The sequence below is a fragment of the Poecile atricapillus genome, chromosome W (assembly GCF_030490865.1).
Source record: "Poecile atricapillus isolate bPoeAtr1 chromosome W, bPoeAtr1.hap1, whole genome shotgun sequence".
Taxonomy (NCBI): Eukaryota; Metazoa; Chordata; class Aves; order Passeriformes; family Paridae; genus Poecile; species Poecile atricapillus.
This window is the reverse complement of record NC_081288.1, coordinates 32,119,474-32,355,173: the sequence shown is the minus strand read 5'-3', so window position 1 is coordinate 32,355,173 and position 235,700 is coordinate 32,119,474. Positions and strand designations below refer to the sequence as shown.

At 38.8% G+C, this 235,700-nt stretch overlaps 4 protein-coding genes across 11 annotated transcripts; 1 reads left to right on the top strand and 3 right to left on the bottom strand.

Moving 5' to 3' along the window:
* Positions 1 to 20,265: 20,265 nt before the first annotated feature.
* On the bottom strand, positions 20,266 to 33,208 carry LOC131592004 (NADH dehydrogenase [ubiquinone] 1 alpha subcomplex subunit 12-like). Its single transcript, XM_058863196.1, has 4 exons — positions 32,961 to 33,208; positions 29,346 to 29,428; positions 28,273 to 28,360; positions 20,266 to 20,538 (listed from the first exon to the last, which is right to left on the bottom strand). Exons 1-4 carry the CDS (start codon positions 33,191 to 33,193, stop codon positions 20,358 to 20,360), a joined length of 585 nt encoding a protein of 194 aa, XP_058719179.1. The 5' UTR covers positions 33,194 to 33,208; the 3' UTR covers positions 20,266 to 20,357.
* An 11,090-nt stretch (positions 33,209 to 44,298) lies between these two features.
* LOC131591417 (nuclear receptor subfamily 2 group C member 1-like) lies at positions 44,299 to 90,045 on the bottom strand. 6 transcript variants are annotated; one of them, XM_058862089.1, is made up of 16 exons: positions 89,932 to 90,045; positions 79,419 to 79,475; positions 76,345 to 76,420; positions 71,777 to 71,884; positions 67,419 to 67,649; positions 63,944 to 64,025; positions 61,847 to 62,026; positions 59,751 to 59,898; positions 59,559 to 59,649; positions 57,699 to 57,883; positions 54,283 to 54,445; positions 52,667 to 52,788; positions 49,449 to 49,588; positions 47,530 to 47,667; positions 45,389 to 45,494; positions 44,299 to 44,865 (listed from the first exon to the last, which is right to left on the bottom strand). In XM_058862089.1, the coding sequence occupies exons 3-16, from the start codon at positions 76,396 to 76,398 to the stop codon at positions 44,691 to 44,693; spliced, it is 1,923 nt and encodes a 640-aa protein (XP_058718072.1). In that variant the 5' UTR covers positions 76,399 to 76,420; positions 79,419 to 79,475; positions 89,932 to 90,045; the 3' UTR covers positions 44,299 to 44,690. The 6 variants fall into 6 exon arrangements, with proteins under 6 accessions (XP_058718072.1, XP_058718075.1, XP_058718074.1 ...); XM_058862092.1 differs by lacking the exon at positions 89,932 to 90,045 and adding an exon at positions 89,259 to 89,281; XM_058862091.1 differs by lacking the exon at positions 89,932 to 90,045 and adding an exon at positions 88,230 to 88,306.
* Positions 90,046 to 94,363: 4,318 nt separating this feature from the next.
* On the bottom strand, positions 94,364 to 165,233 carry LOC131591415 (FYVE, RhoGEF and PH domain-containing protein 6-like). 2 transcript variants are annotated; one of them, XM_058862086.1, is made up of 21 exons: positions 165,062 to 165,233; positions 153,214 to 155,635; positions 135,833 to 135,980; positions 133,031 to 133,098; positions 132,908 to 132,938; positions 124,342 to 124,493; positions 123,434 to 123,590; positions 122,729 to 122,816; positions 117,136 to 117,186; positions 114,099 to 114,157; positions 113,892 to 113,963; positions 113,317 to 113,385; positions 111,674 to 111,757; positions 109,795 to 109,874; positions 105,127 to 105,229; positions 104,487 to 104,633; positions 103,513 to 103,615; positions 101,688 to 101,815; positions 101,063 to 101,191; positions 98,619 to 98,767; positions 94,364 to 96,137 (listed from the first exon to the last, which is right to left on the bottom strand). In XM_058862086.1, exons 1-21 carry the CDS (start codon positions 165,072 to 165,074, stop codon positions 96,101 to 96,103), a joined length of 4,290 nt encoding a protein of 1,429 aa, XP_058718069.1. In that variant the 5' UTR covers positions 165,075 to 165,233; the 3' UTR covers positions 94,364 to 96,100. The 2 variants fall into 2 exon arrangements, 1 of the variants encoding a protein (XP_058718069.1); XR_009280360.1 differs by lacking the exons at positions 94,364 to 96,137; positions 101,688 to 101,815 and having other exon boundaries at positions 98,630 to 98,767.
* A 191-nt stretch (positions 165,234 to 165,424) lies between these two features.
* Positions 165,425 to 216,210, top strand: LOC131591416 (vezatin-like). Of its 2 annotated transcripts, none has more exons than XM_058862088.1 (12): positions 165,425 to 165,553; positions 180,862 to 180,996; positions 186,109 to 186,198; positions 188,343 to 188,518; positions 190,975 to 191,250; positions 196,673 to 196,810; positions 200,857 to 201,004; positions 203,783 to 204,114; positions 204,742 to 204,935; positions 209,006 to 209,106; positions 210,247 to 210,454; positions 214,385 to 216,210. In XM_058862088.1, exons 1-12 carry the CDS (start codon positions 165,518 to 165,520, stop codon positions 214,960 to 214,962), a joined length of 2,412 nt encoding a protein of 803 aa, XP_058718071.1. In that variant the 5' UTR covers positions 165,425 to 165,517; the 3' UTR covers positions 214,963 to 216,210. The 2 variants fall into 2 exon arrangements, with proteins under 2 accessions (XP_058718071.1, XP_058718070.1); XM_058862087.1 differs by having other exon boundaries at positions 196,661 to 196,810.
* Positions 216,211 to 235,700: the final 19,490 nt, after the last annotated feature.

The window sequence follows — 235,700 nt, the reverse complement described above, 5'->3', positions numbered from 1 at the left end:
CTCAAACAGATTTCTCACTGAATTGCACATATCCTGCTTGCGTGACGTTTGATTGTGTCAACTTCATACAACTACTAGTTTACCGAGGAGTCAAATGGGATAATAAAGAATAAGAACATCAGCAATAATCCTAGACCATAGACAAAAGGGAATCTTCTTTGAATATTTAGCTTGTTTTCTCTGTAGTTACACTCATGAAAACATATGTGCTCTGAAATCACTTTTTTTTCTGAAGAAAATCTTGGAGTATGATTAAAAAATATTTGAAATCCTGGGATTTAGATGTTGCAATGCTAAAATTCAATGTAAGGGGTTCTTAGAGTACTCCAAACATCAGTGCTTGGTACCTCGGCTTTTTATCCATTAGTAGGGTCCAATACTTTGGAACAGGTTTCCTCTCCTGATAAGCCAGAAACCACCCAAGGTCAGCAACTGAAAGAGATTTTTCAGAGAACAACCTCCATGGGATACCTAACAACAGGTTGTGGAAGACTGATTCCCATCTCAAGGCCAGAGCTTCTGTCTTCTCAATTCAGGGCTGAGCAATTTGCCCTGGAGATGAATCCTGATGTCCAAAGCTGTGTTAGATAACTCACCTCAGTGCATGTTTTTAAATTACCTTCCCATAACAGTTCTGTCTCCTTCTTGCACTGCTGAGCACTGCATTTTTTTTCTGGAGCTGTATAAGTTTATCACTTTATTTTGAAAACATAAGCATTTTAAGGTAGATTAAAAGTTTGTAATCCAGACCTATCGAGAAATCTGGTGGGTAGGGATTTTTGATACAACTCCAGGCCATCTGGCCAAACAGCAGCAAATAATTAAATTTACTGACTTGTCTTGTCTGAGATAACATCATTTCAGAGCCTCAGGACAACTTGTGTTTCCACTCTTTCATCCCATCGGTGTGTTTTGGTTTTTTTTGGTGGTGTTTTTTGCTGATTTTTATCAGTTGTTATGACTGTACGTAGGGCTCGGCACCCACATTCTTCTGCCCCTCTGCTGCTGTAACTTTATGTTCCTCCTCAGTACACTCACCCTTACATCAGTCTGTGTGCCCATTTCCTGTTACAGTTTTAACCCACCTATCATGCTTGTTCAATACCAGACATGTTCAGAGGAAGTCTGGACATAAAGCAATGTGTGATTTGGTGGAACTGATCCACTGTCTCCAGGATTAGACCCTGTACAAAAACATACTTCCTCCTTCAAAAACTCTCTAATAAAAATTATCACCAACGAGAATTGTACAATTGTTTTCGAGCTTGTTTTGACAAAACCATGTTAGTTTGCTCATTTTCAAAGAGGTTTAGCCACATGCAATAATGCCACTTAATCAGAACATGATAGGTGGGAATTCCACCCCATGCTGGACAGCTCAGATGAAGTCTGGATAACTGGAGAGCAACTGGCATTCATCATGAACACACCTGCTTCTTATTTATGACTTCCACTCATAGTTTTTGGTGTCTTCCTTCCACAAAACTTGTCAAACCAACCTGTCTGTATTTCCTTCCCTCCAAAAAGCTTAAGTAACAGTTTGCTGCCTTCTCATATTCGGGTAATTTTACAGTTTTACGTTACCAGCTGCCTGGTGCTCTGCTATAGTGCTCTCAACTTGTTCCCACTACGGAATTTGCCAATAATGCCAACTTTTTGTTATTCTTAATGTCCTACTTTGCTTATCAGTCCAAAGCCAAATAATGAAGAAAAGGTGATGCAATTTCTCATTAAAGTATCACTGTATATTAGTATAATATACCATTCTTAAAATACTCTTAACAGTGCCTCTATGTGTGCATTTTGTTGTCAGTTTTGTCCTTCTGGAGGAATTAATAATTTTTTCCTGGACCAAGCCACTGTGCTTCTGACATGTACTGTCCCACTGAGCTGTTTATCTGCCAAAGTGAAATCCTGGATAAATACATGTAATCTTCCAGTTCTGCTTGAACAAGACTTGTGCTGATTGAGAGAGTCTGTCTGGAGAAACACAGCTGGATGGCAGCCAAAGAGGTAGGGCCAGTTTGCATCATCTTCCCAAAGACTACCATGAATTTCTTCTGTCCTTATTTTCCAGTTTTTCACAAATGAATCAAAAGTTCTGAAGTAAAATACATTCCTTGTCTTGTCCCTCTATCATTGAAGTCCAATTCCCACAAAAATTAGCCCTGCTAATGTATGATCAACCTTTACCGGGTGAAAAAACCCAGAATATAAATTATTTTTATCCTCCAATCTTTGTCCAGTGGTGTCTTCCTTCAGCAGCTCCTTGTATTGGGACTTTTTTTCCTTCATCCTATCAGTCTCTTCTTCAAGAATCCAACAGCCCATCCCCTAGTGCTTCCCCCACTCCCTGAGGTACAACTTCCCACATGGGTTTTACTCTTCCTCAGCCCATTAGCTAGTTCCCTTCAACATCTTGCTCAGTGGTGTTGACTCCACTGAAAGTAAAAGAACTCTTACAAAAGTGACATCTGAACTTTGGGCTGACTGGTTTTTACTTAAAGTTCTGGTGTCCAGACAACTGATAGTACAGAGCATTCTATGAGAGCAGTTCAAGGGGTGCCTTGGAGCACACCTAACATCACCAGGCTCCAGTTTCATATACGTGCATGCAAAGATTTTTCTTTTTTTTTTTTTTAACTCTCGTGTTTACTGAATAATTCTGTCAAATGCAAAAATGAAGACACATTGTAGAGTACAACCTGCTCTTTAAAGGCAGCATGTTTGAAATGCCTGTAGCCAGCCTCATTTCTGCAGGTTTGGATGCAAAATGTTGCTATGGGAACAAAACCATCTCTCCACTCAATCAGCTGAAACAAGAGGTGCTTGTTTTGGTTTTTTTAAATAACGAGATTGTCTTCATCTGCCCTTCACCTAATCAGTCAACACAAGAATGAGAACAATGGTTTTCACAGCCAAACCATAGAATATGTGACTCACTGCCAAAAAAACCCTATGAGTTCCTTAGGTCTGGGAGATTGACATCTTACTGTAGAACATGAACAGACAATAAGACAAACTCACAAATCAATCTCATTTGACAGAGCAATCAAGGAAAGAAATGGGTGTGAAACTGTTCAAATCTACCTAAACCTTGCTTTGGGAGGGAAAGCTTGAAGAAGTCTTCAAAGGAATTGAAAGAGGAATAGTGCTAACAGAGGAAAAGACTTCACATGATTGTGTGATTGCCTCCTTTACGCTGCACTCATCCTGTGGTTGAGTTTGTGTGGTGATTTTCTCTTCCATGAGCTAGTCCTGCATGTCTCAGGAGTGTCCAGGCTGTTCTCACACAAGCTACAGCCTGGTAGCCTGCAAAAGCCACAGTCAGCATTGACTTCCCTCAGTGACCAATGGGACAAGGCTTGGGTCTGCTCTGTCAAGTCCTTCACAGTGGACTCCAGCATTAATCCCTTCATTAATGTTTTAATTCAGTTAAGGTGAGCCAGAGACCTCCATTCACGGCAAATTAAAAGTAACATAACCTAGTTTGATCCTCTCTTGTCTGGGATGGTTTACTAAGGTTTAGCAACATGTTTAACTACAGTGAGCATTTTTTTAAGTCCCACCTCTTGTCAGTCTATAAGCAGAAAAGATATTTCAAAAAAAAACCCAACAAATGAAACAGATTAGTAATTTAGGGGTAGTTTTCACACTAATTCAAACTCTGTTTGTTGACAGTGATTTTTCTAAACTTTCATATGAGTGGAAATTACTAAATCAAAAAATAATAATAATAATAACAACAACAACAAAAATAATGTTGTTTTTAAAATGTTTTAAAATCTGACTTGCCATTTCATGAATGGGAATAAAGTCAGGCTTTATTAATGAGTGATTGAACTGTCAATCTTCACTCCTTCTTAGTTATCAAAATGAATAAAAGAATAACCTTATCAATCTTGGATTCTCTACACATGTCATATGCTGTCTCTCTCCTCCAGGAGCTGTCAATTTAAGGCTATGAGACAGCTCACAAAAGAAAGGAAGTAGCTGTCTGCTCAAAAGGCCTATAATAGAAATAAAATAACACTATGTGCACAAATACAAAATGAAATGTGATCATCAACCCGGTTACTTTCTTCATACTAAATGTAGGAAAATGATCTGCCCTTTGTCATTAAAAATCTGGGAGGTACGTGATGTTGTTCCTGCCTGTATGAACACCTCCACCTGCATTTAAAATTTAATTTAATTTATTTTAATTTAATTTAATTTAAAAAGAGTTGGCTCATCCTTGCTAAACAGTGTGCTACCACAATTGTGGTAACTGTTAGATTGGTGTGATTTTTGCTGTTGTGTTCAGGATCATTGAAAAGCACTTAATGTTTTCACTTTTCAGACAGCTATTCAGTTGCTTTTGCTGCTACTACTGATTCACCTAATAATTTTTCATATACAAAGCCAAATCCTGTTATTATTTAGTAAGACTTGTGTTGCCATTGAAGGCAATCCAGACTCATAATAACAAGACATTATGCTGATAGCATTGGCTGAGACAAACACAAAGCTTCTCATGTTGGGAGTGAATTCAGGATCTTATTAGATCCCAGAGTATCTCAAGTCAAAATAAAATTGCCATATTTAAAACAGAAACTCAATAGATTGTGTGTTTGCTGTGCCTGCAGAGGAGGGAAATACTACAATATATCCCTTTCAGCCTCTATAGAGAATGGGAAATTCTAAGAGCTCCATTAGAGATGCCTCACACCTTCCTCAGTTATCTCTGCTGCTTTTGACTGGAAAAGAGTTAATTTTCTCCATAGTAGCTGGTATAGGGCTGGGAACAGCGCTGATAACACAGGGATGTTGTAGCTGTTGCTGATCAATGATCACACAGCATTCATGATCATCGGTGCCTTTTCTGCTTCTCACCCCAGCCCACCAGAGTGAGGGCTGGGGGTGCACAAGGAGCTGGGAGGGAACACAGCTGGGACAGCTGACCCCAGCTGAACACAGGGATTTTCCACACCATATGGCATCATGCTCAGTATAGCAATCTGGGGGAAGAAGGAGGAAGCAGGGGACATTCAGAGTGATGGCACTCATCTTCCAAGTCGCTGTTATGTGTGATGAAGCCCTGCTCTCCTGTAAGGCTTTAACACCTGCCAGCCCACGGGAAGCAGTGAATTAATTCCTTTTTTGCTTTGCTCATGTGTGTGGTTTTTGCTTTCCCTGTTAAACTGTCTTTCAAACTGTTACCTTCTGATTGTCTTCCTGATCCCTGAACTCACCAGGGGTGAGTGAGCGAGCAGCTGAACTGGGGTTAAACCACAACATCATCATTAAACAAATCATACATTCGGGAGCATATGTTTGTCCTTGCTCACCTATGAACTCAGAGCAAGTGGCCAGCAGCAGCAGGAAAAGCAGAGAAGTCCCAGCAGCGCCAGCCAGACTGACTTAGCTAATGAAGTGTACATAAACAGCAAACATCCATCATCATAAATTATCCTCAAAGTCCCCTTTCACATCCAGTCATCTCCTCGCATCTAGTGCTGCTCAGACAACCTGTGGCATCCGTGGCCTGAATCCTGCAAATGACTAGACTGAGTAGGAAATGTGCTCTGTAAACATGCTGTTCATTATAGCTATTTTACCTACTGCCAGATGGATCAATTTGAAATGGTTTATTGCTTACTCACCCTTTTGTGTATTTGAATTAGAAGAGTTAACAAATTGCCTAGTAGTCAGGAATCAGTGCTTCAGGCCAGCAAAGATTATGAAACTGCCTTTTCTGCCTCCATAGGCTGTTGCAGGGGAGCTGAAAATTTTACATGACGGTATTTTTATCTGAACAGAGTTTGGCTTTGTTAAACAACCTGCACATTGCAAATAAAACCTGTACTTCAAGACTATTAGTAAGAAAAACAAATATAAAAGATTGTAGCTTATTAAATGGCCATGGTGTTGTTATTTTGATATATTTTAAAAAACAGAGAGAACTAGATAGGTAGACCTTAGCAAAAGAACTCAACTGGGACAATAGGAAAGTTGTTATTAGAAATGCGTTTTTTTTTTCCCAGAAAAGACATTCGTAGCAAACATGTATTCATTCAGTATCACTGTTTCAACATCATCCAGTACTCATGAGATCAAACTTATTTCAGTGATGGCATTAGTACCAGTATCCAGCACTTATTAGTAAAGCAAATATAGACCAAGAGAGCCAGAGAAGCATGTAGTTTGAAGCACATGAGTAAACTTAAGGAGCAAAAACTTATTGAAAGGTGTGGACACTAACTCTGAGGCAGGCAGCAAAGTGCCTGTAGAATCGCAGGCCACATAGCTTTCTCAGTCCAGCCTGAGAAAGTAGCCTGAGAATTCATGGGGAGGATTCAAAACAATCCTCAGAGACAGAAAAGAGCCTTGCCAGGTGCTGTTTTTCTGTCCCTTGTTTTCTTTGCAGGAGAAAGTCAGGGGGTGGTGTGCCCCACTGACCAATGATGGTAATGTAGTAGTTTGTTAACCAATAAGAGTTTCCTTTTTGTACTTTCCACGAATCAGTCTATAAAACAGACCTGCAGTAATAAACAAAGAGAAATTCTCCTGATTGACTTGTAGAGAGTCTGTGTCGTCTCTTCCCAGCCGTTCCTAATACAGCGACAGAAAGGAATAAAATATCCCAGAGAGGTAGAGCAAAGCAGAGTTAATGGAAATACATTATCCTGTGGCTAAAGAAACAAGCTAAGCCAGGCTTTATGCTCCCCTCCAACATTTTCATGGAATGATGGTAGGTAGCTACCCTGCTACTTACAAGATTAGCTGTATGTAACTTCACTGAACTAGGCACACTGAGCTGCATTTGTAGCAATTTCAGTAACTGCTATTCTGGTTCAAGTCTATAAATTTTCTAAAAGATACAAAATTATGTTTGTATTTGAGTCTACCTGCTCCATATAGTTATTCTCCCCCCAGCAGCTGCAAAAATAAGCCCAGCTTTTCCCAGAGTTGGCAAACTCATATACAGAGCTGGTACGTCCAGGAAATATTTTCCATCTCTTATCTGCAGTGACATTTGAGAATGCCTGCCCTCTGGAAGGCTGCCTGGGCTGTAGATCTTTTATCAAACTGGGGTTTGCCTTCACTTTTGCATTCTCTCTGAGCTTACAGAATTTTTTATTTTATTTAAATGAATGGATATTAGTCCTAACTCAGGACAGCATTAAATAATATCCTTAGTCACTTTTTTAAGGTGCTTAAAATTTACTGTGTGTTGAAATGCTTTCTTGCACTGACTCAATACAGGGTGAGACTGTTCTGAAATGACTTTTGGTCTTAGGATTGCTTTCCACTGCCTCTGTAGAAGAAATGCAATTTCTTGAATGTTGCATCTTGAATGATGCAACTGGAAGCATCATTCACTTTATTCCTTCCCAATCCACTAGCAGTATCTTCTCCATGTGAAGGGTATTTTGAGGAGCAGATCCTCTCTTGTTACAACTTATCATACAGGGCACAGCTCTCAACAGCCCCACAGCAAATCCACACCAAACTGTAAATATGACATAATATGGGGCATTGAAAGCACCATTGTTCACTTCAAAACTGTAATAATGACCTACTTTTTATAGCAGCAAGGATTTGAGAACATGGCAATTCAGAAAAAATGGAGAAATATTGCTCTGCCTTTCCCAGTTGGTACCTTCTGGTGGGTATTCACACATGAGATGCTTATTGCCTAGCTCAATTGCTGGAATGTTGTTTACCTCCACCTTGCCTATAGGCAGGCTCCTTTCATGAGAAGTGAATTTACTTAAAATAATTAGAGGAATAACCACTCCACTCATTACCTCCCCACCCAATAATTGGAGCTGGTTCCCTTCTTAAGGAACAAAAACTATTTTAAACACCAGGAATAATAAGGCATAAATTTGGCAAAAAAAAGCGTAACTTTTCCCAGAGCCATTTGGAAAACAAGACAAGCCCTTTAATTACCAAGTAGAAATAAAGTTGTCAGGCATTTACTGACAGTTTTTCAAAATGATCTTTAGCACACAGCACAGAGAAAATGTAACTTCAGTGCCCAATGTTAGATCAAAGTTCGTCTGCCGTCAATTAGAATGAAAGAATATATGAAGTCTGAGGGTGACATCTGGTATTTCAACATAAAAATGGAAACTCTCAGACTTAAAAAGGCTTTTCTCAAGATACTCTCCATTTAAAGCTCAAAAATGTAAACTGTGACCAGATTGAAGACTGCAAACACTAGAACACACAAAAGTGAGACATTGAAAAGATGACTTTTATTTAGCTGGCATTTTCTTATCTGTTAACATGGTATGAAGCAGTATGTGGGCTGTGCAGAGGAAAAGGGAACGCCATGGATGGCTGCATTGAATTACCCGAGTAGTGTAATGTTTACTGCTCCATAAAACCCATCATATGGAAATCAATTCCCATCAAAGATGTTGTTGCTATATATTTTGGCTGTTGAATTGTAAATTGAATGGTGGAAGTTTAAGTTCAATATATAATTTGTCTTAATACAGGAATTTTTTAATTTTTGTTTTTAGCAGTTACTCTACACAACTATCACTTCTTGTTATGAACAAAAGCAAAATATAAATAGTCTGTGGCATGATGTATTAAACTGATTCAACTCTTGTAGTCTGGCAGGAGAAGGGCAGAGAAAGGCCATGTGCCTACTGCAGTGGCATTCAGTCAAGCCCTAGAAGGCCATTTCTTTCTGTTTAGAAAAAACAGGTGGATCTTGGGAAGCCTGAAGAACTCATAATGATGAGGCAACCTTTCGCCTCATGGTTTGGTTTATCATTTTCAAAAGGTCAGCTGTTAAATGTAGGTAAATACAAACACTGTTGCACAAGAAGGGGAACTAGGGAAACCCATATGGCCATATGCACTCACCAAAATGGCTCTGGCTTTTTTCTCCCATGAACTCATCACAAGCTCTGTTTCCTCTGCATACACTAAATTTCCCCCTGCTTCCAGTGCTCGCTGCCTGTTGCCCTGCTGGCTCACACCCCATGCCAACTAACCAGCTGGGACACCTAACATCAAAGGAAAAGTCACAGAAAGCAGAATCTAATGAGATACCTGGCTTTGTTTTTATTTCAATTCTGATTTCCCATTTTTCTGTAAGATTTTAAGCTGGTGGTGGTCAATGTGACATACAGTATCACTGATGACCAGGGAATGCAGTCCCAGCATTGCTTTTGAGTCTGTAGACATGGAGAAAACTGAGAAGAGCAAGAGACTAAGAGCAGAGTAGGAGTTTCCATCTTTCCTTAACAGTACCTTGACTATACCTACCCCAATAAAAAGCACTTGCATATGAGTCATCGATCATTTTAAAGCCTGTATTAGTCTGTGAGCAGGTTATGAGCTGAAATGATTAACAGTCATTAATCATTAGAGGGGTGGGGAAAAATTGCTGCTCCATGGCCTGTTCTTCCCCATAGAAGTCACCTGCCTTACTGCACCTCTAAGAGAACAGATTTCCTAGTTCACAGGTTCCCCTGAGAGGAAAAATGAGGTGCACAAGCACTTATCCTTCTCACCATTGCCTCTAAAGGTCAGGCAGCTCCTACTCAGAAGGTCTGCATGCCAGCTGTGAGGCTAAGGCCAGTACAGAGGTACACAGACAGCCAAACATCTTGGGAGAGTGGCTGGTTCAGAACTGAGTAGTGAAAGTGCTAGTAATTCAGAACAGCTTAATATTTTTATTTTTTATTCAGAAAAAAAGTAGGATTCCTATAATTTATATAAATTAGAGAGAATTTGTTCTTTGTCCGGAACTGAGGAAGATGTGTAGGATGAAACATACAGGATAACCTGGCATGTTTAGATGCCCATGAACCTCAGGAGTAACAGAATAGTTGGCTGAGGATTCTTTTTCACTGACCTTGATTTTGAAGGCACTGGGGGAATTCCAGGAGACTGAAAGAATACTTATGCTGTGCTAGTATATAAAGTGTTGAAGTGACTCGACTAAGATAAATATCCCCTAGCAGTGACAGGGAGTGTAGAAAAAACATGCTGGTAGAGACAACAAAGAGTGACAGTACTCCAAGAATGAACAATAGGCACAAATGTCAATTGTGGTGATTTTTCTGAGACTTGCCAAAGAAATCTTATTTCATCATTTCAGATTACAGGTTTGTACAGGTACCTGTGGAGATGTAACACACCTAAGTGATTACAAGGGGGTTAATTTTGTACTGTGTAAAACCTAATGAAAAGTTAGCAATATACCATGTCAGAAAAGTCCTTGCTAAGTGAGTTTAGAAACAACAGTTCCCATGAGTATAGTTTTATTTAGCTCTTCCCTCTATATTTCAAGTGTATGCTCCACGTTTTCCTCCCTCTCAGTGTTTGCTAACATATCATTCAGGAGCTCTTAGCTAGAGGGAGGTGTCTGGGAGCGGAGCTGGTGCTGCAAACAGCAGGATATGGGTACAATGAGAATGTCAGGGTACAAGGTAGGTCTGGAGCACATGGTGAGCAGTATTTAGCACTGGAACTAGAGGAGCCCAGGGCTGCTGCCGGGTGCCAGACCACAGCCAAGCTTCTTGGATGGACCTGTTCACCCACTGCTTTCAGAGCAATTTGAGTTCCCTGTGCAATGCTGCAGCAAACAAAAATGTCTAGTATAGACTTGACTGCTTGCTGGAGGCCTGAGGGGAATAAAGCAAGCAGGAGGAAAAAGATTAATTTTACACTTTCTATACAGGATTGGTATGATAGGTAGTCCTCATTCTGAAAAGACTGATGAAAAAATAAAAAGGGTAGAGAACCACAAAAAAAAAAAAATTACAAGGGCAAAGTGCTTTTCATGGAGAGATGGAAGGTTCCATCTGTTTAGCTTGTCAGCAAGAAAAGTGAGAAGTGACTTGCTTACAGTGTGTGTTTTCCTAGGCAGAAAATACTGGGCAGTCATCACTTTTCACAGCTTGCAGAGAAAGGCAACAACAGGATCCAGTGGTTGAAAGCTGCAGCCAGCCAAATTCGATTAGAAATTAGGCCCAGCTTTGTAAAGATGCCTGCTTAGTAAACACATGAACAAGGAGAGACTGTTCCACAGAGCAGGACTTTGCGAGAGACAGGCTTGAGCCAAATGAGACATTTCACTCAACTTGGAATAAAATAAATGCAAGTTAGTGACTTTGAAGAGGAGGAATTAAATTGTCAAACAACAACTTTTAAAATAAACAAAAAATCAAGCTCTTAGGTCAACTTTGCTCAATTCATGGACACCTGTCTGACTAGAAGAACAAGGAGAGACATTTTCAGTCTCTTTTCCTAACAAAAGAGTCACAAATAGCTGAGAGAGAAATAGCCAAGAATGACATACTACGAGGACAAAATTAAAATCTTACATCTCTTGCTCCTTCCTACTGGTAAGTAACTATGCAACCTTCCTGTTAGAATGTCTGGGGGAAGAAGATGAAAGAGCACCTTTAATTATATTGGCCATTGTATTGATGCATTTGCATTAAGCACTCAGCTCCATTGGTGATGAGCATAGCATCATTAACATTATTAACATTAACATCCAGAAGAGGCAGCCTTGCAGGATTAGATGAAAGGAGAGAGCCAGAAGGGTCCTGGTGTGAGAAGGGACAGCAGATCCTGATGCAGGAAGTCAGGAGTGGCACAAAGCCACTTGGGTGTGGCTGGGGGGAAATGGAGAGGAGGCAGCATGCAGAGCTGCAGTGGCAGCCCCTGGAATTAGGCAACACAGGACGGAAGGAGGCTGAAAACGTTCAGGAAATTGAAGGGAAGAAGGAAAGATGTGCAGATGCACCTCTGAGTAATAACACAAGCTCATCGACTGTTCCAGAGAAGCAAAACTATTACCTGCAGAGAGCTTACCCCTGCTTTGCCCTCAGCTGCAAAATCTGTTTACACTACTGGCCTCCCACTGCCTGATACAGTCATTGCTGTAAAAGCAGTATGTCCTGCTGTGAAGAAACCAAACTGCATGGAAAAGTTTGCTCTTGGATTTCAGCAGCTATTGCTACAGTGCTCTCAACACCATGGGGCAAAAATTGAACCACCAGCAAAAATTGAACAATCCAGCACAGTGAGTGAAAAGCTTTTCAGTGTTCTTAGAGGCTTACTAAGATGCAGAGACAAAACATTTATGCAACCCATGGGTTTAGGCTTTCTTGACCTACCGTGGCATGGCTTTTGGGGATTAAAATAAAAGAAGTGGAATTTCAGGCAATGCTGGAGGTGAGAATGGGTCCCCTGTACAGTTGAGATATATAGAAGCTAAATAGCTACCAAAAGACAATTACAGGCTTAAGCAAACTCATGTGCATGTGATAAGCACAAATATTCCTGTTTAAATTAACATGTGCTTATTAACCCTATTTAGGAGGTTGCTGTCATTCTTAGAAGAGTTTATTTTAATTGATAATTCTTATTTATATGTTATTTTAACTGAGGCAGAGGGATGAACAGAAAGGGGAGGACAGAAAGGAGGACAAAACAGTCCTACAAATTCACTCACGGCTCCTTGTTAACACTGACAAGCTCAGAAATTATCTAAATGCCTGCTGACATGTACCTGTTGAATTATGACACACAAGTGCTAGTATACAGCAGCTTTTAAACACTTGATTCTAGGCAGCTTATGGTGGGGATAGAAGTGGTTTGTTTCCTTAATATCTTTCTGTAACAAAATGCTATTTTGTTAATTGCAGAGCATGAAGGTAATTATATTGTGGAATCATGGGTGACCATGGAAACATGAGGGTGCTAATTTTGCCCACTGTGGAGTTACACAAATGGATGGTCAGCCATGGCTTGCGTTTCCCTGTTGCTGAGTACCAACAATTACAATCCTGATTAATAGGAGCTACAAGTACAGATAAGAACCCACTTGGTTTAAAAGAAACAAAGTTTACTAAATGTAGTTAGACAAATCCTACAACACAGATTAATTGCTGCTCACTGCTTTTCTTCTGTAGATACATCACTGCCCTCACAGTCTGGAGCATCCAGTCAGTGCTTCGCCATGATGGACACACTGACTGTTTTTGATGTTTGTGTTTTGAAAAACAGCTTCTGTTTTTCTTCAGCTGCCAGAAGCAAGCCTGCAGCCATAATAGGTGAGTAGGTTGCAGGGCTACTGCCAGCCCCTGTAGCTCTAAGGTGGTTGTTATGGGGGTGAGTTACACAGCAGTTCCTTGCTGTCCTTTCTTTTGTAAGCTCCCGTGGTGAGTGGCAAGCAGCAGAGAGGACTGTGCTTTGGATAAGCTTTCCAGCTCTGGGGAGGAAGGCTGTTATTAGCACAGAGTTGATAGATGTTCTAACGATTGTTTGAATCCAAGTGAGGGGCTGGCACCTTACCAGGAGGACAGATTTGTTGGGAATGAAGGGTAAAGAGAGCCAGGTATCCACTTCCCAACTCTGTGCTTTGTCAGGGAGTGGTTGCTGTGGATTTGTGTGAGCCACAGCAGGGACAGCACACTCAGATCTTGCTCCAATGGATGATACAATTCCCCAGTCACTGGGCAAAGCTGGATGTTAGATTTGGGAGTAATCTCTGTGCCTCTGTTTTGTTATTACTGATGTAAACAATCACAGAGTATTGCAGAAGAGCAGAGCAGACAGCCTTGGTGCTGAGCAGCCCCTTCCTGGGGCAGGCACGCCACTGCCTGCAGCCAGTGCTGGGTTCCCAGCCCAGAGCACCCAAACATGCACCTACCTATGACTGACTGCAAGATCTGCAACCCACTTTGGTGAGTGCAAACAAAAATATCCACAATCAATTTAATTCTTCATTCAGCTCTGATAATTGGTACAGCAAGTAATAGTTGGGTGCTGAATTAATTTTTGCCCTCTCAAGTTCTGTACTTTAAAATATGTCAAAAGACATGTTGCTATTTGCTGCAGTTTGAAGTGATCCAGGAAATATCAGCTTCTGTTGCTGCTTTTCAACTCCTAAACTTCAATGGCTAATTCAAGCTTTAAAAACTCAAAGACTAACAGATGTGTAAGGAACATTTTTGAAGGAAAAAAATCAGTCGAAAAAAATCAATCAGAAATTATTTGAAGTCTATCATTTGAAGCCTGTTGGAAAGAATTTCAAGTAGATAAAACACAAATTCACTTTTGCTGTCAGTATTTACAGCAACAACACTCCAGGACAGAGAGACCCAAACTGAAAAATGTTATTTATAAAAATGAAACCAGATTCCACTGAAGGGGAATGAAAACTAAATAACAGGATTTAAAGGGAATACAGGTAGCTTTTGGTGATAGATAGCCACCATGACTTCCAGGTGCTGGGCAGAACACTTGGTACTGCCAGCATCTTGCCCCGTCCATGAAACAGAAGAAAGGTAGTGCAAGTCCCTTGTTGGCCTCTGCTTCTATTTCCAGACTAGCTCTTCTGCTTTAGATTCACATTATTAATGGGCTATCTGGGGCACAGACATCCAGAAATGAAGCTTTGCTATACCCAGAAGGCCAAGAGCGCTGCCAGGAGTCGGCACCTGATTTAGAGTCATGGTGACAAGGCTCAGTTTGAGATTCAGAGGTGATGTCCCCTGTCAGAGGCAGAAACGTCTCTGTCTCAGGGCAGCTTTGTGCTGAGTGGACCAAGCCACCTCTAGGCTGGTCCCAGAGAGATGTGAAGGTCAGACTGAAGATGTACAAGGTCAAGTGAAGACACACCAAATAACAAAAATGTCGTCTTGTGCCAACAGTGATCTTGCTGCTGTGTTGCAGGCTAGTGAGGTTTATCTGAGGCTCATGCATTTATCTTTTTACTTTGGAAAGTAAAGCAGATCCATTAATTCCCCAACATCCAAGGTAAATAAATCCTCTTTTTTTTTTTCTTTTTTTTAAACACAGCTGCCTCAAGTGAAAACATGCTGTGGTTTTCTTGATTTCTCTGGCCACTGCCAGACACAAGAAAAGTGCCACACACATATTGCTGAATTTGGTTTTGCCTCACTGGATTTTTATGGATGGTTACCCTCAAAAAACAAACTATTAATAGGCCTGTGTCTGAACACTTGACCACGTGAGACTTCATCTGTTACATTCAAGCTGTGTTTTGATAGATTGTTATTCCATTAACTGAAAATCCTTTGGGCTATGAAGGATATAAAGCAGTCCTACAACCACTCGCCCTAAAACTAATATTTAAATGTCACAGGGAAAAACTGAGTAGTCCATTAGAAGAATAGGAAAGGAATTACATCATACACAAAGAGAATGAAATAGATACGAATTTTAGCAGTATAAACCAACGTAAAACAAAAGTCTTTTGAACTGTGATTTGTTTAAGTGATGCTAACAATACTACAAATCATTTAAATAGATTTTGTAACACTGATGTTGTTACAGAGATTAAATTACACTAAGATAATAATGTAGTGTTGGGGTAATTTACATAAAGAAAAAGCTATGCTCCTAAAATTTCAGTTTTCTGCATATTCTTCTTACTGGGAACAAATTTCAAAAATATTTTGATTTTCGAAGCAATTCGTGAAGCTGTTCAGTGACCATGGCTCCTGCTCTAAATTCCCAGGCAAAAATCAGCCAGTAACTTTTATTTTCACTCATGCACACAAACAAAAATTCTTGCTTAATCTCTTCTGCCTTTTCTGGTTTATAGGGCAGAATAAACCAATTTAAATGAAGAGATTTGTGATTTTAATTAACAAGCAAGAAATTTTGATTTGAATATGAGTTTTTAACTCGCATTACACATCTTTAAAATTTGATTTGAAGAAAGTTTAGCATTGTTGGAAACTTTGTAATGCAAATTTCCACCTAAAAATAATCTTGATGCTGAATGTGTATTTTTTTTCCCACCTATGTGCTCATGCATATTTGTGTATACAGATCTTGCTTGGGGTACATGTATTCATGTTCAAATTTTTTTTTTTTTACTCTGAAAATATTTAAAACCAAAGAAATCATTAATCAGAATATCTAAGTAAAAGGCAGAGAGAAGTATAAATCTTAAAGTGCTTTTTCAAAAAAACAAACCCTCTCATAAATGATAATTACATACATATATTTTGAAAACAATGCTTTTTTTCCTCAAAATCCTGGTTCAATTCTGCCCTTTATGTTTGTTGCCTATGAACAAAGCTAAGACCACCTGCAAAATTCATCAGCATGGGAAGTAATATTGCATGGGTTCAAGTGATTCAAAAACATAAGGAAATAGCCAGACCTGGTCTTGGCCCTTCAGCAAGGGGAAGTCTCTGGCAGCTCTGATTTCTGCAGATTGAGCATGGTCCTGCTGGCAGCTGGGTATGGTGCACTCAGCAAAGCACTCCCCTTCCTGGCTCTATGCTGGAGGTAAGTCACAATCAGCTCTGGCATCAGAGCCTTGCTCTGCTTGGCAACCAGAGGGTGGTGTTCAAAGCCCAGCAGGTCTCCAGGACAAAATACCTGCTGGGCCCTTCCCCACTGACATGGGCTGCTCTGATATCTTCCACTGAGATAGGCTTCCCTTTGGTGCAATCCAGCATTTACTGTGGGATTTGCGTGAGGAACCTCGAGTGACATTTAAAGGCTGCCACTTTCACCCACTCCTTGTAAGCACCATGTGAAAGCAGAGCCTTCAGATCTGCAGGTTTTTAACCTATAAACAAAGCAAGGATCTGTTCCCTCTCTCCCCCACAGCTGCCATCAGAATAACAAGCCCCACAGAATTAGTAAATCAAAGGTTTCACTCTGAATGCATTACAGCTGTGGAAAATACATACTTCAGCTTTTGGGGCTGATGACTACAGCTCTATCCAATATAATTGCCCCTGTAATTCCCAATCAAGACTGCATCTAAACGCCAACTTCAGCATGAAACATCCCAAAAGCTGAAACCTGAGGTTAGATGACATAGAACTATGAGCTGGTGAATATCTGAATGTTCTTAGTGTGCCCTCAAAGAGCCAGCTGGGCAGAGTGTGCAGGAGTCAGTAGTACAGCACAAGTTGGGCAGGAAGTGACAGGGCCTCCTGTCTTCTCCTTTCAGCATCCTTAAATGCCCTAGGATGTTCCTGTCTGTTAAAGATTTCTCCTCTTGTTGTAGCTGGAATGGTTATGAGATGGTCTCCTGAAGCTCCCTTCACCACTGTTCTCTGCTCCAACATGTCCTGGGCAGTTTCAGCTGAGGGCAGAGGTGCAGCCATGGGCAGCAGTGAGGCAGGATGCAGCGCTCCATGGAGGGAGAGGCACCAATGCATGGGGCTGAGCTGAGTGTGCTGGGAGCACAGCAAAAGCCTGCAGACAGCTGCAGCAAAGGGCTGCTCAGGACCCTGGGGATGCAGAAAGTACTGGTACAGACACAATTTCAACATAAAAGTGGTTTTCAGCATTCTGCTGCTCTTGGAGGAGGTACCTGTCTTCTTAATGAGCCTGTTCCCGTATCAGAAATTTGTTTCTTTTAAAACTCACATTTAGTGCAAGGGGAGTATTTCTGTCAGAGGTTCAGTTGCACTTGGTTGAACACACTGCTATGACACTTGGCCAGCTTGGCATTTAAAATGTCTTTTAGACCAGAAAGCAAATGAACCTGAATACTGAGGCAGATGTAATGAGAAAAGGTGAACTCCTGTAACCGAATGAGGTTGCTGATAAAAAGACTGAATTGCAGAAGCGTTTGCAGAAATCCCAGTGGAAGACCACTGATTCTTCTGCGTATGCTTTATTTCCTGCATGTGCCTTGTGCAACCTACCCTGGAGGAGCAATGCTACAAGAGATGTCACTGAAATTTTGCATTTAAAATCTAGCATTTCTGGTCCCTGCTGGTTAAATTAGGATGAGCAGGTTTCTGTCCTCTTCAGAAATGTGATTGATGATATTTTCTAAACCAAGCTACTGAGTCCTAGACTTTCGTCAGCTCAGCAGGCCAGGAGGACATGCTCATTTTTCTCTCTGTGTAGCATTGCTGCACACAAAGTTGTTCAAAACTGTTTGCTACCTGAACGCTTCTGTTCCAGGTGACAGCAAAAGAACAAACAGGCAGAGATTTCTTCTTTTGGCGTAGAACGTGTAGAAGAGTTACTGCCTATCCCTAAGTACAGAATCTCATTCCCAAATGTACCTCCTGGTGTGTGTTTAGGATGCAATCCAAATATCCACAGAACAAAGAAGGAAGAAGAATGAAATTGGTAGAAAACGCATTAAAGTGAAATAGAGGCAAAAAAATCTGAGAGTTAACTGCTCTACCTTTGTTTGAGCCCATAGGACTTGTATAGATGAGTGTTAGTGATGAAGTTCTCCATTGGCACTGGGGCAAACTTTGTTCTTAAGGTGAAATAATCTATCAAGATAAAAATGTTAAACAAGTCCTTTTCATTTATTCTTCTCAGTACGTCTCAAATTGCTTTTCAGCTGTGCCCAGTGCTTTTTCTGACTTAAATTAAACATTATCCTTTTCTAATTAGATAGGTTAGGAGATGTTGGTGCTACTTCCTACTAATTTAAGGACTACAACTAATTCAAAGAAATTAAAACTAAAACCCCCACCTTTAAAGAATTAATTAATGCAGAATTTGATTTAATAAGGAAGGAAGCAACTGAGGGTTAAGTAACCCAGTCAGGTGGGCATTGCAAAGGAAAACCAGCCAGTGTAGAATCAGTGGTACAGCCACTCGGGGTTATTGGGGAATAAAGGTTTTTTCTTCTTGATAGGCAATTGCAAGCATGTAATGCATCCAACCCCCTTCTCAGTCATCTTTAACAACCATTTCTGTAAGTCATTATACTGAGTGTAATTGTCAAGGTGCTGGCAGCGGGGTCTGCAGGAGCCTCTGTGGGGAGAGGCCAGGGCTGCCCTGTGCTGGATGCAGCCAACACATCACAGGGCACAGCTCAGTTGGCTGTCAAACAGGGGCACTTCTGGGGAAGAGGATTTGAGGTGGGGAAAAAAATATTGCTCAGGCAGAGGATGAGGGGGAAGAAGTGGGCAGCAGTCACCTGAACACCAAGTTGAAAGCAGGAGGAAGGTGAGGAGGTGCTGCGGCTGCCAGAGCTGAGATTCCTGGCAGCCCCAGGAGGAATCCACACCAGCAAGCAGGCATTTCCCAACAGGAACCTCTGCCTGTGGAAAACCCATACCAGGTTTATCTGAAAGGACTGAAGCTCGTGAAGAGGACGCAGGGCAAAGCAGGGGGCAGGAAGAGCAGAGCCCACAACAGCTGTTATGGACTGACCACCATTCCCTGAGGAGGAGGCAGAGCAGTCAGGAGTGAAGGCATGAAGTAGTGGGAAGGGAGGGTGGTGTTTTACAGTTTTTGACTTTGTTTCTCATTATGTATTAATGCAATAAATTAATCTGTTTTGCTCCTGATGGTAATTGGCACACACTCTTCCCATCTTTCTCAATCCATGAAGTTTCTCTTTTCTTCCCCAACCAGCTGAGATGCTGGAATGAATGAAAGGCTAGGTGGGCACACCCCCCATCAGCTGTCCACAGAGTAAGGCATCAGGTACAGGAAGCCTTGTGGAGAGGGCAAGCTTTGCTAAAATACATAAGCAGACTGGACTAAAAGTCAGCCATTAGCAAGATACAGAAAAAAATCACAGCCCCAACCAACTCTCTTTCAAACATGAACTTGCCAGCTTTACATTTTTGAAACTGGGCTGTGGCAGATTTTACTTCTCTACCTCCTAAAAATGTGTGCAATATTGAACTTCCAAAGACCTTTAAAAATCCTGCCACAAGAGAGCAAACAGTCCATCTCAAACCCTTATGAGAACATCTTGTAATGAACCTGCACAGCAGAAGAGATTTTGGTGACAGAGGGCCCTCTTCTTATGGCTGAATTCCTTTATGGGTGAGATGCCATTTGATTACTGTAGCCTTACAAGTTTTGTATTATGTTTCATCCCATACTGGAATACAGCAATACTTTTTGCATACTCATGCATATACTTATGAACACCTTATGAATGAAAACTATAATCCTGACTGGTTGAACTCTTCTAACTTGTCTTATAAAAATTTAAAGCGATGGTTTCCCAAAATAGTATGTGAAGAGTGCATTATTTCCCATGCAGAGACAGTAAAAGGATAATGTTAAAGATGAGAAATCTGTATTTCAAATGTATATTTGTATTCTGCTGGATAACACAAATATGAAGAGTAACTATCACAGGAATGGTTATCATGTTAAAATGTTGGAGAGCTGCTTATGTAAAGACAGGACACTGACAATATGAGAAAAAGCACAATATCTTGATGAGGTTAAGACTTGTCATGTATTCTGTCCTATTCCCAAAATCTTCTCATTTCCCTGCCCCCAATTCAATAAATTAAACTACAATTGCTATAGGAGGCTTTTATTCTGAATAAAACCAGTGAAAATACAATTTACACTGAAAGCCCAGGCTGAGACAAGTCATGTTGTCGCTGTTATTAGTCGCAGCTTGTTTTAGGTGGGATCCACTCGTGTATCTTCTTGCGAGTAGTAGAGTAAGGCACATACTGCTCAGGAGTGCCACTCACATTGAATTTATGGTTCTCCCAGATAAATTTACGAGCAACTGGTGGATGAGTAGTTGGAGGGTCATCCGTCATTGCGTGCAGCCAGCGATGCCTTAAGAGGAAAAAGACATATTGTTATTAAGGAACATCACAGGATGTCTATCAAACCTAACTCCTGACTCCCAAGGGTCCTCCTCTGAAGAGACACTAAGTATTCATTCTGAAAAGGGAAAAAAGTAATTTTAATCCAGTGTGACTCTGAATGAGACTAGAGGATATTGATTTTAATTAGTTTCACAAGCATAACTGATAAGTAACAGTTCTGCCTCCAAGCAATTGGAAGCAGACCTTAAGTTCAACTTTTCTGTTCCTTTGTACACTCAGTATTTGGACAGAGCATGCTGTCACTTGTTTGTACAGCCTTCACCAGGCAGCCAGGTTAAGGCAGGCACTACAAATGACAAAACCATGAGGTTTGGTTTTGTTGCCTGGGCTTTTTCTTTGTTAGGTTATGGAGGTTTGTTTTGTTTTTAAGTACCAGAAGATTACACTTCACAACAATTTCAATGCCGTTTTCAAGGCATACATGAAGCTGCCACTTGGGATACAGATTAAGGACGTAAGTAAACCAAAAACAAGCACATAAATATTTACTAACTGCACAACACAATGATTAATACCAATCAGTAATAAGGTAATTACCAAGTGATTCTAGTGATTAGCCTTTACCTATGAACTAAATGTCAATCTATCTCTGTGCAAGCAACATTAATGATCAAGCAAAGCATTTTCCCTAACAATTTACTGAAACACGGCAGCAGGGACCAACTGAATTGATTTCATCCCTTTCCTACTTCAGTGCCTGAAGCAACTTTCAAATATGAATTACATTTTAATTATCTGTCAGTTTACGTGTACTTCATACTGTGTGTAGTTATAACAAAAGTGAGGTTATGACATTTTTTGCAAGCTTATGCATTTTTACTGAGGTAGAGTTAGGGAGACTTCTGCTAATCAGCTTTTGCAAAGATTTGACCTAAAAATACGAAGTCATCTTTTCTAGTTCTGCTAGAAAACCTAAAAATTGCATTTTCAGCCCTTAGCAACAAATCCAGCACACTTCATTTATACAGCAAAACAAAACTATGATAAAAGTGGTGAGAAATAGACTGACAGGTACATTCTAGATCCAAAGAGCTCTACAGAAGGTCGGTAATCTTTTCCAATTGCTTCTTGACATGTATTTAAAAAAAAAAAATCACAACTTTGACTATAACTTTAGTACAAAAATGTCACTTTAAAAAAAGTGTCAGCCTAAAGTTCTTTTTCTAGAAGTAAAAAACACACAAAACCCCCAAACTAAAGCCACACGTTATAGGACTAAGGTCTACCAGGAAACTGGCTTGAATATAAAATCAGATGGAACTATAAGATTATTTGAAAGTAAGAAGAAAAAAAATCTGTGTTTAGTGGCAAAGAACAGCTTCCTGAGGGAAAAATTATCCACTTTGGAGTTTGGAAGTTATACACATGTATAATGCTCTTCCTCTCTCTGCCCTCCTTCGTAAATCTGGTCTCATTCAGTGTACATTTTGCACTGCTTTTATGAAAAAAAAAAGATAAATGGCTAACGATTTCTGTCTGGAAAAAGGCAGCCCTATAGCACTACTAATCACAATGTGGTCTGATGACAGAGGATCAGGTCTTGCTCAATTTTAACCCTGGTGTTTTAAACCACTCTCTGAAATGCCCTGGCCACACCACACAAAGCTCTCACCTTAGGCAAACTCTCTTGCCCGATTCTCACCTGTCAGAAGAATTTTGTGTACTACTGTTCTTCACATGCCCTCAGGTATCACGTGTCCTATGACAGCCTGCATCAAGGTTGGCAGAAATACTGCAAAAAAGGTTACTTGACAGAGAAGGAATCCTGTGCTCACACCCAACAAGCTCTCCATTGCTAACACAGAAACACTGAGCTTGTGGCATTGGAGAAAGGGCAAAAGAACAGTCTATTCCGCTAATACTGACACGCGGACTGCATTTCAAAATGCTTTGCCATATCACTCCAGAGGAGCCCCAGATTTTCAAACTGCTCACTGTAACATATTATGCTGGCTTTAGCCAGGGTAGAGTTAATTTTCTCTCTGAAAGTAAAAATTAAGGCTATTATTGCAATGTGCACGGGATAGTAATAATCTGAGTTTAACTCTTATGTGACTGTGCTGCTTCGGGCTGGGGTAGAGTTAATTTTCCTCACAGTGGCTTGTATGAGGCTGTGTTTTGGATTTGTGCTGAACACAGGGTTGATAATACAGAGATGTTTCTGTTATTGCTGAGCAGAGCTTACACAGAGCCATGGCCTTTTCTGCTTTTTGCACTGCCACGCTGTCAGGGAGAGTAGGGGTGTATGAGACACTGGGAGGAGACAGCCAGGACAGGTGACCCCAACTGACCAAAGGAATATTCTGTACATGGCTCAGTATATAAAGTATATAAAGTAGTGGGAAGAAGGAGGTAGAAGGGGATGTTTGGACTGATGATATTTTATTTATCTTCCCAAGTCATCATTATGTGTGATGGAGCTCTGCTCTCCTGGAGATGACGGAACACCTGCCTGTCCATTGGAAGCCATGAATGAATTCTTGTTTTGCTTTGCCTGTGTGCAGCTTCTGCTTTCCCTATTGAACTGTGCTTATCTCAACCTGTAAGTTTTCCAGCCTTTTCCCTTCTGATTCTCTCCCTGCTCCCACTGGAGAGGGAGAGAACAAGTGGCTGCCTGGGGCTCGGTGCTTGGCTGGGGTTAAAGCATGACACAGGCAACTTGCAACACACACACATTCACCTAGTGATGCTTCTGCTAACAGTGGATAAGGATCCTCCACACAAATCCCTGTTTAGGCACCTGTCATCAAACCTCACCATCCTCATGCTCCCCAAGAGTCACACACACCAGTTACAAAGGGCCTGAAAGACAGACTGGAGCAAGCACAGCACTAGAACTATAATAATGCTCAGCTAAAATCAACTATATTCCAAGCTTGTGTGAGGTCTGGCACTTCTGTCATTACAAGTGTACTTGTCACACATTCATTCCTTGAAACATCAGAAAAGTTTCATGATAGTATTTAACAGAGTGGCTTTACCTGTCATTTAAACTATTGCTTTGCACACTTTTAAGACTAAATCCATAAAATCATTTAAAATAGAGCATTTTTGAGTAATTAATATCTTTGCGTTTAAGATTCTCTGGATTTCTAGAACATCAACATGAAACCAAGCTCAAATTTAAATAGATCAGCATAACCAATCCTTGAATCACATTTTCTCACTGGAAAGTAAAAATAAAATTCCTCACTGACAAGACATGCCAGTACAGTCACAAGTATTGAAAAACATGAAGAGATTTCAAAATCAATCCACTATGAATTATGCTTATATTTCAGAGTTTCAGGGCTTAACCTGGTCACAAAGGATTCTCCTTAGAAGCCCAACATGTGACTTACAAAAGCATTTTGGTTTGCAGTCAGTTCTCTAAAACAAAAGCTCCCACTTTCCACTAAAAATCTTGAAAACTTTGTTTTGGGAAGACTTTCCCCTTGACATCTGCCTCAAAGCATTGTTTGAAGCTCTGATATCTCAGACTGTACCCCCAGATGCTCAAGAAAAGCTTTTCATGCACAAGATTGAACAGCATGAATAAAGAGATATGACATCCTGCAGATGGCCAGATTTCCATACAAACTCTGCCTATAAATCCATTGTGGAAAAAAAAATTCAAAAGCAATTAATGACTGAAAACCTACAAAGAAGCAGACAACTTGCACAGAACACAGAAAAATCAGGAGGATGCAAGCAGCTCTGAAGAGGCTGAAGCAGCTTCCTGAATCAGTGAGCAGTCACTAGGAAGCAGACTGAGGCCAGCAAAGCCTTTGCACTTTTTCTTGCATAAATGGATAAAAGACACCTCAAAGTATCTTCAAAAGCTCTCAAGACTATGTAGAATTTTTCTGAAGTTCTAACAAATATTTAAAAGCAAATAGATTTTAAGCTGAAGCTACAAGGGACTGGAGCCAATTATATGATGTACAAGCTGTCAAACAAGAACTGATGCTACACAAACTCAGCAGCCACTACCATATGTGCATCTGCAAGGTTCAGGCACAGCCTGCGTCAGCTTATGATGTTTGCCAACTTGCTAACATCCACTTTTTGCCACAAGTTAACCATGCTGCAATGAGACAAGAGAAATGAATATGTGGGTTCAGATCATAGGGCAGAGAACAAAAAAGGGACAACAAATGTGTTCGTTTACACATGGGAGATAACTTAATTTATCATGCAAACTACTACACCATAGCAATGAGATGGAAAACATCTAATTAGCATTTAATCGAAATTTACTGTGAAGCTACTAGAAGGATGGAAATTTTCCCAATCCCCTTCCTTTTCTGTTCAATCTTTCTGTTTTGTTTTCCTTGAAGGCAAACTTGAAAAGCAGCATTTTTTACAAGAGAACTGCATATTTCCTTACATTTTGTAGTGTGTTGGCAAGTCTGAGGTGCTACATTCCTCCCTGTCAGACCAACTAAAGAGGCTGCAGACTATTAAACTGAAGGTAAATTTGCAATACTTCACTACATGAAGTAAACACTCCTGGAGCTCCTTCCAATGATGTCAGATTTACACCATAAGGAAATAAACCTCAAAGTACAGAACAGACATCACAAATACACAGGACAGTGCTGGCAAAATGAAGTGTCCCTACAAAAGGAAAAACTATTCTCAAATTACACCTCTTCTTTCCCCACAGAATCACAGTAAAAGAGCAATTTATTTTTAACTAGTGTGTACATTTACACCAGTCGTCAATTTGTTTGTTCAAAGCATTTGGCCAAAATGCAAACCAAAGTACATGACACCAGAAATACACTAAACAAATAGCTTAAACATAAAGGCCAAGGATTAGTGATGCTGCAATGGAGACATCCATGAAAGCACTAAACAGAGTCCCCACAGGCACAGCTATAAACGGATTTAACTTCTATTGTTTATATGTTCACAGAGCACACAGATCACTGTGTTCAAAAATGGAAGCAGCACTGAGTTCCTGCAAACAACACTGACTAGTAAGAAACAAAACAAGTATTTGGTTTCTCTCACTGCCTAAAAGTGAAAAAGATGAATTTGGGTAAGGAAAAAAGTTGTGCCAAATATCTTGTAAAGCATTACAAGAATATTAATATTCATCATTCCCAAGGCAAGTATTAAAGAAATTTTTTTTAAAATCTAATTATATTGTCGCCAGTAAAGTAGATACCAACATCTGGATTTTGGATACCAAAAGAAAGAAAACCCAGAGTGAAAATGAAGTGAAATAACAACTAAATCAGAATAAAGCACAAGCCTACATATTCTAGTCTGGAAACATTTTTAAAAAACAACAGTCTCGATTCCCTGGAGAGTAGACATATGTCAAAACAACACTCTGATTTCCTTTAGACTGTACAATTTCAGTACATCCGTTGTCAAAAGACATTACATCAATTATTTCAGAATACTGAAAATACTCAGTAGCTCCTAAAATGGTATTACAATATGTTATTACATATGAGGTGTTTTTTCTTGCTGTTTTTTCTTTTTCTCTAGTATCTAAGAGAAGGTAAAGGGTAGCATTTTTTTACAGTTGTTTCCAGAACTCTTCAACATACCAAAATGCTTTTTTCCAGTTCATCATACATGAGCTTCACTTGATTGTACTTGAACAATCATTCATATTCTACAATCCTGAAGGCACACAACTTACTGCAAGAAGAGGATACAACCACATACAAAACTGGGCTGGGCTGAGCAAAATTAACTGAGTAAATTTCCAGAGTAAAATCAGTGTTGAGAAGAAGCATTCAGACCACACCTACCTCTAACAGCAGTACTTTAAATACTTCTTTGGTACTTAGCTGATGACCCAAGGATGACAAACATGTATCATACTATTATCATATGGATTAATTACTCTTTTTGTTAATAGAAGTAATTTCACACAGTTCAATTTATTTCTGGGTCCAAAATAACCACCTGTTGCACAACTCTAGTGTTACATGGACAGCAGCTTGTACAAAATATTGTCAGTCTCAATTCAGAAGTCTATGCCATGTTAAAAATTTAAGGCAGAATAGCACCAAATTAAAATTTTTAAAAAGTCGTAAAAGGCAGCATTTATTCCCACTCAAAATATTTGTATTTTTAAAGATGTCTCTAAGCTGTATGGAAATACACATCAGTGAGTTAGATGTGTCACGAAACTAGGATTCCTGTGTAAGAATAAATATATGTTATCATGGGACATACAAATTTATCAGCAAGAAACACCACCCTCCACCTTATCCCCCCTTCCCAAAAAAAGCCCCAAATCCACAAACCTGACTGGTACTGCACAACTAAGTTTCCTGACAAAAATATCCTAAACACAAGACTGTTTACTCTTTTGTGCCTCATTACACTCACCAGTCTTGAAAATAACGAAATCTTTACTGCTTCTTTTAAAGGAATTTTTTCCACATTGATAGGAAAACAAGTTTTTCTACCTCATTAATTCCTGTGAAGTAAACAAGCTACTTAACCCTTGAAACATCACTTTGATTCTCAAAAAGAAACCCTTTATTGAGGTTTCTAAAGATGCAACAAATAGTCCATAAACACAGGCAAAAGAAAAAACAAAATAAAAACCAAAACCTTTGTGAAACAAAACCTGTGCCTCAAAATAAAGAAAATCTTAAAACCTAGCACAGTCTAATAGTGGATAACAACCAGAACCAAACAAGAGTTATGCAGAGAGCAAGGCATGAACATCCTGGTGCTGGAGATTCTAATGTCACTTCAAAAAACAATGCCATTCAGTTCTAACCAAATAAGACAGAAAAAAGTATTAACCACATTAAACATAATGTAAGGCTGGGAGAGCTTGAAACAGAATTGACCACCTAGAGAGTCTACCCACACATTCCTCAAATGTTCCAGTAAGAGCCACAATTTAGAAGATTTTATAATCAATCCCAGCCTTGGCATAGAATATCTGTTACAGGAGTAATAAAAAACAGTGTTTGCTCAGTCTACCCAAACACTTCTCTCTTGATGTCTCCTTTTGCTGCTTTGTGGCTGAAGTGCTATTCCTATTCCTTAAGAATTGCATAGAGATTGTTTTTACAAGTATACACTGTTAGTTTATGTGGTGTGAGTTTTCTAGGAAAACAAAAAAAGGGTCAACAGCTGTGGCCAGAGACCTTCTGGAATTTAAGGCTGTACAGAATTATTACTGAAATGCATGAACAGAAAATAAATCCTCAATAAAAATTATAGTCAAGTAGCAGTCAACATATGGAGCATTCTGGTACTTCAATGTTTACTACCACATCAATGTATACAAATTGAAACAATTATGCTGTTAGTGGCTGTGGGTTAAGGAATGTTGTTCCACCACTGCCATATGTTCCTTAGGTTCTTGCTTACGATGGCAATAACAAATATTTTACTTCTGGTGGCCCTAGGCTTTGGCAAACCATTAACAGAGTAATAATGAAAATTAGAAGACTGTCTTGACCTGCTCAGTCTGGCTGGCAAAATGCTCTTCTCAATCCAAAAAGCAGTGAGTGCCTCAGCCAGGACAGCGAGCAATAAACATGAATGCAGTTCAACATTAGAAGTGACGAGTCTGAAACCTTCTGGTCACAGATGTGACAGCTACGACCATGAAAACTTTTTTTTTTAAATCTTCTGCTTTGTAATATGAGAAAATATAAAGCAATTACACAATTGCTATCTGTCCACATTATTAAGCTAAACAATTTACCATTCAGGGGGCACCATACTTCCATCAACTTCCCAAAAGGTATTTTTGCCATTCATTTCTTCAGTATATACAACCCATCTGTGCCGACCTTAAGTAAAAAAACAGAAATATCATATTAGCCTTAAAAATTAAATTATTTTCTTATAAAGGAGAGAATTCAGGAAAACCAAGGAAAAACATTTTTAGTGATAGTATCTACCATAATGGGCACCTATTTTTAAGCCAGCAGAGTTTTATTTTTTCAGGTCTTCTGTATTTCCACTATTACTTTAGTTTTAGATGACTGAATCCAATGCTCTCACAAGGTAGCAAATATTGGCTATTGTATAAATAATGGGAAAGAGGAACTTATAAAATTTTCAGGCAGAGAAAGAGGTTTGGGGATTTTTCCTCCAGTATGAGGAGTCTTTTCCAAAGGAACATTGCCACTGATAACATAAGACTAAACTAAATTTCATCTACACAAAACTACCAAGCAATGTTAATCAGCAAGTGCCTTCCCTGGTTACACTCCAAGTTAACCTGCAGTTAGCTTGGCCTGACCAGTGTGTCAATTGCTTATGTGTCACCTGTGTTGCTTTAGGTTTAGGTGCTGCCTTTTTAAGTACTCAAGAAGCTTGATTTAAAATCTACTACTTAAGGTAAGTAATAGTAATAGTAAGTTTAAGCCAACCTGTGCTCTTTGCCCTGAAGTGATCATGTAAGTGAGTAAAGCTGTGAGGCAGTTTTAAACATAGTTCTTCTTTCCCCACCTGTTAAACTACCAGCCTTTAGGTCAAGGACTAAAATCAACTCTCAATCACATTATCATATAGCTTTACCTACACAGAGACCATATGACTGGCTTATATTTATTCCATATTCACTGTTTCAGATTGACTGTGTTTGTGAAGGAATTGGGGGATAAAACAGAGAAAAAGAAGCTGTCAAAGCATTTCTCTAAATCTAAGACTCACACAAGACAAGTGCAGGGAAGTCAGGCAGGCAACAAGTTGTATTTCACTAGCAGAAAGCACATAAGCTATGTGGGAGTGACACAGTTGGTTGGGAGGTGTTCACATTAGCACACATACCAAAGAAGTTTCTTTTGTCTTCGTAGTATTTGTTTCCATATTTGTCAGTTCCTATCAGATTACCAGTCTTCAAATCATTGACCCTGTGAATCATCAAAACAGTTTCAGTTGGTGTTCTCTCAGAACAAAATTGTGACAGAGGTTCCTTAAGGGTTAGTAAAAATCTGTGTACATGTATGCAAAGGTAGTTTTTAAAAAATCTATTCAAGTTTATGGATTGCAAAACAACCTCCAATTCCTGCAACTAATGTGCATCTCACTGACAGGATGATAAAATCCACACAAAAAAGCTTTCAGGGACTCTTACTTATTTATAAGCTCATTATAGTAGAAGATAAAGCAACTCTACAATGTAACAATTTAACACCCACAAAACCTTAAATATTGTGCTGCTGTTGCAGAGACAGAGAGTGCTTTGGACCTGATTAGCATAAGAGATTTGATAATCAGGATGCCTTGGCAAGAACAAATGGGACTTTGAAGATTGCAAGAGGATTGGATCAGACTGGCAACAGGGAAGAAGATTGAATCAATTTCTGCAAGTAGAAGAGATACTGCAAAAATGTACAAGCTTGTTTGTATGATGATTAACCTAATCACTGTAGTAAAAAATTACTAGCCTTCCTAGAATGGTATAAAAACATATGTAGCTCACAGTAAATTCGGATTCTGATCAGCAGTCAGTTGCCCCATCTCTCTCTCAATCGCCAGTACTGTGGGAGACCCAGAGGCACATGTTAATCCACTCAGTAGGAAATGTCACCATCCTTCTCAACTATCAGTAGCTACTATCTCAGCCTGAATTGCCCTTTGAAGTGGTCAGCACTGAAGCAGCACAAGAGACCTCATTACTACTATGTACATTACATACTGCCCCTGTGTGGGCAGTAACCTCCAAGAGAGGAATAGTAATATTTTAGGCCACTGCAGCTGCTTGCCAAGGAGAATTGTAATTGTTACTTCCTTGCTTTTGTATAATTGTGAAAGATCCACGCATTTACCCTGCAACTCTGTGAGACTTACACTGTCCCAGATAAAGTATATATGAGTTTCAACTCCTTATAGAGAATGTATTTTAACGTTATTGTAGAAATAAATAATTAAACTGAACCTATGATTTACAGTCTTGTGATAATAAAATTAACCAAAGTGCTCTTCTCCCTCCATATCTGCAATTTTGCTTTTTTTTTTTACTGATATTTATCCCAGGCAGAATTATATAGGGATAAGTTTCCTCTCAAAGGTTTTAGTTATTAGTAGTATTATGCACATTCTCAACTCAATCTCAAGTGAGAGGAGGAATGTGCTCAGATGAAGTTTTTTTGTTGTCTTTTCCCCCAGGGTGTGTGAAAGTGACAATCATTCCAGAAGGTAATCATTTTAAACCTCTATGGTGGCAGGCAGAGAGATTCTCTGACACATCTCTCCTCTGTCAAAGAAACATTCAAAGATCTCTGCCTCAACTATACAAGCCTGAGCTCCCAGCTTCAGAAAAAGAAGAGCCATTCCACTGCTGCCCTCCCTTCCTTTTTCCCCTCCCTTTCTTGCAAGTGTTCTTATGCCCTTGTCCTGACTTCATGCCCTGAATACCAATATCAGACACTGGAGTTATTTATGGATTCCTGAGAACATTTTCCAGCCAATTTCACTGAATTTTAAGTAAGGAGAATGTTTTCAGCCACAAAGGCTCTTAATAATTTGACTTGATAACATATAAATCTGCAGCTGCCTCGGTGGAAAACATGGAGAAAAGCAGGGAAATTCAGAGAAAGAGTCTTCTGACTTGGGTAAATAATTTTTTTCCAGTTACTAGTGATTACTTCTTAAATTCAACTGTTTCAAAAAAGAACACCTTGGTAACTCGTCTTTAAACACCAAACTTATTCCTCGAGCTGGGATGGATGATTTAATGGCTTGAAAGGTGAGCAGGAGGCAGCAGCTGTTTGTGGTTGGTGAGGATTGGGTGTAGTAGGTACCCACCTAGTACACCTAACTTCTGTCTTCTGAAGGAAAGAAAGAACAGCACTGCCTCCAGTCTTCCCTGCTCTCTTTTTCCGTGTGGTAGAAAGGTGTCAACCCAGCCTGCAGTCTTAGACTCACAAAAGATCTCTGAGGAGACATTCACAGAGCTGTGCTTAGGAAGAGGCACACCGATGACACCTAATACTGACTCTTCCACGCTTTCATTTCCCCAGCTCCACCTCTTCTTAAGAACTGTCAGAGTAATAGCTACAGTCTGAGAAGGAAAACAAAGTGGAGGAAACAACCGGGGGAGGGGGTAGGTGTGTGACAGAAAATAGTAATTAGAATAGCAGTAAAGCTCTAGCCAGGGAAACCATGTATTGTCTTACTGCTAAACAGGACTAAATCCACTATATGAAAATACTGAAGAGGCCTGATCAGCAACTGTGTAAAACGTTATGTTTAACTCTTCAAAACAGATCAATTTAAGCCACAAGAAATAACAGAAAAAGGGCCATTATGATGTATATATGTGGGGGAATACCTTCAAAAAGACTCAGAAAGCTTGGCTTGTTTGTTCTAAGAAAAGAAAGCACTTAATATATAACAGGGAATTTCATATTTGCAAATCACTGCTATCCTATATTCCTGACTTCCCAACACTGATTATAAAAAAGCTTTTTAGCATGTGGTCAGGCCTAAAACATTTACTGGATATGTCTTAATACTCTTCCAGGACCAACTGTAAACACAGCACAGGTTTCTGACACTGCTGAGTTTGGATCACATACTATTTAGACTTCCACCCTACATTTCATCAAGGATCTGAATGTCAAGAGTACCTTTGTAAACCTGCAGCTCCTATTTGGGAGCAGCTTCAAGCATGCTGCATCACAATTCAAAGTACTTGTCACAAGAAAGAGATGAGATGCGGGTGAGGGAAAAAAAGCCAGGAGAAAGTTTAATGTGGACGAGTGCAAGGTTCTGTACTGGGGAAGAAAGTACTCAGACATGAATGGAAACAAAGGCTGCAACTTATTTTGCACTAAATGCCACTGGGGCTGGAGGGCATCCAGAGCCAAGCATAGGTCAACGGTGACAATCCAGTGCCAGAGAGCAGATGTGATCTGCAGTTTGAAATGAGTTGGAAGAAACAGAGCCAGTAAGGCAGCTGAAGTAATTCATTCTCTTGCTTTAGACCACGGTATTTCAGCAGATGCACGGCTTTCAGATTGGTACAGTTCAAGAAAGGCACTGCCAGACTGAGGTGACCCCGAGCGAAGAGCACGACGGTGCGCACAGAAGCGCGGAGTGCGGCTACAGCAGAGACACGGCTGTGGCAACAGCACTAGGGACTGGGGCTGGGCACCAGGACAACCGGCCCGGGCAGCACCGACAGCTCAGCACCCAGGAACCCTCCAGGCTGCCTCAAGGACAGAAAACAGCCGCGGGCCCTGCCTGGGGACCGCTCTGAGCACAGCACCCACCGCCGACCGGGACCCGCCGCCCTCGGCGGAGCGGGCGGGGCGGGGCGGGCTCCTCCCGAGGCCTGAGGCAGCGCCCGCCCCCGCCCGGCCTCCCCCTCAAGGTGACCCCGCGGGGCGGCGGTGGCGCCGCGGGAAGGCCCCGCCGGCCGCGCCGGAGCCGCATTACCTGAGCAGCTGCAGGATGGCGCCGCGGGCCCCGCCGTGGCCGCCGATGTGCTTCAGCGCCCGCTTCAGCACCTGCACGTACTCCGCCATGGTAGGGCGGGCCGCGGGCCAGCACCGCCCCCTCCCGCCCTCGGTGACAGCGAGCGCCCGGAAGCGGAACCGGCAGCGGAACCGGCAGCGAGATCCGCCTGCGGGCCTTTCCTGAGGCGGGGACACCGCACAGCCTGCACCCATAGAACAATTGCCTACTGCTTACACCCGAAGGTCAGCAAGATACAAAGAACTTCAGGATAGGGAGAAAAGCCTTTTTATAATAGAAAGTCTACTGGCAATCCCTTATTTCACACGGGTCACAAGATCTGTGAGGAGAAAAGTTACCAATTCTTGGCAGCAAGGAGATCTTTTGGATCTGGAGACCGCCCGGATCAAGAATCAGGGGGCAGGACAGGTGACATCTCACCCGGTGCAGGCTGCGGGTGATGGTCAGAGGAGACCTTGACAGTCTTCTCTCTCCTGGCTTTTCCCAACCCTGGCAGGCCATTAAGGAATGTGTTACCTATTGTCTCACCCATGTGTCCACCTCTCCATCTTGTCCAGTGCCTTCTCCTGGTTCTGCACCAGCAGGAGGAAAGACCTTAGATTGCCCTGCTGTGGATGTTGGCAGGACTTCACTACTGTTGCTACAAGGCTGAGCAGGTAAGGTGCAGAAACCATTTCCCTGACCTTCACAAGGCTACTGCTACACAGGCCAGGCAAAAATAGATCCATTGTACTTTGTCAGGGCAGACAGGGCTTGGAAAGGCACCTGGTAAACGCATCCAGCAACCTGTGCTGGCTGATGAGCAGAGACCAGCTGTCAAACATGGAAAGGCCAAGCTGCTACTATTGGAACTGGAGTTTTGGGAAGAGACAAAGCAGGAGTTGGAGTGAAAAATTAAGTAGGTAGTGCTAAACTTGAAAGGAAAATGAGACTGGGAAACACCCGTGTCAGCCAACTTCACAGTGTGGAAATATATCCATTTCAATGTAGTCCAGTGGTCGAGTTTCCACTCAAAATTTTTTGGTTTTAACACAAGTGGTTTTGTTTTCAAACACAAAACATAGGCCCTGCTGGTTCTGTGCTATGTGCTCAAACGACAGTATCTCTTTTGCAACAACTCTTAGACTTCAGTATACTCGTGGCAGGTTATTTGCATTTGCACAGTCCAAACTCTTAGAAAATTTATTAAATATATTAAAGTTTGGTCAGACAAGTGTGCATTAGCAGGCATGAAAACAAGGAGGAACATTTACAGTCAGAATTCACTCATTGTCTTTAACTTCATCCACAGGAACCATTATTTTGAGATGAACTACTGATGATGGAGTGTAAAATATGAAAGAAATGTAGTTTAAATTAGGAAGCCAACTTGGGAAACATTCTGTAGGTTCAATGCTTATGCCAGTTTCAAAGCCTATTCCTGATGAATATAACTGGGATAATTTTCACTGACTGCAAGTATAATTCTATGAGCTCTTCTGGCAGTGAAATAATATAGTTGTTTGTTGTGGGTTTTTCCCAAAAGTTAAAATTATCTGGATCACTTCACTGATCCACGTGACACCACGGTTCTTTGTCTGAGAGCACTATGGAGAACAAGGCATTGTCCCACAAAGCTGGAAGAATGGATCGACTTCTTGATGTGACACTGATGCTACAGAAGATTTTGTGGGGAATACTTTCTTAGTAGCAGGAACATTTTAGAGCCTCTTCTTCAAATTGCATTGTGAATTTTTTTTGTACTATTTTCTCCATTACTTTAGTCAAGTGAGATCTCCACTGAGAATTTCATCATCTCATAATGAAAATCATGCTGAAGTCCCATCACATCTACTTAAATTACTTCTGTTAATGTGTCACTGTGCATGAAAAAGAGAATCTGACTATTGTGTTCAAAAATACTCCCTGAACTCAGTGCAAATGTCACAGTTGAATACAGTGGAATGCAAATGCAAGTATGTCTTCCTGAGGATTTTCTTCCTGGAGCATATCTAGGAGACAGCACTGAAATGCTGTCTTGTCACTCAAGGTGCTTGTCAAACTCGTGCACCCATACAAAATACTTAATTCCCAGGGTTTTTTAATTTAACACTCTTGTTAGATGTTGCTTTTTTTACCCCAAAATTAGCACACTGAACCTCACTGCCTCAAAAACTCTTCCTAAATACATTTAATGATGCCTTGTTTTTCTCTTCTGGTTCAAGTACATGTCACAAAATTAGCATCAGAACTCTTTTTCAAGCCTAGAAAACCCCCTCACAAGTCTGAACACAAGTTACTTGCTTCTTTCCTAACAGAGCATAACAAACAACATATTTTTTGAAAATAAACGAATCAATTTCCTGAATGACTCAAAGGATGACAAGTAACTTCCCTTCATTTTTTAGCACATAACCATCTCACTGAATCCTACATAGTTTAGTTTTTCCTTTAAAGAGCTTTATTCGGTGGTACAATTGATCTTGAAAAACTTAAGTTCATATATTCTCAGAAAGTGCAAAAGTCAACTCATCTACAGAATAACTTAGTGTTTACATTTAACCTTAGAAGAACTCTTTTTATTACATTTGCCTATTTCACTGCCATTTCCTCTGTTCTTAATATAGAAAGTCATGTAAATTTACTCTGCAGTAGTTCACAACTGTGGAACGTACATTTGCAACAATAAATGGAAATACTTTTCTTATCCAACAGAAGAAAGACTAACAAATAAGATTTTGCTGTTATTCCTGCCCCATCCTTCTAAAACCACAAAATTCCAGAAGCAAAATCCAATCCACAACACAAATCTTCACAATTCAGTGTCCAATAATAATCTAATCCAGTCTCTAACCATAGTGTCTCTCACTTTAGTCTAAACAGTGAAATCTCTAATGCTTTCACTAAAACACATTTTCAGTCCTATCATCCATATGTATTTCCCAAAAACACAGTGGAAGAAGTTTTTGTCACTTGGGTTCTACTGATTGAAAAAAGTAGAAGATAACTTCATAGCCTGGCACTAAGTGAAATGTTACCAGAAAAGTACATACTTCATCATTTTCAAAAACATTTAAGTATGTAAATGGTAAGAACAGTTTAGCTCTCAAAACCCCTAGAAAAATAAATACTGGCACTTTTAGAAAACACCTGCCACTTTGTGGGAAGTGTCTGGGTTATTTCTCTAGCAGTAGCTCCACCTTCATCTTTGATTTTCCAATGGCAAAATTCTGGTTACAGAGTGAAAGAAAAATTCCTTTTGGGGTTGTTCCTCAGGTAGCCTTCATTAGCCAAACTACGTGGCTGTTCAGTTTGCTCCCTGGCGAAACCCTAGGATGAAGGAGAACTGAAGTAATCAGAAATGAGCTCAGACACCTCATGAACAGCTTATTGGAAGGGATTACACTGCAGGTCTGCAAAGGACCAAATCCACAGGCTGCTCATATCTCTTGCCAACCAACTTTCTTGTCTGGGGAACTGGTATTGCCAGGAGGTTCAAAGCATGGCAGTTTGGTTCTCTGGATGTCCAGCAGACAGTTCTGCTGCTGAGTGAAATACACTGTATTAGTTCAGAAGAACCCATGGTGGAGCAGTTCCATCTGGTTTCTCTGTTGTCACAGGCAAATTCACAAAAAAAGTTTAGTTAAAAGCATTCCCATAACATAACTTCCTTGCTATCCATTGCTATCCTTGCTATCTTTTCCCCACCATTTCACACAGAACACAAATATTCCTGTCTCCTTATCAGCACCCCACCACCTCCCCTTAATTCAAGCAGAGTTAACTTGAAAATATATTTGGGCAAACATTACTACAAGATCCAGCTATTAAAAAAATAATCAGGAAATGTGTTTGTTCAACCACTATCAACAGCCACAAAAACCTTAAGCATCCAGATGTTGATACTTGAAGACGGTGATGCTTTAGCGGTCCAAGTGATTTGCTTTTACCTGCATCACAGTGCCTCAGAGGGCACAATCAGTTCCTATATTCAAGCCGAATGCACAACCCTGACTTCTTCTCATAAAGATTCAACTCAGAGAAAACTGTATTCTGTATTAGCCGTTGCATATCAGAGTGAGGGTAGCGCTATCCACAGCATGTATTAACACAAGCTTTGGTACACATGGGAAGAAAAAGCAGCTCATCATAAATGGATTCCTACAATGAAACAGAAATGTTCTTTGGAGTTACTTGGCAGAGGTAATAGGAAATAAGGCAAGACTGGGTGCTAGGGATGTTTGTTGATGGAAGACAAATGCCACAGAGGTGGCCAAAAGGCTGTGGAAAGTTACTAGAAAAAAGAGTAGCTCATTAGCAGACTGACTGGGGAACAGGGCCCTGTAGAAGTTAGTGGATCCAGAGGAGAGCCACAAAAATGGTCAGAGGGCTTAAGCCCCTCTCCTATGAAGACAGACAGAGTTGGGGTTGTTCAGCCTAGAGAAGGCTCTGAGGAGAGCTTCTAGAGGCCTTCTAATAATTAAAGGAGGCTTACAAGAAAAGTGGAGAAAGGCATCAGAGCCTGTAGTGACAGGATGAGGGGAAATGGCTTGAAACTGCAAGAGGGCAGATTTAGATTGGACACGAGGATGAAACAGTTGGAGTCCATGATCCTAGAGGTCTTTTCTCTAGGTCTTTTCCAACCTTAATGATTCTGTGAAGTTCTATATGATAAGAGTAGTGGGCACTGGAACAGGTTGTCCAGAGAAGTTGTGGATGTCCCATCCCTGGAAGTGTTCAAGGCCAGGCTGGACAGGGCTTTCAGCAGTCTGGTCTAGTGGGAGGTGTCCCTGTTCATGGCAGGGGTTGGATCTACATGGTATTTAAGATGCCTTCCAACCCAAACCATTCTGTGATTCTAAGTACCAAGAAAGGTTAAGTCTTCAAAACAGAGGCAAGATAGAGCCTGGAGTAAAATTTCTTGGGAAAGAGACTCTAAATGCTTGTTTCCAGCTCTCATAATTAGTAAACTCATTGTATTATCCAAACTTTATGTTTTACCAGTGCATTTTACCACTGCATCTCCGCAGTGTATCAGTGGGTAATTAATTTACTTCATGATAAAAACATTTCAGAATTTAAACATGGAAAGAATGGGAATTAGTTTTTCATTTGGGATAATGTTCTGAGTTATCTACACATCCACACAAATGCCACCTTCATTTATAATAGAAGCTGCTTTACACTTTTTAAATTATCATTGAGAAATCAGTTCTGAAATAGACCAAAACCGGTGCTTATTTCAGAGTTGTAAACATTAATAAATCCATTATTTATCCAGTAGTATTTAAAACTGAGATAACTTTACTTTAACATCTGAAGTCTGTTTCTTTCAAATGAAAAAATGCTTTGTTCAACCATACTGTAACTTTCAACCTAAAACTGATCCATAATGAATCTAATACTAATTTCCAAATATCCATTATTGCATTGTATGACATGAAGATCCATGATTTGGGTTCATTACAATACATATTTCCATACAGCATTTTAAAAACCAAAGCACTGGTAAATTAAATTTTACAATAAATTAATTCTCAAATGCATAGGCCAGAAAGTAGTAAGCATGGAAACAAAAGGTTAATTGCAACAAAGATGAGCAAACAGCAAGATATTGCAGCTACCACAAATCCCAGAGACTGAATATAACTGAGAGTACTGCACTGTGTAATAAAAATGTAAAAGATCCACAAACTATCTGTAATCATATACAGTGTTCTAGGTCTATACAACAAGCCATATAAAACACTAACGAAGTAATAGGATATTGCAATTGTTTTCTATAATAGAAAGTTACAATTTATTTTTAAAAATACATCCAAAATAGAGTTTTCCAACTTAGCCAGGTTTCAAGACATTTAAAGTGATTTTTGTTTTATACAACAGCAAGACAACTACAGTGACGCTGTATTGCTTACACTGAAACTGATGTACTAGCAAACCACAAAGGCTGAACAAAATGAACAGACTGACTTTCACTGACCCTGAAGATCACATGACAAGAAGAAATGTATGGACAGATAGGTTTGTAACTACAGAAAGTATTTCAATGAAGGTACTCTTGAAAAAAGTTTAGAATATAACAATTATTTGCACTAGGAACTTTAGTAGTATCAAACAAACGACCTAAACTCACATACACATGTGCAACATACAGTTTCAAAAATATTTGAACTAGTAAGCTTAGTATGTGTAACAGTAATATCATTGTTAAATTATAGGATTCTAAAATGTATAAAATTGTTTTTCCTTTCATGTGATTTATATTAAAATGATCTTTCTTGCTCTCAACATCTAAAATTTTAAAGCTGTTGAAACTAAACTTCTCCTTTAATTGGCAAACAGTTTTTGGTTGGTAAATGTCACAGTTTGGTTAAATCCTGACTGGCTCAAAACTGTCAAGGCTTTTAAAGACCATAAAGTTGACAAGTAATTTAAAGTTGAAATCACAAAAACAATGAAATATTTTAACACCCATGGTGGAGTAAGCTTCAATACTCACATTTTTGTTATTGTATTGACAGTGGTACTGACAGAACACAGTAATATTAGCCAGTCTGTCATTCAGTACCAAGCAATATTCATTCACAAGACTATAAATGACAATAAATCACACAGGTGGTAATGTGAGATCATGTAATCATAAAAAATAACTGTTAGAAACACTAAGGGTCTCAGTTGAAGGTAACTTGATATATTTCATTTAACTTAGAAGCAGTTATCTTATAGTAACCAAAACAACAAAACCAGAACTTCATGGTTTGGTTTTTTCATGAGCTGTTGCATTGTTCTTAGATGCCTGTAATGGTTAACATGGATGAATATTGTAAAACCATGTTGATTCCTGTATTTGCCTGATTTAAAGCTCCTATTCCTGAGAAAACCCCATTATGCCTCATTCCTTATCAAAAGGATGAATTTATAGTTTAAGAATGATTAATGAAATAATTTGAAATAATTAACAAAGATCATGCTGAGCAAAGTGAGTAACACTGAAACAGCAAACTCCTGTACGGGATGCATCTCTCAGATCATCATAAAGACAGAACAGATTACTTGGCAGGCAGCACAGATCAGCTGCACTCCACCTTTTCATCAATCTTGAAAATTTATTATTATAAAAATGTTAAACTTTTTGGGGTAAAAAGGTCACTTACCAGTAGCCACAGCTGCTTGCTATGTGTGGTATGTATGCACTTTGGCTCTTTAGAGGTCCAAATGTCAGAGGTATCCAAGATCATAAAACACAGGGGTTTTTTGGCCCTCACAATACAAACACCTGAATTTAAACAACCTGATGTGAAACATGACCAAGGTTTCTGTGCTTATAAGTTAACACAGCCTAAGCACATAGTCTTGACCCATTAATCCAGCAGTCCATGGTAGTTGCAGTCCATGTGTAACTGAAGTTAACTTGCATTCAAACAGACTATGGCACAAAGAGGAAACAAGGACAGGAGTCCTGAGAAAATCACGTTCTGAGGACAGCCCCTCCAAAACAGTGCTCCAATTAAAATTTTAAAAAAAGGGAAAAAAAAAAAAGACACATACTAGCTATGGAAAGGCAGCTAAATACCCATCAAAGATTTCAAAAACCTTGCTAGGGCATGCAGAGATGTGGTAGGGAATGCAAAGATTCAGACAGAACTAAAATTGGACAAAGATGTCAAGAATAACAAGAAAGGTTTCTACAGATATGTGAGTAGTAAGCAGAAGCACAGGGAAGACACAGAGCCATTGCCTAACTAGGCAGGGAAACCACTCACTAGTCATGCTGGTAAGGCAGAGGTTCTCAGTATCTTTACATCCACCTTTACCAGCATAGCTGGACCACAGAACACCGGATCAAGTATCTACAACAATGAATGTGTCAACCCACCAGAAGGTGAACAGCTGGTCTGCAGCCTCAGAAATCCACGGGCTCAGAAGAAATCCACCCTAGAATATTAAGGGAAACAGCTGATACCGGTGCAAGGTCACTCTCTTTAAGAAGCCTTGACAATCTTGATATAATAGACACTTCTTGTGCTGAGAGCAATCAATCACTGCAAGATGCGATTGGACACGGTACTAGATAGTTTCTTCTGGGGTCCTGTTCCTATGCAAGGTTAGAATGAAAGATCTTTCAAGGTCCCTCCAAGCAATAAAGATGGGATTCTTTGTTGCTAAAAATTTACATCTGTAGATACACTGATATTTTCTCAGCTGTTTCCAAAGCTAGACAGTACCACTTGAGAGGCTGCATCAGCTGAACATTTTGGTCAGCTGTAAACGAAGAACTGCATATCACACCTGAGGCTCAAGCTATGGAGTGAAAAATTTCTTCAAGGATGCAAGAGAGATTTGCACAGTGTACTGCATTACAAAGGAAAGCAGGTTTTTATTTCCATCTTACTATTACCTGGGTTTCATAAATCTGGAGAATATAAAGAGTAAAACTCTTCCAAGAGTAGGGGAATGCCTGGAAAACTACCTCAAATATATTCAGGAGTAATATGTTGTCAGTTTCCTTTAAACTTTTAATGTAGAGAACTGTAAATCTCCTGTGCCTGCTAGGACCAGAAGTGGGTTAGGGATAGCAAGGGACTAGAAAGCAGTCAGAATTTCTGAGGAGAGCTGAAGAATGACCGACCTCCCACCTGCAACTCAGTCCTACAGATCAAAAATGGGCCTCTAACCCATTCAGAGAGAACAAGCACAGCAGGTTGGCAGCAAGTCCTTCATACTTCCATAAACTCTGCTGAGATGCACACCTCCTGAGGCACAGGATAATCATCTTCACACACCACTCCAGGAAACACAGATAAAGAATTTGAACCCTACAATCTTCAAAAGGTGTAACATGAGAAGAGCTTAGCTGCCATGGCCAGTTCCAACACAGAAAGTTGTCTTCAGCAAGCCAGAAAGTGCCATGGCACAGCAAAGGCCCACACACGTTGTTCCATGCCATCAGGGGTCCTCAACACTAAGTGCTTTGATCTGTGGGATTAGATATGACCAACTGTGCAGTATGGTCCTCCACAACATTCTTCTTTCTGAACTGGAGAGATGGATTTGAAGGGTGCACTGTTAGATGAATAAGAAAAGCAGATGGATAGTCACAACCAGAGGCTGGCTCAGGTTCAATGGCTCAGAATGCCTAGGGACATCAGTGACATAGATGGAGAGATCAGTGCAGCCTCAGCAGATTTGCTGATGACACCAAGCTGAGTGGTGTGGTTGACACACCTGAAGGATGGGATGCCATCCAGAGGGACCTGGACAAGCTGGAGAAATGGGTCTGTGGGAATCTCATGAGGTTACACAAGACCAAGTGCAAGGTGCTGCACCTGGGTCAGGGCAGTCCCTGGTACCAATCCAGGCTGGGGGATGAACAGATGGAGAGCAGCCCTGGGAGAAGGACTTGGGGTGCAGGTGGTGAGAGGCTGGACACGAGCCAGCCATGGGCACTCCCAGCCCAGAACACCAAACGTGTCCTGGGCTGCATCCAAAGCAGCGTGGGCAGCAGGGCCAGGGAGGGGATTCTGCCCCTCTGCTCTGCTCTGCTGAGACCCCACCTGCAGGGCTGCATCAGCTCTGGGGTCCCAGCACAGGAGGGACATGGAGCTGCTGGAGAGAGTCCAGAGGAGGAACACCAAGATGATCAGAGGGATGGAGCACCTCTCCTGTGAAGAAAGGCTGAGAGAATTGGGATTGTTCAACCTGGAGAAGGCTTAGGGTGACCTAACTGCAGACTTCCAGTACCTGAAGGGAACCCAGAAAAAAGATGGAGAGGGACTTTTTAATTAAAAAGAACAGGTAGTGACAGGGGGAATGGCTTCCAACTGAAAGAGAGCAGGTTTAGGTAAGATATTGGCAAGAAATTCTTCACTGTGAGGATGGTGAGGGACTGGAACAGGTTGTCCAGAGAAGCTGTGAATGCCCCATTCCTGGAAGCATTCAAGACAAGGTTGAGTGGGGCTCTGAGCAACTGGTCTAGTGGAAGCTGTCCCCATCCACACATGGCTGAACTAGATGATCTTTAAGGCCTCTTTCAACCCCAACCATCATCTGATTCTGTGGTTCTATGATACAGTCTCCAATTATGGAGCTTTGGTAGAGGAAGATCCAAGCAGCTCAGTTAGTAGAATTGAGAAGAACACAGAAATTCAGTGTCAGAGGCAGTTCTCAGGTTTTTTGTCTGGTGACAATCCTCAGGTGCTGAGAAAAACTCCAGAACTCAAGGACTTCAGAACCCAAGCCTCATCTAGTAGTCTCTTGGTATTACAGTGGCCTTGGAACTGCCACTGCAGAGTGGGCAAAAGCCTCCATTTAATCTGACCTTCCAGCTAAGCAATGTCTGGTGCAACCATGTATTTCTTGATTGGGTGAGGCTCTTCCTCACTCAGTTTTGCCAGAGAAAGAAAGGCATCATACTAAATAGAACTCAGCTTTGACCCAAGATTCAGAAAATCCTAAATGTTAATGTCTGAAGAAGACCATCACTTTCACTGGGACACTTCTCTCATTTTAAGCAACAGGAAATTCCAGGGATGTGTAACTTTCTGTTGCAAAAGGAAGCAAGAAACAACTGTCAGTGGTACTTGTCAAGTGAGTCCCATCCTCAAGACAGAAGAACATTTAAACTCATCCTTAGGTGGAGCTATGGAGTATGATTCAGACAACATGTATAGAGTACCTAGATCCATTTCTAATGAGGAAAGGAAAAGCAGCAGAGGCTATGCACCCAATATGGAAGGACACTGGATTTGACAAACTCAAATTTGAAAAGTAATCATACAGGACTGGTTAGAAAAGAGAATTACATGACCAAGGGCTAGCCATAACAAAAAATAAAGACGTGGACAAAAATTAAGAGGCATCTAGAATGCCTCCATCACTGAACACTGATTATGAGGGAGGGAGAGGTAGGGTGAAAGCTCTGAGACCAGAAAAATCAGGAATATGCTGCCTTTGAATGCCTGCAGTATACACTTCTCTGTTAGTTTTTCACAGTATAGAACAGCTGATGTCTACCACATTATTGCTACAATACAGTATTCTGCTGCATCTGCAAAACAGCCACTACTGACTCTTTGCTGCTTCTCTTGTGATCAACTGCATCAATGTTTACATCAGAATATTTTAAAATGTGAATGCCCTCTACTTTCCCTGCACTTGTAATGGTATCCAGTGTTTAATTCAGCAAGAAACAATCTCTCTTCAAAACAACGGCCAAAACTAAATTGGGTCTTGTCTGCATGGAAACTGGACATTTCAGGATCTTTTGATTATGTATTTGCGATTTGATACACGTAAAAGAACTAGTAGCAAAACAATGAAAACAAAACTCAGAGAGGAAAGTTAATTTATTTGTCTAAAACATCAAACTAAATTGAGATACCTTAGTTCAGTCAAAGCATCTTCAATTTCCTCATAAGCCTGAGCTTCATAAACAAATATTCCAAGTCCGTCTACCTACAAAAATAGGATGGACAATTCTTGACTTTCTTCAGATATCAAGATAATTTACAAGTCCTTGAAGACAGACGAAGAACAGCAAGTGATCCTACATCCTACTACACTCCACCATGTTTCCCAAGTGTACTGGAAAGGAGGAATATGAGCCTTCTTTGGAAAGGTGCATTGGAAGTCTTATGACCATCTCTTGGAGACAGGGTATGCATTTACATCACCATGATTGCCATGGTACAGAATCCTGGACTGCTACTTTTACATGCCATGACCTATGATCTGAGAGTTGTAGTCTGCTGTCTCCATTCGCAGAATGTATGGGATGATGCTGTCAATCTGAACATTTCCAATTAGTCCTGCGAAGAACAGCTCTTCAGTGATGGCAGCACTCATCAGCCTAAGAGCAGGCAATCGGAGAAGAAGTCTAGATAGTCTGGAAAATAAGTTTGATGAAATGTATTACTTAGCAGATCACAGATTTTGGTGTTGTTCTCCATGATGTTATTAGTAAAAGAAGAGAGAAATCTGACAAGGGACACTACTGGTCAAAGTTTGCTACATCTAGTTCTTGAAAGGCTTAAATATTTTAATCAGTACAGCATTAAATTTATGTTTAGTCATGTCTGGAACAGTACAGAAAATGTGTGAATGCCTACCAACTACACGTACTATGTGTGTTTGGATTTAAGACTAATTGAGGAAATACTCCAAATAGATGAAATTCAAATTAAATGCTACTAATATTTATTTCTGAGAGTTAATTTTAGAAATTAATGAGATGAAAAATACTACTCATAATATGTATTAACACATGCATAATATTTGAAGTGTTCTAAAGGTAATTTCTTAACTTTAGGGCAGTAAGAAGAAAATGTATGTATCTGTTACATGGAAAACTGTACAAATCAGTGACTCTGAAAAAAGAATCAGTCAAGTAAGCACCTAAGTTTACAGACCTGTAAGTATCATCTGGATACGCCTTTGTTACGTAGTCTTGGAACTCCATGTAAGCTTTTTCTTGAAATTTCTCAATCTGTACCACATTTTCTAGACCTGGGTGATCTGAAAAAAAACCCCTCCTCTTCGTTATACCTGTTCTACAGAAAATGAACTAAAATCCATATAGACTATCCAGTTGTCAACATACTGAAATCATCATGTAGTAGCTGCAGCAACTTCAGTTTTAGTGGTAAACACTACTTTACCTCCTTATATTTCTCTTTTACATTTATATTTTACTTGATTTTCCATAAATATGATCAGACATTTCAAATAAATTCAGTGCTTGCAATGTTTACGTTAATCTTGATGATACAACTGTTCTCTGTGTAACAGTAAAACAAGATTGTTTCAACACACTGACATTTTCTGCAACACTGGATGCACAGATATAGGTGAAAAGTGAAGGATAAAATTAAGATCAGTGGAAGAAGCAGAATAAAAAGCTGTAAACTGTTTCCTAAGACATGCAGAAAACAGCATTGAATCATAGAATATGCTGCATTTGACCCATCAGTATCATCAAGTCCAACTCCTGGGCCTGCACAGGACATGCCAAGAATCATACCATGTGCCTGAGAGTGTTGTCCAAATGCTTTTTGAATTCAGATAGGTTTGTATGTAACAGAATGTTCTGTTTCAACTATTTGGTATAAAAATTTCAAATGTGCTAATCATGATTTTTAGCAGTGATTTGAACTTAATTGAAATGTAAGTGTTGCTAAAATGAGAGGACATCAACCTAACTGCCAAGTCACTCTTGGAAATTATTATCCAGTAATTCTGAACTCTCTACGTGGTCTGTAATTTTATTATCCATCTGTCTGAATATAAAAATTTTATTTTCACACCAGCACGACAAATCACGTCAATGAAGAGTTAGAGTTGATGTGCAAAATGCATCACTTCATGCTGCTGCTTTTAGAGCCATGTCAGGAACACAGCAAGAAATCAACTTCTGGAAACAGTAGTTTGAGGACCACTGCTTGTACACTTGCAGCCATTCAGAAAGATGTCAAGTCTTCTTGGCACACCCTGTACACTAATCTCTTTGCCCAAGGCTGTCTTGTGGCAATCAAACAGCTGGCTTGGCACAGCTGAATCACCTAAATGTGAGAGTAAAAAATTCTTGAAGACAGAGGAAGTACTCGAGATTTGTACATTTTTCTTTCATCAGAAGACCTGGTTTTGGCTTTGTATTAAGTCCCAGTTCTGAATGATGAATCTAAGGTCTGCTGCTACTGATACAATACCTGAATGCCTTTTGTGAAAAGTTAATTCTACAACTTTCAAATAAAGAAAATTAATTTTGTAACTTTCTACAGTCCAGGCATATGGGTACAATGTTACTACTCAGTAAATATCTACCATAACCAGAGGACTCCTTGCTCCCTCCCTATTGTAAACTAATCACCCAGAAGGGAAATTAAGTTATATTACCTTCACTGTCTAATGTATGTCTAGTAATCCTACTGAAAGTACATTCAGCAAATAGTTTAGGAGACAGAAATAATAACCTAAGTGAATGTCTGTGGTATTCATTCACCAGAATGCTATATGCTTTGTCTGTGTGGAGGGAGGTGATGTTTCTGCATTTCTGAATGTGAGAACTGATGCCCAGATAGTCTTTATATATTAAATCCCAACTTCAATCCATCCCGCCTGGATGTGCAAGAGTAATACTTCAGAAAATTAAACTGCAGGTCTTCAGAAAATGTACCCCAGAAAGGAGACACAGAATTAAAAGCAATAAATAAATGAAAAGAAAAAAAAAAACAATCCAAAACAACCAAAAACCCAAATCAACAAAAAGAAAACCAAACATGAGTGGCACATCCAAGAATAAAAATCTGCCAATAAAAGGAATCAGTGTCCCCCCACAAAAAAAGTCCCCACAGCAACATTCAGCTGTTCACATTAAAAAATTAATCTTCCTCTTCCTGCAGTTCTTACACACCTTCCAAGATTCTTCAGCAAATGAGGCAGTATATATAATATTTTATATATATAATATTATATATTATATTGCATATAATGAAACAGTTATACGGCAACAAGTAGCACAAATTAAAATTTTACATTTGGAATGATTACATACCGGGACTAAAGAGGACAATTGCTTTCAAATATGCATATTCATATCCATCTAGACACAGCTTAACCATGCTGTTACAAAACTCTTGCAATTTGAAGACATGCTCCATTACTAGTCTTCCTCTGTCTGTTGGCAGCTTATCTAAATAAAGACACACAAAAAAAATTCCCAAGTTCACACATGCAAAAAACATGGTCATACTGGAATTTTAAAAATAATTTTTTTATTAGATGCAAACAATGGGAAATCTATGCCATCTATAAATTCCTATTAGGTCTGAATAATCCTGACACCAACAGTTATGGAATATTAACACTCTTTTTCACCTCTTCCAGTTAGGGCTCTTCCTGCCACTAATGCTTCCAGTAATCAGGCATGGACTGGAGCTTGATATGATCAAGGAAGGAAGAGATTTTTTAAGTAAAGCATACACTGCTACTGCTGACCTGTGCTCTGTGTCTAAGGATCAGGTGCCACATGGTAGGACAGTGTACAGCTTCATGGGTTATTTCAGACCATGCCACTGCTAGGAAAGGTGTACTGTACACCTTCCCTGATTTGCACTGAGGGGAATGTGGTTCGTGCAGAGCTGTTCCCCTTGAGACAGCAAAACAGCCTGAAAACCATGTTCCCTCCATAACTCATCAAACTAGAGTCTGCAGACTCCACAAACTTGCTATCTCTTTGAGATACTGCAGCTGGCATGCTGCACAACTGGTTCTTCCAGCCAACCTGAATTCCTAATTTAAATGGTAGAAATATGTATTTGTAATAATGATAAAAACATGACTAATTACTACAATACCCTTTCTTGTAAACATACTTTAAATATTACATAGACCAAAATTTTCAGATTCCATTCGTATCTGCCCTAGAGACAATCACAGATTTGTACCTTTAGCTGATCCAGTACATCTTGTGATTTGATTCATTTGTTTTAAGGTATCATTATTTATAGGAGGATCTTGTGGATGTTTTTAAAACACAAAAAATTATTGGAAATAGTTCTTTAATTACTTTAAAGAAGATGAAAATCTATAGTCTGGTAGGCTGTTTTTTTCCAGTTTACCAATTGGCATTTGCATAGCATCAACAACAATGAATTTTCATATTCCTAATAGCAAACAACTCAAAAATTTAGTTAAATCTGAAAATGCTTAGATATTTGTATGTGCATCTACCTTATGAATAAAGTGCTATGACTGTGAACAGATGAAGACTATACTATTATTGACTGGTTACCTTTTAGTTAACTGACAACCTTGTATCCACAAGCACACAAAGCTTAGCTAAAAGACTCCCCCTCCTGCTTAGAAGGATAGAATTAAAGAGGCCAACTGACATGTCTTTCATTTGAATGAAAAATGTGCCAAAGATGCAGGACATGGGATTAACAAGGAACAAAGTGTACCTAGGGGAGATGTGTTGAAGGCTTCCACGTAGACTAAAAGTCAACAAGCCAAGTTATGTATCACCACCTTGGCATTCAGCTGTTTTGTGTCACAGCCATGAAGAACAAGGACAGGCGAGTCATTCTTTACTTTGTATCCTTCATACAGAGGAATCATAGTCACAATACTCTTGTGTCCTTAATGTTGATACTGCCCAAAATATTCCTAATTTGGGCTAGCGATATTAACAGACAGCAGAACACTACTACACATTATAACGTATAAAAATAATGGTGTTTTTTTCATTTGGAGGTAAATATTAGCATAGCTGATGTTTGCAAAATTGCTAAAAAATTCTATCTTGTGGACTGTAGTTGCTCGCATCATTTTGTTTCAATACTAACATGAAATTCTTTAAACAATAAATTTATAATAACAACTGAAGGACAAATAAAGAGCTTCTGTGCACTTTAAAAACTTAAAAAACATCAAGTAATTCCCCAAGTCTGGCACGTGCAGTGTACACCTTACCTTGTTGTAAACTGCCTTGAAGGTGATTAACAAAAGCAGCTAAGATCGTTGCCACATTCATAACTTGTGAGCATTGTGCTAGACCAAGCGTAAAAAGTTCATTCCAGCAGGCTTTTACTAATGATATGCTGTTATCCTGTCTATTAAAAAGCACAATAATTTAATAAAACAGCCATTTGCATTTACACTTTTTTTAAATTTGAAAAACACGTCATAAAACATTAATCTAATTAAATCATTACAACCAAGACCAAAATGAAGTTCTGCATAATTTTTCTTTGCCTGCTAAAATTAAAATATCTGGTTTAAAGTGACTTTTGTGAAGCAATAAATTTTCGTTTAAATTACCTTAAAGGAGATAGATTTCTATTACAAAAGTAAGCTGAGGTTACAGTAAATGACAACTGCCACAATGTATTGCATCACGCTAATTTTCTTAGCATTTGGGACAACATTTATATACATGGACAAAAAAAGATTGCACTTCTCCTGTACTGTGGATGCAGAACCGACTCAGGAGTCTTTTTCTTTTTTTTACTTGAAAATTGACAGGTTGGTATAATTTTTTAATTAAAGATACAGGTGAAATGGAACATGGGTGATCAAGCTTCTGAGCTTGCAGACTGCTACTTTCTGCATCCTTTTCAAGTTTGGAATAAGGTTTGAAATATAGACTTCAAAGTACAAATACCAGTCGTAAGGATTTCTTAGCTTAAATTTTAATTTCGTAGCTTAAAATTAAATGTATCAATTAATATTCAGTCACTTCCATATTAGTAACCTAATTTTCAGTAATGCCAAGCATCTCTAACACTCAGAGCTTAACAAGAGCTCTGTACCTTAGAAAGTAAATCCCACCAGAAAGGAGTCAAATTCAGGTACCACGTTTCAGTTTTAGCCAGTGAATAATGAAAATAGATCAAGATCTATCAAAGAAGAAAAGCATATTAAAGTAGGATTTCAACTACAAAAATACAGTGGAATGGATTTTTGCAAGAATGTTGATACAATCTTCAAGAACAGTTCTGATGATTTAGTGCAATACTAAGATGCCAAATGGCAGGTATACACAGACGTCCTTAACTGGACTACTGAGAGCTTACTTAGAGCAGTATTTTTCATTAGGATCAAGTTCTTGTTGTGGTAGACATGATACTGTACATGCAGCTTCTGCATATATTTGTCGCATTTTTGCTCATATCCTTTAACATATTTAAAGGGACTATGCTGAGACCACTGAAAACAGGGCATACTAGCTACTCCTCTGATACGTGTGTGTAGATAAACATGTCATCTACAGCATCTTTATAGCTGATCAAAGTTACACCAGAGCCAGTTCTTAAGTTTGCTTAAGCAGCCTCACAAAACTAAGAGGCTGTAACCAGCTTGGTGACAGTTTCAGTAGGAAAATCTCTTGTGAACAGAGATGCCCATGCAGGAAGATGAACTAATCAGTATCTGGCATCATTAACTACATCATTAGGTCAAAGGCAACTATCCTGCTGTGACTAATGGAGAATGTTTGCCTGAGGAGAAAACAACCCAGGTACAATTATCCATCTTCCTTATAAAATCATTACTATCATGTTTCATAAATTTCTCTTCAGTTTAAAAGTGAAATGAGTCACCCTTCTGGAAGTCAAAATTATAGGATATAATGTAATAATGTATAATAATCATGTAATATGTAATAATGTAATCATCCAACTATAAGGGCTGCATTCATTTCAAATAAATCTCCACTTGAAAATAGTTTACATTTTAAGTGCTCTAAAGGAAAACTGTGAATTTATGTTATTTATTATACTGTTGCCCATGATCTTTGTTGGGTCTATACATGCTATTACAGGTGAATATTAACACTATTATGGCATCTTACTCCTCCATATTTTTAAGCAGAAAAATATATTGTGAAATAACAGATAAAAAGACCATGTGCAGTCTTTTCTTGTTAAATCTTTTAGAAGAGAGAGGTCTTCTGTACTGCATTTTATTTTCAAGAAATTCCCATTTGTTGTTAGAATACCAATTTGTACTAAATTTACATTGTTTCTCTGTAACAAAAAAACTTTTTAAAACTTAGAATGACATAATATACTATGTCTATTTGCTATGTATTTTGTAATTCTGCAGGTCAACAATTTCTACTAAAACAAGACATCATATTTACCTGTTTTTTTACCCTTACTATTAACTTTATACAATATTCCTTTTTCCTTCCCCAAAACACAGGCTTAATTACACACAATACAATAACTTTCATTAAAAACTGTAGAATCACTTGGCTGAAGCATCTGAGTAAACACAAATGGTAATAATAGATCATCCTGCTTTTGACAGCTTTCCTGGAAAAGGGGACAATCCCTCATTTTAAAAGAGGAATTCTCTCTGCTGCCACAGTCACAGGCTATTTTGATATTTAATTAAACAGAAAACGCTGCAGATGAGAACAAACTAACATGATTTATTCACCATTTATGTCACAGCTGATAGAGTATCTTTATTTGTTTGATGTATCTTCATAAGGTTACTTCTAAATATAAAATAAAACAGTTTTTCCCATGTAGTTTGGACATGTTTTTTTCATGATGACCAGTAATGGACTACGAAAGTGAACTTAAAAATTTTAAGCAATACACTGAATTGTGATGGAGAAGCAGGATGCCATACAAACTGTAAGAAGAACAGTTAAAATTACCTTTTGGTTACAGGAGTCATTTATTTTTGGGGAATACTCTGATATTAGACATTTTCATTCTGAATGTTTGCTGAATCTAGCTAACCATTTTCCTCACGTAGGTTATTAAAGGCAAAATTATTACTAGTAATTCATCTTATAAGGATAAAAATTTTGGGGATTCAGACAGGAGCATCTTTTTGGTGATTGCCTGATAAGCATCAGGATGTAGCACAGAGCTGTAGCTATTAAAAAGCTGACAGAAATTCCCACTTTCTCAAAATATATTTAAGAAGCAACAGTTTGTGGGTATTCAATTGTTTTAAATCTACTCCTTTTTCTTACAAAACCCAACCAAAGTCCTGAATTTGGACTCAAATTTGGAGTGGTTTTGATTCAGAAAATTTACCTTACAATTAAGATTTATAACAATTTTAATTAGTAGTTTTATGTTTTAGAAGTCCCTGAAGAAGACAGCAAAACCCAAAAATTCAAAACCACATATCCACAATGTAAGTGTATAGAGTAAATGAACACTTACCCCAAAGCTTGGAAAGATGGAATGGAACGTGCCCAGTGCATGGACAAGAAAAGCAATCTGGAGGCAGACTCACAGATATAGTGAACATTAAGATAATCAGGCATAGGAGAAGGCATGGTGAGCTGCAAAAAAAAGAAAAAGTAGGATGAAAAAAAGGAGAGAGTGTAAGACAGTTATTTTGTTTTCTTCATAATATGTTTAGGAAGAAATCAGTAATTTGAGTTTCTTTTAAGGGAAAAAATAAAATTGTTCATTAAATAAAAAAGGTATAATCCTGACACAAAACTGAATGCCTGCCTTTTGCATTATTAGCCACACCATTACATGCTGTGTTATATACCTACAAAGCAACAAAAAAGACAAAGTTTGATTCATAGATAAAGGTTCATATCTGGGACAACTGGAAATGGAAAACCTCAAATTTCAAAATCTGTGACATTCTCAAAGAATAACAGAGAAGAATCATTGTAAACTGAAATGAAGTTGCTTACATTCGAGGAATTACAAGTCCGAGGGAGAGGGAGGGAGAGGGAGGGAGAGGGAGGGAGAGGGAGGGAGAGGGAGGGAGAGGGAGGGAGAGGGAGGGAGAGGGAGGGAGAGGGAGGGAGAGGGAGGGAGAGGGAGGGAGAGGGAGTTCTATTGCTCAAAACATCTTTTTTTTTCACTTTTAATTAATATTTTACAAATAAATACATGAGAAATCTTTTTGGTGTTTAAGTAAAATACCTAATACACTGCTGTTCCCAAGTCCAAAAACTATAACCAACATAACTACATCAGAAAGGACCCTTCAAAATGTTAGTAAGTAAAATTAGTGGCGTTACATGCATATGTGAAGAATGATTTGACCCAAAATAGCTTAGAACTTGTAATTCTGTCTTCAGAAATTAATTCTTTTTAACATGTTCTGGGTAATGCAGTTAAAAAAAAAACAAACCCTGAAATTTGCATTAGAGACGTTAATTTGATCAAAACAAATGCTGATAAGAGGGGAAAAGTTTAACCAAATCCCTGTTAGTTACTAAGTTTTCAGATGATGAAGCTTTTTGATTTGTCCACGAAAAATAAGATGATGAAAAAAAATAGAAGGAATTTCTGCAAGCTTATAAAATGAGAAGTAAATCCAGAAAATATATACATCTAACTAACACAGAAACTGTATGCAAGTCAATTACAAACATGCTAAAATAGCGTATCTACGCAAAGAAGAAACTGACAAATACACTTTTAAGTCTCAAAATCCTGTTGCAGGTCGCATCAGATCCAGCCATTAACAAGTGAGAATGTGGATGCTACCTCTGCTTCATGCAATAAAATGCTGACTCTGCTTCATGCCAATACTTTGTCTATTTAAATCCTTTTGTACGGATTACCCAGTACTTTTAAAGGTAAAAAACTATAAAATAACCAGTGCAGCTCAACCACTGCAGAGCACAGTACTTTCTCCCAAACAAAGAATTAACCAGTGAACAAAAACAGTTCATTAAATGCAAATTAATGCCAATACCTGAACAAATGCTCCTCTAAGAAATTCAAAATAAAATTTAGTCAGATCATTATTGTACATCTCAATGTCAAAATAGTTATAGAGTCAACATTAAGAAAGTATTCAGTACCCTGAATGCTACATGAGCATCACTGAGTAGTGGCCCCTCTATTTCAACAATGTTCATGTTTGTTTCTCCACCAAGCAGCTGTGCACTGGCGTCAACACTTTCAGAGTTCTGGCATGCTGAGCTCTCTCCTGGATTTAATGCTTTTGCAAGAGTATCAAATGCCCTGTAAGATCACAAACAAAAAAAAAAAATTCATTTTAGAGACCATTTCAATTTAAGAGGAACCTGCACAAGTCTGAAACCTGCATGTAGAAGTCTGTTTCAAAGAGTGAGATTTGGGAAATAAGTCAGTAGCATGCTTTTCCTGACATTCCACTAAACTCTGAAACAAAAATTAGCAGCAGATCCTGTTTACACTTGTTGCCAACAAATTCACAGTTTTGACATATTGGCTGTGCTGCTGAATCACAGTTTGCTTTTCAAGATCTCTTTAGTGATGTTCACCGAGAGCGCTGGCGTGAGCATTTTGAGGACAAGATCACCAGACTGCTGTTATAGTCACTTACTGCATGTATAAATTTTACAGGCTTTTAAAGCTATGAAGCACAGAGTAAGATTTTTTTTTGTTAAGTAATGAGTTTCAGTTAAGATTTTTCAAATAAAATTTGAAAAGACTGCTCCAAAATATGTAAGAGAAAGTACTCCCATGCTTTCAATAAAATCCAGTACCCTCTGCTGCGTGGCAGTGATTCTTGGCTTTCACAAGCACAAATGCTAGAGGGCAGATGTCAGGACAAGCACAGATATATTTACTCAAAAATACATAGACTTGATCACTGCCTACAGACAGATGACATATCCTGGGAACAGCAACATTTCTATACAGTGTTGCATGCTGAAAAACTTATGCACTGAGGCCTGAAAACTTTACAAAAGCTGATTATCAGCTTGTAAATAGAGCTCATTCTCAATTTATAGACATGTTTATTACCACAGAGTCTAAAAATCACTGATTTAATTCCAAAATCTGGGATAGAACTTGGCTACCTTCTCTATCCCCACACTCTCTAGCTATATGAATTCACTAACATGCTAAAAAAATTGAGCTATTTAACATAACTACACACAACCAAATGAAATATCACAGAGCTGCTGACACTGCCTAAAGGCTTGGGATGGTAAATGAACTACTTTTTTGGTCCTAAGTACCTTGATGTGTGCACGAGGGTGACTGGGGCATACACGAGTGGACTATACAGACATACCTGGGCCATCTCCTGTCTCTGGTATGTACAAAGTTGGCACAAAGGGAAGGCATTCATGGCTCAGCTCTAGAAACTATTCTATGGATTCCTGCTACAAGATCTGAGTTTCAGGTCTTCCACAATTCACTCTTTGCAGTCTTAGGTAGAACAGGCAAACACAACAGCTCAGTGACAGCTGCTTTTAAGAAACAACAGGATCTCTGCAGGGCTTTTCATGTGGCATGGACAGAAATTTAAGAGAGGAGCAAGACTTCCCCTTTCCCCAAAAGGTAAATGTCACATGCATCTGTCACTATCCTGTATTTATTCTAGCACAGGCTGAAGAGTCCTTTTTAAATAGCGTGGGCATGTACACTTGTTAACCATGTCTGCCCATGACACTTTTTCCCAACTCATTCTTCGATGTTGCCTTCAAAGAAATCTTCTCCCTCTTATCTCAAACTGCCAGTAGTAAGCCAGCAGAAATCAGTAGCAGCTTTGCTTCCTCATGGCTCAATAATGTGAGTCCTTTCCTACACAAAGCTCCAACATGAGCAATGTCTGTAAAGTAAAACACCACAGAAAAAAGAATCTAGAACAAAACTTGCCTGGGAGCTATGAAAATCTAGCCCACAAAGTGAGAAAACAAGGCATAATCAACATTAAAATACATAGCTTTGATATCCTTTGCTACAAATAATTTTGTTTCTCTTTTTGTCAGTCTCAGTCATCAACAGATATATAGGACTGCAGATAAACTGTAAAGAAAGAACATCATGAAGCATTAGAAGACAAGGCATGTAAAATCACAATATAAAAGCAGTGGGGTGCTTGCAGCAAAAGTTGTAGCCTATGTCAGCAAAAGTGAAATCATAACTACTGCAAGCAGAATATAATAAAATACATGAAAAGCATGGATAGATGAAATATCTATCTGCTCTCTGAAGTGCTCTCTGAAGTCCCTTAAACTTTTCTTCCTCAATTATATCTGTGTCTGTTAGATCATGCTGGCATTGGGCCTGACAGGGAGATCAAAAATTTAGACAAAAATTTTAGTTTCTCTTGGAATAACTTCCCTTTCACAGCAATGTTTAACTCTAACCTCCCCACTATACAACCATTAGGTAGCCTACTTGACAAAAATACATCAAGTCAGAGCTCTTTCAAAGCTCTCTGGCTGAGATAACCTGATGCCCTTTCACAGGCAGATTTCTAAAACTGAACAGAAACCCTGAAGTTGGTAAAAATAAGCATCTGGAAGTCTCAGCAAATATAAGATTACAACATCTCAGCCACAGTATTGAATGATGTCTATCAGCACATGTAATAGTACCATTTACATGGCATATTCCAATATTCTTTACCTAGGAGGACACAGCAAAGGCCCAAATCACCATCTATAAAGTCAGACTGACTTTCTAAGTAGTATATAAAGAAAGGAGCAGTAAAAACGTAATCTGCTTGCAATTACACAAACCAGTAGAGAGCACAGGGGAAATCAGATATTTCAGTCACTCTATGCCCACCTTTTTCCCCTTAACAGATTTACTCCACACACACTTTCAGAACAGCATGTAAAATGTAGATGTTGTGTTAAAGAACGTTGCTGGGACAGCAGTCAGAAGCATGAGATGACAACCAAGAAAGAACATGACTGCGACTGATGGAATAGCTGTGGATGTTCCGTATAGTTCTGTATATACACCTAACACATACACTCACTACAATGGCTCAGTTAAAACCAGTGCAAGATACAAGTCTGGAAGATACTCAGTGAATGTATTAATATTAAGAATTCTGTAACTTCTCCTGTGCAGAAGGAAAATGCTTTAAAAGCTTTTAATGCGATTAATAGTTACAGGCACTTAGCTGTCACACAGATGAGATCTCTTAAGAACAAGTTTTGCAGGATGATGCAAGGTACAAAGACCTAACATACCTTTTGGTTGGCCATACTAAGGTAAGATAATCATTTATACTGAGCATTTATACTGAAATTAATTTCAAGTACAAAACAACTAAAAGGATTTATTTCTCTAATGGAACTTTCTTTTCATTTCACTTGGAAGAATCTTAATATAGTTTTCTTCTACATGAGCTTATGCTAATATTACCATTACTTTTAAAGCAGATAAATTTCCCACAGTGTGATGATTTAACTAATTGACTGGACTGAAGTGACAGAGGCCTCCTCTTGAAAAGGATAGTATTTTTAAGTGTAGCATGCCTTACCTTGTAACATCACTACTAGCTTGTTCTTCTTGCTTGAGTTCAGATAACGATGCATCTCCATTACTCAAACTTTCGATCATGGATAGCTCTGTACTGCTTTGTGACATGTCCTTGCATTTACTGAGATTTGCTAATGAAGTCACCACATTTGCCAGTGTACTTAAATCTCCTTGACATGCTTCTACCTAAGGGAGAAGAACAGCTTTTAATTCTCAGTTAATTGGCAGCAGTTAACCTGCAAGAGAAGAGCCTAACTTTCACATAAATGAAGAATAGAACATATGCAGAGATATATCTGTAAGAAAACTCTTTTCAGTACATGGATAACCACAATAAAGCAATTAGACACTGCACTGCATCTAAAATATATTTTGACATTTAATTGTAAAAGTAATAGTGGCCTATTTCTTTCAGAAAGAATACTACTGATGGTAAGCATGTGCCGAAAGAAGACTGCATATCTCTACACACTAGTCCATCACCAGGAATATAAAACTGCTCTAGATTATATTTTTAGCATCTTCCTTCCCTATGTAAATGAGTCAGTGGTAATAGGGTAGAAGAGCATCTGAGAAGAAAGAATGCATGAAAAGTCACCTTTATAAGCAAGCAGAAAAAGAATTCTGCTGTGGCCTTTTTGGTGTTTATGTCTTTATTCTACTGCAAAGGAAACAAGTGATTCAGTACTAGCTAGCAGCTCACATAGGCAATAAGACGTGACCCACTGTCCCAGAAAAAAAAAAAAAGTACATTATTACAGACAAGTATGCTGCTGCCAACACCAGACAGAGCAAGCAAAGCAAAATGCATGAAAACAGTACAAGGTTGTTATCAGTCACTCCTCACATGGGGCACCATTTGCTGTCATCCATCCCTAAAACAAGGCACCAATTTGACTGTGGTCACATGACTGACACCAGCATCAGTCCCTTGTTATCTAAAAACTTCCCCTGATGGATGTAGGGCTCAAAAGACTAACACCAAAGATAGCAGCAAGCATCAGCAGTTTATTAAAGCCTTCAAACTTTCTCTGTGTTACAATCCCAAGAGTAGCATCTCGCAACACAGATACCTTCCTCTCACAGCATGACCTACTAGTTCCAACACCAGCACCTCTCTCCTCCTAACTCTTTATACCTCTTCTCTCACATGCATAACGCCTACATGCCCTTCTACTCTTTTGCCATTGTTCACATCAGCATTTCACACTTCTCCTTCAATGCTGGTCACCTGTCTTACACAGCTGAACTTATCAGGGGCAAGACTGCCTGCAGCACTAGCTCTATTCTCTTACAATCTATTCTCCCATGGGGTAATTTATTATCAGCTAGAAAAACATAAATGCTTCCTATTGTGCATATGTGAGGAAGTTATCACATGGCTTTGGTGGATCAGTAAGTGCAACAAAATGGAAACCAAGGAAACCAGCTCAGAAATAAAATTGTCAATGAGATAGGTCTTATCAGGCTTTGCCAAAAAAATAGTGATTAGGAGGAAAAAATCCAACAATATTTACACATGGCACTGTGATAGTGCCATGAGAAGTTTTGTGAGCACCTCACTTTATTTGTACGAAAGAGCAAGCCAAGTATCAGAATTATCCCAAACCAAAAAATTAAAATAATACAGCCCTTCAGGCTCGCTAAAAATGTGAAGGAAGGGCATTTACTTTGTCATGTTTTTAGCATCACTGTGTGAGGCTAAGAGGATTCTTGTAAAGAGAAGGCATTTGTAACACTGGTGAATGTTGTAAAGCAGTATTTTGAAAATTAATTTAACCAAATAGAACACCCTTCTCTCCTTACATATACAATCACATCAATTAGCTCTACTTACTATATCAGTCATATCGCCACATACCTGATCTGGAGTCATCAGCACAGTAGGTTCACTTTTTATTGCAGATGGATGAATGTTAACAAACATTCCTGATTCCAGCAAACCCGGTGATCTGACAGAAAACAGCAGAAGTTTTAATTCTAATTAATTTTAAAATTGAATTTTCCTTTTTCAGAAGACAGAGAGAGCCACTTCTGAATACAATTTACATACCTTGCTGTTTCATTGTCTGTTACAAAAGTTGGGGTTGCGGCTAATGGACTACGAAGATCTTTCCGAATGTAGATCTTTTCTGTAGAAGCTGCACAGTTAGAAGATTTTTCTCTTGACACTTCAATAGGTTTCCTCTCACACTGTACAGCTACAGAAATAATACCCAACCATTAAATCACACCCTGAATTACAGAATAAGAAATAATATTTTTTTAATTATTATTTGATTTTAATAATAATTCTGAAAATAACTAAAATATATATAAAATATATCCCATGACCAACAAGCTAACAAGTTGGATAAAAACCAGCACACTGACTTGATGAGTTCTAAGTGAAATGATGAAAGTCTGAGCTCAAACATATATAAGATTTTTAAGTTACAATTAAGAGAGACATCCCCGCATTTTTAATTTGAATCGAAGTGGAAGCTTAAAGCTTCTCATTCTCTGGGCTTCACTATCTCACACTCTTACGTCTTTTGTAAAGGACTCATGGTATGTTTTTCTATGGATTGTGGGTCTGTGTTGAACCCATGTAACCTCAGTCACTTAAAGAAGCTTCTCAAGTTAGGACCTCAGACAATACATGGGAAAAGGTACATGCACAAAGTTCAGTTCAGACCATTTAAGATCAATCTGGGCAACACCCTGACCCACAGTCACTGACTTCAGAGAAGAAGTGGATTTTTAATTTGAATGACTCAGTGAAACAAAAGGTGGAATGAATCCAGGCTTTACCTACAGATATATCACCTTGCTTTGAACATTAAAATTAAACTTACAGTATCATCCCCTATGGGAAAAACGTGGAAATGTGAAAAATGTGTCATTTCAGATAAAGAAATTAAAAACTTTTCAAGACAGCAGTAGACTGTGATGAAATTAAAATTTTTACACTAATAAGTATCTTAAACCCCAAGTGTTGTAATATTAAGTATCGACAATGCTGTTGAAGTTAGCCTGCAACCCACAAATAGTGCTTTAAAGAGTGGGAGATGGAGGCAAGTATTTCATCTTCCTTTGCAAATGCTGTGCTCAGTAGCAGTGTCTCACTTGGCTGAGAAAAGACCAAGGCTTCTTCAAGAGACAAATAACCCTCACTGAGGGAGCTACAGTCCAAGACCATCCTAAGTTTTCTTTCCCCATACCACTGAGGAATGAGAATATTAACTTCTTATCACCAAACAACCCTCTCCCTCACTCAATGTTCCCCCATGGCCCAGAGATTATTTTCCTGCCTTCTGATCCCTAAGCCCAGTGATTTTGTTCTGCTTAAAAAGTCTTCTGTGGAAGGGCCTTTTCTTACTTACTGCCAGCTGAACTAGAGGGTAAAGATCCACTTTCACTGCCCCAGCTTTTCCTCCCTTTCTGAATTAATTTCCTCTGTGTTACTGATTTCTGCTGACAGAAGCAGGGCTGTAAGGAGGAAAATGTCCACAGAGGTTCAAGAGGGTCAGTAAAAGAAGCGCAGGATGACAGAGAGCAGACAACAAGACCAATACTGTATGTACTACAACAGCATCACAGTATTAGGTCTTAAGAATTTGTGTTTTGCGTCATTTTCTGTATATTTAGTATTTTGATACTACAATACCACTAGATCTAATGTATGGAAAGCTAAAAAGCAACTTGGAATCTGCAGGAATTGGAAAGAACTGAACTTTAGATCACTATGGATCTATGCCTTGTGAATAACTGTCTCTGAAGAGCTTTGCCAAAAGTGAACAGCAACTGCCAGTAATCTCAGCTATGGAAAAACTGAAAAGGAGGTAGAGTTCAAGAAGCTCAGTAGCTTAATTTACCCATAAAGAAGTTGAACTGGACCAGAAAAAATGCAGACATTTTTGATATTTGCCATATAGGAGTAACAATTCATTCACTTTCATCACATGGAATGGAGCTTATTAAGCTTTTAAAGCAAACACCTGAAAGCATTTAATATTTCTGATACACCAAACTTTACAATTCTTTAAAGGAAAGATACAATGACTTAAAAGTATGTAACCAAGGCAACAATTTGTATCTATATAAAGCATATCTTTTGTAGCACAAAGTAGCTGCCAGGTAAAGCAGTTTGCTCTTATTCAGACTTACAATCTTGTTTCATCCCAAAGGCGATGCATCTCTGCAGCCTACAATACTGACAGCGATTCCGGTGGTGTTTGTTTATGACACAGTCTTTTGTTCCTCGGCAGGAATAAACTAAATTTTTACGTATACTCCTTTTAAAGAATCCTTTGCATCCCTCACAGGTTACTGCTCCATAATGACGCCCTAGTTATAAAATAACAGAAAATGCGACATTAATTTTACAGTATAGTATTATTTTTTAGACTTTACATTTATTAAAAACAAAGTATAAGCTATTTTACCCAGAAAAGGAACACTTGTTTTTCCCCATGGGTTACAGATCTTAAAATATATTGGGGCTATAAAACAACATAAAAAAAGCAAGTGAACCATTTTTCTAGTTCAAAGCACTTAAACAATATTTTACAAACAGACAAGTTGCTTATTAAATCATTACCTTATCTGTTGACATGTTAAACAGTGTTAAAAAGGCTAGAAAACATTAGGAAGAACCCAGCAAAAAATATTTTAGTTTACAGATTTCTTTAGTAATTTTACCTACAGACAAGCCCCGTGATTGCTCATTACAAGTTCAGCTGTAGAAATTGTATGCATTAAATCAAATGGAATCATGGAAAGTGCAAACATGGCATTTGACAGCATGAGGCAATCACTTCAAAGCTTTACTTTCAACTTTCATTTTCCTAACATGTAGCTCTTGCAGTAAAACACCAATGAAAGAATAATGTAGAACAGCTACGACTCTTTTTTTTGAAGACTAGTTCTGCAAGTTTTATGTATAATATAAAAATTTCTATGATATACTACAAAAAGTAACTTTTAAAATTATTTTTAGAAGCAAATTATTTTGATTTTGCATAAAATCTAAACATTACTAAAAAGAATTGATGAAGGCATGCTCGGCAGTTAGTTACAACAACAAATCCTTGAAATACCTATGGCCCATTACAAAATAAATAACAAAAATGACCTGATTTAGGAGAAAACAACACTTTTAGATTCTTTCCTGAAGTTTCTAGAAATTCTGACAGGTTTTCTAGATTCCTTTATCACAACCTTTTTACCACTACTAAAATGTGAAATTTCAGATGCATCGTATATATTAAAAGAATAATGTCTGAAACATTTTAGTGGCTGCTCGATTATGAATATTCATTCTGCAATGTACCACGTCTGCTTCTTCACCTACTCTTTTGATGTAGCTTCTTTGATTCCAGCTTGCAAGTGTCTGCAAAGCAGTTTTCATGACAGTGTTTGTCACATGGGAGGCTCCCCAAAACCTGCAGCTACTCAGAGGAACCTGGCACTCTCCCCAAAGTCATTACCCTTCCCAATATTCCAAGGCCAGCACAAGAGGAAAACCTCCTTGGATCTCCAGTCCCTCACAGGAGACTCCAGCCCTCCTCTGGGGAGTCGGGAGAGTTTTAACAATTGGAACACACCAGTCAGATCTTTGCCTTAAGTTTGTAAGAAATTGCTCTAGCAACTGTATTTTTTATATTAAACTTTGCCATGCTTTTGGGGAAAAAAAAAAAAAAAATTATACATTTTACTTTCTAGCAAGTTTGCTCCCTGCTGAAAGGAGACCTCCTAGTGGTCTGCAAGTTCCTCACAAGGGGAAATGGATGAGCACTGATCTACTCCCTCTGCTGCCAGGACCCAAGGGAATGGCATGAAGTCGGTCAGGGAGATTTTAGGTTAGATGTTAGGAAAAAGGTTCTTCACCCAGAGGGTGGCTGGGCACTGGCACAGTCTCCACAGGGCAGTGGTCACAGCATCAGCCTGACAGAGCTCAGGAATCATTTGGACAACACTCTCAGGCACAGGGTGTGACTCGTAGGGTGTCCTGTGCAGGGCCACAAACTGGACTTCAGTGATCCTTGTGGGTCCCTTCCAACTCAGGATATCTTATGATTCTATGTAAAACAACAATAAATTTTATCTATGGATACTAGAGTACCATTTAGTGAAATTCTCCACTGTATGTATAGAAATTTATACATGTATATGCATGCAAACTGTTACACATCTTCAGAAGAATTGTAAACCGCTTTTATAAAATCGTACCACCTTAAAAAAAAGAAGAAAAAAAATAAATACCTGATGCTTTGTCTCCACATACAACACACAGATCAAACACTTTATTTAGGCCCTGTTCATTGGGGGAGTTGTCTGTTAAAATCTGAAAAAAAAGTGGAAAAGAATTTAATTTTACTTTTTCTTACCATCTAGAAATAGTAAAATGTATCTCGTGCTTGTGGTTTTTGTCTAAGGGGACTAAATCTACAAAGTATCATGTTTTCTTGATGACATGTAATGGTCTTCAGAGACACAAAGTTGATACTTGCCATGCCACTGTGCTCCCTTTCAGGAGGGAACAAGAGTTTTACTTGTAATGCTTTTGAGAAGAATTCAAGATTTCATTTCTCTAAATACTACTTCTGCAAAATGGACTGACATCTTGAAACACTTTCAGCATCTGCATACCCTTACCTTTTGCTCAATTTTATATTTATATACTAATGGCTCACCCACAGTAAAAAAGAGACAGAAGCACTAAACAGATGGAACAACAAAAAAAAATCCCTTGTAAAGGCTACTAGGTCTACAAAGTTTATTAACTCCTTTTTTTATAATACACATAAATATGGAACAAAAGAAAATGTACTCTGGACACTACCATTATCTTCCAACTGGTATATAGATTGGCTTTCATTAACAGCTTGATATTATTAAAGTATTCTTGTCTTGTCTCTTTCATTTATCTCTGGTACCTGTAAAGCTTTGTTAAGCACAAAATTTTAGAATCCCAGTACTACAGGGAAGGCACAGAACATTTCACTTAATCTTTGAAAACTATCCCACCAGAGCATAAATAAAGCACAGCAAAAACTCCATTTAAAAAAGGAACACACAAATCACAAGTAACAACCAAACATCATCTTGACATAGAAAAGAAAAAATATTCTTCTCATTAAAAAGAGAATATAGTTTAGATGCTTGAAGAGTTTTTAACTTCTACTGTGCCATAAAGGGAAGCCAGACTCCTCATCCTTGCTTCACATATTCAGAATGGGACCTCTGATAAAAAGAGAAGTAACTGAAACAGAAAGTGCTCTCCCTTCCACAGAGAAAATTTAGAAATTGTGCTTTTTAGAGTTTGGAACATAATACAGATGACATATGTAGGAAAGTTTAACAAGCATACTTCTTTCTAGTTAACACTCTTAACGATACTGTCTCTGAAATTCATCTCCTACATTTTCTTTTAAAAAAACCAACTTTTTATGAAAAACAAGATGATGAGTTAAGAGAATATTAACTTTTTGATCCTTCCAAATTTCCAGTATTAATGTTATGTATTTTCATGATATAAAATATATACAAATAAATTCTAAGTCCTTCCATAAATTAAAGCTGCACTGACATGGGAAGTTCCACATAAGGAAGGACTACAGAACTGGCCCATGAGGAGATTAAAACCTCAGACTCAGAGAACTTACTAACTGACCTTGAACATGAAGAATAAAAATTGATTATTAATATGAAGAAGAGCCACTGAAGTTAAAATAGATGATGGGAGAAAGGGTCTTGCCAAATGAGTCAATGTAAAGATAAGATGCACTAACAGAGACATTTTTGTCAGAACAAAACAAATGGGCATTTCAAATGAAGGCTACAGAAGAAGAAGAAAAGAACGGTGAAATTGCAGATGGAAAGATCATTTGAGGGAGAAAATACAAAAGATCCCAAAGGGATGCAGATGAACAACAAATTAATGGTACTCTGTATTTCATGAACTTTTAAACGGAAAAAGGAAATCCCTACCCATACATATCAGCAGACAACAGAACAATTTAACTAGAGTGACAGAATACTCTGTTGCCTCTCAAACTGACCTATTTTGCCCAAATGATACAATCATAACTACAGTTTTCAATTTTTTTGTACAGATTTCCTCTTTTCCTGAATTTTTCCTTTTAAACCAGTGTGGCACACTGCTCATCTCTTTAAGTTGTCTTTGAAAATAATTTTTATGTGGACCACTCATATTCCACCGGTTTATATTTTTGTTGCAGCTTACCTAAAATACAAAGTGTATGGTAACATTAAACATGCTTCAATGCCTCTCAATAGAACTGGCTTTTGCTACTGGTCCCCTATTCACAGTAATCAAATTTTTGGAGCAAGGACCTAGGACATCCACTCTCAAAGAACTGTGAGTTTCAAAACCAGAAGTATTATATAATGCAGAGATTCTTTCAAGTTTACATAACGTGTGGGTAGTCAATCAGTGAACTGGTTTACAGAAGAGCACAAACTAAACAGTTAAAGGGTCTGCAACTGAAAAGAGACTGCTTGAAAGAGGATTTTGGAGTGATTTATAAACCCCCACACAAATCCTTAATAGTATCTTATAGTGCAAGAGACACCTAATTAAACACTTCTCTCAGATGGTGAAATCATCTAACATATTCCTTGTACACCATACAATACTATTGGATATTATACAGACTAAAGCTTACATGGTCTATATAAATAAAAATAAAAGGTTGTTTAATAGCAGCTATCAAACATGATGGTCTTATTGCAGCCTTCAAATCAGCAGTCTGCTCTGTATCATTAGCTAAAAGGATATGCTCAGAAAGATCATTCTTTACTTGGCCGTCTTTTAATATTTTTCCTTGAGCAGCTGTTTATGGTCATAATGTTTAAGTGTTTGATACTAGACTAAATAGACTGCAGCTATCTGAATGTTGTCTGGCCTACCACTGATGTATTTTAACAGAAGCATAAATGCGTGTGGCTGAATTATATGCAGTAACTGTACTTTAGCTGGAGTGCAGTAACCTACTTCATGCTGAAGGAGGTCACATCTCCCAACTCTTCTTGCATGTTTTTTACATTCTTCACATCAGTGCCCTCCCATCCTGGCCAGGCTAAGGATGTGGGACAGAAAGCTTGGAAGTTGCAGGGTGGCAACTAAGGAAGCTGCACATATAACATGCATGGGAGAAAGGTGCACTGGGGGCCAGTTAAGGGAGTTACAACCCTGGCTATTTACAATATCACATTAGTAAACCCAAAATCATTACTGTTATTTTCTCACCCCCATGGAGTAATATATTTCCCTACTAAATAGTCTGAGCACTGCTGTGGACTACAATTCACACAGCTGAAAAGCAGTTGCAACAGTGTACAAAAAGGGAAACGAGCCAAAGGACAGCAAGAAGGACAATGGAGAAAAGTGAATATTTCTCAACAATACATGAAAACAGATGGAGAATTAACAAGCAGAAATAAAGGACTGTTGGCATGGCAGAATCTGGAAATGACAATAAAAATAACTGTATTCTTCCTAATGTCATGAGCCAACATAGACATTTCAAAATCAAGAAATTTACTAAAAAAAGCTTTCTCATAATTTTTAAGTATCCACAATGAGTCATAGTGCAAGAAAAATTATACTTGAAAAAAAAATAGAAAAGGAGAACCCAGACAGACTTATTTTGAAATAAAACATCTTTTCTTATCCCATTTGAATGAAAAATATGAAACAAAGTGGATTATCTACCTGGATGTGTTGTGCAGATATATCAGGGGATGCAAAAAACAGTTGGTTGACACCTGCAGCATCTGGAGTTGCTAGGATAACTTTTCCTGGAGTGGAATCTTGTCTGGCAAGGATCACCTTGCTTGGGGTAGAGCCATCATGATTTGTTAAGATGAACTGCTTGCCTGCTGAGCTCTGATCAAGTGCTGTAACAATCTGAATCTTCTGGCCCGTCTGCTGATCTGTGACAATCTAATAATACATTTATCTCAAATTGTTATGGTGATTTAAGTTAACTTTTTGGACCCAATCCGGGCACTTGAAGGAAATGGGAACTTTGCCTTTCACATTTGAGAAGCAGGATCATCTTCCCCTCTGTCACACAAGAGCGAATTACATTCGGGCGAAAACTTGGATTTTCACTGTATTTGAAACACATTTCAATCAGGGGTGTTTGAAGTCAAAACCTGAGTTCGTACTCAATTTTTACAACTGGCACATGCTTTTACAACACTACTGAAATTCTTGACAATTCTAACATCAGAACTCAAGGCATGTCTGTAGCTAAGCCCTAAGACCCATCAGGTTATAAGAAATCTTAAATCTTGAATTCACTGCATTATACATGAAGTGTTTGCAGCACCTCCAAGGTTTGGTTACTCTACAAAAAACCTCTTAAAACCACAAATGTAGATGTCCAAGTGAAAAAAATAAACAGCAAACAGCAGGAAAAGCAATTATACTGTTGCACCTGTATATACATTTTAGATTTCATTTTGTGGGGACCTATTTTACATATACATTTCTAAATAAAGTGAAACAGAATCTCTTTGACTGTCTTTTTTTCTTTTCTTTTTTTTTAAAGGAAAAACTGATTTTTGTTTTATAATCAAGAACAGATCTACAGGGTTTTTTTCCATTTTATTCCTATTTTCAAGCACAAACACAGCAGAATTTTATTAAATAATTCTCCACTTTCTGCCAACTTTGTCAAAAGATTATAATCCTCAGAGAAAATAATCAAGATTCTATATATTTCTATATATATATTCCATTATAAATCTCACTTTTCGTCACTTCTCTTCTCCATCAAAATGCCTATATGGAAAACTGCCTAGTTTATTCTGGAGACTAAGGAGAATTATCCTACAAAGACTGTTTCCTGCAAATTATTTTGAATTATGGATCAATAAAATAGCTCCTAATAATTTTTTTTTAAACTACAGCCAAACATTTATGTTTACTGACACATCCCCAACATTCATATTACAGATATGAATTTTATTTTTATTACAGATGACATTTATTTCATTATCTAATACTTACCATAACTAGTTCCATGTAATTGGGTTGCCAATATGAATTATATTTCCTAGGTGGAGAACCATAGCACAAAGAAACTGAACGAGGTGTAATTTCACAGGAGCTTTTTATGAGCTTTGCTATTGTACCTTCACTATATGCTTATTACTTTCTCTAAATGCTCAGTACCTGTGTATAGCTTACATTTTAAAAATATAAGCAGTGATGAGTATCCAATTTCAGCAGTTATAATGCAATATTTCCACTTTCAAATATTCAGAAATCATGAATTTCAATACACAAAATGAATGTGCTTCCTTCTGGTGGCCTTGTGCTCTTAACATTATAATGGACCAAATTTAAATCTTTTTCTCAGCAAAATATGAATAAAAGTATATCTAAGAGAAAAGTGCAGGTAAAATGATAAAATTCTAAATGCTAAAAACTAAAAATTATCATGGTAAGTAGCTGATATTCTATTCCCCTTCTTTCCAAACATCTATTTAACTGGGATTAAGAGAAATCCAATGTACATTATGCTCAACAGGCTGCATAAATATACAAACGCCAAACAGAACACTGTGTTGTTTTCTGAATTTCCAGACCTGCTCTTTGAAAGACACTCTTAGCTAAAATCTGTCTCCCTATCAAATCTTAAAAGCACAACTGTGTGTACTGCAAAAAAGGTATATACTCCATCTAGTGAGGTTTATAAAAAGTATTCAAAAACCAGCATGTCCCAAACAGTAAAGACACAAACTTGAACTACAGCTGAAATTATTTTTGGGACATATATACTAAGTTATCTTTTTCCTATTGTAGCCCAGTTGTGTAATTAAAGAAATATATGTACTTGTAGATAAATATGGCAGAGAGAGTAGGCAGAAGAACCACGGCTACTGCACCAAATTCACTTCACCTATTTAACAGAGTCCCAATCTTCAAATGGGTTCCTGCAATTCTAGGAGGATGCCCAGGTAGTTTTCACTATATGATATAGTAGGTATAGTGTTACATTAATATTCTTATAAAGCTATTCAACCTGCTCAAGTGATTTCTGCAGCTGACAAGCATTTGCCAACTGACAGAGGCATGAGAGCAGTTTAAACAATTAAGCAGGTTCTGTCTGTGGCTGACCTCCTATGGCCACGCACCTGCAAAACCTCCACCTACATTGCAATAGGGACACTGAAAAGTGGAGCAGTTCACCATAGTACAACTTACAATACCTAAATGTCAAAGTAAGAGAAAAAAATAATCAGAGGGAAAAGGAAAACCACTTATCTTCAGACTACAAATGCACCACGAATCAGTGACAACACATTATCTTCCTTAATAATCTGAAACTCACTATTATAAAATAGGAACATATCAATTCAGGACTGACTGCACAAAAAATACCCTACCCTCATGTATTTCATTTAAGCATCCTGATGATAACAGAAGATATTATTTTCCTTTATTCCTTTTAAGCCTTGTCTGTTAACAAGTTTTGATTTCCATTTGAGCATAATTTCAATAAATTAAACTCAGTGTGTTCCTATTTTACAAAAAAGAAAATGCTAAATCCTAAACACAACTAATACACCTGTTTATAACCAATTTTTAGCCAATTTTGTGCAGAAATGCCTGTTGAACAAATATAACATTCAACTTTTCTCCCAGATGGAATGCTAGTATTCCCTAAGAAGAGTGACTAATGAAACATGTTTTAAAGAACCTTTTACTGAGGATTTTCTATTTCAGTGTTTCAGATAATTAGGTGCATTTAGTAATAATAAAGGGAAAAATATTAATTGAAAATATATACTCAAAACTATTCAGTGTAACATTTATGGTGGACATTTCACTGAGATTCATTTATTCCTACAAACTACTTTGCTCTTCACATAAATTCTCCTCTGAGAAAAGTTTTGCTACTAAGTTTGATACTACTGATGTTTGTAGATGTCTCTTGCAGGAAGGGTGAGTGTTTTGAGTGAGTGTTGTTCCACATGTATCAAGAAACAATAACCAAAGCACTTATTGTCCTTTCTGAAGATAGAATGGTGGTTAATTGATGAGCACAAATTAATTAGTTAAAAGTACAGCTGTACATGAAGTGTAGAAATGGAGTTGAGGTAGCTGAAACAATGAAGACCTACTGGATTTGTAAGACAGATACCATGACTAGAGCACAGGTAGGAGGTAATAAATCTAAAAAAACCCCATCATGTATGGGGGGTGGTTGTGAAGAGCCTTGGAAGGTTGAAAGCTTGAACACAATGCACCAAAACAGGAAAAAGCAGAGGACAATGTTTCAGAGTGAAGCTGGTAAAAGAAAAAGCAGCCAAGATTATACTAGCAGCTGTCTCACTTAAATGTGTGCTTTTCTAAGAGCAACATACATCTGAGAATATTTTTTCCATTTATTCTGCAGTTGATAATTTTCCTCTACAATGAAAATTAAAAATAAAACTGACTTGCACTGACTTCTAAGGCATAAAATCTAAAATTCCATTCTGCAAATCTTCCTATTCTCCATATACACATTTCTATGTTGATTTAAGTACCTAGATTGTCAGAAACTTCACTACCCTCACTTCAGCTAGAGGTTATTACTTGGCCAGCCTATGGATTACAATACCAGGACATGCAACATGGGTTAGGACAGCCAAAAACCAGTATTCTTCTCAGACATTAAGCTTCCTGCACTTTTTCATGACTTCAAAAATACATTTCACTCCCAGCTTCTGCTCCAAATTGTAGAAATCCTTCAACTTAGTTGAACTACCAAATCAACAAAACACTCAACTTTCAAGGAATAGCCCCACTTTTAAAAAGTGTTTTTCTGTTCAGTCATTTAGGGTTTTTGTAATGTTAGAATTCTTAAAAGGGGAAAAAAAAAAGGGAAAAAAAGACAGGAAAGACTAGAATGATGTTTTATTCCTGTTTATACAGAAAGGGTCTCTGCCATCTGGGGCCAAATATTTACATTAAAGCAAGTAACATGATGAAAACAAAGAAGAACTGCATGTGAAAACTGGCAGAAGCAAATAGTTCATCTCTATTTTTAAAATGCATCAGATGAAGCATACCTGTATACGCTGTGATAAAGAGAGGCCTGAATCTGCAGGGACAATCTGTATTCGTTGTGGAGTCCCATCCATTAGTGTTTGTGTACCACCTTCCTGGGAATGTGTAACCTAGAAAGAAGAAACAAACGTAATGGACTGACAACAGATGTACTATTTTAACAGATCCACTACCTTAATGGATTAAACCTTAAGGTTTCATCAACTTCTAATTTCTCTGAACAAGGCCACAGAAAATCTGACACTCTTATTTTATAAAAAATGTGAATGCTTGAATCTAATTCAACACCTTAATTTTTCCAATTGGAAAATTCTAATTTAAACCCATTTGGAAATACCTTCCAATGTGAAATTTACAAATACTTTAAGTAAAGCAATTAATTGTTGACAAGTCCATGTATGCCAATCGAACTGAACATTTACTATTGTTGATGTTCATGAGACAAAATACCCATCATCAAAGCTGTGCTGTGTTTGCAATAAATGTACTTTAATGGCTCACCTCAAGTGACAGAAGGGTTTTTTTGTATGGAAATACAGCAATTGTCAGTTTCAATTCTGTTTTTCTGTTAAAGAATTCTATGCTGGAGAACTATTAACAAAGATAGGGAAAACTAATAAATTGTGTGAAGTCTGCAAACAGTATATCTTGTATTAAAATCTCTGCATGAATGCTCTCAGACACAATTCATGGAAGTTTTTTAACAATTATCAATATTTTAAAAACTCTTCACACTCTACAGCATGTGAGGTAAGGTATTACTGTTTATCTGTCAATAAAAATTAAGGATAGCTGCTATTTGTAGAGGGATCACAAAGGCCAGATTTTTTGCAGTATAAAGAGAAGTTGTCTTCACAGAGTTTACAGACACCTTCAAATTGAAATTTTCATCTTAAATTCCCAGGTAACTCCAAAATCTTTTTGCTATTCACAAAACTGCCTGCAAAATCCTGCAAATCTGTATTACCAATAATTCTCAGTATTTACACCATTATACTCCACTACACCCGACTGCCCCTCTGCCCCTCCCAATTAATATAGAGAACAGATATGTCTATTGCAGTAAAGGTACTCTTTCATAATAGTTTGCAAAGGTTTTTCGTTCCTCCTGGATCAGCTTCCTGATTTTGCAACCATAACATCATCTAAATGCTAGTACCAGCAGACAAAAGCAGGCCAGACCATGCAACTGGAGGTCAGTATGAGAGGGGGATGGGGTAGAGGGTAAGACTTCCCCTGGCAGCAGAAATACAAGCTCCCATCAGCCTACATTGATTTTGAAGCTTTACCCAATAAGGTGTTACTTTTGGTTGCAGAGTCATAATTTACTTGCTCCTCTCCTCTCAGTGTCGTAGATAAAACTGGCTCATTAGTCATTCCATGATCTGGAACAGGACGCCAGTGCAAGCTGAAAAGCAGCCCAGCAAACAAAGGCTATTCTTAGCACAGATCAACCTTCAATCCAGTCTCCACAATGCTCAGAAGCAGATGTATCAGAGCAAACAAGTGAGGCTAAGCTGCTGGGGTGATTGCTTAAGCTGCCAGCACCACCAAAAGAAATGCTTTCTGTCAAACTACTGCCCAAGCCATTTCTGGACACTGCTTTCTAAAAATACCCAATTTTTCTAAGTACTTTTAAACAATTCATCCCCTTCTTTGCTTAAGTAAAGGACAAAAAACTACTCAGTACCCAGCAGCATTTTCCTTTCAAGAGAGGTACTTTGAAGCACTGAAGTTCTGCATCAGCCATTCAAATCAACAGGTACACGTGGTGATTCAGAAGCGGTTCGTTTTATGTTCATTTACCTTTGCCTTACAAAATAAGCTACATATTATAGACTGATTTACATTTGCTCCCTTAAAATGTCATGATCCACATTCTGTGTAAGGTAAAACTGCTTTTTAGCCCCACAAAATATAAGCTTGACACTTCTACATTTGTGCAGAATTCAAGTTTTTTTTTACTGCAGTTAATATTGGTAAGAGTAACTGCAAAATTTGTTATAAATTGTGCTTTTTATGTGTGTGACAGATTGTTTCAACAACTATGTATCTTTCCCCTGTTACAGTAAACTTGGCAGGATTGTGGAAATGAACCACCATATACTTAGTATACCCAGACACAGATTAAAGAAAGAAGAATGCTGCAAGCTCTCGGCAGGTAGCTTCCCTACATGAATCAAGAAATATGGTCTTGATGGAGAAACAGGAATTATCTCGCACTGAGCAAGAGATGACTGATGGCAGAATCTGAGCAATGACAATCACTGCACAATGCCCCATATAGACAGGGTTATATTTTACTTCAGTGTTTTGCTTTCATGCAAGAAGTCATAAATTAACAAAAGCGTGTTTGTGAACACCATTGTAAAACTGTGGTCACAATTTTGTGATTTAAAATGCTTCATGAACAACAATTATAATAAAAAAATAAAAATCTATGTACAAAACACTTCTGACCATTATTTCAATGAGATACAGAAGCATTTCCATTCTCCTCAATATTGAAACACCATTTCCTTTCAGTTTCTTCTCTCGTAAGTTTTTTTTGTAAATTTAATTAAAACCACTTCAACATTCAAGAGAATTATAAATGCTAGCAAAAATACTGCTGAAGTTCTCTAGATCTTAAACTATGATTTTTCAGTGCTTACAGTGATTAGGAATGCCACCAAGCAATTACAGACTGTAGGTAGGCAGGAATATAAGTTATTGCATGGAGGCCCCTGTGAGACTGCTTTCCTTGCTGATTCCACCTTTCAGGCAGCACATTCATGCATGGCATGCACCTCTGACAATAATTTTGGCTTAAGGAGTCCCAGCTTGCACTGCCCTCAGGGATGCCTTTCAGTCCTTCCAACCATGCACCTGGCTGGGCCGCACCTTGTACGAAATAAGGACATTGATCACAACCAACACAGAGACGACCTTCATCCACTATGCTGTAATTAAATTTTTTCCTTAGTTTTGTCCACCAGATGATGACACACAGAGCTTACCTGAGCAAGACTAGCATTGCATGAGATGAAGCGGTTAAGTGAGGACTGGGAAACGGTTAAGCTGCACTGCTGCCAAATATGGTGTGCCCATTTCAGACATGGTAAAACCCTGCTAAAGGACAAATCCTTATCTACACTGCTGACAAAACAATAGCCATGGAAACTGTAGAACAGTGATTTCACCACAAACAGGAACAGCTACAGCTCTCTGCAGCACTGCACTCTGCACTTTCACTCCGCTTTCCCCCCTGCCTTCCTTTGGCTACCAGCCATCTTTGTGCTGGCTCTGGTAGTCATTGGAGCCTTCTCAGACCCTACTCTATGCTAACCCAGCAGAAAACCTTCCACCTGTTATTAGCTTGCTGTTGGTGGGGAAATTATTAAGGAAAGAAACAGAAAAAGGACCCTGTCTCTCCCATCATACTAAGTCACCTCAGTATCTCCTGGAATCACATCATGAAATTGAGAAACAACACCCACAGAGGCTAAACACCATCATCACACCATCCTGAGTGGAACATACACTTCAGCTAGCTTTGACTAGCCTTGTACTGTAAAAAATAAACAAATTTAAATGGGAAATACAGCCCTATTTAGACCTCAACAAAGAATTATAGGCCCAGAACAAAACTGCATTAAACATAAGTTCTCACAATGAAGAAGACAAGTAATAAAAAGAAAACACCATCCCATAAACCCATTTATGTCCTTTTGAGATAGTCTTAGCAACACTCAGATGCTATGAAAATAAAAGCTGTGAGAATTTATTCAGAGTAGAATTAACCATCCCATTCCCCACTACAACCTTTCCATCTGAAATCAAGGCTGAGAAGAAATAAAATTACTTGTGAAGTCTATATCTAAACAAGAATCCAGGAGTGGATATTTCAAGCTAAAAAAATAACATTTATCTAAGATAAATAAATTACTGCCTCTATCTAATTTAAAGTGGTGCTAATTTTAAATAGTCTATGCTATACTGACACTATCTAGATAACTATGTATACTCATCCACACTCTCAAACTGTGCATCTCTGGCAGTTCTCTGGCTGCAGTACACAGATTCTACACACAGGTCACAGAGAACCAAAACTAGAAATCTGCAGAAACAGGAGCTCAGTCTTTCTTTTGACAAATAGGAAGCACATATTCACATGAAAGTGAAGAACATGGCAAAACTTTACTAGTGAAAATAAAAATGACAAATGAAGTAATAGCATAGTTGTAAAGTAATAGCTGTGTCCTGATTTTTTTAACTAAAGTTGAGTAAAGCAATTACACAACGAGATGGCTCTCTGAAAAACACTCCAGGCTCAAGACAGCAAGCTGAAAAGCTAGTGACTTACTGGAAACACTGCTAGATTGTTCTTTATTTCTGTGGGGCAAATTTTGGCAAAAAAGGCTATGCAGGTAACTTCAAAATGGACACAGTAGGTTCTTCTGTCTTCTGAGGGAAGTGTCCAGAAGCCTTGCCTGTACCAAAAATTTTCTCTTGTGATTTTGGTTTTTATATATCAGTCTGTGCATTTTACTATTCAATTTCTCTTAAATAGGACTCAAAATTTATGTACCTCTCCCATTTGCTGTTCAAAAATTTGATGGGCCAGTTCCTCTATGGTTGCCATGATCTTTAATCACCAGAATTTCCTGTCAAAGAAAGGAAAGAAGATGCTTAACATCTGTAGTTTCGAAAGTAAGAATATCCTGGGGAAAATATAGTTCACGTAAGTGTGTTCACAATTTTATGAAGATGACATCCCTGCAGAATTTAAAGTTTGACTATACTATGAAAATAAATAATTTACTATTTTAAAACTTTGTATTGTTTTATTCAAATAACTCATACAGACACTTCCTATTTTTCCTCTTCTGCTTTTCCAACAAGCAACACTATAGTAAAATCACTGTGAGAACAGAAGCCTATTACTGACCATGATATCAGCAGGTACATATTTAATGTCTTAAAAAACTGGAATACAGTCAGTTTTGTTAATGCAAATCAAGAGGGGCAAATCTAACTTCCTCTGAATTCATATAGTCATATAATATATGACTATATGGATTATATTAATTCATATATTCATATAATATTTTTTAGTATTAACAGGAGTGCTTGAAGGTCAATTTTGTAACTAACAGGAGGCAGTACTTGGGACACAGAGAGTAAGTGTTTTAAAAAAAATATGTTGTTTCATTATCAATACTATAGCTACAGCCTGAGCCCAAATCCTCATAAGAATTTTGTGCAGTTTAACGGACACTGCTACATTAATGCGCTATAAGGGATTCAGATGCATGCCTCGTTTATTTGGCAAGGCATATATTATATTATTGATATACAAATATTCACTAGTTATTCAGTACTTAAAAGGAACATTCACAAATTATAAAGTACTGTATAAACAATTTTACTGACAAAAGTGAATTAAAAACACTGCAATACCTACTTCTTGTATGAACAACAACAGTACTCTTTATTACACTAATACTGGATTTCATTCTTCGACTTTTCTGGAACTCCTAGGAATTACCTCTTCCTCAGTGAATCTCAAAACCTCCCCAATGAGGCATGCAAATAAAAAATTTAACACACTTTTAACTCAAATTTAACTCAAGCTAATTCTGCTCTTAAAATTGGAAAGACAAATCTTTTTTGACTAGAGCAAGAATTGCAAGCCTTGGAGGTGCGCCCAGTGGTATACTAAAGCCTAATTAATGTGTGAAAGGGGAAATACAGAAATATTTGGGCACTGCATACCATTATTAATCACTCACTAGCATGCTGCATTAATAGTTAAATTAGGACAAAATATAAAAGGCATGTATGTAGAGATGTGATACTGCAGCTTAGGCTGAAAAGCATTATCTCCTAGGAAGATCTAGGTGTCAGCATCCTTGCAGGAGCACTCTATTAGCCCACTTCTGCATCCAATGAGCTACACCACAATCACTATTCAAGGAGCACTTGGAATTTTCAAGGCAATGTGTCTTATCAGTGTTTTCTTCTTTTAAATAAAATACTAGCAACAAAATATTGTACTGTTTACATGGAGAGTGCCAAAAATGCATGCTACTTCATTACAAGTCAACAAAAAAAACCCCACTTTGAGGTATTAATTTGCACCAGATAGTCAGTTCTCCTAAATCAGATGTGACTGCCCTCACAGTCAAGATGTATTAGTAAAACAATATTAGCTTGGAAACTGAAAGTGATTTAAACTGACATGTTTCACCTTGGAGTAAAGCAGTGAAGGAACACAAATGTATTCAACTATGATGCACCAGTCGCAGGGAGTCCTTATGGCTCTCAGGCATAAATCCCAAGCAGTGAATTTTTGAAACTTATCTAAAAGAGACTCCTTTAAACTACACTTGCATGAACACAGAACATCAAGTACACAAACAAGACTGAACTCTTATGATGAAGAGGAACCCGAAGAAAAGGTTGAACCTCTCCTACCTCTTCATGCTGTCTGGAACAAGCACAAGGAGATTCAACTTATGGATGCATAACCAGCTGTCAAAGCTACACAAATCATCTGAGTTTGAGCATGTGAGGCAAGCACACAATGGAAAAGGAATGTACTCACTATTATTGACAAGAACTTACATATTAATCACAGGGTGTTTTAGATTTTGACACTTGCACTTTCAATTTGCGTAAACATTCAGAAGTAGGTTCTTTTGTGTGTTGTTACTTTATTTAACTCAGTGATCCCTAAACTGAAAGGCACTAACAAAACTAGTATTTGTAACACCAGTACCCTGTACTAAAATATCTTAATTGAATCACCTCCAATAAACCATGCAACTTTGCTCTGAAGAGCATGTATAACAGTGAAAAAATTCACCTTTGATATTTCACGTATAAACTTTAGGCAGCATTTCATGTTGCAGATCAACTACAGATACGGAGAACTGAAACAGGTGTTCCTATCCCATTTTTCATATTTAGTTTCTAATTTCATCTCCTCATGTGCTGGCATACACATAATGCTTGAGAAGTCAGTTCAAGCAAGTGAACTGTCAGAAACTTCTTCTTTACTTGCAGAGACAAGGAAATTTCAAAAGCAGTTTGAACAGAATTTACAGCTCACCCCCAGGAAGGAGGTCCTGCTTGCCCTGAACAAGCTGCAGTGGTCTTGACCACACAGGAAAATTCAACTCACTAAAAGTAAAGAAAACTCAGCTGGCAGAAATGCAGCAAACATCACCTAGGTAAGCACACTCAACTGATTTCTTTTGCAGTCAGATTCATTCTGTTGCAGATGAAAGAAAGGGAGAACATGTTGTTGTAAGTCGAGAGAGGAAGGAAAAGAAGATTTGAGGAGACAAACCTCCATTCCATTATTATTGCTGGGAAGTTGATAATTCAGTTTAACTGCACCATGAAACGGTACCCACTGCTTTGGGCCCAGCCAGGTGCCTGATGCAGCTCACTCTGGAGCCAGACAAGCTCACAGCCACTTGAGCAAAGAAGGTTACCTCTCTGAGGAGCAGCCAACTGGCAAGCTATGCATCTTGCTCTGGGGACAGAGGAGCAGGACATGTCAAGAAAAGCTATCTACAAATTCTCACCTACCTTTGGGACAGCTGTAAAAGGTTTTGTGGTTCATATTTTTATTAGAGTAAAAAGGTCTCTTACCTAGAGTATCTGTGTTAGACTTCATATCAGGTATGCTTTATCATTCTTTAGACATTCCTGCAAGGAATTAAGGAGAAAAAAAAAACTTCAGCAGTTTTTATTCTATTATGTAAATTTTAAAATTTAGCACATTTTTCATGTTTTTGAAAGCTTCTTCTCCTGAACTACTACAGCCAACATTCTCAGTGTCTGAATTGTTTCACATGAAATGATATATATATTCTAAATTCAAAGCCACCTGGAACTGAGAAATCTTCCCTGAACACCTTATAACCTTCATTTCCCAGCAAAGACAATTACTTGGGGGATGAAGGAAAGGCCACAGATGTTGTCTACCCAGAGTTTAGCAAAGCCTCTGACACCATCTCCCCCATCATTCTCCTGGACAAATTGGCAGCTCATGGCTTGAAGAGGAGTGCTGCTCCCTGGGTAGAAAACCAGCCACCTGGCTAGGCCCAGAATGGTGGCAAATGGGACTACATCCAGTTGGTGGCTGGGCACCAGTGGTGTTCCCCAGGGCTCAGTACTGGGAGCAGCCCTGTCTAATATCTTTATCCACGATCTGGATGAGGGGATGGAGGGCACCCTCGCTAGAGTTTGCAGATGATGCTAAGTTGGGCAGGAGTGCTGACCTGCTGGAAGGTAGGAAGGCTCTGGCAGAGGGATCTGCACAGGCTGGAACAATGGGCTGAGGCCTAGGGGTGCTGGTCAACAGCAGCTCAACAGCAGCTGGTCAACACAAGCCAGTGTGTGCCCAGGTGGCCAAGAAAGCCAGTGGCATCCTGGCCTGGAACAGCAACAGTGTGGCCAGCAGGAGCAGGGCAGGGATCGTCCCTCTGTACTCAGCACTGGTGAGGCTACACCTCAAATGCCACGTCCAGTTCTGGGCCCCTCACTGCAAGAAAGGCACTGAGCTGCTGGGGGCAGAGAAGTCCAGAGAAGGACAATGGAGCTGGGGAAAGGTCAGGGGCGTAAGTCAGTGGATGAGCAGCTGAGGAAGGTGTGGGTGATCAGCCTGGAGAAAAGGAGGCACAGCAGAAAATTATTGCTCTCTACAAGCACCTGAAAGGAGTTGTAGCAGGGGAGGTTTAGATTAGATACTAGAAAAAACTTCTTCACTGAAAGGGTAGTCAGGCGTTGGCATAGACTGCCCAGGGAAGTGGTGGAATTGCCATCCCTGGAAGTGTTCATAATGCATGGGTGTAGCACCAAGCTTAGCGGCAACCACGGGGGTGATGGGCTAACAGCTGGACTCAATCTCTTTACAATCTTAATGATTGTAAGTATCATCAGTCTGAATTTTGATCTTCAATAACAAGAAGTGATCTTCAAGGTGTTCTCATCTAACATAAATCTTCTTGATTTCAGAAATGTTCTTTTCCATGCTTGTCAAAACCATGCCATGCACATTCAAAGGACACACAAGCCCATATATGAGAAATGTTTATTCCAAGTACAGGAAAGAAGTAAATGGAGTCTATTAATTGACCGGTTTTTCCTTAGAATACTCTCTTCTCTTTTCAAAATGAATGAGACAAATGACAATAAACCAAACTTTATTCAGATGCTTAAGACTGCTAATCACATTTTTAATTTCACATTTCATCTTCTAGGATCTGCTTTATGATATCCAACAGTTAAAAAAACTGTAATATTAGTTATATGATGACTACAAGAGAGAAAGGAGAGACAAGGCTCTTGCCAACATACAAGCATTCTGTTGTTTATAAACACTGCCTAAATAGTTTTTACCTCATTTATATCTCACTTTGAATACTCTTGCAAAAATTATTTTCAACTGCTGCTGTTTCAAAGAGCAAGCCTACAGCCACTTATAACAAGTACTGTCTGACTGCTGTACTGGTTTCCCTTTTCCACATCAGACTAAAATCCTTGCCTTTACTTTTACCACAAAATTTCTGAAAAATTAAGTGGTAAGAAGAGCTTTGTCCCACAGCCATTTAGCCAATGACACTGTCACAATTTAAGCTCTCACTTCCTTCTACAACTTTCTGCAGATCTACCATTAAGATCTGACACACTGCAAAACTACAGAAAAACCAATATTTCTAAAATTTTCCTTTAAAAAGATGTGTTGCTGACAACTATGTCAAATTAACAACATTAAGACTGTCAATATGATTAGACTGCTGCCTCTGCAAATGTACAACACATTCTAGCTTGGCAGCCTTGTATTCCCTTAGTCTGTGATGATCCTTTTGCCTATTTTCTTATTTCTGGGAACAGGGGAAAATCTCCTTCTCAGAAGATACAAAGCACAGAAACGTTTTGCTTCTGTTGCTCTAGGTACAGAGTGACACAAATGTCAGCATCTGTATTTACACTGATTAGACCTGCTTTACAAGGATAATCACTGAACTTGTTTTCAAATTTATTCCTTGAGTGTTTCACAGCATTATTTGCCATGTAATTAAATAAAAAATGAAGCTATTTCAAAAACATTTGAAAAAATAATAAACAGAATTGTAAATCCATCCCTTTTCCTTACAAAAGATCAATCCCACCCATCCACTAGAAGCAGCATTTAAAAGCAGGCATTTTGACAGAAGGCAAGCATTAGACTTCCTCTTAAATGCACTAAAATGCACTTATTGCTCTTCTGTTCCACCTTCACACTCAAAATGCTACCAAAATCTTTTTGGCTGTAAGTTACATACTGTTAGTCTATGTCCCTAGTAAATGAATTAGTCAGCCTTCTTGACAAGACTCAGAATTATTTTTAAATGCATCACTATCGTCAGTATAAACTGGCTGGTGGTGAATCTGGCATCACAAGTTCAGTGGCGTTCCACTGCTACTTTAGATAAGCACTCTGTAGGCTGCCATAGCAGTGGAAAACTTTCCCTAGTTTGCGCCAATTAAACCCCTCCTCTCTACTTCTTCCTCAGCTTTTATGTGCCAGAGTTTTCTCAATGTTTTAGTCAAAACAACTTATGAAATACTTTTTAAAGTATTTCAGGCTTACTTCAACTCAAATGGGTCAGGAAACAGTCCCATGAGAGCAGACAGCAATTTTGAAGGTTGGTAGTCAGAAGCACTAACCTCTCCACTAGTACAGTTGAGTTATACCCAGAAGACATCACAGTTTAACTTACCCTTCTCCAGGGATAAAAGTTATACAACTTTAATTGTCCTAGTAGGAGGTTCCTATTAATAGTATTTTTAAATATCATACCAGGGTAGTCTAAGGACTTTAAAAGTAGTTGCAGGAAGTATATTTCTTTATGTTTCAATGCTTAATTTGATATGACATCTCTCATTTTATTATATTAGACTGTTGGTATAGCTGCTCCACTATCAAGTGCCTTGATTCTGATGTAATGTCCTTGAAATGAGTAAGAACAAACCACATCAGCATGAAGACTGTCAACTTTACTTTTTGTTCTTTTATCAGTGTGCTGGTTTTGGCTGGGGGAAAGTTAATTTTCTTCACAGTAGCGGATATGGGGCTGTGTTTTGAATTTGTCATGAACACAGGGCTGATAACACAGAGATGTTTTTATTTCTGAGCAGTGCTTGCACACAGCCAAGACCTTTTCTGCTTTTTGTGCTGCCACACCGGTGAGGAAGCTGGAAGCACATGGGAGGTGGGTGGCAGATACAGCCAGGACAGAAAGGTATATTCTGCACCATATGACATCATGCTCAGTATATAAAAATGGAAACAGGAAGAAGGAGATGGGAGTGATGGCATTCATCTTCCCAAGGAACCATTACACAGGATTGGGCTCTGCCATCACATCAGATATTCAGCCAGCAACCTGCCCTGGAGATGGCTGAACACCAGCTTATCAACTGGATACAGTGAATTATTCCTTGTTTCAATTTGCTTGTCTGTGTGGCTTTTGCTTTCCCTCCTGAACTGTCTTTATCTCAACCCACGAGTTTTCCAACTTTTACCCTTCCGATTCTCACCCCAGTCCCACTGGTGGGGGAGTGAGCAAGTGGCTACCTTGGGTTAAACCATGACACACAATAAAGACAAACACAGGAAGGTCAACATGACCTTTTAAGAAAGCTCAAAAAGTTAATATAATAGAAAACTAACTGCAAAAGAAGAGGAAACAATCTCTCTGTAGTCACACTGCTTCAGTACTGAAAGATTTCAACACACCTCAATGTCAACTAAGGATTTTAGCTCAGGTCATCACATTGGGCTTACAGGTATTCTGTACCTCAAAATGGAAAATAGTCCTCACTTCCATTATCAAACTAATCATATACTAATTAAGAATTCAGCATAGTTTGTGCCAAAGTTGTTTAATAAACTCCTACACATGAAATAGAATGCACTTAATGATCCCTCTGTGATTAAACATGCCTGAGTTAGTGCTTAAATAAGTTAAGGAACCCCCCAAGATTTCTTTATACTTGAGAGCAGTTTTCTGCAATGCTTTATAGATAATAAATTAAGCCAAGGAATTCAAACATTTGTGAAACAAATGATGTTACTGTGCTCTGTGCTTCATACAGGAAAAGCTCAATGAACATGGCAAGCTAAATGAGCTATTCTTGGATTATTGTTCTATAAACCACACTGTTCAAGAGGGTAGAACAGCTGGCAGATTTAAAGGAGTAAGATTATCAATGAACTGAGGAATATTTATGTAACCCTTGACACCCAGTTAGATACTGTTTTTTAAATTCGCATGAGATCAAGATTTAGATAGTGCATATCTAAGAGACAAGTAACAACATGAAACTGAAGCAGCTGGATCTGCAGGCAAGCAAAGGAAAATGAGATGCTTGCAAAAGCATAAGAGAGTAATTAAAAGGCACAGAGCGATACAGAAAGAGATGCATTTGTAGGCATGCCTGTGCAATTAATTTAGAATCAGTGCTCTCACTATCCTTTCTTGTAATCAAGTGCTACAATGGAAGGAAACAGGAGAAAATAATCACTAGGATAAATTTTCAGGTGACTAACAAATCATTTTTACAGTTTGGGTCACCAAAAGGATAGTCCCACTTTTAGGCCTTGGCTTTTGCTTCTTTTATCATGGTATCTCTAGAACCTGCCCCACCAGCTACATGTGAGCTGACTTAGTTCACCAGTCCCATAACCAACCGGGAAAAGAAGGAGGAAAGGCAAGGAGGCTGTCTGCAAGTGTAGTCTACTCACATGAGCACTGGCTACATGCCAGAGCTAGACAACAAGACAGCCACTTAATCACATCAACCTGCCCTGTGTACTATCAGCCATAACCTGCATCTCCACCTGAAGCCTGCAAAAGGACATGAGAAAAAAACCCCAAACTGATTCCCTGCACCAGAGCTGAAGCCACACCAGGAACCAGGACCAGGAAGCTCATCTGGCTGAAGACTTCTCCATTCACTGGGTTAGGTTCAGCCAGGTCCATTTCAGCAGGCACAGAAAGATCACCCTGCACAGGGAGGACAAACCTTTCTTTCTGAACACCTGGAGACAGTACCTCCTCTATGGTACAATCAAAGTATTTCATAAGAGGTAGCCCCACTGCTGGCTTTGTTCCCCTCTGCATTTGCCTTCATGGATGTATACCTGTAAACTCATCTTCTGACTTTATTCACCCTGCACCTAACAGTTGTTACACAGAATACAGGAAAAGCAAGTGGAAGCAGAATCAAGAACATTTATTTTTGGAAAAAAGCCCACAATGTTACACCAGCTTATCTGTAATGCCAAATTGTCCATTCAGGTGTTATGCAAGATGACCATTTGGAGTATTCACTCAACTACAGCCACAGATGAGGCTGCTGATGCATGAAGGTACTCTACAGAAATCAGCAAACCTTTTCAACTACCAACAGTCGTACTACCAATAAGACAACCCATACAAACTTGCACATCTGCATATCCATGGAAGCTTCCTTCAGACAAAAAGGAAAAACAAAACAAAAAACCCAAAGAAGCAAAACCCCCATACAACAAAACTGAGTTCCTCACACATCCTTCCAGTAAATCACTGTTGGCATTGTTCCATGTAAAATATTCTGGGGGATGAACTGATCAAGAGCAGCCCTGCCAAGGACTTGAGAGTTCTCCTGGATGAAAGGCTGGACACAGCAATGTGGATTGGCAACCCAGAAAGCCAAACATGTCCTGGGCTGCATCCAAAGCAGCATGGGCAGCAGGGCCAGGGAGGGGATTCTGCCCCTCTGCTCTGCTCTGCTGAGACCCCACCTGCAGGGCTGCATCAGCTCTGGGGTCCCAGAACAGGAAGAACATGGAGCTGCTGGAGAGAGTCCAGAGGAGGGACACCAAGATGATCAGAGGGATGGAGCACCTCTCCTGTGAAGAAAGGCTGAGTGAATTAGGATTGCTCAACCTGAAGAAGAGAAGGCTTAGAGTGACCTAACTGCAGCCTTCCAGTATCTGAAGGGAGCCCACAAGATGGAGAGGGACTTTTTAATTAAAGAACATGTAGTGACAAGACAAAGGGGAATGGCTTCCAACTGAAAAAGAGCAAGTATAGATTAGATATTAAGAAATTCTTTACTGTGAGGGTGGTGAGGCCCTAGAACAGGTTGCCCAGAGAATCAATGGATGCTCCATCCCTGGAAACATTCAAGGCCCGGTTTTATCGGGCTCTGAGCAAAATAATGTAGAGCGTGGCATCCCTGCCCACGGCAGGCAGTTAGAACTAGATGATCTTTATGCTTCCTTCCAACCCAAGTCATTTTGTGATTCTCTGGTTTTTTCCTTTGTTATCAACTACACAGGATTAGGTTTTGTTAAAAGGGTGTGGGTTTGTGAAATTTTTTTTCTTGGGTTTGGGATTTTCTTAATTCCTATAAACATGTTAAAAGCATGCTGAAAAAATCTTCATATTAAGTCAAATTAAGAGTCATGCTGACACACTGTCCTGCTAATACTTCAAAGGAAACACATTACTACACTAAATGGGGTAGTTCTCACACCACGAAGTTACTGCTAAACTATAAACAGCAACCTCAACATATTTGGAATGAAATAACCTTTTATGAGAGCTAATATGACAATAGCAGAGGGTTTGGCTTTAGTTTTTTAGTGGTTTATATTTTTCAAGTTTCCACTTTGACTTCCGACAAAGGCATTCAAATACTGAGCTTAGTCCAGCCTGGCTTACTACCAAGTTGAACAAAAGTAATTTAGGCTAAACAAATGTAAGCAGCCTTTTAGAGAAGGCCTGGCAAAGTCAACAAAATCCATCTAAATATTGATACGGAAAGGCAGGTCTTAGACCATGATTTTCAGGAAGGAATGTATTTCCTTACAAAATCTGCAGCACTGCATCATCAGATACATGGGGCTCAGATAGCACAAGTCGTCTTCCAGTCTCAGAGAACTGGAATTTTAAAGAGTTTGGTTTTACGAAAAATAAATCCTTTGCTGATTTAAGATTTTGGCAAGTAATGCAGTAATCTCTGGAATTAAAAACTGATGACTGAAGGGTAAAAATATGGACAGGTCTGCATACACAAGAGTAAGAATTTAATTAACTGTACCTTCACAGTTTTATCCACAAAATTCTACTGATATAATTCTGTTTTGTGGCAGGTTACTTGATCCCAGTAATGTACAGGCACAAGTTTAAAGTGCTAAAAGCAGCCAGAAACACCACTGAGGGGGAAGGAATAAAAAAAAAATTAAAAACTTTGCCAGAAAGTAACCCAGGTACAGCTTAGTTTCCCCTGATGGTCACTGTTGGTGGCACACTGCAGCCTGTGTGTGACAAAAAGCAGAGAGCTGTGCCAGGCAGAGCCTGCGGGGTAACCTCCCCAGCAGGTTACTGCTTCCTCACAGAGGATGTCCAACCCACCACAGGCCTCAGGGCTCCCTGATCTCCATCAGCCAAAATAACTGAGGCTAGCAAAGGTTACTATTAGAAGTGCTTAAGCCAGGATGGCTGCTGAAGCAGGACAGACACACACCCTGTACCAGCTGCAGCACTTGGCAGCTGAGAGCCGCACTTCATCCACTAGCAGAACAAACACGGACAAGTTAAGATGTGACACCGCTCTAGTTCTTACATACAATTAAAACTCCTTATTTAAGCAAGAGGTACTGCTTTTGTTTTAGGGTTTTTTGACCCAAACATTAGAAGCAAATTACTTTCTTTAGGGAGAATGCTTTCCTTCACAAACTCCAGGGTAAGTTCAGCAAATTCACTAGCTGCACAAACTTTAATTACATAATACATTAAGCACATGATAAATTAAAGCAAAAATGGAGTATAAGCATAGGGCACAAACTAATCTTACTATTGTAAATATGAAGTTTCACATTATGGATCAAAACCAGTTTTCACTGGACTACCACATTAGCTATAAGCATTCTGTAGCTGTATTTCACAGGTGAGCTATTTAGCTGCATGCTACAGTATCAGTGGGGTTTTGTTTGGTTTTGGTTCCCTGCACACCTGCCTCCTCCCCCTGACCTTTAATAACAATACAATCATGAAATGATGTTGAAAGGTACTTCTGGAGGTCATCTGGGTCAACTCTCTTTCCCCTAAAACCATGTCAGCTTCAGTTCCACATGTTGCTTAGGGCTTTCTCTTCACAGGCTAAGAACCTTAAACTGAAAAATTAAGGCAGACTTTAATAAAAGCACCAAAACCATTAAAACTCCAAACAAAAAAAACCCAACCAACCCTATTCCACAATATAACCTACAATATGACTATTTTCTTAAAGATACCAGAACTCCAATGAAACTTGTTCCCTTCAAGAGTATGTTTCGCAAGAAAATACAACCAGTAAGAAAACCAGAAATATAAGAAATAATTCTTAATAAGAATTGAGGAGAAAAGTTAAAGCTGATTTAACTTATCTACTGTCAGCTTCTTTCTGTAATCTTGATTTGTTGTTGCAGAATGCAGCAGACTTAGCAAGAGGTGTCCAGCCATTCAGAGCAGTGCACAGGAAGTGCAGAAGCAGCTGAGAACTGCACACTCCTCCGGGTGATCTCAGTTACCTTCCTTGTATGTGCACACATACAGCTGACCACCATCACATGAAAATACTTAGTCCTGTGATAAGAGAGGTTCAGCAATATCTCTGGAGAAAGAGCTACAGAGAGCAGCAGGCAAACATTTCACACACCTTAAGACTTCACTCAAACAAGTGCCCCTGAATAAAGTTGAACAGCAAGGACCAAGCCGTGGGCTAAACGCTGTATTGGACATTTCATGTCACAACCACCACCCATGGACTAAAGGGGGTGGGGAAAATATTCACGGAATTATTTTCAGAAAAATAGCTTTCAGAAAAAGCCATACAAAATTTCAAAGAGTCACCAGATGAACACTGTCTGAACTGGCACAGAAATGGTGATGTTTTCCCACCAGATACTTCTACTTGCATAACTCTGATTGCAAAACCAGGAAGCTGTCCTACAGAAAACTATTTGAATTTTTTTCCCATCTTATTTTCCATTACATGGATGCAGCTCTTCCTGCTACACCACTTCGCAAGTCCACTCTGCTGACATTAGTAGTTTCAAATCAGAGATTTCACATAGGCATGAATGCCTGATTTTTCAAGAATCATGTTCACACACTCGTCTTTCAGTAAAATCAGTATCAAGACCTTTTTTCCCTCTTCTGTTGTATAAGTTCACTTGTACAACACACAGCATCTCCCCTATTCCCTCCACAACCTGCAGATGTAAGCGCATCCTGGGGCATGCGGCCGTGCTTTTTACATCCACAGCAATATATGGCAACAAAGGAAAAATAAAGACTCCACAAACTCCGCAGCTCAGAATAAATGCCCCACCCAACCAGACAAAATAAGGAACAGCGACACGGTCATCTGACCCAATAAAAATAATACCGGGTGTTGCTCAGGACATACCGCCTTAACCCAAATAAACCCAGATAGCCGCCAGGGATATACAAGAGGAGCGAACCGGCGGGGCGATGCCGTCGGCAGGCAGAGAGTGCCTGGGGGGTTCGGGGAAGCGCACGGCCGCCCCCCGGGAACGCTGACGCGCAGGGCTCGGGAGGGGGAAAGGGAGATGCACCGAGGCCAAGCTATAGCGCAACGCCGGGGCTCCTCCGGCCCCAGCCGGCCCCGCCGCCCCGGCTCGCTGCCCTCACATCTCCCCCGCCCGAGGGTTCACCGGGCGGCGCGGAGCCAGCGCCGTGCCCGCCCCCGCCGCGGCGCTCCGCACAAAATGGCTGCGCGGGGCCGGGGCCCAGCATGAGGGGGCATCGCCCATCGCCGCCTCCGCCCGCGGCTCCGCTGCCCGGCTCCCGCGGGAAGCGGCGGCCTGCGCCGCCCGGATGCGGAGCGGCGGGACACGCAAGCGGTTCCTGTAGGTGAAAGGTCGGGGGGCGCGGGGCCGCCCGGGGCCGGGCCGGGCCCCGGGGCGGGGCGGGCGCGCTCCGCTCCACGTTCCGCAGCGGTGGCGGCCGGGAGCCGCGCGGGCCCGCACCGTTACAGCGCGGCCGCCCCCGCTGCTCCTGCCGCCGGGCCGCGCCCGCTGCGGGGGGCGTCCCTCGGCTGTTGGGGGTCTCGCTCTCACCTGGCGGGCCCGGTGCCCGGTCCGGCGGGTTTCTTTAGCGGCGGCGCGGCTCCGGCTCCCGGGGGTCAGAGTTCGCGACCCCGCCTCCGCCGCCGCTCGGCCCCGCCCCGCCGCGGGCTCTGCGCCTGCGCCAGCGCTCGAGACTCGCGCCCGGGCGCGCGGCGGTGAGGGCGGGGCCCTGGGCGGCGCTCGGTAACGGGACCGGACCGGGCCGGGCCCGCAGCCTGCGGGCAGGGGCGTGGGACCAGGGCCGTCGCGGTTGGAACAGACCTGTAAGATCGGCCAGTGCAACCGTGCAGGCAGCACTGCTGCCACTGTAACACCTAAACCACACCACCCGATCAGGCGCCTCTTAAAACACCTCCAGGCAATAGTGACTCCGACTTCCCTGGGCATCCTGTTCTGGTGCCCGACCATCCTAAAAAAAAGATTTTTTCCTGATCTGGAAATCTCTCCTGGTACCGCTTAAAGGCACTTCTTTAGTTCTCTCGCTGCAGACACAGCAGAAGAGACCAGTCCCTCGCCTCACTACACCCTTCTTACAGGTAGTTGTGAGAGCCGTGAGGGCCCCCCTAAGCCTCCTCTTCCTGAGATTAAACAAACCCAGCTCCATCGGGCCTTCCTCGTAAAGCATGTTTTCGAGACCCTTCCGGAGCCTTGTTCACTTTCTCTGGATGCTCCTTATTAGAGTGAGGGTTCCAAAATGGAACACAATTCCCGAGTGTTCTGCCCATCGAGTGGAGGGCACAAGTCTCCAAACCCCCACAGCAGTTCCCTGCAGAGAAATGGGACAGAGCGGAGCTGAACATTACAGGTGCACAACACAGCATTTGGGCTTCGGGGAGCTCGGTGCGCTCTCCTGGTTGAGGCAGGTCCATAGGCAAGACTGGCAGGCTGGGTTTGAAACATGCAATGTGAGGGAAGCACACACAGTGCCTCGCACAGTCACTGTAGCAGTTCAACCAGCTAAGTCTGAAAGAGCTGCGCTTCGCCTGCATGGCAAAAGCAAGTTCTGTCCTTAAATCTCAACAGTGCTCTTGGGAAGGCAATGGCCTGGCTGCCAGTGAGTGCCTGTTCCTGCAAGCGTAGTGCCACGAGAACAACTTGCTGCTGCTCTGGCTCTGCCTCAACATCCGTTTGGACCAAAGTAGTGTTAGCTACTTCCTTAGTTTATGCTAATTATTTAAATTACCTGAATTGTAAGAGTTTTATACTTTAAATACAGCCTTTCCCTTCTTCTTCTTTCATCTGTTCAATGAAGATGGTGTAGCTGTGGTCAGAGATCAGCAGCAACTTCAAGATCATTTAGGTCACTGGGGCCGTATGTGCAATTTCATGATCTGGAAATCATTTAGACCATTTTATGCAATTTCTACTGAATCAGATGACATAAGCATCAACATCTGAAGAGCAGTGTTAGGAAAAAACCCTAAAGAATACAAGTAACTTTATGTGTTAACATTAAAGAAATTATGCACGCTCTTGTCTTGTCAATTCCTTTACTCTCTTCTCGCTGCCAGTCCCACAGCTGCACCTGTATCTATCAACCCTAGCTCAGGATCACCAGGTCAATCAGTACTTGGAAACATTGTATTTTGCTCTTTGATCAAAGACCTTCCCAAAAACAGAATGCAAATTAACTCAGTGAAGAATTTTGAAGTCAGAAAAATTAACTTGCTAAGCAATTCCTTTAAGTGTCAAGCGTTGCAGCACTCTCAATTTATAGTACTTGTCACTTCCCAAACTAGCTTGAGCTGCACATCCACCTTCTAAATACTGGAGCTTAGAGCAGTTTAACAAATGCCAAATAATTTGCACCAAAGCTTATTTAAGCCAAGTATTCAGATATCCTCAGTACAGCAGAAATGTCACTGTAACCAGTAGAACATACTTTGTTTTTTTCTTAGCAAGTGACCCAATTCATACTTGATCTGTATATGAAGGCATGTCTCTGCAGCTGTGTCAGCCAGGATTACAGGAGACACATCCCTATCAAAAACACACATAGAAGAAAATCCTTTTCTGCTGTTACCGCAAGTTTTTTAAAAATTGCTTTCAAACATATGTAAGGAGGCAACGTAACTAGCCTGACAGAAAATTTTTTCCCTTACATGCCCTGCTAAAATACTTACAGAATTAAAGAATCATTGAGGTTGGAAAAGACCTCTAAGATCATTGAGTCCAACTTTTACCCCAGCAACTGCTAAGTCCACCACTTAAACCATGTCCCAAAGTGCCACATCTGCACATCTTTTAAATACCTCCAGGGATGGTGAGTCCCCGGCTTCCCAGGGCAGTCTGTGACAGTGCTTGGCAACCCTTCAGGTGAAGAATTTTTCCTAATATCTAATCTAAATCTCCCCTTTTGCAACTTGAAGTAATTTCCTCTTGTCCTGTTCCTTGTTATTTGAGCAAAGCAGCTGAGCACGTGGCTACAACCTCCCTTCAGGTGCTTGAAGAGGTCAGTAAGGTGTCCCGAGCCTCCTTGTTTCCAGACTAAACACCCACAGCTCCCTCAGCCACTCCTCATCAGACTTGTGCTCCAGGCCCTTCCTCAGCTCCACTGCCCTTCTCTGGACACAACCCAGCACCTCAATATCTTTCTTGCAGTGAGGGGCCCAGAACTGGACATGGCATTTAAGGCGTGGCCTCAGCAGTGACATGGGGACAATCCCTGCCCTGGTCCTGCTGGCCCCACTACTGCTGATCCAGGCCAGGCAGCCATTGGCCTTCTTTGCTATCTGGGCACAGCTGGCTTGCGTTCAGCTGCTGTTGACCAGCACCCCCCAATCATTTTCCAGACACTCTGCCTGCCCCAAGCCTGCTGGGGTTGTTCTGACCCACATGAAGGATCCAAAGCCAACAGAAGCTGTGATTCAGTCATACTTTGATACAGCAGAACTACATTTCACAAAAGCATTTATTAATGTAACACCCTTCACATAGATTCAGCCCCCTTAATTCTCGAGAATGATTTTTAAAGTAAGACTGATGTGCAGGTAATGGCAGCAAATTCTGCTGTTTGAAAATCACTGAATACACAAATTACATAGTAAATAAAACCTGAAAATATTAAAAGACGTAGACTCAAATAATGTGAATTTATTTATTTATACAAAATGATGAATATCCACAGAAATATTTACAACTTTAAACTGTTTTCAGTTACAAAATAAAAATTCTATTCTTCCATTTAGACAGTATGATTTAGGACTGCTCCAAATAAAAGCCTATTTGGATAGTAAATAGGGGACAGCAGTTACAGCAAACAAATGCACTGAATGTGTCTTTCCAGACATCTCTTTACATTATGATGTAATAAACATAGTTGAGTAATTGAGTTTCCATGCACAAAATATTTAGTAAAATGTGTTCCAAAGCTGCTCTGTTTGTTTTAAGTCCTTTGGGCACATAGTTTTAAGTTAAAGAGAATTCAGGATTCTAGAAGCTTTAATTTATCTATGAATAAAAATGTTAGAACTAATATCCAATGCTAATGTTTGTCTCATACTCAACTAACCAATCTTAAATTGATTATGAACTATAAATTCTTAGAAGAGGAGGTAGCCAGGTGTCTAAAAACTTCTGATCTTGTTTTAGTGTTTAGCCAAATCAAGATGTAAATATTTTACTCTTGATGGTAATGAATCAAACTGGGAGGTGAACTGGAGAAATAGGGCAAGTTTGAAAAGCAGTCATCTGAAAATGTTATGAAAATGCTTGTGTTGTGGGTTCTTCATATGGCACAAAGCAATAATGCAGGAGAGAGGAAAAGAAAGATTCAAACACACTTACAAGGACAATTTATTTCACACAGAATGTGACTGCAATATATATACTAGTGTTTATAAAGCTCTGTTCCAATTTATTTCTGTCACAAATTTTTTGATTGATGAACAACTTCTGGAAGAAGTCCTCTGATTTCCACAGAACACTTTAAGCTATTTTCTCCCTCTGCACCAAACCCTCTAGAGGTAGTTTGATACCACATGAAGCAGAACTTGGGCACCTTATTCAGTGTGTGTTTTGACTTTTATTGCTCTGTTTTGCAGCAGGGAAAATATCAAAGCAAAAACTGAAATTAAATTGCCTTGCTCCTAGCCAAATTTCTGATTCATTTGCTGCTTCATGACTTGCCATCTTCATTGGTGTGCAGTCCCCATGAAAATATGAAGAAGCTCTTACCTTTGATACTAAAAACTAGAAAAGACAAATCACATCTATAGTGTATTGATATCAGTTTTCTTTTGGATACAGTAAAATTCATGTCAGAAATCACCCTGAAGAGACATGGTAATAATTAATTAGCTTCAGTCAGCAGTCATTTTTGAAAATGAAGTAAAAGCCCCTGGTATAGAACAAGAGAAAAGCATTTATTTAGCACATTTGTATTACAATAAAAGAGAATAAAGGCTTTGATCAGACTCCTACTGCATTGCCAACCCTTAGCTGGTCAAATGTCTAGTGTTCTTGAGGAAAGTCAGATCTACAGCCTTAAGTCCCTGATTCATAAAGTATTCTACTGAAATGCTGGAAGTCAATGAAGTTTCTTGTATAGTTAATATTAAGAATTTGACTTCCAATCCCATTACTAACTTTAGAGAAGCTCTTGGAAACCAAGCTTCTTCAGTTAGTATCTTGGACCTGACTTTGAGGTATATTGAGGAAATAAGAGAATTTTGGTTTACATTTTCATTCTTGGCCTTTTTGTGTGATGAATATTAACTGTTCTATCATCTCTTTCTGCTGTGAAATAGCTATTAACATGGAATAGCTATTAACATGAAACTCAAACTATTAAATTTAATTGCTCTTAATTTTGTTACCACAACTAGCTTGATTCAGGGGATTATGACAAGTGTCTCATACAGTAAAATTAACTGACTACATATGCATTGCATTTGACATAAAAATGGCTTCCTTTTCATGTGAGTTTCATAGTTCTAGTTCCATTTATACTATTACAGTGTTAAAATTTTTTAAAAGTTAAATAGAATAAATGCACCAGAATCATCAATAAGTATTTCCTAATGAGGTATACCAATGATTTTCTTTAAGAAAAAAAACCCCAAACCCCAAACACCTAAAGCTGAATTCTGTTTTAAAATATCAAACAGAACAAATCATATTGTAAACAAAAGTTATTTCAAAGAATGGTATGCATTGTCAATGCCTCCTGCACTAAAAAAAGCTCTATTGTCTTGGTATGGCAATTCCAGTTTAAGCATAATATTTAAATATACAATAGTTTTAAAATTTTCAGAGAGGAGGGTGCACATATTTGTTTACTGTTCTTTGAACAACAGCTTATACAGTGTTTCATATTGTGTACAGAACTCATTTGACATGAAGTTTTGAAACTAGTAAGATATTTTGTCTTTGATTATCAAAAATGTATTTTTATTCTGCTTTGAATTATTACTGGAAACATAAAAAGATAATAAATCCTGCAATTGCTGGAAGATAACTAATTCAGTCTCTTTTGCATCTGTAGTACTGTAACAGCTCTAGTGCCTTATCCCTGTAATTGCAAACTTTTTAAAAATACTTTTCCCTTTTCTGTTTTTTAATAATTGAACCTTATTTTGGTTTTGTGATACAGAATTTGTTGTACTTTTTAAATGTACTGGTATGCAAGATTTCAACTGCCATGCAAGGAAAGGAGCATCAATATCATACAACTTCTCATAATGGAGCTTACATAGTCAATGCAGATCCCAAATCTGTGAAATTCCTATACTAATCTGTCCTTGCTAAATTGCAAAGTGAACATCAGCAACTCAAGAACCTATACACAAATCACGAGGAAAAGTAAAACGGCAACAAATCCGTTTTGTGGGGCTTTTTTAAATAAAGTTTATGAATCTGTTGACCAACAATCTGCCATTCTGAGGACACTTTGGACTTCAATGCACAAATAATTCTGCCCATTTAAGTAAACACTGGAATTTAATAAATAACACATTTTGTATCAACACAGAAATACATACAATTCTTTAGAAAAATATTACTTTACACTAAAAATGCAACAACTCCTAATCCTGACAAATATACAATTTTGTGTAGGTTGCGACGGCAGGATTCTGTTTCTTTGAACAGTTGCTGTAGTCTGTTTTATGACCATCCTTGGATATTTTCCTTTAAACTTGCAGACACGATGCTGACGCTGCTATAATACAGTGCCTTCTTGAAAAGCTTCTATCCACCTGTTAGAAAATGAAACATTGTTAGGAAGTAGCTGATAAAAGAATAAATCTCGTTGCTGTCACTAGCTACAGATTCACACAAGAAGTAACATCATTCTTCCACTACCAATTGGTCTGTGAGTGCAAATACCAAAATCTATCCAATGAGTCCAAACATACAAAGCTGCCTGGTACAAGGACATCCAATGAAGTCTCCCATCCTGAAGTTACAGTGCACAAAGAACCGGTGAAGCTGGGAAACCAAATGCTCAAAAAGTAGGCTATGCCAAGGTTCTGTATACCTTTAAAAACCCCCAATACTCATTTCTCTTTTTCACTGCAATCATCTGGGAGGAATCAGGACACTGCTGTAACAGAGGCAGCCATCTGCATGGCTTCACCTCTGCTTCTGCAGCAGGTAAAAGGCAGGACTAGTGGGGCTGAGAGAGAAGGGCACATGGAAAGGCTGGAAAGGGCAAGGAGGGCACAGGGGGAAGTCCCAAACAGCTGATCCAAGGTTTCTTAAACTAGAAATTCAAAGTTATTATTCAGATACTTTTATTCCCTATAGCTGTGGCTTATTTTCCTACTTAGGAGGGTAATAAACATCCTCAGCTTCTCAAGAAGGCAAAAATAATGTTCCTGAAGCACTCTGATGCTACAGAAAAAGTAATTCTGTTTTCTGAATGAGGACAGAACTTTATATAAAGGTAAGAGGCCCACAAAATGATATTTTTTTTCCTGAGTGGAAATCTTGGAAGAACTGAATGAGACAAAGACTGTAATTTTCTTTATCATGGAAATTCAAACTGTCTTGGTATTCACAGGGTATCTAAACATTAGTCACAGATGTTGGCTCTTGCCCTGAGCATTTACTTTTGTAACTGTGTGCATGAACTTTGAATTCAAGCTTTTGGCATTAACATATTAATCGTGTATTAGTGCTCAGGCATGTCTGCACACACAATTCAAACACCTAGCTTACTTTTTAGTAATATTTTTAGTACTTTCCACTGCCATGTATACATTGTAAACAACTAAAGTGGAATACAAATAAAAAATTAATAAACAGCTTAAGCACTGAACATAGCATTGGAATTTAAAACCACAATAAAAAGTAACCATCTGTTAAAATTTATTAACACACTTAGATAAATACATCAGATTATTTTTTTGGTCCTATCAGGAAAAAGTACTGCCCACTGATGCAAACAGGCCAACAGCATGTTTTTGTTTTTCCTTTTAAGGCTGTAAAAGCAGCATTTCTTCTGAAGGTTCAGCATAAATGTCCTAAGGATATTAAATATTTGGAGAAAGATTGAAATTCAAAGTACTTAATGTTATTCCTAACCTCAGTAAAATACACTATGTCCAATTTCAAGTTTCCTTCTGATGAGAAAAGCAATTGTCTGAGTCGAAAAATAAACTTATTGAATGCCTGGGGGTTTTTTTAGTTGTTTTATATAGTACAAATGAGGACACAGGGAAAACAACAGTATAGCATCTTAATTAACAAAGAAACATTTATGCACATCTGCACAAAATACTCCCAAAAATCAAATAGACTTCCAGTTTTTTTTCTGTAGAGAAGTGTCATTAAGCACGTTCTCAGCTGTTTAAAATTTCCTATTGTACTGGATACTTTGTTTTTAGAATGTTCCTATTTGCAGAAAACTAAACCTGTATCCATTTGAATGTTTAAGCACTAATAATGGGCTTGTAAATGCATCATATCTATTTAATAATGCAAAATTCATTTGGGGAAACTGCAGTGAAACCAATCAGATAAGATAGGCATGTAAGAAAAATAGCTTACGTGTATTCCTTCTATGCCCGTTTCTAGTTTACTTCATGAATCATGTAATTAATGTTTTTTACTGATTAATGACCAAGCTTCCAGGTTATTTTATATGAAACTGACACAATACATAGCTTGATAAATATGACTCCAAATTCAGAAAGGACTTGAAACAAAACAGCTTGTGTGAATGTTCTTTGAATGCCAGGTTTTGGTCCGAGTGCATGCCTAGGTGCTTATGGGCATCAGCTCACACACTTCAAACCTTGGCCCCCAACTTCTAGTGTTTGCTTTATATTTCACTGCCATATATTGATTAATAAAATTAATATGAACAATTGAAATTTAAAAAGGAGCATATCAGTTATTTCTTAAAAACATTTTCTGGATTTTTCCAAAGGTAACATTCAATTTTCACTTGCGTAGACCAGAGTGAGAGGAATGGGCAAGGAAAAAGAAAGATTTCTCATTTTCTCTTTGACTTTCTCATTCCACATTCAGTCCTTTGCAGAGTAGAGTCTGCTTCCTTCATTTCAGAAGCACAAATGAAACCAGAACCCTGTGTTTAAGTAATTTAAAACTTTAATTTACTTATGATATAATATGGATCTTTTATACATATGCTTAATGTGTGAATATTAACATTCACCACTTCTGAATTTTTTAGAAATATGTAACAGAAATTAATTCAAATAGTTTCTTACTTTTGAGCTGAATGGGGATCATCTGCCTTGAATATGTAAAATAAAGTGTTTTTGTGCAGTAAATGGAACACTCTAGACTCTGAGTTTTCACCTTTTACTTCACTGACTGTGAATCCAAGTAAAGGCTGGCTCTCTAATGCTGCCACATCCTATGTAACAGGGAGAAAAAGGAAAAAATACAAAATTAAAGCTTGTAAGACATACTAAGGCATGCATTTAGACTTCATACACCATACCACTGCAGCAGACAATACAAAAAATTATCACAAATAGACCCGCACATAATGCTCCTTTTTATATTCTCCCTGCATGAGTCAGGGGACAGGAAATAAAACCTTGCAGACTTCAACATCACTGATCCTCTTTTCATTTCCCTGGTTGCCTCTGCCTTGGCTTTCACTGCATGGTCTCATCATTCTGCCTGGCAAGGACTTCTGGTATCAACGGATCAGCCACCACTGGCAGCAGAGGCCCATCAAGCCCAGTGCTCTCTCCAGCAAGCTCAGAAGTGGAGTGGGATGCTATAAACTGCACTGAGTATGCTAAAAGGAGGAGCTATGCAGGAAACCTGTGTTCTCAAGCTCTGAAGTTAAGATCCAAATCTTTAAATGGCTAAATTTATCTCACTTTCTTTTGCTGGAAATCAACAGGACAGAGGAAAACAAGGTTGCTAAGTGTTCACAGTTGACTAGAAAAGACCCTTCGTCATTTATCTCAGTTACTTTTTTTTTTTAATACTCTTGTCTTTTTATTAATGAATACAATACACAGGATTTTTGGAATAAAAATCTTAAAAAAAGAGTAGATTTTATCCTGTGTGAATTCCAAAAAGTGTTTTTTAACTAGGCAAGGTCCTACGACGCTAATGAACAGAAGAAAAATAAATATTTAAACCCCCCGCCCCCAAACTTACATAAACACTGATACATCAGGTGAAGACTTTGGTAATTGCCTCTACAGTGAAACAAAAGTCCTGTGACAGCAGCCTTTCTTGATATTTGAAAAGTCCTGTAAGGCTGAGCAATCTTTTTTACTGTCTCAGGTCTACATACTACTAATAGGTGATTTCTTTACCATCGATCTTTCTATCACTTGGAACAAATATAAGTAGCTTAAGTGGCCAAGGCAGCACTGCACCTTGCCTTTAGACTCTCTAAATAATGTCTCCTGCAATGGCTCACCAAGACAAAAACTAAGGACAGATAGTCCTCAGTTTAAGAAAATATGAAAATTAATTTTCTGATTGTTAACAGCAAACTGAAGCTACTCTGTAAGGTTGATATCTCAGAGGAAGCAAAGCAAAAGAAAATTTAAGGTGACTGTCACAGACTTTGTTCTTTTTTTACCTCTGCCAAAGTTTCCTTTGCAAAGGCCAGAAGAGGCACAATGCTCTGAAATTATTTTCTAATTGATATAAAAGAAAACAATGACAAAATTGTTTTCTATGTAATTATTTAAGCTATTTTTAGAACTACTTGGGTTGGGGTTTGGGGTTTTTTTAGTATTTCCAATGCTGTAGTGGAAATAACATCACAGGTTTTGGACATAATTCAGAAGTTCTAAAATAAAGGTTGGCAGGAACAACACAGGAACAAATCTGAGCACAAACCAGGAAATAACTAGAGTGGGGGTGGCATGGAGTGAAGAAGGAAAATTCTTTACATGGCCCGGATAGGTTTGGCCTCATATTTTGAAAGAAAATGAGGGATAGCAACACCTTAAAACAGATGCTTTGGATATTTTGCTCTTGAAAGCTAGCAGTAAACTATAACAACACAAAAAACCTGAAGCCTAAGATCAATACATCCATATATGTTACAAAACATTCTAAGAACATTCCAAGATGCAGTAAAACTACATCCTCAGAACATGTTGGGATACCATATATATATAAAAATATGTATGCGTTAGAGATTATTCCACACTGCAATAGGACTACACATTCTAAATTAAAAAAATCAAGTGCTGTTACGTAAGATGAATTTCTTTTTTACCAAATAACTCCAGGCTGAAGACAACAGTTTGAGGAGCAGTAAAGAGACTTAGTTTACTCCTTTTACAAGCATTCAAAATACCCTATGGAACTACAGAACAAGATAATTCAAGATGCTTCTACAATGTTGCCTTTGCCACTAGTACACTGTGATGCATGCAAACACACCCCCCATGTATCCAAGTCACCCAGAAATACCTGCAACTGAGCAATGGTATGCAGTGCACAGGTACTCAAAAGCTAGATCTGGAATCAGGAACAGCATAGCTATATCAATCTACTATGGTATCAAGCTCATACGGCCTTTTCAAAATACTGCATCACAATCAGATCAAATACTGTAAGGTGATCTAATTTTATAGCTTTTTTTTGTAGATCATAAGAATAAACAATTTTGTTACAAAGACAGCATTATCATTGGATATTTAATTTCTAATACGTGGTCTCTTACCTCACTGGCAGCATATGTGTATAGCACCTTATTTTTTATAACAAACCACAGATGTTTCCATGGTTTCTTACTGCCCTTAGATCTGTGTAGGTAGCCACTCATTGTAGAGTCTTCTGTGTTTGCTGAAACCTGAAGAGGAAAAACAAAATTAATCAACAAACCCTAATAAGATTTCACAGTACAGCTTTTTGGTTTTTTAATAGATTTACAGATCCCTGTCTGTTAGAGACTGAAATTCTTACCTGATTTCAGGTTAATGTTGCTAACTAACTCAGGTGGATGAAAGAAAAATTATTTTACCTGCTACCATTTATCTGGTCTGGAAGAGAGGTTTCCAGTAAATGAAGATTGGAACTTACATTGGATACAACAGGACAAGAGAGAGCTGAAACACTGAGGAAAACATACAGCTGTAGAACACATTCCTATATCAGAAGAATCACAGTGTGGTTTGGCTTGGAAGGGACCTTAAAGACCATCTCATTCTTAAAGATTCTTAAAGACCTGTCATGGGCAGGGACACCTTCCCCTAGAGCCTACATGGCTCAAAGCCCCGTCTAGTCTGGTCTTGAACACTCCCAGGAATGGAGAGTCCACAACCTCTTCTGACCAATAAAACACTTACTTCTTTGAGGGCTGCAGGAATTTTTTTCTGCTTTCTTCCAGAGGGAATACTTTGTAATACAGTAGACAAGGCATTAGATGGAGATTTATGGTTGACTGGGGATCCACTCTTAGGAGTGCACTGGTTATCTAAAATGCACAGGATGAATATATTGATTTCATGTCACAGATGATTAAACACAGGCAATTCATTCTTGGACTTTTCTTGTTAAAAAAAGCTGGCATTTTTATTCAGATTACAGGGTTAGAATAATAACACCTAATCATGTTCAATTCAGCACTGAATTAACTTTTCAGTGCTATCATCAACACCATGAGTTAGAATCCTCCATATCACAATCATACTGAAAAAACCCCACAAGTTTAAAACTAAACAAATTAGTCTTGTTTGTTTTCAAAGTCTGTTTTCTGGGTGTTGAGCTGCCTTTTCTCATAAAGAGGGTGAAAATTAAGTTTTAAAAATCACAGCAAATTTTTACAGCTGTCCTTTATGTTGCCTGTACTTCATCTTTCAGTTCTCTACATCTGTTAACTTCTCAGCCTTATTCAATAGGGATGCTCCTCTTCCAGCACACACACTCTTCTGGACATTCCCATCTGCCAGCATGTGCTTCCTCCACTGCCACAGGCAGTTACTTCATCTCTCTTGAAAGACTTCTGCAACACTTCACCTCTTCAAAAACCCTTTTTCTAACAACTCCCACCACTTTTTTTACAGCTGCACTTGGACTGAGTGGTTTCATAAAGTCTGCTTCTAGAGTTGGCCCTGAACTCGGTGAGCCTCTGAAATAATGAGAAGAGCAGGAGAGCAATGTGATTGCCAGCTGTACTGCACCTGCTCCCCAGCCCTTTTCCCAGCTCCAGGCAGCTGCAATTGCCTGCAGCACAGCAGCCTCTAGTGCCCAGTGCAGACACCTGCAGGTGGCTCAGACAATGGCCTTCCCATCACCGCAGGATCTCACTGTCATTTCCAGGGTTCTCCATGCTGCTTTCCGCACCCCCATGAGAAATATCACCCCCAGCATGCTGGGATCCATAGCTTTCTTATCTCACCGGGCACCACAGATTTCCTGATACCCTGGAGAGCTCGTGTTGCACTGGAGCCTCTGCCACGGGAAGGGCAGATAGCTCTTTCAGTCTCTTTCCAGCTCATTTGTGTATTTTCTAGTCGAGTATTTCCACTTAATTCACAGCAAGTCTTGTGCAATGGGATTGGATTCCCACCTCACTGGGAGGTGCTTCCATTTTACACTTGTTTCTGCAGAAACTAGGTACAGATACACAAAATCTTTGCATTCCATATGAGCTGAGGCTTGAGTGGCTTGAGGCCAGTTTACAGACCTGAAGAGACTCAGCTTCAGAAAGACTAAGGCCTACGTCTCTACAGAGCCCCAGAACTTTAACCATCTCAGCAGCTTAGCTGGCAAAAATGAAGTTTACAGACATACAAGTTACAGAGTGTAAAAGTAACATGAACCCCCTGGGAGGTCAGGATAAACTGCAAGGACTCTAATGTACACTTGTACCCTGTGATTAATGAAAAGCAATGTAACACTTGTTATCTCAAAAGGAAAGCAGCATAAGCTACATGTCATTACCATAGGGTCAAGGCACACATTATTCTGGAAAGAAGAGCCAATGATTTGCAAATTCATTTCCTAGCTTGTGCCACAGAAGCTTGTTTGGCTTAGAATCTCAGGTGCCTATCATTTTTCAGGGATAAGCAGAATTAAGCACTTGAACGCAGCTGTAAAGATGAGGCACACACATACCATGTTACAAAGGCCACAAAAGTAAGACAGACAGTTTGTGAAGGTTTTCTTTACCTTGCTTTTGTAGCTCCCTGAAGCAGTGATCACATACTCTAGCTGGCTGGTTTTTCATATAGTCTAAGCCATGTTTGTTTGATGAACAAGCTTGACAGACAATCTGGAAACAGAGAGAAACAAACAAAAGCATTACTGTACATGATGTACACCTGTAAATCACCAAATACCCAAACACATTCACTTCAGCACTTTTAAGCCCATAAAAACCTGAAACAGGCACTATTTTACAGTGGAAATGTTTTAAGATCTCATACTATGTCTTTATGCTCAACATGCTGTACTTTTCTCCTCTAAAGAATAAAAATTATAAAATAATAAAAATTATTTTAAAAATATAAAAATGATAAAAAAATATTTAAAAAATAGTGAATTAGGAGTCAATAAACCAATGCTAATGATCTATTAAGAACAGAACAAGCCTACTGTATTACTGAACTGTTTCAATCATAAATTATTTGAAATAGCTGAAAAGCTATTGCTCTTCTAATGATTTCTTTACAACGAAGATGTTTCAACTGCATTGCATTCTAATTTTGTATTTCTACTGGATTAAAACAAGAAAGATAATGTTTATTAAATATAGCTTTCATAAGTGTAAAATATAAAAGAAGGTTGGTACTAACTTAAAATCAAAAACCATTATTTATCTTATGGAAATTAGTGAGGAAGATACCTCTTCATTTCAGCTAACATTCATGGGTATTATGTAATTGCAAAATAATCATAAATAGCTCTCCAGAATGCAAAATAATTAACATGTAGCATGAAGGTTGAATCCTGGTCTGTCATAACATCTGTCCAAAAAACCCAAACCCCAGCCCTCAAACTACCAACCCGAACATGTTGGTCCTAACCCACATAGTTGTGTACAGGGTTGTTTAGAAGAGTAGCTGGGGTGATAAGGCTCCACCCGAATGTCACATAAGGAACCTGAATGACCGACTGAAGAGGTAACCACAAAATCACCCAACCTTCCCACACGCCCTGCAGTGGTGCCTTCTCCATGTCAGCGTGAATTCACTTGTACAGATCATACACATCGTGGCTCTCGTGTCAGGGATCCAGATGGGAGCCTTTGATCCCAGAGGACTATCTTCTTCCTGTTTTTCTGGATCTGCCTGAGAGAACATAGGCACAATATTGTTACATTCAGTGAGGAGAAATAAGATTAATATTCATCAGTGATTATAGGATAATGCTAAGAGTGTTGGAAAGCCTTCTCTGATAAATTCTCATGGTCTTAAATGTTATCGACTATTTCATCAGTGACCATCATAATGCAAGCCTGACAACAAAGATGCATTTAATGACTTTAAAGCTTTACCAGCCTACTTGGATCAATAATGGCTTTATTTTAAAACCTTTTCATTTCATCTTTCTGTGCACAAGCCTACAGAGAGAACTGTGAAAGCTGATTTGGCTTTTTTTGAAGAAAATAATTTTAAATTTATTAAGTAGATTACACTATGAAATATTCTGTTCTACCATCTCTTCAATTATTTACCATCCTGCTTTATTATTTGTCATGGAATACCTCTTGTTTCTCTAAGCACCTGTCAGGAAACTTTACATTCAAAAAGGGGACAAACCAACAATAATGGTGGGATATACCTCTTCAAGACTTTTGCTTGGATTAAATGTGATTCTCTTTTTTGTATATTCTTCAATTGATTTGGAGATAGCTTCTAACCACTCGTCTCTTTCTGTAGCAGAACTGTTGGGAGTAAAAACCCACAAAAGCAATTTATTATTATTAACATTCTAAGAAGCAACTGTTGATTAGAATTCCAGTAGCTTTATTGCACATCGGAGTAACTCTTGCAATTTCAGTTTATAAAATGTTTACAGCTCCTACTGCAACTGGCATTATTTTTTAACCTTTGGTATGGTGTTAGTTATTTATATTGACTAATACTAAAAAAGATTTGTCTGTTGTTGTCATGTGGATTCCCTTCTTCCCTTTGCTCCTTCCAAAATCCCTGTGATTCTTTCAAGGCTTGTCTGTCGTTGCTTCCCCCTCCTCTGCAGACCCTTGAATAGCCTGAATAATACTTCTTTAAATGATGCTCCCAGAACAAAGGCATGGGCCTTCCATCTTGAAGGCAACCTGCAATTTCAACAAGCCTTTTTTCTCCTCACTTCCTTCTGTCTCAGAGTACAGTCTGTTATACCAACCCTGTGTAACTCCACGCTTCTGTCAGATAAAGACACACTGATTCTTCTCTTGCCTTGTGCTCCTAGCTATTTGCTCCTACCAGGTCATGCTACTTCCAAATAATATTATTTGTCCCAAAAGCTCATCCATTGGATGAGCTAACTCAAAGAGAGAGATGGTAAGCTTAGTCCATCTCTTTATCCCACAGCTGGTGGATCACTAATCGAGTGCAAGGAAAGCATTAGGCTGAATGGCACAGCACGAGGAGCACAAGGAGTACCTGGCGCAGCAGGATCCTGCAGCTATACTGGATTATGTGCAGTGCCAAAGCGCCTCCTCTGTCCATGGGCACTTTACCATCTTCATAAATCTGTGCTGCTCCTGCTGCAAAGGGCAGTCTACTATCCTTTCTCTCAGCCACTAGATCTTATTTGCACTCTTGTGGCAGAACACACACAGTTATGCAGCGGGCTGGATCGAGAAACAAATCCATATTAAAGCAAGCCATCAACCTGCCCTTCTTCTGGATCAATTTACCAACTAGTTTCATCACACAGCTGAACAACTATTTGTTCCAGCAACACAGAGAAGCCTCTGAGGAAGGATGAAGCAGTTCTGCAGCAGAGGAACAGCGAGACTATTTAAGATGCCATGCCAGCTTAAAAAGGGCTTCTAAAATTTAAACAAGAATCCTCTCCCAACATTTTTTTCTATTCCCCACTTTTTAATTGGTATCAAAGAAATTAATTTGTTTAAAGCAATGAATTGAGCACAAATATATAGAAAAGAAAATTAAGGAAGAGGTAAGCAATGACTTACACAAATGAGGTAGGTGTCTAATGCCAATTATTATTTAATGGCTTTGTTGGTGAATTTGGAAGCTTTTATCATCTTTGGACCTTTAAGGAAAATATTTTGAATGGGGAGTTTGAATGGGATGAAACTGAGTACTATACAGAATCAGAGAGGACAACTCTGCTGAAGTAAACACACAGGAAGCCTGTGAGGCACAAGCCAACAAAAAAAAATAATCTAGCATACACAGCAACAAAATCAGGACAAAAGGAGAGGAAATAAGATACATGCAAGGGCAAAGTAGTGCATTAGTGTCTGTCCCAACACCTGACATTCTGGGTGGAACAGAATGTTCAGTGTATTTACCTTTGCTTCCTCATCTGGAAAGAACAACTGGTCTGCATTAACTACGTAATATTCATAACTCTAATCAACTTCTTTAGCTTTTTCAAAATCTGATTACCTTTAATTAGATTTCTGTAACTGTATTAGTTAATTAAATTGAAAGTTGGCACAGGTTTTGGAGATTATTCACCACCCCCCCATCATGTGGAGACTGCTCTGTATGCAGTGGCTTGCACAATGAGCTACGGGCTTACAACCTAATTTCACCAGGAACCTCATGCTTGGTAGGTTTGCTAGTGGTATCCTTTAGGATTGTTTACAATCCTTTAGAATGTAAGAGCCAAGATAGTGCCACTGGCAATGGAATTGATGTAATGGTTTGCTGCAGCAAAATCGGCAGTTTCTCTTGCTGTCACTCCAGCCCTCCTCACAGCTGCACAGCCCTACTGCTTCCACAGGTGCAGGTCCAGTATTTGAGTCACTCTAAAAGTGATTTTGTTTACTAAAATTGCTGGAGTTTCTTGGGCTTTTTAAACATTATTATTTTTATTTATTTAAGATTTAACATCACCGTAGAAAACTCCAAATGGATTATGACAAAGCCCAGCAATGGGTACTACTCGCAAATGCATGTGCTGGGGGCACATATCCAGCTGCTCACTGGAGCTAAACAGCTCAGTGGGCCCAGGAGGGCAATGGGGAAGTGTGTCCGTCTTGTTTCCAGGATCAGAGCCTTAGGGCACCTTTCCCAGCTGAACCAGTCTTGCCTGACCACTTACCTAAGTACCTATCTTTAGGCAGGATAGGAAGAGATGCAGCTCTATCTGTCTCGGATAGCTCTTCATCAGCCTTATTGAGGGGCCAGCCCACATCAGGCTGGCATGACTGTTGTTGCCAGGACCAAAGCTCTACTTCTGTACAGTGCTGTGTCATGCAGATGTACTAACTTGTTTTTCTGATGAAGAGATTTCTAGTACAATACTGCATTGTACCATGAAAAACAATTCACATTCCTGCATATATCCCAAGAAAACTGAAATCTCAACCCAAATCAGATAAAGCAGAATACTAATGCAGTCAGTAAAACTAAACCTGAAGTGACAAAGACTCTTGTCTAGGAATTAATCTATATTTCTGTTATTAACTGGCCTGGTTTTTATTACTAGCAATTTTTCAACAGCTTAATTTTTCACTTCCCTGTCTGTGATCCCAGGATCATTTCAGAATCTTTTCTTTGGTGTACACGCCACATAATGCTTATTGTTTGAAAAAAAACCCATGGGAGTGAAATTTGTCTCCAGTGTCTTTAATTTGAACAGTTTGGAAATTAAGGGTTTGGGTTTTTTTTCACCATATAGAACCAGATAAGCTGTTAGAATGAGGAATCATTCAAAGGAAGATGTAGCCTGTGTTGACAAGATACAAATTCTCTGCACATTTAGAATGTCTATCAATACGATAGTTGATTGGGAAAAATATATGCAAGCACCTGTTGCTGGTAGTGTTTTTCAATTCCTTCCTCTCTACACCACAACAGACTCAGTTCTGGTGACAGACAGAAAACAAACTGAAAACTGTCATTTACATCTGGAGCCTCCAGCTCCTCCTTCATTCCAGGCAAATGCAACCTCTCTCTGTCCCTGCTGTGTACCTTAGGGCTCCTGCATGTGCATGGCTCCCAGCAAGTATAAAAATAACAGGGCTGAATGCTCCCCAAAGATGCAACATCAACACCAGTAAAACAAAAAAAGGAAATTGTAGCAGCCTCAGTTGGTAACATGAGGTTAATGCCAGCAATTTCAAGGTTAAGACAAAAGCATGTCACAAACCATGCCAAATTTGATGAGCATGTTTATATATAGTGGCTTTCCCCTATGGACCAGCACGTCTTGCTCAGGAGTTGCTTTTAACCTACCACTTAATCAGTTCATCAAAAAGACTAGTCTCCTGTGTTGTAGAAAATAGGTAGCTTGTATGTTAAGATGATAACATTCTCAGAAGTTCCAATTATTATTTTGCAATTTTTTAAGACAACTGAATTAAAAGTGAAACACTGTTTCAAGTCAAGCAGAGATAAATCCTCATTGTCTACTGCCATTCTCTGAATGTCTTCATGCATCTGTGTGACATCCACTCAACAAGGCACCTAGGCAGCACAGCGATGCTCATATTACACTGGAGCAGAACTATACCCTAAACTGTGAAATGCATTTTTTTCCTCAGTGTGCAGAAGACCTATAAGAAACATTTAAATTTGTTGAAGAAATACAGAATTACCCATTTCAAGTGTGTTGTTATAAATAACTACTGCTCTGACAATTGAGCTACTTCCTCTGGCTTCTTTGACAATGTTAACCTTGGTCTACCCCTCAGCTACAGATACTGCTATCTTTGTGCATTCTCATGACAGTGTTTACAAGGTCACACAAAAAGCAGCAGTCTGCTCTTGCTCAGCTTTGCTAAATAAAAGAGAAAACATGTCTTTATTTATTGGTATCAGCACTGTCACAAATGTCAGAACATATAAAACTTCAACTCAAGTACTGTGAAAACAACAGTCCACAAAAACAGGCCTTTGCTAAAGGCATTTCAGTGAAAGTGACCAGAGTTGCCTGGACTTAGTGACCATATAGCCTTTTGCTGTTGCTTAGAGAATTTGGTAACATGGAGCATATCAGTAATTTTAGAAGAAGAAGAAAGAAATACTGAAAAAGCCTAAAATTAATTAAATTTAAACCCTCTCAAGGAAAGGCAGTGCAAGGGTAGCATTTCAGTGTATTTGAAATTTCTGAAGGTGTAGCTAAGTTGTAAAAGAACTAAACAATGGTTTTATTCACTCTGATTTACTGATTCCCTCTATTCTGTAATCACTCTAGCCAAGAGTAACTTTTCATTACATTAAGCGCAAAACAAGCTCTAAAAAGCCTGTGTGGTCTGCTTGAAAACACACAGTTTTAAAATCACCGTTTACTTGAAAGACTTACCTCGCTGAAAGAATGAAGGATCTCTCTACGCTTTCAATGTTCAGTTCATTCTGATATGCTTCCTGGGTTGGCTTCTTAACCTTCACCCAAGAGAGAAAACTTCACACTCAAACTGAAATGGTACTTTTGTCATTGCTTTAATTTTAATTCCTGTAAAACCTCTCACATTTTTATTGCAGAAGTGGAACACTGGAGAGAAAATACTCAGAAACAGGAAATCATATACCAGTCCAGAGGGCCCAGCTACACTAAGATTACATGCAGGCCATCCTTTTATTTCACTGGCCCTCATACAAACGCTGGAGATGTACAGGGGAATGAAGCTCAACAGCTGTCAGACACCTTCCACACAGGCCCAGTCATGTTCCCCCTGAGCACCTCCTGCAACTGGGCAAAAAAAGGCACTGCTGCTGCTGCAGGATGAGGTACACCCACTGGTGAACCCCAGAGTGAGCAAGGGGTGCACTACCCTGTTCATCCTTCTGAGCTACCAAATTTCATACATAAGGGGGCCTAAAAGTCAAGAGTGCGTCTGAGCCACTGCAAGACATCTGCTGGCAAGAGATTTTGCAGCTCTACTTGCAGAACTTTGGGCCTGAGCACCAGATCTGCCCTGCAACTGGACTTGGTGATTTTTTCTGACAGGACTAGAGACAATGATTCCCAAGGCAACGATTTGTTGTTCCCATTAACTGTCATGTCAGTGACTGAGTCATTATACAGCATGCATATATCCCTTATCATTACCCAGTGGGGCTCAAGGCTTTACTTTGATGCTTTTCACAAAGGCTCAGGAAGAAAAGCTGTATCTCAGTTAGCAAATCTCTATCAACTACAGAGAACTGATCCACTAGGATCTTATCAGGCAAAGATGCCTAATCTGTGGCTGTCAGCAATAAAAATCAGTTAAAAGGCAAAAGTGAGGCAGTCTAAGTGAGTCTCATTCCAGAGTGGGACAACACTAGGCAAAATGCAGCCAAGAAGATGTTGTGGCAACAGAATATTTAGGGAAACCTAGAGAGCAATCCCACAGGCCACATTATGCAAAAAGTGTTAAGCCTTAAGGATTGCTCTGGAACATAACCATATTTAATATCTCTTGCAAACAGTAAACACAGTTGTGTTTTCAAAATTTGAAGATGTCTTAGGTTGCAACGCAAAACGTAACCAGAAGTATGTTATTCTATCACCATCCCTTAAAACCAGGTGAGGCAGTGTTCTTTATCTCTTCCATGACCCATCCCTCATAACTCCAGGGGGCTATCTTCTGTTAATGGGCCATTGAGTCACTGCCTGACTGACTGATAAAAGTACATCATCCCACTGTGAGATGTTCACCCAGAGGGAGGAGCCAAGCATTCCTACCTTGATACACTCTGAGACTTAGAACACCACAATCAGCCTTTCTCCACTGAATTCCCAGAAGAAGACCAGACAGTTCTACATCATCACTGGACCTTCAGATGAAAACTACACCCTTCTACAGGATCACTATTGCAACAAAACCACATGTCACTCCAGAAGGACTGCAGCCACCACTTAATTGGACTGCTACCGACACCCTGACCAACAGGGTGTCAGGTTATATTCTGACTCTGTCAGTGGTTTTTGCACTACTGCATTTTATTTTAATTTTCCTATTAAGTTGTAGGGTTGGTTTTTTTATATACATGCTAGTAAAGAACGGTTATTCCTACTATATCTTTGCCTGAGAGCCCTTTAATTTCAAAATTATAATAACTTGGAGAGAGAAGGTTTACATTTTCCATTTCAAAAGAGGCTCCTGCCTTCCTTAGCAGACAACTGTCTTTTCAAACCAATACAGAAAGCCTGAATTTAGGTAGATTTGGAGAAAGGCTCACTTTAACAAGTGACTCACCTTCATTCCAGCCAGTGACAGCATGTTGTTGAGTTTATACATCCCTGACTGAACTGGAGTAGTATACAACAGGGCATCATTGAACTGTAATACAGAATGCTTTTTAATGACTAAAATTTGTTAAAAGACAGGTAATTTCAAATGCATTTTACTGGAAGTACAGAACTCCTACAGCACTGATATAACTGTCCAGAAGGGTATTCTCTACTTCCTATTATTCCACTTAGAATCCAAGAAATATTTTCATGTATGAATTTAGATAACAATAAGCATCTATTTATATCCTCCTTGTGTAAATATACATTTGGCACATTAGTAAACAGTGCACGGATGTCAAAGAACAGGCTGTCAAAAGGGACAAAAATGTTTCTCGTGTATACAGGTATATAATATAGCAAACTACTTTAAAGGGATATTAGAATTAACCATTCAAACAAGTCAAGACAATCCAGAAGCTAGGAGATAGCAGAATGGATTAGCAATTTATAAGGAGTAACTTAACCATACCTTGTGAATTTTACCAGTTTAAAGTGCAGCTACAGTTTATCTCCTATTCTACCAGACTTAGATTTGTTCAGTGCACTTAATGAACACTAACCAAGACTTTTTAAAATTTTCTATGCTGTTGAACACATGGATCCAAACTTCATTTACTACTTCACATAAACGAATACCAAAACCTGAAGTGCCTTATAAGTTTTTGCTATGCAATTCTTTGCAAAATAACCAAATGTTTCAAATGATTACTAAATCTTCACAACATGATAAATTGAAAAATCGCTGTGTCTAATACTAGGTTAGAATACTAGCCTGTACCATTTATATCTAAGAAAAACCCCAAACCAAACAAACCCCCTGCCCCATAAAACAAAACAGAGAAAATCCAAGATAGAGATGCTGAAATTAGCAGTATCTGGTTTGTGAAGCTTGAGATAGCACCACATTTTTGAGAGTATTTCCATAACTGGTATAATACACACTCCAGGACTGCCTAGAGAAGTGTTTCTTCATATTAGGGTAACTGCAAGACAGAATTCAGCCAAGACTGTGGACCAATAATGCCATAAATTACAGGATAACAGCTGCTTTACTGTCTAAATAGAAGAGATAAACAAAAGGTTTAAGTGGAAATAGAAACTTCAGAGATGCACAGAAGTTTCAAAACAAAGCTGTAGCAGAGACAGGAAGAGAACCCAGTACTTAACCTCCACCCAGTGCTCTGCTCAGGATGCACATGGGCTCCTGCAAAGGGAAGGAGAGAGGAGGAGGAGGGAGACAGGAGGAAGGAAAGGAGGGAGGGAAGGGTGCAGTACCAGCACCAGGAGTTTAAGATCTGGTACAGCTAAGAGGGATGGAAAAACTGCTACCTTCCACAGTACCACAGACAATGTCTTCTCATGAAAGCTCTTGGATTTTAAATGAGCATTGTTCAAAATAGTACACTTTAGTGACAAATGGTTTTCCATTAAAATTAGTGCATATGCCAGAGATAATAGCTCTACATTAGAACTGACTGAATAGAACAGCAACAATTAGTAATTTTTTCTACTAGCTGCAGTTACTAGTTATATTTGCAGTGTAATATTTTAACCACTAAAAATTACACTAGGATAAGGCACATAGCAACATGCATAGCATCTTACCAGAAAAAACATTCTTGGCTGCATGACTTTCCGTGATAGCTTCATTAGTGTCCCCTCTTTCAGAAAGACCTAGTAAATTAAAACAAGAAATGCAAAACTTAGCTTTTTAGGGCATAAGCCATGCAAATGACCTGACTTTTTTTTTATAACTATTATTATTATTATTACTACTACTACTATTATTACTACACTACAAGTGCTGTACAAGTTTTGGGCTTCAGGGATCCCTTTCTGAGAAAAGCGGTTTATCCTTAGGTTTCTGTAAAAATGGGTGTAGATGACTGCATTAGTTTTCCATGCTGCACATGAAACCATGAGAAATACAGGGTTAAGCTTGAGGACAAAAACCTGCCTGCAAAATCTGGCAAGCATCATATTCTAAAAATTCTAAGTTTCTGTCAGATAAACATATAAAAACCACCACACATATGGAGTGGCAGTATTAATTAGATTGTTAGAACCTAATAATGAAGCAATGGACCAATTTTCTTCTTGGTATATTCCAGCTTCAGTCTTTGCCTGCATATCATCTTCACTTTCACTGCAGTCTGCTGACTGCCTTGTGGGGCACTTACCCTTCCTGGCTGTACGATCTCATGGTGTCCATTTAAACTGTATTGGATCTGCATGAGTTTCTGAAAGTTATCCTACGAGGGGAAAAAAACCAGAAGGTAAGTACTTGCCCTTGCATTCATGATTTTTTTTAAGGAAAAAAAAAAGAGAGAAAAAGAGAGAAAGAGAAAAAGCTTTAATCAACCATCTTCATAAGGCAAAATACTTACTCCCTGCTTCATGATGTCATTGGCATGGTTTGCAACTTCTATGACAACAGCTAAAGCATCTGAAAGATGAAGGAATGAGGAAATGAGGAAAGGTTTTGGTTATGCAGACCAGTTAGCATTGGTATAATGTAAAGAACAGATACCACACTGCATTTCCAAATCAAGATTGAAGGATCTTATTGTACAGTCACTGCATTCAGGACCACTTCCCAAAAATCCCAGAGTCTTTGGATCATGGTTTAATAAGTGTGCCCTAGCAAGTCATTGTTTCAACCAACAGTGTCAATTATTTCTTAGAGCTACTCAAAACAGTCCACAGGTAAAATTAAATTCCAGTTTCTCACACAACAAATTACTTACTATACTTACAGCAGAAAAGTTAACAACATTTCAACAGAGACTCTGTAGGGACTATGTTTTTGCCAGTTTACCTAAATGCCATCATTGCCATTCGTGGAAGACTACCTAGGAAACATATAAATCTTTGATATTTCTGTCCTCTGCCTTGAGTTTTTCTGGCCCTCAAAATAAAAGTAATGTTCAAATTTCTATATTTTGTACTTTTAATACCAAAAGAAAAAGAAATCTCTGAAAAAAAGAGCAATTTGCTAAGTACTGTTATTTAATAACCAGCAATTCAGCTGTAAAATATCCTAAGGAGTAAGTGTAAAAAGCAGTTATATAAAATGATTATGTGAACACAGTGAGTGTTCAGTCTGAGGATGCATCCCGTAAAGGATCTTATCCAAAAACCTGCAATTTACTTAAGCAGAAAAAAGACAGAAAACTTAACAGAAAACTAGAACAACTGTTCTGATGAAGCATTTAGCACCTTCTGAGTGACTGAATTACCGTCAAGCACTTCAAAGAAAGGAATAAATTTGGTTACAAGTCCACAGAGAAGCCTACCAAACCAGGTAAAACCAAGGCCTTTTGGCCTAGATAATCATCAGAATATTAGTACTGTAGAATGCATATACTTCCCTTCTTGTTGACTCATACTGGGAAAGGGAATATGTTAAAAGACAGAGCTTTCTGAATGGAAAAGTTCAGAATGTCATGAAGCCATATGAGAAACTAAACAGACATGAATAAAAAGCTCCTCCTAAGCCAATCAAAGGAGAATTTTTGTAAAAAATTGTCACAAACCAAGACAATGCAAGCACGGAGTCAAACAGCTAAAATACATAGCACATATCAAGCATTCAAGCAAAATTTAAGTTTAGATATAGATGCCAGGGTATCAAGCAAGCCTGCTGAAATGTAGCTGGGAGCTGCTTCAGGCAAAACCCTCCCCAGCTCCCACCCATGTGAAAGAAGATGAAGGGAAATGTAGCTAAATTCACAAAGATAGGAATGAGCACCCGATTCTCTATGTTATACTTTCCTTCATTTCTCAGTTACTATATATATTAAAATCTTAAAATTTTATTCATTGACTTCAAGAAAGATTGAAGAATTTTAGAGAAAATTATAAAATTTGCTGGCTACTGAAGGGAAAGTTCCAGGATCTCAGGACTATTTATACAGCCAAGACTAAATGAATCTAAACAACAACATAAAATAATCTATAGGGTCAAAGTCCAGAAACAAAGTGCTTTTTGGCAGGGAAGAGCATTCCACTTATACCACTTAGCTGAAGTAATGTATTCAAATGAAGGTCAGCAAGAAGAATTGTGCTATTTGTTTTTTTTTTTTCCAAGAGTACTAATCACAACCAAACCTAGTCTTCCTCTCCACTCCTCCCGTTCACTCCCAGGCCCTGCAGTGGAATTAAACAACTAAGCAAATTCAGAAGTAAGTTAAGCTTAATTAATTCAGGAAAGATCTCGGTGACTAAAGATTAGACCTTCTTTTCTTACCCAAGTTCTAAGATGAACTACCAAATATGTCAAATGTCAAATTAACACTTAATTGTTGTTTTAACTTAGCTTCAGCTTCTATCTGATATAAGAAGGGAGAGAAAAACACTGTGAAAGAGATAACTACAAAAAAACAAAGAAGCTGGAGAAACCACAAAAAAAGTGAAGTATATATTTAGGTTGCTCTCTTTTCAAGTAGCCAACTATTTAATATGCAGTGCAAGTGTTATTTTGTTCACAGCCATAAGAAGTGCAAGATGAACTTCTCTATCTCTTGGAGAGCCATCAGTTAAAATATTTTTGGCTTGTATCTTCCACATACTTAAATAGGTCTAAATGTCCTAAGAAATGTGTTTACTCATATATTTCACGGTGTTGTACCAGCACACAAAGCAAACTTGGCTCAGTAAATTGAAGGTATTCATTTATTGAAGTTCAATCAACTACAACTACAACTACTCTCTAAAGGTAATGGACTTGCACAAATGTGACAGGACCTTATGCAAATGAAATGGAAACATCGACTGGGAGCATTTTTTGTACTGCTGAGGCACATTCTAAAGAAGGAAACAGCCTGAATGTGCATTGCATTGATATGCTTGAGTTAAACTACCTTAATCCTGCACTACTATGAAGTGTGTGGTCCTGTCCTCTTCATCACCAACTACTTTTCATTTCCTCTGATCTCCTTTCTCCCCACATGCAGGCAAACCTGTGTAAGTAACTTGTGTTTGTGCAGCTTCTGACAAGTCAAACTGGAGAACTTCTCAGGTTAAATATCACCCATGGCAGCTCCTTGATCTTGCTCACTTCTGCCACATGGATGCTCGTCCTGGCACAAAGAGAGAGGAGGAGGCCAGAAAGGCTCATAGCTGGAGAGAGCAGGCTGCCTATTAAAGGTCTACAGATGCAAGGGACTGTCTCTTTCAATAACCTAAAATATCTGTTTAAACTGCCTGTGGAGCTTCACTCTTATCTCTTGGTTTCAACTCAAATGTGAGCTGATATCACTGCCAGCTCCAAACTTTTTCGAAACACAAGAGTGCAATATTTTAGTATCTCTGCTGACAAACTTAGAACTAAATGAAAACATTTCTAATACTGGCTTAGCATTTTGCATTTAAAATCTGGAAACATTGGTACATATGCTGTTATTTCTTTAAAGAGACATTTACCTTGAGTATCCCTATAGTCTGCAGATTCTTCTAAAAGATTCTTTAAATAATCTGTATAAAGAAAAAAATAATATAGAGATAGTTTTGTTAAATGAATAAACGACACCAGAAAGTAGTAAACCCCCTCGTTTTCCTGGAAATCTACTGTTCAGATCCACTACTTAATCAACAAAGATCTACTACTTCATCTTTTAAATGTGCCAAGGTAATAATGAAGTGAAAACTAGCATTTCCATAATGAAAGTATATCAGCAAAGAGATAGGTTACTGAAACAGTGGTCTTCTCCAGTGAAAAGTGATATATTGTATACATTATTCCAGAAAAAAACAAGCAAGTGAAAAACTAGTACATATTTGCAATCATTTACATTTAAGCTGATGCAAAAACTTTTGAGGATTATAGGTATTTGTCCAAACACCTAAAACAGTCTATAGAAGTTAATAAAAAAGGTTTTCCATTACAGAAGATCTGATTATTATTAATATTTTTCAGTAATAAAAACAATGTATTTCCCTCAATGTTCAAATAGGCATCTTCTGTTTTCAATGACAAATATAGTTCAACCACGAGATGGCACCCTTGATCCATTAAAGTCTTAGTAGTTTTAAAATCTATATTACTTCGCTAAAATTAATTCCAAATGTATGACTACACAAGAAAACATCCCCCTCGAGTTTCCATTCCCTGGATGAGTGTATAGCTCATCAAAAAGTGCAATACCCTGTCAAAGATTAATATATATCCTTAGTAAAACATCAACCATCTACTCTCTATAAGCTTTGAACCCCTTAAAATGAAAAGAAACCAAAACAAATGTTCCAAAAGATATGCATTAGATTGATAAAAGCAACAAATACCGATTTATAATTACCTTTTAAATTAAGTATTAATATTCAGGCAGATCTAATAAAAACTAACTACATGTAATGTAGCAAGCATTCAATTTTAGCTTCTCAGTTGTACAAGCTTCATGTAGGAGTGAAATAATTCAACTCCCATATGCTTGCCCTACCCAAATTCATTCTTTCATTCAAAAATGATCAGGAGCCAATTGTTCCTGCCTTCATAAGATGTCTTGCTTCATGCGTGCCCCTCAGAGACCATTCAGTATATTGTAATCTTTTCCTTGTGCACAAAATTAAAAGGGAATTATGAAACATGTTCCTGCAGTAGAATTGCTCCAAAGAGTAAGAGAATTTGTCACAGCTAATGAAAGCTTTGAGAAAAACAGAACTGCAGGAAGAGAAACATTTGGCACTGACATTTTATTGTTTGGCAGAGACCTAAGGGAGGATCCAAGGGAGAAGCATGAAGAGCAGGTTGGGGTGCAGGAAGAGGAACCGGCTGGGAGGCAGGGAGGGAGCTCTGGGAAGCATGATTGGCTGGGCCATGGGAACACTCACAGCTTTCTGCTCTCCTCAGATATCTGCTTGATCATTAGCAGGATTTGGTTAACGTGATCTTTTAAGACAAGTCTGACCTGGCACCAAAACTTCTCCTGCTGTACTCTATCAATATTGCATCCTTCATGTCCCTCAAAATCTTGAGCTGTAGTAGCTACCAGCCATTCTAATGCAATATTTAGGTGGCCATATATTCCATTTAAAAAAAAAAAAAAGTTAATCTTGCTTCACCTTGGGTTGTTATTCTGGTAAGAGGCTCGGATGAGGGGAAAAAAACCCAGGAGGTATTTTGAAAGGAACTGAGAATAGTTCACACTGGGTTTAATTTGGTTTAACCTGGAGGAACCTGTCACAGATACACCACCAGTTGCCCTCTCCTGCCCTGCCTGTGGATGGGTGGTGTCTTATGTTGGAGCCATACCATGTTGCTGAAGCAGAGCACTCTTTGCACTCCTTCATTAAGCCAACAAATTAAAACTTTACAATTGCAACCTGATCTTCACTGGGGCCAGCACAAAAGACTCCAATGGGAATCTCCCAGTATAAAAAACGAGTCCCTACAGCTCATGCAGAAATAAGGCTCCCAAACCACTCACTCACCTCTGTAGGCTGGGAACAAGAGGTAAGGTAAGTATAATTTCCTCATCTGCAAATGTGCAGCTGGCACTCTAAGACACTGCCTCTGGTACATGAAGACATGCAGTTTAACATCCAAAGTAATTGCAGTGGGAACATAAAACCAGAGACCCAAGATGGGAACTAATTATTTCTTGGCATATTCACGCTTTATAACATGTTTCTCAAAACACCACCACTCAAACCCATTTTTGAATGGGTATTTTCTAGCATTTTAAATTATATAATCAGTGAAGAGAAGAGGGAAAATCAAGATTTTAACCTAATTGCATACATTTAAAACTATGTATTTAAAACAGAAGGCAGCCTTTGTCTTACAAAACTGCAGCAGCCAATTAAACAACTGTAAACTCCTGAAAGTGATAAATAGGTAATTTTCATCTTAGTGTTCTCTTTATCTGGTAAGTGGACCTCAGTTCACAGCTAAAACTCAGCTTCAGAGAAGCATCAGAACAGATATTTTTAGTCTCTTCTGTGAACACACACTGGAAATTCTGTGCTTACAACAGCTTTCTGGAGGTACTGGCATAAACTATACAGACAAGCTGATTGCACAGACATGAAAAATGCTGCACTAAAATTTTTGCAAAACTATTCCTAGATGAAATAACTACAGAAGTCAGATATTAAGATGAAATCACATCTAATGTCTTTGCCAAATGAAAAAAATAAATTCCCCTCTGAAATAAGCTTTCATTGTTCAGACTAGAAAGACCTTAATCATATCTTCAGAAATTCTTAATTCTGCTGGATAACCTAATGCACAACAAAAATAAACATAAAAGCACACTAGTACTGTTTTTATGATGAAAATTTCTGTATGCTTACTTCTACCTGACAGCAGCCCCCAGTTCCCTCTTCCCACTTGCTGGGGGCAGTGGCTATCACTTCAGCTTAAAATTACCTTCTGCGTCATTAACTACTTTTTGTCTTGGGCTGTCTAATGTAATTAAACTCAAATTGTTCCACAACATGTAATTGGCTCGAGTCTGACAACTCTATTTCCAACCTGCAAAGCTGCAGAGTGCAAAAAGGCTAATTTTTCATCCCACTCAGCCTCCCCTCGCTATAACCCAGTTAAGGATAATAAAACACACCCTCTGCCAACCTTATGCTGTGAAAAAGAGGAGTGAGGCTTATCCTGTGAGAATCAAGAGCCTGTTCATATTGCACAGTCTCAAGTCATCTACTCAAATTAGAGGTTTTGGGGGAAAGAGAATCACCTCTCCTTCATTTCTCTCAGAAATCAGAGGCCTCTGATTAACCTCCCCCATGAGCTATCTAATATTTACTGTTACAGCATTCAGGACCAGTATGTGAAAAAATGGAAGTCCACTTACTAGACTGGAGAAGCTGTATAATTAAACAGAAACGGTGCTGAGCTGTACATCTCCTTGCCTGATTTATGAGTCCACCTGCTCCTGCTTTTGTTAGCACAAAAGTAACTCCACTTCAAAGCACTGCAACAACCTTGTGATGTGACCGAGTAGCAGCAGGTTACCAGTACAAAGCTGCCCCACTGACACAGAACATCTAAATAGGAAGAAATCCCTGCTGACTCAGGCCTGACAGCTTCATTTCCTGGAATATTTTCATTCTGCTGCTCTCGTCCTCCTCCCCACAGATCCACCCCCTAGCACCGTCTCTGGCCTAGGCAGCTGCTCCATTGCTACATCTCACTGCAATAAAAGATACAAATGTTTTGCATGTCCTCCAGATTTCCATATAGCACAAGTTTATAGAGGCATTGCTCATTATTACACAGACCTGTTGGAAGGTAACTAAGCAGATGGGTCAGCCACAGAGACATGGAAGAGTCAGAACTAAAGGGCAACATACATGCGTGAAAGACTGAACAGACTGAAAATGAAACAGATCCAAAACATCACTCTCCAGCTCCACTGTAATTAAATTCTTGGCCTGATCTCTTTTATTGTTCACACAGAACAAGAGAAAATTACGTTTCTATATTTGCTACCAGCATGGCAATCTCATTCTTTTCAGCAGCATTTGCAGGTGTATTTAAAGCTGGGCAGGCAAGGTCTGGTAAGGTAAGGTCATGGTAAGGTCTGTAGGCTGGGGACACTTACAATAACCCCCATCAGCACAGGATGAGGCTTTTCTCAGGTCTAAAATAGTCTGTCCCAGACACAGTAACAATTAATCATCATGAGGAACTCCCGTTCAATATCTCAATTTTGTTTCAGTGCCATCCATCCCTGACATCTCTAGCTCTGCTGTGTATGTTAACAACGACAATGCTTCGTCCTGATCCTCTATTCAACTAAATTCTGTTCCAATTAAAACCTTTGAACTTACCCAAGGTTTCACTGATTTTGAAGTGTATAACGAACTATACCACGCTCTGAGTATCCTTTTAAAATAAAGCAAGTCCCCAAATGCTGTTTTATGGGTTGATTTAATCAGTTAAGTACCATTAAGATTTTCCCCTACAGAATATTCCATTTAATAAGAATTCTCCACCTTTTTTCAACACCTTGAGTTTAATGAGATGAGAAAAAGGAAAAAGTTAATGTTAGTAACTTTTGGTAACTGCTCTATAACACTTAAGTCTGAATCTACCACAGCATCACTAGTCTAAGTACATGCTGGGGAATTGCCAATGAGCTGCTACAGAGCCAAAAAAAAAAGGTCACAGAGCATTTTATTTTGCAGTTACTACATAAACAGAAGCTATTTTTAAATTGCTCATCAAGAAGCAATGGCTCTCAAAAACAATGCCTTAAGTATTTCCAAATCCTTACAGGAGCCATCCCCCTCTTACAACAAACACATCCCAAAATACTTCACAAAGGAGGCCTCTGTCACTGCCCTCCCTTTACAGACAAAAACCCTCACTGCATTATGGAGATGACTTGCTCAAGGCCAGCCAAACATGCCAGTGACAGAGCAGCGTACAGAGCCCAGATTTTCTAGCTCCAAATCAGCTCCTAAGCTGGCTCTGGTAGCAAGTCTTAAGTATTTACTGGTGTGCACTAAAAACATGTGTTCTGCCTTTAAAAGAGAATGGATTTTACAGACAAAACACCTGGGTGGGGGAGAAATGGAGACGCTACTTGGAAGTTTGCAGTTGCATAGATACCTTTCTTCTCCTTGCTCCAATTTTCCATACTGCCTTTTTCATTTGCTAAACCTCCATCCCCCCCAGAAAACAAACAAAAAGGCAAAACCTAATGCAGAATAGGAGCATTCCAACCCTTGGAGGAAATTACAGGCTCCTATTACCACAGATTCAAGCAAAAACCGTCACAGCTTTCATATTTTCTATGTACTGTTGAATCTACCCTCAGAACACACCACAGTATTGGAAACATTGCTTGTGTATATTACCACAATCAATATTAGCAAGAAAAAGCCTCTAAACCCATACCATGTTTTAAAAAGATTTTCACATATTGTGACACGTTTTTAAAAAGCCTCACATACTGAAGTCAGATAAACACACTTTACAGATGGATACAACTGTCTGAAAGCAGGTGTCCTGGGGCATGTCAAGACTGGCTTCTTAAGCCTGTAAAAAGCTCGACTGTACCTGTTAACAGGAGCCTGTATTGGGGAATCCTCTGAACTGGCTTGAGCAGATAGTGCTTGAGGGCCAGACTAGCACAGCGGGGGCTCATCTGAAAGAAACACCCAAAATAAATAACAATTCCACAGCAGTCAAAGGTTCCAGCAAAAGAAAACATGCATACAAACAACTACTGATTATACTAGATAAGCTTTTTATCTTTGAAAAGTGCTACTGCCACAGTGTTAAGCACCTCACTAGAGAGCAAGCATTTCCATGTGGAAGACTGCATGCAAAATTACCCATGGTGAAAGACACGAGTAAGCACTTGTATTCTGTAGATTCAAAACAGGTGCTTTGACCTAGGAGGAAGAGAGGTGGAAGGGCAACATGCTCCTTTGTGATCGCTGTCACTGTCCATTAGGCAAAAAGGCAGAGAAGACGGGATGCTCACTGCCTAAGTTTTAATTAATCTAAAGACAACACAGAATTAAAAGATCCATGCTTCAAAAATGCTAATTATCATTTGCATTCAAAATAATCTGAATTGGAAACACTGAGTCCTTCACAAGGCCTCTTGTCTTTGTCCTGTCTTAAGCTGAGACTGCAGAAAAAAATCCCCATCACCAAAATACAAACAAATTAAGGATAGTTTCTAAAGTCCAGTGGAGGATCACAACTGCTAAGAAGTCACAAAACAGGATACATCTTATAAAAATAGTACAATACCTCGAAGTCTTTGACTACTGATGCAAATCCTGCATTCTTCTTACACTGTTCATCTAATAATGCAACATTTTTATCAAATTCTTTGATGTAAGTTGAATACATCTTCAGGTAGGGACCCTTTTTAACAAATATATCAGCAATTCTTTGATGCTCAAGCCTAGACACAAGAACAACAAAAACGATGCAATTAGAGCTAAAATGAGCATACCTCTTAACCCTACAGCAAAGCATCTTTCTTTTTCAGAGTAAGATGTGCTAGTTTATGTTCTGAACAAAAAGCTCACAGCAGATAGGCACCCATCTCAGCTGCTATTCTGAAAAACCTTATTAGGTTTTTCAATACACTAGTGTTAGATGAGAACTACTTTATGTACAGTCTTTTAAAAAATGATCTTGAACTGTTTGAACACCTTAGTTCAAGGTGAGAAAAGTCTTTACCCGTTGCACTGCCCTTGTCAGTAGGTTTTGTATAGCTCCACCCACCAGTGGTAACAGAATGGTCTTCAAGGCGATTGTGGCTGTCAATCAACGCTGTGCCTGATCAGTAGATCTAAACTACCTCTAAAAAGCCAGTCTTCAGAACAGTCTCCCTTTTCCCTAATGAAACCAGTACACTTATTATGCTCATGCAGGGACCAGAACTTTCAATTAAAAACGAAATTTCAAATAAAAACTGTGATTGCTATAAAAATATATTTTCATGCCTTTTGGACCTTTTGGGATGTATCTAAATGGCACAAAATCACATCTAAATGAAAAATAATCTCCTACCCTTTCAAAGTAAATTCTGACGTTTAGAAAGGTACATGAAAGGCAAACAAGAGTCAAACCATGATCACATGAAGTCAGATAAGCCCCTCAGATAAATTCCAACATCAAAGGAGTAGAATCCCTTTATTTAAAATCACCAGTGAGATAATCGCTCTTCCAGTTCCCTCAGGAGGTCCCGATTGAGTTCGTAGAGCTGAGGTAGGTAGTAGAGGATCTGATTCAGGATTCTGTCCTCAATCACTGGCTTTCCAAGTTGCCTAGAGGCATGTGCCACAGCATCCCGGAAATCCTGCCGGAGTACAAAGAGGACAGAAACCCCCTTGCCATGAGTGAACAGCCTTCAAAGCACCAACACAGAGAGCACAACAGAGTTCTCATCGCAGACATTCCAGGCACTGCTCCCTATTACCAAAGGCAAAGCAGGTACCATCTGGGTTATGTTTTTCTGCAGCTTCAGTTTACTCCCTCGGGACTGCCTTAATCCTTTTGGTTTGACACTGGAGCTTTACTTTCTTGGTCCTGTATGCATAATGTAGAAGTTGTTCATTATTTTTACAGCATGCCCTTAAGAAATGTGTTAGTATTACTTATGAGGAAACTAAGGCGAGCTAAACAAAGCTTGCATCTGCAAGGTTAAGGTTACTGGCAGCCTTGAGTGTCTTCTTGTAAACATATAAGTCAAAAAGCAAAACTTTTATATCAGCTAACACAATCTTACTTAAAAATCATCCTGGTGTTCATAACTCATCTACAAATGCCATTTTGGAGGGCAAAAAGCAGGGTAAAAAAAAATTACCATATGTAGCAACTGTTCTATATTCAGGAAAATTAACATTTAACAAAAAAAAGATACTTTAACAACATGGGAATCACAAGATTTCAAATGTTAGCAATGATCAAAGTCAACTCTGACTAGTACCTTTGAAACATTTACAAGGGAGGAGGAGCACCCTTCTTACTCTTGAAGGATCTGATAGCATTTTTATGCTATAACCAGCTCCCAACAGGGAGGCTCATTGGTCCTCATTAAACTATTCAAAATTTAAATCTTGATCCCACACAAATCAGCATGGCCAAGATTGAAACTATTGAAATTATAATGGCCAGTATCCATTATACAGGGTATTTTCTTTATTCACAAGCAAATAAAAATTTCAAAAAGTTTAGCAATCTAGCATTTCACTGGTAAAACAACACTGTCTAAACTGACAAAAAAGAAAATATAAATTACGTAGTGTTATGTATTACTGTGTCTCACTTAAATTTGGGCAAAAAGAGAATTAATCCAAAACAGCTCTTTTGGAGTTTGTGGTTAATGAAACCTAATATCACATGTACAATCTATAGGTATCTTGAAAAAAGTGACCAACAAAATGTTCTAAGTACAGTAATAAGTTATCTTTTAAATGTGCATGGGGTCCACGCCTGGTTTTGGAAACCTGTAGGGTCCTCAGGTTGAGGAAAAAGTAAAACTTAATTCCCCCTTTTCCCTCTTCCCAGGTCTACTACTACAGTCCTTACTGGCTATCCTGTCAGTCCAGCATCTGGCACTATTTAGGGTCTCTCAAACTGAAGCCTCAACTTTCCCCTGCTCTCCCTCCTCATTACGTCAGCTCTGGGCAACGTGAGCTCCAGACACGCTTCCTTGCTTTGTGACCCTATGGGTCACAAAGGCTGTGACTGGGCAGCTCTGACAAGAAACTGAAACGAGATACAGGGCACTGGCTGTAATAGGGGGAAGGTTGAGAACTAAATGCAAAGGAGTTAAAAAACAGATGGCATTATTCATATGGAAATGTTCTGGTTTACATCTTCTGTGCAGACTAGTGACACATAGGTTAACTACCAGCTGCATCTTATGGGTTTTTCTGACCCTGGGGCATTGCTTAACACTGAAATGATACATGGAATTACAATGGCAAAAGCTCAAATGAGGCATTCTGGAGAGCTTCATGCACAATGCGTCATCATATTATGATAATATTCTTCCCCACCCCCAATTGTATGCACACTCAATATACTGTATGCATTTTGCCATAGGATGAGACAAGAATTTCGTTTGAATGTCATAAGGCAACTTGCAGGATGAAAAGCAAAGCAGTTTTGTCTGTACCATAATCAATAACCCAGGCTTGCCCCTAACCAAACAACAAAAGGAGTGCAGGGAGACAGGTTTAAGCGCCACTAGATAACACAGGAACCTCAGCTGTAGCTAAGAGCATTTATTTAACTTCTAGATACAACATTCAAAGAGTCTGCAGGGTCTTTTCCAAATGCAGATTTGGTTTTTCAACTAGCTTGACACAAAGTCCATCAGCTTCATCATGGTTTATAAATTATGCCATGAAAAGCTCTATCATTAAAACAGCCAACCAAAACTTTACTTCATCACCCCCTATGTCCCCTTCTACAACTGAGTAAGCTGAAGAAGTGCTGCAGAGAGGAAATACAGGGAAGAAAGATAATGTGAACCTTTCAAAAGCCTGCAAAACAACAAGAGCTAAATTCCAATGCTCTTTTTTTTTTTTTTTTTTTTTAATTATCTTCACTACTGACTATGCATTTGCCATTGTAATCATATTAAGATTTATTTTTAACCTGGTAGTGGGTGTGAAGTAACTGTCATGCCAAGTTCATCTTGAGATAAACTCAAGAGTTGAATGCTGAGAGCACATGCCTGGGGATCGGGGGTGGGAAAAGAAAAACAAATGTAACAAGGCTGGAATTAACAGTGTTTACACTTGAAGGTACTGGCCTTCTGAGAAAGTAATTTCATATCCAAAAGGACAAAACATAGATCAGATCTGTTTTAATTGCCAGATATAAAATACGCTAATTTACAAACTAAACCCTGAAATTTCACCCCAAGGGGTGGAAAGTATTCAGATGACAACTTTTAATGCAAGTAGATGAATGACTTAGAAATTGGAAACTGTAGTAAAAGCAATTTAAAGTATCAAGACCTAGCTCCTTCTAAACCTAAATCAGTTCAGTGTTAAATAAAAGCAGAATTACTCTTGCAAATAATATATACATTATGATATCTATACATGCCTGCATGATGTGATTTGTATTACAAACATATTTAGCACATTGTCCTATATAAAACTGCTGAAGAGCATTGCTTTCATCAGCCTGTTCAAAGGCAATCACCTAGGTTGTCCTAGAAATTATTCTGTTTGAAGCAATGCAGCAATCCATTACAAGTGAATTTTAATGACAGATTTTCTAATTAAAAATAGGTCTTTGAAATATTGAAATCTTACTCATCAGAAAAAAACCCCATAAAATAAAAAAATAATAAAAAAAAACCCAAAAACCAACTTGCCACACTTTGGAATTATTATGCTTATTTCACTGAGAAACATTTGCAACTCTAGACATGTTTCATATGCTGCATTGCATGACAAAACCCAAAATATTATGCTAGTTATACTGAATCATCCCAGCTTTTAACCAGATTTTTTTTTCCCTTTCAGAAGCGGGGAGGCTATTGTCCATTTTTTGAAATACTTGTTTACCATTTCTAGCTTTACATTATATTCTGGCCCAATAATAATCTTCTGATATCACTTTTTACTGATTAGGTAAAGGTAATTGTTTTCACACAGCTACTTCATGAGGACAGTGCACATTGCCATCCCTGGAAGGAACATTCTTTCCAGACTAGAAACAGTTTTAGTTTATGCTAGGCTGAGACAGCTTCCCACTGGGTACTCGTCCATATGAAATCCAGTCTAGGCATATTAATGGCTTCTGAGTACACACTGTTGCTGAATTACCACCTGATAAAACAGGCGGTAACACATTTTCCAACTTGAAAATGTGTAGGAAATTCTATTTATCTTGTTGGTATACACTCCCCTTATAGCTGTGGAATATTTAAACAATATTTGAGGAGGTTACCATCATCACTGCTTTTGTTTCCTCACACCACTCCTTCAATGCAACTTCCTTAAACAAGCAAAAAGGCTGTGATATCTGAAATAATTCTGACCCTGTTCTGAATCATCTGCAATCAGCCCATGCACTTCCCCTCTGCAAAGGCCCTGACTCATGCTCCCTCAGTTCTTCCCACCAGAGGATTCCCAGCCCACAGTGATCTGCCTGTGTCAGTCTAAGGAGTAAAGGACAATTTTAGTTGTAAACCAAAAGAGGTACTGAGCACACTAAAACCTCATTCAGCTGCTGACTGGGTCAAGTGTACCTTCAGATACCTAATAGTTGAATTAAGATAATTTCAAATGGGTGAAATTAAAACTTCTTGGCAATTTAACAGAAAGAGAAAGTAATACATAATCTAAACATAGTCATGTATTCTATTCCTAAAGCTTCAACCAGTATTCATCTTGGATCTGTTCTCCCAGAACATACCATCAGAAAGAAAAAAACAACCTCATAATCCCTTCCACTGAGGAACAAATTCCCCAGCTAAATACACCTGCAGATAGCTCAAGTATCAGTTTAATTTAGGGAAAAAAGTATGTTTGCACTTGGATACTTTTCAAGGAATATACAAACACACAGACATCCTATGGGGAAGGAGGAGGGAAGAGGAGGAAGTTTCACAACAGCCAGGCTGCTAGATGTGACAAACTGTAAACATGACAGCTTAGCAATACAGCTACAGAAGATTTCATAAATAGATTATTTAAAATATAAATAGACACTCCTAGCTAGAGTCAGACTATCAGCCATAAACTGCTAAGTTAAACTACAGCAACTATAGTCAACCAAGACTATGACTATGACTAAGTGTGGATCATAACATTTTTCAAACATATGCCATTACTTTTAGAAAGCTGCCAAGCTGTTCCACACCTTTATTCTCAGGTAATAAAATAATTTATAAGTCTTTAACAAAATAATGTGGTTGACTTTTTTTTCAATAATCAATGATTTGACTGTGGCATATTCCCAGAATGCTATTTCAGACAATAGGATAAATAGAACAATGCTTTCTTCTAAATGAAAACTATTTTATTAGTCTTCTTAGTAAAAGGACTACAGTTACAACCCATTCAAATGTCTCAGCAGTTCTAAAGTACTTCAGAGACGAAATATTTATCAACATATGCACCTCAGACTGGTCAAATATTGAAATTTTGTAGATGGATAAAAAGGAGTTGGATGTTGAGAGAATTTTTCACAATCAAACAGTAAGTCTGTCATAAGCCAGGACCAGAGATCAGGACTTTGTTCCAAAGGCCATAGCTATTCTATTTTTTGTTACATTCTTTTTCCAAATATACTATGAATTATTTTTCATAATACTTGCTACAATAGACATCAGTTTATATATATACACACACATATATAAACTATATATAGCTTTTATACACAGAACATTGCCATTTTCTTCTGAAAAATGGAAACATTAAACCAGAATTTTTAACTCTTGTGTCTCTGGAGGGACACACAAGAGAAAACAATCTGCCCTCTGCAATAAGAGGTTGATCTTGTGTCTGCAGAAATGCTAAGAGGTGCCTACTGATAAGCTCCTACTTACTTGGTCTCAGAGTCCAAACATGGACAGAATAGGGGTCTAAGTTAGAAGCGCAGGTTTAAAGGCTCAGGCAGAAGCCCGCAGGCCTAAGTTTTTCTTTTCACACAGCAAAAAGTTATGCACTAAGCCTTGCAGTCAAAGGAGTAATCTCAAAAAACCAAGTTTCTCTGTTGGACCAGAAGCCTTGCTGCTTATACCTCAGCAGCAGGGAGGAAACAGAATCAAAAAGAGTGGAAAAAGCAAAAGAGCAGAGGGTTCTGGCAAAAGAACAAAATTCAGAGCAAAATTGTACCAAAAAAATGACAACAAATAAGCCAGGCAGCTTACCCTCAGAGCCAGGGTGCTGCTAAGAAGGTCCTCTCACTCATGCAAAGCAAACCATCTCCATAGAATCTCACAACAAAGAAGTACAAAGGGCACCAATTCTGCCTTGTTCCTTTTTCCAGGAACACTGGGTGTTTTTTAGGCACAGGGCAACTCAGAGAGAAGTGATAAGCTTGTTTTTCTTATGTCACTTGTGTTTTACACCCAGTTCACTGTTTCTTTTTCCTGCAAGTGTCCTTAGGAAAAAATATCACTTCTCCCATATTCTCAACCTTGTTTACTCTCAGGAGGCAATGCATGTCACAGATATGCATACAGAAGAGCTAGTTTGATTTAAGCTCCTTTGTTTCCAAGAGCTTCTAAAAGCATTTTACTGAAATCTTGCCCTAAAAAAAGCACTAACACTGTAACAGAAATACTGTAACCGAAACAGAATTCAAGATTACATTGTGTTTGATTACATCCTCAAGCAACCTCATTTGCTGATTCTGAGACTGTGTGCAAAACCAGGTGAGTCCCTTATCTCTGTTATGACCAGCTTGTTTACTATTTATAGAAGTATCACCAAGTGTTTATAGTTTTGTAGTGTGTTTTCATCAGAAGCAGTCAGATGTAGTGTGTGACAGGGTCCACATAGGCTAGCATTCTGGTATCTTGGAAGAGTTGCTCCGCCTAACCTGACTTTGTCAACATTAAAAGAAAAAAAGTGCTCAAAAATGTTAGTGGTACTTATAAACAGTTTGCAGTCACATTCCTACCTCCTCAACTGCTTTAGATTCCACTTCAAAGGCCCTAAGATGAAGCAAATTCAAAAGTTCTTTCTTACATCAACAGTCCACTTCCTTGGCGCCATGTGACACATTTAGCTGACATTAGTAAAATATACTGAGGAGAATATATTCATTTCAGATCATTGGTAATGGAATTAGTCACTAAATTTTAAGTGGAAAACCACTAATAGATGGATCAGAAGAATGGAGCATCCCCTGATAAGCAAAAATTTACTATGGCTAAAAGAGCCCAGTCTGAGGAGAATCTAAGTTCTAAATCAAAAATTTGTCAGAGGTTGCTTGACTGGTAATTAGTAAGCCTAAGTGGTCAGTGCACATCAAAATCAAAAGGATAGCTTTATCAGCATTAAAATATTATCCATAAGAAATACATGATTAAATCAACTGATTTAATAATGTGTGTGAAAAACACACAAATACTCAGGCATACCACTCTGTGGAAATAAACTGGGCATCTGCAACCTTTCTCAGCTATGGCAGTTTTTATTTAATGAAGAATGCACACACAGAGCCCCAAAACCAGTGTCCTCTCTTACAAGGACACTCACCAAGGTTCCTGCTGCAGGCCAACTGACAAGTTCAGGACAAAGTATTTCCTAAACTCCTAGTCTAACATCCTCCCTGTTAGACCAGGCTGAATACATGTTGATTGTTATTGCTAGCCAACAAAAACACTTCTAATAGTTTTTATTTGGCAGCTAAAAACTAGCAGACTGTCATGGATAGAGTTGCAAGTTATCCATTAAAGGAAAAGCATAACACATCCTACACCACTGCACATTTACACTGTGGGGACAGCTTTATCCTGGAAACTTCCTAAGCTCTCCACTCTTCTCTTGTCACATTGTTCTTCTGCTTGCCTGCATCCTCCTCACCAACAGCCTTTCTTCCGGTACTGCACATATTACCTAAAAGCTGGAACACTGGAAAGCAAAGATACCTCCAAAAAATAAGTTAAATGTCAAAAAAATATGATAATTTAAAATTACATAGCTTAAAACTTGCCTAGAACAACTCTCTTTCTTTTACCAGTATTTGAGTTCTGTATTAGAAACCATATTGAATATAAATTATATATTGGCTGCAACTGACTAAGCCAGCTCTTAAAAACCAAGCTTGAACAGAACCAGAAAATCATTTACTAGGAGGAAAGCAAAAGAAAAATCAGCAAAAGATGTGGTGAGTTTTTTGTTCCCTGAAAAAAATCTCTGGTAGACAACAGTCTATAAGATCCTTTGTTCTCAGTTTCACAGAACACACTTCTCAAGAGACTGAGATAGACCAATGCATCTGTTTGCAATATAACCACTTCTATTGCCCAAGGAAAAAAAACACATAATAGATGTGGTTTAATAGAGTAACAAAATGGTACAAACACATATCATTTCAAACCTGACAGAAAACACACAAAACAGGGCTAGAGAAAGAAAATTTCTTCATTAATTTCCTATTATCACCTTCAACACAGCATGCTTTACAGATGACTGATCTGCACAAACACGGATGAAATACTTAACCCTTGCTGTGTACAACACATTGCAGGTACTATAATCACAGGTGTTATCAGAAAGCAAACCTCTGTCAAGGAACTGCAGCCTCAAAAAAATACACTGCCTTGGTGATGGATGCACCATTAGAGCTATTAGCTGGATTACTTCAAGAATGTGCATTTTAATGTAACATTTTTAAAATAATTTGTTTCTGCTTTCCCCCCACCATTTAAGGACTTATTCTAACCAAAAGCTTTTTGTTATTTTTGTTATATGAGCCAGTACAAGCTGGCTCATAAATATGACCGTGACTAACATAAATTGATATATCTTCAGTTTTCAGTATTCAATACCCACACTCAACTGGAAACTGCATAAATTATTAAGGAGATCCAGAAGAAACCAGCAAAATATTCATCCATTATGTAAAATGTGAAACTTTAAAGTTCAGCTTAATTAGATTAATTTTTATATTTTGAATATGTAGATGCAGCAGAAAAAAGGCACAGTCACTACCATAAAGCCTAAATATAAAACTTTAATAGATTAAACAAATAGAAGAGGAAACTGCTTTTTTTTTTTGAGTACTTACAATGTGTAAGAGCTTTAGCACATCCACAAACCTATCAGGAAAGCAAGAAAAAGCAAACAGTTACATTTTAATTGCCCAATTAAAATAAATTGAGTATTTATTAAGTGTAGCATTGACACTTACACTTTCTCTGAGCTCATGATCTCCTTAGCAATATGGTAAACCTTTGTTTTCTTTCCAGCTGCCTTACCCTGCAAATGAAATTACATGTTACACTACACACCTACTAAAAGTGTCATAAAGATAATTTCCAGCTGTTAGTTCCTTAAATTCAATGTAATTATTTGATAGCTACTTCTGAGAAAAACACTTCATACTGCTTTGAAATCTCTTGGCTTTGACATCTTCTGGTTTTTCAGGATCTGTGAGAAAATCAATTTAGCTTGTATCTGGAAACAACAATATTAGCTAGGGGCAGTTTTTACAACACTGTCAGCCTTTTCTTTTAATTATTACACAAAGCACTGAAGGCCATAATGAATGAAGTTCTAGCAAACAACAATTACTGGTTTAGCAAAAGTACTAAAGTACAGGTACTATTTCTATCTTATTTGATTCCCCTTTTTTATGGTTAATACAGCAACAGTAATATTTTCAGTGAACTCAAATGTGTTTCAGAAACATCTTAAAAGACGTACATTTTCCTTACTGAAAAACAAGACAAGAGAAAAAAAAAAAAAAAGAAAAAAAATCATATTGAAGAGAAAAGCCAGTTTCTGACAATCTACTAACGGAGCTGCTGGAATACATAGCAACTGTACTCCAAAGATGCAGATATGTGAGCTTTGTCATCTGCCTGAAACACTGTGGAGATGATTTTGGGTTTCACATGCATATCTGGCTTCCAAAAAACCAATGGCACTGTCCAACATCAGATAGAGGGAACAGGTATAACAAAGCAAACGGGGAAGGCATCGGGATGCAAATGTGTATGCTACACAGTGTAACTTCCATGTGTAACGTGTGTAGTGTAACGATTCCCATCAGATGGAACACCTTTCTCCAAAACAGCTCTCATGATTTGCCATATGCTTCTCTGCTGCCAGCTGTCACATCTATTGCACATTCAGGCTTTCATTAATGGGCTACAAAGAAAGAGATGATGAGGAGCCTTAAAATCACAGGATATACAACTCAAGTGAGATGGAACTCCTGGGAAGGCTGTATTGAATATGGTAGAATATGGGCACTGAACAGTTTATCTAGAAAATCAGATACCAGTGGCATTTTATCCACAAAACTTTGGTTCATAAGCACTAAAGTTGCAAGATTTCTCTGAAGATTTAGTTCTTCTCAAAACCTATAAATTAGTGTCAAGTGCTGGAAAATAAACCGTGGGGCTGGAAAATAAACCATGGAACAGATAGTACTCATTGGTTGGTTTTAATGATATTGTTGTATTCAAAATGAAAAATAAATCTAAATTAAAATTTTTCATTGGAATTCAAATGACACCACACCTAATTACTGAAATAAAATTAATTTCTAAATTAAATAATTTTGCATAACAGCACATATGTGCTAAATACATTATTTATTTTATATACTATATAGATAGACATCTGCACACAGATCTGGAATTTTACTTATGAAATTAAACTTAATGCTAAAGAACACTGAGATTTATCCAGTGTGGGTCAATTGCATTCAGACAAGATTGTAACACCTATTCTCAGGCCTCTGTGCCTATTTAGAAAGCACAGCTGACACGATCCCTGCAAGACTGAATTCACAAGTAAGTCAATTATGCAGAGCAAGGTATCTGCCATCACTGTGGATGTGTCAGTTGCAAATGAGATGAAAATTAGTATTTTGAGAACAAGATGCTACCGCTAAACAATTACAAAACGAAGTATCACAGCCTGTTTTCAACCTCATTTGAAAGACTTTTCACATACCAGCTGGCACTGAAAGGGCCACTTTGCATTTGCTCAAAGATACTCTGGCTCCGAGAGTCTCTAATGGGAGAACCAAAGGGATACAAATAAGGCTCTCCGGCACAACACTGGAAGGAAGCCCTGTAAGTCCCCTAACAGATACAAAGCATCAAAACAGCCACATGCTTGCGGTAAGGAAAAATAAAACAAGCCCAGCTGATGACCGATGCAGAGACTGCTTCATTCTCCTCTGCAGCTGCTCTCGCTGTGAGGAAGTTGGTTGTTAATTCCCAGCTGCCGGCTGCACGTGCCGCAGGCAGCTGAGGCCAGCAACAGCAGATGCCTCACAGCAAGCACTGAATTACTCCATAAAACCTGCCTGAGAGCCCTCCTAATAGGGACACTTTCCTGCAGAACTCCATTGTGAAAGGTTGAGGGCAATTCTAGAGGCACGAAAGTTAGCTCCTATACAGGTGAAGTCTTGTTTAGTTTTACAGGAACAAGCTTTTCTCTTGACTCTTTCCGAATTTAGTCCTCTCGTTTGGTTTAACAACATTTGGGCCCACCATGCCAAGTCATCTCTTCTGCACTCTAAGGTTTCATTGGGTTTTTCTGTTTATCTTGTTGGGGCTTTGTTTTTGTTTTGTTTTTAAATTAGTTTTAAAGGAAGGAAGCAGATACAACTACTATCAAAGGAAACAGCTGCTGGGACTGGTGCTGAGGAGAGGCACTGGTCTACAGGCAGGCTGATTACAGGGTGTCCAGGACTGAGAAAGTAAGACCATGGGTACCCCCAGAGGGAGAGACAGGACCCTCATAACTTTATTTAATTCAGAGTACTTAACACTGTCTTCCTGCTTCTCATTTGAAGAAGAAATAAGATTAAAATAAGGAAAATCACTCCAAGCTAGCACTCACAGAAGGTAAAAGAAGGTCAGATCTCAACAGGCAACAGATGGTTTACATTTGAAAATATCCCAACAGGTTACAACTTATGAAATACTGCAAAAGTGAGGAATAACTTCAGAAGATAAAGATAAAAAGATACCTGTTTGTCTTCTTGAAGATCAGTTTCCCCTTTGCTGGAATCAGAATTTGTGTCATCATCTTCATCAGAACTGTTCATGATATCTTCTTCATCTGACTGAAGATCTCCCATTACCACGTTGGGATGATCATGATGTTCTTCTAAGGACCTAATATTAAAATATATACATCATACTTCATTTGTATAAAGAGCTCTCTGTTTTAACCCACAATAAGTGACCTACTTGGTATCAGAGACCCTGAAAATAGTAGTGGGTAGTCTGAAGACTACAACAGTTTGAGGCTTTTCCACAGTGGACTTGTAACTCTGCATCATTTTATTTATGCTAGTATTAATACAATGCTCATTAACAGCAAGCAAAAGCCACAGTACCTTTGGAGTATTTATATGTTTTGTGTCCATCAGAGTTTGCCTAACAATAAAGTCTGATAAATCTATACCCTTATTGCTATGCACATGTATAGAGCAACATTTGTACTGTGTGCCAGGATAAAGAAAGATCATAGCCATTTTGCTATCCTCTATCTCACGGCAGCAGGTCTTGTTCCAGATATGGTACTCACACTGGAGCTTTCTGTGTGAAATTCTAGATGCATACATACGAGACTGTTTCTCAATGCATATGCTAAACAACTGCATCAGTGACGTCAATATCATAACCATTCTGTCCAACAATTCTTCTTGAAAGCAGGAAAGCAGAATCTTTTTCTGTTAAGAACACCCATCCCTCAGAAACAGACACCTTTTGGATAGCTGTCAAAACTATAAAACATAACCTTGTTCTGCTGCTGTATGATCATTATAGAGGTCTCTTTTTATTAGCTTCAGCCATATTTGCAATACGGGAATTGCATGAGACAGGCACACAATCTCCTTCCTCTAACTAGCCTTCACAGCTTCAGTAGAGATTTAAGAAATGCAGTTCTAGAAGAAAATAAAAAAGGGGGTAAGGAAAGACAAATAGGAAAACAGACTAGAGGAAACAACCTTAAGTTTTTGAAAGCATGGAAACACAGCAAATCTCTGGACTCCTACTTTTAATCCTTAAAAATATCTAATAATCTCCAATTACACTAAAGCTATCTAAGAATCACATAATCTGTGTTCAAGGTCTGCAAAAATGATGTTGGGATGCTACAGATTTTTGACATGAGCCAAAATTGATTAGCTATCCTGCAAAAGAAAAAGCAAATCTAGGAAGCCTTGTCCACAAGCTGCTGCAGCCAACACCTAATTTTGCACAGCCAACAACTGCCAGGGCTACACACTTCTCCATGTACCTGGCTCTCTGCTCCCAAGGGAAGGAATAGTTATGACTGTTTTTCTCCTTGCTTTGAATCAGAGGAAAGCAGGGATGGAGGGTAACTATTCAGACTTGCCACCTCTATCTGTGATAGCTGCCAGAAAGAAAAGCTGTCACCATGGATCCCACTGAAGGTTTCTGCCAGCAATCTGAAAAGCAGAAGTATTCATCAGGGCTCAGGTTCAGTATTGGAACTGGCACTGTTAAACAGGTTTGTCAGTGAAACAGTGGGACTGAGGGCACCCTCAGCAAGAATGACCAGCATTCAAGAAAAGGGATTCTGCTACAGCCAAGTGTTTATTACTCAATGCTCAAGATAGAGTTAAAAACAAACTAACACAAAAATGCTGATCACAAATAGAAATATATTTGGAGATAAAGATTAGCTGGCCTGTGGACAGACCTTGGTCAGGCATGAAGACATAGAGAAGATTAAAATAACTTGATTCTATTATGACAACACAGGAAGGACTTGGGAAACTCCCAAGCAGCTACTGTCTCCCAGAACTGAATGGGGGGGGGAGGAGGAAGACGCCTGTAAGCTCATCACTGAATTCAACAAGGTCCTGAGCCAAGACTGCAGCAGCCTAGGTGCAGAGAGACACCCCTTTACTTGGGTTTGGAAATTATCAGCTTTGTGCAGGAAGACAGCAGCCACCAGAGAGATGAGTGCTGATGTCAAGAGCATATGGTGTATGCCAGGGACAGTTCCCATGGAGTCTCCAGGCGTTTCAGGAAGGCAAAAAAGACAGCTTTTTACTGGAGATTTCCCCAGAATCACTCTAGCAGGAAATTAAGGTTTCTACAGTTATTCATTAACTTCAGCAATTCAGAAAACTCCTTGTCTAGTTCCTATAAGTCACAGTCAGCTGAAAATATTTATTTTAGCAGATGTCACTTCACATTCTTTTATTATGACAAACATCTTTATTACACCAGTAGCATGACATGAAGTAGATATATGCCCCAGCTTTAGTCAAAACCTGCAAGAGAAATTACTGCTGCTTCTTCCTTTACTAAATTACTCAGCTTTGCCATCCATGTCTGTCACTGAATCTATCTCTGATCAAGGGAATGTTTTTCCCCACTACAAAATATATGAAGTGCTTTGTCTCTGACCACACTGGTCAGAGGAATACACTTTTTAGTCCATTATTCATTAATGTCTATTTTTGCTACTAGATATTTTATTGCCCTTTTTCCTAGCCTTAATGCTGTTTTAATTCCTGTTGTAATTTCCTTTAACTGAGATTCCTTCTCATCAAGAAAACATTGTTTTCACACCTGTGACATCACTGTTCTTTTTCCTCAGCATATTCTACTGGATGCCCACTCCCAGATTTTGTTGTCATTTTCCATTTAAACTTTTCAGAGCAGCTGTGCCAAAACAGGAGCTTTAGAAAATCCACCCTTTTGGAAGTCAGCAGACAGAATGCTTCCAGGTATTCTATATTTTACTTGCACAAACACAATCCCCTCACCACTGAAGGATGAGGAACAAACTAGCTGGCATGCGTTGTGTGAAGCTTCTTCTAAACATAAGATTAATCAGTTTATCTAATAGAAAGTTTCAGTAAAAAATAAAAAGACTACTTCAAAATTTTAATAATTTACTAGTGATAATTTAGGATGTGTAATAAGTGTCCACAAATGACAGCCACTCACTGTATAAGTTTTTTCTTCTTCCTATATATCACAAGCACTAAGCACTAGGCTCCTTTTCTGGCCTTCATGGTGCTTATGCACCTACTATTCACGTAAAGGGAGCTATGATAGCTGAGAGTACCACTTTTATCCTGTATTTGCTCAGTTCACAGCCCTCCGATTCTTCCACATGATACATCTTGTTGAGGGTTTTTTGTGATATTTTTAATATTTTTCCCCTTCTTTTCTTTGCTTTTTAAAGAAAAAACACATTGGATGATTAGATGATTAATGATTGAGAGTCAGTTCACCCTCAGCCAAAACAAGCTATCAGTTCAGGGACAGGATGTAATACTGAAGCCAGGAGTAGATACCTTCCTGGTAGTATCTGCAGTTGTGTCCTCTTCCTCATAGAAAATGGGGACAGAGTTACTGCGTTCATTTGTGTTTATCAGCCACGTGCTGAATAACACGCAATTCCCTTCACACATCACACCTTAACCTTTCATGGTAAATGCTACGCCTTTTCTGGTGAAACAGAAAGCAGGTTTGTATTTACTGATTACTCTTTTCTGTACTTTTACCTCTGAAGTCACCTATAACACAACTGTATGTGTGGTTCTCTTTAAGTTATCTCTGGATAAAGTGAAATCTCTTGCATTTTAGCTGCCTTTGGAAATAGTAATAAATCTTTAAATAAAGTCTTTTCTAACACATTAATCCCCCTTCTCCAAAATACCACAAGCATGCAGTAAGGCTTATTTTAAGTGGCTCTTCTGATAGGTATTTTGGGGATACTGTGAACTGTCTCTATCTTGTTCCCTCTTCATCGCGATTCTTTGTCCTACCCACAGCAATACCAATAGAAACTTCTGCATTATCAGTCATGTGAAACACCAGCCCTGCCAACTCACTGTGCTGTGCACTGAGTAAGAACATCTTGCTGTATCTCGTGAGCAACATATCTAAATATAGATGTGGGGCTTTTTTATTTGACACATAAAATGAAGGAACCATTAGATTGCCTTGGAATGAACGGCTTATGGGATGATGCATATATGTTGTGCTGTATTTTCCTATTGCAATAGTAAAACACTAATGAGATAAAACATGCTGGTCCTAGTAAGACATACATAGAGCAAGATAAACTGTCAAAAATTGCCATCAGACTATTACCACTGGGAATCGGCATAAAAACCATTTATTGTCTTCAAGAGATGACCAAGACTAGTTCAGTATATTTTGTCTTATAGAAACTTCAAATGCACCTGTGGCTTCACTTTCAGACACTGTTGATTTGGACCCTGCATAGGGCACTATAACCTGAAGTCACAATTAATATTTCAGTCTCTGTTTTCAACTCCTTTAGAAGGCAAATAGTATTTTATGGTTGACTGAAATCATTCAGAAAGATTCTCTGCCATGAAATGCTCCAACATTAAGTATTTTATAGTATATTGGAATGACTTCAAGTGTTAGCATCACCATAACTACTAAAGCTAGTTTCCACAGCTCCAAAGTATTTGCTAAAATAGATTCATCCACACTACTGCTTTACACACATTTCCTTGTGATCTTCATTATTTTTAGATCTTTTTCCTACTTTCAGTAAGTAATAAAAATACGTAGGAATGCTCAATGAACACAACACTCTGCTACACTCTTAATTTCTCATCCTTTTATTGTTCTAAAAGGAGTCTCCAGTATCCTCTGCTTTATCCTTCTGTCTCTTCTTCCAATATTTTTTTGCACGTTTTTTGTGGGTGTTTATGTTTGTTTGTTTGTTTATTTTTAAAGCAAGCTTTCAGCATACAGGCAGAATTATACAAACTGAAGTTCCCATTCAACTAAAAAATACACACCACAACTTCAGAGAGCAACTAAACAAGCCCCATTATAATATTTCATCTCAAATCCTTCTTGTTTCATTACAGCATTTCACAATCTTTTCACAGCTGCTTGCACCTCATTTCTCCCCCAGAGAGCAAGCAACTATTATTAGTGCTTATCCATTTTCAATTTTTAACATCACCATTCCCTGCAATCAATTTTAGTAATTAAGGCACATTCACCTGCTGGCTTTTTAAGACTTAGAAGTGCGCTGGTTCTCTGTGAAGGCAATAGCTGATATAACATTATTTTTCTCATGGCCCATCATACTCCCAGTAGCTGTAAGCATGCCTCACTGATTCCCCCCATGAACCGTAGTTGTACACTTCTGGGAAAATGCAACAGTGAAAGACCTAAAGAAATAAAATGTTCTATGGAACCTTTTCTGTTTGGTCCTATCTAAATTCAGAATCCCTTTCAAGGAAGGACTGTAAACATAGAGCTCGAATTAATGTCCAAAAACAACTTAGGAAGTAATTCCCTGATTTGGTGCCCAAACAACAGAAGGTGCTCCTTCAAAGCAGAAGTAAAATTAATACTTGGTTAATAACCCTTTTGTTTTGTTTAGTGAATTTCTTCTGCTTTTTCTTAATGCTTCTTTTTAAAGACAGTCCACTGTCTTTATTATTTAATTACTGCAGGTTTTTGGAAAAAGAAAATCAGTTCTAGGAAGCAACCATACTTGGCAAAGCACTGAGATAATAAAGGATGCCAAGATCATGAGTGAGCTTCTATGGAAGGTTTAAGAAAATACATAAAGAAATTAGTGATCAGCAAGATTAGTAAAGGCATCAATTACTGCACTTTCTGAATGAGTTACATTTTGCTGCAATAACTCCCATCCACAGCAAGCCTGAAGAAGTCAACACTAGCACATTTCCTTTTGCAAACCAGTCTAGAAAGCATAAAGATGAATTTCAGATCACTCTAGATGCACCTGGAGCTTAACTGGAGCTTTATATTCACCTCTTATTTGAACTTCAGATTCTCTGAACAACAGTGGCTGTTCACCATTACAGCTAAAATATCCCATCCCTTTTTGTTGTTTTCATGTCCCCCTGCTTTTCATTTCTCCTTCAGGCACACTGGACCATGAAACAGCAAATGAAGATGAAATGCAACCCAGGCCAGGGGGATTACCTCTCTGAATTATTTCTACAGCATCAGTCACCTCTCTGGTTTGATGACAGACTCACAGATGTAAAAAGCTGAAGGTGAGATCACATCTCTCTCCTCTAGGTGTAGTGGACAGTGTGAGAAAGGCTGGTGGATGCTGCTGCGTCTCTCGCAGTGCTGATGTGGCTGCCAGCACTGGAGACTGGTTGCCTTATTGCAGCCAACCTGCTTGGGCTTCAACTTCCCTGCCAAAAATGGCACCTTTTCACAGTAAGAGGGCAAGATAGCAAGGTGCCCTCTCAAATATGATTTTACACAATGGCATTAACATTCTGCAGTAAGAAGTCAATGATATTAGTAAGTTATTATTATTATTACAACTAGTAAAAAGAAAAAAAGGCAACCAGACATGAATTTTTATTGGTGTGATCCCAAGGAACATGACAGTTGATTTTGATCTTCTTTTTCTTTATATTTTTTAAGACTGCCTAACTAGATCATGCCTGTGAGATTCATTAGTTCCTTCTGCAAGCCATCCTTCCACAGGTGGCATGGCAAGGAATAAAACAATCATTAAAATAAAGTCTTTAAAATAAAAAGCAGCACAAAACAAGGTCCAAACAAACTGAACTGATGAATCCATGACTACCTGCATCGCTTAGAACTGCTGTGCTATATTCTCTCCTGGCTAGTTAGGGAATTTAAAGGATTCAATTACAAATATAAACACTCCTCAAGAATCACAGCTAGAAAACAGAAACAGCTAGCATCCAGCTGAGCAACTACAATTGAAAATATTTTGTGCACTCCAGGTTCCTTTTTCAAATTTCGATTTAAAGACTTCAAGAATTGAAGTAGAATTATTTTAAACAGTATCATATGTACTGTATGCACTCATTAGTGTATTTTTTTACAGAAAGCCAGGATGCTCAATGGCAGAAATACACTACCGAAAGAAAAGCTCAATACAATCTATTTGAAATGGATTTTCATTCAGAGCCACTTGCACTTTGAAAGCTGTCTGCTGGCTCCTGGACAATGGGCTGGCTGCTGAGAGAGGCCATGTGGGAATGCCAGGAGTTTGCTCTTGCCAGGAGAAACACCAAGAACTATTGTCTTTGTCCCAGTCCTTACCTCTGGCACTCACTGGTTACACCTGAGACTTCTGGGCAAGGAGGACATCACAAACACTGTGAGAGCTGCAACTGCATTTAGCCTATTAGATCATGCCATTAGCAGCTCCTTCTATACTTGGCTGAGCACATTGCACACTTCTGCACCTGACTTGCTTGAACCAAGTTATCCCAGCGTTTGTAGCCAGCAGCATTCAGTCTAGCATTTCTTATCCTCAGGTCAAGACAGCTCATACTACTTTCTTCAAGGAGATGAAAGAAAAATACAGCTGACTCACACTCTAAGGAAAAAAAAAAGCAAGAAAAAAGCGCACATTTGTCATATGAGCTTCACATTAAAATAAAGGTACAAAATTTGTTAAGTAATCCATTCTGTCAGTCACCCTACTTCAGGCACACTATGATCGATACAGTCATGCCCACATTTCCATGGCACAATTTTAAAAAGAATGGTTTAAAAAAAGGTGCAAACAGATCTCAAATTATCTCCTTATTTAGCTGTGATTTGCAAACATGAGCTCCTGAGGCCAGAGGCACCCAAGAATGGCTCGTCACAGGCAGCCTCCCATGCTCACCGAAGTCATCTTCAGTGAGACCGTTTGTTGACAATTCCTCAGTTCCCTGGAAAGTTCAACATAAACACACATGCATGCTTCAGATGTTTCTACAGTCACCACAGCAAAGCCACATCAAAAAAGAAATGGATAAGAAAGAAGTGTCAGTTTAAAAGTCTGCAAGAAAACTGGTGCTCACAGTGGGACAGCTCAGCTCCTGAACAGTGTGGCACAGCTGACATCACGAAGAAGCAGGACAGACACTCAAATTGACAAATTATCATGAATACTAACTAAGATCAAAAGTGGGTTTCTACGGAATGTTTAAAAAAATACATAAAGAGATTAGTGATCAGCAAGATTAGTAAAGGCATCAATTACTGCACTTTCTAGATGAGCTACATTTTGCTGCAATACCTCCCATCCACAAGCAGCCTGAAGAAGCCAACACCAGCACATTTCCTTTTGCAAACCGGTCTAGAAAGCATGAAGATGAATTTAAGATCACTCTAGATGCACCCGGAACCTAGCCCATCGTAAATTCAAAACTGTCACCTGAACTTCAGATCTTCTTAACAACAATGACTGTCTACCATTAGAGCTAAAGAATCCCCTCCCTCATTGTCCTCTTTATGTCCCCCTTCTTTTCCATTCTCCTTTGGACATACTGGACCATGAAGCAAAAAATGAGAGTGAAACACAGCCTACACCAGGAGCTGTATTTATCTTACCCATTCCAGCAAAGGTGCCAAAAGGAGATGATGCCAATGTAGTAAAATATGATCCAGGAGGATACAGTAGGACAGTCTTGAGCACTGGTTCTGGAAAGTGAAATACTGTGGCAAAATATAGGGATTTAAACCCTTGGCTGGAATCATATAAAAGGGAAAGGGGTCCCTGCATTGGTGTTTTCTGTCACCAACAAAAGCTGTGAGGGATTACCTGTCTCCCAGGGTAGGTAAAGAGAATTTACACTCATGAGCATACTTTGCAGCATGACTTTAGAAAGCACAGTTTAAAAAAGGTGTGAACAGCTCTCAAATTATCTCCTTACAGAGATTTAGAGCAGAACTTAGAGCTTTTTGCCTTCCCCTATCATGAATTCTTGTTAAGAATTAAGGGAGAGCTGCAATGCTCATGGGCAAGACTTTGGAAGGAGCTCCTGGCAAAAACAATATAAAAAAGGGCCAGAAAAATATGGCACTCATTCTAACTTCTCTCAATTTACAAAACAGACCCTAGTGGAATGAAGTAGATTGGGAAATGACAGCAAGATCAGAAGAAAAACAACACTTCGTTTTCCTGTCACACAAAAAAAGGAAAAACCACAACAGAACTCTAGCACACAGAAAATAGACTTCTGGAAAACTATACTATAATTGTGACAAAAAATACCAAAACAAATGTATCAAATAGGAAAGGGAAAACTCAGACCAAGTGACAACAAAACTTCCTATTAATACCCATTTCAAATAAAATTTACCTTACCCTGCCTGAACTACCATGACATTTCAATGTCTGTTCCCTATAATCAGAGTCAATGCAAGGCCCTACCCAGTATCTTCTGTATTGACTCAGCATTACTTCTATGATTTTTGCATGACTGTTCCTGAATCAGGGCTCCAATATCTCTCTTCAAACAGTTGCTCACTCAATTTAAAAATAACGCACATCCTATTGCACTCAGGTTTTTTTACATAGCAGATATTGAGAAGATGACAAAAGAAAGCTGAGTAATAGATTACTCAAAAGGTAGTGACCTAGATCTGGAACAGAAATGGAGTGGCTTAGCTCCTAAACACACAACTCTCTGCATGCATGGGAGCTGATGCAGCTTCCTGGACAGTATGTCAGAAAAGAGAGGATGAAATAGTTTGGTCAAGAGTAACACAGACTAAGAGTAAAGACTAACTGAGCTGCTTGCAAGATTAGACCCATGTGATCTCTTCCTCTAATCTTTTGCACAAATTAGAAGAATGAGATTCAGACATGCTTCATAAACTTGTTCAGCTCATCTAAAAATCTGTACAGAACAGCCCACCTCCACAAACACCACTAGGAAAAAAGCAACAAAAAATCCAAGTGAACTCTGAGCTGTTGAAATCACTGAGCCATAAGGCTCAGATTGTAACTTTCAAAATGGTAGGTTTGGTAAAAACTACCTTCATTTATTTGTATGCATCTTAAGTATTTCTTTAGTCTTCTGCTTGAGTAGAACTGTTTTTCATAAGCACAAAGATATCTTAAAGAAAAATTAAAACTTGTATAAACCTTATGTTTCTATATGAAACTTATTGGATTCTAGCATCTAAAATTAAACCAGCATTTCTTTACCTAAATTTTGTCTAGTGCATTGAAACAACATAGCTGCACACTTTTGTAAATCTAATCATTAAAACATCTTTAACTAGGTCAAATAGAAATGTTGGGTAAGTGTGGCATATTAATAGCACTGTTGGCATTTAAATAAAAAACCAAGTTTATATTTTGGTCACTTTCTTTAGACATTTATTTGTGCAGCCCAAAAATCTTACTGTTTTACAGATACTATTACATTAGAATGCAGTTGGAATATCACTGTGCCACAGAGCTCCACAAGCACATTTCCTGAGCTGATGCTGAAAATAACCACAGGAAAAGGCTGCTGTTGAGCATATAAATGGGTCTTTCATCAATTCTCATATCACATTTGACTCTCCTCTCTGCATCTGATGTATTCTCTAGAGCTACATTTTGCTAATTTATATCACGGTTGGCAAAAGGAGACAGAGCGCACACGTTGGAGGCAGGGGAGAAAGGCCAACATGGGTGACAAATATGCAGCGTTAACTTAGCTTTCTCCACCTTTAAGGACAGGAAATACATTTGAAGAATGCCAAAATTAGGAAAAACACAAACATGGAATAAAAGAGGAAAGAAAAAGATAAAGCATTGCAGATTAATTTACAAAAGTGCGTGACGTTCAAGTTCCTGTTACCCATGACCAGGGGGGTTAGGAAGGAGCCTAAGAGACACAGCAGCTTATGCACGGCTTTGCTTCCTTCGGGCTCCCTCACAGCACACTGAGCCACCCTCCAGCTGGAGCCAAGAGCCAGCACACTGAGCTGAGGGCAACGTCACCGGAAGGACAAGGACATCCTTGTATTGTATCAGGGGAGAAATGGCAACAGAAGCTTGGACATTTTTGCTATCTCTGGTGAGCATTTCTTCAGTGGGAAGCAAAGGGTAGCACAGTTTACCCTCAAAATGACTCTTTTAATGCATATAGATTGCATGTGCATCAAGGTTAATACGATGTAATTTTCTAGACTGCACAAGACTGTGACCAAAGTAGCCACCAAATCTTTTGGAAAGCAGATGAGGATTCACCCAGCAGCTGGGCAGCACTCACAGCAGCGCCTGCCTCATCACCACTGCCACCATCTTAGTGCCTCTTGTACTCACAAGCACACCCAGCCCTAACTAAATAAAATAAAAAGGTAACATTGAGAATTGAAACTACATCTGTTTTTATGTAGCACTTGTAACACCACCTGGTAACTTCCAAGACTTTCATTATTGCACCTCCAGCTCTGTCAGGAGTTTCAGAAGTTTCCCTGGCCATGCCAGCCTTCTTCACCCACCTCTTTCTTTAACCAAAATCAAGAGGGAGCCCTTAAAAAGAGGGATGAAACAAATATCAAAGATGAAAATTCCTTTTTATTACCATCTTGGGGATCTTCACAGTTATTTGCATGTCATAGAACATTTTAAATCTTTTCATTACTGGACTGTACACCAGAATAACAGTATTGGAAAAATGTAGTTCTCCAGCTTCTTTCTTTCCCTCATTGAAGATGGAGACAATCAAACCTCAGAATCTCTTCCACTGTCAAAACAGATTAAATCAGCACATCTCAAAAACATATTTGCATGAGAATTTGTCAAGATTCTAATAAAGTTCCTATTTATTCCGATTTTAAAAAACCTTAAAAAGAGGGGGAGGCAAGGAGGGAGAATATCAGCATAGCTCTACCAGATTGCTTTAGAAGATTTGGGTATTTTTCTAGACTGCGTAATTTTTTCATACAGTATATGCATTTTACTTCAGGTTGTATAGCAGACTAAACTGTAAAGCTGAAGAACTGAAAGACACTCCAATGCTAAGGAAAAATTGTCTTGCTGGAAAAGCAGACCATGGAGACACTGACTCACATGAAGTTTCTTGGAAAGAAAGAAAACCCAAAACAGCCCATATGCTCTCCTGAGTAAAAAAGTTAACTGTGGGTCCTCCATGTAGTTTGACATGCTACCCTATGGGTACGAAATAATTAACTCGACACTACAAAATTCCAGACCCAAGGTTCCCAGTGTCTGCATTCTCCCCTAAGTCCTTATGTCACACATAAGTATTCCCAAGCAACTGTACTACTACCTCTTCTTACCAACATTTCCATGCCTCCTTGATTCGACTCTGATTAGACATGCCTAACAACTACGGAATTTGTTTCTTCATGGTCTGTAAGAGCAAGAAGTGACGAGTCAGCAAAACGGTTTATTCCTTATATCTGATAGGCAAGAATTGCTTTGTCCATTCCTGTTCATTCCTGGCTCTGGGGCTGGGACTGCCAGAGAGCTCTGCAGTCAGCCTTGAGGGGGACTGAGAGCACAGATCTGAGCCCTCTGCCTCACTCCTCACTGACAAGAACTCAGAGCTGGCAGAGGCCTCCCTGCTGGACCACACTGCAAAAAGGAGGGAGGAGAAAAGAAAGGCAGACCCAAGGAAGCACAGCACAAAAAGAAAGCCAGTGATAACACATGACGACCAAGGACAATGAAGCCTGATAGGAAATCGAAATAGTCTATTATCAAAGCTATTTCATTACAACCTGACGGGCAATTGCAGAGAAAGAATTTTCTGTATAACTGAGAGTGGCAGAAGCCAGCTAGACACACAGGGAGATTGGAAGACAAGGCAAAACCGCAGAGCTGATGAAGAAGGAGGAATTGACCTTCTTCAGATCAGAAAATAATCTTTGAGAAACAAATTAAATTTGAAAAAAAAATAAATCTACATACTTGGCCTCTACTTATCAGGAAGTTATATCCTTCAAAAAAATTCAATAAAAGGAAGACATAGGTATAACACGTCCAATACCCAAAATGTATTTTGTGCATTCAAATCTCAGCATAAGGGTTTGAACTAGCAGTATTTTAAATGCTATTTAGATCTTGCAGTCCTTTATTAATTTAGTGTTTCTGAATGGGAATTTCACCATTGCAAAAAAACCCCAACACAAAAACCACACAAAACCCAAAAAACCACACAAAAACATACCAAAAACCCCCACCACAACATCAAAGAGGAATATGTATCAAAGCAAAGTGCTTAGCCACACAGATTTCAATATGAAATTCAATATTCCATGAAGGTTTTCACAGACACTTAATTGCCCTCTGGGGGCTCAGTCCCAAAGCAGAATTTAGTACAGAAAACTAAACTTATATTTTGCACTGACATGCTCATTTCTGGAAAAGCAATGGATTATTCTAAATCAGCAGGTGTGGGTAATATACAAAATAATATTTGATTAAACCAACATTGAAAGCATAAATGATTGTTGTCACATGGTATTCTCCCTCCTCATGCTTTTCCAAAGAAAAATCCTAGCTGGAAACACAATGACACAGACATAAATAAATTAGCAGTCATGTACATTTGCAACATCTTCAAGGAACACTGTCAAAAGTATCCAGTAAATGCACTGTGCTATTCCCAGAAGGTTGAAGGAGTAGAGTCACTCAACCTAAAATACAATTGTTTGTCTAGAAAAGTGTAATACCAAAAGGAAGGCCAAAAGATCCAAAAAAGTTTAAATTTCTATTTTCTGTAGCATGACAGATGCTCCAAGGCACACTCATTGTTCCTTTGCATTTTCAGTTCACTGGACAAACGTACACTCAACGTTACTTTTAGATCTAAGGAAGATTTTGCTGTCCTCCTCAGAATAAAGGTTTGACACTAAAAATATGATAACTAATGCAAAAATACTTCTCTTTCATTTGGAATTTTCAAAAGAATGGCATTACTTTGAAACAACCATTACAACTACTGGTTTCTGACAACACTAAACGAATTGTGGCACCAGCATGACTGACTTTTCATCTCACTTTTCAGGCCTGAACCATTGTTTTCTCAAAAAAAGCCCTAAAACCCAAACAATCAACAAACAAAACCAACAAACCTCCAAACAGAACAAAACACAAAACAAACAAGCAAACCAAAACCCCAAACATGCAAAAAACCCCCACAAAACCCAGAAGCTGCATTTCCTGTTGTTATCTGACTGGATAATGATATTTAAAACTTCTTTTATATTTAACAGCACATTTTCTATCTCAGAGCATCTAGTCTTCACTCACTTTTTTTATAGAGTCCTCATAAAAACACATTTATCTAAATTATCTATTTTAAATTGGCAGTCAAGAAGGTAGACTAGACCAAAATAAACAATCCTTAAACACCATTTTGAAAGACTTCTTTTTTGTATAGTGGAAACATAGACTATCTGTTCCCAAGCTACTGATATTATTTACTTTATTGAGAATATTCCTCCAAACTACGTAACAAAAACCAAATCCATTCTGACTCCCATCAGCAGCACCTACTCCACCTCAGTGGTTCATATACTGGATCAGGACCCTGACTCTCTTCCTTTCAAAGCCAAGCCTTCTCTTCAGTAGAAAGCAGGTTGACATCAAATACCTCAGAAATGAAGTCCTGACAACTGATACCTACCATTAATTAGCCAGGCCTTCCATTTGCATTTAATTCCCTGTGGGAAGGCTCAAGCAAGCAAAGCATAGCTGAATTAAATACGACATTAAAAGTTCAGATAAAAGTGTCAAAAGCTATTACCATTTTCCATTAAAGCACACTGGTTTCATCAGATTGGATTGTAAGGAAATTCCTCTGTAACCACCAAAGTATTGAGTACATTATCAAAATTTTATTTCTTCCTCCAGAAAGAAATGTAGCATGAGCTAAAGACACCATTGAACTCTTCTGGTAATGCCAAGACTGGCATTCAGACTTCATATATACTGAATGTACTCTTATGACTAGAAGTGTGGGCAATTGGTCTGAACTTCTCAGAAGAACAATCTCATTTGTACACTGGCTTTAATCATAACATAATTTGCTTTGAGATCCCCATTAGCAGTGCATTACAGGAATTTGTGTGCCACAATCTATGAAAAAGAGCTGAGTGCATGTTCTGACAGGCTAGGGAAAACGCGAGAGGCAATTATTTCAATAACAACAGCAGCACTGTTTCTCTAACTGGTTTTATAATACAGCCTGGCCCAGGAAATGATAAAAAGCTCTTACAGAACTATGCAGAAAGGGTGAGACAACATTGATAAGGAAGCTTCAAAGGATTTGAGATAATACTGGATCGGAAAACTGGAGAAGCTGCCTGCCTGGCCTGTCTGGGCGAGGACCCTTACACCTCCCAAGGCAGAGCCAAAATGAATATTCATCCCTGCTCTCCCAGCAGCACTGATACAGGTCAAGAGACTACTGTACTGTTGTGTCCCCTTTATTTTTTTCTGTAGGCATTTCTTTATTCTCTGAAATCTATCAAAGTAACTACATGCATTACTTGTTTCATAAGGTAGTTTCCGGCTATTTCATTCAATTTAAAACAAACACACAAATGGCTCTAGCTCTGGTTTTCTATGTGTGCTTTTTAAAGAAAAACAACACAAACCCAGCTGTGCCAAGGACATCCAACTTAGGGAGCAGCTTCAGGTGTAGATGTGCCAGGGGGACCACTCAAGCCCGTATATCACTGTTGGTACAGGGGAAGGTTTGTATGGAGAGGGACTAACAATAAATCTCACACATTTAGCCAGAAAAGAAAACTACAGAATTTCACTTCAGGAGCAACTGCAATCTCACATCTACCATGCTTCATACAGGAAAACTATCCTCTTCCTAAAGCAGACAGATATTCACCTGTATTCAGAACAAAACAACACAAACCAAAATGAGTCACATAAACACGTAAAATGCATCTTTATTCAAGTTTGGTCTCACCCTTCTTAGGTACACCAAATTGTGGGAATACCGAGAGAGCTTGGTCAAAATCCTTGAAAGATGCTCAAAGATTAGACTTCAACAAAAAGCATACACTCTGTCAGGAGCTTAAAGTATGCCAAAGACAAAACTAAGAAACGCCCTGCTGTAAACTATAAATATACTCAACAACCACTTGAATAAATGTACCAGGACATAGCCCATAACTAGAAATCCTACTCTCCATTATAAGGTTTCATGCTTTCCAACAAACAGACCCATGTTGATAATATTAGCTGTAAAATAATTAACATAGGATGCCCCTTAAAATATTTGTCTCTTCCTATATGAGAACACATTCTTTGGAGCATGTGTTTGCTATACACACATCCAAAATGAAACAAAGCTTAGTAACTCAGTGAAAAATGAAGTTAAATGTGACCATCTAGAAGCTAATTCATTTATTCTTGTTGTTATGCATATGTTCTCAATAGCGTGAAGAAGTTTGCTGGGGACTTATTGCTGGTTTGAGGTGAATCTTTAGGAACTGTAAGAAAACCTGATCAGCTAAAGTAAAGAAATTACATGATACCATATTGGGACAAAGCAATGCTTTACCTGTTACCACACTAAGTGACACTTTTTAGGGAGAGCACATGAGTCTGGCCCATTTCTTTTCTCAGCAATACATCACAGCAATACAAATATTTAAAGATTTATTCCTGCCTATTTCATTTAGCAACCCTTTTGGACATAGAAGCACAGAATCATTAAGGTTGGAAAACACCAGTCCAACCAGCACTGCCATGTCCATCACTAAACCACGTCCCCAGGTGCCACAGGCAGACATTTCTTGAACGCTTCCAGGGACAGTGATCTCCCCACTTCTCTCAGTAGCCTATTCCAATGCCTGACCACTCACCCTTTTAGTGAACAAATTTTTCCCAATATAAAATCTAAACCTCCCTGGGGCAAATGGAGGCCATTTCCACATATCTATGAACCTGTCCAATCCCTTTTTGAATCTGCTGATATTATCTGTCTCCACCACCTCCTCAGCTAACTCAACCTGCAGAGTTACCAAACCCCTAATCACACTAATATTCTATGAGTCACATAGAAATTGTGCACCACTACCACCTTGGCTGGGAGCACAAGCAGATACAGAAAACTCACTGAATTTAGAGAGAGGCAGTAGCTTCTGCTATACCCGAAAAAGCTTTCCAGACCTGATGAAAAATTTGCATAATGAAAAGCTTGTCTGCTTTTCCCAGCTCTATCAACTGATCTAAAAATATATTCATTCCCCCTACAAACCTAGCAACTATGCACCCTTTGGATAGTTATTCCAGTTCATCGTGAGACTGGCAAGGTTCATTCCTCCCCATTGAAATATTCTTGGATACAAATACATGACTGTATCTGATTTGCTTTAATTAAAACTTGAAAAGTTTCCCAAATTTTGAGGAATATATGAGGAATAACTAGCTTACTTTTCCTCTTGACTCACTGCCAAGTGCAAGCAGTTTTCAAAACAAAAGCCTACAGAAAGATATACAGGAACAACTGTCCTGCTGACATTTAATGAAAGAGGTACAGCCTCTCAAGTTATCATTTAAACATATTTACAACCAACAGAGTCACAATGCAGCTGTTTAACTTCCCTTTTCTCTTTATTTTACCTGTCAAGTCTCCAACGCCTGCTTGTAGCTTCACAAGGCTCCTCAACTTCATAGAAGTCACTGCTCTGGTCTTCCACACTGCTGGAATTTTGCCATTCAGAGCAGAGATTTCTCCTAGCACCCATAGCAAAAGGCAAGTTCTCATACTCGGGTATTTCCTCATAGTGACGTACATTCTCGTACTCTGGATCACAAATGCTGGTTACAGAATTCAAAGGCATTTGGGACAAATTCTCTCCTAAAAGTCCATGTTTTTCTAAAGAATCCAGCCTTTGGTTATTTCGCATCTCAGGTTGACTTCTGTTCCTCTGCCTCTTCTTCTGTAATGCCAGACTACTTATTTCTACAGAATGCGCCTTGGCAGATTTAGCTTTCCTTTCACTGCCTACAGACCCAATATTCCTGTTGTTATTTCCATACCCATCCCCATTGGAAAGGTTGGCAATAGCACTCTCCACTGACTGGCTGCCTTTAGACAGAAATTTTTGGAAGTCACTTTTCTTTAAGCAAACTGACAGTTTCATGTTCAGAAGCTTTTTCAAGCTATTTTTCTTGTGATGGTGGTCTTTGCAGGGCTTGTCTGTCCTATCCATGTCCATGGCAGAGAGAGACTTGGCCCGAGGTTTTGTCACAACAGTCAAGTGGCTGAAGCTGGTAGCAGTTTTTAATGATTCAGAATTTCCTGAAAACGGAAGAATAGGATGAGGTAACTTCCAGACGGGTTTTTCAGAAGAACGTTTGGGTATGTCACAGGACAAAAGCGCATCCTGCTCCTTGGCTCGTGCATGTGCGAAGTGAGATCCTTCTAGAAGGCTGTTTGATTTGTCCTCACTGGAGGTGTAAGAACTTTTGTCCACAAGCTCTGCTGATGCAGCTTTTTTCAGCAATCCAGCAGCTGGAAGGCCATGCCTCTGTGGTTTCTTAGGAATAACTTTTGGGGAACTCTCATCCTTTATTTTAAATTCTTTATTTTCCAAGTTTTGTGAGGAAACATGGAGACTGTTGGAAGCAGGTGAGTGCTGACTGCTTGCCAATTTGAGCTGCTTTGGCAAACTCATGGACAGGGTATCACCCCTGACAAAGTCAGTCCTTTTGACCACAGCATCTGGCATACTGGTGTGATCTGTTATCTCATCCATGGAATTATGGTCTGCATTTAAAGAAGATTCAACATGTCTCACCAAATCAGGACTTCCATGTAAAAGCTGAGGCAAAAGATTTTGTGAAGCTGACTCTTTCACAGCAGGCTCCCTTACCTGAGGCATTTTTTCTGCATTGCTTTGAGTTACCTCACATTTTTCAGGATGAAACACTTCTGCATTATTGTTATAGCAAACACTCTGAGCAAGGACATTAATTCTTGCTGGCTTTTTTAAGCTTTGGTCCACAACACCATAAGAATCTTTCTCTGAATTAGATGGTTCCTTTGTTCCTTCTCCTGTGCTGTCTATGCCATCCTGACGGACTAGACACGCAGCACGTGGCTTTCTTGGCTTAGGGATAGGAAGCACTTTGGAGCTCAGGACTGAAGATGTCTCAGGGGAGGTTTTATCAGCATCTGCTTTCATCCCTATTTCACCTGAAAACATCCTGTTGCTACCTAAATTTTCATTCTCTAGAGTTTCCTTGTCCAATGGAGAAGAACAACTGTGATTATTTTCAGTCAAACTAGGACAAATTTCAGACATCTGAAACTCATCAGCAGTAATCTTACCATCAGCATTTTGTTGCTTCCCTTTAACTACCTCAGAAGATGACGAAGATTGTACAAGTTCCATAAACTCTATTTTAACATCAGTCTTGGAACTGCTGCCATCCCCTTTGTCAAATTTGTCTGCATACCTGTGCCTCACAGGACTGCTGTTAGGAAACACACCATGAGTTAGGACATCCTTAAGTTTCTCTTCCAAAATGCTGGCTTTCAAAACCACCTGGCTTCTACTTGCCAATTTTTCATTGTGACTATCCCCCAGAGATACCGCATTTCTTTCACCAAGCTTGATGCTCTCTAAGGTGTCAAAGTGCTCAAGAATTATCTGCGTTTTACAGGTGTTCTCTCCATTTCCAAGTTTATGAAGACATTCAAATTTGCAATGCGACACAGGTAGAATATATGCTGTGTTTCCAGTACTTCCTTCTGAGGTTTCATTTTTATAGTTCAAATGGTCTAGAGTTTGAGAAGAATCTTCCCTGCGCTCCTCAAAGCTTTTTGTGTTTTTTCGTGTAGACAATGGAGGTTTAACTTCTGGGATGGAGGAGCTTTTAAGAACCTTTGGTTTTGGTGCAATTGCTGGCTTGGTTTTCTTTGCTGCTTGTATCCCACCAGAAAGCACAATATCAGGCTTCGGTGCAACAGGTGGAGGTGCTGCCTTGTGTCCCAGGACAAATTTTGGTTTGGGGGCCACTGGTGGCTTCTTAATTTCTAGGAAGGATTAAAAACAAAGACTTTAGTCAGCATTGCCCACAAAACAACTTCACCTGCAACACAGTAGGATTAAAAGTTTTGTAACATTTAACTTGTGATCTACAAGATCTCAATATGTTTATGGATATATTTTTTCTCTTAAAAGCATGCCTTCCTTCTGCAACACCACTTCTTTACTAGCTGCCTTTCTTTGTTTTAATAGGCACATCAAGGAGTGTTAGGGAAGTTTTCAAAGTCTTTTCATAAACAAACAGTGTAATGTAATATTAGTACATGCACTCCCTCGGATGTTAAAGTTTGATGCCAATAAAAGCAGAGCAGATTCGCCTGGTTTTGCATTTTAACTGTAATACCATTTTAAAATGTTGCAAGTATGTTACGTGCCACACATATAATAATCTACAAAGACAATGAGACCGCCAGAATAGTGACCAGGGTAGTTCAGTTCCCTCTTCCATCACCTTGAGATATGAGTAACCTAGAATTCCTCATTCTCTTCCTCTCCCTTCAAACAATACTGATATGAATTACTCCAGCAGCTGCAAAACTAACACATCACTACCAACAGTTCAGTTAGTCTGTGGTATGAGGCTAATGCAGTAATTTGTAGCAAGGCAGTACCTCTCTATTGTAAAATACTATTTGTGTGCCTCATACAAAATTACTCTTCCCAACATGTCTGACCTAGAAACAGTTATGTTTCACTATTATGAATTGTGACCCACTTGGCAAAACAAGATGACAAACCCTGGGGAGAGTACACTTAGGAAAAGGAGCTCATGAAGAACTTTGAGATTATGGAGTTTTGATCCTGCTGAGTGGTTTCAGGGTTTTTTGTTTGCTTGTTTTGTGGTTGCTTTTTTTAAAGTATGTCTGAAATATTTGAATATTTCAGGAGATTATTTGTGACCAATTCATTTCCATATGCTGGAATATTTTCAGATTTCTAAGTGCTTTGCGTGTTTTTTGATATTAGTGCAAATTTATAAAGTAAACAAGTTCCTCGTGCTGTTTATGTATTACCTCTGTATTTACTACCTTTGTTTTGATCAGTATACTTTCAGTAAGTCATATACATGTTAAATAACACTCCCAAGAAAACACATTAGTTAATGTTTCACATGCAAATAGATATGGTATGCCATTGATTTATTATTCCCTTTGAAATGTGGGTTTGGTGTTTGGTTGTGTTTTACCACCATTATTACTATAGATACACACTATATCTTAATCTCTAGCCTAGAAATGCAAGAATGAAGTTTCAAAGTTTAGGTTTGTTTTGTGGGGGACTTGTTTGTTTAAAGGAAATCTAGGTGGGTTTAAAAAAAAAAAAAAAAAAAAAAAAGGCAGATTGCAGCTATTTCCTAAACAGCAAGCCACTGCTCTAAGCAGAGAGCCAGTAAAACCATGTTTTTCTACGACACAAATCACTAAATAGTACCCAGACTGCCTCTGCCTACACTTGGAATGGCTGTCCTTGATGCCATTTATACTAGTGAAGAGATAAACCTCTGATGGCAGAGTCTCTGATAGCAGAGATAATTTTTAAGAAATTTTGCAAGAGGAAATCCAGAATTTCTTTCCAAAGGTACAGCTCACTGTAGCCACTGACAACTACCACTTACTGCCAAGGCTATCCCACCTTCTGCATTCCATCTAAAGGCAAGTTTCCCACAAAGAGATAAATCAACAATTTGCTAGGAAAAAATAAAATTAACTCTTCAGGTGGGTAACTCCTGATCCTGAACAGCAGAAGAGAGCTGTACACTCACTTTCAGACAAGCCAATTGCTTATTCAATTGGAATATGAAGTGATGGCAATAAAGGAGCCTGTGTTCCACGGTAAAAAAATGAAGAAGGGAAGCCCAGTTTGTCACAGAACACAACACAGTAGTGTTGGACTGCACCATCTTCAGTTATATTTATTAAGTTATTGAAGTTCACTGGAAACAGGAGAGAGACAGGCTGCTTTGGAACCCTTTCTGATGCTCAAGTAAGAGAAACAGACTGAAAAAAATACAGGAGATTAAACACTGGCTAGGTAAGCAATATCCTGTGGATTATTTTTCCCACACACAAACTCAAGTCCATAAACCTTGGAAGTTTCTCTCTTTGTAGTGAGAGTGCCTAACATTTTGGATACCACCAAATTACATTACTCTGCAGGGCTTCTAACTAGTATTTATTAGGGAGCACACTCAGAAGTTATGATGTGACACCATTACCTGAATATAAATGATCAAAAAACCCCGTGGTTTTATTAAAACTAAACCATGAAATTGTAAAGAAAAGAAAAGCAAATAGACTGGTTGTTTGTAAGCCAGTGGCAGAAACCTGGGTAATGAACAGAGCAGAAATATTCACTTCTGATAATAAGTGCAATTCAACGTGATTTCTGAAGCCTACTAGAATTTTTCAAATTTCTTCAATGTTAAAAAGCATTGAGACAGACAGAAGAGACCAGCAAATTGTGTGGGATAATAAAGACACCACTGTCTGCTTTAAACTGATTGCACATTACATCTAGAGTAGATATGGGTCAATGTATTAACAGGCACATTACAGTCTTGGTATCAATACAGATCTGCAGACAACCGCTCCATCAGAAAGGAATGTGATGAAGAGCCCTTTCAAACATAAATGTGACGTGAGAGGAAAGACTCCAAGAAGGGAATGCATACCAGTAGTTTTCCTTAACAAAATAACTTTAAGTTTCTGAAGGATACGAGCAATGAACTACTTAGAAAAAAATTACAGCAGCTGACAAGGGTAAAAGTATGGTAGATTTACATTAGAAATAAATTACATTTAAATTAGAAATCAAGAATTAAAGTTCAATTGCTTATAAATTAATTAAATTCCCTTTTGGATGAAAGACATAGTACTACATAACAGTGCTCTAAAAGGGACAATTTCCCATCCAGAACAGAAAGAAAACTAAGTAGGAGGCAACTGTTATATATAAAGGTGTAAGGAATGACTAGAAGTCATATGAGAATGACTTTTTGTTAAATGGCAAGCATAAGCAAGGTGAAAAACAAATGTAATGAAGGAAATGTTATAGAGCAAATGCATGGGGTAGTTAGTTGATTGGACAGCTTTTTCCTGGTGCCATTATTCATCTAAGGACAAAGATGGTTGGTTATGCTTAGGAGAGTAAAAATTGAAGAGAATTTGGAAATCATTTCACATAGTTATGAGAGCTCCATGCAGGTCTGAAGCAGTAAATAAACCAAGAAGTATAAAAGATGAAGTTGAAAATATTTCTGTACATAGCACCTGCCAGACTGTTAGCGAAATGCAATGTTGCCTTCCGGCAATCTCAGAAATAACTACAGAATCATCCAAGGTCTAAAAATTATTCTTCAAATCTCAGGGAAGATCATCCTGGTTAATTTAACAAAGAATTCAAAAACTAAGATGGTAAGAGAATATATATACTTACGCACATGTGAAAGGTTTTTGATAACAGATGGCTCTTGAATCACAAAAAAAAACCCAAACCAAAAAAAACACCTAAGCCCTGATGAGATTCCACAGCCGACCATTGAGGTTTGACAAGTTCAAACTAGAAACAAAGCTCTTAAATTCTTATGAAACCTAAAGGATAATTAACTACAGAAACATCTCACCTAGTGTAGTGGGGGAGCCACAAGCACTTACAGGCAACTGAAACTTACTTTCTGACACATGTAGAATTTTCAGAGGAAACTTTGGACTGAACACTGGATTCTCTAGCCTGTCTTACTCAGGATATTAAAGAATCACTATGATTTTCCCCACTCCCAAATCCAACCTTAACCCATTTCTCAAAGAGAATTCCTGCATCCAGGGATTCCAGTAATAAATGCAAATCTAAGAGTAGAAATATAAAATTTTATTTGCATAAACAGATTAAATGTTTAGGAGCCAGAGAAACTGTCAAAGAGATATTCTCCAACCTGTTTGACAATGCAAAGGAAGAAATCCATAAATAAAGTGACTAGCAATGCAGCCATCACCAACAGGAAATCTGCTGCTCACATAGGAACAGCCAATACCATGCCCAGTGTTGAAGGGAAAAAAAAAAGGTGCTTAAAAATACCAACACCTGACCCCCTTAGAAAACGTGGATTTAAAAGGGCATTATTTTTCTAACAACATATTACCATTAGCACCACCTATGGAGATCAATGCACGTGCTCTTTGTCTGACTTCAGGTCACAGCACAGAAAACAGACATTTATCTCTCTGGTGAATTATGTCCCTCAGCATGCTGAGGAAAAAGCAACAACCCATTCTCATGCTGTTGATCTCCTCTGTGACCATCACTTGTTATTGCTTGACTGGCAAGTGCTCCTGTTCTTCCTTTGATTTGTTTCAGAGGAGGTTGAGAACATCCTGAAGCAACTTCTACTCTTAATCCTTTGACCCTAAAGTGCTGCCTGTTTCTGTTCTTCAGCTGATAGAATTTGACAGCTGAGGACCTCACTTAAAAGCACTTGTGTGCCTTCTCCTACGTTCTATCAGGAGAGTGAACAGAAAAGCCAATAAGATATTGCAATATTAAGCATTATTATTATACAGTTTTAAATCCTTCTCAAATTTTTACCTCTTGTTCTCTTCCCTGCTCTACATAGGAACAAGGAGAAACAATGATATATGATGGTGAACTGAGGCAAAAAATCAAATAGCACTACCCCTTCTGCAATAAACCCCACTGTTGCTACAGGATTGTTTTTCCCAGGTAATTCTTATGCCAATACCTTTGAGACCATGTTAACAGCTTCCATATTTAGGAACAACAAAAGAACATGAACAGGTCATTTTGACTTGCATCTTTCCATGAAAAGGGGACAAATAGTTCTAGACACTGTCAAGATGACATAACTTGATATTCCTTTCCTTGCAATGCTTCACCTGAACAGAGGCTCCCCTCCTGGTATTCAGGATGCCCTATTGGACTATCTTAAGTTACACTATCTTAAGGATACTGCAACCTCCCTTAAAGCAATGTTACTTCTGAACAACAAAAATTACGAAGAAAGTAAAACAATAAATCAGTGTGGCATCAGATTTTGATAGCAGCTCAGCCTAAGGTTAAGATAAGGGTACACAATCAAATTACTATGGGGTAAGTAAAGGTGTGGATTTAACAAATCAGCTACTTTATAGAAGCTGATCATATTAATACTCTTATCTTACCACACAATATATATGGCAGTTTATTCCTTTTCACCTATAAGGTTACATATATTTCACATACTACTTCACAAATCCATTTCACACACAGTAAGAAAAGGGCTTCAAACAGTAAAGCAAGCATCAGCTGGCCTAGAGCAAACATATGCATTGGCTTTCTTGAGGCACCTTGTTTACATATGCACACTGTATTCTCAGATACAGCAAATCACATCTGTAGGCTATATATGAAAATAATGCAATGCCCAGAGGGCATCTACCAAGAGATCAATGTGCTGCTTTTTCTCACATGAAGAAAGAGCTTGCTCCAACAGCCAGTTTGCTGTTCCTGAGACTACTTCTGGCACAAAACACTACAAATCACAGTCTTGAAACAAGAAAGCCAATCTGGCTTTTAAAGAACATGTAGGGAGAAAGATAATTACTGCTATGTTTGGGATATGCTGAGAGATTATTGCATTGGCACTCAATACACTGCAGAGAGAAACAGATAAAGTATTTTAAAACTCCTGTTCTCCAGCAGCCTAAATTTTAAAGACTTATTACAAGGCTTTTCAGGTCAACTACTTTGTTTTCAGTTACAAAAAGAAAGTTTCATTAGGTAAATACCTCAAAAAATTATTGTGAGATCATTAATTTATTTCCTGCAAATGTTTATTTATTTTCTCATTATGGAGAAGCTCAGATTTTGTCAGGTGCCACAATGCTCAAAAAAAAACAAAAACAAAAAAAAGAAATGAGTCACAACATCCCGGAAGATAACACATGTAGTTTTTAAAGTACAAGGGAAAACTTGTGGTTTCCACTAGCTTTAGAAAACATCCTAATTAAACTGCAAAAGGAAAACATCAATTTCAAAATCTTAGGTTGTTCACTGACTTATTGAAATAAAACAGGAAAGTTAGGCATAACTTCAGAGTAAAGACAAGAGATGAATAAACAACCTTTTAAGATCACATGCAGAGACAGAGCTGAGTAACTCTAATGAGACTTGACACATTCGAGGGTTAAAGGGACACTGAACCCTGCAGGCCTCATTTTTTTTTCAATCCTTGAAAGCAATGAAGTTTGATTGGAAAAGTCATGTTGATTTTGTTTATTCTGTTCCTGCTATGTTTTTTTCCATTTGAACTACATTTCTGACATAAAAATACATTTTTCTCATTGTTGTTGTCAAATCCAATTTCAAGCCTAAGCCATACATTCTGCCCACATTAAATAAGCTCTATAGATTCACATATAAGGACTGTTTCTTCAGCGAGAAATAAATGTCAAACTCATAACTCTGAGCTTTTGTTTTTTCCTTTTAAAGGCAAAGCACATACTTGAAGCCCGCATAACACTTTCAGGCAGAAAACGAGTAAATGGACATTTGTTGGCATCATGTGTGTATGTATGTGTATATATATATATATATAGTGTTTATATATAAATATATCTTGTGCAGTGCATTAGAAAGCAATGGCAGAAGTATAGCTGTAAGTGAAGGTTGAAACCATCACATGGCTTGATCACTACAATAAGATAATCTTCAAATTATATAAAAAGTGCTATAGTTCTTTATTTCCAACAATTCCAGACTTACATATACATTTTAAGACATGTAAGCAACAGCTGTGGCAGATCTCCATCAGGGAATTATGTTCAGCTCTGGACTGAAATGTAACTGAAACAATTTTGTAGAGGAAATAGAAAAGATACGCAGCAAGACACTGAATATGCACTGCATTATTTAGAAAGGAAGAAGGTAAACTGGAGCGAGGTTAAGGCTGGGTTATCAATCTCAGACCTTTTACAACTTCTGTCCTTGAGGAGAAGCTGTGTTTGGCGTTTCACCCCATACCACAGACACCTCAAACAGTACAGTATCTCTCTCAGAGAAAGCCCTGCATATCAAGCATACACTTGCAAATGCTACTTAAAAAAATGTTAAAGCAATACAGATGATGCTGTACCATGTTGCTTGGTTCTAAAAGTACATTAAAAGAAGACACAAGAGAGGCACTTCGGCCTTTCAAGTCAAATTGAAGGAATGATTTCTAGCATTTCAAGTTCCACCTGAAGCCTTCCCAAAAAATAACATTTTTACTGAAATGCTGTATTACCAACCAGTTGTCAGAAAACTGGGTTACATAGCACAAACCAGAATAAGAACTGAATTCACAATTAAATAATTTCAATGTATAAAATAGATTCTACAGATCACAGGACTGAAATTCAAATACAGGAGTTCTTAAGTTTTTACGTGAGCAATAGCTTTATAAAGAATGCCTATATATTAGAGGCACTAAGTTCAGCAACAATAAAAAGAGAAGGATATTAAACCTTCAGAACTGTTTTCTGGCAGTCTTCAGCCTTTTCAATACCCTGCCTTAGAATTCGCTAACTAAAATGTCAAAAGCTGTCATGACACTGCCAGCAGGATCATGAATCTCTAATCTTGTTTCACCTGTTCCCCATTTTTTTTTTATCTTCACAGAATATATCACACACAAAATACTCTTCATTCCGTCTTAAATACCCTTCATCTTCTCGCCTTCTGCCCCAGTTCTCTTCATGCCTCCCTCTTGAAAAAACTCGCTAAAATTTAGATTTGCCGTGAAACCGTCCCACTTTCTGTTCTGATATTCCTCAGCATTCCTTTTTCCCTTTTGCTTACTTTGCTCATCAGAACCCTTTTGTCCTCTCCTTCCCCATAAACACCACCACAACGTACACTTGAAAGTGATTTAAGTCACACCAGCTAAGATCTAAAAGTCCTGAAATCGCTGTTTAGTACTGGAAATCTACCCAACTTTCTGAAACTTATTACCGTATCAAATTTTAATAGCTCTGCTCTTGAGCACCCCCTAACACTTATTTGCACAGCTGTTTAACTCTTAAAAGATCACGGGTGAACTGCACAATCAGCAGCACTATTAGAAACGGGAATATACAGTGCAGCTGGTTAAGCAGAGATAACCTGTTTTGTTAATGCTTTTCAAAATCTAAACAAAGTCAGTTCTGTCAAACATATTAAAAATGGGAATGTTTGAAATGAAGCAGCATTAAATCGCTTTTCATTTTCCAGTAAATTCTGATTAGCTAAGAGAACTCGGATATCTTAATTAACGCTGGAGTCAATAACAAGTTGACATACTTGAGAGGCAAACACTGAGAACTGGGCTGATATTTCTGCTTGATGACTGTGGATTGCTTTTTCTTCAGAACACCCACAACCCCAATCCTTAGAGGAAGCACTTCGCTGCTTCCCGTTTAACCCTACAATTAGCTGTGTTTCCATCCCATACATCATAATTTACACGACACGTTTTCAACGCAGAAACGACCCCCGCTTTTGTCTTTAGGCAGATAAGAAAGGAATCTGCTGCTAATCTAACAGATGTCTGAACAAAAGTGCTAAGTTAGCACACAACCGCGCAGGCAAATACAAATACGAGCAATTCCCTTGAACACGGGGGGCTCTTGTTCTGAACCAAGAATTTGCCTTGGAGCTCTTTTAGTCATTAAATTGGCAGCGGTCAAGAAACGGGGGAGGAAAGGTAAGGAAAGAACTGCAGTAGGTCAGTTCCAACCCGCAGCTGGAAAGGCCAGAAGCGAACGCTTTCCAGCATCCCCGTGGGGCTCCTGCTTGAAAGATCCCGGCCAAGGCAGGTACATCCCCGAAGCAAAGCCGCAGCTGACCAACTCTCGCAGCTCCGCGGAGTCAGACGGAGTGACAGCCCCAGCCCCGGGGCTGGTTCTCTTGCCAGAACTCGGCCCCCAGCAGGTTTTTCCCCCGCCGTGAGCTCAGCCCAGGCGCAGGAACCCGCTCGGGACAGACGGGGCGGTGAGCGGAGAGCCCGGCTCAGCCCGCGCAGCCCCAGCCCCGGGCAGGACGTGCCCGCACGGCCCCGCGGCCAAACGTGCCGAGGGGTGCGGGGAGCCCGTAGCGGACCCCGGGACCGGCTGTGCCCGTGGGACGGCTGTCCCCGGAGCCGGGTGCGCCCTTCACCGCTCCGAGCGCTCCCCGCCCGCCTCCCCGAGCTGCCCCCGGAGCCAGCCGGGAGCGCAGCGCTGCCGGGACAGGGAGCGCGCCGGCGGCTCCGGCTCCCGTGCGGCGGCAAGAGCCCCTCAACCCCGCGTCGCCGCCGCCGCGGGGCGAGCGAGGCGAGGCTGTCCGGCCGCGGGGGCACGCGGACTCCCCGCCTGCCGCCGGCTGGGCGGAAATCGCCGCTCCCCAAAGTTTTCCCGGACACTCACCGGCGGAGCTCATGGTGCTCCCCAGGCGCGGAGCCGCGCTTCCCCTCGTCCCTTACGCCACGGCCCCTCTGAGGGCCGAGGAGAAGGAGCCCATTGTTCCCCCGCGCCGCCACCCAGCCGGAGCAGGAGCAGCTCCCCCCGCCCGCCACCGCCGCATCCCACCCCGCGGCCGCGCCGGAGCGCCCTCAGACGCCGCCAGCCGGCGCCCCCTACTGGCCCCCCGAGCCGGGCCCTCGCCCGCCCCGCCCCCGCTGCCCCTCCCCCGCCCCGCCCCCGCCCGGGCAGCACCGCCCACAGGGTGCCCGAAAGCGGGCGCTCGCTATGCTTTCTGGGAGCTGTAGTTCTCCCCGGTGTCAGGCCGCCGCCAGCGGCGCGGGGCGGGGCCGGGCGGTCGGCGGCACGGCGGACTCGGTTTCCCAGCGTGCCCGCGGGGAGGGGGTGGCATGGCGGGCAAGGATGACACCGGAGTTCGACGAAGAAGTGGTGTTTGAGGTGGGCGCGGGGCGACCCGGTGCGGGCTGGGCCCGGGTGTCTTCGCCCCTCGTTGCGCCGCGGCCCCCGGGGGCGGCGTGCACCGGGCGGGTCGGGTGGACGCGGGGCGCCAGGCGGGCGCGGGGCCCGGCCCAGGGCAGCGCCTGCCGCGGGCGGGCGGGCGGCGTCGGGCGGGACCGGCGAGAGCGGCGGGTCGGGGCGGTGCTCGGCGTGTCCCGCGCCCCGGAGCGGCCCGGGGTCAGCGGCGCGCCCTCCGCGCCGGCCGAGGGCGGGACGGTTCAGCGGGGCCGGGCGATCCTTTGTGCGGCGGTGCCGCGCCGGCGGCCCCGCTGTGAGGCGGCCGCGGTGGGAGGTGTCGCGGGGCCCGTGGCACGGCGGCGGTTCCCGGAGAGCCGCCCGTGAGCACCGCTCGGGCTGCGGAGCGTCCCCGGTCAGCCAGGCTGAACTGCGGGGTCAGGGCAGAGGGAGAAAATAGCTAAAAAATTCTGCTTCTGAATCCGTGTCACTCACGTAAAAGGTGTCTTTCAGCACGCAACACAACTGTGTAGCGAGCACTGAAGCTGCTTTATCTCTGTAGTATTTGTGTTATTACTGGATTTGCATAAACCGTGTCTAGTTATATCACGTCTTGTTAGGGCTACAATATTATCTTGGCCTTATTTAAATAAGAGTGGCTAAATATATCAGCTGTTGCGGTTCGGTAACAAAATCGACTCTGTTCGCAGCAGGTAAGCGTAATTGTATCTTAATGGAGGACACACCTGGTTTTGCAGGTGTACAAAGTGGTTATAGAGAAACGCTGTCTATTAAACTAATAATTGTTTTAATAGCAATAAGGCTTCTCCTTCAACCAGGATACAAAACACTCCTTACATAACCAATTAGTTTCTTCTCAGCTGTGTAAGTAGTATGTCCGTACCACAAAGTTTTCTGTTCATCCATGACTAGCCTTGGATCCTAACAATAAGATTTCTTGTTTATGTTATTGCTATGGTAAATTGCTTCCTTTCATACAATAAATCTGTGGTGAGAATTTATGTCACAGGTAGGATGCCTGCCCTCTGCATTTCAGTCTTCAGTAAACACGGTACTTGCTTTACAGTTTCACAGTTCCTCAGTTCATGCAGCGACTACCATTTTGATTGAAAAAGTTCTGCTGCATAGAGTACAAGATCTCCTTGCATATGCTCTTCACTATTATCCTTGTGTTTTGGAAATGGGTTTCCATCACTACTAAAGGCTTTTGGATACATTTGCTGCACCAAGAGTGTGTGTGTGTATGTCCATACACACTTATAGGTATACTGAGTGACGCAGTAATAGATCTGTCATATATTATGATACATCATAATAAAAGCAGAAAAGCAACACAAATAGCACAAATGCAGGTTGTTTGGGTTGGCTGATTGGTTGGGCTACAAAACTGGCTGGGCTGCTGACTCTTGAAAATGGATACTGTGGAATACACACCAAAATGATCTTCAGGAGTACTCAGCAGGGTTCATGCTATTCTAAAATGAAGGCTCTACAGAGAATTATGAGCATACTTCACACACATGAGCCAGAGATAGGAATTGGCAAAGAGCCAAAAAGTATTGAGGTAGTTAGTGCCGCACTGTATTTTTAATTTTTGTTTTCTTGGGCCCCAAACTCTCCCCCTTAATTATTTGTCATTTCTGGAAAGCAGCTACATTATTGCTGCACCTCAGTAGCTCAGTAGGTCCCATGTTCTTCAGCAATCACTGTTGCAAGAAGGCCTTTGGCACTTAGACCTCAGTTGCTCTGAACAGCTGTTTTCTCTGTGCATTTGGAGCTCCCTTCAGCAAGATATCAATTGATGTTATAAGGAGTCGTGGTGTGCTAACAAATGTGTAATCAGGAAAGAAGTGGTCTTTCATGTGTCTCACACCCAAAAGGATGAGTAGGAGAGGGAAGCAAATGGGATATACTTCATGTGTTCCATTTGATGGTTATGCCCAGGTTATTTTTTGCATGTTTTTTTGGGTCATAGCTCTGTCTAGCTGGTCCTGAAGACATCAATAACAGGTGTCTGCATTAAAAATTTTTCAGCATCAAACAGATGATGGCCTGCTGATAAATATTTCTGAGCTTCCAAGGACCAGTCATTTTTCTCACTATCCAAGTATCTTTTACATTCATTTATCTTTGAAAGCAAGGAAGCACAAACACTGCATTTCTGCTCTGGGAAAGCAGTGTTTGCCATGAAGTTCAAATGCCACTGCAGATCATCATGATTGAACAATAGTGAATGATGGGCAAGTACTCTGTCCACTAAATGCTGCCATATTCTATCCAATTTATAAATTAATTCCTGCAGCAGCCAGCAATTTTTATTCACGGACTGAATAGTCCCAGAACTTCAGTTCTTGTGTTTCTTACAAGCAGTTGCTCTTCTAATTAAAATACTACACAGTGGGGAAGGACAGAATTGAAGAAACACAGAGGTGCCCCTGATATGTTGGGCCTGGGCTTGACTACCCAGCAGTATGACAAATTAAAAATTATTGCAGTGTAGAGCAGATTGTACTAAACAATGGAGGAACAGTAGAAGGTGTTCTTTATTAGTGTCTGTCTGATGAGATAATAAATTTATGTTAAGTTGCTTAAGATGAGTTTTTATACAAAACCTGGAAGACCATCATGCTGCAGTTACAGTGCACCTTGAAATCCTCTGGAAATTTTTGGCATTTTATGTACTTGTATGAGACTGGAATTGTGTTAGGTTTTTTTTATTGTTGCGTGGACAATGTCATCTCCTTCTTGTTTTATTTTTATTTTCTAATGTATAAATTAAAGAAGCTTCTTGTTCAAATTAGCTAAATTTCTGCATCTTTATGCCAGTGGAGGGACTGTGTCAGAACTTTGATGATTTATAACTGCCATCTAATTTCTGACTGGAAATTTATTCATGGCCATTTCATACCTACTTGCACACCAGCTAATATTTTCTGTTATCTTATGTAGTTCTTCTCTGTCTCTAGAATTTACAGAATCAGATAAACATTTAGGTTGGAAAAGACCTCTGAGATCAAGTCTGGCTTTTGACTGATCACCACCTAGGACAATGGTCCAGTTGTTTCTTGAACACCTCTGGGGACAGTGACTCCACCACCTACCTGGGCAGCAGTGCTTACATACTCTTTCTGTTAAGGAATTTCTCCTGATGTCCAACCTCAACCTCCCCTGGTGCAGCTTGAGGCTGTACCTCTTGTCCTGTCGCTGGTTGCCTGGGAGTAGAGGCTGACCCCCACCTGGCTACAGCCTCCTTTCTACAGCCTCCTTTCAGGTCATTGTAGTGATGAGGTCACCTCTGAGCCCCCTTTTCCCCAGGATAAACAACACCAGCTCACTCAGCTACTCTTACAGGACTTGTGTTCCACACTTCCCCAGCTTCACTGCCCTTCTCTGGACATGCTCCAGCCCTTTGAAGTCTTTCTTGTCACGAGGGGCCCAGAACTGGACACAGTACTCAAGGCGTGGCCTCACCAGTGCCAAGTACAGGGGGAGAATTTACCTCTCCTAACATGTTCATAGAAAGCAAACTTGTTCTGGCTAAGCATTATGTTAGGCTGAATAAGCCAGTATATCTTAGCTTCCTTTCGTGAAACAGATTTTTCTGTTCGTCATTTTTAGGTTTTTTTGGGGGATTTTCACATCTTTTCAGTTCACGTTTCTTTACCACATCTTGTAGCATGGTACTCGGTATTCTTGCTAGGGTCTTATATAACTATTTTTACTTTCCACTTCTGGGAATACTTTGTTTCTTGCATACTAGGCCTACAAACAATGTTTTCAAGTCTTCATACTGTTTGACTCATATAATATGATAGGGTAACTGCTCATATATGTCCTTGATTTTATCAGCAGCTTCCATATTATTGGAGAGTTTATTTTTATTAGTCCCTCTGTGTAAGGTCTTTCTGGTGTCTGTTGTTTAATTGCATGTCATTATCAATATCCACTTAAGATCCTCCAGTTCTTTTTCTATTATGTTTCAATCCTTTTCTGCATATATGATGCTACTTGGTGTTATCAGGAAATGTCATTAGCAAGGTTTTTGATATGTGTAATTATGGCAAATAGCAAAGCTTTTAAAAATGCAAAAGCTTAGACCGACTCATTTTTATGAACTCCATTAGTAACCTTCTGATCCAATAGCTTTCCATTCAGTGTAGACCACTGTTATCTCTGCCATCAATATACTTGGTTCCTTTCCCATCTTTTCTATCTTAACTGATATGGCACAGTATGAAAAGTCCATACCCATACAGCATAGTGTGAAAAGTCCATATAAACTTCCTGCATTTCCTTTATCTATAAAAATTAGTGGTCTTATCAAAGAAAGATGTCAAATACATTTGGCACAATCTAACTCTGGTGGAATCTATGTGGTATCTTCTTTGATGATCATTTGTTTTCTTCTTTGTCTTTGAATTTTGCAAGAAAGAATAATTATTCTCAGTAGCATGCTGGCTTTTGATCAAATTCATAGACCTGACATACTCTTCATTACTTTTTCTCCTTTTAAATATAGGCACTATGCTTGGATTTTTTTCTGGTTTTGAGTTGATAGATTTATTAAAAATCCTTTCTGCTGCAGCTTTCATCTCCTGTTCCCATTCTTTCAGAACACTTGGATGAAGGTGATCCAGATAGTGCATTTTCAGCTTCCAATTTCTGCTTTCAGCTGTGTAATTTGTCCTATATTTTAATGAGTTTGTGCAAGCTTGTTTTTCGGTTTTTTTTTTTACCTTTGGATAGATGCTTAAGCTGTGCTCACAGACCCACAAAGCGTTTGAGATTGAAAGGGACCTCTGGAGGTCATCTGGTCTATCACCCTGCTCAAGTAGGGTCATGTAGAATGACCCAGGGCCATGTCCAGATGGTTTTTGAGTGTCTTCAAGGATGGAGAGAGATCTCACAATCTCTCTTAGCAACCAGTACTAATATTCAGTCATTCTCACACAAAAAAATTTTCTTGATGTTCAAAGGGAACCTCATGTGTTTCAGTTTGTGCCCATTGCCTTTGGTCCTGTTACTGGGCACCACTGAAAAGTACCCATTTCTCTCCTCTTTGCACTCTTTCAATACGAGACCCACTCTGAAGTTTCTCCAGGCTCACCAGTCCCAGCTCTTTCAGCCTCCCCCCACATGTGAGATGCTCCTTCATTCAGTTTCACCCAGGCCATTGTTGAAATCCCAGAAAGTGATTCTTACTGTGTCAAAGCAGTTCTGGTAGAGGGATTGTAGGTGACTTTGGTTATTTTCCATTTTAATTCTGAGTATTTAGAAGAAAGTTACTCAGACTGCACAAATATATGATTTTGACACACAACATTAGACTGCAACCACCTTAGGTTTTTAAGGGCTTTTGCATATGCAGTGTTTGAAATACAAGGCTTTACATGTAGAATTATGTATATAGAGAATTGTGTAATACTGAATTAATTTCATTGGCATAAAATCTCCATTTTTAAAGTTTTTAATTAGGAAAGAAATATTTTCTCACTTGAGACATTGTTTTAATTAATTTATGAGTCTTGTGCCATTCCTATAACTAGTTCTGTCCATATTATTTACTTAATGTTGCTCTTCATTAGCTATTTTGGTACCAGTACAAATACATGTTAATGAATAGCTGGCTGTGTGTCGTGATGATTGCATCACTGTTCTAATGAATCTAATTTTTCTAGATCTAGAGGATCTGATCATTACTGTAACTCCAGACTTTTAAATTTGGTATTGTTTGGCCCAGTAGAAATCCCAGACTGAACAATACCATATAATTTATGTATGTGTTCTTTCATGACTTCAGATTCTCTTTTGTGCAAGTGGGATAATAATACCACATTAACAAAAGGAGACTTTCTTTGTTCACCTGTCTGCATCAAATTGCAGAATCTATGCTAATCTGTATTTAAAAAGAAGGCAAGCGCACAAAGAGCATCAAAACCTCATGTCCAAATTCAGAAGTTTGTACTTGTGTAAAATACTGAACACAGCTCTGCTGAACCCACAAATTCAGAGCAAAGATTTTGACCATGTAACAGATTACTCTCATGTCACAGCCAGCCCTTGTTCAAGCAATCTTCCCATCACTGGAGCAAAATATGCACAGAAATGGAGTTACCCTTCCCAAAGTTTGAAGAGACACGTTCTGTGCTCTGTCTTCTTGTTGTAGTGGAAGGAGATGGTGTGAGAATTGAGTCCTGAAAATAGTGGGGAAGTGGTTTCTGAGGAGCGTGCCATCCTGAGAGAGAAAGGAAGCACCAGGGCCCAGCAGAGCTGGCAGCTGCTGGGGAGAGGTGGGAATGGTGGAGTCTGCGTAGGACGGGTGTGGCACAGAAGGGAAGTACTGGGCAACATCTTGATGCCTTCCACCGTCAGGTTCAGGAAGACAACTCTCACTGCTTATTTAGGCATCAAACCAAGATGCTGCTTGGTGCTGAGGAGTATGGAGGATGCCTGCATATAATGTTCTGATCCACAGATTTCTGTAAGATTTGAAAGAGATTCTAGGAAGAAGCACCATTTCCCAGCATGATACACTGTATACAGAACAGCCTTTAGCTGATGTGTTCTCATGCCTACAATAGTAAAACATGTCTAAAATATGGTATTTCTTGGAATATTGGGGCATCACTAAATATTCAAATCCATATCTGAACCCTTGTAAACCATATGTTTAAAAGGTTGAGCTTTTATCAAAACACTCAGTCACGTGTTTTCACAGTTGTTTGTTGTTTTTTTTTTGCCTAAATAAACTGTTCTAAAATAATTTTGTTGAAAAAATTAAACTAAATCAAACCAGGGAATCGAACCTCATAAACTTATTGTTGTGATGAGAATTTTAAGTCACTTTAATTCAAAAAACTGAAACCTTTAGGACTTGCAGAATAATGCAGTTTTTGTCAAGCATCAGACTTGGAATGCTGTATTCTAAAAAATAATGTCTCAAACACACATTAGGAAAAAGAAGCAGAAAACCAGCATTCACACACCTTTAACAGCACTGTCAGTAATACTCGGTTAGCAGGATTTTTCTCACTGAATATTGGGTAAACTAAAGCTGTAGACTCTTATTTTTTACATATGCATGAAATAAAGCCAGTTATAAATACACAGCTCTGTCAAAGCCACAGTTCACTTGTCATTCTAATGAGCTGATTTTGGGATTGTGCTTTGTCTGCCTGAAGTGTGGGCTGTTGGCAGAAAAGGTGTTTGGGCTTCACTCCTCTTTTGTAGTTTATTCCCATCCTCTTCCTTAGGTTGGCATCTGGATTTGTGGGTGATGTGGCACAATGGCTCAGGAGACTGATTAGACAAACTAACTTGGCTAAGAATGTGGAAAAAAAAAAAATCCATCTTAGTTTTTTTCTATCAGATTGTTTCCTTGTTCCATCTCACCACTTGGCTGCATCGGTGTTCTGAAGTGGTACTGCAGCTTTCAGCTGCACCCACTGGTAACAGCAGATTAAATTGACCATGTGAATGCAGCCTGGGGACATGGCTCTGCTGAGGATTGCAGTGTACTGTACAGACACTTGGACTGGTGATGGATGGACTGTTTCAGATATTTTGCTTCTCAGCGGTTTGCTAAGTTGAAGGGGAGGACAGACTGCTTCTCTTCATCACATGACTGGGAGCAGGTGATACCAGAGGGAAAATAAAATAAACCTCAAGCTTAAAACGATGTGAAGAAAAGTCTGGTTGTTGCAGAGGCCAAGTCAATTCATCTCTGGATAGCAGAAGAGATAGATAAAACTATTATATGGACCATATATTGTGTAAATCTATATTGCCGTTACTATTTTTAATAGAAAATTTAAAGATGAAAGTACATGATGATTCAGAATACATTTTGAGGTCTTTTTTTAATCCTCCTCTGTGTTACTTGCTCTGGAGTCATTTACAGAGGGTTAATACTGCAGTACTCCTCTTACAACTTCAAGTCATGAATCAACTTCCTTGAGACACTGGAATAGAAAGCATTGCTCTGTATAATTTTCTTTTAATCTTTATAATGTGACTGCCTTTTGTTTCTTGAATGCCTTTCTCTTCAGTAAAAATGTTTGCACAGTGTGTTGTCATTAGGAGTAAAAATTGACATGATTTGTAATAGATTAAGTTGATTATTTGGAGCTAATGTTTTAAAGAGGTTTCAAAAGTGTATCAGAAATCTTTCGCTAGTTTACCAGTCAGATGCATTAATTTAATTAATTGAGTTTTGAATGTAAATGAAGGAGTAAGTAAATCAGTGAGTTAGTGACTGGTATAAAGCAAACCAGCCTTGCTGTATCATCAGCCTAGTCTGATAACCGGCATGGTGAGTGACTTCCCACCCAAAATCCAGGTACAGGCTCGGCTGGCTTGTTACCTTGTCCTTCAGGGAAAGTAACGTTTACTGCTTTTACTTGCAGTTTTTCCGGTATTTTTCATCTCTCTCAGAAAGGACCTGCTCAGCTTTTCACCTGCATTTGCAGGTCCAGTTTTGAATGGGTAAACAGTGCAGAGCTCTCAGTGAATTTTGGTGCTTTGTCTAGTATGTAATATTTTTTTCTAATGCTTTTCTGTGATGGCAGTAATGTGCAACCACCTGCTGTACAATGCAAAGGAAAGAGCATTCCCATGTCAGAGGAGCAGTGATACAGAAATAAACACAGGCTGTTAAACTTCCCAAACACTTGAGGACACATGAGTCCATGCAAAATAGGTACATATCATAGAATCACAGAATATACTGAGTTGGAAGGGATCCAGCTGGGTCATCGAGATCAACTCCAGGGCTCGTGCAGGATACCCCAATAATCGCATCACGATCCTGAGAGCATTTTCCAAATGCTTCCTGAACTCAAACAAGCCTGATGCTATGGCCACCTTCCCTGAGGAGCCTGTTCCAATACTCAGCCACCCCCAAGGTGAAAAATGCTTTCCTGGTATCCAGCCCAAACCTCCCCTGACCCAGCACCATGCCACCGCCCCATGCTATTGTGCATCAAAAAATACCTGAGAACAGTCATAGATTAATGGCTTTAAAGTAGTTCTCAGAGCCTACTTGTAAATCAGGTGATACAGTAGTGCTGGAGAAGCCAAGGTCTGTGCTGCTGTGGCAGTCAAAGCAGAATAGGAAATCTAATAGACTCTTTGGCTGCCTTGAAGTCATTGTCTAATATTAGCCCTGTCAGCAGTGCCTGGCTCTTTGTCAGTCGACGCTCAGGGGGAGGTGGTTACCAGCCAGGAGAATATGACCAAGGCTTTTAAATACTGTTGCTTGGAAAGTCTTATTAATGGCTGAATATGAGATCAATGTGCAATAATTCTTTCAAGCAGCATCTTTTTAAAAGCCTTTAGCAATCTGTCATCCTCGTCTCCCTCCTCCCAGTTCAAAAGCCACATTAGTCAGGAGAAATGATCCTGGGAAGTTTCAAACTGCATCCGCTGATGCTGTGAGGAAAATGCCACTGTGCAGGGACACAGGTGCAGTTACACTGACGGCTTCTTCTCATCCTCATCTCGGATCATCCTGGAGGGACAAGCAGAAAGAAACGGGGAGGTGGGCGAGATTCTGTCAGGTGCATGGGAGCAGTACCAAAGAGAAAAAAGAGAAAAATGGAATACACTCTTCCAGGAGACAAAGATCGCACTGTCTGTGAGTGTTAGCTCAACTTTTTCAGATCTGTTTTGAGAGAGGACAAGGTTTTAATACTGGTAATTTGTTCTGAGTTTAGCCACCTGTTCAGCATACTTTAGCCATTGCTGTCATTCTGATAGAAATGTTTCATCTTTTGAGGTTTTAAACTGATAATTTATAATTTGTAGTTATTTTGGAGGAGGCTTAAGCTCCCACACTGTTTTTGACATATTGGAAACCTCAGCTTTGAACAACATCCATATGAGTAGATCTTTAAGCCTCTTATTTTGTCCTATGTCATTAAATATTGCTTCTAAGGTTAATGTGTGTGACTTGCTACTAAGTGGCAAATGGTATCATAGTAAAGGACATGGGTGAGGGAAGCCCCTGTCTTTATTGGAGAAATCCTGAGTCATTTACTTCATGATGCATCAGCAAAAATAATTGGGTGTGGTTTTGATTTTCAGCAGCTATTGTAACAAGGCTATGAAAGCTAACAGTGTCTTAGTCTGATTTGTGCTTGCAAAGGTTCTTCTCAGTATGCACAAAATGCCTCAAATATTCAAGTGTGATATCTGTGCTTGCAAGGCTGTAATAGATGTAAGTATTTGAGTATTTATCTATCAAAACCAAACTCTTTTCTGAGGCTAGAGAATTCTCTACAAATACAGACTTTCCATCACAGTAGTAGGCAATGTTATATTTGATTATCTTTTAGTGTTTGCCTTGATTTTAAATTTTTTTTTAATTTTTGCTGTCTTATAATTGCATACACAATGCTTAGTCTTCAGTTTAGATGATGTTTCTTCCTAACCCAAGTCAGTGCTCTATTAAAATAAGCATTGGGAAACTGTTAAAGACCCACATTAGTAAATTAGTAATTTAGTGGAGTGTTCTTTAATCCTGCAAAAAATATCTTGGGTTTAGAATGAGTCTCAACCACTTTCAGCAATGAAAAAAGGAGAATTGTAATTAAACATATGTATGTGAGTGAAATAGTTTTTAGTACGGATCTAAAATAAATATGCTCATGGAGTTGTGAATGAGGAGGAAAGGATTTTCTTTCTTGATTCTCTTAATGGAAGCTTAGCTAAACCTATACAGTACTGTAAATGGTTACAACTGAAGGACTTTGCAATATTACTTTAGAAAATTAGAAAAGTGATAAAGATAAGTGTTTTTTTGTTGGTCTCTGCTGAGTCCATAGAAAACTCCGATTCTTCAAAATTTCAAAAACCATGTTCCTACTCAGTACATCAGTTGTTTCTGACTATCTTGCTTCACTTGTTAACAAGTTTTTTTCCATATATAATCCATATAAAGTACACCAGAGAATGATTGCTTTTAGTCTTCTGCCTTTTCTGGAACTGTTTAATTTCCAGCACTCATTTTGGACAATTTACATAATTTTTAAAAATGCCTTGGCCATAAAAGTAATCACTGTCTCCTGTGTTTCAGAAAGTGATGTATAAGAAGCAGCAGCAACTTGGAGGAGCTATAGAAATAAATGCAGCATATTGCTGAAAAACGTTGTTTTGGTATCATTTACTTCAGATAGTATTTCCTATCAGTAGCTGAAAGTATGATGGTAATACAATAATAAGCTTTAGCATCTCCTCTCTACTTTGTACATTATTCATTACCATGTCATTCTGCCAGAGACAACTAGAAATAAGCAAACAAACCTGACTGTCAGATGGGAGTAATGCTAATGATTCTAGTTACTAACTCACTTGAGAGTGGTTGAAAGTACAAATTCAAAAGTACTTGGAATAGATTCCTCTAGAATAATATACTGTATTAATAGGAAGATGAGATTTTGTCATCTTCATGCTATCCACTGAAACAAACTTGCTGTCCCTTCATCTCATGTTCTATCATAAAAGCTTTTCACAAGTCTAATTTTCTTTTCTTTTTTTATTGCCACTTGTTATTGCTTGCAAGGATAAACTTTCTGGTGTGTCCTAAACTTCTTCAAATACAAGTGTAGCATTTATATCATATGCAGAAATGGAAAAGCTGTTGTGCTTTTTTTTTATTTTTAGTGTTGGACTGTTTTAAAAAGGAATGTATGAATTCTGGGGAAAAAAAAACCATGAGGAAACAACTCAGAGGCCTCCTATTTTCCCTTACCAAGAAGTATATTTTTTTAATGTTATCATGATATTTGCAGGTGAAAGTAGCTGAGCCTGACAATGCTGATGAGCAACAGCATGAGTTGAAACCAAGGAACTTTTCTCACAGTTAGAAGTGCATGTTCAAGAATATGTGCATGTCTGCAATCTTTTTTATGGTAAAGAAGGCTTTTAGGAGTGAGAGGTTTGGGTAAGGATCTAAGCTAAAAACTCAGAGCTATAATTTGTGATACGTAAGACACATTATGAGATTTCATTACTGCTTTTAGAGCTTTGTGAGGATGAAGCACGCTTTGTAAGCCTGAAGTGTACTACTTCTGTCTCTTGTACTGAAACACAGTATATAAAATTGGATATTTTAATGGTATCACATTGCAGTTGTGTAGTTGCATAATTAATAATTTTCTGATTCCTTGATAATATTGGAAATTTTGTATGAATGTCCACACGTAAAATCTACCCTTTGACTTTTAAAAATTGCTTGAATGGATTTTCTAGACATTACTTACATGTCATAGGACACATTACCTATAGATTGGTGGAGACATCCTCCATTTTTTCTTCTTTTGATTATAGGCAACTGTGAGTTATACAGACTACACAGCTTTGAAAGTGACAGGCTTGTTAGGCAGCAGGAAATGAAATACAATAAATAAATAAGTAGTGTGGGTTTATGTTAGCATAGACTAATGTGTATATGCCATCTGTGATATTTCTAATAAGACAGTAATCTTCAGATTTTTCTAAGCAAAATGTGAAGCTGCCTGTGCTACACAAGGGACCTCACTCTTAATGGAAGGTTTTAGTGATTCATTTGTTAAGATCTCTAATAATCTAATTTCAGAAGGGCTTCAACCCAATTCTTATTCATTGCTTTCTTCATGCTCCTAATGGATTCAGAAAGGGGAACAATGCTGGTTTTACTTATATAAGGAATTTTAGTCGCAGCATTGTTCTTGGTCATTGAAGTTTATAAAAAGGTTTTTATTTTTATAGGATTTTTCCAATATGCAAGTAAGTTCTGCTAATAATATTTTAGAAAAAATGGGATAGACAAAGTGTGTGGAGCCAAAGCAATCTTTTAGGGGAAGATTTTGTAGCCTGAGTACTTTCTGAGAAGCTGAAACAGAGGACCCATTATCTACTTAAAGGAATAACATTCACGTTAAATTTTAATTATTTTTGATTTCCTAAGCTAATAGTCAGAAAACAGATTTCCAGTTCTGAACAGGGATAAAAAAGTGTATATTTACCTATTAAGAGACCATGTAAAAGCCTTCTGAGATTTAGTCAGAAGGGATTTATGGAAAACTAGTAAGGTGCTGATATTCTACCTTAATTTCAAGAAGAAATAAAATTATTCTTCCTAGTTAGGGGCTGAAATTTTGTTAACATTTGGAGAGATAGTGTATTTTTTACTGTTTCTGTAGAGTAGAAAATCTACTAATTAGAATTAGATGGAAGGTTGTGATGTAACTAGGTAACCAGTAAAAGGGAAGAATTGGGCATTCTTACATCTATGCCATATTTCACTTAATAGTAATAGCTTTCAGGATTTTAGATAATTCAGTTTTCAGTGGGTAGCCTGTCTGTGTCTACCTCTCATTCTGCCTTCCTTCATCCATTTTTGTGAGGAAATGGAACTAATTAAACAGCAAGACACCAGTTTTTTTGATCAACTTTAAAAAAATTATCTCATCATTGACACCAAATAAAGGTGCAGCCTGAGATAATAGTAGAAAAACCCCTTTGTATTTTTGGGTTATTTTGCCAGCTGTCTGTATGTTGGCTAGTGCCAATAAAGAACAAGAATAGTCATGTGTCATATGGTGGCTGGCCTTGCTCGTGGCAAGCATGGTCAAGATGATGGTCAGGTTTGCCGAGAGCCTAGGTACGATTTCCTTGAAGTTCTGCCTGGAGCAAGCCTTATAACTATGATTTTTGAAGAAAACTTTCTCTATTCACCCACTGCTTTGTCTGTGTCTTCATCTAAATGGGGAGAATTCCATGCTACCCTCAAAGTTCTTGTGTGGAGGTGTTCAGGTTGTTCCAGGTGTGTTGGCAGTGTGCAGTCTGGTTCTGTATGAAAGCGGTTTTAAGAAGACAAGGTTATGCATATCCATGCATATTCTCAGTTTGTCCTGAAGTTATTAGGTAAATTTAACAGTGTCTTAAATAGAACAAGTATTCTAGTCCATTTACTCTTCCATTTTTTGGAATTAAGGAATTCCAGTAAAATAGCATGTTCTACATAGAGAGAAACAGCACAGTTTAATTAGAGTTGGATGCATTTTGAAAAAATACTCAACCATGGAAGAAGGGTACTTAGAAAAAACATAGGATTGTGTTGTCACACTGGAAATATTCTCACAAGGAAATGAGTCATTAACCTATCCTAGTGTTTTGCACAATCATTGCCTTTGGGGGTGAGTGTGATTGTCTGTACCTGTGAGTTGGTACGAATATTTAAGTTTCAGGTAATGACTGGATGCTGAATCTGTTGTGAGTAACTTAAACAGAGTAAGCACAAGTATGATTTTGCATGCGTTAAATAGATAAGAGGGATTAAAATAATGGTGCTAGGGTTAACAAAATTCCTAAAGGTGACAAGTTAATTTGTTCATCTGGTATGAGTGATGGCTTCCATCATGGCAAGCAGTCGTTTGAGATTCCACTGTGGGTCCATAGTCAGAGTTAGGTGAGCCCCTTCACAACTTGCACCAGCAAATTAATGATAGTCGGTGTAACAATTAGTGGTAGGTGTTCTGTTGGTTGGTCATTTCTGCAGACCTCCACAAATATGCATAATTTCCTGTAAAGTGTTTACTTTTTATATAAAATATTTTGGTTGACAGTATGTTAAATTAAGATGTTGGTATTCTTTCTATGAAGTTGGCTAGTTTTGCATACTTTCATTAATAAAATTTTTCAGGGGTCAAATGAATCCCTGTCTAACTAGGCTGTATCAGACAGATTGCTGAGAGTTTCTCTTAAAAATGAAGTCTCTTTATGTGTCCTGAGTAGAACTGGAGTTATCCTAGGTATTGTTTTCATCAAATGTGTCCTAGGTACTGCCAAATATGTAGTTATAAACTGAAAAATAAGAGTTAAGTAAATCTAGATTCCTGGTGCAGATGACAAGAAGAAATTTCTCAGATCTATATAGAAAATATCTAATAATTCTAAATATCACTATTCTCTGGTGATCAGAATTTCGTACTTTTTCTGCTTTATTAAGGACTATTTGTAAACCATTCATTTTGCCAGCAATTTTAAAAAGTTGAGTTGTTTTTTTTGTTTGTGTGCTGTGGGAGTTTTTGGGGTTTATTTTTGAGCCAGAATACTAGTACCATCCTTTGAGAGAGCAGAAGCCTTTTTCTAATTTTTTTTTTTTTTCCATTTCTCAACCCATTCATTGCTGATTGTGTGGTTTCTGAATTCACAGTGGTGTTTTGTGGGAAACACAGAATGATTTTTAACAGGTTTTTTTCTCTTTTCTCTTTTTGTAACTCCCTTTTCAGAATTCCCCACTGTACCAATATCTGCAGGATTTGGGACACACAGATTTTGAAGTATGTTCCTCAGTGTCACAGAAGGCAGAGCAATGTGCAGCAGCAGAAAGCCAAAGGGAGCAGACTGTGCATGCTGCCCAGAAGGTGAGCACTGTCCTGTTGCTGAGTATTTATCTGCTCACAAGAGAAGTGCATTGCTTCACAAATTAGAGAAATCAGAACAGCGAGGAATTGCTTCCTGTATTTAAAAAAATAAAGGCAAAAACACCCAGACAGTGAACCTCAGCCTGTTAATGTATCTTGAAGTTGTAGTTAATCAGTATAGTTTGGAGTGTTTCTTTGCACTTACGTAAGCCAGGGAAGCAAGAAGCTTTGATAAATAATTTTTTTGAGTGTTGAAAATTATCTTCTGTAGTGAATCTTATTATGTTAACTTAGCATGACATTCTGGGAATAGAACCTGTAATTTTCTAGAACAGAATATTTATAGTTTCCAGCCCTTCCCAGGCATTTAGTTGCTAAGTATAGCTTTGTCTGTGACAAAACATATTAAGAAAGAGGATTTCTGGGAAGTAGAAATGCAGTAGCCAATCTGAATGAGATAGTTGATGTGGATAGCTCTTGCATTTCTAATGATGATTGCTTCTATTACTGGTCACAAAGCAAGGCTGAATTTAAATCAGGATTTTGCTCACAATTTACTTTATTTTGAGCTACCTTTAAAAGTATTAATGGAAACATTAGGTCTACCATTTTCGCTTTTCAGAATTGTCAGCTGGCACTCACCATAACCCTTAAGAAACCACCTATCTTTATAGATAATAGCTGTTTTGTGGTATGTTTACACTGAAGATACCTATTCTGATTTAGAATAGGAAGACTTGGATTGTTTGTTTATTTATTTATTAAATGTTAACATTTGTTCACTGTTAATTAAAAAATAGGATGGCATTTCATTGGTTGATACTTTGTTGGTTACTATGAAGTAATGTATGGACTGTCAGCTACATTATTTTGCATAGTTACTTTTGTGGCAGTCAGAAAATCAGTATGTTACTGTGTTTGTGTATATAATTTCCACTGAATTTTACACAAAAGTGCTGGAGGGTTAAGAACCTCAAAAGTATTAAGATATACTGCTTTTAAAAACCTCAGGTATTCTGCTTTTTTCCCCTCCTTTCCCCTCAAGCATTTTACACTTAATTTTATTGTGTTGGCAGCAATTCCTCCAGTATTGTGTCAGATGTAGAAGTAATTTTTCATGCTTTGCCTTGCAGCTTGAAGGGAGTGGGTGTGTGAAAACGGGCTGTCCTTTTCTTACAAACACTAGGTGACATTCACGTTGTCTCATCTCTGTCTAGACAAGAGTACATAGTGGAAATGAGGAAGAAACCTGTGTGTAATTATTAGTGATATATTTTCATAGGTTCTTTCTGCTGCAATTCCAGTACCAGTTGGGAAGATTTCCTTCTGTAATCTGGTGTCAGAAAGTCTGTTTTTGTCATTTGATTTCTGTGTCCCATTTTGGTAGGGTGTCTCAATAGGAAAGAAAATGAGGGAGAGGCAGCTGGCCACACATTTAGAAAAATGGACTGGATTTAGGAGGATCTGAGGCTTTGTTGCAACTTTTTTATGACATACAGACAGATAATTTGCTATTCCTGTCCAGTTATTTCCTCAGTTTAAATGGGACTGTTACCATTTCCCTTCTCTTGGCCTTCACTGGCCTAGTCTACTGAAATGATAAAATATCTGGAAAATAAATGGTTTCTGACTTCTGAATATGTACCTACCCACAGTCCTCATATGAAATGATCTTCCTTGAGGCTTGAAGTAACTATGATTACAGGGAGCAGATGCTATACCACACTGAGTGATTCCCAGTATGTGTAAATCACTTTCCTTCTGTTCTGAAAAGCAAGTTTCCAAATGCCTTAAACACTTTATTAAAATTAAAAGGTAAAAGCTGGAGTATTGCTTTGTTTTTGAGTTGAGGTTGTTTCCTCCTCTTGTGTTCTGTCAAGTGGGAACCCTGTGCAGCTGAAAGCAGGTGACATGCAGCAAGAATTTGGCATGGCAAAGGTCTACTTTGGGATCTTCAGGGACTGAAAAAACAAATCTGGGAAGAAAAAGAGGTTCCTAGTGACTGATACAAATATTTCCATTGTGTCTAGCTGTCCTGCCAAGCAGAGTGTGTGGATCAGGCATAAGGAAAGGCAGAGGCACCAGGTGAATTTGAAGCACATTTTAAATATTTCTCAGGACATGTGGTTTTGATGGTAGCTTTTTGGCTTTTTTTTTTTTTTTTTTTTTTTTAATTGGAATATGGTCTTAATGAACAGTTAAAGCTGTAAAGGTGTTTTAAGGTTGTGTTCTGGGGGCTGATGAAATGCCAGACTCCCATCTGAGGGACTATGGAGATGTGATTTAGCATAGTAATTGTAGGTGCAGTGTTCCTGGCTGTGCCAATCTGTGGAGAAAGTTACGGCTAAAGTCCTGGTCTCATGATCACTTGATACTCAAAAGCACTGCTAGTAAGAGCTGCTGGACTTGTTTTCAGGGATTAAATCCCATTTGGGTAATTCTGCTTGATCTTTACAGAATTTATCACTTCCCATTTACATCTTTCTCAGCCATTTTCCTAAACTGCTGTGCATATCTAAATGTTTAAATTGATTATATTGTCACACCTTGTCCCACCTTAGATATGATGATATTTTGTTATTAAAGCAGAACTGGTGCTGGAGGCAGCTTCTGAGGATTGTGTTTGGGCTAGCCGTCAGTGGCTGTGCAGGTGACCTGATGTGGGATGACAGAGGGACTAGTCCTTTGTCTAGGGCTCCCACCCACTTAATGCAAGGTATTCAATGTGTAGCATTATCTTCTTCTGAAGAATTTCTCTACAAAAGAGAAATAGTTCTTAGAATTCTTTTTTAGATTCAGATTAGTTTACCTAAAATGTGCATGAATTATGATAATATTTTTTTAAATTAGGAGTTATGCATCTTTGTTATTTAGTTTACAGAGAATTTGACTGAGTGTTGTTCTAAAGCTGTAAGAATACTCCAGAAGCATTGGCACCATGACCTGACTTGTGTGTTGGTGAAAGTAGTTTTACTTGTCAGTAACTCTCCCAACAGGAATGCAAACTGAGACACTTTTCCAAGGATGTGAATAATTCACTGTATTGCTGTACTCTATTGGGTCACAGCTCAAGACAGTGGGTTGTCTCATTTTGCATTTTCAAGCACTGACTTGCCTGTTGAGTGTTTATGCAAGCTCAGATCTTTATTTTTAAACTAAACCTTGGAGAATAAACTAAAAGATTGTTTATGTAGCACTCTAGGGGTTTTTTCAGTAACTCCACAGTCTAGTTTAGTAAGCTGGTAGCAATTTAATACAGTCCTTGGTGTAGCTTTAAATGTTCATCATAAAAATCCAAAGACTCACAAAGGCTACGCGGTTGAAAATTATAGGATTCAAGAGGCATATTCTTAAATGTATGACTCTGTACCCTGCTTTCAATGTACAGGGAAAAGTACTTTTCAGTGAAATGCTGTCTGAAATTCAAATGCAGAGCAAGACCTTTGTTCATTTAATTTCAATCTTCTACAAATTGTAATTAGAAAATTTTATTTCCTTTTGCACTGCTCTGCAAGAAACCTGAAGGATAATCTAGTGCTGCAGTTAGTGATACTCTTCTGACTTATGTCATTGCCCTTGAGCAACATCAAAATAAAATCACTTGGACTTATTCCATAGTCTTAAGTGTGAATTGCTGGGATAGCTCCTCCTAACAAGCCACAGTGATGTCAGTGTTTTGGGAAGAGCTATCATTATGAGATCCCTGTTACTGGTTTACCTCTTCACTGACCTAAAAACACTTCCTTGTGGCATAGATCTCAAAATCTAACTGTATACAGAAAGATGAGACATTTGTAAAGAAAAGCTTGAGTTAGATTACTTAAATGGGCCCTAAGATAAGTTATTTCAAAAACTGTGGAAGCATAAGGGCTTTAGGGTGACAGCTCCTGATGCACCAGACTGGTTGCACTGCCTTTCAGAAGGCTGTCAGTCTGGTCACAGGTTAACTACAAAACTCTGAGCTCCTGTTTCTTGGGTTTGTTCTTCTATTTTCCACCTTGTAGTTGGGGAAAATCCAAGAAAAAAACAAGAGGGGAATAAAAAATGAAAAAAAAAAGCCCGAACAAGAGGGAGAAACAGAAATTGTCACCTTTTATGCACTGGGCTATTACAATCTGTATGGGGCTTTGTTTTATTATTTTGAAATAGTATGCCACAAAATGTAAGCACTTCACAATTAATTTTTTTGGTATACATTTTATTTTATTGTCTTACATGTCAGCAGTCTGAAGATTGAGACAGGGCCTCAGGGTAAATGAAATATATATAAGTAAATATTTTGAAAAATATTTCCTGTCAGTTCAGTCTGAGGAAAGTAGATAGAATGATGTGTCAAGACCTGCTTTATTTTTTTGTTCATGGAATGACTGCAGACTAAAGCAAAACCATGCATCTATTAAGTTATAATCTGTTATGCACCTTGTTTTAGGAAGATACATGAGTAGAATGTGTGATGACTGAGAGGGAGTCCCTCTTTTAGTGGCATCTGAAGATATGTTTACAGCTCAGACAAAAGTGTGGATTTAGGTTGCATAGGAAGCAGCATAGAGATAAAGTGCCTGGTGGCACACACTGGTGTGGACAGGGAATTTCTGGGGCATTTCTTCTCCTTACCATCACTCTCCCTGTCTCTGTTTACAACTCTTCTGGAGTCTTGTGCTCAAGCAGTGGGCTGCTGAGGAGAGGTTGTCCCTGTTCTGGTCTTTCACTTTTCTAAAGCCTGTCAATCATTTAACCTTTGGGTTTTTATCTCCCAGGAGAGAGAAAGTCTTTCATATCAATGCAGTAGCTGCCAGCTTGAGATCAGTCTAATCTTAGCTGCAGTTATTTTTAACAGAACACCATAACAATCTATTATGATCCAAATAGGTGGGGTTACTGAAGGCTTTATTTTATTCTCTTGCTCACAAGCAAACTGACAGGAAGCAGATGTTCTCTTAGTGTACTCTGAAGTTAGGCCAGACACAGCAAGTGAAACTTCCTTACAGGTACTTGGTCTGAGTTAACAAGAAAATCAAATGGAGAAGTAAAGTCTTTGACTGCTGTTATTTATTTAATTTTGGCTTTGGTTATTTGGTTTCTTTTAACTGGAGTAATTTCTGTTCCTTTTAGCAAGGCATCCTGTCAAAACTAGTTGAGTTTTTTAGAAGCTGGTTTCCTTTTCTACAGTATAAGAAAAACAATGACATACTTCACCGACTGGTAAGTGATCACTTTTTTTATTTTTCCATTTCCTTTCCTAATCCACAGGTCTTCCTCCCTTCTGTATCTCATCCTCTGAACAACATCTTTGGTCTGTATTGTTGGTTTTGGCTCTAAGAGTATTACTTACTCTTTAGATAATACTAATTCTGGTCTTCAGTTACTGTGCCAAATTGGGCAGAAAAGGACAGGAGCAGTATCAGTAGCCAGGTTGAGGATGTTCAAATTGTGGAAGATAATAAAGTATGCGAGAAATTAAATAAATTCTTGAAAGCTGAACTGAGTTTAATTACAGTGTAGGTACCCCTTTGGTGGAAGGCAGTGGGGAGATGCTGACTGAGAAGGTCCGCGTTTGGTATCCTAGTGCCTTGTAGAGACCACCTAAGACAGAAGGTTCTAGAGTTTCAGCTGAATATTGCTTCACCCTCTGTTTCAGCCTGTTAGCTCAGACACAGCACCACCACAGTGCAGCTGTACTGGCCCTGGACCCATCCTGGCCTCTTTGTTTTGACACTACTCTCTAAATGGCCTCTGCTTTTGGGAAAGGCAAATCAAACTTTGTTTACTCTTTCTCTGCAGCACTGCTTTCCAGTCTGGGCTTGTCTCAGATCTGCTTTAACTTGTACCCTGCTCCTTCATGCTCCTAGTGTTGCTTGCAAATGTCACTCTAGTCAAACTGTTCCAGAATCTAGGGTTTTGATTTATTTTTTTCTACTATGTTGTAGGGATGATGTCTTCAAATGGAGCTTCAAAAGGAAATGTTGAGCAACATGAGAAGTTAGAATTTTCCATTTCTCACAGAGTTGTGCTGTATCTCAGTTCTCCTTTATCTCAGGAGGGCAAAATTTCCTTTGAAAATCTCTCATTAGTGATCTTTGATTGACTTTTTTCTTCCTCCCTCTTCCCCTATGAATTGAGGTTATTATGTTAACAGCAATTTTTAGGCATACTTTCTTGAGATGGAGGCATAACCGAAGAACATGGAAAACATGTTTGTCCTGTTGCATACTACAGTAGAGTGCTAAAATGACACAGGATGCGTCGGAGGAGGGCAGAGTTTCCTCTTGCACACAGTCCTGAAACAAATGTTTTCCATTAAAAGTAGAATGAAAGTTATCTGAGGTGACATCTGTGCATGGAATTAAATTTCTAAACTAGCTATCTTACAGTTTCATAAAGAATCTCATTCTGTCAGTGACAGAATGAAACAGATTTTGTACTGTGAAATGTCACACTTGTGTTAAAAGCTTCTATTAGAGACTTTTCAGAAATATTCTCTTTTCTCTCCTGTAGTTAGCTAGATGCAGAGATGCACATGTTCAGTGTTTGTTGGGTCTTGTTATGGCATTCTTAAATTGAAGTAATTATGGTTTGGTGCAGTATGCAAATGAAAATTTCTAGGGACTTCTCCGATAGTTGCATTTGTCTTCATGAGCTGCATATTTGTCTTGAAGAGCTATAGTTGGGGGAAAAGTAGCAAATGCTTATGGCATCGAATTCACAACTGAGTAACTCCCTGAAGTTTGCCTGAGGAGTAGCAGGGGTGAGGTCTCTGGAGCCCCATACTGTTTCACGTTTGGATTGAGTTCCCTTGGGAAAGGTGCAGAATCCTGCAGGAGGGTACTCCACTGCCTTGGCTCGGTGCTTCCATCCCGTGCACTGACCCTACTGTTGTTAAGTGTCCATAAGTGACTTTTTGTTGATTAATTAGCAATATCTCTCTTTCTCTCTCTATGTTCTGTTTGTTAATGACATAAATGATGTCATGACATTTTCAAAAAAGGTATTTTCTGTTTCTTAATGATCTTCTAACAGATTCAGTACTTCTCTTATGCAAATATATTGGCATACTCTGGCCTGTTTCCAGTTGCTGTTACTATCTAGGTCAGATCACAAAGTCACTGTGATGCATCCTGCAAGCCTGAACTGTTAGGTAGTAGTGTGAGCTTTTAAAGTTGAACAAATTTAATAAAAAAGTAGCTACTTGTCATATATCTGAAACATTCCTGTGCTCTGGGAACAGATTGTTGTCAGTAAAGTGTAGAGTGTGTGGGTGTTTTCCTTGTTCTGCTAACTTAATTTTATGAATTTGCATATTCTTTACTAATGCCTCTTTTTTCTCCTGCCCATTTGTATGTGGTAAGGATGTTGGATTTCGATTTGACACGCTCCGTACCATCCTGCAACAGGAAGTTCTGCTGCAGGAGGATGTGGAACTGATTGAATTCCTTGACCCCAGTATCCTGTCTGCAGGGCAGTGTAAGCAACAGGAAAACAGACAACTTCCAACGCTACGCTCCCTAGCAACTCCTAATATTTGGTACTGTATTGAGGATATCTACCATTATAGTCACTGAGAAACAAGTAAAAAATATATTGTGCATTCTTGATATAAAATGCAACATTAAAGTAACTACATTTTTTTCATGTCCTTGGGTCTTTATTCTACTAGTCCCCAGATTTTTGTATAGGCATGGTTTTTTTCATTGGGCATTTTGTTGAAAGTGAATTTTAATCTGAGAAGACTACATGAACATGAATGAATACTCCCTAGTTAATATATTCTATAGGGAAGAACTAACATAGTTGATTAATTCATTAATTTCTGAAGCTATATAGAGGTGATTTTGATAATGAGACATGACTGTGAGACCTGAATTGGAAAGTGTTTATTTTGGTGGGGTCTTTATAAAATATGTTGTGGGTAGGAGAAGGTGAGGTGGGATGTCCATTTTCAGACATAGAATATTAGAAGAATAAACTACAAAATATTTCAGTAAGATACATTGAAGTCAGCAGAGTCTTGTGGAATTTACTCAAGAATACTGAAGGAGCTGACTGCAGCAGTATCTGAACAGCTACCACCTGTATTTAAAAAATAACATCATCAGTGGTTGTTCTGACAGTGTCTTGCTTGGAAATGCAGTAATCAGTAGAAAAAAAAAAATCACATAAAATGGGCCAGTACTATTTTCTCATATATACACTAAAAATGTAGATAAAATTATTATAAAGTCACACATCAACTGTTTAAGTTACGTCATTATTGATGCTCTTTATCAAACAAGAGAACTTTTGACCCAGATTTTTCTGGTCCTAGCATTATTCAGTTTCTTCAACTTTCAGCTGATAAAGTACACTTAAAAAAATTGTGAATGTTGTTCACCTTCCAGATGACACCAAGTTTGTGTTTTCAAAGACCAGAGGTCAACAGTAGCTTGGAGAAATGCCTTAAAAATGATAGAAAATTCAATAAAGACAAAAGTTTAATGCTACACTTGGGAAGGAAAAGTCAAATTAATAAACACCAAGTGATGAATAACTGGGTATGCAGTACTATTCCAGGAAAGGATCTGCATATCTCTGGGATGGAATAGTGTTATGATATGTAGAAGGTTGTGATCAGTCATCATTTGTTCTGTTCAGAAAAGGGAAGGATATGAGGAAGAATAATGTAATTAATCTGCCAGTGATTCAAACTGGGACTTGGGGAAAAATCTTTTGAACTCTAAGAATACTTAGGAGTTGGAATAGCCATGGCCTGGGTTGTGGAGTCTCCATTTTCATCTTTGGTCTGTCCATGATGGTTAACCAACCAACCAACCAACCAACCAACCAACCAACCAAAAGCTGAAAATAAAGAAAGTGAGCTGTTAAGTCCCTTCTGGTCTTTCATTGTTGTGATTTGCTTTATTTTATTTGTAAGGCTTTAATGTACCAAGGAAGTTAGAAACTGTGTGTCTGTTCGTTTTAGAGGTAGTTACATATTTGGAATATTTTAACCTTGGATCTTCACTGAGACATATCAGTAGCAAGTAGCCCTAAAGAGTTAACACTTGTAAAGCTGATTGAAATTTGACCACAAAACTGTCCAGGAAGTAGAAACCTGTGCCTTAATTTAGAAATGGAAAAATACTCCGTGTGAATACTTCCAAACCTAAATTCAGGATGCACAGCTTTAAGGGATGAAGGAAAAAAATGTATTTCATTGAAAACATTTTAGAAAAGTATAGTTGTGATGGACCTTGAAACTGGCATCTCATCCATCTCTTTGATGATTGTGATTATTTTCCAAAAGCATACAATAATGTCTATGAAACAGTGTTTTTTCTAGCAGCTACTTATTTATTGCATTTTTATAGAGGAAAGTAACAACTTTATAAGCTTTTTAAATGTCTTTGAGAAATAACTGAAATACTAGGAACCTTATATTTTAAGGATTTTCAAAAGGTGCCAGATTATTTTAAATGATTATTCAAGCCATCTTTATAAAATTGTGTTAGAAACTAGTGGTGCATTGGTGTCCAAGTTAAATGAGTCAGACTCTAGAAAAAATACAGCTGGCACTAACTGAGGGATTTGCTACCAAAAGAAACATGCCCTTCCCTACTGTACTCTTGAACCTGGAAGTACAGATTCCTACACGCCCTGGCTTATAATGCTGAGTAGTCAGGTTTTTTCTTTTTTTTTATTTTCTTTTTTATTTTTTAAGTCATATGTGTAAGAGAAACTGACCTTTCAAAGTGGTACATTACTCTCCTACTTGTGCTGTAAAAAAGCTGAAGATTTCCTTAGAGTATACCAGCTAAGTAATATCATGTATGTATTCATCTAAACCTGTCACAAGTAGTTTTCAGTGTTTACAGCTCCCTTCAGGACCTACAGAAAAGCCCCACAATAAGATGTTGTAATCTCAACTGTAACTGAAAACTTGGTACTTTTCCCACTTGTATGCCCTCAGTAACGTGTGGTTGGTGGTACTGTCTCTGTTTGCAGGGATGTCTCGCTGTTCCTTGCCTTTGTAAGTGCACTGCTTATGTTTCCTTCGTGGTGGAAGGAATCATCATGGCTGCTGTGCGGACCGGTGCTGCTCCTCTATGCCGTCTTTAGAGTGTGGGGCACGTGGAGGACAGCCAAGCTGCAAATGTCCCTGCGAAAATACTGTCTCCAGCTGGAAGAAACAGTGGCAAATAGCCGAGCCTTTACTAATCTCGTGAGGAAAGCTCTACGACTCATTCAAGAGACTGAAGTGATTTCCAGAGGATTTACCCTGTGAGTCTGTATTTCACTTTATTTAATACACAGATCCATTCAAACCAGCTGTCATCTAGAATTGTCTTGTTACACTGTCTCCCATAACAAGTGGAATTATTGGAAAACATAATACTTCAAGGTTTTAAATGTAATGAAAGAGTATAATTACTATTCATACTAAAAGTATGAATTCTAACAACTCAATATTAGAACCCCACATCCTGTAGGTGAATTAAATCTCACAAAACTCATATGCCTTTAAAATGTCCTGCATTGCTAGCAATGAAATATATGAACAAATGGACTTTGAATGAAATTAACTATTTTGCAGAGTCATTTAGAGAGTTTTTTTATCTTACTTTACAAAACTGATGTAAATAAACTGATCTGCAAGTAGTTGCTCATATTTTAGAAAACAGGACGACATGAAAACCATTCTATTTTTATTTAACAAATCTGTCTGAAGTAGTGAGAACACAGTAGTCAGCAAAAACCATCAAACATCATTTCCCACCTCAAGTAAAGTTAACATAGTCTTTTTTTCTTGCATACAATTGTTGAAGCATTTAGATTCTTAAATTATTGACTGTTGAATTTGCCTCTCTTCCACTTAAGGGATGCAAAAGTGTTTCTGATTATTTAGCTCTCGTAGTTATTTGATAAGTTTTGCTGATCTGCTCTGTGAAAGGGCATCAGAAAGTGTTCAGTGTATGCAGTGATTCCAAAGCCAACAGGCCTGCTGTTTCTGTGCACTCTCATTGCAGTGGATGCTTTTGTGTTGTAATCACCTATGATGAATCCACGTGTGCCAATTCTGCTTAAGGCTAAAGGGGGTGGGAAACACCAACACCTAAAATACAGTCAACTTCTTTCCAAAAAAAACCTCACAAGTTCCCTTGTGGGCAACAAGTTGTTTATCTGTGCCAGACCAACTATTCTACATTCAGACACATGTTCTTACATGCAAGTGTGCAACTTTAGACTTAAAATTATGGATTAATTTTTTAGCTTGAGATGCCTTCAGTGTATTTCACTGAAGAAATGTTTCATTCTCCCTTTGGAATGCATAAGCATGTCTTCAATCTGCCTAGCTATGTGATTTTTGTTTTGGTCTGGATTTTTGCTGAAGAAGCATATACTTGAGCAATAGGCAGTCTTATCTTTGCAAATGGGTTCTTAAAAGAAATTATTCTTTGGGCTTGTCCAAATTACAGATGAGAAAAACATTTGGATTTTTGCCTAAGTTTAAGCAAATGAACTTGTGGTCAATGTCTAAATCGCTACTGCCTTGTTCTTTTACTACATTTCTTAGATAACAGATTAACAAAAAACAGACTGGTCTTTAAGCTGGTGCTTGATCTAATAGCTTCTTTACTTGAAACTTTGGCAAGCTTTTCAAAAGACTTTGGTATATGGATGGAGTGGGAGAAGTCTGACTGTGCCAGCATCCTCACTGGAGCAACTGTACAGTATAAAGAAGTCAGTGCTGTACATATGTTGGGTTGGTTTAACCTAGAGGCAGTTCTAACTCTTTTCTGCATCCACATATGCAAGAGATGCTGCTTCTGCATAGGGCAATATGAAATTCTTTGCTTTTGAGTATGATTCAAAATGCTAGTTTTCCCTTTTTTTTTTTTCTTCTAGAATTTTCTACAACAGAACAAGTTTACTATGTTCTTCTGTAGTAAGGTTATCAAAATCTTAGTGCTTATTCATAAAGAGTCCCATGCCAGTATGTCATGAGAAATGGTAAACCATGAAATGTTTGCATTTGGAAAGTTACTGAGTATCCTCTTGTGTTATTTTACATCCTTGAAAGAATTAAATTTCAATCAGGTACAGCATCCAGGTCAGTGTTACATGTGCAGCTGTTTTAAGGTACTGCTAACTCAGCACAGTTTGGCCTGTGCATTGACCATATTGTGAGTAGAAAAGTACTGAGGCTCTCATTGAAAGAGTACCAAATTCAGATTTTGACTGGTTGTACTTGGCTAAAATCTGACAGGGCAAGTCCAGGTCTGCAGCTTTGGCCTGAGGTTCCTCATTCTCCACTGCTGCTTTTCCTCCTCATGACACCATCCATTGCTGTTTTCATGGGCTAGTTTACACATCCATTGAAATATCTATGGCTTTGCTTTCTTCTACCCTATTTGCCCCTTATTAATTGATACTGGACTGTCTCTGTAAATGGTAGATTTTTACTGATGAGGTTTTGGTCAGCTCTCTATACATTAAGTGGCTTACTACTGTGTGGTAGTGACTGCTATACTCAAATAGACAGTCAAACATCCTTTTGCCTTCATTCCCCTCCCAGCCAGTAAAACTGACTGCAGCACATAGATCAGGAACTAAGAACTCGAGCAGGGAGCTTGGATTATAAAGTGGTCCCTTCCAATCTTAACTATTCTATGATTCTGTAATCCTGTCAGGCTTCTCTTACATTAGCTGCTCTCAAAGACAACTTGATATTCTGATTCCAGCATGGCCTTTGGAAGTGTTTAACGCTCTGTTGGAGTTTCAGGTGTGTCTGTGTGGTACCAGCTCTGTGTTGCAGAGATGGCCAAGACCTCACCTGGGTAGCTTGGATTACAGAAATTGTTTAGCAAAGGTAGGCTAGTGCTCTACTCAGGCAGAAGGGCAGTATTTCTGTCTAATTGCTTCATTTGCAATTAGCCAGATGAAGCCTGATTACAGGTTGCAGCCTGGAATTTCTGGAGGGTAATGAAAGTATGCCCATTGTCTTGAATATCATAAAACAAGAACTGAAGAAATACATAATGAAAAGTTTGCAGGAGTAAGCAGCAAGTGTTTATTCCCTTGCTTCTCCCCAAAAAATTAACTTCTTTTCCAAAATGCTCCCTTTTTACTGTATTTTAAACTAAAATTAAGCTCTGTGAGCTTAATACATATGGATATATATTAGCATCCTTAAAGAACTGCTTTCATGCCAGAGTACAGTAATAGATTTTTATTAATGTGTTTATATAAATTTGTTAAAAGTTGAAAGCCAATTTAAGATTTGGCTTGTAAAATTAATGAAGAAATATGTTGTTGTTCTATACAGTAAAATGGGTTTGGAGCTGTACGAAAGAGGAAATTCACCCTTAAATTTTTTTGCTTCTTGTGGCTGATACGCAAAGCTGATAGCATTTTGATAACATGTAAGTCCAATTAAAATACATAGAGGATAGAAGGGAGACTTTCTACAAGGGTGTGTGGTGATAGGGCAAGGGGGATTGGCATTAAATTGAAATAGGGCAGGTTTAGATTAGATATTAGGACAAAAATTCTTGACTATGGGCATGGTGGGACACGGGAACAGATTGTTCAGAGAAGTGGTGACTTACCCATCCCTGGAACTGTTCAGAACCAGGCTGGATGGGGCTTTGAGGAGCTGGTGGAAGCTGTCCCTGCTCATGGATCTTTAGGTGATCTTTATGTTCCTTTCCAACCCAAATCATACTGTGATTCTGTGAAGATAAATGAAACGCTAGAAATTTAGGGATATGACATGCCTGACAGAAAGATATATAATAGATTCTACTAATTTAAATTAGTAGAATGAAGAAGATTTTTTTTTTCTAAAAAGCATTGAAACAATCCATTCCAGAAGGAAAGTAGATTGTTTTGCTGAATACTGGCAGTACATGCTGTGCATGAGTTACGCTATATTTATTCTCTATAGGAGTTGGAAAAGTCTGCATCACTGACTAGAACATAGATATCTCTCTCTTTATTATAGTAGAAGAATTTTGCTCCTTTTCTTTGAGCTTGCTTCTGACAATTCACATGGGCTTGGGTCTGCAAACTGATGCAGGTTTATACATAAACACTTGCAGTTACTACTTTCAAAAGCTAGGGAAATGTTAGAGATTGACATGTATTACACTACATGCTGTGTTCCCTAGTTGAAAGATACAGCAAAGCTAACATTTTAAATTTACATTTATAAATGGAAATGAACACAGTTTGTTTTTTATTTTTTCAGATTTTAAAGTCGTTTATGAGATGTTATATAAACCATTTTAATAACACATCATTTAAAATGGTATGCAAATATTTTATATTGTATTTCAGCTAGCATATTCAATAGATGGCAATATTTGACATTAATCTGCTTGTGTTAATAGTGTTAAACATACTAATATATGGCTCCAGCCTTGCTCACTGGGTGGGCTGCTCTGGTTTTCATATTTGATAGTGAAGGCCACAAGCTATTTCCTCTCCCAGTCAATGTGCAGCACGGTCCAGCTAAGCACATGGAGTAGGACTTACATTTTCCCAGCAGAGTCAGTCTGCTGGCTTGGTCAGATTTTCAGTCGGATGGAGTACAGAAATAGTTACCAGTGCAGCAATCCACCTCAGGCTTACCAGGTACCATGTATGCTTTTCCCTTTTAAGTGACTGCACATGCAATCACCTCTTCACTGTGCCCTGGGAAAGGTGAGAGCAGAAGCAGGCTTCCAGCCCCAAACAATTAATCATAATTGATTGTCCTGTTGTCATTATGTCACTATGTTCATTCCTGAGTTGATTCTAGTAAAAACAGTCCCAGCAAGCAAAGTGCACCTAGGCTGTTTCCAGAGTCTCAGTCACAGGTTTGACATCAGATTGTATAGGAAGAGATACAGCTGGAGCTTAAAGTTCCACAGACCTGTTCAATGTTCACCCAGTTCACAGTTCATTTTATTTTCAGATGAGATGATTTCTTACAGTGCTAAAGCCAATCTGAGTTATATTCTAATGGGCAAATGGCATCATCTCCTTTAAATGGTATGTTCACCTGAATAGTCAGACACCAAACATATTTTCCAATATGCTTGTGTGGTGTATACATTTCATGTGTTTACCTGTCAAGTCTCACAAATACAGATGCCATTCATTGCATGATGATAAAATCTGTGTCATCTGTCAAAAAATATTTCTCCTCACCTAGAAAACTTTCTGCATCAAGAAAGTTAAAAGAATATAGTGTTTTGCAGGAAAACCTATGTTTTGGCACCTTTTTTCTGCAAAAATTATTGAAAAAATAAATTTGGATATAAAGAGGTATGTATTAAATACATGTTTATTAAGACTTCCAAAGCTCACAGTGGGCATGTGATAGTTTTGCATCCTGATTGAGATAATGTTATGGTATGTATACCATTAATGTACCATTTTGGAAAACTTTAGAGAAAATAAATGTGCTCAGGAGTTTTGCAACAGCTCAGATGAGAATAGATTAAGGCTATTTACTGAGGAATCCTGGCTGCTGTCCAAAATTTTGATTAACTATATCATTGATATGATAAGGTTTTTTTTTACTCTCATAGTTACTGAGTGATTTGAAAAAGCTTTCTAAATAATGAAATAAGAAATCTGATGTACTGTTCTTTAAAAATACTTTAGGACACCTGTACAGTTGTATCACATTTTACTTTTCAAGTTTGCTTGACAGGGTCAGTGCCGCTTGCCCATTTAATAAAGCTGGACAGCATCCTAGTCAGCACCTGATTGGCCTCCGGAAAGCCGTGTATCGCTCCGTCAGAGCCAACTTCCGAGCTGCAAGACTGGCTACTCTGTACATGCTGAAAAAATATCCTTTCTGTAAAAACCCACCAGCTCAGGTAGCCCATGCTGCCTACCTGCAGTGTTTAGAGTTGGGATGTCTAGAAACATGAAGTATCTAATTATGTATCTAAACAAGGGAAAGAAAAGGTAGAGTAGTAAATTGGGGCTTGTGTTTGGTTTGGAGCATGCTTAAAATTTGCCTTTTTGTGTACTGTGCAGTGTGAGATAAGATTCAGTGCACTGAAAACACTGTATCATTATTGACACTCATACTTTTGGTGAAAGTGCTGAAGATGTGTTTCAGAGCCCTTCAAGATTTTGTTTTATAATTCCTCTTAGCCCAAAATATCCCTTGCATCAAAATATCCTCTTCTCTGATCAATATGGCTTTTACTCGACATCCCTGTGTTCAAAGGTAAGTTGGTTTTCTACCAAAATTAACTGCAGCAAATTTATGTTAATGTATATTTCAAATATGTTTGAAGGAGATCAGTCTAATGAACCTGTGAGAGAATTAAAAATTGTAGGTCACAGCTTTATTCATGGTGATACAAATTGCATAATCTTGATATGTTATCGTTCTCACTTCTATTCAGCAGAACTAGAAGTTCAGCAATATTTGCTTGTGGCTAGCGTACTATCTTTTAGTTAGATAGCTGCCTGCAGTGAGTACAGTTAAATAATTTTGCCCTCATTAAAATTTCTTCCCATGTAGGAGAGAAAATATGCAGTCATATATACGCCTTATACCAGGCAGTTGTGTCAAACTTGGTACACAAGTAATTTAATGAGACAGAAAGTCATATTGCTTACATTTTGTGTGGAGGGACAGTTGGGTACTAGCAGAAACAACTCAGCATTTTCTTACACTATTCTTGCTCTGATTTGTTTATGTCAAAAAGAGTGCATTGTTCAAAATCACAGAACAAAATGCCATAGAAAAGCGTATTTCTCTTTTAATTTGAAATCTAAGGTTATATCAGGATGCAATGGCTGAAAGCCTAAACTATAAATTAAGCACTTTGGGTTAAGTATTTACAGGATGTCATGTAGACCAGTTTAAAAGCTCTCTGCACTGTCCTACACTGAATTGTTTGGTAATTCAGGCAGTGCTTCCCTCGGCATGCTAGCTGCTTAATACTTTTATTCTTAAGAGCCTTGTGGGTTCTGCATCATGGGAATCTGATGTAATTATATACAAGCTGGATGGAGGAAAACTTTTAGCTCATTTTAATGGCTGATGTTAATAATCTCACTCTCAGCTGATGCAGAAGGGTCTGATACTCCATTTCCCTTGAACTATTTTGGTAGGTAGGACCTGGGCCTTGGACCTTGTACACTTAAAAAGCTTGGATTTTGTTGTGAGGTGATGTTCTTTGGTGTTAAGGCATAATGGTGTTATTTTTTTATTAGTGATAAAACTAGACATTGGATAGTAGTATTTTAAACTGAGTAATATCTTACCCCATTAGAATGGAATGCATATAAAATGCAATCTAGGTCTTTGAGATGCACTCAGCATAGGGAAATTCATAAATTTCCTCTAGTAAATCTAGTAAAAACTTGTTCCTTCTCCTCTGTAAAGGTTTACTTACTGCGTCATGAAGTGTTAGAAAAACATATACCTTTAACTTGGGAGAGGGAAAGTTCGTACAAGAAAACAAGTAAGCTGCACAAAAAGTAGTACCCTGTTAAGATTATAAAAGCCTAAATTGCCATGCTGGAAGGTCTGAGTAGAGACATTTGGGCATTTTTCAGTGCAATGTTTCTTCCTTGACCAGCTAGTTTATCACATGCTTAGCTCACCCCTGGTGAGCAGGCAAGAATTTGTAGAAGAGCAGCTTGGATTTCCCTGGGATTCTGTGAAGCCCTCATGTTAGGTCTTTAGACGGGAATGTGATTTTGAATGTTCAATTGTTACATCCAGGGATACATTAGCATTTTTGTTTTTTACAGGTAAATAAGGGTGTCTAATCTGATTGAGGTTAGACATTCACTGTACAGGTATTTTATTCTGGATTTGACAGTTCATTATTAAATAGCACTGCCTTCTCTTTCAAGCTAATAAGGTGTGTGAGTTAAACAGATGAATGAAATATTTTCACAGAGACGAAAAATTTAACTAATCTAAGGTAGCTGGGCTTTAGTATTTTGGCTTTAATAGAAGGCATTAGGGCTAAAAATACCACTAGATCAAAGTGCACGAAGGAAGTGTGTTCCTGTGTATAATGGTGTGTATATGTTTAAACTTTGTAAATGTTTGATCCTTAGGAAGCTAATGGGGGCATGGGATCAGTTCTCTGCTTTCATCTCTCAGATAGAAGTGGGAGTGGAAGGGTTGCAGTAGAGGAGGGCAAGGCAGGAGGTGCAGGAGGCCACCAGGAATCCCTGGTGACACAGTAGAGGTAAGTGGTTTCTTGGTCAAACCTTGCATTTGAGACTGGAATTCATTTTTAGCATGACTTAGGAATCCACATGTGTCCAAACTGCTTTTTGTGGTGTTCATATTGTTGGAAATGTCATGTTGCAGGCTAACAAGGAGTACAAGTAGTTTCTAAGATAAGTGATCCTAAAGGGTTTTGTCCTGACATTTCAATTTCTGCTGGAGTTACCATCCTCATCCTACGTGCTCCCTCTGCTGGGCACGCTGTCAGGTTAATTTACAGTAGACACCATTTATATGAGGCAGCTGCTGGTGACAACAGTAATATTCTGATCCTAATTAATTTATATTGCAGGGTTTTGTCTGAACACTTAACAGGCTTCTTCCTTTCCAGACATTAGCGATAAAGGAGGGAGAAATGTCGTTTTTTGATCCTGGACACTTTGCTTTACTGTTTCCTGGGACACAGAATATTACTTTTTCATGCAATGTTCTTCTGCGTAACTGGTAAACATCTCTTGAGCAAAGCACTTTTGCAAGTTCAATCCTATGAGAATTTAGCACGATGCAAATTTGGGTGTGAAAGTGGATGGAACTCGTAGATTCCCCCAGAAAACATATTAGCTGGACAAGAGACAAGTGCTTCTAATAGGCTTTATGTGCAAGAGATGAGAGCATTCAGTTTCTAGATCAAACTGTAAATGAAAAAAAACATGTTTTAAATTAAGACCATCTTTTCATTAATGCTTTACAAATTATATATATTTCTGTGGAACAAATGAGAATTTGTACTAATGACCGTAAATTTACATTTCTGTTTTAAAATTAATTTTACTATTTTGTGACTGGGTAACTATCAGAAAACATGCAAAAATCTTGAACTGTTCCTCCCCAGCCTGAGGTTAACCTAAAATTAATGCTATTTGAAATGCTGCATAGTCTATGAATTATTTTATCTGTCTTCTGGTATCAGTTATATTTGGCTTGCTTCCTACTTTTTAAGCATTTTTGAGGGCTAGAAATGTACATTTTCCTACTGAGATTTTAAATGTGATGAATGGTGTTGAAAGATACCAGTTTGCCACTCATCCTGCCAAGATCATATGTCTTTACAGTGATGCAATCAATAAAGTTAATGTATGACAGTCAGGGAGCTCCTGCTCTTCACAGAGCTCTCTGAAATGTCAAAGACCTTTTACTGTAAAGACCTCTGAGTGGTCCATCCATAGACAGACCTCTCAGCAAATTCACATCCTGAGTTTAATCTGTAACACAGGCTACCTTTAAAACTTAAAATGGCACAATTGTTCTCTTTCCTCTGTTCCTTAAACTTCTAGTTTAAGATTAACATGAACTATCTCTTGGAAACTCAATATTTAAAAGTACGCTGTTTCAAAAGGGCTGCAGGGAGTTTTCATCAATCTACTTTGTTTCTTTTTATGTGTTTGTATTTTGACATAGGTGTTCTGTCAGTGTTTTCTCTCTCATCCTTCTAAGAACATTTAAAACTTGTGCTTCAAATAGAGATTGCGAAACTTTAAATCAAACACGATTCAGGTGAATTTGGGATGAAAGTCTGTGCTTTCATAAAAATTGCCTGGAATAAGAAACCTTATAAAGTATTTCTTTCCTTTTCTGTGTGTTTAATGCAAAAGTGGCTTTGTTTACCACCTTAACTCCAGCTAAACTTACCCTCTGAACTCGGAGAGTGACAACGTGACCAGCTACATCTGTGTGGTTCCCTTTAAGGAGCTGGGTTTGGGACTGAGTGAAGAGCAGGTCTCCGAAGAGGAGGCACACAATCTGACTGATGGCTTCAGCTTGCCTGCACTCAAGGTAAGCTCTCCCAGATGGGCTTGATCCATGTAGGCTCCTGGTGAAAATCTTCCTGTTGTCATGAAGTCCTGTGGCTTGTACATCCTAGCGTGTATCAACACACTGAATTGAGGGTAAGGTGTAATCAGTCAGGCTCTTACCATGTGTTTCTACATTTATCAGCATTCCCATGATTTCTCTGTGCATGTAGAGAAAGAGAAGTTACTAAATACAACATAAGGAATTTTTTTCTGCATATCATGGAAGTTCAAGTCAGTGTTCTATAACCAGCTTGATCAATCCGCTTAAACATTATTTTTTTCTCTTTGATTTCACCTGATCCCAGCTGAATAAAATAATTTCCGGATTGGTACTTAATTCTTTTTTTATCTAATCTCTTGACATGTATAAAAGGAGAGACATCAGAAATCACAAATTAGTTGTAAATGCCAAAGGGAGTAGCTGCATTTATTCACACTGAGGCGTAGAAATCATAAGCTTGGACCCCTGCTGCTGTGAGCCAGTGTTCTTCAGTCTTTGAAAAGCTTTTAACTGAACAGAGTGACAACTGTGTAATGGCCTTTTGATCTATTTTGTTTTGAGATGTTAGGTATTTTTTATTTGCATGAGTCAATTGGAAGGAAGATCTAATTTGAATGCAAGTCTACTCTAATGGTCCTCTGCCAGGGCAATTCCCCTTTAGCATTGTCTTTTTAATAGAAAATTCTATTATTATATGACTTCTATGTTTCTTTGGGGTTGGCTTTCATTGCATTTTTTTCTCTTAATTTATAGACCTTGACTTCTTTTGTTCTGATGGTAAATGTTACCAGTAATAGTGATTATTTAGCTTTGAGGCTTTGACTAATTAGTTGTAAGCTAAGAGCTACAATAAATAGCAGGTTTTGGGACATTTTTTCTTGCATTTTCTTGCATTAATTGCAACAATGTAAGCCTGCTGATTTACCTGCTTCTTTTTTAAGCACAAGAAGCCAGTCAGAGGTACCCAAGCTTGTAAGTTAAGCCTTTGTTTACCTGCAATTTGCAGTAATTTAACTGAACTCTGTTTTAGTTAAACTGGTTAGGATACTTTCTGGATACATCTAAGCTCACAACTAATAAATCTCAATTTATGGTAGCTCATAACAGCCAGCAATGTAGGCTGGGTGTGGTATAGCTGAATCAATCTAAATTAACATAAATCAGTCCTAAGCAGATTCCTGTGTAGGTATAACATACTTTGATAACCTTGGGACATATTTGTGTGGTGAACCTTGGATGTGCAGTCCAGTTTTTTTCACCTTGAGAGAATTTGTCTTTATATTAAAATGCAGGTCATGCTAAGCCATATGACAAATGTAGCATGTGTTTTTTGGCTACCTTGTGCTTGAAGTAAATTTAAAGAGTGAAAATTTTCACTAAAGAAAAAAATACCAGTTTAAGCTGAGGAGAGCCAGTTGGATATTTTGTGTGTCAGCAAAGATCATCAGTAGTTATTGGTGGAGCAAGCTGTTTGCAATCATAAATACATCTGAAATTTCCTTTTCTCTTGTTATTGTGCCTTTTTTCAGGTAGGTTTTGGAATATTGTTATCAGTTCCTGAAGTCCACTATTTCTGTGTGCTACTTTTTTACTGCCTGTGGTTTGTGTCTGGTGGAAGGGATTGGTCTTCTTTTGTGCTTATTACAGCATGAGCTTTTGATTTTTTATCCAGGGCACCACACATTCAGGGACACTTGAGTGATTGCTGCCCATTTGTTTGCTTTGTATTTTTGCACCCAGCCAAATCAGTCTTGCATGTGTGCCCCAAATTAATTTTATGTCATTCATGTATTCTTTTTTCTCATGAGCATCTTTTGTAAATTGAGATTTTTTTCTTTTGGAATACTCTTTCAGTTGCATCCAGTTATTTTTGACATGATGAGTAAAATGTTTTGTCTTCCTTGGTCTGGAATGCTTGTGAATAAGTTTCAGTCTGCACCTCATAATCACCTACAGCTGATCCCTTTTAATAAGGGCCATTTTTGCAGAGAAAAACATCATAACCTTTCCTTTTCATTTTAGACATAAAAAGTGCTGCTGTACTGTCATGGTCCACTGAGCAAACTTCTCTAAACTAAGAAAACAGTCATTTCATTGGAAGTGGAAGTTTTCAAGAAATTGAAATTTTGGGTTGCCTTATTCCCAGGTGGACCAGCCTCTTTAGTACCATATATAACACTGTGGATCAATCAATTTCTTAGAAGTCTTTCCTTCCTTAGTAGTATTGGTGGAATTTCTTACTTTGGCTGAAAAAAGAAATAAGTTAGCAGCTCAACTTTCTTCAGATGTAAAATATTTTTTTGTTGAAGTGCAGTGCAATTAGGCTCATGTTTCAAGGTTGGCTGTGGGGCAGTGCAGTAATTATTAGATTGTAGAAATGACAGCTTTGCCTTATAAAGGGAAAATGTCTTTGCTGCCACTGGAATTTTGGCAGCCCTTTATGAGCTGTAGTGTATGTGGAGATTATAGCAAATAATGAAACTGGTGCATGGGAATATGAGGTTTTGGACTCCGACAACTTTCTGAGCATAATTGCATTTAATATCCTTCATCAAGGAATTAACAGTCACCTAAGGGTCACAAGTTCTGAACCTCACGTGCTCTGGAATACCCTTCATAAACAGTCAGCGGATTTTTGCAGTTTTTCTAAGTTCCTGTTGCTGGCCAAGGAATGTTTTCCCATGGTGTATCTGTACATTTACTTTGGAAGCTGATTGCCTTCCAGGTGCACAGAGCTAACCCTACCCTGTTTTGCAGGTCCTCTTTCAGCTCTGGGTAGGGCAGAGTTCAGAATTTTTCAGGAGGCTGGCGCTGCTGCTCTCCCCAGCCAACGCATCCCCCAAGCCCTTGGTGTCGCCGGAGCGGCTGCCTCACCACATCCTGCGCGACGTGACCCAGGGCCTACCTCACACCCACGCCGCCTGCTTGGAGGAGCTCAAGAGGAGCTACGAGTTCTATCGCTACTTCGAAACTCAGCATCAGTCGGGCTTGGAATGGCCAGCCAGGACCAAGCAGGAGTCCAGAGAGCTCAGCAGTCTCCAGACAGCGGTACGCAGCTTGCAGCTTCACCTCAAGGCACTGCTCAATGAGTAAGTTTACACATGAATTAACAAAGTATGCAGAAGGCTTTGGACTTGAAGTTCTTTGGGTTGTCAGCTTGTATCCCCAACTAAAAGCAAAAAAGGCAGATACATACAGTCTTTGCAATCATAGCCACACAGTATGGGCTCAAAGATCCTTGGTTTACTATGGAATCTGATATTTTTCCTGGGTATTCTTTGAGTATCTGATGAAAACTTGAAGATAAGCAGTGCACTAAGATTTTGCCTTGCTTTTGTCACTCCCTTATAAAAAATATGAAAATGTAATTATCTTCCACTGATTTTTCAATATATCAAATGCTTTATAAGAACATTTAGCTCATAGTAACTACCAAATAAATATCCTTAAAGATTTGTTACTGACTTGGTGAAATGGTTGAGGCTGTCCTATTCCTTTAATCTTACATATAAGAATTATTATAAAAAATTCAGGTAGGCAATGTATCTTGATGTAGAAAAAAATATTTTAATTTTAAAATTTTGGGGAGTCTTTGAGGAATTGACTGAGTTCTTAAAACTTGAAGAAAATAACAGTATATTACGTGAAATACTTGAATGAGTGGTGAAGTAAAATATTTATTATTACTTCCTGCTGTTTTTCTCCTTATCACTTAGGGTAATAATTCTTGAGGATGAACTTGAAAAGCTTGTTAGCACTAAGGAGACACCCGAGTTGACAACAGAAGCCCGTCAGGTTCTGGAACAAAAACTAAAGTTTATTCAGCCTCATATCCAGGCAAGCAACAGCTGCTGGGAAGAAGCCATTTCTCAGGTGGAAAAAATAAATGGAAGAAACCCAAGTAAAAAAGGTAAATGTGAGAGATTAATTTAGCAGCTAATGGGATGCACTTCAGAGATGAAATGGTCAAATGGATCAATGACAGTGTTCAGCCTGTATATCAGAATTTTAGCTAAAGAAGGTCTTACAACCATACACTTTGAAAAACTTTGTCCTTACATCAGGCTTTTTCACTGTGATGGCCTTGAAGCCTTCGTTTCAGCAAAAAATGCAAACATATTAAGTCAGTCTGTTAGACCTGTGGATTCAGATGGTTACATTTTCAGGTGCAGACTGATCATGGCTTTTTGCCCTTGATTGGTCAATCACCTGTGAAGGGTAGGATTTTAATTAATTGCCCTCAAGATCTTCATTTATTCACTGCATTAAAATTATGCCATTAATTGAAATGATAATGGCAGTGTCATGAAACTTTTTGACAATCACATTTCCTGGAACATTTTAAATCATGGAGGACATGTGGAGCATATAATACCCATTTACTTCCTCTGTCAAAGACTGTGAGCTAATCTTTGGTGTTCTTAAAAGTCATAGTGAGCAGCATATCCCAGCATTTTGTTTGTTGTCCTTCTCCTTAGGGATTAATAACTAATAATTAATTAATAACCAGCTTAAATAACTGCAGTGAGCTTAGGCTCTCCTGTCATGGAATTGAACCTGTAATTTCTAATATTTCTTTTTTCCAGGAGCATTTTTACTGTCCTAGGAAGGCACAGCCCAGCATCTGAAAAATGCTGGTAATGGAGACTGCACTAGGAAAATTGAGGAGGGAGCTTGGGGTATCAGCAAGTTACCTGCAGAAATCCAAATCTGAAGTGCACTATGCTCTTAATGATGTATAGGTGGAATATCCAGTAGATGCATAAATATTGCTGGGGGCCTGCAGGCAGGCTGACCTTATTCATCCTTACATCAGAACTGGGAGCTCTGGGAGGCTTCTTGCAGGCTCTGTGCAGGTCCAGACATGGTATAAACAAACTCCTGTAGTTTGCCTGATAGTGCAGTCATACAGCTTCCCCCTCAGTGCTGCATAAAACATCCTGTGAGGATGTTAGATGTAGCCTGATACATTTGCATCTGGTGACCTGTTGTGTTCTGTTGATGCTCTCCACAACCTGCAGATCCACTGATCTTTTTTCCCCTTTCCTTAAAAGTTCTTTCTGGACTACACACCATAGTATTTTTAGTTATTTTAGTTTTATTTTTACTTTGTGTATAAATTTCACAGCAGGCCTTTTTATTATAACTTGCTTCCTTTTAAAGTTCAGTACAAAAATAACCTTGTGTGTGATCTAGAAGGAAGGGATTGCGTGGGAAATAAAAAATAAAATAATCCTTCACTTTTACCCCCCGCTTTCCTGGAAATGTGCTGGGATTGAACCTCTATTTTGCAACAAGTTTATTGAACTACTCCACAGAAGCCACTTTAAATTATTTTGGTCACTGAAAACTATTTTTATCTGACAACATTTGACTTTCCTGATATATTTCTAAGCCATCCAGCTTCTGTGAGTTGAACTTGTCAAGCTGTACATGAAATCAAATTCAGTTCTTTTGCTGTCTTCCTACAAATTTTAACAGCTGGTCTGTCAGTCATGTTATGTAAATTACTTCAATAAATTGTCTCTCTTTTTTTTCAATACTTTATGAAAGCTCTCTGGGAGAAGATACCTTCCTGTTGAATTAATATAGCAGCTCAGCACAGCTTTTATGTTTATGCATCATTATCCAAAACTAAATCAATCTTTTGACAAGAGCTGTTTCAAGAACCCCATGGGCTTAGAACATTGTGTCTAAGTGGATGCTGAGCACTTTTGCTGTAGTAGATGTTTAGTTCAACTAACTAGTTCAGCCAGTAGAGCATCTGTAAAAAGAGGTGAGTCCCCTTCAACAAGCAGTACATGCTTCTTGCCCTGAATCATTATATGTCAGAGCTGGTTTGCCTTCAGGTACAAACAGCCAAAGCGAAGCCTTTCAGGATAATAGATTAAACACTCACACTCTCCTGTCAGCCTGTCATTGGTGCTGAAAACAGAATGTATCTTATATTTTAGCATATGGTTCCTTCAGGGAATGCAGTTTGGCTTCCTCCTTAATTTGGTCTGTTTCTAGAATCAGTGCCTTTACTCACTGATCCTGTCAGGTACAGAGAAGAGCCTCAGAACAAGTGGGGCTTTAGCACATGAAAAGGAATTCACCTCTGTTTAATTACTTGGGCAATGATGGACCTGTCTATCATTCATATACATGTACTTCTTTACTCATTTCCTAGAACTTTAAGCTTCTTCTCTTTATTCTTTCACATTTTTTCATCACTGATAAAATTTACCATTTAAAGCTTCAACAATTTAAGCATGTAGTAATCTACTGCTAATATTACAGAATGGAGTACTCTTTATGGCTAGTTACAGCATTGTATTAATGATCTTTGAAACAGTGCCCCTCAAACTGTTTAAATTCCATCCTTTTTCCTTTTAAACTGTCTCTATCTTTGCAAATGTACACAACTATTTTAGATATTTATAAGAACATGGCCATGGTACTCTGCTGTAATCTCACCATCCCTAAGTGTTCAGTGTATAGATTAGAAATGGAAAATAGGGTTAGGTGAGACTTGGCAAGGTCATTTAACCCATTTCCCTTTTCAAGGATAAATTAGTATTTGTGAGTAAATGTTGTTTACCTGTTCCTAAAAAACTCTCTTTAGAGACATTTTACAGTATTTCCAGCACTTAATTCCATTACCAATAGAATGTTATTACTGAATAAAAGAAGTACCTCTTGCTGCAATTTAAAAGCAGTAATTCTGATCCACCCACAATGGAAATCCATTTCCTCTTGATGGCTCTTACGTTAGCAAAGATGATTATTGTGTTTCTTTCTGTCTTCTCTACATGACTCCCTATGCTTCAGCTTTTCCCTGGTGACTATACTTTATTTAGTCCTCTTATAATTTCCAATGTTTTCCTCTGTACTCCCTCTAGTTGGCGCACTGTGTTACTGAATGAAGGGGCCCCAGACTGGGCACTATGTTCCATCCACAGCCCAATCAGTGCCACAGTAGAAATGTTATTTCATGTGACTAACAGTCAGTGCTGTTGCTTGTATGTACTAGTTTGTAGTTTGGCTTTTTGCTTGCAGTGGGGTGGAGTGGTGCTCCCCAGTCAGTTGTGATGTATTTGCACACTTTGCTATTCCAAAGCACAAAAATTTGCAGCCACTCTCACCAAACTGCTGGGTTGGAAATCTATTTCTACCTGGGTCGTATCTCTGATTTTCCAGTATTGTTTTTTTATTGTAGTGGTACCCTTCAGTGTTCTTGCAGATTATGCCCAAATCAACAGATTTAATGAGATGCAACACTTTTCTTTCAGCCATTGGAAATATTGGAGAGTATTGGACTTGAGACAAATTCTCACTCAGTGTATTCCAGTCTGAAAATGGTAACCATACTGTGATGATCCAAGAGGCTGTTCTGTGCACCTAATAGCAACTTTTCTTGGCCTTTGCATTTTGCTTATAAGGATGTCATGACATGATGTCAAAAGTCCTATTGAAAACAAAATGCAGGATTGTCTTTGGTTCTTTCTGTACACAAGACCTGTTACTGCATTGAAAATTTAACATCTTCTATTTTCAACAAATCCACACTGGCTGTTACTTGTCTCCTTGGTACCTCGCAAATATCTTCCTGTAAACTTTCCTTGATTATTTCTTCCAATATTTTCCAGTTATTAAAAGCTAGTTTACCTATATATATATATTTTAAACTTCTGAATGAAGTCTCTTTCTCTGGTTTTACTGATTTTGCTTGCCATCTGCAGGTTTTCAAAATCGATAAAATTTCTGAGATTTGTTAGTTGAAGTGTTTCAGCACAAGTTCCATTGGACCCAGCTTGTATCAAAACAGCCAACTTACTTAAGTGCTCTCTGTTTCAGTGTAACCTAACCAGCCTTCTCACCATTTTTTTCACGTGTGCAAATCCTGCTTATGAAAATACTTGGACCCTTCCTGAGTCAGAAACATCACTGAATACTCAATTTTATTTTTTAAAATCCCTTTTCTTCTTTCCCCTAAAGGCAAAATTGAAGTTTCCTGTGACAACCTACAGCATACTACAGTACCTTTAACACAGCCTGCCATATACATAGAAAACAAAGATCCAATCCCTGAAGAGCAGGTAAAAAAAAAAAAAAGGATCATTTAAAATACATTTAAAATAATAATTGAGGATTATTTGCTGTATCCATTCTTTTTTTCAGTTGCTTGTGCAGTGACCTTGATGTCTTGCCAAGACAGACAAGTAAGTGGCCAGTGCCACTTCACAATTGGACTTGTAAAAAAAAAAATTCTGTGCATTCCTTTTGCTGTTCCATGGGGAGGTATTCCCCATCCTGGAAAAAAGAGCACTAGTATTCATTTCTCATATATATCATTAGAAATGAGTGACCAAAGGAGAGCAGCAACACAAGTCAGAGAATTAAAAAGTGAGAATTGCTAAAAGGCAGCATATGAAATAGTCCTGCTTTTGCTGGATAAACTGATACAGCTGTGAAAGCGACAAGCTCGAGCACAAACCATCCTGCCTTCAGTTTGCTTAGTCTCTGCATTTTTGGATATCTTTTCACTGTAACACTGAAAAGTTTTGTGTTGTTTGAGGAACTCCTGAGTGATGGTTGGGCTGTCTTGAAGAGATGTGGGCCTCCTCCATCCCAGAACTGAGTGGCATATGCATTCTGAAAGCATATCCTCTGTTCTGTTCCTCCTTTGCTTCTCCCCCACATGTATTCTCTCCAGATGTTTTTCCATATCAAAAAGCTGGGACTAATTATTTCATTGAAAATTTATTATAACATAAATGCTGCTCTATTTTTTTATTCTTGTAATCCACCATATTTAAAATTGGAAGAGAAGTTTGCTATCCTCTGTATCCTCTTAATAAGGATTTATGTAAGTTAAATCAGCAAGATGCCTGACTACCAAGAATTGGTTACAGTGTAAATTAAAAAAAAACCCAAAAACAACCCACATCAGCATTGCTTATTTCCACCTGTAATTATGGAGAAATGGTCTCACATTTTCAAGGTATATCACTTGAACTTATTTGTGTATGAAGGTCAATCTCATTAATGAGTGGACTTGCTCCAAAATCATACAGATATCACCAAGAGCAGTGTCAGGTCCACTGGCTCTGCTCAAACAGGGCACCACCCTACTACTGTGGTTGGCTTGTGTTGACATCATTTGATCATGAATCAGATTGTAGGATTGAGTCCACTCCAACAGTGAAGATCAAGAGTTTCTTCCTTTCTTTCTTTAGGAACTGGAAGCATATGTTGATTATTCAGATACAGATAATGAGTACAAAAGGGAAGATTTTTACTGCTTCTCCCAAGAAGAAAGAGAGAGGCAAGAGCGAGAGAGACAGGAATCTAAGAGGGTGTTACAAGAATTGAAATCTGTACTGGGATTCAAAGCTTCAGAAATTGAAAGACAGAAGTGGAAACAGCTACTATTCAGTGAACATGGTAAGCATTTCTTTGGAAAATTAATTCCTTCCTTAGGAAACATAGGTGTCTGTTTGCTAGGAATTTCTGAGTATGTTAGAATTCAGACAGTGCTTAGCTGTAGCAGTGTCTTTGATAGAGCTGTGTGGTCTTAGATGCCATTCCATCTCTTTATATTTTAATAATCATTTTACTATATATTGAAATGAACTCATATAAGTGGGAATTTGGCTTTAAACAAAAGACTGAGCTAAAATATTAAACACAAAAAAACATTAAAACAGCAAAAAGAAAGCTCTCAGGATATAAACCATGCAAATTGAACTGACTTTCTTTCATGGCTTTCCAGTAAATATGAATTTTTATCAGGGTGCATAAATAAATTACTTCTCAGAATTTAAAGAAACCAGCAGATATTATCCCGGATGTACAAAAGTATATAGGTTAAAGTAAAGAGCTAGACTTTGAAATATTAGAGAAATAAAATAATAAAACTGGCTTTTGTTTCCATGAGAGAGTGAATACAGAATCTGTTCACAAAAAAACAACCCACAAATCATCTAAGAAGAAGAGCTCTTTCAAACTAGCCTTTAGTAAGCCAGAGGACTGCTGGGTAGCTCCATCCACTTGCACTTGAAAGCAAGAATATGAAAATTTCTCTTAACAAGACAAGTTTGTCTGTTACAACTTGATTCCTCTCACTGCTTGAGCTATTTGATTTACTGTCTTTAAAACTGGCAGGAGTTTGTATTTTCCTTTTTCTTATTTTAATTTCTTCCTCTTAAAGACAGGTTAGGAAAAGCTTTGTAAAAATTTTCATGTTCTATGTTATGAAAAACAACCCTCAAGTCTGGCACCATATCTAAGGATTCTGCCTCTGGAAGTGTCTACCAGAAAAATGATCATGGATTGCAATTTTTCAGTAACTTACTAGGAACACAAAGTAACAAAACATACCTATTGTCTCTTTTGACATCAAACCATCAAAAATATCTCTTCTGAACAATTTTCTTCATTCTATCCATTAAGCTATAACTGTGGTAAAAGAGATCACTTGACCATTGGTACTGATTTCTCTTCTAGTTGTGTTAAAAACCCCCAAGACATCAATTTACACCAGAGTTTGCACAAGAGTAGGATTTCTGTATTATCCCTCTGGTGTTAGATATGACACTGCACAACTCATCACATAAATTTCTTCAAGTTTTCCTTTCCTAACTGTTGGCGAAAGAAGTGATCCTACCTCCAGGTCAAGTCTTGAAAGACCTAGTGAAATTCTTGCAGAAAGAGTTTTTGTCAGGAGAACTTGCCTAGGATATTTCCTTACCTAGAGCAGCTGATGCTTGTCCATATCAGCATATCCTCAGGACATCTGTGGCCATAGCTGGAAGGAGTCAGCTGACTCCTGTAGTTGGCAGTAACTGTTCACCAGAAAACCTTTGTGGCTCATGTTGGTTCCTTTTCTTTTCCATGCATAGTTATTTGGTTTAGGATTAGAGATAAAAGGGTGAGGAGGGAAGAAAGTATGATTTTCTCCAGCTGCATAGGACTGATCATTGATTATTTCCATCCTGTAAAAACCTGGAAAACATGAGGCCAGTTCATGAAAGTAATTAATATTGTCTCCTTTTGGCTCAGATTGTATGTGTCTAATCTGACAGACTGATACGTACACCAGAAATAACATCTTTTACTGTTTTTTAAGGAAATACTTCAATATTTCTTCAATACAATTTACAAGTTAGTAAATGTGACATCATGGACCTTGGCATATTATGTTTTCATTTATCCACACACAAGTCAGTCCTTAAAGAGACATTTATGTCTCCATAATGTTCCACATTTCTGACTTGCCTTATCTTGAAGATTGAAACACAGAAACGTTTATATTCTCTCCATTGGCCCAAGCCAATGGATGGCCATGATACCACTTTTGCATAGTCCTCTTGAATCTTGCTTTTACAGGACAATCAAATTCCAGAAATCCTGTGTTTTCAGAATTCTGAATTATTCATAATTTCTGATTATTGTGGAAAAAGTTTCTGAAATATTCAAAGATTTTAATCTGTTAGTCGAGGCACCCAGCTAGCCATTCTGACTTGTCCTAACGAGGACATGAGGGTTTTTGGTTTGTTTAAGGAGGGGCTGGTGAGGGTTTCCACATAAGAGGTCAGCTCCAAAAAAATTGATATGTCTTAAGAACACAACATGAAGTCAATTGGAGATGATAGGTTGGATTCCAGAAGAAAAAAAATACCATCTTAGCAAAGCACTAGACTAAAGCAGGTTTTCCAATGGCCAGTACCATGGTAATACTTCTTACAGTCTGAATAGTAGGTACTTTATGGGAGTGTAGGTAAGCTTATGTTTCTGGTCCTTTGGCCTCCTGTTGAGCCACTACATGGATGTGCTTTTGAAAAGGTCTGCAAAGTTTTTAGTAGCTTCATTTCCACTTGTCAAGCACTGCAAAACAACTTCCTACTGCTGCAAAATCACTTACAGCCTTTCCCTAACCTCTCCCCTTCAAAAAAAAGTTCATTCTGTCAGTAGTTGTGTTGTATCCAGCTGTTTCCCCTTCTCCCACCTTATCCATACAACAGTTGTTATATAGCTGATTTATCAGATTTGGAAAGCCATGCTCTCAAAACTGATGAATTTCACCCTGTTTATTCATTTGTCAACTCAACAAATTGGCCAGCTACCAATCTCAAGTATCTATTTATTTTTTGAGAAGTTTTGTCTTTCAAAGTATTCTTTGGAGGCAGCAGTCAAGAAGTTTGCTCCCAAATGATAAGACTACTGTGTATATTACTGTCTCTTCAGTAATAAGTAGCAGATATAAGGGCAGAAATAAGTAGCAGCATATTTTTTAAGAGACAGGGAAAGAACTACTCCATAAACAACTGAGATGAGTCTGGTGCAGTGCTTCCTTTTTTCATGTAAGGTTTTAAAGCAAACAGTACAATACACATTCAATGCCAAAGTGTTTCAGCGTGCCAGTGACAATAATTATCAATGTAACAACCATAATCATGTGCCTGCTTTCAGCTAGCTAAAGTGAATATTACTGAAATAGGATGAAGTTGATAAATCCTAATACCGTAAATTTTGTTTCCCATGAAAAGTTTGTGTATTTCCCAGAGTTATTTTCATCTCTGCTTACAGGGGTAAAATCAGAATGGAATTAGAAAGGGAAATGCAACTTGGGAATCTGCTGTTGCCGCTCTCATTTATATTCGTGCTGCTACTATAATGGAGCTACTGCAGTTTAGGGAATCTGTTACTTGGAAATGGACATTATATCATTTTCTTAAAATGAAAGACATCTGTTCTTCAAGGAGGGATTGTACCAAGTTACACTAACCCTTAACACTGGAAGGAGAGACTTCCTGGCAAGCATCCCGTTGCTGGCAATGGGACTCGCTGCTGCTACTAACTTCAAGAGAGGCTAAATTAAACCACACTTTACTTGTGAGGACACTTGACCTGACTGTGTGGATATGTGTTGTGTTTGTATGTTGTGGTGTACGAAATCAGATATTGCCTATAAGGACTTTTTCATGTACCAGCTGCCTTTAGTGAATTAGGTAAACTGTTGTTCACAAGAAGACAGTTAAATCTGTATGCAGTACAATAGTTTTACTTTGGTTTTGCTTTAACACTGAATTCATCCTCTGTGTTTGATGCTGGCTTTAAACACCATCAATTTTGTGCTGTCTCTTTGCGCCACAGATTTTAAGGAATAGTTACAAGTAATGGTCACATTTCACTTCAGCTTTGTGATTAGAAAACACTTTCATTTTAAGTTTTGGTGTGGGTTGTGTTTCTGTTGCTTTGGGATTTTTTAAAGTAATTTTAGCCCATATAATCTTGCATCTTTTCAGGCAAATAAATTATTTTTATATAGCAGCTCACTTTTAGTTATCATTTAATTTTTTCCCCCTTTTTAAGCTGCAGTGAAACCCTTGTCTCCTGTAGAACCATTGAAGCTACTAAATAATGTGGAATCACATATGAATTCAGATACAGAAAAGCAGGACTGCAGCCAAAGTTGTGATAAATCTGAAGAAAACGATTCTAATCCAGAAGTGAATACTGCTGATAAAAGCAGGACAGAATATTTGTATGAAGATCCTGAGATGGAGAAAAACAAAGACAGTACTGCAGCTAAAGATGTTTCTACAGGGGCAGAAGAAAGAATGTACTATCACTGTGAAGGGGATGCTGAAGAACTCAAACCGAGCAGTGTGGATGGAGTAGAGGCTTCACAGCCTCCCTCTAAGGATATATTACATTCAAAAATCAAGGAAAGGCTGGCCCAGCTCCACATATCAACAGATTTTAACTTCACATCTGGTCTGGCTGCACAAGTTGCTGCCAGGTCTTTCACTTTTACTACAATGCAGGAAGAGACTTTTGGAGATGATGGGGAGGAGGAGGAGGAGGAAGAAAAGACACAGGAGAATGAAGACCTTGTGGAGAACTGTGAAAATGAAGAGAGAGGCTCTGAAAGTGAAGGAAAAGTATAAGTCTGAGCTTTTTATTAAACCAACTTTATTAAACCAACAGCAGGCAGTTTGATGGAAAAAAAAAAACTAAGGTGGGGGTTGAAGCTGAAAATACTGGATGGAAAAAAGGAGACCTAAATATAATACATCGTGTTCCATAAGACTGATACACTAAGTAGGACTTCTAAATATATTGAAATTTTGCAGGTAAGAGAAGTTTAGGCTGCATCCAAAAAAGAGATGGCTGGTCCCTTTTTAAGATCCTAGTGAGGGGGGTTAGAATTTACCTTTGTGTTTTCTGTTTTATTTATTTATATTATAGTTTCTTTTTTCTAAAAAGAAGGAAAAATGTTTTGATTTACAACAGACTCCATTTTTTTTTCTCTCTGATTCTTTTGTCATGGTATCAGTGTTTGTTCCAACAAAAAAAAGCCAGGACATTTCTTTTGGAAGAACCTGAACTGTTCCCTGTGATCTTCCCCCACCACTTTTGTTTCACTTCTTGTGTCTGCAGTGTGTTGGCTAAGCCACGATAGGCATTTGTGATTCTGCGACTAGTGATGTGGCACCCAGCTAAAATGTAGAATTTTAAATAAAAACCTGAAAGAGCTAGTATTTGATGTCTCCTGGGGTATGGGGCTGAAATAGTATAAAGTTCATCATGCTTCATATTAAAGTTTATTTAGAATTTTATGAAGGGTTAATAAATTATTTCTATCAGTTGTAATTCATGTTAGAGAAATGTGTTGTTAGTAAATTTTAGGGAAGGTTATAAGCACACCAGTAAGTACTATAGACATCTAGAACCTATCTGTTGGATTGACAGAGATGAGAACACCTATTTATTAAGCCAGCTATTAATTGTTTGTTAACCTTTTGTAAACTGAACCTTAATGTAATTGTTTGATTTGATATAATGATCAATTGTACATTTTTGCTTATGTCCTGAAGTAATTTTCGTAAAGGAAATTATCTGAGAGCTTAACAACATGCTGCATTTTGTTTGAACACCATAGTTGCTTTTCACTAATGTTCTTTCACTTTTCCTTAGATCGTGACTTTAACCTGTGGGATTAAGAATCCATGAAAGAACTACAGTTGTGTGTTTTGTTTCTTGTAACTTAGTTAACTGATGATGAAGTCTGGATGTCTGGTATGAGGTCATGCGAATTCCTTTTTTATCTCTGGTGGTGTTACAAGGAGCAGGAAACTGATGCTCACCTCACAGAGGAGCTGCTTAATGGTTTCATTGCCCTCTCTTCCTTTTGCTCTCTGACACAAAAGGAAGCAAAGCTCCCGTGTCTCTAATGGCGAGAGCATCACTTCCTTGTGTAGAATACTCTACTTGGACCCAGATACACTTCCAGGACAAAACACTGCAGCAGTTACTTAGAGTATGTATTGGGTTTTGCAGATTCTATAGAGTAAAGAGTTTTTTTAGATGCTGGTGGTGCAGAGCAAAATCTTTCCTAGGTTGGTGTTGTGGAAAGTGGGGAAGGTAACGCAGGTCAGCAGATTAGGATGGAACTCTTGACGGTATGTCAGAAAACAAGTGTTCTCTTTCAATTCCCTGGCCTGTATTAGCGATTTTGCATGAACACTGTGAAATATGTGGACTTTTTCACAGATGGTAAAGAGGTAAATATCAATTAATAGAGAAGAGAATATGACTTACAGTGTTCTTTCACTGTATAATGCCTGTCCTCTCCTTCACACACAGGTTTTGGGAAGAGAACGTTTTGCCAGTTTTCATTGACCAGTAACACTGTGTTCTGTGCCCTTTATTTTGTGTAAGTGACTGGAAGCTGAGTGGTTGATGTCTTGAGGAGGTTGTAGAAAAAATAAAATAATCAGATGCTTTTCATAGTGTATTCAGAAGATAAGCCTTCTCTTAGTGGTAGAGAATATTCTTCTGTACTAAAGATTAGGCTGAGGTGATGAAACACTTTTATTTTCTCTGTGGAAAGCAATTTTTTTTACCAAGTCTAGAACAGCTGCTTTGGATAGATTGTGTTTGAAGCATTGGCCATGCTTCTGAAGAAGTCTTCCTCATTCTTGACTTGAGATCCTCAAGTTCACAAAGTGCCCAGATATTTTTTGTTCCTAGCTAATTGTTCTGACAGCCTAAATGTATCTTCCATTAATATTTTTCCATTAATTTGTCCACCATCATCTCATGATCTGATGTTGTGTATCCCAGAAAGGGTACTCCTGACCTTTTTCTGTGGGATCCAAATCATATTTTACAGTGTGTATGGCTATGATACCAACTTGGAAATGTGATCATATTTAGGATATGAATTATCACTGTGCACACAGTTTCAGATGAAGTCAGTAGTAGCCTGAGTTGCATTGGTACTGAAATCAGTGACAGATCTCACATTTATATAAACTGCTATCTCTTTATTCCTTTGCTTCAGTCCTTAGTGAAAATCCTGGAGAATCTACGTTGGTGGGTCACTTGGGGCCTAGTAATCTTGGTAATGAAACTGGCCTAAAAAAACCCATCCATCATGAGTTGTTCATTTCTATCCAGCAGATGTGTCATCATGGGGTTTTGTGGCCGTGTTATAAACCAGTTAATGAGTCCACTTGGGTCAAAAATGCACCCTTTTTTAGGCTTTTTTGCTTTTCACCATTCTTACAGCAGCAATGCAGTAACAGCAGTTACCTACAAGCACCTGTATCAGCACATACTGTGTTGCTGGCCTGAGACTCAGGATTGCCCACATTTACATTATTGGCAAAGATGGTGTAGTGTGAAATTACAGCCTTGACATTAGGCATGGCTATGATCAAACGATGACTTTTTGGCGGAAGTCCTGATCCTAGTTTGAACAAAAAGATTTTCTACAAGCAGTTTAACTGATTTCCATGGTCTTACTTAATGCAGTTTTAGAAGTTGCCCATATGAGCACCTGGACTCACTTGTTTTCTTTGCCTCTGATCACCTCTGTATAAAACAGCCATCAGGTCATTTATTTTAATCTATTTAATATTCTCCCTGAAGAAAAATATTGCTGTGTACAAAGCACAAAGCCTGACTTCTCTTGATTTGATAACCAGGTTTCCTCTATGTATGTCATACACTCTGTTATGATCCAGATCTCCTCATAATTATGTCATTTGAAATGACTGTATATACATGCTGTAGATTCCTTTGTGAACCTGACAGACTTTTTGTCATAATTTATTACTGCCTTTAAAACAATGTTTATGAACACACCGAAGTGTGCATTAGCTCTTATGAGTTGTCTTAATATATTGAGCATGTCAAGGTCTGAATGCTGTTCTGTGTTCTTTGGCTCATTACCCGAGATAGGGATTTTTGTGAAAACAGAACATTTGCTTCTTAGAGCTTTGTAACTTTTTGAAACATTTAGCAGGAAGTCCATACTAAATTATGGGTTGACAAAGAATATCAGCAGCCAAAATCCTTTGTGAAGAGCAGAGCTAATAATAAATGCATTTTCCCTATCCCATTTCCAATTAGTAGTTCTGTGAAGTAAAGAAACAAGTACAATTAACAAGGGTTAAATAATTTCTTCTCCATCTATACTACCTGGAAAGCATTTCAAAGACAATACTTGCTTCTTGGATTGGATTGCAGTCTAACACTACATCTTTTTATATCACTTCACTTTACAGCTAAAGATCTAGGTAAAGACTTAAATCTAGGCAAAGATCTGTGATAAGAAAGTGACTTGTCCCTTTTGTTAAGTGTATGTTTTCTTGACAGAAATTAAACGGTTGTATCATGGAAGCAAATGTAGAGAGTTACAGATACAAGAGCATCTTTGAAATACAATTAAATGTGCCTCTGTCGACTACGGGCAAGATTTGCAAATGTGAAGGCTTTGGCCTTCAGTCATAGAAATGAAACCGTTTTACTCTCAGCAAAGGATTGCTGGAAATCACTGAATCTTGTGCTTAGACTTCTAAGTACAAGATGGAAGCTGGTAGAGTAGCCAGTTTTACTGAGATTTTAGACTGTCCCAAGCACACCTGTCTCTGTGTGACTGTTTGTTACAATATTGGAAATTTTAATTTTTTCAGAAGTGTCAAATTTGCAACTTTCTCATTAATTTGTTTGGTAATAAAAACCCAGTTATATGGTGGACTGTGTGGAGTTGTTTACCCACACTGAATTTTGTGATCACATAGGTTATCCCTTTCTTCTTTTTTTCCTTTTTTTTTTTTAACAAACAAGAGGACAAGTATACTAAACTGCTCTTGTCCTTTAAACTATTTTGTGAAGGGTGGCTGTTGTGCAAATGGCTTGTTCCCAGGGCTAATTGTGTTTTAGAATTAACAGGTTTCATACTATCTCATCTAAAAAGCAAGAGTGTGAGAATGGCACTTGGTCAGTATAAAGGGCCAGGCTGCTCTGGCATCTTGCCTGTGACAGGGACTAAGCAGATGATGGAGAAGACTATGTGTAGTGATACTTCTCCAGGCTATTCCTCAGCAGTTTCTGGCTCAGGGCCTTCTTGACCCAGTGGTGGTGGGTGTCAGCTTAACAGGTTCCGATGGAATCCTTTTCCATAGATTTGCTCAGACTCGTATTTGGTCAAATATTCCTAGTTCCAGTGCTAGCATGTGGTCATCTTTATACTGTCATTACCATCTTGTACACACGAGAAGATTTGTCAATAAGCTTTTTTGATTTTCCACTTTCCTCAGTCCTTCTGCAGAGGTCATGTTTTTCTGCCTTTTGTTTGCCTTCCTTAGAAATCTCTCCATTTTTGGAGGTATAATGACCAAAGTGTGGTGCAGTGCTCCAAACTAACCTCAGGAGTGCAGAGTACAGAGTAATAATTACCTCCCATAAAACACCAAACCATTCAAATATATTTGAGTCCATATAGAAAGAAAAATCTTTTCAGATCTTTCAACTCTAGCTAATAGGATGGCAAATGAAAATATTTGGTCTGATGGAGGATAAATATTTATTCAGTGTCAGCAGGATTTGGCTGGACAAAGTTTTTCTTTGTTAACAAAACAAAAAGTTGTTAAAACAAAATTATCTTCCAACAGCTGCCACCTGGTCTAACACAAACTAAAGATGCCAAACAGTTGTTTAAATTTCAGCTTGACTTTTCAGGGCTTTTTTGGGCTCTGATGAATAAGCATGTACTGCAAAATACGTTATCACACAAGAAATATGGCAGTGGATATATGGATATCAGAGATCAGACTGAAGGCCTGTGTGGTTAATTTTTAAAATGCATGGTGGTGTGCTTTATTAATTTTCTCATTATATTTAATTCCCTCCTGTATATGTGTTTATTTTGCCACCTTGGATTTTAAAGGCTAAAAAATGCATTTGATGTATTTGACTTGGAAATTGGTGCAGAAATCAGATAAGAGGTAGTGGTAGTGTAAGTGTGATAAGACACAGTCACAGCTAGGGGTGAAATCTACCTCCCATGAACTTTGCTTTATAGATGGATAAAGTAATCTGGGTTGAGCTACAGCTGGATATGAAACTGTTCTTAATGTGCTGCCTTCCCTTTCACACTGTCATGGCTCAGGTTATTGGCAGCTTATCAGAACACAGGGTGAGCGCAATGTTAGTCCATGTTACACTTTCTGAATTGAACACAGGATTCTGAAAAAGTGACTACAATTTAGTAGACAAGGAAAAAGTTTCGCTGTTACAAAGTGGCTTATTGTAAAAGGGTTGAATGGGACCAAAACTCGAACACTTTTATGTGATCAGCATATTTTGACCCTTGTACCTTCTCAGCTTTAAATCTTAAAGGCCTCATGGACAGTTTGCTTTAGGGGATGCATTTCTATGGCAGCTTAAATAACTTCATGGCCATGAAATCCCAGCCCCTCATCTAGACTGGCTTTTGTAACCACTCAGTGATTTAGGATATGGATAGATAGGACTGGAAGCGCATCAGTGCTTTAACTTGCAGTTGGCTTCCTCAGTCCTAGTGAGGATGATACCACTCATTATTTTCCTTACTCATTGTGATTCCTTTTGTTGATGTTGTTATTCTTGAGGCCTAGGCTGCCCAAGACCATTTGCATCTTATTCCCCAAAGTTTCTAGGAACTGTTTATGATACTGCCAGTAAAACTGAAATTACTGTGCCTGGTTTTTTTCTACTTACTTGTTTCAGCCTTCTGGACCCTCTGACACCCATGGTCCTCTCCCTTTACTTTTTACTTTACTACTCTTAAGAGGTTCAGGTTTTAAAATAACACACAAAATCCTTTTACATGTATTTGTAACAGGAATAACTAGATTTAGAGTTGTGTACTGACTTTTTCACTTGAGAACTGAAACAGCAGGCCAGCACCATAATGGGGAGCATACAGTTAAAACAGAAATAATAATCTATAGCAGCTCAAATTTATACCACGCTCTTGGTGTATAATGGCTCTTAAAAATAATTGTGACTTACTGAAAAACGTTTTAAACTGCATTTTAAAAATAACTGCAACTCTAGTACAAGGTCCCAAAATAAGTGTCATTAGTTGGCTTGATTTGTGCTCAAATCTTAATATTTAAAGATTGCTTCCTGACCTTCTCCAGCTGCATGGATGAGAACTGAAAAAAATCTCAGATTTCCAAAAGAGAGAGTGACCAATCCTTTCCGTTACTTTGTGCTATTAAAGAAAGGTCCATTCCTAAATAAACAAAAAGGGAAACATCAGTGCTTAATATCTTCAGTAGCCATTACTGACAGAGAATCATGCATTTGATCTCAACAGAAGCACCATAAATGTGGACTATTTATAATGTTTTGTATCTGTGTTTCAATAATAATAATAATAATAGGCTTTAACTGTGTTATGGGATAAAAGCCAGAAATCTACAAACTGTCCTGTAGATCTTTCATCCAAAGGCACAGCTGGTGAAATTTAAACAAGTTCATGTTGGCTGTTCCTGCACTGCTCACTATGACATTGTAGTCCAAGTTTTTCATGTCCCAGTGTAGGTGTTCACGGGTGGTCTGCAGGCACCTGTGTGCTTGAGTTGCACAAAGCTTGCAGTGATCACAGAACAGTGCTGAGTGAAACCTAAATAGGAACAGGATGTTTCACAAGTATTTTGGGTTTATTGTCTGTCTTCCTCTATTGCAGCATCCATGTCATATACAATTCCACTCGTGAACTTTTGCCTTCCTGCCTTTCCTTTTCATAGGCCCCAGTTGGGGAGGGTTTTATAGTTTGTTTCTCACCTACAGGACTATCTGTAATGCACCAGGTAAGTTATCCCCAAAAGAAACCTAAACATTGGTGGCCAAACTGCAAAAGATAGGGGCTGGGCTGAAGAAGCTCTTCTGGTTTGACCACCTCTTCAAAGTGTTCTCCTGAGGTGGGTGACCACTGGAGTGCTGAGCTAGATGTGATGACTCTGCAGGTGTCTTTCAAAGCTCCAGTTTTTACTAGGTCTGTTCTTTACTCTGATTGTCTCTCTCTTCCCTCTTTGCTGCCTTCAGCTCTTCTCCGGTATGTTGTTGCCAGCTGCTGAGGAATTTGGCCACTGTTTTCCTTCAGTTCAGAGGCCTTTGTCTAAACTTTATGAAATGATAGGCTAGAGGGAATCCATGCCAAGGTGCTGCTGTGCATTCTCAGTCATAAACTTCTAAACAGAAGGGTTCTTAGGGCTGGTGCAATGTCTGTCCTGACATTCCTTCCAGGAAGCTTTGACCTACATTTCAACCTGGCCTCCTATTTCTTCCTGGACTTCAGAACATTCACTCCCAGGAATTTCCTTCCCTCTTTAATGATTATAAGATGGTAATGCCTCCTCAGCAAGACTGACCCTCAAACACATGTTCCTCATTACATGAGCCTTATTTGTTCTTTTCTACAGGAGGGTGGCACAGTCATGGCTGAGCTGCCTTCCCCTAAACAAGCTTGCTGCTTTCAGCAGTAGAGGCTGAACACGTACTCTCCAGCTGCTGTGCCAATGTGCTTTGGCTCCACAGCTGCCTGATCTTGAGCTTAGGAAGCACTGGGATCTAGCAGTTGTGCTTAAACCTTTCCCACTGGTAAAGAGCATGTGTTTTCAGAATACAAGTATTACTAAATCTCCCTGAATTGAACAATTTTGAATTTTTATTGAGGAGCATAAACAAATTATATCTTAATTTAAGGGGTTTGAATAAGCTTTATAAATATATATGTATCTATATATATACACATACACTCACACACACCCCTTATGATGTTAATATGTATTGCTAGGTATCCCACTGCAAGGCTTGTCTAGCAAAGAGGTTGAATTTTTCTCATATCAAAATATCCAGTTACTTACTTGAAAGGTAAACAGAAACTTAATTCCTGCTATCCAAAGGCAAAAGAATTGTATTCTACCAAGCAGTCTATGTGGAAGTATTTCAAACCTGATTTTACATATTTTATTAGAAGAGCTGCTTCGCTTCATTTTCACTTATCAAGGCCTTGCATCTGAGCTGCTCTTTCAGTGCCTGTATGCCCATTTGCCCTGTCTTAAACATGTAAACAAATACATGTTCCTCAACATCTTCTGTTTGCTAAGTCTTAGCATTTCCCAAAACAGGGTCTAAAGGCAGCATAGATTGCCAAGGAACCACAGGGAAGGGAAAGAAAAGAATCTTGATAAGCTGCTGCTTAATTGGCTAATAAATGAGAGCTAAAATGCTAGAGGAAATGTTCAAAAGAGCAAACTGCAGCAAGAGACTTCTGGCAGGGCTACAGAGAGAAATCACATGATACAGTCTGAATTTTGCAGACACTGGGAATGATCCACAATTTCTTGTCCATGTGGAGACAGGAAACACTCACCAGACTAGTAGTCTTCAGCAGCTTTTTTAAAAAAGCCTCTATTTTATCTACGTTTCATTTCCACAGAAACACTTGGTGCTGCTGTCTCAATCTGTGTGTAATCAATCTCTGCATCTCTTCCTTTAAGTTCTGTGTGAAGTCAGCCTCCTTCCTTCCACTGCAATGAAAACTTGTGTGCTTTGGCTCTGTGGAGTCTCCCCTGCACCCACCCTGCCACCTGCTGATGCTGCTTTAAACACGGTTCATTCGAGGAGGTTTAGATCAGCAGGTCCTTAAAGCAGGTGTGAAGCCTGGGGGCTGGCTGTGCTAGGGCTCCAAGATCTCAAGTTCTGGGTTGGATGTAGGCAGTAGCAGGAAGACATTCTTGGATGCTGACCTTGTGTTGTGATAGGGTTTCCTGCCTGTGATACTTTTATAATTTATTTTGTTTCTCTTTTTTGTACTTTCATTTACCTCCATTCTTTTTTCCATGAATATGAATCAGGACCTGAAGTGGTTTTTACATATTTAATTGTGTACATCACCAGGGTTATTTTTAAGCCATTTTAAAATTTGTGCCTGGGTTGCCCTAGTTTCAGAAGTAATTTTCTCAACTATAATGCTAACCACTTTTAAAGTCTTTTTGGTTGCTATTATTTCTTCAGCATCTGTAATAAAATTCTGCCTTACTAATGCCTGTATCATTTTTTCTCTTTATCCTGTATGCCTGACAGTTGCCTAGGTGGAGTGGATGTGGCTTATCCATCCTCCAGTTAGTAATGATTAAATGGAATAGAGAATGCTTATACAGGGATGCAAAAATGCTGTATGAGCACTTTTCTTGATTTTTAATACAGAATTTTAGTTATAATTCCACTTTCATCCTGAAGATTAAATTAACTTTAAGCAATCCTGGCAATAGTTTCTGCAGTATTTTTTTGCTGACTCCTTGGTTCAAGCACTTTAGTAATGAGCACTGGTTACTATTTTCTGAATAAGTGGTTACTGAAGAAAGAATGTTTTTCTGTGTGTCATATGCTTCTCATTGTACCTTCCCATGATCCTTCAGAGACCTCTGTGCTGTGGCAGCTGTTAGCAAAACCCATTTTAGCATCACCTAAATGCCTGTGTAGGTGGGGCTTTAGGAAGAAAATAATGTGTCAGTTGAGGATACTGGTAGCAGGTAGATCTTTAATCCAGAAACAGGGCTTAGGTGCTCTGCAGTAGATATATTCTACTATATTCTATAGTCTCCTAAGAGACAGCCTTCCTTTGTAGGCTTCAAAAGTGACAAAGGAGTGGCAACAGGGCAGAGTGGCTCCTTTTATCTGGAGCTTTTTGGTTCCCTCTTAATGCTTAGACTTTTGTGTCAGAACTTACCAAAGGCTGCGTTCTGCTGCTGGTAGGAGCAGCACCAGGAGGCTGATGTGCACCCCCTCCTGTAAACATTCCCTGATCTGGTTTTAGGGTCAACAGCTATTGAACACTCTTCTCACTTAGGTATGACCCACTCTCACCTAATTCACATCCCCAGGAAGGCAAGGTTAAAAAGTTACTGGGAAGAAGGGAAATAATTTGATCATGAAAGGCAAGAGGTGAGGGAGGAGTATTTTTTCTTATCTTTTGAATCTTGCTGCCAAATTGATGCATAATTCATTGTGCAAAAGTTCTTGCTGTTTGCTGTTTTCAGGTTTGTGTGTTTGTTTTCATATTGAATACTGAACAGATCCAATTGCTGCTGTTAGAAGGAGATGTCTGTCTACCAAAAAGGAATCCATAATGTTTTCCTTTACTTGGAGACTTCTGGAATGCTAAATTGCCTGTGTGTATACTTCATAATGTACCATATGCAAATATCCTTCAGGAATTGATACCACACTTCAGTCAGTATTTTCTATGTTAGAACTGTATGTTTCCTATACTGCCAAGAATGTATATATATCTATGAAGACTTAAGATTGTATCTTTTTGAGCAAGCCTCTTTCTTCAACCACCTGAAACTTTCTTCCTGTTTCTCAAATTTTCTGCTAATTTATTAGACTCTTGTGTTATATTGTGTACTTTTTGTATCAGTTGTATTGCTGTATTTCTTCTTTCTCTCATTAAAACCTGTTCTTCTCATCCTTCTACTGTGCTGCTTCATATTCAAAGTACTCACACCATACCAAGTAACCTGAATCTAGTGTAGTGGGTCAGCGTGAGGTGGATCCAAACCAGTCCTAAAAAGCCAGTCATTCAGACTACTGTTATATTGTTCCACTGATCCCAACATGTAATCTGCTGTATTGTATTAAGCTTAATTTTGCAGCATAGTCTGTACTTTTATAATATAGTAAAGAAGAAACCTGGAATGGACTCTCAAGGTATAAACAAATGGACAAGACACAAAAAACGTACTGAATGATGAAGCCCATAAGTCTTACAGATGGTTGTTTCTGCGTACATTCACTAAGGTACTGGTGGGCTTCCTAGGGGAAGCAAATTTTGAGGAGAGATTTGTAAGAGGATTCCAAGGGCTATTTTTTCCTAAAAGTATGGCCATCAACTGAAGTAAGTCAGTTATCTGTGCCATCTCCATGCTTAATTCATCACACAGGTAAATGAAGGGGAAAAAAAATAAATGCAGATTAGGACCTGTTTGCTTACTTCCATTAAGAAACAGATAATTTACAAACAAGAAAATGCTGTCTCACAAGAAATCACTCCATGAACAGATAGAGAAATGACATTGCTTTTTTCATCCTCCCAGTGAAAAGCAAGATTTTCAGTTTTTCACTGATGCTAATTCCTTTTTAGGAGTGCAGTATCTCCCCTAACCTGGAGCTCTCAGCAGGATATATTCCCCACAGAATGATGTACAGGAGGAATGAGTTCCAAGGTCCTGTATAGTGGACCCAAGGTATTGAAAGAAAGGAAGTGAACAGAACATGCAGATACACCTGTGTGTTGAGTATCTGGCAAATTTTGAGGCTAGGAGACCAGCTGGCAAGATGGGAAAATACCAGAAGCTTCTGCTCTTGGAAACTTAAGGATGAAGTTAATCTCATCTTCAGCAGCATCTTTATAATTATGGTAGAGTATGTGGAAATTGCTGTGTCACCTAGCCTTGGTTTTCACACAGCCTCTTCAACACCCTCTCCTTCATTAAAACTATTCATGTACCACAGCTGCACATGAAAGAACCCCATGGAATGTCCCAGTCCATTTAAGGATTTCTTGTCATGGTGTTGTGGTAGCAAGGAGCAGAAGCACACAGAATAATCATGCTGGTTCTGACCACGCCTGACATGGGTTATACGTAGGTGTAAAGTAGGCAAATGCCTGTCTGTGCAACTGCATACATTTGCTATTTGCTTCTAAAGCTGCATTTAAGGATGATGCCACAGTGGAAAATATTAAGGAAAATTTTAGTACAGAGAACTAGCACAGGGAATTTCACAGGCCAGTGTAGCTTTTTGAATCACTCGCAGAAGTGTTTGCAAAAACACCCAGCCTAAAGCTGATCCGTCCAGACCTCAATCAAGAGCACTTGACTTGGAGAGAAAGCACGGTAGGCCAGTAATTAACGTGTTTGAAAATGCTATTGTTAATTATCTGTTATATTTAATCCCTGACTTCTCTACCACTCCAGTAATTGTTTTGTGTGCACATGAAGTGACAAGCTTCCTTCAGAGATGAATGGACTGCAAATATGTGCCATTGTTTGATATAAATGAAATACATTGTTCTATTAAGTTAAAAATAAGTCTAAGAAAGAGACTTTCCATACCTGTCTAAGCTAGCTGAAAGCAGCTCAGCAAAAGACTGCACAATTCATTTTGGCCTATATTCTGTGTGCTTTGTTGTCACTGTTATCACTTGCTTCTTAGCTATTAACAGTAGCTTAATAGATCATCATCATTGCTTGCATGATGTATTGGTTAAATCAAGAATGGAAGACTCAAAGAACCTTTGCATTCATTCCAGGCACTTTGAAGTTTCAGTTTGATTACTGGCTTGCATCAGCTTTAAATTGAAAATAATTACATGGTTCCCAAAAGCCACGTAGTAAATAAATTGCAGAAGTTACAATTATTTCCTTTTCCTGCCTGTCTTTATTTCTGCTTTGAAAACTTCTATGAGAGAGCAGCACATGCTTTAGCTCCTGGGAATGCTCCTCCAGGAGCTGTATGCTTAGTATGAGGATGTGAGGTATTTGACCATCTCCTGCTGTTTCTCTAGGTTATGTTTCTAAAGTTTCCCTGCAACTATTAATGAGGTGAAGAAGCTTATTGCTAGAAGACAACTGGCTAAAGTAATTTCTCCTTTAATTGCAATTAAATTTTTATGAGAAGTGCCAAAACATAAACATAACAGCCCATGAAACAAGTAAGTCTTGGTCAGACATGCACAAAGAAACGGGATGAGCCAAGGACCTCTCTGTCTTTTTTGTTTCCTCCTTGACAGTAACTACCGGTAAATATTCTGTGACTCAGCAGCTGGGTTTAGACAGCCCAAACTGTTGAATGGGACAGGAAGGAATATATACAAGATGGAGAACTTGTAAACACACCAAAAATGTCCCAAGTACTTTGATACTGAGACTGCTGTACTTGCTGCTCTGAGTCACAGTGTTTTATATTTAAGAAAGTAAACAAAGAAGCCAAAGGTCTCAGAATGAAATGATTAAAACCAGTGCTGATGGAAAGTAAAATACCTGAACGTGAAATCACTTGGAAGTAATCCATGTGATAATCATTCTTTGTCTTAGCTATTTTTAAGGTCTTCAGTAGACTGCTTGTACCCATTGATAATAGAGTTGGCAGAAAGCAGCTTTACTTGGATGTACATCTGCCAAAGAAGAGAACAAAAAATTGCTGAATCGGCAAGAGCAACCTCTTATTGTAAATGAAGATGATAGATTCTAAAACAAAGAGGGTTGTTAGGTAGCCTGACTTACAACTTTATTTTGGCTTTCAGCTTTCACCTTTCACAACTTTTTTTGTATAAAATATTTTATTTTATTTAAGAATTAAAACTCAGATTCTTCCAGTCCTTCCAAGATTTCCAAAGAGCATATGGGAGTGTACAAAACAACATTTTGCATGCTGCTTCATGCACTACCAAAACCCACCATCCATCCTGGTAATATTTCAGTTTTGGTGTATCATAATATGACATATTTGAAGATGAACACAGGAAAGTACCTTAGACATACAGGAAAACAACTGTTTGTTTGGGTTTTCTCTTTATATGTTAACAAAATACTTTTCTTTGATTTGTTGTTGCTGTTGTTTTGTGTTTTTACCAAGAAGGAGTAAAGTAGGATATCCTGCTTCTAAACTTTCGCAAGTAGCAATGGATTTTCCTGTTTAAATACTGTATCTCCTAGGAAACTTTTCTGGAGAAGAAAGGTGACAAAGATTATTTTGACAACTGATTATAAACCTATAGGAATTAACTAGTACCTTGATATGCAAAGCCCTAAATTTTCAAAATGTGGGCAAAATCTGAAACTTTAGCAATTTTTTTCTCCCTAGAAAAGTGAATCACAAAACTAAAGCAAATTCAGAGCTGTTCAGAAAGATCCAGAAACATTTCCCAACTCTTATTTCCACAGTTTTGAACTTGATTTTGATTCTGAAGTAAATTTCATGTCGTCTTAACCATTTGAATGTTTCCTGAATCTGGTATTTAGATTTCTGTCACATTATGACATTCTCAACAAAGTAGATGAGCCAAATTCTGTTTTGTGCTAAAATTCTTAAACAAGTTTGGTTAATAATGCATTTTGTAGTAAGATGTCAATAAATGAAAGGAGGCAGCCTTCTGGATTTTTAGTGTTTCTATTCACTTCGGATTTTAGTCACAGTATCACACACTAGTCTATGTCCCCAGATTCAAAATTACCAGAGCAAGTTCAAATAAGAGAAATAATTTTCCGACATATTGCAAAGACTGTTCCACACAGATACAACATATGGATGATGTCAGACTTTAGGCTTGAGAAAAAAGCCTGCTGAAATACTAGATACAAGAAGAAAGGTGAGAACAATAGCCTTTTCTTGGTCAGTGATGTAGTTGGGCTGGATTCATGCTGACATAAAGGCCCATGTCATTGTTCTGGCAGTATAAAGGAGTCTTTGTTTCAGAGAAAATTGGCTGAATTGAATTTGAAACTGTAAGGATCATTTAAGCTGATGTACTATCCAAAGCTGCTTGTGTTGTGGGATGTTCCCAGTATTAAACAACTGGAAACCTCTGGCTTACTTCAGTGAAGCTCTCAGCTTGCAGGACTCCATGAATACTTCAGGATAATGCATATTCAAGCAACAATGGATGTATTATTCACTAGAAGGAAATCCAGAGGACCACTGAATTTCCTTCATCTTACACTCATATAGGTATGAGTGTATGTAATCTGTAATATAACCAGTAATGAATGTAAAATAGAACACTGTTTTTACTTATGGGTAATTGAGAAGAGGAAAAAACATATCATGCATTTTTCAGTTTTATATGCAAAAATTAATATAGCATTGTTTTACTCAACTCTGAAACATTTTTCTTTCGATTGAGTAACATTATTCTCATTACTATGAAGAGCTTTATTTACCTGTGTGAGAGGAACACTCAGAGCAGTGCAGATTTGGACATGATGAACAGTTACATAACATAATACATGTCACAATATGGTAAAGGTCCTCATTTCTCTGTCCTCTTGTTTAAATTCACTGCTGGGAGCTGTGTCAGCATCGTAACAAAGGGAATCCTATAAGCTGTCCTTGGGGTAAAGTCTTAAGTGTACGTCAGCAAGTGGAAATGACACCAGCACTTGGCTTCAGCTACTGATTCTCTGGCTACATGGACTCTTTTATGTCTGTGTTCTTTCCCTTAAGGCAAATTCTTACTCATTTATTCTAACTTTCCTGACTTTTGACTTTCCTATTCTTATTTCATTCTCTTCCTCATATCTTGTACTATGGTTCTCTCCTTGCTTTTTTTCTTTTTGATAATGCCTCATCCTGCTTCCCATAACTTCCCCTTCCCTCCCCTTCCCTATCATGTTTTTCATGACACAGATCATCCAGTCTCTTAGTGCTCTGTCCCTCTTATCATTCTCCCTCAGTTCTGCATGTTCTTTCCTTGCCTATGGTTGGAGCACAGAGAACATGAGAAGAAACCCCCAGCCACTTCCAGCCCAGCATACCACCTCTGCTCCATACACCAGGGATTTGCACTTTGGCTTGGTCCTCACGTGTAGTGTTGTTCAACTGAACCTTTCACATGGATGAGGAAGCCCCACCCAACCCTGCTCCCATGTTGGCTTTGTGTAACCATGGCCATTATCCTACTGCCAAAACGTGGTAGGGTTCACAGTGGTTGTGTTGTTTCATTTGGAGCTCTGACAGCGTTTCAGTGTGGCTAACGATAGAAATGATAACAAGCAGATAAGGAAGGAACCTTCTGCCACTGTGGAATTGCCTACAGAGGGCTTTGCAAACTGCAGTGGTGTTCTCTGATATGTGTGATCATAAATGTACAAACTGAAGAGACTGATAAAGGGGTAGATACCTCTGTTCCAAAAATGAACTAATACATGAATGCACACTGCATTGAAATTTTTCTAAGTGAATATAAATGAGAAGGCTACCTCTGCCTCTGGCAATCACCATTACTGTCAGAGGAATGTAGCCCTTTCCATTACAATTCACCTGGTTGAGTCTGTGATGTTATGACACGGAGGAATTTCATTATTCTGACCACCATAAGCAATAAATTTGTGCCTTCAAGCATAAAATTCAAGAATGCTTGAAGCTTTGCTTTGCTCGCATGGTACGTAAATGTTACAGTTAAAGTTTTCCAGTGTTTTTCAAGTTCTTGTCACCCTTATTACAGCCTTCTGCAACACATGACTATCACAGGCTGGCATTTTATGGAATAAAAATTTTAAAATTTTGCCTTCTACAGGATCCCTTTCTGGCTTTCTTCACCTCTAAAACACCGGGAACTTTTAAAATAAGAAGGTTCATTAGCTAGCAGCTCTCAAGGTCAATTTTTCTCAGTAAGTATAAACGGGCATAGAAAAGCTTTTACTCCTACTGGGATAAATTTAATCCAGAGTGTTTTAAACCTCAAGTCTTTAGTGAAAGCTGAGAGATAAATGTGGATGGTGGCATTTTGGAAGGGGGGAGATTTTTTTTCTTCTCTCAGAGCTAAACATAGTTCTGGCAAATAGCCCCAGACTGAAATTCTTGAGAGAGTCATAATAAGCAAGCCAGGGCAAAGAGGAATGTTTTTTTTCTCCCTGACTAATTCTTCCACATAAAAAGGTGAAAGGTCAGAGATGAACTTTAATACTAATGAAATTCTGAACTTCTGTGCAGTAACATGTCAGAACATAAAAAAAAAAAACCAAAAAAAAGTCAAAATAAAAAGTGTTTTATTGTTGGCAACAGTGGGTTTGTTTTATAAGCATGTGTATCTCCATCCTGATTTCTTTTAACCTTTGGGAGAATGGGAACTTTGAGATATGAAATGCAGACATTAAACAATGCACAGTACGGGTTTTGTGAGTTCAGCCCAGCCCATACTATTCCTCTTATGTGCCCTTCTGCATCATTCCAGCTGACTAAAGGAGTCAATTAAGGCTGTCTTCAAGTTATCACAAGTTCTCTTTCCCTAGCGTTTTTTGACCGAGACGGTCATTCTTGAGGTTAATTTCCTTCTTCCTTCTGTCGAGGAATATTTCATATGGATTACCAAACTTCACATGCTCTTATCATAAAAACAATTCTGTTGATTTAAACTGCCCTTTAGAGAGGCAACTGGACAAATTCATATGTGTATGTGCATGCACATTCAGATATTCAATTAGAAAAGGCTTGCTCATGCTGAAGTTTATTTAAATGTAATCACTATAGCTGAAATACATTTAATGAAAGCTTTTTATCTCTTTAGGTTTTGTAGTACCACCCTTCTTGGGCTGGTAATGTACAAACAAGATAGTTGAGCTGTCCTTTTCACAGTATAGATTATCTGTGCTGGTGATGATGACATACAACATTTAATCATCGTGGGGTGTGCAAATAGCAATCTAACCTGTGAAATACAAAGTGTAACTTGTAAATTCAGCAATGCTGGAGTAGCCAAATGCTTATCAACCAGCATCAATCTGCAGGAGAGCAACGAGAATGGCCAGAGCTCCAGAAGATATGACCAATAAAGAAGGGTTGCATAACACGGGCTTGTTTAGCATACAGACATGAAGACTGAGTGCAGGAGTACAATTACTGCAGACAGAAAAAGACATAAAAATATGACCCACTACAGAAAGAGAGAGAACAGTCTGTTCTCCATGTCTATGTAAACAGAACAAGAAAGAATAGGTTTTAACTATAGGAACTAAACCTAGATAGGAAAAACTGCCAAGCAATAAGAGAATAAAGCATTCAGATATATTTTTGTAAAGATATTGTGGCTTCTCTATCACTGAGTCTTTACAAACCGTTAAACCAGCAAGAGTGGATTTCAACTCACCTGAGGCTGAATCCCACAGGAAAGAAACAGGCATTTCCAGCATGTGATTCATCTGACCTACTCCCACTGTACACTGGAAGGAGATAAATTCCACTATGGAAGTGCCTGTTTTTCTTCAGGCACTTGTGAAAGAATCTAGAAAATCAATTCAAGTCTAAAGGTCTGTTTTGTAGATATCTACAGCTCCATCAGGACTGTACCATCTCTTGTCTCTGTAATGCCACTGACATAGCTGATTTTGTACTGGTAAAAATGTCAAGGCTTGGTGACTTTTTCAGGTTATTTCTAGACTATGGAGAAAGTCAAGAACTGTCATTACATGCTTGCCTAAACTAAAGGCCTAACTGAAAACCAAATTGCCCGTTCAGTAGGATGACAGTAACAAAAATTTTTTATTGATTAATGCCTGCTTGGCTGAATACTTTGGAATGAGATAGGGAATAATGCAACAGTTAATAAGCAAAGAAGTACACTGTCACCACAAAATAAACAAAATGTCATTCTTAATCAAAGAAACCAAGAGTAGAAGCAGCATAGATTTCCCTCTAAAGGAGGCCTTTTCAAAATACCTTTCAAGAACAATAAAACTGTACAAACAACTGAGGTGTGTGTTGTTAGGTTCTCTATAAATAGAGGATTCCACATCCTGGGCTTATTTCTTAAACATTACTTTTACTGGAGAAAAATTACTAAAAGCACTGTCATCTTGATTATCTGCAGAAAAAAAATGGCAGAAACTATTTTGAATTCTATTCTCAGAAGACTCACATTCAACTCTTCAATCCAGAAAAGTCCAAGTTCACTGGTACAGATTCCTTCCATGCTATCAATAAGCTGCTGAATCAGCTTAAAGCATTCAACCTGTCTCAGAATGAATGCACTTAAGAAGCTGGCAAAGCTGGAAAGTAAATGCAGTTCTGGAACCCAGCCTTTCTTTATAAAAAGTTTTGGATCTGAAGAATCAGTTGAAATGAAATTAAATGAATTGGTGTAATTTTCCCTCACCTTTTTCAGGGCAGTACTCTATTTTTCAAGGGGAAATCGTCATGAAAACTTCACCTGTAAAGATCCTCATGCTGATAAATTAGCTTGGCTGGTACAACCAGTTATAAATGTGTACTGCACCTTATCACTATGCTGTCTCCATATTTTCAACCTAGACTCATATAGGAACAGCAATGAAAAGTTACCAGTGGATTTAATGAAATTTTGTTATGTTCCCCATCTCAGACCTGCATGCTAGAACACTGGCTGGCAATGGGGAAGTTTGGGATTGGTTAAGGTCTGACTGGATTCACCTGATCTTTTATGGGAGTCTGGTACATATTCATATCTTGGGGGACAAAACCCATGGATTCTCCTACTCTTCATCCCAGGCTTTGCATCTATGCTTGGATGGCTGATTTCCCCACAGATACCTGTTTATAGGTGTGTATGGGTTTCACAACCAATGGCAAATGCAGCAGGTGTTACTGAGGGCAAACTTTCTCCTCTTCCTGTTTTGTTTCCTTTAAATTTTTCCTCTTCTAGCTTCCTCACACATTTGGTGAGCTTGTGGCTGGTTTTCACACTTAGCAGGTTGCCAGTGGCACAAACCAGGCACTCTGCTGCTTGCTGGAGAGGTCTCTGTCATTGTTTGAGATAAATGGAGAATTGGGACTAATGGGCCAAATCCATCTGTACTTACACTAAGTGAACACTAAGTAAGTAACTTTCACAGCCCTTGTTGCTTTCTTCAAGCATAGGAACACATTTCCAGACCCATGGATATGGATTAGACCTCAAGTTGCTTTCCCCTCTCCATCACAGCATGGTGTCAGTTTGACATGCTCCAGAAACTGGAAAATGCAGTTTTTGAGAATTGTGCTGCTAGAGGTGAGTCAGTCACATCCAGAGGTGATTATACATCTAGAAATGTAATCATTTCATGGCAGTGCCCCTCAGCCAGCTCTTACAATATTTAACCATTGTTCCATGCAGTAGGGCACTGATGGGGGAAAGAGGTATCTCGGCTGAAGTTCATTCTTAAACTTCTAAAACACTGTTTTGCATGGGTGTATGCATGTAAGGACACTGTATTTTATTATGGTAGGGTACATATGTTGTCCTTGTTGTTTCTTCACAAATAGTTCATAATTACCAAATTGCAAATTACACAGAAAAGGCATCTACTTTGGAAAAAAGAGGAATGAAAATCCTATGGGAAACAAAAGTGCAGGAATGTTTGGCGTTTGGTGGTTATTTTAATGCACCTCAAACAGTGCTTTTGAAAAGCCGCTTCTTGCAAATGAAATGTTGGTTCCCTTCTGCCTCCTGCCCCTAAAACACACAGCTCCCTAACATTTTGAAAGCATGGGAATTAAGTCCTGGCTGAAGATCTTTAGATGGGGGGCAGGGGGAGAGAGTGGGATTGTCCATATGGCAGGAAGTACATGCCACAATCAGGAGAAACAACTGCCCCAGGGAGCAACT

Coding starts and splice junctions, on each gene's coding strand:
- LOC131592004 (XM_058863196.1), bottom strand. CDS start 33,193: ATGGGTGCAGGCTGTGCGGTGTCCCCGCCTCAGGAAAGGCCCGCAGGC. Junction 29,429..32,960: donor GCCATCCTGCAGCTGCTCAG/GTAATGCGGCTC, acceptor GATGATTCACAG/GGTCAATGATTTGAAGACTG. Junction 20,539..28,272: donor AGTATGGTGCCCCCTGAATG/GTAAATTGTTTA, acceptor TTTCCTCTTAAG/GCATCGCTGGCTGCACGCAA.
- LOC131591417 (XM_058862089.1), bottom strand. CDS start 76,398: ATGGCAACCATAGAGGAACTGGCCCATCAAATTTTTGAACAGCAAATG. Junction 47,668..49,448: donor TCAAGGCAGTTTACAACAAG/GTAAGGTGTACA, acceptor GTCTTTATTTAG/ATAAGCTGCCAACAGACAGA. Junction 45,495..47,529: donor AATTGTCCTCTTTAGTCCCG/GTATGTAATCAT, acceptor GTTTTTTTTCAG/ATCACCCAGGTCTAGAAAAT.
- LOC131591415 (XM_058862086.1), bottom strand. Junction 122,817..123,433: donor CAGTAGTCAAAGACTTCGAG/GTATTGTACTAT, acceptor TGTTTCTTTCAG/ATGAGCCCCCGCTGTGCTAG. Junction 113,386..113,891: donor AGATCGTACAGCCAGGAAGG/GTAAGTGCCCCA, acceptor TTAATTTACTAG/GTCTTTCTGAAAGAGGGGAC.
- LOC131591416 (XM_058862087.1), top strand. CDS start 165,518: ATGACACCGGAGTTCGACGAAGAAGTGGTGTTTGAG. Junction 204,115..204,741: donor CTCAAGGCACTGCTCAATGA/GTAAGTTTACAC, acceptor CTTATCACTTAG/GGTAATAATTCTTGAGGATG. Junction 204,936..209,005: donor AAGAAACCCAAGTAAAAAAG/GTAAATGTGAGA, acceptor TTTCCCCTAAAG/GCAAAATTGAAGTTTCCTGT.